Source organism: Diceros bicornis, chromosome 15 (assembly GCF_020826845.1).
Source record: "Diceros bicornis minor isolate mBicDic1 chromosome 15, mDicBic1.mat.cur, whole genome shotgun sequence".
Classification (NCBI taxonomy): Eukaryota; Metazoa; Chordata; class Mammalia; order Perissodactyla; family Rhinocerotidae; genus Diceros; species Diceros bicornis.
This window is the reverse complement of record NC_080754.1, coordinates 33,917,333-34,205,690: the sequence shown is the minus strand read 5'-3', so window position 1 is coordinate 34,205,690 and position 288,358 is coordinate 33,917,333. Positions and strand designations below refer to the sequence as shown.

The following is a 288,358-nucleotide window of genomic DNA, read 5'->3' as shown; positions in this document are numbered from 1 at the left end:
AAGGGAAAATAAATCATTCCAGTGTGTCCCAAAGTACAGGGGGAAAATATGGATTTAAGAAACCCTCTCTCAGAAATGAGTTGCTCTTGGGAACCAACTGTTATGCAAGAGAAGAGTGAGTGGTTTACATTTGAGGATTTTATTTTTCTCACTAGAGAAGCTCGGAAAGAAGTAATTTTGAAGTTTAAAAGCATTTCCTGTGGCTATAAGAATCTGAGAGAGGTATAACTGAGTAAAAATCAAATCTTTGAAATCAACTACTATTCATTAGAAAGGTTTTGGAAAGTGTAGGTAAAAAAAAAAAACAATATATCAGGAACTCAAATGAAGAGTATATAGCAACCCAATATGCTCTCTTATGTATATCCTGAAGGGAACAATTTGCTCTAACACATGCTATAACGTCACCTCTATAAAGTTTAGGAAACGTATCCGAGAGCGAGTTTATATATTTTTTGTCCTAATTTTATTTAGTAGACTCTCAAGTTTGAGTTAGAAATGGAAAGTAATAATCTTTCTATTTTGCTGTGTATTGTTTTTGCCATTTATTTTTTCTTGCTTTTAATTTTCCTCTCACTTCTACATGGCAGTTCAAAACCAACGGAGTTATAAATACTTCTTTAGTGCTAGAAAATTATATTTCTGAAAATTGTGATAGAATTAAAATACTGTCTGCTGTACCTGAGTCCGGTCATGTGTTTTATCTGGCCATGCATATAAGCGGTGAATGAAAAAAAAAAAATGGTCTTTGAACAGGGCTCAGAGAAAAGTGCAGATAAAAATGTCTGCTGCCATTAATTTGCTGGAATTTGAACTGCCAGTAGCAGGTGATTAACACAAAAATATGTTGGACTTGATCACACTTAAAATTATGTTTTTAAAAATATGCAAAATCTCATCTAAAAGCATTGTCAAAATATTTTCTAAAACAATTTGAAAGTCTTTCTACTTAAGCTGTTGGAATTGCTAACTTCGCTTGACGAGAAAGGGAGGTTTAGAAAGGGTCAAACCTTGCTGAGAGAGATTGGGAGTCCTGGCATTTAAATTGCTTTCATTTCCGTACATCCAACCAAATTGCCATCTGCTCTGTGCAAGAACACTTCTAGTTAAAATGAATGGAATGAGCAGTCCAGGTTATTCACCTCGAATAAATCCTTGCTAACCTTGGACAAGAGTTAGTATTTCTTAGCTTCTTGCTTATTTCCCATACTTGAGACGTATTGCTATAAATATTCCCCAAGAAGCCTCCACATTAAGAGAAGAATCCTGTAACAAATGAGGCCCCCACCTCTCCAACAATCTCTTTATGTGTCAATATTTTTAAAGGTACAGGGACCGCTCATAATAATCACACCCTCAATTGGCCAGCATACAAAGTCATACTATTATCCATAAATTTCAAGGTTCTGATGTTCACTGGCTCAATTATACTGCTCTCCGTCCTTGCTTCCTTCCTCATGTGTATATCATCTTTGGTCCATATTAACAGCACACTTTAAGCAATTATGGGACAAAAATTGACACAACAAAGGTGCTTTTAAAAAAAGCATACTCATGGAAAATTTTTAAAAAGGAGTATTATGAATTTTTAGCTTTGTTAATCTTTTAAGGTGATATAGGCATCAGAGTTGGAAAATGGATTCTGTAGTTCAATTTGACACAACAAACATGAAATGTATGTCATATAAAAGGTATTGTGCTAATCCTGCTAGAGGAGGCAAAGATAAAGCTAGAGTGGGTCCTGCCTTCCAGGAGTGTGCATTTAGTGAGGAAAAAAGATACACGTGAAGCTGTAATGAAAGGCAGAGGCCAATTCATATTCGAGAAAGAAACGAAGAAGATAGAACGATTATTTCCCATCAGGGCCATTGAAGCAGGCCTCAGGGAGGAAAAGGTGTTTGAGCAAAACCAGTAAAACATGCAAAGGATTTCAGAAAGTAGAAATGGCAGCAGCAACCTTCCAGACAAAGGGACATGCAGCAGAGCAGAATGAGGAAAAGCTCAGGGCTTCTTAGAGGATTAAGGTAGGTAACAGGCAATATGAGACAGAAAGAGCTCAAATATTCTTTTGTCTTACGCAGAATACTCAAAATACTGCAAGATATTATTTTGCCTTACTTATACCTGCTCTGAAGGGGGAAGTTCTTTGTGTTAAGTAAAAAAGTTAGGAAAAAAGAAATAGCCCCCAGAATTGCAGTGTGCACAGCCCCAAATCAGGGACCTGCCACCGTCCTGCTCCTGTCATTGTTGATTCACTTGTGTCTCTGGGAAGACTGATGTGGTGAGACCTTGGGTTTTGAGATTATTCCAGCCTGTGTTCGCATCTTAACTGTCTTCTGTTGAGCAAGTCAGAGCTCGTGTCTTCGGCTCAGTTTCCTCAATAATAAGATGAAGTTGAACTCAGTTGTTTTAAGGTTCTTTTCAGTCTTTACATTCTTTAACACCAGGACTCCTTGACTTTGACTATGTCTGCAATCCCAGGGAGACGGCCAGTCTCTGAAGGACCGATGGTGTCCAGAGCATCCCCAGAAATTTCCACTAGGAATCTAGTGTGAAGATTCTCCATTTTTCTGTAACTTCATCTGCTCTTTCTTCCTCTCTCCCATCCTCCTTCTTGTCTTACTTTTTTCTTCCTCTTTCTCTCCCTCCATCCTGTTTCTTTTTTTATTCTTCTCCTTCCTTCTTCTTTTTCTTTCCCCCATTTTTCCTTCATCTCTTTATCCCTCCCTTTCTCTCTCTCTTTCTTTTCTTTTCTTTCTATCTTCCTTCATTCCACAAATTCTCTTTGACACCTGCTGTCTACCTGGAACTGTGGTGGGTACAGGGTTATAAAGGAGGATGAGACCTGGATCTTCCTTAGGTTGCTCCCAGTGTATTGGGGGAGACAGACAGGTGAACTGATTGTTACAGTATGATATGACAAGTGCGATGATAACAAATAACTCCGAGTGGCCAGATCACCCAGTCTTGGATAATCAGTGACGGCTACTCAGAAGTAGAAATATCTAAACTAAGACTTGAAGGACAGGTGAGTGAGGCAGGAGAAGTAGAGTATTCCAAGCACAGGAAATAGAATGGACAGAGATCCGGGAATGAGAGCACTGTGTGTTAGTGAATTTGGACGTATTTCAGCATGAGACGAGTTTCCAATGCAGGGAAGAGAATATAGGGGCTGGGTCATCAATGGCTTTGTCTTCATATAAAATATAGATCTTATGCCATAGACAAGGGTGCTTCACTGTAAACAAACATAGAAAGATCAATCATTCTGGCTACTTGTGGGGAATGGTTAGAAAGGGTAAATTGAAGTATAGGGAGACAAGTTAGGAGAACATAGAACAGAAGGAAAACAATGATGGTCTGAACTAGTGTGGCAGCAAGCATGAAGAGCCATGAGAAGCTATGGGAAACTCTAAAGAACACGAACTGATAGGATTGATAATTGATTGCATGTGGGGAAAGAAGGCTGAGGAGGAGGGAGAAGTCAAGGTTGAAATCCACTTTACTGTTCTTGGGCAATTGGAGAAATGGTGGAGTCACTCACCTAGAGCTTAAATGGAAGAAAATTAGTTTCTATACAGAAGTCATCAGGGGCCGGCCTGGTGGCGTAGTGGTTAAGTTCGCGCATTCGGCTTCTGCAGCCCTGGGTTCACAGGTTCAGATCCCGGCGTGGACGGACCCACTGCTCATCAAGCCATGCCGTGGTGGCACGCCATATGAAGTAGAGGAAGCTGGGCACAGATGTTAGCCCAGGGCCAATCTTCCTCAGCAAAAAGAGGAGGATTGGCAACAGATGTTAGCTCAGGGCTAATCTTCTTCACAAAAATAAAAAAAAGAAGCCATCAAGCAGCAATGTCCCTGGACCACCCCACTATTTTTTCTCTCTTAGATTATTACACGGCACCTTGGGGAGTCAAGAACACAACGCTTTATAGTGGAGAAGTTCACAGGTTGGTTTTGATGTTAGAGGACCCTGAGATTAAATCCCACCCTGCCAGGCAGTGGCTGTGTGAATTCAGACAGACATTTAAATTGCTGTAAACCACATTTCCTCTTCTGTAAAGGGAGAATAATAATATGCACATCATAAGTGTCTTGTGAGGATTAAACGAGCTTGTGTATCTAATGCGTTTACCACAGTACCAGGCAAATACAAATCAGTCAATAAAAGTTAGATATATTATTGTCTATTTGCAGTTTATTGCTTTGTTTTTGTTCTAGAGGAGAAGATGACATTTTATATAATATTCACTGAAGGGAGAGATGTGAGATTTAAGTTCTATTTGTATTTTTGCTATTGATTCTCTTAGAGAAATTTTGTTTATTTCTCTGAGCTGTGGCTCACTCATTTTTATGCTTATGACTGTTTCTTTTTTGTCTAACCAGGGGAATGAGACAGACAATAGAGGCAAAATAGCATAAGTTATCTATTAATTATATTTTTTAAATAAAATAAGTTATGAATTAATAACATTATTAATATGTTAATTATATCATAAGATATGCCATTCTTAATTATCCACACTGAAATTGGAAAGTAGTTTCTTCACAAAGTTACTGGTCTCTCAATTGTCAGAAGGAAAAGACGTTTTTACAAGATTATCCCATTTTCAGTGAATCTTCTGTTAATTATTTACTGAGAACCTGCCATACACGAAGTACTGTTATGATCAAAATTTTATTAGCTCTAATGAAAGGTTCCCACTTTTGAATTTTTCTTTTATCCCTATAACCAGGTTCTCCCCTGGGATTTCTATTTGCATTAATGATGCTACAATTCTTTCAAATATAAAGCAAATATTAAAATTATTACATTTAGCATGTACTCTAATTATCTATATACTAGTTTTACTTTCCAACTGATTTCAAACTCCGTCAGCAGATGTTAGAAGCTAAAAATATTCTCTCATTCATCTCATGGTCTCCTACAGCACCTAGTACTGACTTCCACGTAATGGAAACTCATAATCCATTTGTTAACATGAATTGATCAGGCATCTATTAAGATACTTGGCATATTTATTAAAAGAACAAATAAATGAATGAAATATAATGTGAGGTGATCCTTGGAAATCTCACATTAAACTCTAAATGAGAAATATCTCTTAGACAGACCACGACTTTTTTAGGCAAGATCTTTTATCTTGCCACAATTTAAATTTTTTCAAGATATAGATTTGGTCCTCTCTTTAATAAGACAGGGATAAATATCCAATCCTTCAGATGTATGATAAAGTTGGTGAAGAGTATATTCTGGTCTAGACAATACAGCTATTCTGCTTGGTGCTTCAAAGAGAAAAAGAAATGAAGAAAAGGAGAGAGAAAAAAGAAAATTAATGTTTTAGAATCATTCCCTCAACATATGTTGTGATCTCAGTCACTGGGCAGTAACAATTGCAACGTTGTGATACCATACTTTCATAAGGAAAACATTCTAAAATGAATAAATGTGTGACAAATAATTGAAACAATAAACGTTAAAATTGAAATATTTAGATAGTTCAGATATGTAAATTAGGTAATATAACCATGAAGGCCACAAAAATTATATTGTACCTACTAAGTTTGTATTATCCCATTCTTGCCATTTATACCTTTAGCCAGTGCTCCACAAATAAGCAGGCAGAGGTAAACCAAATATATTTTAGCAAATAAACTCATAGTACATAAACACAGTGTGCAGTCTATTATGTTCATTTATTTATTTATTTTTGGTGAGGCAGATTGGCTCTGAGCTAACATCTGTTGCCCATCTCCCTCTTTTTGCTTGAGGAAGATTGGCCCTGAGCTAACATCTGTGCCCATCTTCCTCTATTTTATATGTGGGTCGCCACCACAGCATGGCTTGATGAGTGGTGTTGGTTTGCGCCCAGGACACAAACTTGCGAATTCAGGCTGCTGAAGTGGAGTATGCTAAACTTAACCACTACAATGCCAGGCCGGCCCCTATTATGTTTATTTCAATCGTGTTTCCTCATCCTTATAAATGCCTGTCTTAAGTTCTTTTAGACTCTGGGATAGTAAAGAAAAATAAGACAAAATATAAAGATAAAAAGTTCAGAGTCCTAGTACAAAAAACTTTAAATGCATTTTCTGTTAAAATTGAAAATGTTTCAAATTTTAGTGGTAAAACATAGTATCTACTATAATATTATTAAAACTTTTGTATCTTAATAAATATATTTAAGTAAATACTGGAAACAGGTAAGTTGCATCTTCAGTGTTTAAGTATACCAGCACAAGGATGGTCAAGAGATGTGAACCATAAATTCCTATAATATGTGATCACAAGGTGGTTTTTAAAATAATACATCTTCACAACTTATTTCATTTTTTGTTTAGTTTATGCATTATTTTTCCCATATATGTTAAATTTACACAGAAATCCCAATGCATATGTATTTATAACCTACCGTGTATTGACAAAGAAAAATCTTGTTTGATAGTGGTCAACCAACAATAAATATTTACTAAGCCTACTGCATATAATTACCATACATATATTTTTTTCTCCTTTGTAACTGGAGAAGAAATAAATGCCAATTAATTAAAATATTTTTAAGTTTCTCTAATTCTCAAAAGATATATAAAATATGTGGAGGCAAGTCAGACACACCCAAAACTACAGTAAACAAGACAAGGCAGGCAAAGTTGTGTGTTGTTGCTTGTAAGTATTTCCGGAGTAATAAGAAAAGAGAAATTGGCGCAGACTGGGATAGAGAAGCCTTAATGGGAAACTGCTAAAGGGTTCAGAATAAGAAATCCCAGGATTAAGGAATTAATGTATGCCACTATAAACTCAACTGGGAAGAGTCATCGTCAATATGGTTTCCTAAAGCTTTTTCTGAATGGTATCCTTCTCATCCTTAGTACTGTGAGAAACGCTTTCCAGAGCCAGTTGAGTTGAGAGGTCCAGGCTGACCCAAATCAGCATAAACTCTCTAGTGTAAATAATAGTTCTTTGATTCCTGGATTTAGCTGTTCTAGTATATTCAGTGAAGGCAAAAGCACATACTCAGCATCAATTGTGTGTACAGTGTTTCAGTAATCAGTGTCTACACCAAAGTTCCATGAGAGTTAATGTATATGGATTAGAAAAATTTACAGATATTTTTCCTCAATAAACATCTATTGAATTGTTATGTGCAGAGAAGGAGAGTCTATGGGCTCCTTGAAGCAAGATGCCAAGCCTGTCTTGGTCATTGCTGTATCCGAGCATTTAGTTAGCGTGTTGACTGACACATGACAGACATTCAATGATTATAGTTTGAAAGGTAACAAACAGACAGACTTGGGAGACAGATACACACAAATGCACATAAAAAAAGATAATGCAATATTGTAAATGGTATAAAATATGGACAAATTACCGTGGGATCTAGGAAGATATTAACTCTAGCTGGAGGAGCCTGGGAGAACCTTGTGGAAGAAGGGATATCTTTGAAGTGGGAGTTGAATGATAGGTAGAAATTTGACAAATTGAGAGCAAGGGGAGTTATTCTCATTATCATATGCCGGGGGCGGGGGAGGGGAGGGAATCTCAGATGCCTATAGGAACCAGGTAGCTGACATCCACGAGAGAGGCAGGCTGGGCAGAAACAGTAAGGAACCTATGAGCACAAGCCCTCCCTAAATGGGAGCAGCCACTCAGCTCATGCTAATTGTTGCTACATGGGACAGAGAGTCCAGGTGGTCAGACTGACCAAGTTTCCAAGAGAAGCCAGAACTCTGGACTGTTCTGTACTATTGGCAACTAATTAATATTAAGAGATGCTGGCTTCATGTTTGTGACTTGTACTTTTATTGTCACACCTTGGATAAACTGACTTCTCCCCATTTAGGAGATCATCCCATCCTCACTTCAGGATCAACAAATATTCATTGAAATAATATACAAATTGGTCTAGTATCATTTTCTTTATTATTTACTAATATAGAAATTGCACATTGAAAGGAGACAGCTTAAATTGGGAGTCCTCTATTTTGAATGATCCTGTGAGAGAAAAATTATTAGTTAACCTTTTGCATTTTTGCCCTTTAAGAAAGGTTAACCATAATATTTTAAGCATCAGTTTGCTTTTTAAGAACCTTGTCTTAAGACTTTTAAGAACTTAGATTTGCTTGCCTTTTAGAGAGTTCTTAATAAGCCATTGTACAACAAAGGGATAAGTAAGTGAAGACCGTATATTATAGACAAGGAGGCTTTCCTAAATATGACAAATAGCATAAAATCTTTTAACCTTGTCTTTTGTGCACAAAGGCACCTTTAAGGGTGTCTCCAGTAAGTGCTATATTAACACAGAAGTTTAGTTAATTACAGCCACTATTCTCACATACCTTAACTGAGTGTGAATACCAAGCCATCTAATAGTCTGCCCCTGAGCATTAATACCTAATGAAATTGGATTCTTTGTTTCCTCAAATGAGTTCATTGCTTTTCTAAATACAGTCATTGCAGGTAAATGATCAATAGCCTTGAAAATGAGACTACTGAATTATTTTGGCAGGAAAGAAATACTTTTCAATGTAAAATAAGTAACCTGGTGTATAACAAGAAGGACCAGAGTGGGTTCGTTCGTTTGTTTTAGTGGCTGAGTTAGACAGCAGGAAATTGTGGATAGTCACTGTCTAACTATAGAGCAGTGACTTCAAATCCACCTAACCTAGCTCAAGTTGGAATAAACTGGATCCAATACGTTCCTGTGAGACCGAAGGGCAACAGGCTATGAGAAGGCCTGTTTTCTGTTGTGGTAAATAGTTATGGTTCTGTTATGGTGTAATAGTTCAGTACAAATCGTCTGTACTGTATTCATTTTCTAGAACAACCATAACAAATTACCACAAATTTGGTGGCTTAACACAAGAGAAATTTATTCTCTAGTAGATCTGGAGGCCAGCAGTTCGAAATCAAGGTGTTTTTAGGGCTGCACTGCCTCTGAAGGCTCTAGGGGAGAATCCATTCCTCACCTCTTCCAGCTTCTGGTGACTGTGGGCATTTCTTGACTCGGGTCCACATCGTTCCAATCTCTGCCTCCCTGGTCACATTGCCTCCTTTTCTTTTGTCTGTCTCTCTCCTCTGTGTGTTTCTTATAGGGACACTTTGTCATTAGATTTAGGGCCCACTCTGGTATTCTGAGATGATCTCCTTATCTCAAGATCCTTAACTTAATTACATATGCAAAGTCCTTTTTTTCCGGTAAGGTCACATTCACAGGTTCTGGGGATTAGGACATGGATATATCTTTTTGGGGGCCATCGTTCAGTCCATTACATCTACCTTTCTCCACTTCCATTATGGTTAGTTAGTAAAATTGAACACAGTCACTACTCAGGTTATTACGATGCTTTAGTACTTTACTAATGTTATTGTTTATTGAGCAAATAATTTATATCGTGTGTGTGTTTGTAATTTTTAATTCTTATAACGACCCTAGCATTATCTCCTTTATGCAGATAGGAAAATGAGGCTCATAAAAGGTAAGATCTTGCCCAAGGATGCAACACAGCTAATAAGTGTGTCAATTTACATTTAAAATCTATATTTTTTCAACTATAGCTTAAATTTCATGCATATAGAAATTTATACATTCACATCCTTCTTTAGAAATTGATGTGTTAAATTTCACAAGGTGGATTTTCTTCACTAAATTTTTGATCTCTGTGTTCCTCAGGTTCCTTGGATAATACTCCATAAATTCCAGAACATCGCTTCCAGATTTAACCTTAGGAAGAGAAAGCCAAAGTGAGATTTTGTAGAATAATGGCCATAGGATGAGAAAAAATTTACGGTTTGTTTAACTACACCCAAAAAAGCTACAGCCAAAGCTGTCTTTCAGTATCCATTTCTAGAGTGCTTAGCCTGACACGGATTGGGAATGTTTGAAAATGGGTGTTGAGTGTAGTGGAAAGCTTAGCATATACACGGACTGCTGAGCTTCAGTTCCATCTCCTGCGCTTATCAATGATGCTTCCCTGGAGTGAATCACTTAACTTTCCTGTGCCTCATTTTCCTTATTTGTAAAATAGACAATAATAATGATATCTCAGAGGGTCCTTTAAGGAATAACTGAGATAATAATATGCTTAAACAGTAACTGCTTCATAGTATGGACTCAATGTAGAATTATTAATTATTACCAATTATAAGTATTTTACATATAAAGTGATGATAGAAGTACCACATTCAAAATTGTGATAGAGTAGCAAGCAGAAGACTTTTATTTGGCACACAACACAGCTTCAAAACAGAACGTTTGGGGCAGAGCGTTTCATAGCGCTCATATTCCCTAACATGATTTTCTTTTACAGATCAAGGTGTTTTATGTTCCTTCCTTTCTTTTCCATGCCAGCTATAAGTCCCCTGCCTTTGCATTTCTCTCCCTGCTCTGCTCTATTATTTATTCATTTTTTAAGGGAAAATGTAAGTCTTCCTTTTCCAAGATAATTCTCAGTTAAATCTCACTAAACAATTCCCAGATTTCCAAGGTAATGCGAGTCTGTAATTGAGTCAGAAGAAACAATCATATTAGCTCTGTTCCATATGCATGAGGTCTGTCAAGAATATTTGAAACTATATTCTGTTGGCCTGTTTACAATTCTAAGAAATCTATTGTGGCTCACAGGCAATAAATAAAGTACGGTAAGGCTCAGGGCACTGGTACCTTTTAGCTGTAAGTGGACCCTTAGAATCATCTGCACAGCATTTCTAAGGAAAAGTGGTTTACAGCTGTCAGATTGTATGAAATTAATGCTCAGTTTGTTTACATCCATGTCATAACTTAAGTATTTGTAGTCTGTCCGTGGAGCAGGGAGGAAAAAGTTGTGGGGTCTTTATATTTCATTTATTGATGTCTTTATATACACCTTTCTTTGGCAATTATTTTAAATTTATGAACCTCATATGTAATAACACCTTGCTTCATGGAACCCAGTGTTCAATATGAGGACAGATTGATGTATATTCCTAATAGTCTCAAGACGTCACTATTGCCATCTATTGTTATATTGATTTTTTAATTTTTTTTTGATGAGTAAATGTCAGCACAGGAAAGTGAAATGAATTGTCTCTATGTTAAACTATGACTCAATGGAAGCAGCTGTAGGAATTTGCATATATTTAATTCTGATTTTATTCATCTTAGGCATGACTTATCCACCCTCCTCCTACTCCTAAATCAGGAAGTGAATTTATTTCCTGGTTAGGAAAGCCTTTAATTGTTAGTGCTTAAGGGAAAATTCTCTAAAATGCATTGCGTTTGTAGTAAATGAAATTCGGATCACGTTTGTGACCACTGTACTTTGCTGTCAAACACACAACAGCCAAGTTCTTTCTTGATCAAGGGGAACTGAAGAGTGTCTGCGTGAGTTGTTTCACACAGTGTCTTCTCCAACACTTAGGTGAGCACAAAATGCCGAGGCCTCTGGTGGGAGTGTGTCACAAATGCTTTTGATGGGATTCGCACCTGCGAAGATTACGATTCCATACTTGCCGAACACTCCTGTACGTATGCCTTAGACACCCTCCCTTGGGTGGGTGTCTCCATTGCCAGAGAGGGAATACCAAAGTACACTGAATTCAGGTTTCCATTGTGTATTGTTTTCAACAGTACTATATTAAGGTTTTGTCAAGTCTTAAATGTTTCGATTGGACATTTAGTTTATTTCTGAAATGTGAACTGAAACATTTTTAGCATATTTTATCTTTTCCCATGTATTTATAAATTCCTTTAGGGTAAAAATATTATCTTATTCATCTCCACTATCCCTCAAAGGGGCCTAGCATAGTGCCTTATACACAGTATGCTTATAGTAAACACTTTTTAAATTGAAATGAATTCTTCAAGGTGCTGTAATTTTATGATTGGAATGGACAGGTTGGATGAAAAGCATTTCAGAAATGTCTTTTAGCCATGTCTTAGTTCAAAGAGAAAGTCTATAGTATTTCTTAGCAAGTGGAAGACTTGCTAAGAAAGAGAGAAAGGTGGAAATAGAAAGGTAGAGACAGAGACAGAAAAACAGGGGGGTAGCTAAAGAGAGACACACAGACTATGGGATCAGGAATGAAAAATAAAAATATTTGTGACATTATTAGCAGAAATAGTAAAGCCAGATACTTCAACGTCCTTACCTCTGGCTTTATGTTATAATTGGTGTTAGCAAGGCCCATGTTTCTATGAATAAAGAGATTTCATAGATTAAAAAATCTTATTGTTGATGCTTTCAATTCTTCTCCATCCCATTTATTTATTTATTTAGAACATCGAATCATGCCAAGAAATACTGGTGCTGTTATTAAAGCAAATTCTCTTTCAAGGCAAGTGATGGGTGATGGTATAAGATGGCAGCTTCTTTTCTCAAGATAAATGAAAAGTAAACCCTTGGAATGTGACTTTTCCCCTGGGTAGCTATTTCAGTCCAGGGAAAAGCACTTAAAAAGAGCAGTGCTCTAAAATATCTCCCTCCACCATGTAGGATTTGAGTGCTTGGAACATTTTTTAACATAATTCATAAGGCCTTTATTTAATTCTTAAAAAAATCTTCTTAATTCTTTCTCTTTTCCCTTCCTTGCACTAACCTAGTTCCATCTACAAAGAAGCATGATATTGGTCAATAGGAATGGAAGTTCATGTGGACTCCAGACTTTTCCAGAAATGCAGTGCTATGGTTAGAGCTGAGTAGAAAAAAGAAAGATGAAATATTTCAAACTTTTGTTATGTACATTTATGCAAGGAGAAAATAAAATTACTCATAAGCCCACTGCACAGAAAAAACTACTGTTTATATTTTAATGTTCCTTTTTTATCTTTGCCTGTACTATCTCATATTTTCCTTTGGATATATTCTTACCCCTTAATTTTAAATAATATCCTAAATATCAATTACTTTTCATTAAAAAATTCTATCACATGCTGAAAGAGAACAGATGAATTATATTCTAAGAAAATAATATGTTTATACCTTCTAAGTTAGGATATTACCTATAACAGAGTAGGATTTTATCTTTAGTCTTTAATATCTTTTATGCAGTCATAATTAGATAACCTTTTTCATTGCCCTATATAACTAGTGTGTGAGGACCCAGATAAATTTTTTATCAGGGCTCCTGTTGATAATTAATTTGAGTCTCCACCAAAGCAGAGTATTTAACATTTTTCTGGCAGCCAAATCTCAGATAATCACCCCCTTCTCCAAAAATTCCTGGCTGGCCAGCATTAGCAACCTGCTTGCAAAGCTGCCTTCTTGGAATTGGGCTAGCCATGAGGTCCCTGGATGACATCATAGGCATGAGTTCTGGAGTTCCACAGAGGGTCTGAATCATGCCATGTGTGAGATCAAGGGTCAGAAAGGGGAAGATCAGGGCCCACAATGATTTCAGGGCAGCCCATCTAGATGGCAATCCTGGCCCCATTGGTCCCAGGTTCCAAAAGTGGACTTAGAAAATTTCAAAGGAGATGCTCCAAAGTGTGGGACTACTTGGCTTATAGTGCTGAGTAGGAGGCCCACTTATATATACCATTTGAGGATCAAGAAGATCTGTTGAAATATAAAAACTAATATTACCTAATGAGTTATATGTTTTTCTCTTTAGTAAATTTTGAGAAAAATGAGCCTTAGATTTGGCCTAAATTTGAAATTTGAGCCTAACTCGTTTGAAATAATACCACATTCTGAGATCTTAAATATTCACCTATTAATAAGATAGAAGCTGATTTTATTCATTGATGTCCTCTCTTAGATGGATCATAAAAATATTTTTTATTTTAAATAAGGAAAATTGGCCACATTTTTACAAACAACTTACTACTAAATAGGCCCTAAAGTTATCTCACCACTGGGAAAAAATTATTTAAAATACAAGGAAACACTCTTGTTTCTCTTCAGATCCCATAAGTCTTTCCCCTTTTAAAATACACGGAAATCGCAAATCACTATGAAAATAAAACATAATTACTGTGCCATCAAAGGAATAGATTTTAATGCTCCACTCCATTAGCCAGCTAAAATAGTAATAGTTCTGACTTCAGGTAATTAACCTTCCATTTGTGACAAAATTTCCCTATTTTCGATTTAGCATAACTGGGACTCACAGTTCAGGAGGCTTTCACAGTTGAAGATGCTTCCATTGCAGAAGATGACTGGTACTAGTCCACTTCTATTTACCTGATCTTCTCTTCCCTGGACTTTCTACCATATATTCTCATTGGCTTCAGCTTTCAAATATGCTCCGTTGACAATGCCAGGTTGAGGGTTCATATGGAGTATTGGCCAAGAAGGGTCACAACATGAAAAGATGAAAGAGAATATAATCTAGCTTCCAGAAATAGACTTCTACTTAATAACAGAAGCTCCTTCTCCTTCTAAAGATCTGTTGATGGCTCCCACCAGCCTGAATCGACAAGAGACGACTTGCAGTATTTTGTCCGGCTTCCCTATGCCAAATTTTGACCAATTATTTTTAATTGTTTTCAGTAAAACTTCAAATGTAGTAATCACTTATTTGTTGAATATGTATTGAGTAACTTCTGCAGAACTGACACTACTTTCAATTCAGTGTTGAGCTATAATACTTGTGAACAAGACTCACTGCAGAACAGGAGACAAAAAGGGAAACATTTATTTAGTCCCCCACTACGTGCCAGGCATTTTGCTAGGAGGCCGACAAGACTACGTAATAATCAGTGCTGAAACAAATAATAATGTCAATGATCTCATAATATTTTTGTATTTCATGAGAAAATAAAGAGTATTCATTTCCAAGTTCATGTGAATTTAAAGTCTGATTCTTTCAGTGGGCATGTGTTAATGTATGTGGTTGTCTGTTTTTTGGTGTACTTCTGTGCATTAACATGTTTCCTTCCTCTGACTATGCTGTAACCACATGCCCTGATCTTCCAGTGAAGCTGGTGGCAACTCGGGCGCTGATGATTATTGCAGATATTCTAGCTGGATTTGGATTTATCATCCTGCTCCTTGGTCTTGACTGTGTGAAATTCCTCCCTGAGGAGTCATATATCAAAGTCCGCATTTGCTTTGTTGCTGGAACCACATTACTAATAGCAGGTACTGGTCTGAACTAGTGATGGGGGTAGAGATACTCATTTAAGGTCTTGAGATGAAGAAGTGTGCTGTTCTGAAGCAGTTCATTTTAGGATCACATGTGATTTTCTTTTCTAGGTTGAAGGAATAAAGAGCTCATCCAGCAGCCCTACTTTCCTTAGCTTTGGAGTCAGATAATTAATCTTTCATTAATATCCCAGATCACGGTTTATCAAAGTCCTCACATTATTTTTTTAACCATTAAAAAGTTATATAATGCTTTAAATTTTAGAAATAATTTCTTTTGTGGTTATTCCTAAAGTTAAATCCCAGGGTGAGCCCCAAGCCACTTGGTCCTTACCTACTTGTACCTACCCCCACCAATTCTTTTGAGCAATGAACTAAATTGTGCCAAGTCCTATGTTAGACTTTTCTCATATGCCAACCCATTTGATGATAAATGCAACAATAAACGGATCATATTATTGTCTGCACTAAAAAAGCAGAGGAATAAATGGAGTTCTGAAGACTGATAGATCAAACAAGACTAATGAACAACAAGTCAAGAATCACTTTACATGGTGTTTATTAGTGAAACAGCGAAATTGATATTTCACTCACATCTGTCATCAAATTCAAAATTTAGTCTTCCTCATTCACAACATGATGTCTTCTTTGGATCTTATTCCAAGTTGGGAGGAAGTACACTGTTGAAGGCAGTAACATGGAGGAAGATTGAAAACCAACGGGCACATCTTGCAGAGAGAAAACCTTCTTCTTTTATGGTAGCAGCAAAAAGTTAGCAAAGCAAATATAAGTGGGAACCTGACCAGGCAGTGTAGGGTGAATGGACAGGGATTTGGGAACTAAAAATACTTGGAGAAATATATGTGTGATGTGTGACTTTTTAGGGCAGTTACTTAACCTATCAACTTTTCCTGATCTGCAAAATAGGGTGAAGCCCCGGCAATAATATCTACTCTGAATTCCTGTTGTGAAGATCCATTGTGGACAGAGTAAGCCCACAGCAGAGAGCCTAACCCACCACTCAGTCAAAACTGGGGCCTCCCTGAGTTTTTTACCCATGAATATTGAGTCCAGGCCCTGATGATTCTTAGAATGTATTAAAAAGTCACAAGAATTTAGTAATTTTTTCTTTTTAAGACATTCTTTCCCATATGGACCCTAGTGATAACATAAAGCTTTGTATGCAACAATCTGTTTTATTCAACAAATTTAAACATCATTTAATGCTATCCAATTTTGTTCCAGAATATTTTTTGAGATATCTCTGGATACTCCATTTTTTATAAAACAACAAAACAAACTAAACTTAAAGAAAATCAAGTCGATGAAGAAAATCCCTGCAGGAATGATGGACAAAATGACAAAATTAAATTGCCCGAGATGGCCAAAACCTTGGAACCATCATTTCAAATTAGTGTGATATATGTATATACATATATATATATTTCATAATCTATTTCTAAGTTTCAAAAAAGGACTTTCTATCCTAAACCTGTAGATTACAGTATTATAGAAAAGGCGTGGTAATTTATATCCTGTTATCTAAAGGAGATTATACTTTCATGATCTGGCCCTTCTTAAATGTCTTGCATCAAACAATTGGGAGAAGAATGCAATGAAACAGTGACTTAAGTAGATATCACAGAATCCCTAGAAAAGAAATGTGAAAGTTTTTTGGAGGCTACAAATTTCAGAAACACCATTTTTACATAACCTTTCGTCCCACAACTTCCTAGCTTTTTTTATTCTATCTAGTCCCTGGCATACAATTTATACTGTTAAACCAAGAGGACCCTAGTGGCATCATTTCAAGCCAATCAGTTGTCAGTTACACTAATCTGTGGGGATTGAATTTTATTTAAAAAGAGTAAAATTTCTTAGTCCATTCTTATATGGTGTGGGGGTGTAAGATAGGATTTATTTTAAAATAAAGACAATTTTTACAGTATTTGTTTTTACTCGCACACACTAAAATGAGTGACTTAAAAAACGTAGTTTCTATGTGGGTGTTGATTACGTAGCTGACATAACTGCAATGGTGAGTCTGGGTGCTTGGGGCAGGCGAGCAATAGAATACTGTTAAAGAAATATTCTTTCAATTAAAAGAAATCAGTATAGAATGAACATATGCTCTGTATTATTTTTTTTTTTTTTCTGAGGAAGAGCAGCCCTGAGCTAACATCCAAGCCAGACCTCCTCCTTTTTTTTTTTTCCCCAAAGCCCCAGTAGATAGTTGTGTCATAGTTGCACATCCTTATAGTTGCTGCATGTGGGACGCGGCCTCAGCATGGCTGGAAAAGCGGTGCATCGGTGCATGCCCAGGATCGAACCCCGGCCGCCAGTAGCAGAGCGCATGCACTTAACCGCTAAGCCACGGGGCCGGCCCTGCTCTGTATTATTTAGCTTCAATTTTGTGTTTTTTCTATCTTTTTTCTTTTGTTTTTAATATTTTCCTTTATACAACTCTAAAATAGCATTGAAAAGATAGGAAAATTAAAGAAAACCTTGGTGACTATTTTCGGTGTGCACAAACAGATGAGCAATGCACTATTTAATTTTTGTACTTCTCTTTATGTATAAACTGAGATATAATTTGGAAGAAATACAAGATAGAAGACCAAAGAAAGACACAGGAGTGGTGACCAAAATTCGAGTTGCCCGTGAATCGATAGTATCATTATTATCCCTCTAAATGACGCCATCCATTTTGGGTAAAGGACAGATATCCTTGAACTTAAATTTGAAAAAGGCCTGCATTATTTTTGGCATCTTTCCTTTCTTTCAGGTGTCCCTGGAATAATTGGTTCTGTGTGGTATGCTGTTGATGTTTATGTGGAACGCTCGTCTCTGGTTTTCCACAATATATTTCTTGGCATTCAATATAAATTTGGTTGGTCCTGTTGGCTTGGAATGGCTGGGTCTCTGGGTTGTTTTTTGGCTGGTGCTGTCCTCACATGCTGCTTACACCTCTTCAGAGGTAAGAACAAAATAAAATACCACACTTCTTTCCTCCAGTATCATTCTTCCCAACCCAATGGAAAAACATTTCACCAGCCCAAAATAATGTTGCTTACTTGATCCCTACCTACCACCGTTAAAAATTTCAGTTGTTCAAGGACAACTGATTTGCAATACTCAAACCTTATTACCAAGTTAGTGGTATATTTGTTGAAAACAAAAACCCCATAGATACAACTGTGTGCGATATCCAAATATAGAATGATTTTTTTTTAATTTTTATTTTTTTTTCCCCCAAAGCCCCAGTAGATAGTTGTATGTCACAGCTGCACATCCTTCTAGTTGCTGCATGTGGGACGCGGCCTCAGCATGGCCAGAGAAGCGGTGCGTCGGTGCGCGCCTAACTGGGGCCGCCAGCAGCGGATCGCGCGCACTTAACTGCTAAGCCACGGGGCCGGCCCTAGAATGATTATTTTGATGCATCATAATGTTATATATCTTACGTCACTCAATCTACGGAATTTCTACGTAAACAGAGGAGAAGATTGAGAGTCAAAACAAAAATTTTTTGTTAAAGAATGTAACTTGTTACTATTGGGTTTCTAAAAATATTACTTAAAAAACAAAGGGAATTCCTTTCCTCATTAGAAAAAAAAAGGAAATTGCTTGGCTGAACTTTAAATCTAAAATTAACTTTCAAGATGAAAGTCTTGGGTTCTCTTCAAAAGTTCTTCTTAGATGACTCCTTCTTAGAATATTTATATTCTTGTCTCTTTTGAGGAAGAATATGTAAAATGACATTTATTTTTTATTTTCCAAAGTTTACTGAACCATAGTTATTTTTGTAACTCTACATTTATCTCTTTCAAACAGATGTTGGACCCGAGAGGGACTATCCTTATTCCATGAGGAAGGCCTATTCAACTGCAGCTGTTTCCATGGCCAAGTCATACGTGGCCCCTCGGACAGAGACTGCCAAAATGTATGCTATAGACACAAGGGTGTAACGTGCCACATATCTGTCTGTGTGTTTGTGTTATTTAACTAATCAATCCATATGCTTAGGTTAATAAAATAGCAGGTCAGTTCAGGAACAGTTACTTAGACTTCATGTTCAACCAAATTAACTGCTCAGCTTAATCAAAAAGTTCGCTTCTCCTAACCTCTCTCCTTTTCTATTATTCTCCTTTTCCTCCTCATTCTTTCTACACTCCTCTCTCTCTCTCGCATACACACACACGCACATACACACTTATATTTTAAGATAAGATTGCTATGTTTGTTTGTGATTTCTATATTGCTATTAGAGATTGTGACATGGTGATACTAAAATAAAACGACACCTTAAGAATAGAAAGCAACCTTCAGAAGAAGCGAGAGATTCTAATCTTTGAAGAGATTGACAAGCTCTTAGTCTTCGCTTGGCTTTGGGTTCCCTTTTTGTATTCTCAACTGAGAGAGTTATTTGGTAACTTTGAAGAAGATGATTCTTCCAAATTCAAACTAGTATATCAAAGCCTACTGTTGCTCTGATTCTAAGTAGAAAAAGAAAATAATGGCTTCATGTACCATAACTCACTGGTGGGAGTTAAAGATAAGTTTCCCCTCCACACTCTAAATGTCAAAAGCAAAAAGTGTTAAATTAATACCAGAGTCAATGGTAACTTTCTTCCTCATTAACAACGTAAGAGATCTGTGTACTCTTTTATCACTATTCCAAGTTTGCCGATACATTGCCAATTATTAGACTACAGCAGTAATAGCTAAGCCAGGGATTTCATTGATTTATTGATTGGGTATCCAAATATGTTTCATGAAGGTACCATATTAGAATTTACAGATTCAGGTGACTGCTCAATACCGGATCCTCAGCACCCAGCAAAATATCTGACATGATAAAATTTAACACACATTTGTTGATTGAAAGAAATAAAATTTCACAACTCTCTACTGAAAAAACCAATTTTCCTCATAAAATATGTGTTTTTTTGAAAAAATAGAATTATATATATACTTAAATCAGTAAATGATTGCTGATGAGATTTTATTCATATTCATAATGTAATCACCTTGAACTCTTTAAATGGTAGAGTTTTTAAAAAGGTTATAACATTTCATCTCAGGTCTTCTGATTCCTTGTAATTCACATGAATAGCATTAATACCCTTGCAGGACTGTAACAGACTATCAATTGAACTAGAAATGATTTCTTTGGAAAAATGGAAATTGAATTGTGAATTTCTGAGGACCCCAAAAGAAGTGTTCCAAATTTAAAAAGCTAAAAATAATGTGAAAATGAGATGATGAAAGCCTAGTACATATATTAATGTTGTTGACAATGATGTTCATGACTTCACCCAGTTATCTCTTTACCAATATTCTCAGGAGAAATTCCAATCTAATCTTAGAATTAAGAGCAATTGATTCATTTTTATTTCCTAGATATTAATTGTGTAATTGAAATTTAAAAAATTATTTCTAGATCATGTTTACTAGTTATATGGGTATTATTCTCTGCATTTTAAAACTTATTTTGTGTTGTACTTTTTTCTCAACCTTGGTTTATAAAATTTTTACTTCCACTTTTATTTTATGATATATCTGTCATGTTTTATATATCCTAATAAGTCTCTTGAAATCTTTCTGGGTAAAGGCAGGGTAAAAATTAATTAAATAGTTTATTAACTTCTAGAGATACAAATTTTTCCCTCCTTAAAGATTTTATTTGTGTGAGGAAATATTTCAGAGGATTATGGCAATATTTGACATCTATGACTGTCTTGAATTTTTTCTTAATAAAAATGTTTTGTATATCCTGGAAGGAATATTAGTATTTGTTTCTTTTAATTTCCTTGAGAATGTTTATTCCTATTCCAATATAATTTAATGAAGCATCACAAAATAAAGCATAACAAAGTATATATTTTGTATACTAACTAGTGAATAACCATACAAATATTAAATTGTGAAAAAGTAATTGACATGGTGGTGGCTCAACATGCCAAGAAAGAAAAAGTAATATAAACTCAAAGCATACACATATAAGATTATTATGTTGAAATATTAAAATAGTCCACTAAATTGTGGGTACTATAATTTAGTCATGTCCTGTTAATTGCAATAAGAAAAAATAAAATTTATAAAATTAGATAATTGTATTTACCTATCTTTTTGTTAACTGTTTACTTTTTAATATCATGTTATAATCAAAATTGGCCTTTTGTTGCTACAAAAGTTGTATATGTGCATTGCAGAAAGTTGGAAAACACAAAAAAAGTAAAAATGTATCTTATTTAAATACCAGGGCACCATTTTCTCACCATCTAGAACATCACTACTCCTAAACCTTATTGAACATCTGTACATCCTTCCAGATATTCTCATTTACCCCAAAGTAAAGTACACACATATTTATTTCCTTTTTAAGAGATCATTCCATACATGCTGCTTTATAACCTACTTTTTTTCCCGTTAACTATCTCTGCCTTTTCATAGCAATAAATTTTCATCTTATCTAATACCCAATCCATATTTAAATTTCCCCAAGTTTCTCAAAATGCACTATACACCGGATTTGTCCAGACCAGGATCTGCAATCCCCTGGTTATTATGTACTTTAAGTCTCTTTTAATCATGCTACATTTGTTTTCACTGACCCTGACTTGTTAAAAAAAACAGAACCACTTTTCCTAAAGTTTGTTCCACCTTCTGGATTTGTCTGTAGCTTGTTTCTTAATGCCTTGTATTTCTAGTAAATTGGAATTTAAATTTAAAGGTTTGGTGGAATCAAGTTAAATAGTTTCTAGAATACACCATAGGTGATGTAACAGCATATCCAGAGATGTAATATCTGGTTGATTTAGCCTTAATTATGCTAAAATTGTTCACTAGATTAAGGTGATGACAATCTGATCTCTCCATTCTTCATCTATCTATATATGTATTTTTCCTTTAGTAACAAAAACAAGTGATTATTGTGGTTTTATTTTGGAACTATAGGAATATCCCATTTCCCATCAACAACTATAACAACTTTAAAATAATACTTTTAACAATTGATAGTCCTTATCTGAGTCAATGCATTAGTTAGGATTTGTAGAAAGATGATTTTCTAATTCTATTTCATCTATTTCTGTAGTAGAAATTCTTCGGTAAAATAAGCCTCTAAGTCTCTTCATCTGAGTCTGTTTAGTTACCCCGAAAAGGTAGAATAAATGCTCAATTCTTTCCCTGTATTTACCAATTCACTAACACAAAATAAGGAGCTGGTTAATTAGTGGGATAATGTATAATTCAGTATCCAAACAGGGACAATTTGAGAGTAAAAGTGGGTGCCATTAATAATTGTCAGGATTTTCCTGGGAAAGCAAGGGGGATATTGTCAATCTTTTAGCTCAAAGAGTGACATGTATGATTTTTCAGTCTTTCATTTTTGAAAAATGAAACTTGGACTTGTAGATTTTCATCGATTCAATGAGTTTTAATCCACTGTAATTATTATGATTTTGATACTTATACTGTTCTTCTTTAAGCCGGCTCTTGTATTTTCCTGGCACAGTCCTTCAAAATTGTTTTTTTCAGTAATCTTCACGTTGAAGTACATACAGAAAAGCACAAGTTTATGGCTAGATGAATTGTCACAAAGTGAATATATCTGTATAATCAGTATCGATGTTAAAAAATAGATTATCCTTTCCTAGAAACTCTTCCCACCCTGTCTTCTAGTCATTATCCTCACCATCCTGTGGGTAACTACTATCCTGATTTCCAAAACTGTGGATTAGTTTTGTTTGTTTTGAACTACTGTGTATCTGATTCTTTGTGCCTACCTTCTTTGACTCAACATTATGTTGTGAGAGTCAAGATTCATCTATATCATTGCATGTGGTTTAGTGTGTTTATTTTCACTGCTGTACAATATTCTATTACATATAAATATACCACAAATGTTTAATACATTTTACTGGTGATGGATATTTGGTTTGTTTCTAATTTTTAGCTATTATAAATAGTGCTGCTATGAACATGCTTGTACGTGATTTGGGAAGACACATGCACTCCTTTCTCTAATACCTAGGAATGGAAGTGCTCCATCACAGGTGTGCATGTATTCAGATATAGGGGATATTGTCAAACAGTTTTCCAAAGTGCTTGCACCAATTTGCACTCCCACAGCTGTAAATGATGCTCCACATCCTTGTCAACACCTAGTATTGTCAATCTTTTTTGTTTTAGCCATTCTGGTAGATGTGTAGTGGTATCAAAAACCAAAAATCTATAGTTTTAACTTTCACCTTCCTAATAATTTATGAAGTCAAGCACATTTTTATAAGCCATTTGGAGATTCCATTTAGTGAACTTCATGTTCAGTTTCTTTGCCAATGTTTCTATTGTGTTATCTGTTTTTTTCTTATTGATTTGTAGGCATTCTTTATATATTCTTGATATGATTCCTTTGTCACATATATATATTAAAAATATCTTCTCTTAGCTTGTGGGTTGCATTTTCTATTAATGCTATTTTCTGATATATATAAAATGATATTTTCTGATGAAGAGAAGTTATTTTTAATGTAGTACAGTTTGTCACTTTTTTCCCTTTATGGTTATCATTGTTTGTGTTTTGATTAAGAAATTTTTGTCTACCCCAAATCATGATGATATTCTCCTTTTTCTTCTAAATTAATGATCCCTTGTATTTTCTTTTGTGCAAACTTTAAGTATAACATACATACAGAAAACTGTACAAATCATAAATGTATAATGTGATAATTTTTTACAAACTGAATACACTATGTAATGAGCATCCAGATCAAAAAACAGTACTCTATCAGAACTCCAGAGTTATTTTTAACACACTTCCTAGATGATTCCTCTCAGCTTTTATATCCCCACTTAACTGACCCAAGTTTAAAAATAAGTTTTAGAAAAATACCAGGGTCAGAATGATTTTCATACAAGGGGACTGGAGAGTACAATTGTACAGCTTTGCAATTATGCCCTTCACCATAATTTTCTTATTTACATATTGTAAACTTTAAAGTTTTCAGATATACTGGTATTAATGACTAATTTATAGTTCATAAACAAATGTATTATTAAAAGCAATTGGTTGACTACACATACACACACACGTATCTACGATACTTATTGGGATTAAAATCAATTGGGGCAATTAGAGTATAATGTTGAAGAGTATTTCTTTGGTCCCCAGAGTTTAACTCCTCTGAACATAGTTTTTACTTCATGGGTGCTTGGGATGTCAGCAAGACTTAATTTTTCATTTTGTTTGAAAGCATTGACAACTATTCCTTTTTAAGTACAGTAGGTACTCTATCACTTTCTGACTTTGGGAATCAAGTTTGCTGCTCAATTTAAATACGAATTCACAGGCTTTTGAATAAATTTATTTTAAAAAACAAGACGAATAATTTCCATAAACAGCATTTTATTTGCAGATTAAAGGGTCATGGAAAAACATGTTATACAAATCCCCATGAGTAGTTCAATTAGCTTTAACAAATTTCTTGTAAAAATAGTGATACTTTGATTAGCATTTGTCCCCAGAAAACTGAAGTGAGGTCCTGAAAAAGTAGTTGTAAGATTTATTTTTAATTTGACAAATACTCAAACCAGTAAATTTTAAAATAATTGACTTCTTTTCAGTTTCTCTTCATAAAAAAATTAGAAAATATGTAAACATATAAAATATAGAAAGAAATGAAGAAGAGGGTGAGAGTATTCTAGAGAATTCTTTAATAATGCAAAATATTGTAAAAAAATCTATAGAAAGAAAATATCTAGATTATTACTCTATTTACTAATTAGCCTTCCACAGTGACATTTATTGGTTTAATTATTCACATCATCTTACCTTTATTTAGCCCTCACTTTAGAGAGAAGTAATCATAGAAATGGGAGTCTAAATACACCACAGAGTATCTTAACTAATTCTTTCCATAGAAAAAGAACTAGAAATACACACACGCACAAAGTGGTAATCAGTAATATATTCTTCCAATTTTTTTAAAACCTAAAAGAAAAATTTTAAAGTTAGAAAGGAATCACTACAATAATGATTTAGAAGCATAGAGTAATAATGATTTAGGCCTAGAATGAATTTTTGAGGTAATCTCGTTTAAGTTCTTCATTCTACAAATGCACTTACTGTTTCAAATCATTCTGATAATAACATGATAGGAACAGTATAGAGTATTTAAAAAAATAATTGGTGTCACACACCACTAGACATAGTATTATTCATTAGACATAGCTGATCAACAGTTGATCAACTTTTTTTATAATCGCTAATTGTTTTAATATTTATTTCTGCAGATGGAAATTATGTTTTCTGCTTTTAGTCCCATGCTATGGTGTAGCACCAACTTCAAAACATATATTAATGAGCTTCTCAAAGTGTGTTATACCTACTACCAATAGTATTTGAAATATATTTAGTAGTACATTGAATTTTTATTTTATAGCCATCTATTTATTTTCACGTGGATTTGAGAAAGCACCAGTTTTCCCCTTAATGATACTTTAAAGTTTCAATTTAACATACATTGGAGTTTGAAACTGAGTTTCAAACTCAGTTTCAATGATTTAAAAATATATTAAATAAAAATAAATAAAAATGTTTTTCAGGTATATAAAAAATGAGAAAGTCTGTATTTGATTGACTGAATTTTGGTATACAATGCATTAATCAATGTGGTATTCTTAAAATAAAATGCACTCTAAGCAAAGGGTACAATAGTTTATTAAATTTCATTGCTCATGCAAAGTAGAGCCACAAGCTAGGATTAGAGTCAGCAGGCAAACAATGGACACACACTCAAATTCAACATATATGCTTTCTCCAGAGGCAAAAAATAAGAATATTTATTTATTTATTTGCTTATTTAAAACAGGTCTCAAAAATAGTATCATTTCACTCATAAATACTTCATTATATGTGTCTAACAGATAAGGACTTTTTAACAATATAACCACAATACCATTATCACAGTCAACAACATTAATAATTAACAATTTCTTAATACTGATTTTAACAGTGTCTATTTTGTTTCACTTTTCTGAAAGACATCATTTTCAATTAGATCCAAAATTTAAGATTCAAAGTTGTACACACTTTGCAGTTGATATGACTCTTAAGTAAAATACTGTAATTTAAATTTCTATATATAATCTCTATTTGAATCAGAGTTGAGGAGACTTTTGAAAAATGCAAAGTACTGTAAGGTTTCCTTTGCAAAAACTCAACTGCTTCCACAAAACTGACAGGTTAGATGTTTGTTGATAATATTTAGGGGGGAAAAAAGAAAAACTGGAGTTGAAAAGGAAAATGGTAGTTTAAAAGAAGGAAAGGGAATGCTTTTGTGATACTGCCTTCCAACAGATAAAAGGAGATGAAACAGACTTAGGCCTTTAGCTGTCTTCCCAAGTTTGCTGGGTTGGATATAAGTAGAAAACTGGAGAGGAATTATCAAACTTTTCTGTTATTTTCTAAATTAAGTTTTTGTATTAAAGCTAATTTTGCAACGCTAAGCCTATGTAGCCCAGAGAATTGGAGGAAGCAGTAGAGAGACGATCTAATTGCAAATGGTAGTTTCTTTTTACTAAATTAAAGCAAACTTTATACAATGCCTTTGTTTTCTAAAGCTATTGAATTGGAAAGTATTGATCAGAGGAGGAAATCAGAGGAGGATTCTATTTTATTGAAGAAGAGAAAAGCTTTAAGTTTAGTAAATAAAAACAAAATAACCTAATTTGGTTAATACAGTAGAAAATGAAGCAGTTAGTAAACCTTGTCAAAAACAGAGAAAATAAAGAAGAGAGAAATTAAGGAAAAAATGCATTATTGGAAAATAAAACTTGGGGAACCAAAAACACAGTGGAGGCTTAATCTCACTGAATTAATGTTCCAGTAATGCCTGTTCTGAGCATACGTCAATTCTTGTTGCCTTCTCAATGGAATCCTCTCCTTAAACTAATAAAATTATAGTTAAAAAATATATTTATAAAGTAAACAAACACTTTTCTAAAGCCTTACGCAGTTTAGTTCTGGTCCCAAATATGTATACCTCAAACAAAACCCAAAACCTGCAGTTACACACACTCGCTGTTTTCAGTGACCATCTACTGTTACTTGAGTGTGTCCCTTGGGTGACTGCCCCTTAAAGTTAGCAGCTTATCAAAGCATTTCTTTCAACTGCGTATTCTCCTTTAAAAAATTTCTGACATCTCCTTAGCACCCCAGTAATGTTTTGGCATCCCATCCCTTCCAACTGGATCCCATCCTTCCAAGTTGGACCCCATCCCATCCAACTCTCCTCATACAGCATTGATCTATTTTGTTGGCCATGTCACAGGTGACAAGCATTCCACATGATATCAAGAATGCATGCGATCATCCACTGATTATTTAAAATAAATCTTTAGGCTTTCCTATTTTATGTCTCTCAATATTCTTCAAGAAAAGAATAATAGCTCCAGTTCTTCTAAATCTAGAAAGAAATTAGTCAGTGATACCCAAAACTCTCTAAAAATTTACCCAGATTTAGACACATAGAAGAGAGAATAGTCTGAATTGATACATGACTTCAGTTTTCACATCTGATATAAAAAATAAAAAATGACTATTTATTAAATATATAGAAATATATAATTATATTAATTACCAGAGCAAGGGAAATTCTCTTAGTTTTGCTTATTGCATCCCATAAACAGATTTTCCAAAGAGGAAATCCTCCTCCAATAAACATGATAATAACACTAAGAAACCTGCATTCACTGATAATTTCAGTGCTTCTGAGCAATACCATTTTTCATCATTAATATAAAAATCTGACAACTTGGTTGATATATACCATTTGCTTCATGAGTCAGATAGTAGGAGTAAACTGGCATAATTTTAGAAGGAAATAATAACTATTTTCCAAATATGCATAAGTTACATTTTGTTTATCACCAAATCTATTCCATTTTGTAAAGTGATATAACTATTAGCTAATTTTCCCAGAACTACATTTAGGAAAAGAACAAACGTTATACTATTTTCCAAGATCTAGTATTAAGTAGGAAAAAAAAGTCCGTATAAAGTTTATATTTTGTACAAAACCACAAAGCAAAATGAATTTAAAAGTAAAAGATTCCTTTGGAGTATATTCTATTTCCTTTCTTTGTTCTGATTTAAAAAAATCATTCTCTCTTGAAAGTGGGGTCTCATAGCCAACACATTTTCATTGTCGCATTTTCTCTTATACAATCCTGAAGTATTTCACATTTTGCCTTAAATATAATATTCTGGTTGAGTTTCATTTCATTGTCCACGTGAATGCTATTCAGTCCTAACCTAGCTCTATTTCATTTCCTTGAAAGATACTGAATTTTAAAGTTGTCTTTTATAAAAATTGTGCTCCTAAAACAAATGAAACAAATCTGGAACAACAAAACTGAAAATTTAAGGGGAATTTGTGACCAGGAAAAAAGAAATCGGCTAGACCTATAGGGTCAGTGCTGTAGACATTACATACCACGTGAGCATTGTATACACAAATTACCCGCCTTTGCAGGCAACTCATACTGACAGGTCTCATCCTTGGATGTAGAAACGTATTTCAAATTTTCTAGACTCTCTATCTCACCCGATGCTCAGCTTCATTGGGAGCAATATGAGCTAAAGTTCTAGATTCCTCTTTGCATATTTGAACCTCATCATCATTCCATTCTGCTAGGGTTTGTCAAAAATCTAATATCAATAGTAACCCAGCTTTACGGTTTCATTTAGCCATTAAATCAAACCTAGCTAATGGATTAGAATCATAGATAGGCTTTAACGCCCTCTGCTGGATGTTCAAAGAAAAAGCTACACCCTTGAGCAGTAAGAAAAACCACATTTAAAAAACGAATGTTTCCTAACATGGGAAGAAAAAAAATCTAGCCCTATCAGAATTAAAATCTGAGATGCCAGGTTAAATAGAATTTTAATGATTTATTGATGAACTAAGATGCAGGCAGAGATTTTCAGAGATGAGACGACAGAAAAGGAACACAGGTCTACCTTTTGAAATTTCTTTTTTAAATATCACGATAATCATATCATCCAAATGAGTTTTATTATTTTATTATTTGCAGTAGTTTTCAGCGGACCATAAAGAGCACTTGCTAAAGAACTTCTAAGTCTCTAGAGGTCAGGGCAAAGCGGTGGAAACTCTAGTATCATTAAAATACTACTACGTTTGTTGAAGAAATATATTCAGAACTTTGTACAATAACTGACATATAATAGTCATTCAGTTAAGTATTTCCTAGACATAAGATGAAAACGTAACCTGTGATATTTGAGAAAAGTTTCTATGAAAACAAACTTTCTACCAGCCCTACCCACCTGCCTATACCCTATCCCCACACTTCCTCCCTCAGCCCCCAAAATAAACCAACCAACCACACGCTAAGCATGTGGTTTGGTTAGACTTGCACTGACACACAAACGCAAGTCACTCAAAAATAAATTCCGATAGCTTCAATCCCGACTTTTGCTGATGTCTTCAGCAAACTCCAGCTGCTGAATCATTAGCCTCATTTCCAGATGCATTTATACTTTTCTAGGTGTTAATTATAACCAGTGCTTGTTTTGTAATTGGAATGGATTTTAACATACATAGCTCAGGATGTGAACAAAACCTTTTTCCTTAGAGTTACTTATTTGAGATAAACATAATTATACCCACATTATCTGATGTTTATTTTTAGAGCCTCTTTTGAAGATATGATATCATAGTGGAAAAATACCTAGAATAAGAATTGAAAGGTCAAAATGTCTAGTCTCTAGTTTTGTCTCTCAGACTAATTAACTATGCATCTTGGGTGAGTCAATTACCCTTCCAGAAACCCACATTTTCTCATCTGTTAAATGAAAGCAGTGATATGTGTATATATATTTTTTCTTTTGTGTTTATTCTTTTAAACAGAAGTTTGTCGAGATTTTCAATTATAAAAGTAAGGCATGCAGATTATTGTACAATTAGAAAATCCAGAAACATGAATAAAAAATAAAATTACCTGTAGCCCTATCACCTAAAGACATTTATGTTTAACATTTTATTTTTCCTTATAGTAGTATGATTTCCTTTGTTTGCTTGCAATTGCAAGCTCTAACTTTGCCAAACATTTATTCTTTTAACTTTATATTTCTTTTTATTAAAGTAACACATGCATTTAGTTTTAAAAGTCAAATAGTACTATAGGTTCATGATAAAAGCCAGCACTTCTCTGCTCTACCTAATCCTACATAGCATTATCTCCAAGTCCTATTTCTTGAGGCAGAAATTTTCAACTCCTTTAGCGTTTTGCCTCAGATATTTATGACCTAATTTTCAAATAATGTACTTTACCATTACTTCTTGATTTTTCTTTTAATTTTAGATATTGTTCACTGAATTCCCACAATCTGAGATTAAGATTGAGCTTTCCTATTATAACCTGCCACCTTCCCTCAGACACACTTCCCCCTCTGCCTAACTTGTCAATATCAAAAACTCCCATTTTAAAATTCAATATCCGTTATTTACATTATTCATAGCTTAACTATTTTGGGGGAGTTAAATCAACTTTTGTGTTTCATAGATTTATAATTGCCTTTTTTCAGTTTCTTCATTTTTCATTTACCAGTCATTAATCTATCACCACATGTTCATTATGTATTTTTCCTTAATCATCCCTTTTACCCTCCTACAGCTATTTGTTCTGATTGGAACTGGCTCTGCTCTGGGTTGCTTCAATGCTACCTTTCTGTAGGTCAAGTTCATCATCATTTCCAGAATTCTCTTCACCTCCGCTGCCTCTAATTCTTGGGCATTTCTGCATTGCTACAGCGTGAATTTGCTTGATTATTCTCAATTTCTTCCCTGAAGACACTTAGCAAAGTGGAGAAACCTGAAATCCTGGTTAATTATGATTTATCCATCTCGTACATCTTTCCATGTACGAGATGGATAAATATCTTGTTGCTAATTTTCTTTGTCATCTTCTTGCTACTCTCTTTGCTCTTGTGAATTAAAAACACTTTTACTCATTTATTGTAATCTTAGCAGATTTCAGAAGGGAGTGGAGATGTTCAGGCTACCACATAGAACTTGAAGTTAGGAATAACCAGTTTACCAAATTCTCATGAGAATAAAATCTGAAAGCAGTTTGTACACCCTAAAGCTCCCCACAAACATATATCAGGGATTATTTGAGTACATTAACACAAGCTTCTTCAGACCTCTTTTATCAGTGGATACTAATGAGTTTTTTTTTTTTTTTTTTTGAGGAAGATCAGCCCTGAGCTAACATCCGATGCCAATCTTCCTCTTTTTGCCAAGGAAGATTGGCCCTGGGCTAACATCTGTGCCCATCTTCCTCGACTTGATATGGGACGCCGCTACAGCATGGCTTGACAAGCAGTGTGTCGGTGTGCACCGGGGATCCCAACCTGTGAACCCTGGGCGGCCGCAGCGGAAAGCGTGCACTTAACCACTTTCGCCACCAGGCCGCCCCCAGCCCCGAGATTATTTTAACAGTACTAACTCAGCTGTCCCTGGCTCCTATGCACACTCACATTCATAAGGCCTCACCCCATCAAATTCTCATCTAGTTATTTTTGGGACTTTCCAGAACTAGGAACATTATTTACAAAATTTGTTTGAATACATGCTAAGTACCAGACTGCTTTAGATGTTCAGGATATAAATCAGTGGATAACACAAAGATCCCTCCCCTCATGGATTTACATTCTAACAAGGGAAGAAAAGTATTAGATTATAAATAGAATTCAGCTATGTAGTATAGTAGAAGATGGTAAGTGCTATGGAAAAAGGAAAAGTGTATCTGAGACAAGGAGGGGGAAGTGCCAGGGTTAGGAGAGGTTGCAATGTTTTGTGTGTGTGTGTGTGAGGAAGATCAGCCCTGAGCTAATATCAGGTGCCAGTCCTCCTCTTTTTGCTGAGGAAGACTGGCCCTGGGCTAACATCCATGCCTATGTTCCTCCACTTTATACGGGACTCAGCCATAGCATGGCTTGACAAGCAGTGCACCCGTGCGCCCAGGATCCGAACCTGTGAACCCTGGGGCAGCAGAAGCAGAGCATGTGAACTTAACTGTTACGCCACTGGGCCAGCCCCCGAGAGGTTGCAATTTAAAGCAGGGTAATCAGGGTGGGCTTCATTGAGAAGGTGACTTCCGAACAAAGAGTTCAAAGAGGTGGAGGGGTGAAATAATGTTGATATCTGGGGGATCAGTGTTGCAGGTAAAAGGAACAGCAAGTGCTAAGGCCCAAAAGGGCAGATGGGGGTAGGATAACACCTGGTCACTTTGAGGACACTGTTCCTGAAGCAAATAAATAGGGGTGAGAGTCATAAGAAAGGAGACCTGAGAAGGGTACTGATCCTACAGGGCCGTGTGTCAAGGACTTGGGTGTTTTCTCTGAGTGAGATGGAGTTTCATTAAGGGATATGATTCTCCTTATGTTTTGAGAAGATTACTCTACCTATTGTGTTGGAAATAGAATATAGGAGGTCAAAGCTGGGAGCAAATGGACCAGTTTAGATGTTCTTGCAGTAATCCAGACAAGAACTGGCAATGAGTGGTTCACACCAGAGGTGTACTAAGAACTGTTTAAAATCTAGACCTATTTTGAATGTAGAGCAAAGGCAAGCCACTTCCTGACAAAATGGATGTAAGAAGTAACACAAAGGGAGGACTCAAGGATGACTCCACATTCTTCCTTCTGAGCAACTAGAAGGTTGCTGTTGGCATCAATTGAGATGGGGAAGATTTGGATAAACAAGTTTGGGAAAAGAAGATTAGGAGATAAGTTTGGTCATGTTAAATCTGAGAGGTATATCAGACAAACAAGTGGAGATGTCAATTGTTTTGTTAAACAAATTTGTCAGCTGAAGACTATATGGCATCTGCCATGGATTTCTTTTCCTGCCCCCCTTTCTCATGGCCGCTGAGATGGTGTCTCACTGCTACTTCTATAGTCAGAGTTCTCAAAGAGAAGTTGATATCTGTGCCAAGGGTTCTTATCATGGTTCTCCAAGAAATGCTAAGTATTGAGGCATCAGAGAAAAGCTGTGGGCTCTGGAGGCTTCATTCACCCACATAAAATGGAAGCCTTCTCCTTTTCTTGTGATGTTACACATGCTCTGTTGCTTAAGTAGTCTCTTTCATCTTTTTCTTTTTTCTTTTTCTTTTTTTTTTTTTTTTTGTGAGGGAGATCAGCCCTGAGCTAACATCCGTGCTAATCCTCCTCTTTTTTTTGCTGAGGAAGACCAGCTCTGAGCTAACATCTATTGCCAATCCTCCTCCTTTTTTTCCCCAAAGCCCCCCAGTAGATAGTTGTACTTCATAGTTGCACATCCTTCTAGTTGCTGTATGTGGGACGTGGCCTCAGCATGGCCGGAGAAGCAGCGTGTCGGTGCGCGCCCGGGATCCGAACCCGGCCCGCCAGTAGCAGAGGGCGTGCACTTAACTGCTAAGCCACCGGGCCGGCCCAGTCTCCTTCATCTTTTATCTATACTTTCGCCCTTCTCAGGTTGAGATATACACCTCCTTGGACTGACATTTGTAATCTTCCTCTTCATTCATCCCTCATCCTTCAAGTGTTGCTTCTTCCTACTCTCTTCCCTCACCCTAACTCAAATATTCTCTTTCTAGCTCTGAGTCTGGACATGTCTGAATCTCTGCTTGGGCCACTGTTAAATTATGATAATTTTTTTTGACTCTATAATAGGGGAGAAGTCAGATTAAAAGGGAGATATTGAGGCAGAGAAAGCTGTGATGTGTGCTGGAATAGAATCCTAAACTTAATGGAGACTACTCCTGGCACTAACTGCTGCCTATTTGAGTACTATGGAGGAACATTAACTTGGTTACGTAGCACAAATTGTACAGCAGTGATACATTAAGTGTCCACTAACTTACCACTGAAACATCTCCCTGACCAAAATTCTTTCCTAACGTTCCTTCTTCTTTCGTCTATTTGTCCTTTTTCAGACAATATTAATTGATCTCTGGGAATTCCACTAAATGAAACAATTGTTCCTAAATTTGATGCTTTGGAATTAAAAATATTTCTTATATTTTTGTTACCGTGCAAGGGCTCGCTACCCGATGCACGTAAAAGCTGATACTATGGCACTGGCTTTTGAGAAAAGAAAGAGCTTTATTGCGAGGTCACCTGACAAGGAGACAGGAGGCAAGGCTCTCAAATCTGTCTCCCTGATCCAAGGTTGGGGTGAAATTTAAGGAGTTAGGAGATACTAAGCTGAAGCTGGGCCCATGTAAGCTGATTGGCTGGTAATCAAGCTACTTGGGCTGCTTGAAGCCGGATTTTCCTTATTGAAGGACTTCTCACTTTGTAAAGGACTCCAGTGGTAATATTTCTGAAGGTTCTTGGTTCCAGGGTCATCCAGGGGCTATGGGTTCCCACCTGGCACATGCACAGTGCCATCTCTGTCCTTGAGCAAAGTTTGATTAAAATAACCTGTTTTCAATAAGCAAAACTAATTTAAGCTGGTCAATGTTTTATGTGCTGTTTCATTTTCAATTGATGATCCAGATCTAAAATCGGCTTGATTTCAGAATTTCTTCATATGGAGGTGGGGGGCCTAAAGTGCCAAAACATGAAACAGGATACAGTTCACGGTTCTGAGTTTGAAGGTGAATTCCAATAGGTGGATTCACAGCTGCTTCTGTCCCTGGAAAGAGAAAGATGGGGACTTGTAATCTTTCATTGTTTGTTAGTGCCCTTGAGTGGATTCTGACTCCTAGCGAACCTGTGTACAGCAGAGCAGAATCCTGCCTGGACTTTTTGCGCCGTCCTCTCATCGTCTGGCACTATATTGGACAATGCTCAGTTGCTATTCATAGGGTTTTCAGGTGGTGGACAGGTGACCCTGCTGGTATTTGAAATACCAGTAACATAGCTTTCAGCATCATAGCAACATGCAGCCACCACAGTGTGACAACCAACAGATGGGTGGTATTGTTCCCTGCCCAGGAAAAGAACCCTGGGCCATGGTGGTGAGAGCGCTGAATCTTAACCACCAGACCACCAGGACTGGCTGTAATCTTTCTAGTCAGGATAAAACAGAAGTATGTGAACTATCTAATAAAATCTAGCATTTCTTGGATCACTGGAGCAACAGAAAACTATTTATACCCTTGAGAAAAAATTTACAACCATTTTGCTCTCCGCAGTGATGGTAGTCTCCATAGCAAGAAAATTTGCTCTCATGAACTGATTATATCATCATTGACTAACCCATCATGAAGTATTTACAATTTAGCAGCTGAAACTAGAAGGAATACCCTTTTTGGTAGATCAGAAGACAAGATTCCCATAAACACTAATGGCATTTTAGCTAATTCTCTCATCATGGGAAATGCAAGTCTCACTAGAAACATTAAAATATCACTTCTGAACTTCATTATTTTATATTTATGCTCTGCAAATTGCAACTAATGCAATTAAGTACTTTAAACATTTCTCTATGATGAATAGTAAAAATGTTAAGTGGTGAAAAGTTTGCAATGAAAGTATACACACACAATAAAGAAAAGGCATCTCAAATTTTAAATTCTGAAATCAAAGTTCTTGACTTTTAGATTATGCACGGTACAAGCCATTAAATATTAAAAATAAGCATTTTCTTCTTCAAATTGATCATGTTGAGAGACTATGCACTTATTCCAATATCTCTTTTGGAAATCTTCTATTGTATTTCCTTGAAAGACTGTTTTTCAGTCACACAGGAAATCAATAGTAATATTTTATAACAGTTTCTCTCTTTGTATTTTTTCCTTTTTTTCACCTGGGTCTTTAGCTGTCTGGGAATGATTTGATTGCTTCTTTCCAAAAAATAGTAACAACATAAATTCACCTTTAAAGAGGAAACTAGAAGAAACTTACGCTAAATCTGGCACTTGGACTGTTTTTGTATATTAAATTTAATTGTAACCACTCATTTACATATTGTCTCTGGCTGCTTTTTGTACCACCATGGCAGAGGTGAATAGTCCCCACAAAGACCATATGGCCTGCAAAGCCAAACATATTTGCTATCTGGCCCTTAATAGAAAAAGTTTGCTGACCGCTTCCTTAAAGGGTTAAGATTTGATACCATCAAGGAGCTTCCAAAGAACATGCCACAGTTATCAAAACAATTCAAAGAGTAGTTACATATTAGGTCATAGCTGCATCACTAGAATCCATAAGTAGGTTACTCAAAATCATTACTTTGGAGTGGGTAATGTTTATTTAGAATCATGCATTTTCATATATCTGTCTTATTTTGTTTCTCATTGATTTGCAGAACAAAGTATAATAACTCAAATATTAATATAATATGTGAAGGGTAGAGCTATATTTAGAATACACGTCTCATCTCCCGGTTCAGCACTTTTCTTAAGAAGTTATTTATTTAATTGAATAATCTATTCCTAGGCTATTATGTAATATTTCTGCACCTCAGTTTTCTCTTATGCAGTAAAAAGATAATGATACCATCTACATCTATAAAAATAAGGCTAAATGAATGTCAAGTGCTTAAAACAAAGCGTGGCACACAGTAATTATCCATTAAAGTTTAATTATCATTAGTGTCAGTATTATTACTATGTATTTAGAACTGTATTATACTAGAAATATGCATGTCTTTTCTTTTATTTATGATATTATTATTTCCCAATCCATCCTATTTTAATGGTTAAATAATGATTTAGTCATTATCACTTTTAATGTCGTAACAGAAATTATTAAATGAAAAATTTCATGGAGTTAGAGTCTTTTGCAGTTAGGAAGTTTAGGATGACAAAAGCTAAGTCTGAGGGACTTGATAAAACAGACTTAACATTGGTAAAGTGTACTTGCCCCAGTACATCCCTTCATTGTGGATACTTGAGCTGAGAGTCCATTTCCCAGGTGAACTGCCTCTAGTGTATTCAATACAAAGTCAATGGTAACTTAGCTATCGTTCTGCCTGGAGTGGTCAACCAGACTGACTCCACACAATTATTAGCTCAAATATATTTTCACCACTGCCATTATCAATACTGTGCTTCAGGCAACAGAATGTTGACAATTGTTGTCTGTGGTAAGAAAGTTTTATTGTTATTTCCTGACTACAAACTTGGCCTTTGCTCTTAAATTTGTTCTGAAAACCACAAGTAATTCATTTGACAAACCTAACTAAGCCCATGTGCTCGAGAGCTTTTGTAAAATCAAACATATATCAGTTTTCAATTTTTTTCAAAGCCTGTTTACCCACAATGTCGTGTGTTTGGGAGGGAAGCAAGCATTATTTTTACTTTTTAACAAATTAAGAACCTGAGAGACCTCAGTTAAAAATGTCTGCAAAAATCCAATGGTTTTGACAGAACCGTTGGTGAAGGTATTAGAGTTTGTTGTTTCATTTTGTAAAACCGATAAAATCAACTGCTGAGTTTTTATGGCCAGAGTTCAGATTTCCCACATCGTTAAGAATCACTCCAATGGACTTGGCTTAGTTTAACACGCCCTTTCCGCCTCTTTCTGCTCGTTCCCTTCTCTATCTCATCCCTTTCTCTTATATGGCAGTGGCTGAGAATGCCTGAATTTGAGTCATACTTCTACCATCTACTGTGTTGCTTAATCTCCAAGTGCCTGTCTCCCCTCATCTTTAGAGTGTTCAAAAGGACAGTGAACCCCACGTAGAGTCGTAGGGAAGAATCAATGAGATATGATATGTTAAGCGTTAGCACAGAGCGTGGCACATGGTAAATGCTCAATACCTGTGAGCCGTTACTATTATCATGCCCTTCCAGGAAAGTGTGTGAATGGAATACTCTCTCTTTCCTTACCTAAAATGAGTCAGAGAATATTTACATGTAGAACATAAAGTATAGGGAAACGACACTTCAAAAAACATCCTGAAGTAAGATCTGATCCTGGGAGACATGAGGGGAGAAAAGAGCAGAGCATGTAAGGGCCGCCTTCTTGTCTGTCTCTGTGCAGTCCTCCTTCCCTCCCCAACTCAGAGCCCTCACATTTAATCATTGCTAGAAGACCAGTACTTCTATTTGCCCTGAAATAAGCAAAAGGGAAGATTATCTCTGAAACTGCAGAAGAAATGGGGTCAGGAAGATTGGATAGTTGAAAGGCAGCATTATCAAGAAGATCGGCCCGAGGAGAAGCTAAGCCAAGATGAGTGTCCCCAGGAGGGGTGTCTCCACGGGCTCTTACCTTGCCGTCTCTTCAGGAAAGGGAAAGGACCTGCTTGCTGTCTGGTCAGGGCTGACAGGGCCCAGCTCTGATCCACATGAGATAGGGAAGGATTTAATGAAGATTTTATGCAATTTATTATTTTTTGCTAAAAAATATGGACAGACAATGGCGGGGATCCCCTTCCTATGCTTTCAAATTCTCTCTTTCCTAATGAACACTAGATTGTTTTTCTGCCTCAAGTCCTTCGTCCTCGTCTCGCCTCCCAGACCCCAAACTTCTTTCTCTTTATTATCTTTAAATGTCTTACTTCCTCATCAACAAGGGCTTTTATTCAGTTTCACAACCTTATTTTCAATGAAAACTTATTTTCAGTGAATTAAAAAAACTTTTATTTAAAATAAATTTTAAAACTCCTTTGTCATTACGTATCTTTTCAAATACAAATTTAAAAAATAAACAAAACAAGTAACCTAAGAAACTCAAAACTTTTTCTTTTTCATCTTCTTTTTTTTTTTTTTTTCTATTTTGTGAGGAAGATCAGCCCTGAGCTAACATCCAGTGCCAATCCTCCTCTTTTTTGCTGAAGAGGATTGGTCCTGGGCTAACATCCTGCCCATCTTCCTCTACTTTATATGCAACGCCACCACAGCACGGCTTGACAAGTGGTGCGTCTTTGCGCGCCCTGGATCCGAACCGGCGAACCCCGGGCTGCCTAAGCGGAGCGCGTGCACTTAACTGCTGTGCCTCTTTTTCCTCTTTTTTAAATCACTTGTATTTTCTACCTATTCGTGCTCTCTTATAGTTCTTGGTCTTATAAAGTGAGAGCACTGATTCTGATTTGGGATACAGATGATTACAAAGAATTTTAATGATTTTCTCTTCATCTTTCCCCACTTTTACTAAAAAATTGCATACATTCCTTTAAAAAAAAAAATCACTTTCTGTGGCCCAGTGTGTGTTCTCACTCTCTATTTACACATTTAAGGGGAAAATACTGGTTGCAAATCTCCAGTGTTTTCCATTGAATTATCAGATAGCAGGGTTTCCAAAAGCATCACTAAACGAGATAAGATAGTGAGATAAGAAAACATTGAAACAAGAAATCATTTTTACCCCTAACACAGGTGCTGAAAAAAACCCACCCGAATTAGGCTAGAATTGTTAGGCTCTGATGGTTGAAAGAAGAAAGTGAGAAGGTCTGAGAGACTACTTTGTGCATGATCTCATTCAAGAAGACGTATGGGCTTTGAACGGGGTCCTTTCTGTTATAGCAGGGATGGTAAAGAAATCTGAGTCCAGAAAACGAGTTGGGGATGGGGGCGGAATAATAATGGAAGAAGGGACTATCTAGGAAACCCTGGGGCTGGATACAGGAAGAGGAGGTGCGTCTGAAGCAAAACAAAATAACATGATTTTAAGACTTGTATAAAATAAATACATTTTAATTTCAGTCCTTGAATTATCTCCAACTTCAAATAGTGAGTTCCTTCTCCTCTCGCTCTTCATCCTTCCCCTTCTCCTCCACCTTCCTGACTTTCTTCTGGTCTTCCTCCTCTTCCTCGTTCTGTAACAATATCTCCCCTTCTTCCTTACCCTCCACAGGGGTATCAAAGGGATTAATTCTCCCTTTTTGGTGCGTAAAGAGCTTCATCATAACATGTTATAGATCTGGAAATGTAGATCCTATGTAAAGGGAAGGAAAACTGAGAAATCTGAGTGCCATAGCAGCTGATAACTGTGAAAAGGCATGGTTATTGGCCCAGGAGATGCTCTTGGGGCCTGGGTGTGTGGCTGAGATGCCCAACGAACTTTCCTAGACCGAAGTCTCATCACACATGGGGATGGGCTGGGCTGGCAAGGCCTTCCTTAAATATCTTTTATAAGGATCCTAAGCCAGGTATTTTTCTTTCTCTCTTTAATATTTCTAGTCAAGATAACTGGCAACCTGAGCCATGTAACATTGTTAGGAATTGCTAGTGAGAGAAATTTCCTATTTTATATATTTTAACATCAGTAAAGTTCAGGTCACTCTAGCTCCGATAGTCAGTCAAAACTCTCCTCTCAGCTCTTCTCAGTTGAGGGCAGCTTCCAGGAGATCCTGAGAGTCAAATCTTTGACCCATAGGTCAGAAGAGCAGAGCTATTTCAACTAATATATTCAACAAATAGTGGTAATAACGTGAAATAAGTTCTGAATAAATAAAATGAAGGTCTAGGAGGAACCCAAGGTTAATATATCAAATCTAGTGTCTCCATTAAAATATTTTAAATGAACCGTTTCCTACATTCTGTATTCAGGAAGCAAAGTCCTATCTTCCCCTTTGTGCTCAAAGGGTGGTAGGGAGTCCAGAAATTCTATTTCATATTCTAATATGTCACTGGTGTCTTTCAAGTGAGCTCTCATTTTCCTCTTGCCTTTCTGAACAGCGGATGTGAGGAAGACTCAGAAGTGCAACCTGATAATCTGCAGTGTGGGCGAATGAATCTGGCAGTATCTGGACTCAACTCCAAGCTGTAAGTACAAACTTTGTGGGGGCTGTGGAGGTAGGAGCTGTGGTTTGGGCCAATATCTCCCTCTACAGCCATAAAAACATCCTATCCTGTAGTGTTTCCCTCACTTCTCTTTGGGAGAGCAGCTCCTTTTAAGGAAATTTTAGGTAGGAAGAATCACGCGTCTGGAGAAGTGAAAGTGTAATGAGGATCCAGTGGGGAAAGGAAACCCAGTGTGGGTCTGGGTCTCTGACTGCCTTAAAATATTGACTCCTGGAATTTACTTTCAAAAATTGCTAGTTCCTAAATTAATCTTTTGTATTTTGTTTTAGAAAGGAGAAAGAGGAATGTCAAGAAGCACAGCTCGGGCCCACATCCACGTCAAAGACTTTGGGAATGCCTGTTCACTGCCTGTCCAGCCACCCTGAGCGTCCCTGGGACAGGATGGGAGATGGGTGATGGATGGGATAATCTAATACCTAACCAGTGTAGACAAGGGAAAATATAAAAGTGAAGGGGTAACTGAGGCTGTGCCCTCTAAGTTGCAAATCAAAGTGAACTTCATAATACAACTTATAGCTGGAGGAGAGTTTGAATGTTTCTTGAGCAAAATAAGATCCAGAGCAATACCAATGGGATAAGAGGGGAAAGGATAGAATGAGGAAGGGAATGAGGATTTGGAGAGAAATTCCTACCATTGAGGAATCACCCAATGGAAATATCTGGAGATTCGGGATATAAAACTGTACTTAGTGTCCAGAGATAAGGTGGCTGAGCTATGGTGTCCTGTTCAAATTTTCATTGGCTTCCTATCCTCAATTCTGGACAATTTGAAGTCTATTAGCTGACCTGCAACAAAGATCTCTGTGATATATTTATCCAGTAAAGTGAGAATGTAGATAACATCCTCTAAGAGAAGTAATAGCTGCTTTTCTGAGTTGGTATTTAGGAATTAGAGACAATATTCGAGAAGCCCCTGACCTAGTGCCTAGAACTTGGTGGATGTGAAATAAATTGTGACTATATTATTTTTTTGATAAACAATTTCTTCCCAAGTATTGTCTTTTCCTGTCCATAACAACTACAAGGTAATATAGAGAATGTGATTCTAATGCCCTGCTCTCAGTGCTATCACATGCAGATTATTGAAGTATTGTATCTGCCTTGACCTCTTCTCTCACACATACCTGTTCAGGCAAGTTCAGGCAAATTCAAAAGCATGTTTGTAAACCACCATCCAGGAAATATAAAAATATCAGATAAATGGGAATATAACCATGGCACATAAACTGCCTTAAAAATTATAACAGTATAACTGGGTTAGCTTACCTACTTAAAAACAGAACATCTTTAAAATTCAAGGTAGACTGGTAAAAGAGATTTCCTCAGAGTGAGAGAAAGACTAAGAAGATCAGTGTGGATTCTCCTCTTTAGAAACTCAAGTCAAGTTGGAAGAAACATAATTGCATTTATTTATTAAATACTTCTAGTTAAAGAAAGAAAAATAGACACATGTGACCATGTTGACCTCTTTCACTAATATATTTTGTTACAAGGTCCATACTCAGTGGAAAGTGTTTTTGATTTTAGGAGAAAGCACTGCTTTCATTGGAGGCTTTAACTGTCCTTCCCCAAAGAACCGTTTCTCAAACTGACAATGCATTTCCCTTGTTAAATAATGACTTTAAAAAAAGCTAATAGTGAATATAATCACTGAACCTTAGAGTACTGAGTTTTGATAATAAAACATTTTAGTTTATTTTTACCCCACTTTTTACTTAGCTGTTAGTTTTTCTAGGACATGCCCTGCTCCATCTATCAAAAATCTTATGGTGGCCCAAGTTTCTGCAGGGCAGCTCTTCATCTCTGCCAAGCACTTTTGAGGCAACTGTGGTGTGCAATGCAGTACCTTAGGGGGAAAGTCTCATAACAGACAACGCTTAACAATGAGGAAATAAACTATCAATTGTCACCTCCCAGAAATCAGTAAGTGGTCATTTTTCTGCTCACAGCTAAGGCTGGCAATTACAAGTATCTCTAAGACCTCTATTTCCTCCGTTTCTTACCTCGTAACGTAGACTGGAAAATAATAGGAAGAGTATGGTTTTGGGGGTGGAAGTTGGGAGCAGGAAGGATCAGGATGTTCCCAGTGTGTCTGAGAAGAAGGGACTTGAGTGTTGATACTTGCCTGCCAAATTCCAAGTATTTCAGGCCCTGCACTGGCATCAAACAACCTGGAAAGTGTGGTTCAACGTTACTGCAGACAAGTGAGGCACAGAGAGCTTAGCAAATGAGACTGTGAATACAGGGTAGGATAGACTGATATCAAAAACACAGAGATGCTCTTCTGTACCTTAAACCCTACCACTCACTTGGAGTGACCAGCCCTGTATGTCTCTTCCCTTCTACTTGTTGACTGAGCAACATGTTTAGGCTCTGTTCCCATATTCAACTATGAGTCATTTCCCTCAGACACATTTTTTTCTTTCGAGGTCTCCTTCTTCTGAAGATTTCTCACTTAGATTCTCTCCCCAATGAATGCCTTTGAGTCTCCAATAAACCATGTCTTATTGTATGTTCACAGATCTGCTTTTCAGAGGTTAGCTGTTCAGTTCACCACAAAACCATGAGGTTTCAAAGAGGAAGTCCAAAAGTGTGCAGATAGCTTACCATAGACAGGGTCCAAGTCTCCAACAGCAAAAACAGTCATGGTGCGTCTTGGGGAACCCATCTGGGGTCTCCTCAGCCAGCACTGGAGGCAGAAAAACACTGCTCCACAGAGAAGAGCCACCAGGAAAATCAGCAGCGAGAGCCTGATTTCAGAAGAAGCAGAGGAGCGGTGAGGTGGAGCATGCAGGGAAGTTAAGAGCTTCTCTTGCTTCCTGGAGGGGGGGCAAGAACTCAGAGGGATGGGATGCAAGCAATCTGGGAGGCTGAGTTCCTTAAACCGTCCCTCTACCACCACTCGTACATTTTCACTGAACCTAGAATGTTCACTGAGCTCAGAGTGCATCGATTTTGCCAGGTGATCATAATCGTTTCTCTTTGGAAAGTGGAAAGTCGATTTAAACAGCAGTCATTGTTCCTTAATTCTTCAGCCATTATTCCCTTCGTTCAGCCATCCATCCATTCACTCAACTAGTATTTAAGCAACTACACAGATTTGAGATGTTGGGGTTAGTTGTTCAAAGGTTGACAAGATGTGGTCTGTATCTTTGAGGAGCTAACCATCTAACTGAAAAAAATGGTAGTGTTTGGAAAATGTTACTTTGGAAACCACAGAAGTCAGGATTTAGGAGGTTATAACAAGTCTCTTAAAATTCTGAAGGACTAGCTCATAAAAGAGGTAGCAGTCGTAATTTGAATGGCTTTAAGGCCAGAACTAAAATCAGCAGAGGAATCATTTCAGGCGATTTCAAGAGAAAGCACAACTATTTTACCTTTAAAGATCTCCAACTCGGGAATAAACTATTATTCTTATAAATAGTAAGTTCCTTGTAATAGGAAGTGTTTAAGTAAACACCGGCCAACAACCTGAAAGTGATGTTTCTACATATATTGATTCACATTACTCCTAAAATGTTTTTAAGCTATATGATTTCATGTGCTTCCCATTTATTTAGGAAAAGGAGTGTGTACATACCACAAAATATTTTTTGAAACAAATTGAGGATGTCCTTACCAGATATACCAGCCATTTGGGTATTGATCTTTATAGTTTACATACCTGGTGATAAAGGAAGACTTGTTAGTGCTAGACCCCTAGATGGCCAAAGCCCATTCTTTTGGATGATAATATTTGTTCTGACCACACCTGTTTCCCCAACACTCCCCTGCGTACTGATCCCCCCAACACAATAAAGCAAATATTCACCATATGTCCACTTCATTCAAGGCACTGAGAATATAGGTAAATGTGAAGCTGTCAGATACATAAACAGATAATTGCACCGTAATAGATTTAGTTCTAGAGTTACAAATACTGATGTACATTGAGAAAGTAGCGACGAACTTTTCGGGGCTAACGTCTCATAGGTATTAGGTACAAGGCAGAGAACCATTCCCCCCTTCTGTTTATTCAGAGGCCTTGAATTCTTTAAAATGTAAATTCTCCGGGGAAGGTTTATAATCTCTATTAACGTTTAATATCTTGGTAGGGAATAGCAGGCTTGCCACCCTGGTTAGACAAAAAAGGTAGGATAAAAGGAAAATGAATGGGTGTGGCCACACCTACCATTTGCCAAGGAGTTACAAGTTGATCTCTTCAGTCAGAATGGTCAAACCATTTGTGTGTCCAGGCACAACTCAGTCATTCGTGAGATAAGTTTTAAGAGATCACACAAAAACAGAGTTCACAGTGTGACTTTCAGGACGTTTAGCTCCCCAGATGTAGACACTTATGTGCTATTCATTCAAGAGTCCCTCATTATGCCAGACAGGGTGCACTGAATGTATGTTTGCTGAGGAACATTTTCTAGACCTCGGTATATGGGCCACTTTTAAAGTATTCTGGGATTAAAGAGTGGAGAGCTGTTCATCACAGCCCGATAAGCTTCTGAGATGGAGCTATATTTAATCATGTCTTCTTCAGCCATTGCTAATATAAAAAACAATACTTGTCAGCTTGAAAGCATTCATAAATGTCAGCTAATTTATTGCTCCCAGCATCTCTAAGGAGGCAGTGTGTTATGTTTATCATTGTACTAGTCAGAAATGACTTTTTAACATATGTAAGTGTCAACTTTAAAATTTTACCCCCAAAATTTAAGACAAAAATCAATCACTGAGACAACTAGTTTTGGGGTTTTTTTTTGTGTGTGTGTGTGTTTTCTTTTCTTTTCTTTTTTTTTTTTTTGGTGCATGTAGAGGGTTTAGCAAAGTATAGAGGTATAAGTGGCTAGGAAAAAACGGCAGCTGGGGGCTGGCCCGGTGGCATGGTTAAGTTCACACTCTCTGCTTCAGTGGCCTGGGGTTTGTGGGTTTGGATCTCAGGCGCAGACCTATGCACAGCTGATCAAGCCACGCTGTGGCGGTGTCCCACATAAAGGAGAGGAAGATGGGAACAGATGTTAGTCCAGGGTCAATCTTCCTCACCAAAAAAAAAAAAAAAGAAAAACTGGCAGTTGAAGTAGGATTTTAAAAAGCACCCTGAGGGGCTGGCCCAGTGGTGCAAGTGGTTAAGTGCGCGTGCTCCGCTGCAGCTGCCTGAGGTTCGCCAGTTTGGATCCCCGGTGCGCACCGACGCACCGCTTGTCAGGCCGTGCTGTGGCAGGGTCCCATATAGAGTGGAGGAAGATGGGCATGGATGTTAGCCCAGGGCCAGTCTTCCTCAGAAAAAAAAGAGGAAGATTGGCAGATCTTAGCATAGGGCTGATCTCTTCACAAAATTAATTAATTAATTAATTAATTAATTAAAAAAATAACATGAAATGAAAAAATAAAAAGCACCCTGAGGCCGGCCCTGGGGCCTAGTGGTTCAAGTTCTGTGTGCTCCACTTCAGTGGCCAGGGTTCTCAGGTTTGGATCCCAGACACTGACCTACAGTACTTGTCAACCACGCTATGGCAGCAACCCACATACAAAATAGAGGAAGATTGGTACAGATGTTAGCACAGGGCTAATCTTCCTCAAGCCAAAAAAAAAAAAAAAGGCACCTTAAGACAAATGATCATCAATAAAGGATTTTAAAACTACTTTGAGGGTATTATGCTAAGTGACATAAGCCAGACAGAGAAAGACAAACACTGTACGATTTCACTCATATGTGGAAGACAAACAAACACACAGGTAAGGAGAACAAATTAGTGGTTACCAGAGGGGAAGTGGGTTGGGGGAGGGTGAAAGGGATGAAGTGGCACATATGTATGTTGACAGATAAAAACTAGATTATTGGTGGTGAACATGATGTAATCTATACTGAAAATGATATATAATAATGTACACTTAAAATTTACACAATTTTATAAGCCAATATGACCTCAATAATATAATTTTTAAAAAAATTAATGGTACTTCCTTACAAAGGAATATTACCCAGTCATCAAAAAGGATGTAGATGTATATTTATAATTAAAAACTTATTAAGTAAAAAGATATAGAAGGCTCAGTTCTACTTGTATATTTTCTTTTACACAAATACAATGATTTCACCAAAATAACCATTATATAGTTATATATACATATACACCAAACTACTAACAATGCTTACTTCTCTTGAAGATAGTATGAGGAACATTATCTTTTTAATATTTCTATATTGCTTGAATTTTTATAATGTACACACATCACTTTTGTAGTCCTAAAAATTTTAAATATTATATGAAAATATAAAAATCTTAAAAATGTAGTATCCCACTTTAGAGATGGGTGCAGGGAAATTCTCTAAGTATCCTGGTCCAGAGAAAGAGCAGAAGGTTCCTGTTTTTGAATCTTGAAATCTAAGCTCATGACCAGGAGTGTTTCATCTCCCTCCATGTATAAATCTCTGCTTCTCTTCTTTACATTTAAAAATAGACTTATACTTATTATAACGTCAATTCTAAATGCTATTTTTTGAGCCCCTCAATATTTTTTCCCGTTGTAACAATTATCCATACTGACTTATTTCGCTTTTTCTTTTTGACACTGTGTACCCACTGGTGGAGGTTCTGATACACAATAAAACGGCCAGGAAGCAGTTAGCTGGAGAAAGGCAAAGTGATCTTGCAAATTCAGAATTGCAGGCAACTTTGGGATCATTTACCTCATCCTTAGGATTTTACACACTGTACAACTGAGACCCAGAGTGAGAAGGGAAGTGGGGAGGTCACTAGCTGGCTGAAGAAATTAAACTAGAACACAGGTCTTCTGACTCCATGTTCTTCCTCCCTCTACCATTATTTCTATGTCTTTCTCAAGTTTCATTTTGAAACAGAAATTTTTTAATTCTTAAAAAAAACAGTATCTGAACTATAGCAATATTGTAGTTATTCAAATTTTAGATGCAAGCTCTTCAGCGTAGGAAAAGTTATATTTTTGAAAATGAAGTTATTACTCAGAGATATAGATATATATAGTTGGTCGAATTAGGATGATGATGCTGAAATGAAAAAATATCAGGGAAAAGTGAGTACTATAATGTCTAAGGAAAACATTTCCAATAATCAGAGTTCTCTAGAAGCTGTGGTTGAAGGAGATCATTTCTGTACCTACCAGAACAGCTATTGCCCTACTTTACTTGGATGTGAGATGAGATCTGCTGTACAGGGATGGTTAGATTAGCTGATCTTTATTCTTCTCAGGGCTGAGAATCTGTGGACTTAAGATTTACTGCAAATTCATTAATTTGATAAATTCAAGAAGAAAATTGCAGGGCCGGCCCGGTGGCTTAGCAGTTAAGTGCGGGCACTCCGCTACTGGCGGCCCGGGTTTGGATCCCAGGCGCGCACCGATGCACCGCTTCTCCAGCCATGCTGAGGCCTCGTCCCACATACAGCAACTAGAAGGATGTGCAACTATGACATACAACTATCTACTGGGGCTTTGGGGGAAAAAAAACAAGAAGAAGAAAATTGCAGAGTTGCTCCATTGACTCCTCTGCTAGAATCAGTCAAAATTTCCTGTGCCAGGCATTCTTCTAAACCAATTGTATAACTTCATGTGAATTAACTCACTTTCACACTTATAATGCTATAAGGTAGGGTCACTATTATAATACTCATTTTCAACTGAGAAAATTCAGGCATAAAGAGGTTAAGTAACTTGCCCAAGGTAACGTAGCTGGAAGTGGCAGGGGCAGGCTTTAAACTCAAATGGTCTGGCTGTGGAGGCTGTGGCTCTTACCACCAAGCAGCACTGCAACTGGGAATAGTAGAAGCCAGCTCTAGCCCCATTTACTGTGTGGAGTACTACCTGAATGCATTCCATATCCTGTGTTCCAAAATGCTTTAAGGAACTATTAAAAATACAAAAAAAAATTAGAAATGAGAACATGGAGAGTATCAGACAGAGAATAAGCCAAGAGTGAGATCAGTTTGTAAACTGAATGTAGTAAATCCCATACATAAAATTGGAACTGAATTCCAGATCTGGCTTAAGCTCTCTAGCAGTCAGCAGGATGAGAGAGAGAGTTGGTTGTATAGTGTTCTCTAAAATTGACAAAAATACGCAGTGTTACTCACTCACCAGTTGCACAACTACTCCTGGTATAGAAACCAGAAAAAATTCAAACTATGGGGCTTTATAAAGAGGACACTGTCAGCAATGGGAACTTTGTTTCATTGTAGTCTAAGAATAAAGGTAGTAACAAATTTCATGGATCTTTTTCTTTTTCTTTTTTATCATTCCTTAACAGGCCAAAGTGCAATTCAGCTACAATAATTTGAGGGAGAGATGGGCCCAAATCATATCACCCAGAGACTGGTGGCCTGATGTAATTACTCTGGAGGAAATTGTATAATACCTGGAAGAATGGATGGACTATATAGCCATCAGGTATTTCGCCACGTGATTTCACTTAAACATTGGATATACAATATGGCTTTGTAGTTAAAATTCTGAGCTCAGGAGTCAGTCTTAGGTCCAAATCCAAGCTCTGCCTTTTACTTGCTTACTCTTGAGCAAAACACTTAACTTCCCCAAACCCGGTAAGATGACGTCATATCATTAGAAATATATTAATGTGATTAATTTACAGAATCCTATATATGTATGATCATATTTATGTTTTATAAATTACCCTATTTATGTACATACATGCATGTCAGTGTACTTGATTATTTCTGGAGAGAGAAAGGATTCAAGATGTAATTATGGGGAGGCTCTGTCGTGTTTTATTTCATATACTAAATTACTTATAGTATTTAAATTTTATACAAAGACAGCATAACAATGAATTGTTCATACTAAAAATGCTGTTATCAAAATAAATTGAGTAGGTTAGATCAGAAAAAAATAGTCTGGCATTTGAAAACAAATTTAAATAGAACTAATAATAGATCCCACAAACACCTTGTTGTGGTGGCAGAAGACTTGAGATATTGTGTCTATCTTCAATACATTTACTTACCTTACACCACCTCCCTACAAAATCCGCCACTTTCTTGCCTTCTCTATCTTTATTTTCTGCTAATTTGTACTTTATTTGAGGTGGTTTCTTGTTTTCATTCAAAAACAATGGTATTAAATAAAAATAAATATAACAGATACTTACATGCAAAATGATGTAGCCACAAAAATTCTTACTTAAATACTGGTTGAAGTCCTGTAATTAATTTGTTACTATCTCTCTTTGAGTCTCAATTGCTTCACTTGAAAAGGAGACCAGTTGCCTCAGTGACTCTAAAGCCAGCTTATAAAGTTCCTCAATACCATATTTTTCTGTCATGTTGATTGGAGAGTTAGACTCAACTTTTATGATCCTTTCCAATTATGAATCTCTTTATTCTATTATTCTGGGTCAATGGTAGAAGATGAAGGGGCAAGATGAGGGAGCCATCAGGTCCAAAGTTAGGTAAGCCCACCAATAATCAAAAACTCCATTATGTCACAAACACCAGAAGACAGAGAAAAAAACAAGTCCAAAATTAATTCAAAGAAACAGCAATGGAGGGCCATTGCAAAGCTGAAAGAGTAGCACAGAGTTAATAAGCAGATTATCAATAATGAGATGATCCACCAGAAACAGGTGAATGATTCCAGGGCCAAGAAAAGCATGCCACCTAGCATGGCCTCTTAATCTGAAGGCAGTGTCCAGAGACCCTGGCCTTGAAGGTAATAGGCAATGATAATTAAAAACAGCTAGCTGGCAGTGAGGGCTGCACCCAGGAGAAGACAGTGCTTGGCAGAAGTGTTTTTCTGACACTTGCATTAAGTCACAGTGCATTACAGTTATCATTAATCATCAGCAGCCTTATTAATGGCACCTTCTCCCCATCTCCGCAGTAGAAATCTGGGAACCATTAAGTCTACAGCACAAAAAGTGAAAAAATTGAGTCAATTATTCACCTAATTTATATCAAAATCACTCTGAAATATACACATAAACAGGTCAAAATTTTTGTTAGTTTGCTGATATTTGAAACTGAATTATCCAGAAAACTGCTTCCCATCATCACTGTGACTCATGGGTGTGGATGCGACCATAGATGACATCACGATTCTTTCATGCACTAAAAGAACGCTTGAAACCTCAAGGGTGGGGAACGCAGTGAGCAAAAATACCTAGAAATCAACTAGGCCCCTTATTTATTTAACAAAGCTGATCATAATGAAAGTGCATCTTTTCTGTTTTTAGAAAAATTCAGCCATTTGTATTTAAAAACAATTTACTTTTGTTTTTCTTGCATGATTATAATGATCGTTTGAAACTCATTTGGGACCTCTCAAACGACTTGAGCCTTTTTTATCCTTTGAATTTTGAAAATGCTGAATAAAAACTTGGAGCCTCTTGCAATTTACTTACATTTCATTTTCTTCACATGGAATGTCCGAGAGCACCAACTGAAACACATGTTAAGAACAATAAAATCCAAACGTCTCATCCGTCTAATCCTTTAATACAAACAGTGCCTAGAGACAATGTGGGTTTATATCATTTCGTTTGTTTTTTTAATTAAAAGCTCCATAGCAGAGTCTATTGTTGGTTCACAGAATTTTAATTGAAAAAAAATCTCTGGGTAGATTCTGCATCTCAGTAATTACGGGAGATATATGTTGTGAGCCAGATTCCTATCCTACACACCACCATAGATGGATGTGAAACGCTTTTTGTTTTGTCTATAGGCGGATTTTGCTTGATCTAAAGAGCTTTTGCGCACCTTGCCTTTTTTCTTTGTTTTCACATTTTAGCTAGAGGAAGACCGTTCGCTATTTGTATTATTTTCACGCAAAGGAATCAAGTTCCTGACATGAAAACAGAAGTCCATTCTATTAGCATTAATGGATGTTAAATATATGCATGAAGGAGTGACTTTAACCAGCTCTAAGGCTAAGGTTGATTTAAGATCACATGACATCCCTGTTGAGATTTACATTTCTCTCTTTATCAAGAAAGAGAGAAAAAGTAATAACCTTGATTGCTTTGTTTTGAAAGACTGAAACTATAAGCATTCTAACACAATTATCTTAGTTCGCTGTGTTGAACCTTATAGGTTACAATAACTCATATCATGGAGAAAAGAAAATACTCTTATCTAGTTGATTTGTTTGTTTGTATGTTTGTTTTTTCCTTGAACTGAGATTCCTTTCATGTACAATGAGAAAATCGTTAAATGTGGTTTACATGTAGCCCTAAAAATTGGGTTGATGAGGTCAGTGAAGTATTTATTTTCCTGGACCATGACATACCAATCTGAACACAAGTAAGAAATCACAAAATTTAAAACGATAGACTTGTAAATTTTGTGTGAGATACGTCTTTTTTTCCTTAATCCCAAACTCATCTTCTTCAGCACCTTATATTTACTCCACCAAGTTTATCTGGGCAAAGAGATTTGTGGCGTTGCAGATGGAGTCATGAATTGGCCATCAGCGAGTGTGGTAATGAACAATTTATAAGCACAGAAAATGAGTTGCACTCTCTTTTGCTAGAATGCTGCAAATGGATTTGCATACTAACTGAGAGAAAAATGAACATTCAAATTTTGTCCATAAACAAGTTTATTTATGAGTAGACGAAATCATTTGGGGTCCAGCTTAACAGGTAAACAAATAAAGCCGTCATTTCACCTTCAAGTCACTTCCTAGTTTTCTCCTGCGTTGTATCCTAGTGAGGAGTACACAGTACTACATTATTGCCACCTCACTGTCAATGCGTTAGTTGTCAGATTGCAGGGTTATCATGAAATGGCAAGCGATGTCTTAATATATTTCAGACCTAAATCTTTCAGATACATTGCATTCGAGTGACACAGATACAGAGATGCAAGTATTAGTCAGAATGAGATGCTAGAACAGAGGAACCAAAATGAGTTCTAAGATGGTGCTTTCCACATTGTTCAGCAGTGAAAAACCATCAAGCCTCAAGTATGTTCGCAGACAACACTAAACATGTCTTAAATTAATCCTGCCATACCATTTTGCTATGTCAATGGCATTTTTGATTCAAAAAACACTTTACAGCATAGCCAAGTTAAGCAAAGATTAAATTGTGTCCATTACTTCAATAGCAGTAGAACTAAATAAAGAAGATATAAGACTAATGTTATGGACCATTTTTTTCTGTATCTTTAACCAATAAATATAACTCATAAGATTCTAGTAACACTTTCTTAAAGGAAATCTTTTAAATCTAGGAGTAATTAAGTTACCCAAAGAATAAATCTATAACAAATCAGGTCTTAGAGTACCTATGAAAATCATTTTCCAGAAAGAGAGATGCTTACCTGGAATAGGGGCAAACACAAGGTTCCTGTTTTTGAGATCACTGAAGTGAAACTAAAATGTCTCGACATATTTAAAAAACAAGCTGCTCGAGGAGAGTGGTTTGCCGCCTGTGTTTACCTCGCTCTTTCTCAGAATCTGTTAGCTTCTCTATAAGTTGTGCTTCCTACCAGAGCACTCATTAATGCTGGCTCCTGGTGACTGGTAGAGTGCAGTTGGGGGTAGGAATGTTGGGTACAGGCTCACAGGTACTGAGAGTCCAAGGAATTTCAGTTTAAGGTCACAACCTTGGTACTGTTTGTCAAGCCCTTGAAAGCAAGAGTTATACAGGCTGACCTGCAAAACTAGCTGGCTGCTTAAATAACTTAATGACATTCAAGTGCATGTTTTATTCCAGGATGTTTCTGGGTTTTTTATAGAATCTCATATTTGGAACCTTTATTTAGTTTTCTTTCCTTTGTTGGTCATCTTTGCTCTTTTCCTGCACATCATTTTCAGTCCCAGGTCTAACCCAACCTTGGGCATAAAGCTTTCCCTGTCTCATAGTGATTGCACCCTATTTTTAAACAGGGTATATTTCAATGTTTATTTTAATGAAATAACTCCAACACAGCTGCCAACAAATAAGTTTGTAAAATTATCTACTGAAATTCTGAAAAAGTACAATAAAAAGGCAGCAAACTACTATATATTTAGACTTATTATAAAAGTATAAAAATTTACGAAAATTGGTACTGATGCACATAAACAATAAGATAAATGTAACAGAATAGAAAGTTCAGAAATAGACTAAAATAAACATAGAGATTTATTTTAGCTGCCATTTTAAACCAATGAGGAATAGATATTATTCAGAGAATAATGAAAAACTGAGTGGTTAGGTGGAAAGAATGTAACAAATGATTTTTAAGGTGCTTAACCACATTCATAATTAGATAAATATAACTTACAATTATAATCAGATTGGTAAGTTAAAAAAAATCAATAGTATAGTAAGGAGAGACAGATATGGGGAGACAAATCCTCACACATACGGTTGGGAAAACGACAGCCTCTTTGGAAGACAATTACGCAAAATGCATCAACCTGAAAACTGAGTATACCCTTTGGCCAAGAATTCTTTTTCTAGGAATGTATCCTACAGATACTATGACACATGGCACAAATAATTACATGCAATGATGTTCACCGATGCATTGTTGGTAATAACAAAATATTGGAAACAGCAAATATCCATCAAAATGTGACTGGTTAAATACAAAATGATTATATCCACTCAACAGAATACTAGGCAGCTTTTTAAAAAGTGGAGGCAGATCACAGATGCTGGTATGGAAAGGCCTCTAAGAGTGATCATTAAGTAAAAGGAACAAATTGTGGAACACTGTGTACATCATGCTACCTTTTATGCAATAAATAGGAAAATATAGCTATAATGTTTCTCTCTCTATAAAACCTACACATATACACTCATATATGCATAGAATGTCCCTTCTTTCTGTTAACTATTAACTATTGGCAGTAATTGTCTCTATAAAAGGGAAATGAGAGTTTGAGGAAACAAGAGTAGGAGGGAAATTTACTTTTTACTGTTAGTTTCTTGTATTTTTGATTTTTAAAAAATTCTCTATATGTCATCTAATCATTTTATATATACATACATTTCTTTTTTTTTTTTTTTTGTGAGGAAGATCATCCCTGAACTAACATCCATGCTAATCCTCCTCTTTTTGCTGAGGAAGACCAGCTCTGAGCTAACATCTATTGCCAATCCTCCTCCTTTTTTTTTCCCCCAAAGCCCCAGTAGATAGTTGCACGTTATAGTTGCACATTCTTCTAGTTGCTGTGTGTGGGAAGCGGCCTCAGCACAGCCGGAGAAGCGGTGCGTCGGGGCGCGCCCGGGATCTGAACTTGGGCTGTCAGTAGCAGAACGCGCGCACTTAACCGCTAAGCCACAGGGCCGGCCCTATACATACATTTCTAAAGGCCAGTTTTGAAGCCAATCATCTAGAATTCAGAACAAGCATGTTGTAGTTCAAGCCCCAGTATAGTTCACCAAATCCAATTCAAATGATAATACATGAATTCATTTATGATCACATACATAGATTGCATTAGAAACAAACCAGCCGTGTTAATTATCTCAACTACTGTTCTGAATTGGCCATTAAGGTGTATGGATTAGTTGAGCTGCATCTGGACGAGCGAAGCAGTCTGTGTGGTGGCCTCGGTCTGTTTAGTATGCAGCCACAGACACACAGCCGTGAATTTCAAAGCAGAGGAAGGGCTTGGTGCCAAGGCCAATAGGAGATAAGTGAACCAAGCCTACGGTATTATTTGTCCCTAAGGCACCCTCCATTTTGAGTGTCTCTGAAGCCTGTAATTAAACAGAATGAAAAATAGGCTTTGCACTGGTGAACTTATTTATTAGGCGGTCAGAAGCCTGACTTCCGTCAGTGAAGTCAATGATCTTAAGAATTCCTGGGAAGGGACGGGAAGGCCAGATGACTAGAAAAGGGATGAAATGAAAACAAGGGCAGGATGTTTGGTTTAGCTTTGAAAACTGAAACTATGACCAACCAGATACATAGATTAAACAATTGTTCTGGAAAAAATGCATGATTCTGTAGCAGATGGCTGACTCGGAGTATGGCAGCTGAGGGGAGGTGGAGTTTATAGTCACAATAATACTGCAACGTAGTATTACAGTTGGTGCTAAAATAAAAATTCATATTCATCACTGCCTTTCTCTTCCCAGATTGCTATTTATCTGTTTACTTCTGTGACTTTGTCATACCACTTCCAAGGCCAGCATGGTAGATTCTGCCTGAGACAATGGTTTCCCTAATGCATTCCCTTCCAGCATCGTGATGGTTTGGTGGTCTTGGAAAAAGAAGTCTGCCCATGAATGTCCTTTTATCTGTATAACTTTTTAAGCTTTTTATTTTGAGATAATTGTAGATCCACATGCAGTTTTAAGAAGTAAAACAGAGGTCTCATATACTCTTTACCCAGTTTTCCCCAGTGGTAACATCTTGCCTAACTCATGTACAATATCACAACCAGGAAATTGACACTGATACAATCAACCACCTCCGTGATTTTTGTAATTTATGCTTTATCATTCGTGATTAATCCAATATCTTTGTCCAACTGCATGCTTATGCACATGAATTTATGGTAGTGAGTTACCATCCCTGGGAAGTCAAGCTGAAGATGGATGACTGCTGTTCATAACAATATGATCTCTCATGTTGCTAAGATTCTATGGACTTCTTATGTTTGAATATAAGGGTGGAAGGAAGCAAGACTCTTGGAAAGAATCAGGAGGAAGAAGAAAGAGGATGTGTACTGCGATGATATATGAGATTACACTAACAAGACTTACTGAGCACCTTGGATGTTTGACCCTATAATATTCATCTTTGTAACAAGAGAATGGGCAGATATATGTTCAATGGTACAGTGCTGGTCATTTACCCACTCTTTCTTCTGTGCTAGCAGGAAGTAAATCCTGCAGGAAAGGATGCACATGAGAGGATATGAAACTTTTCTCTGGATTCAGAGCCTGGCAGAAGTCCAAATTCCCTGAAGCTCTAAAGTCATATTGATATTTGTCCTTAAAGGTCATGGCATGCAGCTGTTCAAAAAAGTCTAAGGACCAAAAATCAAGGGATTAAGAAAGAATAAATAGAAGGTACAAATAAAAGTGGGCAATGCATAAAGGAAGATCCAATAAACAAGATTTTTCAGGCACTCTTTTTGTAGAAATTAAAGGAGCAGGGTAAGGTTCTAGGTGTCGATAGGCCTGAGCTGAAGTCACCACTTTGGCACTAACCAGAAGTGTGACAATGAAACATTTATATTCTCTAGAAACTGTATTTCTTATGAAACAATGATAATAATATTGACTTATCTCCTCACACAATTTTTTTAAAAGATCGACTTGAAAATACCATCATGATATCAGACAAGGCACAGACATAAGGAATTGATTACTGGCATATAATAAAACAAAATAAAGAATTCCAACATCAGTTCAATTCGTGGAAACTGGGAGCCAGGGTTATGTAAGGAGGATTTTAAATGAGGCAGAGTGTCTAGTTGTCCAGTTTTATCATTTGCTTCTTCTCCCCAATGAGAAGAACTATTGACCACATTGCTAAACCAATGGTCAATTTTCAGTCTTCATCTTACTTGACCTAATTGGCAGCATTTGACATAAGTAATCAGTTCTTCTTCCTTTAAACACTTTCTTCACCTGGCTTCCAGAACAATACATTTCCTGATTTGTCTCCCACTTTATTGACTGATGCTCTCAATCTCCTTTGCTGATTTTCCCTCACCTCCTCAAACTTGATATGTTAAAGGTGTCCTAAGGCTGCCTCAAATTTCTTTCTTTTCTATATACATTCACTCTTTCAGGAATCTCATTTAGTCTCATAGATTATCATCTATAAACTGACAAGTCCACAATTCATATCTCTGATCCAGATCACTTCCCTGAAATTGTATAACCAACTGCCAACTCCATATCACCATTTGGATGTCTACTAGGCTTCTATAAATAAACTTGCCCCAAATTTAGCTTCTGATTTTCCTCATCTCCCCTCTACCCTTTTATTCCCACAAACCTTCCCTATACCAGTAGATTACAACTCTTTCCTTTTGGTTGTTCAGGCTTGAAAAGACTTGTAAACATTTTTGGGTTCTCTCTTTAGTATACTATCTCCAATCAATCAGCAAATCCTATAGTCTCTACTTTCAAGATATATACAGACCACCCCATCCCCCTTTTCATTACTTCCACCACAACTTTTCACCTGAATTACTCACCAATCACCATCATCTGTCACCTGAATTATTTCAATAGCTTCCTGGCAGGTCCTTCTGTTTTTACACTTGCCTGCTCACAATCGACTCTCAATATAGCAACCACAGTGATGCTCTTAACTGTAAGTTAGATCCTGTCACTCCTCTGCACAAAACTCTCAAGTGGCTTTGATTTCCCTTAAAGTGAAAAAAAGACGTCTTTGTAATGGCTTACGAAGCCTAACAAAGTTTGTTCTCTCTTCCCTTTCTGGCCTCATATTCTACTGGTCTCCTCTTGACTCACTGTTCCCAGCACAGGGACCCCTTGCTTTTTCTCGAACTTCCCAGGTATTCTCCTGCCTCGGGGCCTTGGCAATTGCTCTTCCCTCAGGCTGCAAGGCACCTCCCTCATTTATCCACAGGGCTTACTCCCTCACCTCCTCCAAGCTCTGCTCAAATGCCACGTTCTCAGTGAGGCTTTTCCTGTTCACTCTACCTGATTTTACAACAACCTCCTCCCCGGCCAATACTCTACCCTCTTTATTGGTGTTTTCCAAAGAATTTTGGGAAATGCCTATTTGTCATACTACATTTATGACATTTATTTATTGTTTTTCTCCCTCCTCTGGAATGAAAAGGTCATGAGGAAAGGAAGTTTTACCTATTTTGTTCACTGGGTAGTTCCTGGAGGTACAACAGTGCCTTTCACGTACTAAGTGCTCAATAAATATTTGTTGACGAGATAAACTAAATGACTGATTAATGAGTGAATTAGATGGCTTAGAGACTGGTTAAAGAATATTACAAACAGCTGGCTGACTAGAGAACAAGCTGCTTGTGGGAGCAGGGGACCAGACTTGTGCAAGCTGGAGACCGGACATTCTTCTGGAATGTGAAGGCATCTTCCAGATTGCATGAGAAGAGGAAAAAATAAGCACAAATTTTAGGCTACTTTTGCTGGAATTTTATGAACCAAGCTAGTGTCACACGAATATAAGAAGAGGTCAACCAGGAAAATAATGCAGAGGGAAGAAGGGAATCAGGATTGCTAGAAAGGCACAGTAGTTGGATGAATCTAAGATCAGCTTGGAAAGATAGTGTCCCTACAGCTTTTTCAATGGAAAAACTTGACATTGGTTTGTTCTACATTCATTACTAGATTGTACCAGCAACTAAGAGGCCATGTCTGAAATGGACCATTAAATGTAGTCCTTTGTAGGTTTAACACAAATTATACCACTCTGAAAAGTGCTTTGACATAACTTGGAGTTAAACATTTGCTTTAAGTGCCACTGTTTAAGGTAATAATTGACAAACCATGATTAGGTTAGATGTGAATAACAGTAAGAGTTGTTTTGTTAACTGGCAACATTATTGAATTCCTGAAAATTACAAATTCTGGTTTTAAAAACCATTGGATAAACATGCAGTTGCTAAATAGCTGAGTTTACTGCTCTGTTAAATGTAACGTGACAGACATTAAATTCTACTTCTTAGTTCCTTTCACAAATTTCAGTGTAATTTTTTTCCTTGTCAAATATTAAAAGTTTAGAAAGTTTGGAAGTCTAACTTCCAAATTTGATTTTACAAAGCATTACTCAAACCATTGTGAATACATAAGACATAACTATTCTTAGTTTTCCTTTCATATCTCACATTACTTCCCTCCCTACCTCATTTTGGGGTGCCTGGATTTCTCCCTTTTCACATAAAGATTAGAGTCAATGTTTCTTTAAAAAGAATAATCAAAAAATCCTTTTGAATGGTTCATTGTTTTAAATCCAGAAGAGATAATGGGAGAATTCAGAATTTATCAATTTTGCTAGCTTTGTTGTTATGAAAGTTATTAAAAGACAAATGTGTCTTGCTAGTCCCATCTATCCATGTGCAAATGGATTCAATTTGGTTTGTAGAAAGAACACATGCTCCAAGAAGCTTATTTTATTTCCATACCCTGCACTGACCAAAATAGCCATGACTTTCCGATCCAAGGAGATTATACTAACTGTAGCTACTAATTACTAAGTCTCTGTCATTGAAGTAATTTACAAACATTGATTCACTTAAGCCTTACTATATTTTCACATAAAGTCATTCCACTTTACAGGTGGAAATTGTAAAGCTATGGAACTTATATAACTTGCCAAGGTTCACACAGCTAGGAAGTAACAGAGGTAGAATTAGAAACATGACTGTGACCTCCAGCAGTATGCATACACCAAATGCTCTTCTTCTCTCTTTAATTTCCACGTATTGCCTTCTTGATGTAGGGTACAGAGTCATCATTCTTTTATTGAAGAATACAAGTAATGGTCACTCAAATGAAATTTGCTTCCGCAGACCTTTGTTAGTACCCAATGTATGCCAGATATTGGGGTAAAGAGATGAAATCTCAACTCTGTTCCTCATCTCTAACACAGGCTGACTGGAATAGGTTTTCTCTGATAACTGTATAAAGAAAATGCAATTGGAATTTACAGAGATTGAAATTAATTTTGCGTTGGAAAGAGCTGAAAACAATGATGACTGTCTACCCAAAATCTACTCCTCCCTTCTTATAACACTGGTTATATTGCAATATTTATTCTTCTCTCATTCCCATGAATGGCTCCACCATTTGTGGTGTCCATTCATTCATCTTGTTAATAGTTTACGGATGCTTTGTGACCCAGTTATAAACAATGAAACATGAGAGAAAATACACTGTGGGGGACATGGATTATAGGAAACATTTCTCCACACTTATGAGATATTAACCAGAGAATGGTAACATCTTTCTGACTTTCAATGTTTTGTGTTTAAAATGTTATATCTTCTTCATAGCAGGTTACATGGAGGAGATGATATTGGAGGTGGATCCAAGATGCAATGTGAAGGATGCATAAAGGTAAATTGAAGTGCAAGGATATCTCAGGTGGAAATAACAGAGTGAGCAAAGGTATAGAGTCAAGATTGTGTAAGATCCATTTGGAGAATGGCAATGAGTGACTCCAATGTGGCTAGAACCAGGGATGTAGAGCCAGATCATGGAAGCCTTAAATATCAGAATAAAGAGACTGGACAATTCTTTCTCTTGAGGAAATAAAACTGCTTAGAAGATTTTTAAGCAAGATGACACCATGATTAACATCTCATCTAGAGATGACTCCGGCTGGAGCAAATGTCAAGTGAAGTGTTTGCAGTTAATAACATCTGGATCCAGAAAATGGCTGTGTGTACTTCAGCATATTATTAATAATTAATCCTGTCTTTACTTAGTTTCTATTCAGATGTTAGATATGCTAATAACTAATCAGATTCCTAACAGAATGATGAAAATAATTTAGACTGTATATGTAGCAAAATGTCAAAGAAGCAAAATATTCATTTTCCTATTACATAATTTTGCCAGAAATTCTCTTGAATGAGGAATGTGGAAGAAAAGAAAGATTGACTACTGCATGCCCTAGGGAACAATTTATGCTCCATGGAGCTTGCATTCTACTGTGACTGAGGAAAGAAGCACTTTGTCTTTATAATTTAGACTATAATTTGGGTTGTGGTAGGGTGACGCTAAGTGGCTGAAAAGGGAAAGTCTTAGTCAATAGAAATCAAAATAAGAACAAAAAATTGCACTTGTGGTGACTTTTATGACTCCCAGGCAACAACATGAGGAAATTATACTCATAGTAACTTGGAATCCTTTAAAAAATCAACAATTAGCAATTTCTTTCCTTCTGAGTGGCTTAAGATCCTTATAAATGGATGATGAAAGCCAATACAGATTGACTCATATAAGCAGAATTGGTAAATAAGATCTTTTCCTTTTAAATTACAAAAATGGTATTCTGCTATTGTATTTCCTGACTCAAAGCTATATTTATTAAGTGACGTTTTTTTCCTTTTTTGGTATTACCAGTAACAGTAATAATAATAATAATAAAATAATAACTTTGCTTTTCAGTTTATAAAACTTACAATGGATTTTCAATGCAATATCTCTGAGTTAATTTACTGAAGTAAATAAATATATACATAATAACTGAGATATTGCTTTTGGACCCCATCAAAAATTTCTGCTTGAAGGTAGAAGGAAATGATTTGTGTTGTTATTTTCCTTAGTGCTTTTAGAACTAATTTTTAAAAAACAACTATATTTTTATTCATTGAAAATCAAAAGGATTTCCTAGCCCAGTATTCATTCATTCCTTATTTATTCATTCATTTTTTTATTCAGTAAATATTAGATTGAACCATACAAAATTGTCATTTTTTATTGATTAAAAATGACTAAATATTGCCAATTACCTATTACTCCACCCACTATTTATTAAGTACCTCTAGCTGAAGGTGATAGATATTTGGTATCTCTATACATGGACCCCTGATCCTCTGACATGTGACCCATCAGTCTAGTCTAACAACTTCCACTGGGCAGCCCATTTCATCTTTGAATAATTCTGACAAAATGCAGAATTTTTCTTCCTTAAGTTGAGCTTAAATCCTTCTTTCTGGGCCTTCTACACATTGGTTCTAGTTGTGGCTTTTGAAGCCACAAAAAAACAATCTACTCATTTATACACAATTTGTCTCTAGATATTAGAATACCAGCTCTGCATTTACTTCTGCTCTTATCTTGTGGTTTTGCTGTCTCTGGATTACACACTTTAGTTGCTTGACTTGAAATGTGGTAATTCCAAATTGGCATTTGAAAATGTTGGCCACTGCATCTTCTCAATATTTTTCCTCTCTGAGCTTCTGTAACATCCCTCTCCTATGGCTTTCTTTCTGCCTCTCAGATTCTCCTTCATTTTCTTTGGATTCTATTTCTTATACTAACCCTTCAGTATCAGTATTCCCAGTAGCCCATCCTTAGCTCTTTACCTTGTTCACTAAAGGGATCCTAGATGATCTCATCCTGTCCCTTGGCTTCAACTATCATCCACATGCTATATGTTTCCAGCTCTAGTTGAAAACACTTTGAACTGCAGACCTATATATTCAAAGGCCCCATAGATATCTCTACTTGGAATTTCCATCTATACTTCCAGCTAAACATACCCACAGCTCACGTATCCACAATATACCATTTTATATCTAGCTATCATTTATTCTGTATTCTCTGCGTGCTATTTCTCCATTCACCGCATCACTGAAGGCAGAAACAAAGATGTCCTTTGGTATCATTATTCTTATTCCCTGCTCACCCATCCTACCCCCACTCCCCTCACACACAAAGTAATTAATCACTAATGATTGCAAATTCTCTCTCCTTAATGCCCCTCAAAATCATCCCTTTCTGTTTGCACTGGTTCAGGACTAAATCTCTGTAGTATATTTTCTTGTATTATTTTGATTTTACTCCTTTTATCTCCCTCTTATCTCTGTTATCCTCTCCCAATATAACCTCCCAGGTAGACTGATCTTTCAAAGCTGTAAAATTGATCAAGTGATTCTGTTTCTTAAAAAACATTCATTGGCTTCTAACAGCTTTCAGGATAAAGTTCAAGTGCCCTAATTTAGTACAAAAAAGGAGAGAAGTAGGAGGAGGGAGATGAAGTATTTCAACATCCTAGTGGATCAATTTAATTCTTCTTCAATGTGGATGAGGAGAGAATGTATTAGAAAAAGAGGAAGATGGAGTGAGGGAAAGAGAAAAGGAGAAAGGAGGAGGAGGAAAAGGAGGGGAGAGAGGAAAGTTAGGAAGATAACCAAGTGAAGTTACTTTCTGAGCTACCTCAAAATAGAAGATAGAAGAGAGAGCTCAATACAATGGGTCTATATGGAAGTGGCAGCCTGAGACAACTCACCTATAAAATACTTAGAAGAAATTATAGAGACAGAGGTAAATGGCTCTTCTTACTCTTAACCTGTACAGTGATCTCCTTCCCATATGGACCAGTACTGCCTTGAATCTGACTAATTTGAATAGATTTCTGTCTTGCCTGGGGTAGGGGTAAGGGTAAAGGGTGAAAGTATCTGCTAGATGGAAGGAGTGAGCTTTTCCTCCTGTTAATTGTTTGTTTCATTTTCCAATCCATCATTTTCTTATAAAATTTGGCAAGTGACATATTATCTACCCTCTAACTACCGAATGAATCTGTCTAACTATATGGCTCACATTTTCCTATCCTATTAAAAGATTATGAGAAATGTGTCAAATTCACTGACTACAGTTATCGCCAGATCTAACAGTTATAAAAAGTTGTCTGAAAAATTAAATGGGATATTGAAAAGAACTTGTTCTTTAATGAACAATTTACTTCATTTCACTCTTATGTTTTGTTTTATTTTACAAATTTATTGTAGTGTAATAAATGTGAAGTAAACTACAAATTATCTAAAATCTATAGTTCGATGAATTTGACGTATGTATACATCCGTGAACCTATTACCGTAATCAAGATGCTGAACAATTCTACCAACCCCAAATTTTCCTCAAGCTTCTTTGCAATCCATCCCTTCCTCCAACCAGTCCCCAAGCAATCACTGTCTGATTTCTGATATTATAGATTACAAGCAGTCTTTAGAATTTTATATAAATGGAATCATACAGTATGAGCTTTTTTATGTCTGGCTTCTTTCATTCAAATTCATCTGTTTGTCAAATGTTCTAATAGTTCACTTCTTTATATTGCTGAATAATATTCCATTAGCCACAATTTATTTATTGATTACCTTATTGATGGACATTTCATTGTCTGCAGGTTTCATCAATTACAAATAAAGCTTCCATGAATATTCATGTACAAGTTTTTGTGGTGACACACGTTTTCATTTTTCTTGGGTAAATGCCTAGGAATGGAAAGGCTGGGTGACCTGGGAGGTGTGTTTAACTATTTAGGAAAATTTCACACTTTTTTCAATGCAGTGGTAACATTTTACGTTCCCACCAGTAGTGTATAATAGTTACAGTTGCTCCATATTTTTTGTCAATATTTAGTATAGTCGTTTTAATTTCAACTGCTCTAAAGGGTATGCAGTGATATATCATGGTGTTTTTTATTTGAATTCCTCTGATGACTAAAGATGTTAAGCATATTTTCATACGTTATTGACCATTGGTATATCTTTTAGGAAATATGTTCAAATACCACCAATGTTTTTAATTGAGTTGTTTGTCTTGTGATTGAGTTGTAAGAGGTTTTAATATATTCTAGATACAAGTCCTTTGCCTGATATATGTGTTACAAATATTTTCTCTCAATCAGTCACTTGCATATTTATTTTCTCATGAGCAAAATTTTTATTTTGATAAAGTTCAATGTATATATATTTTTTATTTTATACTTCATGTTATGCAAGATAAATAAATCTTGGGAGATCTACTATACAACGTAATGCCTATAGCTAACAATACCATATCTTATACGTAAAATTTGCTAAGAGGGTAGATCTTATGTTAAATGTTCTTACCACACAGAAATAATAATAATAATAATAGCAATAAGAAGTGCGTGGAGGGAAACTTAGGGAGGTGATGGATACATCTATGGCTTTGATGGTGGTGATGGCTTCATGGGTGTCTACTTATCCTCAAACTTATTGAGTTGCATCTGTTAAATATGTACAGCTTTTTATGTGTCAATCATACTGCAATAAAGTGGTTTAAAAAAACAAAAAATTCACTATATAAACAATATATAGGAGAGAAACCACACGATCATTTGTCAACATTTGGTATAGTCATTTTAATTTCAACTGCTCTAACGGGTATGTAGTGACATATCATAGTGCTTTTAACTTAAATTCTCCTAAAGGACTAAACATATTATGCATATTTTTGAAAAATAGATGCAGAAAAAGCTTTTAGGAAATTTAATATTGAAGTACCAACACAACTGAATGGGGAAAGGGAAATTTTTTCAAAAAATTAGTGCTGAAAAATCAAATATCTTTAGGTAAAAAAAAAAATAAACGTCAATCCTTACCTCACCTTACACACAGAAATTATTCAAAGTGAATCATGAACCTAAATAAAAAAACTAAAAGTGTAAAATTTCTAGAATAAAAGATAGGAACATGTCTTTTGGAAATTGAGGTAGACAAAGATTTATTAGAATGCATATAAAAATCTCTGTGCTGTCTATGAGGGCTCACTTGTACCATCTGTGAGTGTGAAGTGGTATCGAATTATGTTTGTGATTAGCATATTCCTAATGACTAATAACTTTTAGCATCTTTTCTTGTGCTTATTGGCCATTTGCATAGTTTCTTTGGAGAAATGTCTACTCAAATCTTTTGCCTATTTTTAAAATTTGGTTACTGTTGAGTTATATACTAGTCCCCCATGAGATATTGGATTTGCTAGTATATTTCTCCATTGTGATAGCTGTGCTTTCACTTTCTTGACAGTGTCCCTTAAAGCACAAAATTTTTAATTTTGATGAAGTCCAATTTATTTTTTTTTCCTTTGGTTGTTTGTATTTTAGTTGTTATCCCTAAAAAACTGCTGTCTAATCCAAACATATGAAGATTTACACCTCTATTTTTTTCTAAGAGTTTTATAGTTTTAGGTCTTACATTTGGGTCTTTGATCCATTTTGAGTTAATTTGTGTATATGATGCGAAGAAATCTGCAGACATTTAAATTGTTCTCTTGTATGTACTGTCATTTTTTTCTGTTTCCAAGATAGTCTCTTTATCTTTGATTTTTAGTGATTTGATTATGATTTGTATAGACATGAGTTTCTTTGGATTTATCCTGCTTGGGAGTCACTTACCTTCTTGAATCTGTAAATGTACATCTTTATCTAAATTTTTAAGGTTTTTTGGTCATTATTTCTTTAATCTTTTTTTCTGTTTCTACCTCTTTCTTTTCATTCTGGGACACCAATTACACGTATGGTAAGCCTTTTTATATTGTCCCAAAGGTCTCTGAGGCTCTATTCATTTTTTTCAGTCTTATTTTTTCTCTGTTCTTCAAATTGATAATTTCTATTGATCTATGTCCAAGTTCACTGACATTTTCCCCCATCATCTCCATTCTGCTACTGAGTTCATCATTGCATATTTTAATTTCAGATATTGTATTTTTTAATTCTAAAATTCCTTTGTTGTTTTCTATTTCTTTGCTGAGATTTCCTATCTTTTTAAATATATTTTCTTCCACCCCATAGAGCGTAGTATAATAGCTGCTTTAAAGTCCTATCTGATCATTTCAATATCTACATCATTTTGGGTTGGCATCTGTTGATTGTCTTTTCTCTTAGAATGGTTCAGCTTTCCTAATTCTTTGTACGTCAGTTCATTTTGGAGCATGTCAGGGAAATTGTGAATGTTTTATCGTTTATATTGTGGCTTTTGCTGTAATTCTCTGGAAAACATTCTTATTTTTCTTTTAGTAGTCAATTAATCCAATTCTATTTAGATTATAAGTTCTATCTCACCTTTTGAGGATAGTGACTCAATTCTCAGTTCAGTTTCTTGAAATGTCACTCCATTGAGTCAGTACGTGCATTTAGGCTGACACTTGCGTGAATTCATTCTCAGAATTAAGAGTTCTTTTCCTAGCTCTCTTCCATCTACCTACCTATGTTCCTTACCTTGTTTCCTGTAGCCAGAAAATGGTTGAGCTGTTGGAACTTTAGCTGCTCACAGTGTGTCACTTTGCCCCTGTGGTTCACCTTCAAATACTATCAAAGGATAAAAACCCTGAAAAATCACCCCCATGCTCTTGCCTTCTCCCTACTTTGACTCCTCTCCATAGTCTACTTTTGCTTACTCTCTCTAGTAAACAAAAGGTAGCTATCTTTTTTGTATTTTGCCTAGAATTTATAGTTGTTACCAGCAGGAGGGTTGGGCTATTGGGGGCTCCCATAACCATAACAGCACTGAAACTTACTCTACTTTCTTTGCAAAGTGTTCTATTCCATTTTTTGTCATATATTCCAGAGAGAATTATACTTTAGATTATAGGGAAGGAAAAGGGTTGTGATAAAAGAAGCGGTATTCAATTATTTAATTATTTATCCTACGTCTCCAGTGTATGAGACTCATGCTTTGGAGGAAAGAAAGTCTGAGTTTTATTTCTATTTGAAATTAATTAATTTTTTGAGCTTAGGAAAGTCATTTTGCTTCTCCGAGCATCATTTACTCAGAAATATATTACTAGGAGCCGGCCCGGTGGCGCAAGTGGTTAAGTGCGCGTGCTCCCCTGCAGCAGCCCGGGGGTCGCCAGTTCGGATCCCAGGTGCGCACCAACACACCGCTTGGCCAGCCATGCTGTGGCAGGGTCCCATATAAAGTGGAGGAAGATGGGCACAGATGTTAGCCCAGGGTCAGCCTTCCTCAGCAAAAAAAGAGGAGGATTGGCAGATGTTAGCACAGGGCTGATCTTCCTCACACACACACAAAAAAAGAAACATATTACCAGACCTCTTTGTAGAAATTCTTTAAAAACTCCATATTTCTACAGAAAATAAGGGGTTATTATATTCAGAATCCTGACGCAGCTATCTTACTAGATAATTTTGCTTACTATGTTTGGTTATTAAGAAGCTTTTTAGCGTTAATGCATTCATTTTGCCAAAGTAAAAGAGAAATCTAAGAAGCGTGTGGAGGTTGGACTTTATCTGTGACTTAATCTACATTGTCCCCACCCCCGTTAGTTGAGACTGAAACAATCATCATCTGCTGATCCATCATGTCCTCTAAGCGTATTTTTCTTTGCATAGTTTTCAGGCGGGCTTGGAATTAGGGATCTAAATTAGAAATTATCCTATCTGCTTGCTAACTTATAGATCAGTTTCATTTTTTAGAAAAAGCAATTAAGTATATGATGAGCCCACACTAAGAGAGGCTGTCTGAAAGCTCTTTATGGTCCTCATCACCTAGAAGAATAGCTATGTAATAAAATACCTCTGAAATTTATGGATTTGAAGACTTAACCCACTGTGACTATAATTTTTTATTTTAATAAGCTTTTTACTCTTCAGTAAATGAACGAGGAGTAATTTTTAAATTACATTTAGTCTTTCATGCAGTTACTTTTATTTCTGTCTCCTCACAACATACCCATTTGTTCATAAGAATTTGTATCCAGATATGACTTATAACTGGCATATACATAAAAAGCTATGACAAAAATAATTCATTTGGAATTTCAAGCCTTAAGTTTCACTTAATCCTGGGAAGGAAAGGATAGAAAGGAAGTAAATGACTTTTAAAAATATAAAAGTTGTATTTTTTAATCCCATTTTTGAAATACTAATACAGTTCTAGACTGGACTTTGAAATTACATGATAATAGCTGGCACTTTTCATGAAGTATTATCAAGTCAATTTCCTTGGCAAAACCATTTAGCAAAGAATACTGAAATATATTCTGCTTTAAGGTATTTTATCAGCTAATTCATGCATACTGTATTTGAAATTTCACATTTGGGTGGCATACATGAATGCGGCACGATAAATACCAAAAATGATTGTTGAAAACCTCTGAATTTCAATGCTGTGAATAATTTATTTTCTTTTTTATCTCAGATTTTCAAAGAACTTGTCCATAATTCTCACGTTAATATATTCTTCCATCTTTATTTTTTACTCATAATTCTTTTATTAGTAACATCTCTGGAACCGCAATGCATGATTTGCTGTATTATTATGACCTGGATATTCATTTCTACTCTTTGAAATTGTGTGGTATATAGGAAGATCCTAGAAATGAAGCCAGAAGAATTTTCTGGGTGTCTGTTCTAAGTTTTGCTGAATAGTTTTTGATAAACCAAGTAAACGTCTGGTTTTCTACCACTTGTAAATGAAGAAATCCTGTTGTCATTACCATAACAGAAGCTTTAATTAAAAGGTCTTTGAAAAATATTATCTTATTATCCTACAATGTCTTGTGCATGGTGAGATTTCAATATATTAAGTATTGATCTTGATAGTGCTAACTCATCTGATTCTGGTAAAATGGTGGACTAAAATAATATAAAATTCCTCCCACTATGAACAACAAGAGATGCTAGATTTAATACAGTACATAAAATATGTAGCTAAACTAACAAGATTGAAGGAATTTCCAGGTGGTAAAATGAAAACTAGTAAGTTCATAGGCTGAATCTCTGGAAATCATAAGGCACAGTGTACAGAAGTATTGAGTATCAGACTCAGTATGGCTAGCACTTGGATTTTAATAACCTCACTTTAGTAAGAAGTTGGAAAGGAGTTTGATGCATATAGCTAGGGCTCTAAGAGAACTGAAACCTCAGTGAAAGGGTAAACTAGAATAACATCTATATATTGACATAGAAAACAGATAGACAGCAATGAAGCTTCTCTCTGCCTAGATTCTAGATGAAAAGAAAAAAAAAAAAGGGAAAACTTGTAAACCTGGACTCAAGTCTTTTAATATTGAGTCTAAATTATCAATGACTATAAGATGTAGAAACTTCCATCTCAATAATTAAGATAAATATCAGTCCCAAACCAGTGTGTGCCTACAAATGCAAAGATAAAACCACTCTGAAGAGACATTCCACAATCCAGGTCACAAGAAAATATCATAGGAGAAGACTTGTTAAAATGATATCACAATAAAAATAGTTTTCAGGAGGTTAGCAAGAACTGAAGAGTGAATTAGAAAAATTGAAAGGTAAATTGATGAAAATCATCTGTAATGCAGCCCAGATAAAAAGCCATAAAAACATGGAAGGTAGGGTCAGAGACAGGGAGAATAGAATAAGAATGGCCAACATAGGTTTGATAGGAGTTCCAGAAGAAGATAATACAGAAAATAAGGGAGTCTATACTTGAAGACAACATGGTCGAGAATTTTCAGAATTAAAATTCTTCATTTTTAAGAAACATGAGTTCTAGAAAGAATAAATAATTCCACACTTAGACTATTTTCAGTGAAATTTCAGAATAGCAAATCAAAGAGAATATGAAAATACAACTAAATAGAAAAGACAGTCTACATACAAAAGAACTGTAATTGGACTGACTGTACATAGCTCAACAAAAACAACAGAAATAAAGATTATGGAATAATATCTTCACAGAGTGAAAAGACAGTGTCAACCTATAATTCTCTTCCCAGCTAATCTATCAAGAATGAGAGTCGTATGAAGAAAATCTCAGATAAACATGGATTGAGAGAGTTTGCCCCTGACAGGCTCCTCCTTCAAGAAAAGGGATGTTTAAATCCTGGAAGAAGTGGAATACAAGAAGCAATAGAGAGCAAAATATTGGAAAATATGTGAATAATATAAACATTAAAGTATTCGTATAATCTTTTGTTGTTCATGTGGAAGGTAAAGCTATTGATTAAACTTTAAGTCAAATCTAGAAGTTAAAAGTAACCACAAAAAACATACAAATGAAAATATAAAATCTCAAAACTAGTAGTGGCAAAAAAGGAAATAAATTATATTACACTAAGATTAATCCAACTGAAGAATAGAAAAGAGAGAAAGAGCAAAGAAGTGTGATATGGAAAGCATAGAATTCTATATATAAATAAAGTGATTGAGTACATATAGTAAAATTAGGCAATGAAAATCTAAACTTACCAGTTAAATGTAAGTGGTATAAAATTGTCTATTAAAAGACTCTCAGAATGGATTAAAAGAACAACAACAAAATATTCTATTTATGAGAAGAGCCTGACATAATAAATAATAAAATAATTTATAATAAAAGTATAAGAATGGGAAAAGATACCCAACGATATCTAAACAAAGGAAAGCTTAGCTTATCTATATTAATAGCAGGCAAAATAGACATTAAGGCCAAAAATTATTATTATGAATTAAGAGGGTCATTATATGATGAAAACAAGAATATTTAATCAAGAAAGTAGACAACACTATTAAATTGCATTTTTAAGATAAAAGCAAAAATTTGCAAATCTAGAGACACTTGGAAAATATACAAAGAATCAGCTAAAAATAGTATTTTCTCTTTGACATTTTTGTATTAGCAAATATCCACAGCATAATTTTCCTCTAGCTTTATAAATGCCCTTTGCTAATACTCATGCTCAAAACCAGCAAATGAAACTTGTTCAGAGCTCAAGGGATAAATATTTTAGCCACAATTTCAAACATACCTTGAACATAGTGCTAATAATGGCTTATCTTAAGTGACTTTTCCATGAAAACTTTCCTGATTTTCGCAACTAGGTATGTCCCTTCCTATTTTGAATCCTCAAAGCACTTTGTTGATATTACTTTATGCCACCTATCTTACTTTTACTCAGTGGTTCACAACTAAGGGCTATTTTGCCCACTAGGAGACATGTGGCAAAGTCTGGAGACATTTTTGGTTGTCACAATTGGGCGAGAGGGTCTTTAGGAGGGTAGAGGTCAGAAACGACGCTAAACATCCTACACAGGGCAGTCCCCCACAACAGCGAATTATTTGGCCCAAAATGTCAACAGAGCTGAGGTTGAGAATGAGAAACTCTGTTTTAGTTTGTGGTATATTAATTTCATTTTTAGTCTTCTCTACTTTCACTTACAATATAAGTATCATGGACTGGATCTTACTCGACTTGGATTCCATATAGTATGTAGTGTTGCTCCTGCTACATGGTAAGTCAACTTTCATTAGACTGAATTTTCATTCAACGGCAATCCTGTGTCCACTATGTCTTGGGAGCTTGCTTCAAAATTGGTGTGAAAGAGTATAAGTACGTAGTCTTTATCATCTAAGAATTCCTAGCCTAATAGTGAAAGAGATGTATAAATAGATAATCTATAATACACTATACTGTGTACTTAAACAAAAATAATACGAGGGAAAAGTATGCAGCGGAAAGCCAAAATAAGCTAAGGCTAATTCTGCTTAGAGGAGAAAGCTTTAAAGAAGGGCAGTGAGTTAGAATTTGAAGAACTTCAACAGGTAAAAAATAGAGAAGTGGATGACACAAATTGTGATGGATAAATGAATAAATGATTCTATTCTAGCACTTTGATAACAAGTCTAATAAAAACAATGGATGAAGTAATTGTTAGAAGTCATGGAATTGTAAAGCAGGAAAAGATCTTAGAGCTCATCTACTCAAATCCTTAATTTTACAGATATTGGAAACTGAGTTTTAGATAAATGAAGTGATTGACAGTATCTCAGAGAGGTCCTGGCAGGGATTGACCTAGAACTCAGGTCTCCTGATTTCTGCCTGTTCATTCTTTCTTTTATAACCCATTGCCTTACTTCACCTAATATTCAAGGGTCAGCGTATTTTCACCAAATTATGGAGACATGGGATGGCTATTTTGCACTATTTGTAATTTAGTCAGTGCATTAGTCAAGGTTCTCCAGGGAAATGGAGCCAGTAAGGTTCTGTTTCACACACAGAACACACATACACACACACACACACACACACACACATACACACTGTAAGGAACTGACTCACATGATTATGGACGCCGACAAGGTCTGAGATCTGCAGTTGGCAAGCTGGAGACCCAGGAGAGCTGATAATGCATTTCCAGTCCTAAAGCTGGCAGGCTCGAGACCAGAAAGAGTTGATGTGTCGTTTCATATCTGAAGGCAGGAAAAGAACCAAAGAACTGATGTTCCAGCTGGAGCAGTCAAGTAGAGTAATTCCCTCTCACTCAACATTTTTATTCTATTCAGGTCTTCAGTTGATTGGATGAGGCCCATCCTCATTAGGGAAAGCAATCGGCTTTACTCAGTCTTTGGATTACAAATGTTAATTTCATCCAGAAACATCCTCACAGACACACAAACCCAGAATAACGTTTGACCAAATGTCTGGACACTCCGTGGCATCACAGTCAGTAACAAACAAGCAACTAACGTCCTCTGTCTGCATACCGCAAAGTGCTTTGGAGGGCGAACTTTTATTTGGTTTGGAAGAACTAAGGAGATTTCATGCAGTAAATCAAAACAAACCAGAAGCTATTTGGTCTACAATAATACGGGAAAGTTGCTTTAACTATTTTGGTTAGGTAAACTAGAATTAGAAAACAAAATACAAGGTATACAGATATAACACTAGCAAAACTCTTTCCTTTCAAAATACACAGTTTACATAAAAGTGGGAGATTTCCTTTAACTCATCTTTCAACACTTCTCTTGAATTGTTTATCTGAGAAATTATTTTAAATTCCAAGAGCTCTTCCCTGCACTCATTTGCACCTTCTCCATGGCATTCTGTTTTGCTTTATTTATGAAATATTTTCTTTAATCTCTCTGAGGCCTCTGATTAGAATGTTGTTTTTGTATAAAGTTTTCTTTAGTTTTTTTGAATTATCTGTGTTAGCTCCAGTGATATATTCTCTCTGTTTATTTTGTTCTACTCTTTTATTTTTAAAGATTTATTTTATGTTTGATCATTGTGTATTCGTATTTAAGACTGTGACAAATTTAAAACTATAGAACAACTCAAATAAAACTTGAAAGAATGCAAAAGAATGCCAGTTTCTCCAAGGGAAGTATTACAAAAATTTAAAACATATAAATTAAAATGATAGAGAAATTAATTAATAATATGATTGGAATTTTGGTTTTATAATTAGATTAGCTGTTTCTAATATTCGCATGGAAAACTAGACAAGCAAAACATCCAGGATATTTTTGAAAAAGTAGAAAAATGAGAGGTAACTAACGCTACCATATATGAAGTGGATTATGACAATATAATAGTCTAAAATGTACATTAGAAAATAAAAATAAAGGTGACTACCTACCTCACTTTCTATACTAAAATAAATTACAGGTAATTCACAGATTGAAATGTGAAAATTAAGCAACAAAAGAACCAAGAAGAGATTCTGAGAGTTATACCCAAACATTTACACAAACACACACATACATACCCATAAATGGAGTGAAGCTCTCATTTCTGAGTATGAAAGAAAATTCAAAAGCCAAAAAAGAAAAGATTGTTGAATTTAATTATGTAAGTATGTCTTTTAAAAATCTGCATGGCAGAGTAATATAAACGTAAATATAAGAAGAGGGAAGGTATTTATAAGATATATGACAGATAATTTGTCTGATTTCCTCAATACACTGTTCCCATGAATCAGTAAGCAAAAAATGAACGATACAATGTAAAAAATGCATCAATTATAAACAGAAATGGAGGTACATATGTATTAGTTAGGGTTCTGACAGAGAAACAGAACCCTTAGGGTATATATAGATATAGCTAAGAGGACATTTATTATAAGAATTGGCTCACACAGTTATATGGAGGCCAAAAAGTCCCACGACTTGCCATCTGCAAGCTGGAGAACCAGGAAAGCTGGTGGTGTAATTCAGTCTGAGTCTGAAGCCCTGAGAATCAGTGGGCTAGTGATGTAAGTCCCAGTCTGAGTTTGAAAGTCTGAGAACCAGGGACATTGATGCCTAAGGGCAGAAAATGGATGTCTCAGCTTAAGTGAAGAGGGAATTCACTCTCCTCCACCTTTTATTCTGTTCAGGCCCTCAGTGGATTGGATGATGCCCACTAGCATTGATGAGGGTGATCTTCTTTACTCAGTCTGACTACTCTAATGCTAATCACTTCCAGAGACACTCTCACAGACACATCCAATAATAGTGTTTTACCAATTCTCTGGGCATCACTTAGCCCAGTCAAGTTGACACATAAAATAAACCATCACAACATATGACTCTTAAACACATGAAAATATGCTCAACTACCATCAGAATAGGAACAATACAAATACATTGAATTACAATTTTTCATCTATTAGAATGACAATTATTTTTTGTAAAAGATTGATAATATACAACATTGGTGAGAATATGGGGAAATAGATCATCTTATGCATTCTTGGTTAGAGAGTGTTGGTTCAACCTTATGTAAAGATGTTTGGCAATATCTATCAACATAAAAATTCACCTACCCTTTTACTTGCAATTATAATTCTAGGAATTTATCCTTTGGTAATCTCACACATTTCTCAAAGAGAGACAATACAACGTGGTGGTTAAGAACAGAGATGGCTCGAGCCACATGGTTTGGGTTTGAATTCTGGTTTTGCATTTCTAATTGTGTGGCCTTGGGCAAATGATTTAATATCTCTTATTTCAGCTTCCTAATTTGTAATATGGGGATGATAATAGCAAGTACCTTATAGGGTTGCTGTGATTATTAAATATGGTGATATATGTAAAATACTTGGCACATAACAAGTGCTATATAAGTGGAGTGATCATGCATCTCAGTCTGCATGCTTAGGATATCATCCTAGTTTACACTTGTCTTGTCCCAGCATAACTACTAATACCCTTGCCCTTTCAGTCTCAAAGATGTCCTCGTCTGGATGATATACTGTATAGACCTTAAAGGTAAATGTGAAAATAATTATATAGTGATGATATATTGTATATACCTTATAGGTAAACGTGAAAGTAATTATACGTAAGGATATTAATTGTGGATCTTTTTTATAATAGCAAAGATTGGAAATAGTGTTCATCAACTGATTACTTGCTAACATGCATATTTATATTATATATTAAATATATAGTCCATTCTTTCAGAGGAATACTCTGCAGCTATAAAAAAGAAAATTATTCCCAATAATTGTTTAGAACAGTGGTTTTCAAACTTTTTGGTCTCAGGATCCCTTAAACTATTAAGAATCATTGAGGATCTCAAACATCTTTTATTTTGGGGGTTGTATCTAGTGATATTTACCATACTAGAAATTAGAAGGGGAAAAATTTTAAAAATGTATTTATAACTCATTTTAAAATAGTAATAATAAATATATTAATATTAACAAAATATTTTAATAAAAGACTACAATAAAATTAGCATGAAAGTACATTGCTTTACATTTTAGCTAACATAAAACACTCCTATTTGCTTCAGCATCCAACGTGTTGTACTGTCACATTACAGCTTATGGAAACTTCACTGTACGCTTGAGAAAATAGGAGTGAAAAAGACAATTTATTAGATTAGTATTTTTAGTATTATTATAAAAATGATTTCATTTTTAATATTAAAATACTAAATTGTATTATTATAAAAATAGTATTATAAAAATAGTTTTGACCTCACAGTCCCCCAGAAAGTGTCTCTAGTATTCCTGGTGGTCTTAGGTCAAAGTATACTTTGAGAATCATTGGTTTAGAATTTGGACCAAAAAAAAAAAGAATTTTTTCAAGGAGGAGTCTTTTGTACTGATACTTTTTAGAAGTGTCTGCAGATGGTGATAATAAAAATCAGACTGACTTTTAGTCGGTTTTGTTATAGTTTATAAATTCTCTACCAACAATGCACCCTCTTATTACCTACACCTGGGGTACTCTTGCACCCCACCATTTGTACACCGCTGTGTGGCAGAGACCAAACTATACTCAAATTCCTCTGATACCAAAAAGCTTGAGATCTTAACTGCCATAATATGTTAAAAAATTATGTTAATGCTAAGGGCTAAAACTTGATTCATTCACTCAGGGTCATTTAAATTGAAAACAAACAAACTAGTTACACAAATGTAATTCCCATCATAGACTATGAAACCAAGTGGGGAATGCGTACAAAAGTCCTAGGAAGGGAAAGGAAAACAAGTTCTCAATCATTCTCTGGAATCCAAACAGAAGACGCAAACACACTCTTAATAAAACAGATACAGTTACAGCGAAGTAGGAGGCATTTAAATCTCTGAACACTTAAAGAAAATAGTTAATTATCATTCTGAGATAATTACTGCTGTAAATTCAGTCATTCAGCCTCTGTTTTTACAACCCGGCATTTTCCACAGAGAAGCATAATCTGCCCTCCTCAAGAATTTTATTTTCCAGGACCTTTCAAGGGCTCCGCAGGCACAGCCCTGACTCACCAGCTGGGCCTCTGTGAGGAGAGGCCGGCGGGGAGAGGATCCCCAGGGCATGTGCTCCTCCAAACTTCCTGGAAGTCCCCGTGCATTTTGTCATGACAAATAGATGGTGTACTTACACAAAATATTCTCAACATCTTAATTAAGTTAGATTGAAGGAAATTACCCTAAAAAAGATCTGAAGTGTGAAGCTTTTCTTCCAATGTAGCTTGACATGGAAGGTAATAGGGTCAACCTGAAAGTCCCATTATAATACCAAGGAAGGGGGAGAACAAGTAAAGTCTGAATAGTGCAAATGCAATGGATTTGGAGGCCCAAATACATCTTTAGAGATGAGGGAGAAGAAATAGTGCAGAAAAGTTTTTTAATGGGTGGGGAAATAAAAGAAGAGGAATGACAGCGAATGTGAGTGATATTGGTCATGATACATGAAGCCCCTAAGATTACAGGATGTCAGAACTGGAAGGCATTTTAGAGACCATCTGGACCATCCAGACCAATTCCTTTATTTTATAAATGGGGAAAATAGGACCCAGAGTAGCTAAAGTAATAAGGCTTGATGTTTATTATGTTGTTATTTTATTTATCAGATAGACTATAAGACACATAATACTTCTTAAAATCTCCATGTTTTTAAGGAATATATGAAGAAATACATACATTGGTATTGTTTTTGTTACTCTTTCTTTTGCATAACAATATTTAAATATTTTAACATTATATAATTGATACAATGATAGCGAGTGTAATACCACCTAAATCACAACCAAAGCCCAAAATAATGATTTAAATTTCACAGGTTTGGATTAGCCACATTATTAAATAAAATTCAAAAACACTATTTTGATTCTTAAGGCTTACAAGCACTGTGCTTAACTCTGCAGAGGAACCATAAATGAATTCAACAAGATTCCTGACATCCACTGGTTCACAGTTATCCAAATGAGATTAATTATAGCCAAAAAATATAGACTTTATAGGCAGGAAAAAAAAAGTATTTTAAGGGGGCGTTGAGAGAATAGGCCATGGAGAGTTTAATTCTGTTTGGAAAGTTTGGGAAACCATCATGACATTAAATTGAGAAAGGACCTTGAAGGAACAATAAGACTTCGTTGGATGTAGATGGGAAAGTAGGTCATTTCAGACTGAAAGGAATATACACACAAAGGCAGAGAGGTGGGCAAGTCTAGCGTGCTTTTTAGGAAAGACAAGTATACTGGCTGCGTATATTTAGGGTGGGGGAGAGAGGGTGTAATTGGCTTACCGATTGCAATGTTTGCCCACACACAGCCTCTTCTTTGAGGCCGCCCATGTATCCAGCCATCACTCAGGACTCTCTCTTAGGTAGCCATGATCATTTCCATGTGACCTTGTCTCAAATGCTCATTGGATTAGAGGTCAGCTACTTACCCAGCTCATCAAAAAACCCAAACATTGGCTTGACCAAAAAGATGGATGAGGCCAATTACATGCCCTCTCTTGACTATTTGAACTTAGAAACACAAAGTTTCAGTGGAAGATAAAGCTGGAAGAGAAGATATATAGAGAAAAACTGTAAGATAGAATCCAGGCCACAGGAAATTGAAATTGCGAGGAGAAAGAAGCTCCATGAAGAGAGACCATGGGGTTCCTATGACAGTCAGAGAGTGGTTTGTCCCCAAAGCTACCTCAGTCCTTGATGTGACCTGCTTATAAACCATCCTGAGTAACCTGGAGGGAGTCTTTTGTTCTCAAACCAAAAGAATCTGGCTAATCCAGAGACTAAGACAGCTAGCGAGAAATTAGGCCACATTTTAAGGCAAGCTGAGTATTTTAGACTGTATTGTATAAATTAATAGCTGGTGGTTTAAGAATTACCAAGGGGTCTTGTTAGAAGGGTACAGAGGTTCTGACTCATCAGATTGGGAAGAAGACTTTTTCCATAGGTTCCTCTAGGGATTCTGAATCAGAATGTTCATGGGCCACACGTTGAAAAACTTTGATATAGATTTTTTTTTTTTAAGTAAGGAATTCTCTAATAATATTTTGTGGGACATATGCAAAGAGGCAATGAGACCAGGAATAAGCTATTAGAATATTCTAGTTGAGAGATAAGTAATTGTGGGAAAAGAGGTGGCTATTAGTACAATAAGTAATCTCTCATAAGACTCCTCTGTTATAGTTTAGAACTCTATATACCAACTAATTTTCTCTTCTGTGTTCCCCTTATCTCCCTCCATTATTTTTATCTACGTCTTGTCTATTCCAGGGGAACTAAGCATAGTTATATAGATGAATGTGAGGATTAGTGCATCTGACCCCTGGATCCAGTGATCTAACCAAAACTAGCTCAGCAGATTGCTACGAAAACTGAAAGACAACAGGTTTAGCCAGAATGAAGAAGATATGGTAGTATGAAGGGCTATATCTTAATGCTGAGAAATCATTTATATCATTAAGGAGCTCTTAAAAGTCTTTAAGGTAGGGAACAGAAAAGGAGGGGGAAATGGAGGTGGTAACAAAAATGTTTTTTAAAATAGAAAAGATAAAATCTAGGCACAAATAATTGTGTAATAAAGCTTTACGTAGAGCAGAGACCTTTCTGGTTTTAGATAGTAGCAAACTAAAACATGATTTTCATGATTGATGGGTAATGGGGAATTGAAAATGGTAGTCTGCATAGATCAAAGCTCAGATTTCAGTATTTCTGCTGTATTCTCACTTATTAAATGGGTTTTCAAGTTGGAGTCTTTAATATGGGAAACTGATTTTACTTATTAGCCATCGACAGAATGTGATCTTTGAATATCATTATGATTCGCTTTGGGGCTTTGATTTTAAGAACCCAAATGGTTTTCTTGTGTCTCTGAATGTGCCCAAAGACACATAACCTATCCAACTGTAAATCAATTTTAATCCAAAATGGAAGAAAGGGAACTACAGAAAAAAGAAGACTTGGGAAGATTGAGAAGACTTCCAGTTCTTCAGTTAGGACTTTCATGATAAAGTATAAGACACACAGACATCCCTCAAGGCATTTTTGGCTTGAATTAGCAACATAACTCCTTGAGTTGCCCACTTCTCTTTCCACCAGTCTATATTATCTCTGTTGTAAATAAGAAGCTGAGTAACTGGGCTCAGATGTGCTTTGAAGTTTCCATGTAATAGCAAATCTGCACAGACTTCTAATTGCCTTAACTTGAAAAGGAAGTTTTTTTTTTTCTTTAGAACATAACTCCCTGCAAAACCAAATTGATAGCACTGCAGAGTAATTACAGCTTCTTCTGGTTGCTATGATACCTCTTATACCTATGTCATCCTTTATCATAAGTATTTTTAAGTGCTAGTAAAAGAAGATAGGATAGTGACATAAGATTAAAGACATGAGAGAAAAAAAGATCTACTCACTAAGGTGACATTAAGAAATAATTTAATGTCAGTCTTCAAGTTAATGGAAATGTAATTATCTTCATAGCAAATATTAGCACATATGTCTTATGATGCAATGACTTTAAGAGCTGGTACCTGGGGGAATGGTTGAGAAAGAGTTTTAGTTTAAAAGCTTCTCACAAATGTAAAAAGTAAAATCAAATAAATCTACCTATGATAAAACAGAAAATGTTTGAGCTTTTTATTAACTAACCCCTAAGTGGCACAGAACAGCTGTCTGATAACATAAAAATGGTCCCTTTCTAGGGAGAAGACTGAATAGCAGAATTCTTAGTAATGAAGATTTTATCTTCTGCCAACGCACCTTTGGATGGTAGGATGTCAGAGCAGGGCTTCACCTACTTGGTGTGAAAAAGCAGGGTGGCTCTTGCAGAGAGAAAGAGAAAGGAAGAGATCAGGAAGAGGAAGGCAGTGGACCGAATGAATGGTAATGAGTTCAGAGGTGCCACTTAATCATTTTCCTACCATGGGCTTCTATCTGGGTAGGATCAAAAGGGCTTCGTTTAATGAGAAGATTTATCTTTGGTGTCTACAAAGCAAGAGTTGATCTGACATTGTTTAAACAGACAACATCAGAATGCAAAGGTTTAAAGCTAGTGTATTACTAAAATGCTCAAGGAATCTCATAACAAATACATTCAAAATACACAATCCAAATCCTTTTTAAAGGGCACCTCACCTTAATCCCTCAGCAGGCGTTCCTTATTTTTGTAGCATCATTTATCACTTTAATGTAACATTAGTTTAGCAACTAAACGCCATGGCAGAAAACCTGCCCCGAATGTTGGAACATTAACGACATGAGCAAAAAGGAAACACTTGAAAGACCAGCCGGTGCTCCAGTTCTTTCCCCTGGGTTATAATCACAGATGCAGGAAGCAATTACTGCTATATAAATAATACTGCAATGTAGTTAATGTTGGCAAGACCAGACTTATTTGTGACGCTAAAGGGTAAATAACAAAAGGTTTGACAAACTGACTCAAGGGAGAAATATGTGTTTATGTGTGTAGGGGGGAGCGGTAAGGGGGCGAGGAATGAGATCAAACGGTTCTTTGTTTCCAGTGCAGATTTTTCCAAAGGAAAAATATAGAGGTGGAGATGAGACGTAGGGGGCGGAGGGTGGAAATACCAGGGCATCCTAGCAGCACAGATGGCGTCGAGACTCACTGCCTCCCACTACACCTGAGGCTACGGATGCTGCAGGAGAACAGGCATGGATGTGGGGGTAGGGAGAGTTGGGAAGGCATTGCAAACTCCATTTAGGAGGGGAGAATCCCAGTACTCGTGAAACCAAGTTCCCCACTTTGCTTCAGCAACTCCTTTTATTGCGTGCCTAAAATATATATCTGACATATCTGATTCTCTCCCTCACTAAGCATTATCTTGGGAAAGACACTTACTTTTTCTTGAATTACTTTGTCTGCATTTATGAAATGGACCAGATACGGGGATAATGACGATGAGTCTGTGTAGATGAACTCCTTAAGTCCTTCTCACACTAATGTTTTATGGATTTGCTTTGCTATTATCAATATAGATGATAATTTATGATATCCTTAGTGCTGTGATTGCATCATTTCAAACGATATATTTTTCAACCTCTAGAATTTCCCAAAGGTAGAGCTATGCTCCCAGCACCCTCAATGTCACATGACCTAGTGACCAAGATTTTCTCCTCTGAGCCCTCTTCTTGACTAGGCCCTACCCTTGGCCTGAAAAGTCTTGAACAAAACACAAACATAGTTTCTAACAGCTTAAGGATGCATCCCTAGGATGACCCTGGCCCCTCTTAAAGTACCTGCCTGAGAAAACTCAAGGTTGCCAAAAGAATTTATTGTTTGTTCCAGCTGACACGTGATGATAGGGTCCCTGTCTCCCACCAGGAGCCTAACTTTGATAAGCACCAGTTAACAAGGTCAGACAGGCTTCACATGGACCAACCCCTCTCTTTCCTGCTTTTTGTAGTTTTTCACTCCCCTAACTCTACTGAGCCCTCACTCACTCCCTTCCTTATTCCCTCATTCTCTCTTTAAATAGCCAATCACCTCTGTACAAATCAAGGTTGAATTCAGTTCATGCTAGACACTCTTCCTTATTGTATTAGTGTATTACTGATTAAAATCTGTCCTTACCACTTTAACTAGAGTCCAGCTTTAGCTCTGACATTAGACAGCTGGCCTCCTCATTTCAAGGTGAATACTTCCCTAACATCCTTTTGGTTCAAAAGGATAAAATACAAGCAAGTTTCTCATCCTGCATTTTATATAGCCCATGGTGGGCACTTTCCATCTGCCCCACCTCTTTTTCCGTCTTTGGGACCCATCTGGCTTTTGTTTTAATCTCAAACACAGCAGATGACATTTATTGCCAGTGAGTCCTATTTTCAGCTATCTTGGGCAAGCTACAGAAGCTGAGCCATGCTCCCAAATTTACCACCAGTTTAAAATAATAAAAAACTAGTTCTTATTATTCTCCACTGACCTAGGGCAGGGTCTAAAATGACTAATTTTTCTGCAAGGATTTGAAACCTTGTTTAAAAAGTATTTACATATCAAATTATTACTTCAGAATGGCCCTGCATGGCTTGTGGGTCTTGGAGGAGTTCTTCCTTGCTAAACTGGGAGACTTCTCCAGCACATCCATCATCAAACAGGGCCTGGGGTAGTGGGTCAAGCTTAGCCTTGCATTGAGGTCTTTTAGCCTCCCATTCTATATAGCAGGGGTTGGGTGATCCCCACCTGCTTGTTCAGGTAAGGATGGATCCTCACCTAAGGCAGCTCTAGGATCCTGGAAGCTAATCTGTCCTGGATTTCTGTTTTTGCCTTAGAGCTTTGCTGTTCAGCAGAGGATCATCCAGCATCTGCAACACTGGAGAGTTTGTTAGAGATGCAGAATCTCAGTTCCTACCCCATACCTACAAATCAGAATCTGCATTTAAAAAGACCTCCAGGGGCCGGCCCCATGGCTTAGTGGTTAAGTGCGTGTGCACTACTACTAGCAGCCCGGGTTCGGATCCCAGGCGCACACCAATGCACTGCTTCTCTGGCCATGCTGGGGCCGTGTCCCACATACAGCAACTAGAAGGATGTGCAACTATGACATACAACAATCTACTAGGGCTTTGGGGAAAAAAAGGAGGAGTATTGGCGATAGATCTTAGCTCAGAGCTGGTCTTCCTCAGCAAAAAGAGGATTGGCATGCATGTTAGCTCAGGGCTGATCTTTCTCGCAAAAAAAAAAAAAAAAGAACTCCAGGTGATTCAAATGCACTTGATGGTTTGAGAAGTATTGTCACTTATTATACTCTGACTCTGGATTTTTCCTGGAATCGTCATTACAATTCTTGAATCTCTGTCTTCCTAACATGGCCAGGAGGCTGTGGATATAGACCTTTTCTTACTCTTTGTAGATTCTTCCTCCATAAACTGTAGTTCTGCTCAGTAACCTGGTACCCAACACAAAGTTGCCTCTCTTGCCTGCCTGCTGGGACTCTGAGCATCTCTCACTCACGTTCCATTTCTCCGGCCTAATGTGTAGGGCTTGCACTTGCAGGCTGGTCACTCACTATCCTGCTCAACACCTGCTTTATCTTGATTAACACACCTGGTTCTAGGTCAGCCTGTCCTCATTCGTCCTGTACTGTGTAGTATAACCTTTTTGAGCCTATGTGGTACAGAGCACCCAGACTAAATGAAATGCAGTGATGGTTGGGGAATATTGTAAAGAGCGTGGAACTGGAGGCACAAAACATGGGATTTAGCTCCATCTACTAGCAAAAATAATTCACCTACATTTGGGTTGAAGTAGGATTTGAATAATAATGTGTATGGACACACTTGGGAAACTCAAACACTAAAACACTATTTGACCAAGAAGTGATTATGGGATTAGATTACTTTTCACATTGCATCCCTATTATGGATATATTTTAGAAAATGTTTAGTGACTATGATAAATAATGGATGAGAACTCAAGGGGAAAATTGGAAAAAAGAAGACATTCTTATTGAATGGGGTTATGAGTGAATATTCTTTTCTTTTCTTCTAATTTTTATTGAGATTGTTATATGTGTTTAATAAATTTTTGAAACTTTTTCTCAAAAAAGAATAAGGGGGGAAAGAACTTAATAAACACTCCTTAGTTTGGCATTCAAGAACTTCTATGTTGTGACCGCACATACCTGCCTTTCCACATTTCCCATTTTGTTCCTCCCCTTGCCATCACCTCATCCCACCCCACATAATTATTCTTTCATCTATTTACCTTCCCTGAAAGCACTTTGAATTGTTGCCTTTTCTTTCAACCTGGAATGCTCCCTTCTGCTTCCATCTATTCTTGTGGAAAGATAATTTTTTTGTTCATATGCCAAAAACTCACATTTCTTTATTATCCTAAACCAAATACATCTGGATTTCCCTCTAGCCGGAAGCATTGGCAGGAGATTTTATCTCAGTCATTGTTTTTGGAGGAGTAGTCGGGTCTCTTCCCTCTTTCAGGGATCATTCAGGAATCCAGAGGGCTTACAGAGTCCAGAAAACTTGGAAAATAGTTCCTGGACCTCAGCCATCCATGGCTGCTTCTGTCAGTGCTGAAGATATAGAAAATGCCATTTCTATGCAAAATTTCTTGATTTTTAAAGGTTGACAAATAATTTTAAATGTCTAAAATTCATGGACCAGTCAAAAGTTATCTGTGGCCAAATTTGACGCACAGGCTGCAAGTTGGTGACCTCCATTTTAGACTTTAGGATACAAAGTCTTATCTGTCTGCCTAGATTGGTGAAAATAGAGAAATTTTAAATTGGCTTTTCATTTTTATAAATTCCTTACTACAACTCTGAGAATAAGAATTTGAAGTTGAAAAGATTATCGTACTCCACATACTGAAACTCCATGGAGTCTTCCAAGCTTAGCTCAGATACCTTCCATGGCTTTCCCAGAGACAAGGACTACTTTTTGCAGTGAAGTTAATTGTTGTCTCCGTTATACCTTGTAACATTTTGCATCCCTTTCTCCCTCCTTTCTTCCTTCTTGCCTCCCTCTGACTAGTTTAATATCTGGGATTCAAACTCAAGGCGAAGTGTAATCCAAAGCCTGAGCTCTTAAAGATTATACCATGGGCTTTAAAATATAGTGAAGACACTAGTTAATTAACCAGGACAATACTCTTTAAAAAAATCTCTTATGAACTTAAACAAGGCTGCCTTGTATTAAATTATAGACTTATACTTTTCATCTACTATACCATAATTATTTTGAAGGGAAGATTTATATCTGATTGATTTATTGCTCTCCTATAGCACCTGGCACAGTAACTGCCCCGTAGTAAACATCAAAAAAAAATATGCATTGAACTGACTATCCATATTTGAACATTACGAATTCCATACACCCTGATTAAAATTCATTAAACTGTTGTCTTTCTCCCAGCCCCACTCCCCCAGCCCACCCTCGCCATACACTACCCCCTATATAGGCAGACTCAGAAACACACACTGTGCAGTATCAAGGAGAATCTAATATTCCTTACAAGCTTTGTATGATGGAAAACATAGCAGACAAATAATCAGGAGACATAGTTTTGAGGTCTAATTCTGTGAGTCCATACTCTACATGTGACTCCATAAATACATGTCATTTCTGCTCTCAGGCCTCTTTCTCCCAAAACAGGATGTGGACTAAATGATCTCTAGGCTTCTTTCAACTCTGGCAGTGCACAAAAGTGGTTTTGGAGTCAGACACAGCAGGATTCAAATCCAACATCTCTAATTTTCCAGCTGTATGGATTTAGCAGGTTGCTTAATCTCTAAGACAAGTGAAGTACTTACCCATAGTACCTGAAAATAGGATGCTCTCAATAATTATTAGATATTTTTATTATTATACTATTCTTGATGATTATAAATCCTTTAAAGTGACTTATCTAAGGCACATATATATGGCAGCATATTGTCTGTTATGGCCTGATAATGTCTGCTTATAGCTTCCATAAATCCACCTCAAATTGTCTGTGGTTGTGTATATAGCATAATACACTCATATGGACATGGAAACTGAAAAATTGAACCATGCAAGGAGTTGTTCTGTAGCTGACATACCCTTGATTTATTTCTCACTCGTTTGTTTGCTTTTCTTTTCAACCTGAATTGATTAGATTTATGGGTTTGTGTAGGCACAGCCCATGTCTGATGCTTGGGCACTGTTAAGAGAAAACAAGATCAAGAGAGTGAATTCTTTATACTTATGAATCTTTCTGAAAATTCATCAAGGGTTTCACTTTAACCAAGAGAAATCAGCAGAGATAGGCAATACACATCATTTCTTATTGAGAAAATAGCAAACTGTCTCTCCTTTGGGGAGAGCTATAAAATTTTAGGAACTTGTCTTAAAATATAAATCTACTGAAGACTCAGTTTTTCTTTAGCTTTGTTAAATTATAGAGTGTTTAGCTTCAACTCTATATGAATCTTTGTGGTTCTTTATTCTATACCTATACATTTGTTATTCTTCCCACCATCTGTTATTTGGAAGTTTTTATCCAGTAGCAGAAACATTGAACCAAATTAGACACAAGATGAATTCGGGTGTCACTCCACTAGAGACTTCCCTCCAAGTCAACATGGATACTCTACAAGTGCCTAAATGATAGAACAGTCCAGGCAAACTTTCTAAGGATCATGAGAGGTCAATTTCACGCTCAATTGTATTGATCTCCTACTTTTATCTTTTAATTCCAAAATGGTTTCACAATATTAAAAATAGAGAAAGAAGGGACAGATATTTGGAACCAAAATTAAGTATGCATTTTTCAGTCACCCAAATTGTTCCTAAAACCTTCCTTAGGCTTAGTTGCTAGACCTGTCTTTGACAATCTTCCCTTCTTGCTCCATTAAGTCAGTTAGGATGAGCCTGAGATCAATTTTTATTGAAAGTTATCTTCTTCAAAATATGATATTCTCTAAGATGTTATTTTTTTTAATGATTGCGAGCTTCATTCTCCCTCTAATAAATATAATATTCTGTTGGAATGTATCACAAATTTAATTCAATGACATAGCAGTCTGGACCCAGTCAAGAGATAAATAGAAACCACTTAGATTAAACAGGGGTAGTTGAATATAAAGAATTATTAACCATTATAAAATAGTAACTATAACCAGCCCCACCCATCTACACTCCTGAGAGAGCGGACAACAGCTGCGAGCTGCAGGGAGCCACACTGGAGGCCTGCAGCAATTGTGAGGCACAATTGAGCCTAACAACCAGCCACACTGGGAGCCTGACTTGCTTGACAGCAAAACAGCAGTAGTTGTTTGCTATTAGACCTCACAACTGTGTAGGAGCTTGCCCTGCCCCATGAAGTGACTGTATCAGCTTCATGCAACTGACCCTAGTAACCAGCGAGCCTGAGGGACAGCCTAGCCTACCCATACACCTGCAGCAATAGCAACCCCACCACAACAAAAAAGGCACAAGTAGCCCACACAGGGGACAATCCTGGAGCATTTGGTGTGGATGACAAGAGGGGAGCACATTGCTGGGCCACATAAGGCATCTCTTACACAAGGCCACATTTCCAAGATTGGGAGACATAGCTAATCTACCTAATACATAGATACAAGCACAAAGAAGTAGGCAAAAGGAGGAGACAAAGAAATATGTTCCAAATAACGGAACAGGACAAATCCTCAGAAACAGAACTAAATAAAACAGAGATAAACAATCTACTTGATAAAGAGTACAAACTAATAGTCATAAAGATGCTCACTGATCTTGGGAGAAAAATAGATAAACACAATGAGAACTTTGACAAAGAATTGGAAAATATAAAAAAGAACCAACCAGAACTGAAGAATGCAATAATGGAAATGAAAAATTCAGTAGAGGGAATCAACAGCAAAGTAGATGACACAGAAGAGAAGATCAGTGATCTGGATGAAAGAGTAGAGGAAATCACTCAAGCGGAACAGAAAAAAGAATTTAAAAGGAATGAGAACAGTCTAAGAAACCTCTGGGACAACATCAAGCATACTAACATCTGTACTATAGGTGTCCCAGAAGGAGAAGAGAGAGACAAAGGGGCAGAGAACCTATTTGAAGAAATAATAGATGAAAACTTTCCCTACCTGAGAAAGAAAAGAGACATACAGGTACAAGAAGCACAGAGAGAACCAAACAAGATAGACCCAAAGAGGCCCATACCAAGACACACTGTAGTTAAAATGTCAAGAATTAAAGAGAGAATCCTAAAAGCTGCAAGAGAAAGGCAACAAGTTACATACAAAGGAAACCCCATAGGGCCATCAGTTGACTTCTCAGCAGAAACCCTACAGGCTAGAAGGGAGTAGCAGAATATATTCAAAGTGCTGAAAGGAAAAACCCTACAGCCAAGAATACTCTACCTGGCAAGGTTATCATTCAGAATGGAAGGATAGATAAAGAGTTTTCCAGACAAGCAAAGATTAAAGGAGTTTATCATGACTAAACTGGCCTTGCAAGAAATGTTAAAGGAAGTGGAAAAGAAAAGAACACAAATGGGAATAAAAAAATTATCAAAGAGGGGCCGTCCTGGTGGCACAGTGGTTAAATGCGTGTGCTCCACTTCGGTGGCCCAAGGGTCCGCAAGTTCGGATCCCAGGCATGCACCGATGCACAACTTGCCAAGCCATGCTGTGGCAGCATCCCATATAAAGTAGAGGAAGATGGGCATGGATGTTAGCCCAGTGCCAATCTTCCTTGGCAAAAAGAGGAGGATTGGCATTGGATGTTAGCTCAGGGCCAATCTTCCTCACAAAAAAAAAAATTATCAAAGAAAAGATATCATTCATAAAGGCAAATATATGGTAAATGTAGTGAATCAACCAGCTATAAATCTAGCATGAAGGTAAAAAGACAAAAGTACTAAAAATATCTACTTCCATGATAAGAGGTTAAAGAATACACACACACACACACACACACACACACACACACGCGCGCGAGGTTAAATATTATATCAGAAATATAAAATGTATGGGGAGGGGAGTAAAAGATTAGGGCTTTTAGTAAGAGGTGAAACTTAAGAGGCCATCAACTTAATATAGATTCCTATTTATGCAGACTATTATATATGAACCTCATGGTAATGACAAACCAAAAACCTATAATGAATACACCAAAAATAAAGAGAAAGGAACCCAAACATAATACTAAGGACAGCCATCCAATCACAAGGGCAGAGAACAAGAGAAGAAGAAAGGAAAAGGGAAGAACCACAAAAACATCCAGAAAAAAGTAATAAAATGGCAATAAGTACATACTTATCAATAGCTACTTTAAATGTAAATGCACCAAATGCTCCAATCCTAAGATAGGGTGGGTGAATGGATAAAAAAACAAGACCCATATATATGCTGCATACCAGAGACACACTTCAGGCCAAAACACACTCACAAACTGAAAGTGAAGGGATGGAAAAAGATACTCCACACAAATAGAAACTGAAAAAAAGCTAGGGTAGCAATACTTATATCAGACAAAATAGACTTTAAAACAAAAACCATAACAAGAGACAAAGAAGAGAATTACATAATGATAAAGGGAACAATCCAACAAGAGGACATAACACTTGAAAATATCTATGCACCCAACATACGAGACCTAAATACATAAAGCAATTATTAACAGACATAAAAGGAGAAACAGACAGTAACACAATAATAGTAGGGGACTTTAACATTCCACTTACATTAATGGGTAGATCATCCAAATAGAATATCAATAAAGAAACATTGGCCATAAGCGACACATTAGACCAGATAGACTTAGTAGATATACACAGAACATTTCATCCAAAAACTGCAGAATACACATTCTTTTCAAATGCATATGGAACACTCTCCAGAATAGATCACATATTAGGCCACAAAACAAGTCTCAATAAATTTAAGAAGACTGAAATAATACCAAGCATCTTTTCTGAGCACAAAGACATGAAACTAGAAATTAACTACAAGAAGGACACTGGAAAAGCCATAAACATGTGGCGATTAAACATAATGCTCCTGAACAACTATTGGGTCAATGAAGAAATTAAAGGGGATATCAAAAAATACCTGGAGACAAATGAAGATGAAAATACAACATGCTGAAATTTATGGGATACAGCAAAGGCAACACTAAGAGGGAAGTTTATAGTAATACAGATCTACCTCAAGAAACAAGAAAAATCTCAAATAAACAATCTAATAATATACCTAAAGGAATTAGAAAAAGAAGAACAAGCAAAACCCAAAATCAGTAGAAGGAAGGAAATAATAAAAATCAAAACAGAAATAAATAAAATAAAGACTAAAAAGACAACAGAAAAAATCAGTGACACTAAGACCCTGTTCTTTGAAAAGATAAACAAAATTGACAAAACTTTAGCTAGACTCACCAAGAAAAAAAAGAGGGAAGACTCGAATAAATAAACTCAGAAATGAAAGAGAAGAAATTACAATGGACACCAAGGAAATATAAAGGATTATAAGAGAATACTACAAAAAGCTATATGCCAACATATTGGATAATTTAGAAGAAATGGATAAATTCTTAGATTCATACAACCTTCTAAAACTGAATCAAGAAGAAATAGAGAATCTGAATAGATTGATCAGTAGCAAGCAAATTGAAACAGTAAGTAAAAACCTCCTAAAACACAAAAGATGCGGACCAGGTGGCTGTCCTAGTGAATTCTACCAAACATTCAAAGACTTAATTCCTATCCTTCTCAAACTCTTCCAAAAAACTGAATAGGAGAAGACACTTCCTAACTCATTCTACAAGGCCAAAATTACCCTGACATCAAAACCAAACAAGGACAACAAAAGAAAGGAAAATTATATGCAATATCACTGATGAACATAGATGCAAAAATCCTCAACAAAATACTAGCAAATTGAAGACAACAATACTTTAAAGGATCATACACTATAATCAAGTGTGATTTATTCTGGAGATGCAAGGATGGTTCAACATCTGCAAATTAATCAATGTGATACACCACATTAAGAAAATGAAGAATAAAAATCACATGATCATCTCAACAGAGACAGAGAAAGTATTTGACAAGATGCAGTATCCATTTATGATAAAAACTCTGAATAAAACACGTATAGAAGGAAAGTACCTGAATATAATAAAGGCCATATATGACAAACCCACAGCTAATAGCATACTCAAAAGTGAAAAACTGAAAGCTATCCCTCTAAAAATAGGAACAAGACAAGGATGCCCACTTTTGCTACTCTTATTTAACATGGTATTGGAAGTCCTAGCCAGAGCAATCAGGCAAGAAAAAGAAATAAAAGGGATCTAAATTGAAAAGGGAGAAGTAAAACTGCCACTATTTGCAGATGACATGATTTTATGTGTAGAAAACTCTAAAGAATCCACCAAAAATTATTAGAAATAAGAAATGAATACAGAAAATTGCAGGGTAAAAAATCAACATACAAAAATCAGTTGCATTTCTATAAACTAACAATGAAATAGCAGAAAGAGAAATTAAGAATATAATCCCATTTGCAATCACATCAAAAAGAATAAAACACCTACAAATAAATTTAACCAAAGAGGTGAAAACTATAAAACATTGTGGAACAAAATCTAAGAAGACACAAAGAAATAGAAAGATATTCTGTTCTCACAGATTATAAAAATAAACATAGTTAAAATGTCCATACTTCATTAAGTAATCTACAGATTCAACGCTATCGCTATCAAAATCCCAATGACATTTTTCAGAGATATAGAACAAATAATTCTAAAATTTATATGGAACAACAAAAGACTCTGAATAGCCAAAGGAATCCTGAGAAAAAAGAACAATGCTGGAGGTATCACACTTCCTGATTTCAAAATATACTACAAAGCTATAGTAATCAAAACTGCATGGTTCTGGCAGAAAAACAGACACATAAAATCAATGGAACAGAATCAAGAGACTAGAAATAAACCCACATGTCTACAGACAGCTAATTTTCAGCAAGGGAGCCAAGAACATACAATGGAGAAAGGAAAGTCTCTTCAATAAATGATATTGGGAAAACTGGACAGCCACATACAAAAGAATAAAAGTAGACGATTATCTTACACCATGCACAAAAATTAACGCAAAATGGATTAAAGACTTGAATGTAAGACCCGAAAGCATAAAACTCCTAGAAGAAAACATAGCCAGTATGATCTTTGACATTGGTTTTAGCATTATCTTTTTGAATACCGTGTCTCACCAAGCAAGGGAAACAAAAGAAAAAATAATCAAAGGGGACTACATCAAACGAAAATCTGCACAGCTAAGGAAACTATCACCAAAATGAAAGACAATTCACCAGCTGGGAGAAAATATTTGCAAATCATATATCTAATAAAGGATTAATATCCAAAATATATAAAGAACTCATATAACTCAACAACAAAAAAACAAATAATTAACAAATGGGCAAAGGATTTGAACAGACATTTTCCCAGAGATGGCATATAGATGGCCAACAGATACATGAAAAGATGCTCAGCACCACTAATCATCAGGGAAATGTAAATTAAAACTACAATGAGATGTCATGCCCATTAGCATGGCTATAATTAAAAATATAAGAAATAACAAGTGTTGGAGAAGATGTGGAGAAAAGGGAACCCTTATACACTGCTGGTGGGAATGTAAACTGGTGCAGCCACTATGGAAAATAGTATGGAAATTCCCCAAAAAACTAAGAATAGAACTACTATATGATCCAGGTATTCCACTTCTGGGTGCTTAATCAAAGAACATGAAAATACTAAGTCAAAAAGATATTTGCATCCCTGTGTTCATTGCAGCATTATTCACAATAGCCAAGACTTAGAAACAACCTAAGTGCCCATCAATGAATGAATGGATAAAGAAGATGTGATATATATACACAATGAAATACTACTCAGCCATAAAAAAGATGACATCTTGCCATTTGCAACAACACAGATGAAACTTGAGAGTATTGTGCTAAGCGAAGTAAGTCAGACGGAGAGAGTCAACGATTTCACTTATCTGTGGAAGATAAAAAACAACAATGAACAAACTCGTGGATACAGAGATTAGATTGGTGGTTACAGAGCGGGGGTGGAGAGAAGTCAAAAGGAATAAAAGGGCACATGTGTACCGTGACAGATGGTAGTTAGTCTTTGGGTGGTGAACATGATATAGTCTACACAGAAATTGAAATATAATGATGTATACCAGAAATTTGTATAATGTTATAAAGCAGTGTTACCTCAATTAAGAAATAAAACAAATCTAGGCCTGGGTGTAGGATTGGGCTGGAATAGTGAGTGGCTGTGGAGCATTCAGAAAAAAACAAAAAAAAGAATAACTGTAAGATCTAGGGAACCTCTGTGTGGTACCCTGGGGCTGATGGAGTGCCCAACAAAGCACAAACTTAGAAGAGGTTCAGACTTCATTGAAGACGGTGTGGTTCAGCCACAGGATAGCAGAGGTGGTTCGAACTGATCTGGAGTTGCGGGGCAAACCACAGGTCACCCTCTGATTGCAAGTGAGCTGCAGGGGTCAGCAGCCTGTGGTGTAGGAGTGCAGTGGGTGTCCTGGCACCGACAGGGCAGAAGTGCTTCAGAGCGAGTCAGGCCATGCTGGGGGGTGAGAGAGGCTTCCAGATGAAACCGTTGCTGGGTGTGTGACTCTCTGGGCCCAGGTGGTTAGGGCTCACCCAGAGAGTCTGGACAGGTGGCTGCGGGAAGGTTATCACCAAGCAGAGGCTGCAAGGTTTTAGAGAGACTGCCTTCCAGGCCTGTGGCTGCGTCAGCTCTACCGGGTGGTCTCACACCCACTTTGCTGACTCCCATCTGCAGAGGAAGCCTCTTCCTTCTGCAATGACCCTCCAGCACCCTCTACTGAGAAAGCTTGGTGCTCACTTTTAAGAAGAAATGATTACAGGAATTCCATTGTTGAAGGATGCATTTGCAGCAGAAAACCAGTAAGCTGCTAACTTCCTTTTATGAATTTACTGTAACTCAGCTGTCATATGGGGAGAAGTTCTCTATACTTCAGAATCAGACAATCGGGATTAAAACACTAATATTACTTAGTTACCTCTATGTAATTTGGGGCTACACATTTTGCTTTTTTTCAGCTTTGGTTTTCTGGTCTGTAAAACACGCACATGACCTTCCTCAAAAGATTTTTGAGAGAATTAAATGAGATGTATAAGCGACAGTGCTTGGTATTGGAAATGTAAATAGATTTTATTTATTCCATGTTTCTTGAAATTATTAAATTTTTTGATCAATTCCATGCTGATTGTTGCCTCTGGAAGCTAGATGGTTGACAAAATAAGATAATTCCATCACTTACTTTTAGGTCTAAAAGAGACGGAGGTCACTGAATCACCTCCCTTGATAGTGGAGGAAAATGAGTCTCAGAGAGCAAAAGTGACTCCCCCACATTTGCACAACGTTGGAGCGGCAGAAATAAAATCGAGACTTGGATCTACCAGGTGGCAGGTTAGATTTAAAATCAAAACCAAAACCCTAACAAACAAAACCCAGTTTTTATTTTGGTTTTAACTTTATTCCCATGGTTGGTGAGATGGTAATAAGAGCAGTGACTCAAGTTCAACAGGAGAGGGTAGGGAGAATTTGTGTGCAATTTGAGCCTATTTTGGTTTATGTGAAGAACCTTCCGTAATCTGACCTGAGTGTACTCCCTAATTTAAGAGACGCAAAGTTTTCCTGTAAAAAAGTTCCTTTTATCATTAGCAGGTCACGTTCACGTTCTTTCTGGAGCAACTCTTTGGAGCCTTTTCTCAAACATCGCTTTTCCCTGATTGTTTAATATACTTACTGTTTCCTAAATACCCCCCCGTTTCAGCCCTAATGTTGCTCTGCCTTCCTCTGAGGAGAGAGCTCAGTACAAAATGCTGGTTGCTAAGCAGTACCTATTTTTACTCTGCTTGAGCGGAATAGAGGCCCACTCGATGAGATTCTATCACTGAGGCTCGCTACTAAGCAGCTTTTGCAGGTTAAGCATTTATCGATGTTTCTCTATGAACTCTACAGACTCCACAGTTTGGCCTCCAAGATGAAGGTGTAAAACTGAGGCCAAGGATCTGCCCAGGGAGTGTATTAATAAAACAATAAGAAAAATTCAAAATATATTAACTCATCAAGTCTTTATTGAGCTCCTAATATGGTTGATGGCTCTGTATTAGGCATTTGGAATAAATTATTGAACCAAACAGATTTGGCCCCTGATTTCATAGTTTACAAATTAGATGGAAACAGAAACAGACTAACAAAAAGCACTAAAATGACAAATTGTGATAAGAAATAAACGTTGCTGAGACAGAATAACAAGGAGAGAGGGAGTTTTTTTTAAATAGAGAACAAAGAGGAGGGCTTTCTGGGGCCGAGGTGGCAAAGACCAAGAAAGCGCCAATCATGTGAAATATATTCCAGGCAGAAGGAACAGCTTGTGCAAATGCCCTGGGAGAGGCGGTGTGGAGTGGGAGGTGGGGTAAGAAGTGGAGAGTCAGGCAGGGAAGAAAAGAGCTTGCCATCTCAGAGAAACTGCGAAAAGACCAATGTGACTGGACTTTAGTGAGTAAGGAGATGAGGCTGAAGGTACAGACCAGGATTTGGATTTTAGCTACAGCAAGTGAATGAAAATCATTTGGAGAGCTTTATACAATGGATGATTTAATCCACTTACATTTTTAAAAGATTGTATTCGTTTTCAGGAGGGGAACTTTTAATAGGAGGACAAGGATGAAGCAGAGAGTTCAGTGAGGAGGCTATGACAAAGGTCCCTGAGAAACAATGATAGGTATTTGAGGAGAGGGGTGGCAGTGGACATAGCAAAGAGGCAAATCTGAAATATATTTAGGAGGTAGAGGAAAAGAAACTTGGTGATGAACTTATGATTTTCTATCACAAACCTGTTCCTTTTACAATCTTCCCAAATTTACTTAATGGCCACTCCATCCTTGTTCTGTGGAGTCTTTCCATCACACCCTTTATTAAAACACTCAGCAGTCTGTTGGCTCTACATTAAGAATGTGTCTAGAATCAACCACCTCTCACCAATGCTACTTCTAAATCCCTAGCCCAAGCCACCATCATCTTTCACCTAGATTATTGCAATAGCCTCGCCTGCTTTTGCCTTTCCTCCTGTAGTCTATGATCTGCACAACACTCAGAGAGATCCCATTAAAAAAGTAGATCTCATCATGCTAACCCTTTGCTCAAAATCCACCAGCAGCTTCGTATCTCACATTGAATAAGAGATAAATACCTTAGGATGGTTAAAAGGCCCTGGGTGATCTGGCCAACCATTATGTCTCTTACATCACCTTCTACTCTATTACAGCCACACTAGTGTCCTTGCTATCTCTCAAACATGACAAATTTGTTCCTACCTCAGGGCCTTTGCACTTGCTATTCCATCTTCTTGGAATCTCTTTCTCCAGTCAGCTATGTGATTCACTGCCTCACCTTTTAAGTCTTTGTTTAAATGTCATCTTCTCAAGTAGACCTTCTCTGACCATTCTAGATAGAATTATTCTACCCCCAGAACTCTCTACTGTTTTTCTGCTTTACTCTTTCCCATAGAATTTATTTCATCTGATATGCTATATATTTTACATAAATTATTAAGCTCCATTAAGTGGTGAATTTTTTTAAATAGACTTTAGTTTCAGAACAACTTTATGTTTTCAGAAAATTGAGAAGATAGTACAGAGAGTTCTCATATACCTGGCACCTAGTTTCTCATGTTATTAACATCTTCCCTTAATATGGCACATATGTCACAACTAATGGATTGGTATCGTAATGTTGTAATTATTAACTAAACTCTACAGTTTATTCATATTTCCTTAGTTTTTCTGTAATGTCCTGTTTATAATCCAGGATCTCATCCAGGAGTCTATACTAGCTTAAGTTGTCTTGTTTCTTTAGGCTCTTCTTGGCTATGGCAGTTTCTCCGGCTTTCCTTGTTTTTGATGATCTTGACAGTTTTGAAGAGTACTGGTCTGGTATATTGTAGGATGCCTCTCTATTGGAAATTTTCTGATGTTTTCCTCATTATTAGACTGAGGTTATAGGTTTTGGAGAAGAATATCACAGAGGTAAGTTTCATCACATCAAATAAAGAGTGCACACTCTTAATATGAATTAGATTACTGAGGTTGACCTTGATCAGCTGGCTGATGCAGTGTTTGTCGGGTTTCTCCACTGTACTGTTACCCCTCCTTCCCTATTGTAATCTTTGGAAGAAGTCGCTATGCATAGTCCACATTGAAGGAGGGGAGAGTTATGCTCCAACTCTTTGATGGCAGGCTACCTATGTAAATTATTTGGAATTCTTCTGCATGGGATATTTGTCTCTTCTCATTCATTTATGAATTTATTCAACCATTTTTTATAAGTGTAAACTCAAGGATGTTTTATTTTATACTTTGGGTTATAATTCAACACTACTTTTTTTTGTGTGTGTGAGGAAGATCGGCCCTGAGCTAACATCTGCCAATCCTCCTCTTTTTGCTGAGGAAGACTGGCCCTGGGCTAACATCCATGCCCATCTTCCTCCACTTTATACGGGACGCCGCCACAGCGTGGCTTGCCAAGCGGTGCGTCGGTGTCCGCCCGGGATCTGAACCGGTGAACCCCGGGCCACCGCAGTGGAACGCGCACACTTAACCACTTGCACCACCGGGCTGGCCCCAGCACCACTTTTTTACTTTGTTGTTCAAATTCTTCCAGCTTGATCACTAGGAGCTCTTTCAGTGGTTCCTTTAGTGATTTGACATATTCCCATCAATTTTTTTTTTTAACACTTTTCTTTCTTTCTGGCATTATAAGATGCTCCAGGCTCATCTTGTATATTTTCTGCCCCTGTCCTAGAAGCAGCTATTTTTCCAAGGAACAGTGGTGAATCTTTGTCAGTTCAATTATTTCTATATCCCCAGAACCCAGAACAGTACCTGAAGCTGAGAAGGTGCTCTATAAATATTTGTTGAATGAGTGAATGAGTGAATGAATGAATTGGAAGCAGAATTAAGGGATAGGGAAGTTTCAGGCAGAATCTCCTCCCCATTTCTGACTCTTCTTTCATTAAGGCAAGTGGGATCTGATACTTTGGCATAAAACCTTTTATGGGTAGTATTGCTGGACCTAAATTTGCTTCATTCTCAAATGTTATTATTTTTTAAGGAAACAGTCATCCTGAGAAAGGTGTATGGAAATTTTCAATTAATTTATTTTACATTACTAAGCATTGCTATCTTCAGTCAGATATAATCACTCTCCCCTCAATACTCCCCTCAATACTCCTTCTCATGCCCTAATTAGAGCACTTACTTTATTCTTCCTCTGTTGCCTTGTCTCTTTTTCTGTCTCACTAGGCTGTGAACAGCGTGACAACAGGGACCATGTCTTATTTTGTGCAGTGCCCATCACACCACCACGGCTGACACACAGGAAGCTCTCAGCAAGTGGTTCAAGTGGATGGGCTGCACAAAGAGAGAATATGAGATTAAGATGAACTGTCATTGTTTGAGGCAATAATAATTCAAATGCCAACGCAAGCATAATCAAAGATCTAAGTTTTTTTAGCTGTGAGACAATTGTCTGAAAAAGGGTGCACTTCAATTTTGAACACTGATGGGACAGAGGAAACTCAAAAGAATGAATCCATTCTTTAGCTAGCCTAAATAGCTATCTTTTTTCCCTTCCATCTCTGTTGTTTCCCATAAATTCAAGTAAACAGGAATCTTTTTCTGCATGCAGAATCACAGAATTCTTAGGATTACCCTTATATATGGTATTATAACTCCCTCATTTTAAAGATAGAAGAATTGTGGCCCAGAGAATGGAGAAATGACTTGTCCATGGTCGCGGGTCTGAAGTCTATATCTCAGTTTCCTAACTGCTATGCCAGCCTCATTATTATTCCCCCTGGAGGTCTCCACCAATATTAACATACTTGCATGTAAGCGGATACTTCACAGTTACCTATTACACTGGAAAATACATGTCTGCTGCATAAAATAATGGTTAGTATAACTGAACTAATTCAAACGTCTGAAGTTTTTAAGCATTTACTATTCCTTTGAGTAGGAGAGGGAGTGCACATTTAAAATCCACAAAAGACAAAGCTATTATTTCTAAATATTAAACAGTTAAAATTTGGTCAGAACAGAAAAAGAGAAAGAAAGCAACATTTATCAAGTATTTACCATGTACAAGATGCCTGTACAAGCTATTTACTTGGTTCAACAAGGTAAGTACTGTTAGGAGATGTTAGACAAATCACTCCCAGTCACAAAGCTGTTTAGTAGCAGAGCTGAAATTCACACCCAGTTTCTGTGACTTCTGTGTCTGGATATGCCCTTTCCACTATACCATAATACTTCGTAACTCCAGGACTTGGACTATTCTGATTATACATTTAAACCACATCTCATTGTGCCTATGTTATACATCATATCAATGTCGTATTGACTTCATTCATTATTTGTAGTGTTCATCATTCAATCCAATTTAGTTCTAACAGTATTTACCAGAGGCCAACTGTGTTTGGGGCACTATATATACCACGTGCAGGGCAGAAATATAGAGATAGATTCACCTGATGCTAAATGGGAAACACATGCTCACATTTAGTTCTAATTGAAGGGAATATGTGGAAATTTCTTAAACAGATGGACAAAGTGCTATATAAAGTGTTGCACATGTGTGTTTGTGTGTATACATCCATATATATAGTAAGAGTACTGCCTGGTGTGGGTGGGATGTGTGTGTGCACTCGTGGATATATGCATATGAGAAATCAACACCATAAATTTATCCTTGCCCTATATACATAACGTATATATGTAAATAGATGTATATAAATGATACTGTTTAATTTTAGTAGGTTCCTTATATTTTTCTCCCTAGGGCTTAAAGCTTACAGTGGAGTTTAAAGTGTTTATGTGCTGGCTTGTACATAACTCAGAAAAAATTTACACTCACTTTTTATGTATTTTTTTTTCCACGATGATGATAGTGGTGATGATCTGGTCGTGACTCAAAATTTTGGAAACACAATTAAAACAAGAATAACAACAAAAAAGGATGAAAGAGAAAAAAAACCTGACTGGCAAAACATTTTTGAGAAAAGAGACTTCCTCACAAGGACTTGGGATTTCCTAATAAGTTCATTTTTTATTTCAGACTTGGCACATTGTATGAGCATGCCTTATTTGTCAGATTCCAAATTTATAACTCTCCTTTCCTATTCTCTAGTCTCAAATTAATTTTCTCTGTCATACCTCAAAGAAATTCAGGAAAAAAATGCTCTTATGCTCCTCCATTTGTCCTGACATACATAAATGGTGAGTTTATAATAGTCATTTTATCCAGCTAATCTCTTCAGAACATTTGTTCTTTAGCCATCGTGAAATTCACATATAAGAATAGGTCACCTGCAGTCTGACCTTTAAAACTCGCAGTAATGGGTTGCAAGTTTTGTTGTCAGATGTGGGCCCTCCTTCATTGTCCTTTGTAAGAGATGGTCCTAAGTCAGAAGTCATGAGCTTGAATCCAGACAATTGGACAAATCCTCTTTTCCTATCTCCTTTGAAATTTTAACTATATGGATGCCAAAACTTCCACTAGCAGAAATAAAACATAATATTTAAAACCACTTAATGAGTAGAACTAACCGCTCTCTCTCTAAAGCCAAGAGTTGGAATAGGAGAGGCAAAAAGAGACTTTTCAATAGACCTTTATTTTTTGATGATGATTAATTCAGGAAGAACCAACATAGGATACAAAATGAGAGTGTGGGTTGCTAGGTTTTTAACAGAATTCTTTAAAACCAAGAAATATACATGGAGGAGACAATTTGCCAGATGGAACCAATTGGAGTGATTTTTTTTTATTTCTCTGAACTCCTTTGCACTCTGTAACTGTCTATAGCTCTCATCCCATCTTCCTTCTGTGATATCTATTTGTGTCTTCTTACCTCTTCTGAGATTCCAAAAATTTGTTGAGGGCAGAAAATCAGTCCGATTCAGAACATCCTTCTCCATGATGCCTTGCACAGTACTTTGTACTTAGTAGGTGCATGGTAAACAATGATTGATTGGCTGTAGGCATGAGAAGAGATGCTAAGCTAATATTAAAGGCACATGAACTATAGAGTGTGGTTTCTGTCTCCCTGCATTGTGTTGTCAATCAGTTCCAGAGAATCATTTTTGCTACTATACCTTAGAGTAGGGCGTGCCAATGGGATGAAAAAGACAGCCACATGATTTAAAGTTGCCTAATACATCAGGGCTTCTTAGATGACAAGATAATCATCTTGTTATATCAGCAGGGCTGGCTTAATGAAACCAAATCACATGGCATTCCTGCTCATGTCAGACAGCTGCCGTCAAGGATGCCTGGGAAAGATACTGGCAGTCTCCCTCTTGAGATGCCAACTTCATTTAATTAGTTTGCAGACTAGACAATTTCACCCACTCATTTTACATTTACTGAGGTTCTTTTCAAAAGCTTAGCTCTGAGTTGTGGGATTTCAAAAGTAGAGAACTTCAAAAAGTGATGACTATTCAGTATGAATGGAGTATGAAAAGCATTGGTGGAGTAGTCTATATGAAATAATAATGATGATTACAGTAATTTTAACAAAATTGTCTTTTTGTGTCTTTCTCGAGAGGAAGTCAACTTGCCTTGTTAAACCTCAATGCAGGACTAGGTGGAGACTCAGCTAAACTCGCTGAAGCCTGGTGAGGAAGAAACCGACTAGTTCTGTCGGTTTCTTGGACATAGGAAAATAATAAAGCCAGGACTGCAAGGCTGTGTGAAGGCTTGGGACAGAACAAGACCACACCAAAGTGGCATCATAAAGAGAACATGTGCAGTAGACATGGATTCAGGTCCCTTTGCTGATATTTACTATATATCTTCAATCACATCATCCAATTTGAACATCATGTTAAAATGGGAATAATAATTCCTGCTTTTTAGCTTTCTTACATAATTGTTTTGAGGATCAAGTTATAGATGATAATGCTTTGCATGGTATACTGAAGTCCATAAATATAATGAATTGTAATTATTACAATGATTCCAGGGAAGGACCTTTCCCTCTTCTTAAACAGTGACGTAGGAGCTGACTCTCGGTTGCTCTCCATTTGGTACCTCTGACTTCTCATAATGAATCAGAAAGCATTTTAAAACCATACATCTCCCGCTGCAATGTTGATCGAGTAAAAAGTGTTTATTGAATTTTTGTGTTAATCAATGAATGTATATCAAGTACCTATCACATGTAAGGAATTGCATTAGACTTTGGAAAGAGTAAGAATTAGTGTCAGCTATGGTTCCCTCAGAGTACCTGTGGTTCCTTGGGAACAGGAAACACGTTAGAAATTCATTTGAAGTCAAGCAGTGGGGGCAGGAACTTCCTTTTTCTGTACACATATCACGCACCAGACACTATGGCAGGCACTTTAAATGCATTATCTTATTTAATCCTCATAGTAATTTACCTTTTGAGATCGAGGTTTTTTTAATCCCCATTTTTCACATGTAAACACTGAAGCATAGAAAAGCGGCTTAACTTATTCAAGAATCTACCTCCAGTCAGAAAGTTGGAAATCCAACCCAAGCTGGGGCTTGGGCAAATAAGAGGAAAGCCTGGCCAACTACAAGGGGCCTGATGGGCATGTCCTTTCTTCTCTTGTTTTCTGTGGTTCCACTTTCACGTGTTCCCAGAGCCAGTTTTGGGAAACTTACACTCTTCTCTCTCTCACCAGTAGCCTGCTTCACAATGAACTCTCCATTTAAAAGTTAATTGTTTCATATATAGTAGTTTGATATGATTTCATTTATCTTCACAAAATATTTGATTATTTCAAAGGAGATAATAGCTCTTACCTCATTTTTACAGTTAGAAAAACTGTAGTATCTTAAATAACCTCTCAGAAACATCTGACAGGGTTATAAATATATGATTTAAATATCAGTTATCACAAATTAGTGAATAAAAAAACAAATGTACATTTATTGAATGAATAAACACTTAAAGTTAGCATTATTACTCTCTAAAATTTACATATTACAAAGAATATATACCAAATCATATTTTTCTGTTGGTGTCCATTACAAAATTGAAGACATATTCCAGTAGAAAATTGTTTTTGCAGCATTAGGTGTGAATAAATACAAGGGAAGATTACTAACCTCGTAAAACCATACCCCTACAAGAAAAAAAACTTTTCAGTAAAACAATAATAATAATAATAAAAATGAATCACAAATTAGATAAGCTAAAACACAAAATGTTAAATAATACTTTCAGTTTCTTTGCAACCTTGAAATTTTCCACAGATCATGATTTAAATTCCAGTTTATTTCTTTGCTTTTATCCCAAACTAAATACTGTGTTTTGATTTTTCTTTCCAAAGGAGCTTCTGTATGTACAAATTACTTATTTATTCACTTTTTCATGGGGAGAAAGAACATTTATTTATAATCCTTTCCCAAAAGAGACAAGAGATTGACACCCTCTTTTTAGAGGAGTAGTACTAATTTTCTTTCTTTCACAAATAACATTATTGTAGAATAATATAAATAAACCATCACAAAGTTTACATATAGTCCTACCATTTTAACACTTCAATTCTTCTGTTTTATATTTGGCTGCATGCCTATAAATATGAGAGTTTCAAATTCTGTATTTTACAATTTAAATAACATAAGAATTTTTATACAGGGTATAATTATAATATCTAATGGCTTTATAATACTCTATCACATGACATTTCAATGTTGACTAAATTATTTTTCTACTTTTTAACAAAACCAGGTGGTCATTATTTTTAATTGTGGTAAAATACACATAGCATAAAATTTATCATCTTAACCATTTTTGAGTGTACAGTTTGGAAGTGTTATGTATATTCATATTCTTATGCAACCAATCTCCAGAACTCTTCTCTCGCAAAACTGAAATTCTATACCCATTAAACAACAACCCCCCTCTCCCTATTACCCCCAAGTCCTGGTGACCACTATTCTTTCTGTCTTTATGAATTTGTCTATTCCAGGTACCTCGTGTAAGTGGAATCACGCAGTATTTGTCTTTTTGTGACTGACTTATTTCACTTAACATAATGTCTTCAAGATTCATCCACATTGTAGCATGTGTCAGAATTTCCTTCCTTTTTAAGGCTGATTAATATTCTATTGTACGTATACACCACATTTTGTTTCTTCATTCATCAGTCAGTGAACACTTGGGTTGCTTCCACCTTTTGACTATTGTAAACAATGCTGCTGTGAACATGTGTGTACAAATGTCTGTTCAAGACCTTGCTTTCAATTCTTTTGAGTATATACCCAAAAGTGGAATTGCTGAATTATATGGCAATTTGATTTTTAATTTTTTTGAAGAGTCATCATACTGTTTTCCAGAGGTTGCACCATTTAAATTCTACCAACAGTGCACAAGTGTTCCAATTTCTTCACATCCTTACCAACATCTGTTGTTTTCTGGGGTTTTTTTTGTTTGTTTTTTTAGTAGTCATCCTAATGGGTATGAGGTGGTATCTCACTGTGATTTTGATTTGCATTTATTTAATGATTTGTGATACTGAGCATCTTTTCCTGTGCTTACTAGCTATTTGTATATCTTCTTTGGAGAAATGTCTATTCAAGTCCTGTGCCCATTTTGTAGTTGAGTTATTTGTTTTTCGCTATTGAGTTATAGGAGTTCTTTATATATTCTGGACATTAACCTCAGGTTAGCATTCTATTTTGCAATGAATATCTAAGTGGATACATTTTCCTCTTTGTTTGAATTATTTCTTTAGGTCAACTTCCAGGATTGAAATTGTGGCTTAAAGAATACAAAATTTTTAAGATCTTTACTTTAATTGCCAATTGCTTCTTCAAAGAGTTGTGCCTGTTAACCTTAGCATCAGGAAATGTAGCAGTGTACCAGTAATCCTAAAATTTCACTGGCAAAATTAAGTTTTTTTCAATAATAAGTATAAAAATGTTCCTTATTGTCTACATTTGCATTTCTTTGATTACCAGTAAAGTTGAATACTGTTCCATATTTTTTTTGCCTAACTACATTGCCTTATTTAGTCATCGTTTGATCACATACTTGCCTATTTAACTATTGAAATCTGAATGTTTGTCTCATGACTTTTTAAATATTCTGCAGTATTGCCTCTATACGTATTTTTTATTTTAGTTATGCTTTAGTTTTCATTGTAAAAAATGTTAGGTGTATGTATGCATAACAGTTAATTAAATCTTTCTGACTTTTGAAATGTGATTCTAGATTCTCCTTCCTGCCCTCTCTTCTATGAGTATATATTTCCTACGACTCTTTCTTTAAAGCAAGGTCAACATGTACAAATTTTTTCAAGGTACCTCACAATTGACATGCTGGAGCTGTGGAATTTACACAATCTGCTGCTCTCCTGAGTGGTGACCAAAATGTCAGCCTATGCTATTATGTGGCCAGCTGAACATATTTGTGGAAGGAAACGCATCTTTTGGAAGCATAGCGCCTATAAATAAAATGGCCTTCAGGGGCAATGAAAGTGTCTCGGTGTCAGCAGCAGCAATCAAAGCCATATCGGAAGCACCGTGGCCAGGAAGAGAAAGCAGAGTCCTGGTTTGTGGGGGCGGGGGGAGTGCTGGCTGAGAAATGCTGCCCCATGAATTTTACGGGAAGAATAAAATTAAGGTCTCTGACCACAGAGGGTCTTTACAAGGACCCAGGATGAGTGGTGATATTAAATCTTGAGGCCTTGGACAAATTCCAACTTGGGTAATTTCATTCAGTCAATTTTAAATTCTCTTTGCAGTTTCTATTGCAATGCCCTTCTGTGCTTCCTGATGCCAACCTACCGCGTGCTACTGCTCCGCGTTGATAAGTAAATGGTGCTCTCTGCCCTGGAGGAGGCCTTGAAGCCACCAGGGGAAAAGTCATTAGAAATGTTATTCCTGTCTTTCACTTCTAAAGAATCCCACTTCCAACACTGAGGCTGTTATAGAAAAGTCTGGGGGTCTTTAAGTGTGGTGTGTTTGCCATGGGTATTCTCCCACGACCCTACTGACCCCACTTCAGTAGTTGGGGACAGTGAAAAAGATCTTTAGACTTCAGATCTGACAATCCGAATTCCAGTCCAACCATCTAACTATTACCTGTGTGACCTTAGGCAACTCACTCCTTTACTCATCAACTTTCAAGGGCTTCCTGTGGTTTCCTGAAATGATGCCTTTAACATAGCCAGGCCTGCCATGACTAATCTCGAACTAGCTTTCCTGTCTCATCCCTCCCTACTCCCAGGGATAAAGATTACAGTCAAGAAAATTGGATCACTTCTTTTCTCTTTGCTGTGCATGTTCATGCCACTATGCCTCTGTCTCTGCTGTATCTACTGGCTAAGTGCCTCCTACCTCCCTCTCTTCTTGACAAATCTTATCCACCCTTCAAGACTGTTCTCAAATACCATCTCCATAAAATCTTCCCTGATTCCCCAGCAGGAAGTCATCTTGTATTCCATACTATGAATGTGTGTATGTATAGTTGTCACAGTTTTCATACTAGAAATTTATATTTTTAAATTTACTATACATTCCCTGTGGAACACAAGCCTGGATTTTATGTATACAAATTGTTTAAATCTCTGAATCTTTTTTTTTTTTTTTGGTGAGGAAGATTGGCTCTGAACTAACATCTGTTGCCAATTTTCCTCTTTTTGCTTGAGGAAGATCATCATTGAGCTAACAGCTGTGCCAATCCTCCTCCACTTTGTATGTAGGACATCACCAGAGCCTGGCTTGATGAGCAGTGTATAGGTCTGCACCCAGGATCCAAACCTGCAAACCCCGGGCTGCTGAAGCAGAGTGTGCGAACCCAACCACTATGCCACTGGCCCGGTGTTTTAATCTTATTTTCATGTGATAACCTTTCTCAATAACAAAGCGGATGTTAAATAAGCAAACAACATTATAGTTCATTTGAGGTTAATAAGCACACACAAACACAGTCAAATAATTTCTTAATTCTTCTTCCTTCTTGTGGACTTTATATGATAATCAACCACTACAAATGTGCAAATTTTACCAAATGCATTTTAAATTTAATTATCTCTTGTGATAAAAATTGTGGCATCATTCTCTTAGATGAATACATTTTAAATATATAATTTTTTATGCAGTTTCTTTTGGAGTTAGGTTAAGTGACTATTTGTGAACTTTTCCAAATTTATGTTTGAACTAATATATGATCTTAGAAATGCAGCTCGGGGAGATAACAAAGGAATCAGCAAGTTCAGTTGTTCTCTATAGCAAATTTCAGTTTTTAGAATTGCTTCTGGAGTAAGGCGATTAATCTCACACGATGCCCACAACCTACAGGTTAGCTTAAGGACTGGGCATGTCTAATTATTAAATACAAAATAAACTATACAAAAAACAATACAACAAAATAAAAATCCACAGGTGATTTAGATGCTTAGTAAGGGCTAATGGCTGCTGTTCTAGTACCATATTGCAAGTTCATGATCATTTTAAAGGTAAGGATTCAGAAGCTCGGAAAGCAGAAGTGGCTGTGTCCAGATCACACAGAGAATGAGCAGCCAAATCTAGACTGAATCCAGGTCACCTAGCATCTGTTCAGGGCACCATTCTGCCTCTTTACTCTCTGACATCTCTTCTTCAACTTTTTCAGGGTTTTTCCATGTCTGGGCTAACTCTCTGACTGCTTTAACTTTTACAGGTAACAATCGTAGAAACAGAACAAACCAACATGTTAATTATAGTTCATTTTTAAAATTAGGTGCAGAAGTCTCACTGAGGCTTCCCTTTTGCTTGCTTGGGATTCAGAGGCAGCCAGATTTGCCCCAGGTCCAATAATCCCAAGGTATGCCTCTAGTGCTCTTGCTTAAGAGAGGTAACCTCTGACTGGAGGAAACGCACATGCTCCCCAAAGAGAAGGTATCACTTCCCGACTAACTCATTTTCCAGGCGGCAAATGACTCAATAGCTCATGAGTTCCCATGAACAGTGTGTGTGTGAATAAAAACTACAGGGGGAGCAATTTACCACAACAGAAATGAAGATATCAACTACCATATTAAGTCAAACTCTGTCACCTGTGGTAATGTGATTTTCTTTTTTTCTTTCTGTTTTTTTTGCTGAGAAAGATTACCCTTGAGCTAACACCTGTGCCAATCTTCCTCTATTTTGTAGGTGGATCGCTGCCATGGCGTGGCCACTGACAAGTGGTCGGTGCCAAACTGGGGCCGCCGAAGCGGAGTGTGCCAAACTTAACCACTAGGTCATGAGGCCGCCCCGGTAATGTGATTTTCTTAATCTGGATACTAGTTATATTGTTGTGTTTACTTTGTGAAAATTCATCATGCTGTACGCATATGATTAGTGCTATGTATTTATGTTAATCTTCCATAAAATGTTTATTTAAAATAATAACAAAAATACTAAAAAAACAGCATGACTGTAGCCTGGCATTTAGAGCTGAGCAAAAAGTGGGGAAAAATTACAAGTTCTAGAGTCAACCTTTAAAACCCAGCTTTATATCTTCCGAGATCTGTGAAGTTGGGCAAGCTGTATTACCTCCCTGAGTCTCAGAATTTTTTGTATCTCTTAGATAGAAAAAATAAATACATACTTTATGAAGATGCTGTGATGATAATATAATATTTGTAAAAAGCATCAAGTTTAGAGAGCACCTGGCCCTCAACAGGCATCGGTAACTCATTCATTTGTTTAAAGACTTTTTACATCAAGTACCGTTCTGGGATATAACGGCCAGTAAGTCAGAGTTCTTGCTCTCTAATGAGTAATTTCAATAGTATTTCCCCCCTTTTTCCCCAATATCTGATTAAAGTATAGTTTTCCAGCCTTTTCTCTCACTATCTCCCACATGATCTCCTGCTGGAGTCAGAGGAATCCCCCCACTTCCTGCTTCCCACCTCTCAGTGCTATGTGCAAACATCTTCCTCTGGGCTTACGTGAAATACCATGCTATCTTTCCAAAAACACTGCAACATCGTGTTGCCATTAGTTTACTTATATATCGAATAACAGTTGGATGGATGAGTGAATGAATGCTCTCCCCTTGTCCTGCAGTGTCTCTCTCCTTCCCTCTTTGTCACCATAAATGTTAACTCCACGTCTCCTTCCAGTCCCTGCTAGTGACACCTCTTTGCTTCTTTCCTTGATCCCCTCCATAAAGAAGCAATTTTCCTTCCTCAACACTCCAAGAGTACTTTATTTGAACTTTCTCATGGACCTCAGCGTAGCATGAAAAAGTGTGGCCTTTAGAATCTGTTAAATGTGGCGTTTGCTCTTGGATTCAACGTTATCCAGCTGGGTGGTCTTAGGTGAATAAACTTCTCTGACTCTATTTTCTCATCACTAAAAGTAGGGAAAACTATGTCTGCCTTCTAAAGCTACTGTAAGGTTTAGAAATAATGCATGTTTGAGTGGCATGTCACATGATAGCTGTTCATTGAAGAGGAGATATTATTTCAACCTTGGATAGTATAATCTATGTAGACATTCTGTCGTCTTCTATAAGGAAAAAGCCGTGTCTACCCTATCTTAGCATCATTCACCGTGCCTGTATAGAACAAATGTTCCACACGTGTTTGAATACATGGATGAACAAAAGATAAACAAATTTCTCAACACTGGTGGAGGAGAAAGAATTCCATACAAAGTCTCTAAATCCCAGATGACTATTTGGAAATCCTTCTCTGGAGATGAATATTGTAACAAGTTCCTGCCTGCTAGGGGATCATTCAGTCTTCCTGTTGCTGCACAGAAAGAAAAGGGCTGAGTGGCACAGCTCTCTCATATTGCTGTTTGAACAAGCAAATATTAGCATGATTTTAACTGGTGCTCACTGGTTGTTATTCACCAGATGGTGAACAATTTAGATTGAGTCTGCCCTAAAGGGACATTGGTTTGGCTTATGGGATATTACAGGTGATAGTATCTATATGATGAGAATGCCTTCCATTTAGATTAGATTTTGGAGGCTGGAAGCTGGTAAATGTGTTGTTAACTACTCATAAGGCCAAGTTAGAACCATGAAGGTAGGTTTCCCATTTTTGCAAAGTGCTTGTCTTTAAATTTCCTACTGTAGTGAAGTGTCAACATTGCATAATAACTATCCTCCAAGACTTTATTAAAATACTGACCTTTGCTTCAAAGCTTCTGTTTGAAAGGAGAAAAGCAAGGAGAAAAAATTAGGTCTTTTCTAACAGTCTCCAGGAGCTTTAGGCCATAAGCCAAGAAGACTCAGGCTGTCTTTTAGAAAACATGTCTTTGCTGTCACCCTGTCATTCATCTAGATATGCTCCTGTGGCAGTGCTGGTGGAGCATCACCATGAAGACAAGCATTCCATGGGAGGAGAAGCCAGTTTTAAAGGAGAAGCAACTGGGAGAATGAGGTGCTGATTCTCCCACTATGGGTATCCTGTGGGAGAATCGACTGGCCTCTGAGAACTGCAGAACTCTTGACTTAGAACAACTCTATCCAAACCCCTGTAGTAAGAGACTTGACCAAACTCTAGCATGGCTTCTAGCAGCATAAGGCTGTGCCTCTGTGATGACCCCAGCCTCCCATTAAAATGCCTGCCTGAAAAAGCTCAAGGTTACCAGGAAAATTTACTATTTGTTCTAGCCAACATCTGATGATAGGCCTCTGACCTCCCTTTCTTAGAGCATTTGCTAAAATGGGCTTACAATTGTGAATATGTATCTCTTACAACTCAGAAATATCTTTCTTGAGGACCTGAGAGCCACTCCTTTGAAATGTGGCCTCTGTCTCTCTATCCTTCTCTATGAGAGGATAGAATCCCAACTTCAATAACCGCCAACCAGCAGGTACAGCTGGCCTAATCATATTTATATTGACAATCCCTTGTACTTTTTCACTTCTCAGACTCTGCTGAGCCCCTACCTGCCCCCCCCATTCTCCCTTTAAAACACCCAAATTTCCTCTGTACTCATTGGAATAGAGCTCAGCTCTTTCATCTACCATCAGTAGTTACTGAATAAAATCTGTTTCTCTTACTTTTACTAATGTCTGGCTGTGTTTATCTTTGACATCTCTATGTAGGAGAAACCCCCATTCATGGGGCTCACCTCCATTCGGGAAGGGATCTAGGAATTCCCCTTTCACCTCTCTTCTTCCGGAGCTGTATGTAACATAGCCTGCTAGGCTGACGGATATGAATGAAGAAAGCCTCCTACTGTATAGCCAAATTTCCTCCTTCAAACTACTTGAATTTCAATAATTAGAGATATGTGTTTGGGCACATATGCACATACCTCTGAAATATAGGGCTGAGCTCTTAGTAATCCCTACCTTAACATGACTTTGTTCAATTTCCTTGTTTTCCCGTACCTAGTGAACCAAACTGAGGGAGAGAGGCTTTTATCAGGGACAGAGGCAGTAAGGAGGAAGAGGGAGAAATGACTTGGAAACAAGGGCACTCCAGAGGGAATGGAGAAAGGCATGGTTGAGTACTCCAAGGGGCTATGGAGAGCCAGAGAGCAGCAGTGCGGGACGGGTGGGGATGGAAGAAGAAAGGGCTGAGAAGTATAAAAGATGGGAACATAAAAGGCTATGGAAAGTGATATAATTATTTTTCTCCTTTTGGCTCAATCCTGCTCTTCACCTTCCTTCCAAAAACGTAAAGTAAATGTCTCTGTACTGTATTTTCCTTACCATGCTCCGAGCCAAGAAAAACTATTTATTGTTTTACTTCTTCTCTTCCAATTATTCTGGCCTTGCAGAAATGTAAATCAAAGGAGGGGGGCAAGAAATTAGTCACTTAATATCTTTGGGTCTCAGTTTAACCGTGAGAGTTTTGGACTGGATTCATAGTTCAACATATGTTTATGAAATGAGTGCTATGTGCAAAGTGCTGCCAATTTGCTGGGGAAACATCATATCATCCTCCTGGAGCTTACAGTCTAGTGAATGAGACATTCACATAGAATAATTAAACAAAGGAATTAAAGTGTAACATAATTAAGATAGAGAATAAAAGGAGTAGAATTTGATATGGTTGTTAGGAAAGGCTTCAATGAGAAGGTGACAGGACATGCATGAAGACATAAATGAAATGGAGGAGCGAGCCATGGGGGAAGAACATTCCAGACAGATGGGACAGTTAGTGCAAAGGCCCCAGCATGAGACTATGCTATGTGCTTGGGCAACAGTGAGGAGCATGTGGTGAGCGATTTGAGGAAGTAACTCAGTGCCAGATCATGTAGGACCTTGTAGCCATGGTGAGGACTCTGGAAATTTTTCTAGTCATGAGGAGAAATCATTGAATATTTGAGAGCAGAGCATGCCATATTATTACTAGTAAAAATAATAACTAATATTTATACAGCATTTCGTATGTACCAGTCTCTGTTCCAAGTGTTTGACTTATATTAACTCACATAATTTTACAACAACCTTATGATGTACATATTATTATTCTTATTATTTTACAGTTGATGAAACTGAGGCACAAAGAAGTTAAGGAACTTGAGTGTATGTTCATATGTTATAGAATTTGAACTTGAACCCAGGCAGTCTGACTCCAAGGTCCTTGCCCTCAGCCACTAGCCTGTAATTATTCTGATTTCCATTTAGAAGGATCGCTCTGATGTATGAGGAAAGACTCTGGAGGCAAGAATTGGAGCAAGGAGACCAGTGAGGGGAGAGAGGGCAGTGACTTGGACTATGGTGCTTGTGGTGCAGGAGAGAAATAGTGGTCAGATATGCGATTGTGCTTTGAATGTGGAGGAAACAGAAGATTGGCTGATGCATTGCATATGAGCTATGAGAGAAAGAGAGGAATCAATGATGAATCCCACCTTTTGGCCTGAGCAACTGGGTAAACGATCGTGTTTCTTACAAAGCTGGAAAAACTGGGGGAGGAGGTGATTTGGTGAGGGGCAGAAATAAAAAGTCGTTTTTTGAATATGTAAAGTTTGAAATGTATATGAAACATTTAAGAAGAGATATGAAGAAAGCAATAGGGTAAATAGAGTCTGAGGTTTGGACTGCATTTAAATTGAAATTTTCAGGTCATTATCATACAGATGTTTGAGAAAGCTATGTGTCTGGATGAGATACCCCAGGGAGGGAAGATAAGCATGCCAAGGATCAAGCTCTGGGACGTCCTAACCCTGAGAGCTCATGAAGAGGTAAAGGATCCAACAAAAGAGTCTGGAAAGGGGCAGCAGATGGATTGATGGAAAATGAGGAGTCAAGTAAGAAGGAGTTTGAAGGAGAAACTGATCAACTGTGTCTAATGCTGGTACTAGGTCAAGTAAGATGAAGACTCAGAATTGACCACTGAATTTGGCAAAGTGAAGGTCATTAGGCACCTTAGCTATGGAGTGTGAGGAACAAAAGTCTGATTGGATTGGGGTCAAGGGACCAGCAAAATTCTGAGACTCCCTTATAGCTATGGCAAAACAATTAAAGATAACCTAAAAAAAAAAAGGTGGAGGATAGTAGCAGAGGGAAGAAAAAAGTAGTAATGCTTTTCCAAATACTTCAGTCAATTTCAAAATATTTTATAGAGCATTTCCTACACATCCAACACTGTTAGGCACTGACACCAATGAGTTTGCAGCCTTATTCATTCATTCATTTAGGGGACAATGGTTCATTGAATGCCTAGTATGTGAGTTTTAAAACCTTTTTCTTTTTCTTTTTTTTTGTGAGGAAGATCCGCCCTGAGCTAACATCTGCCAATCCTCTTCTTTTTTTGCTGAGGAAGACTGGCCCTGGGCTAACATCCATGCCCATCTTCCTCCACTTTATATGGGATGCCGCCACAGAATGGCCTGACAAGCGGTGCGTCGGGGCGCGCCCAGGATCCGAACCCGCGAACCCCGGGCCACCGCAGCGGAGCGCGCGCACTCTAACCATTTGCGCCACCGGGCCGGCCCCTAAAACCTTTTTTCTTAATTGTTACAATAACGTTTTGATGTTAAAGCAAATTTAAAAGGAACAAGTATGTCTACACTCCCATAATCCTAACACATTAACATTTTCTATGTTCCTTTCAATTACTGTCCACGTTTCCATACTGTTTACACAATCTTATTAGTTATATTGTAAGTCTTTTCCTTTTTAGATGTATTTTCATAACAGGTTAATTATGACAGCAGATACTTTATTGTGTGATTATACAGCATTAGTTATCTAATCAATTTCATTCCCAACCATTCATGCTGTCTTCAAATTACAATTACAATACTACGATCATTTATTTGTATGCCTGTCATCCTCATTAAGCTACGAGGAGCCCCTCAAAGTCCAGGACCATATCTGGTTCAATTCTGAATCACGGGCATGTGCCTGGCACAGAGTCATGACTTTGGAAGCACATGAGACTGTATAGTACAGTGGTTAGAGCGAGAAGACTGGCTGCCTTGGGTCTCATTTGGCATTTTTCACTTGCAGGCTTATGGCCTTGGGCATGATACAGCTTCTCTATATCTCCTGCATAAATTGGAGATAATAATAGTGCCTTATAGATTATTGTGAGAATTAAATGAGCTAATATATGCCAAGTGACTCCTACATTGTAAGCACATGTTATATAAGTGCTTGTTAAGTGTATTCTATAAGAAAAATACTTTGATGCCCTGAATATGTTTAATGAATAAATAATACATCAAAGAACAGTTTTATTTTTGCTTCACACAGGTAACTTTTTAAGTTCTTTTGGATTATTTACTTTTCGGTTCAGTAACAATGTCGTATCATGTACTATACGCCTGGTATCCAGAGATGAATAATTTCTCAGGATTAATTTTCACAAGGGATGTCAATAAATGAAATAACATAGACATTTCTACAGCTCCCATGATACCGTTATTTTGCCTCCAGGAGAAAGCTCCTTGAGGGCAGGGGCGGCGTGTGAGTGTTGCACTGCTGTCCATCTTTAGCCGGTGCATAGAGACTGCCACCTGCTGGTTCCACCTGCTGGTTCACTGAGGCCCTTGACTTTATTCACAACTTTTTTCTCCTTCTCCTTAATTACTGTCTCTGGATCTCTACGTCTTGAATCAATAAATAAGACTCAATTAGATAAGTCTAAGAGCAGAAGAAAAGTCATGAAGATGGCTATGAGTAAGGCATGCATAAAGATCAAGTCAACTTAGGAGGTTGCCCTTGTTAGCGAGTCTCAGAAATGGGGACAGGTGATGAAGGGCCTTGCCAGTCAGGAAGAAATGGAGATGAGCTACCAATAGGGAAAAACAGAAGGTCCTTAACAAAGGAGTTGACTTAATGAAAGTCATTATAAAGCTTTTCAGGATAATTACACAGACTATCATCTAGAGAAGGAGAAGGCACATGGTGGCTCTTGCAGAAACCTGGAGAAATGGGAATGAATGAAAAAGAATAACTGTTTTGAGATTGTTTCTCTCTGTAACTATTAATTAATTCATTCACTCATTCAGTATACACATACTGAGTGCCCACTCTGTGGCAGGCACTGTGCCAGGCACTGGGTATACACCAGTGGAAAATACACATGCAGTCCTGCTGTCATGACCGGTTGTTTCTTCCGATGACTGTCACTCGTAGCAGAGTAAGAGCTCCGGACCTCCGTGCTTGACTGTGTTTCTTCCTGTCGTTCTCTGTGCTTGGCACATGGTGGGCGCGCAAATCCTGTAGCCTGAATTGATTCACGGCCTTGGCGCAGCATGATAGCTAAATACACAGAGCCAGGAAGAAAAGGCAGGGTGGCATCGGTCTCGACTGTGAGACCAGAATCTTGCAATGAGCGCATGTATGCATCTCTGTCGTATAGCGGAGGGCGTATCTGCCCAGAGCGCCTGGCAGCGTGCCAAGCTGCAGGACCAGCGCTCTCCTCTCCTTGCGCGCTCCAGCCAGCCCGGGCCGTCGCAGGCCGCCAAGGGGCCGAGCGCAGCCTCGCGTCGGCCCGCAGGCCGGCCCCGCGCGGCTCCTCCTCGCCGCGGGTGGGGCTGCCCTCGGTGCCGCCCCGTGGCCGCGGCTCCGGGAAGCCCAGAGCGCGGGTGGCGGCCGAGCCAAGGCGGCGGGTGGAGCCGGAGCCGCGCGGCGCGGCCAATCGCGCCACGCCGGGGGAGGAGCCCCAAAGGGGGAAAAAGAAAGTGCGGCGGAAAGTAAGAGGCTCACTGGGGGAAGACTGGCCGAATCAGGGTCCCCGGGGCTCCGCTTTGGCCAGACGCACGGAAAGAAGCAGCGCTGGGCGACCCTGCACCCATCCCCGCCGCTTTCGCTGCGCCCGCTCTGCTTCCCAAGAAAGGTGAGTCTCGCGCTGCCAGGAGGGCTCGGAGGAATCACAGATCCACAGAGTCTCAGGGTAGAAGGATTCTTAGAGATCGTCTCGTTCAACCGTCTTATTTTCCACAAGGGCAAACTGAGGCACAGACCGAGGCGGCGGCTGGGATAGATCACACAGCTAGTTAGTCCTGTGGCCAGGACTCGAACCCAACTGTTCAGAGCCCCATCTTTGCTTTGTAGGGATGGAAGTAACGCAGTTGTGGGACGGCTGCGCGTCGCTGCACCCAGCTCCCCGGCCTTTAAGGGATCTACCCTGGTGTACCCCCGCCTTGATTTCTCCAGAGCGCTGCTGTGAGCAGCGAGGATAGAAGAGGGCACTGTGTCCCAGCATGCCCACTCGGTATCACGTCGCTCCCAGCCTGGAGCTGTGACAGTCTGGGTTAAGGCTGCTTGCGGCTTCTCTCCCTCCTCCCCTGACCTGCTTTCTCAGAAAGATGCCCCTGCCGAGGGTGTCCGTCAGGCTTCTGGTGGAGTCACTGGAGAGGTGAGGGACCCCGGGCCCGGTGACCTCGTATGGTACTCACAATTCTCTCTCCAGCCTGGGAGGAAGCGGAACTGGTGGTCCTGTGGGAGATAGGATGCCCCTCATTTAGGAATAGCTGACTAAACGGAGCCACAGCCCCTCTCACTTCTGAGTGCTGGGAGCGAAAAGGAAGCTGAGTTAAAGAGAAAAATCAAACAGAAAAAGCAAACTTCTGCCGTTTCCTTTAAGAGCCAGTTCCCAGCCTGTCTTGCCTCTCTGGTTGTGAAATTGTGAACCAAGGCGCCTCTGAAGCGTTTTGCTGCTGGGCTCCCCAGATCCTCCGCTCAGCTACCGGTTGAGGAGGACGTTTTACCGGGTTTTGACTCCAGCTCTGCCGCGTATTAGCTGTGTGAACTTGGGCAAGCTATCCAATCTTTCTGATTCTCGGTTTTTTTTCCAGGCGCAGAATGGAGATTATAATGGTCACAGGAGCCCTTAGGATAGTTGGGAGGATGGAATGGGATGATTCAAATAACACGCTTAGCGCAGTGCCTGGGCTGAGCTGGTCATTTGGAGATCAATGGCAACTATTGTAAATACTGTTGTGTAGTAACCCTGGAGACAATGGGTTTCAGAAAGGTGATTTCATACTACCTTAGAGTGACTTTTTACAAACAAAATCTGGAATGTTGTGGAGTTTCAACAGCTCTTTTATAGTGTTTTCTGAATGATGTCTACATGTGACTTTGATCCTAGATGCCTGACTTGGAATATAAAATTAATGTTTCTCAGTGATGCTAATCCCTACTAGTTTTTAGGCCAAGCCTCAGGTCTGTGAAGCTGTGAGCTGAGGCATCTTTTATTGGCTAAGAGGGTCTTGAATTTGTTGAGAGGTAGGAAGACAAGAGAAGTTGGAAGTTCCATCTATGTTACAGACTGTTCTAAGCCTTGTATTCCTGCTGTCTCAGGTCAGACTAGCAACTTTATATTTTTCAGCTAGTATAGGAAAACAACAACAAAATTCTCATGTATTTCTTTTGGATTATGCAGTGATGCTGCTAAATTCAGTCCCTTCTGGACACAAACTTACCTTATTTAAACACAGACACCCACGTGTGCCCACACTAGTCTTCCTTTACTGGTATTTTAAAATGAAACGGTGTCCCTCATATACACCCACCTTGCTCGTGACGATTGATTTTATTCTGATTGACTCCGTACAATTATTTACTATTATCTCCTGGCTATGCTGTAAGTCCTTGAATTGAGCGTCCAGCATTTATAGTTAGCTGCCTGCTGGGCAGTCCATCCTATTTGCATGTGGTATTGACTAGTACGTGGGAGAGATGTGATACATCTTGAGAAAAGGGAAGAGTTCGGTGGTGCCGGCTTTGATACCTCCCGCACGGATCATTTGCAGAGGATGGGATCACTTACTTTTGTCAGCCTGTTCCGTGTGCATGCATTGTGATGAGCTGGCCAGGATACATCTGAACGCGTGCCTGGGAGACTTGTCGGGAAAAGGAAAATGTTCAAAATAAGGTCAGAACAAGGGGATGGAAGGGAGATTGAAAGCTAATTCTTTTTGATTCTGGCTCTTTAAAGAAAGGATACCTAGTTATTGCTCGCCTCCTTATCCAGATTATTAGTTACCAAAACCATACATACATACACATAGAACTTTAAAATTCCTAAAGTGTATTCCATAGATATTATCTTCTTTGTTACCTGCAATAGCCCTGAGAAAAGGATGTGGCAGGCATATTAATAGTTTAAGGATAATATAATGATATGATAAAGTATGAAAAAACTTGTTTTGTGGTCAAATTTGAATTCCAGCTCTAACTCCTATGTAGCTGGGTGATACTAAGCAATTTATTTCACCATTTAGGGCTTCTGTTGTATCCAATTCTAAAATGGAAAAAAAAACATGCTTACCCTAAGGATTTGTGTAAGGATTACATTAGTGGAATAATATAAAGTACATGTAGTGAATAGGTGCTTGTTAAATGATATCTCTTCTTAGAAGGTCTCAATTTATTGAGAAGAAAACTGAATGAAACTCAGAGAAATGAGAGGTTGCCAAGGATCACGTGGTTAGTTAAGTTTCAGCCGTGGGAATATAGTTCACACTTTTTGACTTCTAGTTGAGGGCTTTTCCCATCACACCTTGTCGCCTCTCCAGTGAGATCTTTAACAATTTCCTCAGTTGTTAGGTTGACCTTATTTGGCTGGTGATTGCAGGTATCCTTTCTGTCCCAAAGAGGATATTTCCTTGCTAAGGGAATAATCCTTAAACATACTCTGTAGAGTTTAGTGGGGCCGACTCTCAGGAGAGGCAATTTCAAAGTGATGATCTCTAGGGCAGCCTTCCTACTCTCGTGTGTTGATGTAATACATCTTCAATTCCTAGGAGGAAGGGTACTATGAAGATTTAAGGTTCAGAATTATGTCATGTTTTCCTTCCTGTTCTCAGTAGTTTCTTCCCTCTGCCATTCTTGTGCTAATTCGTAGGTGGTAAGAAGATCAAGGGACAGATGCCATGAGTGACCATAGCATTTTTCATATCTTTCACCAATTCCATGAGTAAAGGTTGGAATATAGAGAGCGGTTTGCAGAAGCAGCATTTACAGAAAAGACCACTGCTTTCTGGCAGTGCTGATCACTGGTCTGGAGTTTCTGTCATCCCTGTAGAAACTGATGGCTGCAGGCTTATGTAGAAAAATGGCCCAGGCAATGGGGCCATTTATCCATTGAGACTCCCCACAGGCCATCATGTTTGTCTACTTTGCAGCGTGCAGACAGGCTTGCAAATGCAGTTCTGGGAGAAACGTTTTGCTGCTTGCTTTTGGCATATGGAAGCTTATGTTTCCTCTTGCCAAAAGGTAGGCAGTTAGTGTTGTCTTACCTGGCACAGTTAGAAAGCAGAATGTAGCTAGAGGAAATCAGAGGAGGCAGAAGAAAAAATGAAGGTTATCTCCAACATACACATAGTTTCATTTGTTGCTCAACTTTGTCAGGCTTTTGCTGGTGACACAGATGTAGGATCTGGTGAGTCACTGTCGCCTTGCCAGTGAAATATTAAAGAGAGCCACCTACTGTGCTCTTTGCCCATTTTGGAAATTGTTCTGTAGGAGAATAAAAACCCCAAAGAACAGGAAGGTTACAGAACATTTGGTATCTGATATTAATTCAGGTTAGCTACTCATTTGTTCAGTTTTTTTTTTTTCTTTTTCCATCTTTTAAAAGTGAGAATGCATGGTTTACACTGATGGGGTTGTTAGGAGGCCTCCTTCTAGCCCGACTTTATTCTGGCTAGCTCTAGCCGCTGTGGCAGTTTGAGAGTCTGGCGGCTACCTGAGCCAAGTTATTATATTGAGATACACCTCAGTCTCCTCAGCTAGGAAGCAGGAACACTGAAGCCCACCTAGAAGCTTGGGCCCCTGTCTTAGCACCTTATTCATAGGAGACATTTAATTAACACAAGTTCTTTCTTCTGCTATCAATTCTTTCAATTTATTAGTCTGTCAATTGTGAAAATCAAAATTTACTAGCTACCCTTTACTGAACTCCATCAAGGTTTATACTAAGTGTTTTACATATACCATCTCATTCAGTCCTTGCAATAATCCTGTGTATTTTTTGAGGCAGCCAAGGTTCAGAGAGGTTAAGTAGCAGGACCTGTGTCACAAAGCAAGTAGCGATACAGAGACTCATCCATGCATTTCATTTTAGAGCTAGGAAGTTGTAGGGCCTCTGGACTAGAACTGAGGACCCAAACTAGGACTGATGACCCACCCATCCCCATCCTGTCCTTCTGATCTGGGTATTACCTCATCTATGACAGAGAAGTCTCTTTACCTTTGGGCCTAAAATGTGAGGGAGCTGGACTAGATGATCTCGAAGGTTCTTCTACCATACAGTGTTATTTTTCTTTCCAATTTCTTTATATTCTGAAATTCTATCACCATATCTCTTTGTAAAAGTCAAGGCTAAAAGGGGAAGGAGGAATAAAGAGAAAATACCCTTATTGTTTTATGCCAAGAGATATATTTTCCAGTCAAACATAGGAGGGCAAGGGAAATCAGCATTCATTGGTGCATGTACTTCTGTCATTTCATTTAAGCATAAAAATAACTCGGATATATACTACTGTCTGCCCTTTACAAATGAAAGAACTGAGGCTCTGAGAGACTTACAGACTTGTCCAAGGTGATACACTTGGGTGCCCGAGCGCAAAGCCTCTTGGTCTACTATACCATGTTTACTGGACGCCACTCCATAAAATCTGAGGCCTTGTAAACCCTAGATTCATAAATGTCCCTCCCACCACACCACCTCAGCTGCTATCTCCTTTTTCCCTCTTTCCTTCCCAAACATGCTGCTCAAATCCTTTCTTGATTCTTCCCAGTCTGTGGGACCCCTTTAAATGCTTTTGGGATTTTTTTTTTTTTTTTTACTGTGGGCTATTAATATGTCCCTTTGTGTTCTTGTTCAAGTTCCTGATTAGCACCTAAGCAGCTGAAGGCACGGTTTATCCTGCCCCGTTCCTAGTGGAGTGCCTGGTACATAAAAGGGGCAGAGGTAAACGGATGATGGAGTCCTACTGTGTCAGGGAGGCCCAGCACTGGCTTTCCAGTTTTCTCCTACTTTCTCATATCATTAATTATTTCAGAGGCTGTCTCTACAGACTAATGAGGTAACTTTAATTTTGTGGTCACAAAATCAGACAGATGATAAGGAATCACAGACTGTAAGAAGGTTGGACATCACTGGCTCAATGACGGACAAGACATTTTTATCCTAATAATAAAGGGTGTTTTGCAGCAAACACAGTGAAGGATGCCTCTGAAGTACATGCTTGCATATATTGACAGCAAGGCCAGCGTTGAGTGTCATAAATAAATTACCCAAAAGAAAGAAGGAACTGTCCAGGGAAGTGGACGGCTGCAGTGAGCTTCGATCTCAAGCTTTCTGAAAGCCGTGAAGAATTCATATCAGTCCAGCTGTTATCTGATATAGTAGGACATAAGGACAGGTGACCTTTTATGTCTAGTTAATAACCAGGTGATGCCTGTGGTTTCTACCTGACTGGCACATAAGTCCTTATGATTATACTGGCTTCCTCCTTTCTCAATCAACGCTAAAGGCAACAGAAAAGAGAACCAGTCATTTTATAAACTTTGAGATACTTGAAAATGTTCTTTTCCTAGATAACACAGTTCTTTTAGCCAGTTATGGTTAGATGCTATGGTGACTTAAAATTGTGGCTGTGTAACCTTATCGGCTTTAGCATCAGACCAGTTTCCCTGGATTTGACTTTGGACAAGTTATTTGATCCATCTCTGCTTTATTTTCATCATTGGTAAAAAGTGGGTAATAAAACCCATGTCATCAGGCTTTTGGTAGGTGTCAGTCATTTGCCATAACATTTGTTAAGAGCCTGGTGCCTGGGGATTTTAACCTTTATTATGATTAACAACTGCAATGATATTCAGTTGCATGCCCAAATAGATATTAGATTAGACAGTAGAAGACTTAGGTTCAAATAATAAGTTTTTTTTTTATACAGAACTTTAAGCCCTCAAAATGCTTGTTATTTTGTACACACATGCACACACATATAATTTTTTTTTTTTCACAATACTCTGAGGTAATCAAGGCAAACGTTGTCAACAACACTTTTCATCCTGAGGCTGAGAGGCTGAATATTTGCTAAGGCCACACAGCCAGCAAATACTGGAGCTGGGACCTGGAACCTAGCTTTCTAACTCCAAGGTTAGGTTTTTTTCCCTCAACCATGCAGTCCAACAGCTCTGGTACTGGTTAGTTGCTTTTTCTTTTCTAAGAATCCTTTTTCTCACCTCTAAAATGAGGAGTTTGGACAAGGTGCTCTCCAAGGCACAGTGTTCTATGAATGTGTGTCTCTAGAGTGATGACTTAGGAGATACCATGAGAAGCTAAGAGTAGAAGTGACTCTTCTCTCCACAGAGGCACCCGCTCGTCGTGTCACGCCATGTGGAGTATCCTAAGTCCCTGGCAGCCTCCTTGGCCTCAGTGAGAGTCACAACTGAGCATTGTACTAGGAGTCAGATCCAGAAAGACACCTCTTATGTCCTTAAGGCTGTGATTCTGCCACACTCCTGTGACCTGCAGACTGTTTTCCCCCTCAGGATCCAGGTTTGGGGTGGAAAGAGAAAAACAGACTGCTAGGTTAGGCACACTGATATTTATTGTTTGGGAAATAAAAAGAGAGCCTTTTTATATAAAGCAAGCTCTGTATCACTATTAATCACCATAATCTTCTACAAAGAAATAATGGGATAAAATATTTAGCTTTCATTTGGATTTTAGCATTATGAGTGCATATTTTCTGCTTTCTTCTTTTGAGGTAATTTAGTGTCCATGGAAGAAGCTTGGCTCTCATTGAAATAAATATAAGAGTTCTTTCAACTTAGAGAAATGATGGACACTTGAGAATGGTAATAGTCACTAAATAGCAGTTTTCTGGAAGATTAGACTTCAGTTTTCTAATTACAGAATGAAACAATGGTGGGGGTTGGGAATTGAATGGATAGAGTGGGTGGTGAAAAGTTGGCTGGCTTTGGAGTCAGAGTTGCGTTTGAATCGTAAATACTGCTTGCTTTGCCTGTGTATACTTAGTTTCCTCATTTGTGAAATAGTAATAAGCAAATGCTTTAGCTAGCTCCTAGATAGATATACATCTATATCTAAATCTACTTCTATATTTATATATTTATACGTATTAGAGTGGTTAAAGTAAGATAAAACATATTAAGTCCTTAGCACTTAATACCTGGCACCTAAAAGTCCCTCAATAAATATTCATTCCTCTCTCTTGGTTCAGCACTGCTGTTTACTCCAGAGCCTCACCCATTTGATGGTGAAACTTGGCTGGGGAGGGAGACTATATCGAGTAGATGCCTCAGCTGGTCTAAGGAAATCTTTCCCAGTTTGGCAAATGATGGGGATGGCAGGGATAGGAAGTAAATGTGGTATTTACCTTAAATATCTGGAAGGCTTTCATGTGGAGGAGGAATTAGACCAGTAGTAAATTGTAGTGCATGGACCATCCACATCTGAATCATCTGGATGGCTTGTAAAGGAGCAGGTGTCTAGGGCCTCTGCACTTAAGTCTGAGAATCACTGGATTAGAATTTTTTATACTGAGAGGCAGTATATTGTAGGGGTCTGGAGTCTTTTTTTTTTTTTTGTAAAAAAAAAAGGAGGAGGACTAGCCCTGAGCTAACATCTGATGCCAATCCTCCCCTTTTTTCTTGAGGAAGATTGGCTCTGGGCTAACATCCGTGCCCATCTTCCTCTACATTATATGGGACGGCGCCACAGCATGGCCTAACAAGCGGTGAGTCGGTGTGCGCCCAGGATCCGAACCTGCGAACCCCAGGCCGCCGAAGTGGAGCGCGCACACTTAACCACTGTGCCACCGGGCACCCCAGGAGTCTTTTTACATAAGTTCAAATTCTGGCTCCATCTGTGTACTCCTGGGAAAGTTATTTAACTTCTCTGTGTAAAATGAGATAAACATGATACACAACTCGTTGGGTTGTTGTGAGAACTAAATAAGTTAATATATATGAAGGGCCCAGAACAGTGACTGGCATAAGTGACCACACGTTATTTCGCTGAGTGCGTAAGCCAGTCTTTAAAATACCTGCCAAGGCCTCCTACGATTTGCGTTCTGTTTCCTCTCTGACCAATCTCTCAGATAACTACATGGCTAACTCCTTCATCTCCTTGAAGCCTTTGCTCAATCTCTTCTCAGTGAAGCTATTTTGACTGCTTCATATAAAATTGCCCCTCGTCCTGCTTCCCATCTCCACCCCTGCCATTCTTGATCTCACATACCCTGCTCTACATTTTCTTTTTACTTTTTAGCAGTTGTTACCTTCTCAGCTTCCTGAGAATACTATGTAATTAATTTATTTATCCTGTGTATTGTTCTTGTTTAGTTCACTCCTTGCTAGAATGTAAAATCCACAAGGATAGAGACCTTTGTTTTGCTTACTGCTGTATCCTGGGGAACTAGAATAGTACCTAGCAAATAGCAGCTGCCTAATCATGAGTTAATGATGAATACATACATGTATAGATAGATGTAGGTATTATTTGTCCCCAAGGAGTAGAAAGAAATAGATGGAACTGGACAAGGAAACAAAGTGCATATATAGTATTGCACTAAAAAATTTTACACGCGTGCGCGTGCGTGCACACACACACACACACACACACACACACTTGTTAGCACCGTCAAGGATTCTGATTCCTGGTGACCCTGTGTACAGCACAGCAGAACCCTGCGGGGTCTTTTTTGCACCATCCTCTCACCTTCCGGCGCTCTATCAGACAACGCTCCACTGCTATTCATAGGGTTTCCATGGCCAATTTTTTCGGAAGTGTGTAGCCAGATCCTTCCTCCTAGTCTGTCTTAGTCTGGAAGCTCCACTGAAACCTGTCCACCATGGGTGACCCTGCTGGTATTTGAAATATTGGTGGCAGAGCTTTCAGCATCACAGCAACACGTGGCTGCCACAGTGTGACAACCGACGGATGGGTGGTGTGGTTCCCTGAGCAGGAAACAAACCCAGGCTGCAGCAGTGAGAGAGCTGGATCTTAACCACTAGACCACCAGGGCTGGCTTATGTAAATACACACACAGACACACACATATATGTACAGCGACACAAACATACGTATGTATATGTATTTATATATTTAGAATATTGAATATACATTTGGAATATTGAAATTAAAATTTATATGTAAGTACGTATATGTACATAAGTGTGTATATGTATGTGTGTGTATATATATATTTAGAAGTTGTTGGAAATGCCTTGGGAAGCGGAGGTGTTGAAGGAATTCCTTGCTGTTAGCATTGCTATAAGGATAGTTTGGGAGAGAGACCGAAAAAATGTGAGTAAAGAGACAGCAGACAAGTAAACAGAAGACATACAAGTGATTTCAGCATAAGAAATAAGGGGCTGATATTAAAACAATGACAATAACAACAACGTTGGAGGGATGTGGAGGAGGGACAGTTTTAAACAGGGTAGTCAGACATGGCACTTCTCAGGAGGTGACATTTGAGCTAAGGGAAAAGCCTGAGAAGGAGCCAGGATAGCCCTGTGGTCGCGGTTGGTGGCGGGGCCAGGTGAGAGGGAGAGAGGGCTGGTAATCAGGTCCTGAGCTAAGCTGGGGTTAGAGGAGGCAGGCCTTGCAGGCCATGGTAAAGAGTTTGGATTTCGTGCAAAATGCAGCAGGAGAAGGGACTGAAGTAGGATGGTGACCAGGTTTGACATATTTGGAGCCTCGAACGGAGAGTGAAGGAAATGGCAGAATTTATTTATAAAATGAGGAGATAAACTGTTCTGATCTCATATAGGGCTCCTAAAAACAGACGAGAAAGACAATTCAGTTTCATTGATGTGTCATTCATAGCCTTTCTTTCCTGCTAGAATGTCTCAAAAACAAAACAAAACAGATAAAATAGGCAAAAACGAGATTCCTTTGCTTTTTCTGTAATGATATCATTCTTATTTCCAAATGCACTAAGTAATGGATGGAAATGTATGCGCTGTTGCTCAATTCAATTCAGCAGGAAATTTTGTAGTTCTTGTGTAGGTGTTTTATGTAATCAGTCCCCCAAAACATTGGACCTAGCACTATTTCCTCGTAAGATTTTAGGTACCAGTTTCTGAAATCTGTTGTACTGAAAGTGAGCATGTGACAGGCAAATTTAATTCCATATCAGATTGATTTCTTCTTTCTGGTTCTATATGTCTAAATGGTGCCTAACTCTTCAAGAAGTGGAACTCCTCCATTAAGTCTTTATTGACACATGCATATTTAATTTCAAACATGCATCTTAGTATGAGCTAAAAATAGCTTGATAACATGCACCAGGCATCTTTCAAGTGCTTTACAAATATTAGCTTACTGAAACCGAATAATAACTTTGGAGGCAAGTATTATTATAATCACCGTTTTACAGAAGAGAAAACTGAGGCCCAAGGTCACAGAGTTAGTGCCAGTAGTAGTCAGTGTTGGAACTTGGGCAAACTTAACTTGCCTATCTATACCATTCTGCGCTTTCACTGTGAGAAGTGACCCTGAATATTTTATTCATCTCCATTTCCCACTTCGTGGTGCCTCATATGAAGGAATAGTTCAATAAATGTATTGAATCAGTGAATGTGTGACCTATTCTTTCAAGTTGTATCATTTCGTTAGCGAATAGTTCAATAAATGTATTGAATCAGTGAATGTGTGACCTATTCTTTCAAGTTGTATCATTTCGTTAGCGTATAGTGGTAAAAACGTGAGTTTTACACTGAGACAACCTGGGCAGGGTAATGCTACTTACTAACTCTGGGATTTGGTAAAATTACTTAACATCTCTTAAACTTGTTTCCTTGTCTGTGTTCACAAGGATAGAACTGCTGTTAGGATTAAGTATGTGCAGAAAGTACTTAGCATAGCGCCTGCAACAGAATTAGTGCTCAGTCCATTTGAGCTGTTTTTATTATTTTTTGAACTAAAATAACCTCCCCGAACGTGCTTACACTTACATACTCAGGCAGTTTTTCAGTTGTGCTTGTTTTATTAACATCCTTTAAAAATCAAAGCCAAAGATCCAGTCATATAGTCAGGGATGTTAATTTTGTTCGAGGACCCTCCTGGCACCTTGCCTTCAGCAGGGCACTCCTGTAGGTCAAAGGGCCAGTCCTGGGGACCAACATGCGAGCAAGGGTGCTGTGGACCGCCCTGTCTCTCTCCTCCAAGCATCTGACATCTCTGCAGGCAGCACTTCTCACCCGGCCCATCCTTCTCCCCAGCCAGGCTTGGCTTGCTGGAAAGTGATTTTATATTCCAGTGATGGCCCCAGAGCCTTCTGGGTGACCAGGGAAAAACAGCAGAAGACTCAAATTTTGCCCCAGATAACATTTAATGAGGCTAATTTACAGAGCTTGCGGGATGTTTAGGACCTCTTGCTAATCATCAGCACTAATATTGATCCAGTGTTTCTTGTGTGCCAGGAGCTGTGCTGACTGCTTTATTTTCATTATCTCATTCAATCTTTATTGCAAGCCTGTGTGAATTTTCAATTTTAGTTATAAACCAGGGGGAAAAAATAAAAAGTACTGGAGTTACCTCCATGTGTGTATTGGGGGGCTAGGATGATAAAATCAAATATTTCTTACCTGTGTCTTGCCACGTTTTTCTTCCAAAGCAAGTTGTACGGGGTTGCGGCACCTTTAGAGTCTCCAGGGACCTTCTTTGCAGTGAAGAGATGTTTGGCAGAGAAGTGAGACAAAAGTTGTATGGGGAAGGCAAGAGGCTTCATTCTAGTTGACAGTTTACTTTGCCCTGGAAGAAGCTAGTCACAGTGAGCTGAATCCTATGTTGTTAGTTGCATTTGTTTGTTTCTTTATAAGAAACCAATTTAGTGCTGATTTACAATGACCTTTTTTTTTTGCTTTATAGGATATTTAAAAGGTGTGACTCTTATCCTCCCACATCTGCCAAATTTGATCATTTCCTTTGAGGAAAGGTCTACAAAACACACACACGCGTGTGCGCGCACACACACACACACGCGTGTGTGAGAATGGTGCCTGAGTTATAGCTGATTCTTACTACGTACTTGTTGAATGAGTTCATGACAATATAAAAAATGCTCTTTTTTTCTGAGAATGAGAATAGCTGCGGGATTTTTCAAAAATGGTCAAATTTCGATATGTAGGTTTCTTTTTAAATTTTTGTTTAAAACATTTCAGAAGGAGATTATTCTAAAATTTGTGGCATTACTTAATCTTGGTGACTCAAGACAGTTTATTGGAGTGGACTGTAATCCTTTAGAATTTATTGAGGTGAGATCATTTACCCATACACTAAATGGCCCCAGATCGGTATACTTTTAAATTGGTGTAATCTGATTTTCATAAATTTTCTGTCCTCTCCCTCTTTCATTGTCTGCTCCTTCTTCTTGCTTTCTGCACGTCTTACTCTAGCAGTTTTCTCCCCATTCCCCGTTCAACTAGCTGTTTGTGCTTTACTGTAGAATAAGGAGCCGGCGAACAAGTTTTGTTAGAACCATGTATATGATAAGAATATCATATTCTTTGGACTTTCTAGTCCAAAGTCATAATAAGCGGTGACTTTGGACTAGAAAGGCTTCTCTAAGGGAAGAGAATAGAAAGGTAAAGAAGTAGTCTTCATATACGTGAGGCTATACCATACACAGCAGCATTGGGTTTCAGTTACCTATGTTATTAAAAGGGAATAGTGGCATGGATAATTCATTTACTGTTTTGGACAATTTTGGACAAGCATTGTCTGAGAACCTTCAGTACGCAAGACACTGTACAGGGTTGAGATAAGGAGATTAAAATGCAATCATATAAGGGGCCGGCCTGGTGACGTAGTGGTTAAGTTCATGTAGTCTGCTTCGGCGGCCGGGGGTTCATGGGTTTGGATCCTGGGCACGGACCTACACACTGCTCATCAAGTCATGCTATGGTGGGATCCCACATAGAAAATAGAGGAAGATTGGCGCAGATGTTAGCTCAGGGACAATCTTCCTCAAGGAAAAAGAGGAGGATTGGTAACAGATGTTAGCTCAGGGTCAATCTTCCTCACCCAAAAAAAAAAAAAAAAATGCAATCACATAAGCGTAGCCCCTGAAGAATAAGAATTTGTAGATCTTTGTGAAAGATAAAGTATGCACAAAGGTTTGAATTACAACTTGTGTACTATTTGGAATAGTGTAAGAGCATATAACATAACTTTGAAAAGATATATGGTAAAACATTTTGGTTTCAAAGGAAGAGACAACTGTGTCACTCAGGAAGGGTTTATGAGGAAGTGGTGTTTGAAGTGACTCTTGAAGTGATGGACAGATTTTGGACACAGAGAGACTGGTGGGGAGGAGTGGTGTATGAGTTAGGGTCTGACCAGGGGGGCAGAAATGATATGGATTCATGATATGGAATATGGGATTTATCACAGGTATTAGACCTGCAGCTGTGAGAGAAGCTGGGCGATTAAAGTCTCAAAAGGGGACAATTGGGAGATCAGAAAAAAAGTCACTTAAGGACCCTGAGAAGGAGCCGGTGAAGAAGTCTGTGGAAGACTGTTGCCTCTGCCTGTGGTAGGCAGGCAGTCAGGAAGAAGAGGTGGATGTGAAGTGGCAGGGAGCCATCTGGAACTCATGAGGACAAACTGCAGCCCTTAACTATCTCTCACTGTATCTAACCCCAGCGACGTGGGTGGCCTGCAGATGAAGCTGATGCACTCAGCCATAGAGCTTCACACTTGCCTGGCCTCAGACTTGGAGAAGTTGAAGGGGGAGATCTGGCAGGAGCTGAAGGAACAGTGGTCGTGGCTGCTGCCCCCACCTAGAGGGTGAGCCACCAGATCAGCAATCACATGCATGAGATGCAATAGTGCCCAGGCCCCTAGTTGGATCCTCCGAAAGCAATGGCTACTACTTCACCTCTCCCATCCAAATCTTATGCAGATTTCCCTGTGGCCAGCCCTAACTAGGAACCACACAGGAGAAGGGGATTCTGGAAAATGTAGTTCCAGTTGAACTAAATTCACTCAGTTAAAAACCACAAGTGGTACTCCAGATAAAGAGAACAGGGTGGGGCCGGCCCCATGGCTTAGTGGTTGAGTGCACGCGCTCTGCTACTGGCGGCCCGGGTTCGGATCCCGGGTGCGCACTGACGCACCGCTTCTCCGGCCATGCTGAGGCCGCATCCCACATACAGCAACTAGAAGGATGTGCAGCTATGACATACAGCTATCTACCGGGGCTTTGGGGGGAAAAAAAAAGGAGGAGGATTGGCAATAGATGTTAGCTCAGAGCCGGTCTTCCTCAGCAAAAAGAGGAGGATTAGCATGGATGTTAGCTCAGGGATGATCTTCCTCACAAAAAAAAAAAAGAACAGGGTGAAAATATAAAGTGAAAGAGGGAAGCAGGTGCTTTGCCTGGGGAGAGCCCAGTTCAACTGGGAGATGGTATATGAGCATCCGGGTCATTGAAGATCAGACTTAAAAAAGATAAGCAGAGGCTGTATTGCTGAGGATCTTAAATACCCTGTGAGAGATTTGTGCTTCATCCTGTAAGGCAAGGAGAAGGACTGAACAGTCTTGAGCAAGGGAGGGGCATTATCAGATCTGTGCTTTAGACAGATCTGGCGTTGGATGTCAAAGCATTGGAGCTGAGAAAGGGAATAGGCGGGGCAATTAATGAGCATTCTATTATAATAATCCAGGCAAGAAAATTTGGTGACTCAGAGGGAGGTGACTCAGAGTCATCATAAGAGGTTGTTCAGGACCTCTTTTTGGGAATTAAAAGTGTTGGTGTACATGGCAAGGCAAGGTGATTTGACCCATGGCTAATATTGTCGACTATCATGTCCTGTTGGCATACCTAGATAACCATTCTTTAAAATTCCCTGATGATTCTTCCTCGAGAATGTGAAAAGCAAGAGAAAGTGTATATGTAATTGGAACATTGACTGAAATGAAATTGGCTTATGCAACCACATCAGTATCATTTTGAGAGGAAGATTGTATAAAAATAAATATTTCTTATTTCACTTACTAAGACGATGCTTTTTTGGCTTGACTGAGTCGTAATGGGAGTATTCCCTGTGTTTGTCCAAGTGCCTAACGATTTGCAAATTACTTCCACGTCCATTATCTCATTTGATTTGACAACGACTCTGTAAGGTCAGTTTGGTCTGCATTAGTATAAGTGAGAAAACTGAAGTTCAGAGCTTGTGATACCATCGTGACCACTTAGCCCTTGATGGTTCAAGAGCACTCAGTGTAGTTCCATAGATTCAGTCGCTACCTTTCTAGTGCTCGTTCCTCCATTTCTCTCTGTGCACCACTGCCTGATAATCTCCTTGGGACACATCTCTGGTTCTACTGTCTCTCTGTTTTAAATCTGTCTGTAATTTTTGGACTTTATTACCTTTAAGGTGTCTTTCCATCCAGAGAGAAGGCTCCTTGTAACCCAGATGTTACAGTTCCAGCTGACTGATTCCTCACCTTGCAAGATTTTTACTGCCTTCTATCAAAGCACAGAACACCAAACACAGGATAAAAAGGAAAGCCTTCTTTACAAAAGCATACCTGAGCAGGTACCTTAGCATCCCAGGAGATCCACACATCTTTGAATTAGGTCATCCCCTAAGTCTTCCCTGTCAGCGCTTCCAAGCATATACTCCTGAATGTTTAAAAACCATATCTCTTGGCTTCCTACTTGTCAAAATACGGAACTTATTCACTCATCTTGACTTATTTAAAACATATTTACACCTAGTGCTGTATCACCTGAGATTTCAACAGCCCACAGCAAGTGAATACAAAACCTATAACCTCCATTCAGTTCACCCCTGCAGTGTTTTGTCCTCTTGGAGGGATCCCTAGGGCATATCAAATTGGGGTAACAACCCCAGGTTCTGTACTTTGGGGTATCTAGGATTATTGCAGTTAGTGATGTGGAGACATGGCTCAGGGGAACAGGAAGAGGCATACAGAAATCAAGCTTTCCCAGCTGCCGTTAAATGGAGTACTTGTAATGGTTCTCTGAGAATTCTGGATTTTTAGGGTCAAAAAGGCTAAACCTCTGGCTTTACCAGAGAGAGATGTGCCTGGTTTAGAGTCAGCCAAACTTGTCTAGGACTGGCCTTCCGAATTCTAGCACAGTGTACTTTCTACTGTAATATGCTGCTTCTCCTGGTTCTCCCACGGGAGAATTGGCCTCATTTCTCTCTACCAGTTATAAGAGTTTTCTGCTTCTTTGTATTTGCTACAGTATGTAGGGGAAAGTTTGGGAGAGTCTAAGGCTAGACTTCTGGTAATAAGAAAAAAAAAGAATAGCTAACAAATTTGCTTACAATGCATCAGGTGCTTTAGAAGATTGTCTCATGTAATCCTCATGCCTGATTCCATGAGGTGCTTTACTGACCCATCCACCAATAAGGAAGCTGAGACTCAGCATGGTTAAGAAGCTCACACAGCTACAGAGGAGGTGAATCCAGGTCTGTGTGACTCATACCTAGGCTGAAACGGTGAGCTTTGCTTCCGTGTGCTGAGGTGTGCCCTCCATTGCCCGGCCCCATCCAATTTGCTTACACATATGTGAGCATCTTGTAACAGATGTTTAGTTACTACACTGATCTGTCCAACAATTCCCTAGGAACCCAGCTGGGGTGAGCTAGCCCCACTGGTCATTGGAATTTCTGGCCTCTCATTGCTTTCTTTTCTCCTTTTTCAATTTCCTTTTAAGCCCAGACAGTATTGAAAGTACCTTAATCGATTGATGCCAGTTCCTCCTGTTTTAATGGCATTTTCGTTTCCTCAGTGTGCTGTTCTCACTTTGAGATTTGGAGAGGTGAGTAGGGGAAGCAGTGATTTCCAAAAGTCCTAGTGTTCTATTTTATTTTATTTTTATTTTGTTGAAGTCACATTGGTTTATAACATTATGTAAATTTCAGGTGTACCTCATTATATTTCGAGTTCTGTATAGACTACACCGTATTCACCAGCAAAAGTCTGGTTTCCGTCCGTCACCATACATATGTGCCACTTTACCCTTTTTGCCCTCTCCCCACCCCCTTCCCCTCTAGTAACCACCAATCTATTCTCCGTATCTATGTGTTTGTTTTTTTATGTCGCACATGTGAGTGGAATCGTATGGTATTGTTGAACCTAGTCTCCCATTTTTGAAAGGGAGATCTATGAAGATATGGAAATGCTGCATTCAAATACCAGAACCACTGGGTTAAATGCCCAAAGGTGTCTGTAGAAGAGGGTGGCAGGTTCCTAACATGGCTCCAGAGACCTCAACCAGGACAATTAGGTAGAAATTCCAGGAGTTCAACCCAGTTCCAGAGTCCACTTCAACATAATGAGATACTTATTACAGTTCAGGCCATATGAAAACTAAATTGGTAACCAGTTCACCATCGCTAGAGGTATTTAATGAAGGCCTAGACATCCACTTGGCAAGGATGTTACAGGGAGATTTGAATATTGGAAAAAGAAGTTTGAATCAAAATGACATTTGAGGGCTTTTCCGGCCTTGAGATTCTGTCTTGAATTCGCTTAGAAACTTTATAATGGGAATAAAGATTTCCCCTTGTTATAATTGACACCAACTAGTGATGTCGCCTCCTCTCTCCCCCCTGTGCTTCCCCGTCTAAACAACTACTCGATTTAAGAAGGGGACTTAGGATGAGGAAGGATGTGGTTCCTTCCCGCTTGGCAGCCCTCCGTATCAGAATGGAAGACTTGTGTCTGGGCCTGGCACGGATCCGTCGGGCCCTCCTACTAGCGCAGTGGTGTCTGTGAGTAGAGCACGTGGGAGGTGCACATCCGTATAGAAAAACCTCCCACTGGCTGCCAGCTCTGGATTTTTTTTTTTTTAATTACTAATGAATGCAGTCTTGCCCAGGGCTGACCTCTTAGAGGAATGAAGACACACCCTGAAACAAGTCCGAGTCAGACCAGACAAGCATCCCCTGAAAAATATTCCCTCTGCAGCTGGCAGCATATGAGAAAGTGTCTTTGAGAGCGGTTTCTTTTTGCCAGTTCAAAGGAGAGCCGCTTGCAGGCCAGGATGTCAGGAGTGCAATGCTCCATTTTTTTCGGTTTTCTGTTTTTTTAATTGGCTTACTACTAATCTGAAAGCTATGCTGTTCAAAAATGATAATCCTTTGATTTAATGTCAGCATTGAGACAATTCCTTGGTTCTGGAAGGAAGGAGTGTTACAATGATTGAAAGCGTCCAGCAGTTGGTTAACAGCTTTGATTTGAAAGAATAGAATGAGATACCAAAACTGGCAGTAGGTCATTCCCACCAGTGCTGCAACTAAGAATGGACAATGCTTTTCAATGAAATGTGGTGATCTTTCCCCTCAGGAGTTAAAAAGACTTTACCAATTTCCAACTCAGTTTAATTTTTTTTAAATGAAATGTTATAGCTAAATGTGCTTTGCTCAAATCTATCATGTTTGGATATCTCAAACTATGAAGTCTTATCCCTTACAGGGAAGCTTCAGGAACTCACAGCTATCTGAAGTCAGGTCAACCCCAATGTCCCCAGGAAATAAACATGTTAAAAGCTTCATAGCTACAAGGACTCCTTAGGGATCTGGTCCAACACTGCCTTTGGCCAAGATTTCCCGTGTATACCATAAATCCTCACCAAGTTGTGGGAAGAGAACAGCAGATTCAGCTTCTCTAGCAGCCGCTCATTGCTCCTGGGCCCGAGTAGCTGTCTTCCTTTGACACAGGACCATTGCTTGTTTAGACATGACTCTTTCCTGGTATATAAATGGTGTGTTCTTTTTAGGGGAGAGTTCTATTTCCTAGTAGTTTTTCAGAGTTGAGAGGCAGCATGGCTTCATCAGAAAGAGGCTTGGACTGGGAATCAAAAGCCGTCTTTTCACATTTTCACAAGCGAGCTATTGACCTGATGAAAGTCACCTCTCCTTTCTAGGCTCCTGTTTCCCAAATACTGTCCCAAATAACATTATTTGACATCCGAAGCCTTTCTGATTTTCTACAGGTCATCTTGATAAGAAGATAGATAAAGGGGGAGAGAATAAAAACAGCCAAGTGAAGGATAAGGCTTAGGAAAATAAGTCCTCTATTTCAAATAGGACTCAGAAAGCCTTTGTTGCAACACCTTTGTTGCAAAGATATGAAACTTTGACGGTATTACATACTACAGGATATTCAGATTTCCCCTATTTGTCTCATTTCTGCTTGCTAAGACCTGACTAGAAACCTGAATCATAGCCGTGAGGAAGCCTAGAGATCATCACGTTCAGTTCACTCATTTTACACGTAACAACCCCGAGGCCCTTGTCCAGAGTTACACAGAGCCTTGAACTCAAGTCTCCTGCCTTCTTGTGCAATTTGTTTTCAAATACATTGTCTATTCAGTTTATTTAGCAATCGTGAGTCTTTAGAGAAAAAATTAGGGTAGATTCTCAAAGTTGTTTGATTCTAAACAATAGAGTTGGGTGACTAGAAAAACATGCTAGGAAGGACATTTGCTATATATATATATAAATGACTTATTTTCCCCACGGTAAATGTGTTGGGCATAAGTTCCCTCTTGTGCAGCTCTGTTCCTGGCCAACAAATAACGCCTTTCTTTCTCATAGGTTTTGAAAGGTCTACCTTCTCCAAGGAAAACTATGCCTTCTAACTCACTCTCAGGTCTCCACCAGGGCACTCACCTTCACATTTCTGATCATAGTATTTTTTGTGAGAAAGATCAGCCCTGAGCTAACATCCGATGCCAATTGTCCTCTTTTTTGCTGAGGAAGATTGGCCCTGGGCTAACATCTGTGCCCATCTTCCTCCACTTTATAGGACGCCACCACAGCATGGCCTGACAAGCGGTGCGTTGGTGCGCGCCTGGGATCCGAACCAGCGAACCCCTGGCCACCGCAGCGGAGCGCGCGCACCTAACCACTATGCCACTGGGCCAGCCCCTGATCATAGTACTTTTTAAGGTAAAACCTCAGCTGTCTGAAAATACTCAGTGATAGCCGCTTTCTAGGTCATAGAGTATTATGAAAAGTTCAGGTTTCAGTTCCTAATTACCAATTTGGCAATTGTGGGGTAACCACAAACACATTAGCATAAGACTCACCATTCCTGGATTATAGCTCTGATTATTTCCAACAACCAGCTGGCCTGGGATCAATCATGTTTTCTGTGTGTTTTTGTTTTTCTGTCTGTTAAGTGAGCTGGTCAGCCTAAGGCTTCCTCAGGTTTTCTATGTTCAAAGATCTTCTTGTAACTGTTTGAATGGTATGTTTTTCTAAAGTGTATTCCATACCACACAGCTCTTTTATAGCAAGTATCTTGAGAAATTATACCTTTAGTTAGTAATTCATGGCCATGATTTGAACATCAATTATTTTTTACCGTGCATAATGATGTCTGTAGGACCTATTGAAATATGTAAAACTAACACTAAATGGCCCCAGACCCCAAGATCAGGGTGTTTTTTTAGTTTTCTAGTTTGTTTTTAATGGCTGAACTTTCTCTTTGCAATAAACATACTTACTTATAAAGGCCTTTTGCCTTCCATCCAAATTTGCTGCTGTCCTCTGCTTTGGCATAAGGACTCAGGTGACCAAGTTGTTAGAATGAGGATCTGAGGGATATACTGTACTATAGGTGAACTATACTATAAGTGAAGTTGATTAATGTTTTTAGGTTGATGCGGAGCTCATTCTGGTTGCCTTTAGAGCACTAGTTTGCCTAGTTCTTGACTACTGGGCATTTGCTTGATAATTGACAATATCTAGTAATTAAGTTACCAACTGTATGCTTTCCTCCTCTTCTAAGTGTTAAGCTTCTTAGCCACTAGAATCACTTCAAGTTTATACTGTAGTCATCTAGGTAGATGCTAGGGACTCTATGGATTTTTTAAATTAGTATGAAAGGAAAATTACCATAAGCTGTAAGTATGAAAACAGCAAATTTTTGGAAATAATCAAAATGCCATTAATAGGAAATGGTTGAATATGCTATGGTATAGGTGGAAAATGGAATTGTATTTAGCCATTAAAAGGAATAACATACAGGCGCCGGCCCCGTGGTGCAAGAGGTTAAGTGCACACGCTCTGCTTCGGCGGCCCAGGGTTCGCAGGTTCGGATCCCGGGCGCACACCGATGCACCGCTTGTCAAGCCATGCTGTGGCGGCATCCCATGTAAGGAAAATGGGCACGGATGTTAGCTCAGGGCCAATCTTCCTCAAGAAAAAAGGGGGGGATTGGCATCGGATGTTAGCTCAGGGCTAGTCCTCATCACAAAAAATAAAGAAAAGGAATGACATATATTTATATGAATTTACATGAAAAAATGTGAGTGATATATTGTTAACAGAAGCAACTTGTAGACCCACACTTGATTTAATTTTTGTAAAAAGAAAAAAAGGTTATATATGAAAAAATGGAAAAATCTGAACCTAGTAGTTACATGTGATTATATTAGGATGGGGACTGGTGAAGGCTGAACAGATAGGAGAAGGCTGAACAGATATATCACTTTATACCTGATATAATTTTTAAAAGGTGGATAATGGGATTATAGGTATTTTTTTCTCCAACATTTTATTATGAAATTTTAAAAACACGCAGCAAAGTTGAAAATATGTAACAGTGAACACCCATATAACCACCACCTAGATTCTACTATTAGCATTATATAATACTTGTTTTCTCACATATCTATCCATTTATGTATCTATGGGTGATTTTTATGTTTTGGTGTTTTTCAGTATTCTCAGACTTATTTAAGGAATTGACCTGGAGTCTCTTGCTAAATGAGACTCCTAGCCTATCCCAAAGAGCCATAATGCCATATTTACAGATTGTACTGATTTGTACAGATACAGAAACAAATACTGATAGAGGAATTGTTAGATATTTTTCCCTTAGATACCCTAGATACCTTTTCTCTTCCTTTTTTACTGTTAATAAAGTGGGCAGAGGAGACAATGAACTTGTCCATTAGGGTTTGGCAACTTACTTGAATTTCCTAGGCATCCTGTGAGTGCCCCTGTCCGCTGTCACCAAGCATTGACTGTGTGCTCTGCCATTCCATGTAGGCAGCTGTGTAAACTCTATACACTCTTACAGCCTCATTTAGTTTCCTTTTCCAAGATATTACATTATGAAATGTTTCTGGACATTCTCAGATTTTGAGAATAAATACAAATGTTTTGTGATTCCACTGAGCAACTGCTTGATTTTAGGGTTCTGAATGGCAGACACCGGAAGGAGCTTGGGACAGACCATATTTTGTTTCCGTCTCATTTGAAGAACGGTCATGCACTTGAGGGTGGGCTATGATTTGCAGAGAGGCAATTATATTGAAGAGCAATAATGGTTTTGGGTACTTAGTTATAAATATCAAAATGTAGAATATGAATAACTTTAGGCCAAACCTAAAGGATGTTTTATTCTGCATAATTTATTTTAACAGCTGGAATTTGCCTTTCTTGTTGATGATCAGATGTCCGCCTGCTTCCCCCGAAAACGGTCAAATCCATATAGGATCCCCATTGTTTCTCTCTGGCTTATCATTCTGGGCCTATTTCTTATAATTCCTTGTCTGCTGCTTGCAGATTATACTCTGATCTGACCAAATATTTTGCTTTCCTCTAAATAGCTTTCAGAACTTTGCTCAACTTATTTTCTCTTTTTGCAATTCCTTCGCTCCTTTCCTCTTAACTCTCCTCTGTGTGGTCTCTCTGGTCCACACCTCTTTGCACAGAGACACACACCTATTACGTACGCATCTCTACCTGTTTAAATGCAGGGTCTTCTCTATGAAACCTCTCTAAACCTATCAGCTAGAAGGATCACTTCTAATTTAGCATTTCCATACCCCTTAATTTACACTCTTTCACTTTGATTGTTGCTTCTCAATCTATGATCTGTGGGGCATCAGCAATAGCAGCCTCTGGGGGTTGACTAGAAATGCAGAATCTTGAGTCCTGTCCTAGACTTACTGAATCAGAATCTCCATTTTCCCAAGATCTCCAGATCATCCTTATGCACATTACTATTTGAGAAGCACTGTCTTAGAACAAATATCCAACTTTGCCTTTCACTTGGTTGCTTTTGTGTCAGTGGATTCTGATAGACTGTGTCTTGTGATGAGGGACTGTGTCGTCTTCATCTTTCATCTGTAGGGCATGGTGGATAGCTTTGCACAAAGTAGAGGCCCTTCAGTGTTGTTGAATGAAGGCCTGTGCTTTCCATGAGGAGGGGTATGTGAGGAAAATATATGAACGCAAGGGATTTTCATGATTCTTGTCAGCAAGATGTCTTTCATATTGTCTCATTCCTGTCATTGCTGTGGTCAGGTCTTACAGACCCTGGTACAAAAGGGCTTACTCCATAATCAAATTTGCTTCCTCCTCTCACTTCTTTTTGAAGTGCCACAGTGATATGGGGTATTTGAACTCTCAGAAGCTCATGGGAATTCACTGTCCAAGGGATTATATTTAAGGCACAGGGAAACACTTTGTATTGATATTTTATTAATAGGGTTATATCTTTACAACTGGTGTAATTGTGTATCTGTTTCAATAATTGGAAGCCTGATCACAAGGTCAGAGTAAGGTCTAGAATCAGATTTGGTGCATCTGATCTCAGGAAAATGACGTTTAGTTGATTATATTTGCTTTTTGAAAACTTGGAAAGGGAGAAGCTTCATAATTTCAAAAGGGCTTTTTCCATCTCTCCTTATAGATTCTCTTCAGATTCTTTTCCCCAACATCTCCATCTTTCCCTGGCATTGTTGTTTTCTTATTGTCTGTCAATTCTGTCTTCTCTTCTAGTCTCTACATCTATGTTTTGTAGTTTTCTTATTCATTCTACCCATTGTTCCCATAATCAGAACTTCTGTATTATATAACTCTGGTGATATCCCTGATCCTTCACAAAAATGCTAAGTGTAATTAGTAAAATTACAATAAATATAAACAAATAAGTGTAATAAATATACAAAATAAGTAGATAAAATAAAAATACTATTAAAATAAGTCAAATAAAGTAAATATAAATATAAAAAATATAATTATAAATAAAATAAATAAGTAACCAAACAGATGATTATTTGGTCTATATAAAAACAAGCCCAGTGGACACTTGCTATTTTTTTCCTGCTATTAAAAACAAACCTTAAATATGTAATGCCTATTTCATCCATTTCTTTTAGATTATTAGGTTTATGAAAGTGTTTGAATATTTCTTTCTACTTACATTCATTAATTTATTTAGAAGATATTTTCTAGTTCTGTGCTTTCCATGTGGCATTGTAATGGATGCGAAAATGGATTATAAAAAACAAAATAAAACTTATCTTACCATCAAGACTTTAAGGTACAATGCTCATAATGAAATAGAATAAATGAGAGATGTACAGGAATAACCATAATACAAAGTAGAATGGGATAAATACTAACAAACGTAACAAGATTGTCACAGAGTTTTTGTCTGGAGAAATCCGGGAAGTATTGGATATATAGAAATGGCAGAAAGTTTATGAGAGCATTGAGAGACTAGTTTCTATGAATTCTGATTACTGTTATTCACGTCCATATTCTTGCTCTTTCTCTCTCTCACTGTCTCTCTCCCTCCCTTCCTTCCTCCCTCCTTCCCAAGGTCTCTTTTTACCTTTCTTCCCTTTTGTCCTTCCATTTTTCGTCTTTGGTGGACCAATGTTTGTATCATGTCCATTTTGCAGCTGAAAGCCTCAAAAGGCACAAACTTTTCTTTTTGGGAAGTCATTTTACAAACCCTTTTTTTGAGCCTGTCTGTAGGGAAATTTCTTCCTGTCCCGGATATACAATTAATCGTTTATTTGTTTTCACAGGTACCAATGCTCACTTGTTATTTTAAAATTTGTTTTTTCTTTTCTTTCTTAAGTTCATTTGCCCCTTTCTTTTGGTTTTCCGGACAGTTTGTAATGATGAAAATTAATCTTTTCTCTTGTGTGTGTCTGTGATTTAATTTTTGTCCCCCTAAAATTTATTTTGGTGAAAAGAAGTGTTGTAGGTTTAGGAGGTGTTGGGGAAATATAATTAAAAACAAAATCTCTCAGCCCAGAAATCCTTTCCATAAAGGTAAGGGAGAAAGAAAACAATTTTATTATTGAATAAGCATTAAACCAGAATGTGAGGCATATCACAGACAATCCACTAAGAGATTGCAAAAACAGAAAGAAATCTCACCCTATTATATAGCCGAGCAGCCCATTGCATACGTGTTTTCAAGATAAACAATAACTTGTCCTCAAGTAAGAGGACTTGGTAGCATCATTTGTCACACTTAGTTCCTTCTGACTTTACTTGGTAATTGGGTTGACCCTGTGTGTTAGTTAATTGGCTTTATCCAAAGGGAAAACTTCTCATATCTTTATTTTTTTAATTGCATTTTACTGTGGTAAGAATACTTAACATAATATCTATACTCTTAACAAATTTTTTAGTCTACAAGACATTATTGTTGACCTGTAGGTACAATGTTATACAGCAGATCTCTAGAGCTTAGTCATCTTTCTTAACTGAAACTTTATGACCATTGATTAGTAACTCCCTTTTCCCTCTCCCCCCAGCACTTGGCAACCACCATTGCACTTTTTGGTTCTATGAATTTGACTATTTTAGTTAATTTATATAGGTGGAATCATGAAGTATTTGTCTTTCTGTAACTGGGTGTTTCACTTAGCATAATGTCCTCAAGGTTCATCCATGTTGTCACATATGGCAGCATCTCCTTCTTTTTTAAGGCTGTATAGTATTCCATTGTATGTATATACCACATTTTCTTTATCCATTCATCTGTGGATGGACATGTAGGTTTTCTCCACATCTTGGCTGTTGTGAATAGTGGTGCAATGAATGGGAGATATCTCTTTGAGATCCTGATTTTAATTTTTTTGGATAAATACCCAAAAGTGGGATTGTTGCATCTGACAGGTAGTAGTTTTACAACTTGGGTGACCCCCAGATCTTTGAGAAAGACATTGCTAGGTCACAAAGCTGACAAGAGATTGCTGTAGTCATCAAAAGGATTTCTATAGATAAAGAGAGGAGAAAGTACCTAACAGTTACTCATTTCCTAAAGTAAATGCTCTGACAAAAAGGAGGGGAGGGAAATCTCTTCCTTTGTTTTCAACAAGGAGGATTAAGCCTCTTATTTTTAACTTGTGTTTGTTCTTCAGAGGCTAGGACATATTTTAGTATGTTTAACTAATGCAGTTAAGATATATAGTCTTATTTTTTTCTGAGTTTGTGATCAACCAGAGCTTCAGCTGAGGTTTGACTTTGGCCATGTGTAACAAATTATATACCTTTATCATGGAATCTGACTTGAAAATTCATTACCATTTTTAAAATTCTTACTTTTATTGTGGTAAAATATACATAAATTTACCATTTCAACCATTTTTTAGTGTACAGTTTTGTGGTGTTAAGTACATTCACATTGCTGTGATGTCACTAGCCATCACTGACATCCATCTCCAGAACTTTTTCATCTTCTTCAACAGAAACTATACCTTTTAAGCACTAACTCCCTATTCCCTCCTCCCCCCAGCCCCTGGCAACCACCGTCATTAGCATTTTAACCTACCTCTTAAAAACTGCCCTTGAAGTTTCAATTCCCTGCCTATAGGCGATAAGTAGAGGTCTGTTTGCCCAGGATTTGAAACACAGAGGTGTTTTCTTGGGAAACTGACTGTGAAAAACAACTTTAAAACCTTTGAATGTGGTGGCTCCATTTATACAAGTGATGCTACACTAATTACAAAAAATCTAAATCTGTGCAGTTCCCAGAAACGTCTCATTTGTGCCTCTCCATTACTTTCAGCATAATAACCTCTTTGGAGTGAAATATTTTTTGCTTATAATTCAGAGAATTTACTAATGTAGATTGGCATTTTCCATGACCTTTGCTCCAGTGAATCTTTATCTTTCTTAATTGATCTTTTGGATTATTTTGTGAAACACATCAAACTACATATCGACCACTTCTTTCATGTGTTTGGTGTCTGGCCTGCCATGGGCATTGGAGAGAATGATGTAAAAGAATTGAGGCAGACAATCTGCTGCAATCAGAGAACCTTATTTAAAACCAAGCTCTGCTGATAGCTGTGTTATCTTGAGTAAGACACTTCACCCTTTTGCACCTAATTTCTTCATCGGTAAAACAGGAAAATTATATTACTTTCTGAAGAAGTGTTGTGAATGTCAAATAAAATAAGACATGGAAAGAAGCACTGTGTATACTGTCAAAGCCTGAATTATCTCAGTTGAGTAAGGTACCTAGCATATAGTAGGAAATCGGAAAGTATTTGTTGAATGAATGAACAAATATTGTTCTCAAGGTTGAATTTCCTAGAGTTCTTTCCTCTCCAGACATACTCCTGGTTTGGCTTATAACCTCTCTACCCTTTGCTTTCCTCTGGTTCCTGATCACATCCCTCTCTCCTGACCCAAGTCATACTTCAGGTTTAAAAACTCCAGAATTTAGGGTTTTGAGAATGATGTGAAGGAGCCAAAGGAATATCTGTAACATCGTCCCATCAGCTCTTCCTTTCTAGGTCTAGGTGCTTCCTCAGAGCTTCTGAGGGATTAAAAATGGCAGTAAGAAATACAGTCATCCACTGGAACATATAAAGTTAGGCAGAAGGGAATTTTCTTTTTGCCCAGCAGCAGCAAGCTCAAGGGATTTCACCCTGGCCAAAAAATAATGAGCTGCAATAATGTTGAATCAGAAGCTGTGAATTCAAATTAAACAATATTCCAGGGCCAGTCCCAGGAGTTCCCTATGTGGCCACTTGGCCAGGAGCTCACTGGCGATCTCTCTCGTTCAGTGTCATCATGCACAGGATAAATGCAAATGTATATTATAAAGTGTAACCAAGTCTTATACTGACAAAGCAGATGACAGTCCCCAGGTATTCTTGTAAATTGTCTGACAGAATTTAGTGAAAAAACAACTCCCTAAATATGATCTGGAAGAAGAAATGAGTGTCGAAAGACCAAAGGTGTGGAAAACAAGTGAAAGAGTTATAGTATTTTCCTAGACTGATAAACAGCCTGTAGGATCACTCTATTCAGAAGACCGCAGTCGTTCAGCGCACAGTACTGAGCCCTTTCCGTGTGCCGGGCTTCATGCTAGTCCCTGCAAGACAGACATTCCTCAGCAGTGGACCAGTGTTCAAGGGTCTCAAGAGAGAAGACATACACAGGTAATTGTAGTACAAGGTAAAGAATTACATTAGTGTGACCGTAAGGGAAAGTTGTAGAGAGAAGGGATAAATTACATCTGGCTAAGAGAAGCAGGGAGGTTTCATGAAGGAAATGGTTTTGGAAATAGATCTTGAAGGATGGGCAGTGTTTGCACATGTGAAGAGGAGAATGCAGGGCATTCTAGGCAGAATGGATGATTAAATGGGAAGGGAGACGCAGGAGTGATTTATAGCACCGTCTGTACGTGTGCCTGTGGCCGGAGTCCGGGTTATATGAGGAGTGGTGCAGAAAAGGGTTGGATGGAGGAGTTTTGCTGCCAGATCCTGGAGGATCCAGAATGTCGTATGAAGGACATGAAGGAAATGGAATTAAGAGGTGCTGTGTGAGAAAACTGATTTGGTCTTTGTCATCAGCCAGCCTTTACAGGTGTTCTCATGGCACCCAAGATTTACCTAAGCTTTTACAGCCTTCTTGTTTGTGATGTGGTAGACATTGCTCCTTTTGAGAACACGATTTTGGTCTGCTTTTCATGCATCAGTGAATGGAAAGAATATTTACATGCAAAAAACTACTGGTTTTTAGGTCAGCCTAATGAATACATGCATTTTCTTATCTTTCTCTTTTTCGGAGAAGGGCAGACCAATTAAAAATAATAGCACTTTTAATTTTTCTAGCATATGTTAGGTGAAAGAGGTGAAAGGGTTATTTGCCAGGTCTCCTCATGTATGCTGACTCCTTTTATAATTGGAGAAATACGACCGCCCCTCTTTTCTAACTCTTTCTCTATGATATCTTCTGTTTTGATTTGGCAACAGTCTTTAAGCATCCAAAATGCTAGAAGAAGTGAAATTATAATCAACTCCAATTAGCTATACTGGCCAAGCATAGCATTACCATACTTAAATCCACCAGCATGTCTTATGTCTCCTTTTAGCGAGTCATTATGCGGTTGTTTCTCCATCAGCTTGCCACAGGGATACCTTAGTAAATTAGAAAATTGATTTGAATTTCCCACTTTTTTCCCCAATTCAGAATTCATGACCCTTACCTCACCAGGAGTTTTTTCCAATATGCCCCATGAGAGAATTTACAAGAATTTCTCCAAGCTTGGTCTATGGCCTGGTGCCTTATACAGATGAAACCCCGTTTTTTTCTGAAAGAACTTCAGTCAGCATTACTAAACCCTGCCAAGAATCCTAATGCTTGGAGATATTTTAAACAAGGATTCCTAAAGTCAATTAAGTTTGAGGAGCCCTGTAAATGATTCCTAAGTAATGTAGTTTCGCAGTGTGCATTAGCATTCTAAAGGCCCTGAGAAGATCTGTAGAAAAAGAGAACTTTTTAACCTAATTTTCATCTAATATTAATAACCTAAGGTTTCTCTAAAATGGGGGCACAATACCAAAATGTAATTTCTTAAAATTATTCTGTAGAAGCCCCAACTGTACAGCATGGCTCAGTATGTGGGCTTCGGAGGATCTGAGTTAATCCAAGAATAAAAATTAAAAAAATATCAACAGCCTTAAATTTAGTAGCTGTATTAGGACTATGTGTTGAATTTATCCTCTGTCTACCTACCAGGATTTACGTGAGGATTTTTTTTGTAACTTGGCGACCCTTTAAAACCCTGTCTCTGTGTCAACAGAGCTGCAACATCTGATATTATTTTCCTGAATCTGAAGAACACCAAAGGGACTGAAATAGTAAGATATTAATTTCGGCTGCAGAATGCCGATCTTGCTGACCCTGCGGGGTTATCGCAGAGTGAGATTAATTATGCAGATGTGCCACCCTAGGCTTCAGAGTTGAAGTACCCTGTTGTAATTCACTGCAGGATCATTCGTGTAGCCAGCACATTGATATGATTATTATTCCACCAAGGTTTTATCCGCCCTTAGACGATTACAGAACCACTTACCAGCATCTCTCATTGACTTCTTATTTAAAATTCCCAGGGCCACGCAGGCATTCAGGTCCTTTTGTTGGAGACAGCTACAGATCAATGGCACGAAGCAACATGGGATTTTCTTTAGGACACGACGAATGCTGAAATTGTTTGCTAGGCAGAAGGTAAACATTCAGAATCCAGTAGAAAATAGTGTTTCTGTAGCCTCATGTCTCTAACACAAACATTTAAAATAATGACAACCAGAACAGAGAGGGAGCATACTGTAGAAAGATCATGAGATTTGGGGTCAAGATATCTGAGTTTGATGAGCCAGCCCTGATGGCCTAGTGGTTCAAGTTCAGGCGCTCTCGCTGCTTCAGTGGCCCGGGTTCATTTCCCAGTCCCAGAACCACACCACTTGTCTTTCAGTTGCCATGCTGTGGTGTTGGCTCCCGTGGAAGAACTAGAAAGACTTACAACTAGGATATACAACCATGTACTGGGGCTTTGGGGAGGAAAACAAAAAAGAGGGGAAGATTGGCAACAGATGTTAGCTCAGAGCAAATCTTTCCCTGCAAAAAAAAAAATCTGAGTTTGAACACTGGTTTCCTCATTTATTATTTGTGGAACTTTGGGGAAATCAATACTTTTTCTGTAAAATGTGATTGATATCAGATACCAAACTCCTGACAGTCTTCAGAGGTGTAAATGAATATATATATGTGAAAAAAACTTTGTGAGTGGCAAAGTGTTTTAAAAATATTTTTTGTGCTAATGAGAAAGCCTTCCATTCCTGAACTGGCGTTGTCGGCATAATCGGACATGCTTTTTATGGCCCCATTGCTTGGGTAATGTCCTGTTAACTCCTATAATCACTAGTGCTGCTACCTAGGGCAGAATGTGGTAACCGTGCATTGATATGATGAGCGGCTCCGTGGAGTGGATGCCCTTGAAATGATGTGCCACATAAAATTCCTATTTCTAATCACCATTCCTAGTCCATGGTTTTAGGGACTTTATAACTGCAAGATAACATTCATCTAATTAGATTTTTTTCCACAAGTTTGCCTTCCTGTTCTATGCTCAGTGGTAAAAAGTAAGACATTTTATTTTAATTTTGCCCTAAATGCCCTTCCTCCTATGCATGCCTGCATTTCCACGTGTTATCTGTCTTCAGAGTCCAGCTGTAATGCCGTCTCGTTCAAGGAGTCTCCCTGACCCAACCCCTTCCCCCCCATTAAAATGCAAGTAATTCCTTCCTTAGAGCATGTTGCTTGGACTGATTTGTATGCTTAATAATAGCCTGAGCAAACACAGCTAAACTGCTTTGTACAGTTAAAGAAATAACAATAGCAAATATTCTTTTAGGCATTTTATATATGTTAACTCGTATAATTCTGTCAACAAACATATGTTATCCTCCCCATTTTACAATTGAGGGAACCAAGGCACAGACAGATTAAGTAACTCACCCAATATTCTACAGGCATTAAGTGGCACAGCCGGGGATTGGAATATTTAACTAAAACAATGGGATTTTAATGACAAGGTTGTAATTAGCAACATGTATACTGGAGATCTCTACTAGGTTGTGAGTTTCTGCATGCCTGGGTTATGTTAAAATCTGTTTCATCCTTTAGCATTAGCATAGAGGGTTCACATAGTAGGTACACAGTTACTGTTTATTAGGTTTGCATTGGGGAAAAATGCCCCTGCAAAGCTTATGGTACAGCCACAAGAAGCTCTGCTTGTACTCTGTCAATGTGTGTGTGTATATATATATATATATATATATATTTTTTTTTTAGTGTATGTTCTGCCTTCCTGCTCAATTTTCTTGTCAAAGCATTTTAAAACCTCATATTCAGCACTGCTTGAGCACCTCTCTGTGAGGGCAGATTTTTTCTAAATAGCTATATGGTGAAGATAAAGTGTACTTGTTGAAATTAGGGTCACTTGAGTCTTCAGTAGTTTATGGATCAGTAGATAATAGCACTATAAAATTTCAGCTCATTCTCATTTTGACGAAAGGGGGAATGCATGGTCTTACTTTATTTGCAATAAAGTCACCAAATGTTAAATGCGTATGTAAAGAACCATGGCCAGAGCCCCCCAACTCTTCTCTCCATCCAGAGTGATCTGGTGGACTGAGGTCACATCCCAGACTATGGGACTGGTGGGTGCACATTGCCATCTGTCAGGATGATCCTGGTGTCCAAAAATCAGTGAAAGAAGCCATAGAATTTTCCCAACAGGGACACAGACTCACACAGACCTCCTCAGTGTTAGTTCATAAGGGGATTTTCTTTAACACTTTAGATACAGAGAGATGATATTTTCTTTAAGGCTCTCTAGCTTTGGCTTCTGTGGATTCTCATGAAGACTTAGGACATTATCTCTGCATTTCAGGGAAAAGAAGGGGGGATGGGGATGGGGAGGATGCCTAATGGGCAGTGTTCTCTAGTGGGCAGAATGCCTGAAGGTAGAGGCTGTCCTGAAGCCCCTGTGCTTTCTCACAATTGACACAATATTGTTCTGGTACATGGTAAATCTTCTGTGAAAGTCCTAATTTAACTTTTGCCTTTAACTCTCCTTAATAAAACTAGTTGTGGAAACTGAGACACCAAGACAATAAACTGCATGAGCAAAGTCACTAATAAGCTAAATAATGCAAGTCAGGAATAGGACTTGGGACTCGTCCTGTTTCTCTGTGTAATTGAGAATGAGGCCCCCCTGGGTACTGTTTGAGTAGCTGAAGCTACTGAAGCTTTCAGGTCCCTGAACACGAGGGCAGGTGAAGCTCTAGTCTATGATGAATGATCTTTAGCAAGCCAATCATTTTTTTCTGACAGAAGCAGGAGGATGACATGGGGAAGTGCTCTTGTGACAGGACAACTGACTGTGTTGTGAGACCAGGGATGGCTTAGATCTATTCAAGTCTAATTTCTGAAGACAAGTTCACATTTAGGCAGTGGATCTTGATGAGAGTCACAGAACTCACAGTGACATCTCTTTAGACTCGCCCCTGGAGGGGACTGCATCCTCTGGATGGCCTTGAGCCTTGCTAAAGAATCTAGTGTGCGTGTGAACACGTGTGTAAAATAAAAGCATCACCCCCTCATATTTGTATCACACTTCACCATTCATGAAGCTTTTTCATAAATATTATCTAATTTGATCCTTATTGCAGCCTATGAAATAAATATTTGTTATCCTTTGTTATTGATAAAGATACCAAGGTCCACAGGGGTTAAGTAAATTATCCACGGGCACACAGTTAAAAAGTGACCAACAGCAAACTAGAACAGAGGTTGACTGTGTCCTAGGAAGATGTTCTTTCTACTACTCAGCAGCTGCCCTGTATTAATATGTGTTTATTGTGTAACAGCAGTGGACTATATACCGTGGACACAAACTTGGAGTCCTAGTCCAAAAAGGGAGATGAAAAGAGAAAAACCTAAATAAAAGAGATCAGGAGAGAAATTTCTCAGGGCTCTAAGGGAGGTACAGATACCTGCCTAGAGTTTTTAGAAAAGGCATAGTTTACTTCTGGCCAGCAGCAAGATAAGAGAGAACCCAGAAAGTCTGCAGAGGGAAGGTGAGGCTTCGGGAAAGTTCGGATTCATTTCCTTTCCCTAGTAGCTAGTTTAGTTTCAAGGGGAGTTGGGTGATTTTGAAGGGCATCTGCATCTTATGGATTCAGGAATTAAAGCTTGGGCTCTCCTTTCCCTAATTAGAGCTTTCACTCTCTATTATCAGTCTTTCTGAAGGAACCCTAAGAGGTATAATGCATTCAAAAGGGGTTCATGGTTAAATAACTTTGGTAAATGCTGTGTTAAAACAAGTCAACCACCATTTACTTGGTAGATTACCCAAGGCTTTAAAATGCTAACACGTATTGTGACTCTCCAAGAAAGAGATATGTGACGTTACTTTTCAAAATCAGTTGACCGAATAGTCCTTTGGCAGAATGCTCACTATGGGCTCTGATAGTTTTCATCCTGCATTTTGGTGCGATTGTATTGTTCTTGACTGTTTATTTGTTCTTTTTGCTACTTTTTTTTTCGGTGTTTTTATTGTGTGTTTTTAAGTTTGACTTTGCTCCCAAACTGTGAGATCCGTGATTCTAAGAACTGTGTGTTTATTTCTGTATATTGCACAGTTTCTATTAAAGTGTATGAAATAGGGGCTCAATAAATACTTCTTGATTTGAGCCAAATTCAATTCTGTAGGCTCAGAAGCTGGTGCGTACAGTCTTTATGGAGAAATCTATGAAAACTTGGCCACAGTTTTGTTACTCGTGGCCTTTCTAACTGTGTGTAGAAGATGCCTTTCTCTTGAGAGCCTCATAGACAGGACCGTGATATTCACACCAACCCTTGGAATTAGAAAGGTTATTAGTGGCAATGTAGTTATATGAAATTTAAGAGGAGAAAACCTCAGATGACTCAGAAGCTTTTCTATGCTGGGAAAAGTAATGAATTTTCTAACCTGGAGGTGATGATCTTAGTCCATAAGATGATGTGAATGTTTTGTGTCTGTAGTGGTTATAATTTCACCTAATTCCCTACTTGAACTTCAAACGACATCACGTTTCCCCAGCGAGCTGCTCCCTCCTCTATACTCTTCCACACTGTGGAATGCTCTGCTGCAGCACTGTGCTCTGGGTGTTTATATGCCTCAGGACTGCAAGCTCCACGAGGACAGGGGCATTTTCCTTCCCTCCTTCTCCCTCAGACTGTGTCTAGAGCTTGATAAATATGCGTTGAGTGAATTAGAAGGAATGGTAGGTGCATTTATTATAAATATTCTTCTTCCATCCTTGAAGCTCCCTGAGGTGACTCCCTGTCACATTCTATTTGGATTTAAAGCTGCTTTCTTGATTTAAAAGGTTACAGTGTTATCCTGTTCCTTTCTCTAACCTCTCCTTGTTGTTTTAAACCACCCTTAACTTCAATCAAGCACAAGTTTTTCCATAATTTACAGAAGTATAACATATTAACAGTAGAGTACATAAATATTGTGTACAAACTGATGAATTTTTACAAATGCATCATCACGTAAACATCACCTGATTAAGAAAAGAACATTACCCCACCTTAGAAGCCTCACTCTTGCCCCTCCCTGCCAATATCACCAGAGATAATCCAGGTTCTGATTTGAATTAAGCAATTTATGACATGTTTTCTTTTTGACTTTAAGATCTCCACCCTTTTGGATTCTTTCAAATTTAAAGAAAACAAAACAAAATAGTCCACCTTATTTCGTAATAAAAAAGAATGTCATAACACTTTAATGTTAGCATAGCACTTTATAATTAAAAGTTTCCTTCCACATGTGACATCATTTGATCTTCTACAACCGCGCTATGGGATAGTCAGGGCAGAGGTTTTTATGTCCATTAAAAATGAGGGGTCCCAGGACTAGAGAATCCTGGACCACGTTGTCTCCAAGTTCAGGATTCATCATAGAGCGTATTGTAACAATCTTGGCTTTTCTGTAAGTTACAGAGGCTGGACTTATAACCGCAACTGTCTTCTCTGAAATATTTGAGGAACCAAGCACTAAACTTGGACCTAGTACACACAGAGAGTAGGACATGGCAAGTTTTGCCCAGTGGTCAATGGTCAACTTGAACCAAGTCACTTGGGCTCTTCTTTGTAAATGATGTTAATGGTAGCTCACATTTGTCTGCTATTCCACAGTTTCTCAAGTGTTTCACATATTTTATCTCATTTAATAAGAGCTGATGATAACCAGCACCTTCTGAGAGCTATTTATGTTCCTGGACAGTGCTAATCACTCTACAGGAATTATCAAGTACAGTCTTCCCAACAAAGCGATGAGGTAGCTATTAGTTTCTGTCACCCCCATGCAAAACTCCCACCTCAGTATCTCTAAGTACAGAATACCTAGTCATCAGATTGTCCACCCACTAGGGAAAGGGTACAATGGAACACTCTTCTCGCCCTCCTTAAGAGGTGTCCATGGATGCTTTGCGTGTCAGTCTTAAATTAGTCATCGAGACAGTGACCAGGTTATGGCTCTAAGTGGTTGCTGTGAATATTCCTCTCTTCTTCTCTCAGGCTGTCCAAGATCAAACAGTCAAACTTAGAACTGCAAGTTCAGTGCTCTTTTTAAGGTTCTCTTTCACCTTTATCCCACTGAAAACCTAGTTCTAGTTCTTTCTTGTGAAGGATGAGTCTTAATGATGATATTTCTTCCCTCACCCCACAGAGCATGTTGTTATTCAAAATATTAAAGAACAAAAGGAAATCAATCTGCTCACATTCTATTCCAAGCTCCTAAAGATGGCAGGTGGTATATTATGTTATATATGACCTCTCAGAGTTCCAAACACTTTGAAGCTATTTAGTGAGAAAGGGGAAGGCAATATCTAAGAGGAGTGTGCTGATGTTTTCTGGTGTGAACTTTGACTCTGCTGTTGTATCGAGGTTACCAACACTGGCTTGACGTGCTGAAAGTTGGGACAGTTCATTGATCTCTCTATGTGCCTCTACTGCTAGACTTTTCTGGAACATTCCATACTTAACGACAGGACTGTGTTATTTTCAAAGTGAATGTTGAAAATAGAAACCATATTTAGGTTAAAACAGCTTTCATTTATTTAAACTGTCTAAAAGCGTTCACAAATCATTTGTGGAGCTTTTTTTTTTTCTTTTTTGTTCACTTTTTTTTTTTTAATTTTTTGTTTATTGCAATAACATTGGTGTATAACATTGTAAAAATTTCAGGTGTACATCATTGTACTTCTATTTCTGCATAGATTACATCGTGTTCACCACCAAAATACTAATTACAACCCATCACCACACACATGTACTGAATTTAAAAAAGAAAAATAATGCCACTTAAAAAATATATTGCTAATTAACATACAATAAAATTGACTTTTTCTGAAGTACAGCTCTTTGAATAAGAACTCATGTATAGACTCATTTAATCACTGCCCCAATCAGGATACAGAACTGTTCTGCCTCCCAAATGACCCTCTTGTGCTTTCCCTTTACAGTTGTATCCTCCTACTACCTCAGTCCCTGCTCTGTTCTCTGTCACTCTAGTTTTGTCTTTTGGGGATTGTCATTTGTATAGAATTGGACAGCCGGTAACCTATCGAGACTGGCTCTTTTCACTTAGTGTAATGCCTTTGAGATTCATCCAAATTGTGTTTATCAACAGCTCATTGTTTTGTATTGACAAAAAGTGGTCTGTTTTTTGGAGGTACCAGAGTTTGTTTATCTATTTGTCTGTTGAAGGACATTTGAGTTGGTTCTAGTTTTTGGCAATTAATAATAGAGCTGCTATTCATGTACAGGTTTTTGTGTGAGCATAAGTTTCCATTGCTCTTGGGTAAATACCTAGGAGTGGGATTGCTAGATCCAATTGTAAGTGTATGCTTAACTTTATAAGAAACTGCCAAATTGTTTTGCAGAGAGGCTGTGCTGTTTTGTAGTCCCAGTAGTAGGAGAGTTCCAGTTGCTCTGTATTCTATTCAGTATTTGGTCTTGTCAGTGTTTCTTACTTTAGTTATTCTGAAAGCTGTGTAGTAGTATCTAATTTTGTGGTTTTAATTTTTATTTCCCTCATGGCTAATGATGTTGAACATCTTTTCATGTGTTGATTTGCCTTCTGAATATCCTTTTTGGTCGTGACTCTTTAAGACTTTTGACATTTTAAAATTGGGTTGTTTGTAGTGTGATTCCTACAACTTTATTCTTCTTTTTCAAAACAGTTTTCAGTGTTTAAGGCATTTCTCTTTCCATGTAAATTTTAGAATCAGCTGGTCTATATTTATAAACAAATCTTGGATTTGTGATTAGAATTTCATTAAATTTGTCAATTAATTTGGGGGAGATTGACATCTTTTCTATGTGGAATTTTTCAATCCATGAATGTTATATGTCTCTTGTATTATTTTCTATTACCACTGTAATAAATTACCAGAAACTCAGTGGCTTAAAACAACATTCATTTATTATATCACAGTTTCTGTGAGTCAGAAGTCCAGGTTCAGTGTGGCTTAGCTGGTTCTCTTTTTAGGGTCTTACAAGGCTAAAATCAAAGTGTCAGCAAGGCTGTGTTCCTTTCTGGAGGCTCTAGGGAAAAATACACTTCCAAGGTTGTTGGCAGAATTTGACTTCCTGTGGTTGTGGGCCTGAGGTTCTTACTTCCTTGCTGGCTGTCAGCTGGAAGTCTCTCTCAGCTCTCTAAGGTCGCCTGCATTTCTTGACATGTTGCTACATTTATCTTTAAATATCAAAGGCCTATTGAGTTCTTTTCTTGCTTCAGATTTCTCTGGTTTATCCTTCTGCTGCATCTCTCTGACTTTAACCAGGCAAAGTTCTCTGTTTTTAAGGTCTCGTATTATTAGATTGGGCCCATCTGAATATCCAGTATAATCTCCCTATTTTAAAGTCTTTAATCTTAATCATATTTGTAAAATTCGTTTTGCTAAGTAAGGTAACATAACAGGTTCCAGAGATTTAGGGCGTGGGGGCATCCTGCCAACCATGCATTTCCATTTATTTAGGTCTTTGATTTCTTTTATCAGTATTTTGTACATTTCAGCATATAGATTTTGTATATGTTTGGTTACACTTTTAGCTAAGCATTTCATTTTTTTTTTAGTTATTGTAACCAGTCTTTTAAAAAAAATTTGTTTCCCATCGTTCATTGCTAGTATATAGTATTATGTTTAATTTTTATGTGTTGACCTTACTTATTTAGTTCTATTTTTTTAATAGATTCCATAGGATTTTCTATGTTGGAAATTATGTCATCTGTGAATAGCCTTATGGCACCCGTTAGAACTTCCAGTCTGCTGTTGAGTAGTACTAAAAATGAACATCCTTGCTTTTCTCCTGATTTTAGTGAAAAAGCATTCAGTCTTTCAACATTAGATGTGATGTTAGCTGTAGTTTTTTAGTAGATGCTTTTTATCGGTTTGAGAAAGTTCCTTTCTGTTCTTAGTTTGCTGAGAATTTTTATCATGAATAGATGATGAATTCTGTCAGATGCTCTTCCTGCATCACTTGATATGATTATGTGGTTCTTCTTCTTCAGACTTTTCAAATGCTGAAACCAGTCTTGTGTTCCTGGGATAAACTCTGCTTGCTTGTGAGACATCTATAGAGTTATTTTCTTGTGCTGTCTGTGGCGGGTTTTAGAATCAATGTTGCCTCATAAAATGAATTGCTAACTGTTTTCTTCTCTTCTATTTTCTGGAAGAGATTATATAGAATTGATGTTATTTATTCTTTAAATGTTTGATAGGATTCACCAGTGAAACCATCTAGAGCTTGGAAATTTCTTTTTTGGAAAGATTCTAACTACAAATTCAATTTCTTTTAGTCATTACAGAACTATTCAGATTGTCCATTTCATTTTGGGTGAGCTTTGGTAGTTTTGTTTTCAAGATATTGGTCGATTTCATCTAAATTGTGGAATTTATGTGCCCAGAGTTTTTAATATTGCCTTATTACCATTTTAATGCCTGTGTGATCAGTAGTGATGTACCTTCTTTTATTTCTGATATTAGTGATTTGTGTGTTGTTTCCTTCTTGGTTCACCTGGCTAGAGGTTTAGCAATTTTATTGTTCTTTTCAAAGAACCAAATTTGGTTTCATTATTTTTTCCTATACATTTTTCTTTTCTGTTTTAAAATTCTTTGATCTCTACTCTTCATTGTTTCCTTCATTTTGCTTGCTTGGTTTATTTTTCCTTTCTTTTTCTAGATTCTTAAGGTAAAAGATTAGATTATTGTCTTGAGATCTTTCTTCTCTTCTAATGTAAGCCTTTAATGCTGCAAATTATCCTCTAAGCACTGCTTTAACTGCATCCCACACATTTTGGTATGTTGTATTTTCATTTTTGTTCACTTCAAAATATTTTCTAACTTCCCTTGAGACTTCCTCTTTGATCCATGGATTATGTGGAATTACATTCCTTAGTTTCTGTGTGTTGGAGATTTTCCTGATATTTTTATTTCATTGATTTCTAGTTTAATTCTATGATTAGAGGATATACTTTCAATTATTTTAAATTTGCTAAGGTTTGATTTATGGTGCAGGATACAGCCTATCTTGGTGAATATCCTATGTGTACTCGGAAAGAATATTCTATTATTTACTTTTTAGAATCTTCAAATAGTTGCTTCATGCATTCTGCTGAGGTTTATAGCTGCACTCATTGGGAAAGACAGAGTAGAGTATGCTTATTTCATTTTACCCAGAATCAGAGGCTTCTGTGTCAACTTAGCTGAAACTTTTGTTAACTGATAAATATTAGATTCTGAAATATTCCACATAAGTATCCTCTTATGGTTCAAAAAACTATAAATTAGCTAAAATATTGATGGTGAAAATAACTGATTTCTTAATAAATGCTCTCTCCTTTTCTGTAAAATGGGATAATTAATAACTTGTCCTATGTCCTTCAAAGGCTTGTTTGTCATATCTTAGGTGGGCATAGATATGAGACTTGCTCAAACTTTATCAGTAAGTTAGAAAAGGGAAAAGGAAGGATCTGGATGGGATTAGGACTCAAGGAAGTGATTTGGCTGCAAGCCTGACCCTGCACAGAGATGATCATCTGGGGTTTGTGCCTTGCCATTAATGGCCAAGTCTTCAGTGGGTAGGTCGTAGCAAAGAGCATCTTTCAACCAGGAATGAAGCAGGTGATAGCAGCTTCATGGTTACCGGAGGATTATCCAATTTGGAGCAAAACCTTACAGGGGACAAAATGCAGGCTCCTGCTAAAGAGTGCTGATAAGCACCAGGTTGAAAGTCCAAGCCCCAACCAGGATGGTGGGCTTCAAAGCGTGGCTGTGATTTGGGTATGGAGCTGTATGTGGAATCAGGAAATGGAAGGAGAAATCCAGTCCTGTGGCCTGATGAAATGCTGCTGTGGAGAAGGAAGGCTGAGCCAATGATGATTCAGATATAACGCCAGCCTTGGAGCAGCAAATCTAGTTTCAGCCTGTTACCCGCTGGCCCACTGAGAGAATCCAGTAGTCAGGGCTGGCTCAGAGGTGAGGAGATCCTGAAGCTTATTAAGCCTAGAGAATACAGACAATGGAAGGATCCATATGCAGGGGTAGATGTTAAGCACATATTAACAATCACCATTAACGTTTTTGCTGATTACGTAGAACTAAGTCCATATTTGAAACTTCTTGCTAGATGATATGAGCATCCAAATTGTTATACTGGGAAACCATTAGATTAAATATGAGAGAAGTACCAATACCTAAGAGGGGAAGTATGGAAATGGTCATATAGTAAGTAAAACAGATAATGCTGAAAGGCTGACTGGGAATTTATTATATGTAGGTTCCAATCATCTGAAGCAAGAGCAGAGTCCCATAAACCCCATCACAATAATTTAACGCTAGGTTGTAATCAGACCAAGAGAAACCACGCATTATCAGGCAGGTTCCTTTGAGTGTCTCCATCTTTGAAAATACCCAGTGCCGTCTCCCCCAAAAAAACAAGAACCAAAAGTGTGTTACTAGTCACAATAATAAAATTCTGAGGCAGATTGCAAGACGGAATTAAGTGAACCAACCAGTGTTCTCCGAGAGATTGTAGACCAGCCAGTCTCCTCCCACTAACCTTGGACCTTTAGTCTGTTGAAAATCAGCCTGCATGATCACGTTTTCTTTTTAGTCTGCTTTATTCTATCTCATCACAGGCAGGACTGACCCTAGATTTGTGTTTGCACACAGGTTATCTTTAGATTAGCTTTACCTAAGTGACCTGACTCTGCTGCCTCCTGCATAATCCAGTTACTCATGGGAATATCAATTAAGGCCCTCAATCACACTAATTAGAACGTCTTCTAAGTGTTGCTTTAGGAATTCAGCAGCAGCAGCAGCTTATAAACAGGCAAACTGGGAAAATCTAGAGGTGTGAGATTTTTGCTTTTTTTTTTTTAATAGCCAAAAGCAATTTGGGAGGCTAGAGTGCTTCAGCTTAGCTGAACGTTTGGGGCTGAAATTACTGCGCCCTGAATCTGCAGTGAAATATCTAGTTGTTCTCCATGGACAAGGGTTAATGCAGAATTATTAATTACTTTTATTAATGACTTGGCTGTGGACATAGGTGGCATTCTGATCAAGTTTAGAGATGGCACAAAGCTAGGAGGATAACAATTATTGTGATGACAGACTCTGGAGCCAAAATGATTTCAAGACAGAATTTAGTGGCAATCCATCCAATACATGCCTGGAAGAATGGTCTCCATAAGGCACAACGTGATGATCACATCAGTCCTCCAATCAGAAACCTTCAGTGCTTCTCTATTTACTGTTTAAATTAAACCCCAAGTCCTTAGCCTTCTGTTCGAGGCCTTGACATATTCTCATCCTAATACTCCATACTTTCCAACAAAATCTCCTATAGTTCTTTTCCTAATACTTCTTTTCCTAATATCCTGTGCTTGAGCCAAACTGAATTATTTATAGACTATTTCCTATGTATGTTTCATGCTTTCCCTATCTTTGAGCATTATTTTCCACTGAGTTTCTTTGGCTCGCACTTTCCTTCTGCCTCAATTCTAAATTTACAGACCAGTTCTTGTTCAGTTAAACTCTACCTTTTGTGTTTAGTCTTCTTTGATTGCCTTGGCTAGAGTAATTTCTTTCTTTTGCTAATCTTCAATAACATTTATCTGTTCCTCTCCGACTCTTTTTATCACTGTTTTCTTTGTATTGTAGGGTTTATTTTTTGTACACGTTTTAAGTCTCGGCTAGACTCTGCCTAGTGCTAGAACTTTTTATCTGATAAATCTTTGCATATCCTATAGTACCTCTGTGTGTGATTGTTCATAGCTGATGATGTTGAAGTGATTTGCATGTGGTTTATCTCCTCTACTGGGGAGAATTGCCTTTAGAGGAAGCCCTACATCTTGCTCTCCAGAGGCCCCTGCAATTATATCATAGTGACTTGTAAACAGAAAGTGCTCAATACATGTTTTATTGAATAAATGAATGACTGAAGGAGAGAAGAGTTCCTTAAGGTAATGGCATAGGAATTGGAAGGGAGTGGTAGTCGTAAGAGACATTTAATCTGAGATAAAATGGATGTTTAAGATATAATAAACTCACTTGTGGTTTGTGTACAATCATGCTAAAGAAGGAAGTACAATATGTACTAGAGATTTTTGGTGATATGTGGTCAAGAGAGGTAACAGGCACTAGAAACTTGCATTGTCCTTTAAAGTGACCACACATTCTGGATTCCTCAGATGGTACTAGTTTATACCTTTTGTTTCAGTGTGGCACTCTTAAAAGTCTCCCATTTTAAATGCTGTTTTATAATCACCCTGTTCATCAAATACATCCTTGACCTTTTTAGACTGCTGTGTCCCTGTGGTTGTGAAACTTGTGGCATAGGCTAATGTTTGGGATAATACACTTGTAATTAGCCAGACGTGGGTATAAATCTCATCTCACTTACTAGAAATATGATCTGGACAAATGACCAAGACCTCTGTAAGCACCCTTATATGACTATTATGTTCAAAACAGAAAGCAGAAGTCTTGAATATGGAATTTCTCAGTAATAGCCAGGTTTCCCTATTTGTAACCCTACAGAGGTTTTATCAGGGGCCAGATATGTTGAGGGTAGTAGGGAAAGAAATATTTCACAGAGTTGTTAAATCTCCAGGCCTTCTGTATTTAAGATCACACAACCAAATGTAAGGGCGTGGTTCTTGCTAGCTGGCTGTCTCAGCTGGTTATCAACAGAAAGGCTAAAGATCATAGAAATTGGACTCCAGCCTCATCATTTGTCTCTTCTGGTGAGAAGAGGAGAGCAGGCACAGCAGGGCATGAAGTGTATATATTTCCTCTTGGTATAAATTCAGAGTGTGGGGGACTGCAGACCAAGTCTGAATCCAGAATTTCTAGACTTTCTATTCGTCACTAAGAAGAAAAAGTGCCTGGATCATAAAATATTTCCAGTCGGTCATAGAGTAAGGGAATGAAGAGAAGCATAAGAAGATCAAATTCATCTGCCAGAAATGTGACTCCTGGTAAAAAAAAAAAAAAAAATCCAGAGGGTTTTTAAGCAGACAGTTACAGTTCAGTGATTAAGAGACAGTTTTGGAGCCAGACTGCTGGAGTTTGATCATTACTCTACCACTTTCTAGCCAAAGGAGCTGGGTTATGTTATTTACACTTGTCTCAGTTTACTTCTCTATAATATGGGTGTTAGAAAAAAAGGCTTATCTTATTAGTTAGTTCTGGCAATTAAATTTATTAATATTGTAAAACTCTTAGAACAGTTCCTAGTCTATAGTCAGCATGCATATGCACTAATTATTAGTTAAGGACCTGAGAGTAATAAGTACTCTCCCTTACCTTTGTATTTATGTTGACAGGATGGGACTTCTGTGGTGTGTAATGAGCCTCTACTTTTATGGAATCCTACAAAGTCATGCCTCAGGTAAGTGAATGGCTTTTGACAGTCTATTGAAATGCAAGTCATGCATAGGGTAATGTATCGACTCTTTCTCAAAATGAGTTAAGAGAACATTATGTTGTTTATTTCCAGTCTTCTGTGGTAGCGCAGAATCGTAGATATGAGAGAATCATAGAATTTTGGTGATGGAAGGAACCACTGACATCCCTGGTCTGCATGGGACACAGTACACTTGGGACAATGGTATGGTGTATATAAATATAAGAATTTTCCATCACCTTCACATCTAAGCCAATTAGAGTCCTGCTCTTTTCCCTTAACTAGGGTCCTATGGGAAAAGAAATGGTAATGATGGTAGAATGACTCTGTTTTCCAAACTTGAGCCAGTAGTGCAAAAGGCCTCAGTGGTAACAATCCATTGAGACCTTATAAGAAAAAATAAATAATGATGGGTTTCTGTCATGCTGCCTCTATCTAGGAAAGAAAGGACCTGTCATTAGGCTCATTCTTTCTTTGGATGTTGCTTCATAAGAGGAGCCAGCCAAAGCCTTTACTAAGTTTGAATAACTGAACTCAGTCATCATGGACCTGGATCATATGAAATCAGAGTTACAAGGGACTTGAAAGTTCATCTTTTCAGGTCTCCTCTCATCTCCAGAATTACTGCTCAGAACCATTTGATGGTAACTCTAACAAATGATCATCTAGTGCAGCCCATTATGTCTTTGCACTGATCAAATTCTTAGAAACTTTTAGAATATATAACTGAAATTTATCTCTGTCATACCATAAATTTCTTTGGTTCAGCTGCTTGATTTAAATAGAATATACCTAGTCCAATGGTTCCCTAATTTCAATTCAGGAAACCTAGATATCTTCTTTTAAAAAAGCTTCCCATGGGGGCTGGCCCAGTGGTGCAAGTGGTTAAGTGCACGCACTCCGCTGCAGGAGCCTGGGGTTCACCGGTTTGGATCCAGGGCGCGCACCGATGCACTGCTTGGCAAGCCATGCTGTGGCAGTGTCCCATATATAAAGTGGAGGAAGATGGGCACGGATGTTAGCCCAGGGCCAGTCTTCCTCAGCAAAAAAAGAGGAGGATTAGCAGATGTTAGCACAGGGCTGATCTCCTCACAAAAAAAAAAAAGAAAAAGCTTCCCATGTATAATCTCCTGAAGACCATGGACAGTACTTTGAATGCCATTGCTTTAATTCCTCTTCTATGTGAGAGACCTCCAGAAATGTTAAAGTAGTGATCGTATAACCTTGACAGTTTTGTCCAGTAGATTTCTTCAGCTGTTCTTCATGTGGCATGGATTTGAGCCCTTACCATCCTGATTATCTTTTCTGGGTGTGTTTTAGTTTTCCTATGCCACTTAAAGCATTTTATTGGAAGACAAAAATAGCATGAAAGCAGGCATATAACTAGGGCAGAGTATAGCTCAAAGCTGAGAGAAGTAGGGATGACTTCCAACATTGTTGGCCCTTGGGGGCTTCACAAAGGAAAGCATGTATCATAACCAGGGCTGATAGTCAGCTGGGATACACTAGTTTACAGCTCTACTGGCTGTTTAGACCAGCATCTGTCCTACCTGATTGAGTGTCTCATTTGACTGGTCAGTGCTGTGATGTCCTGACTTTTAAACATGTTGAATATAACCCCTGATTATAATTGGTTCTTATTTGATTTAGTTCTATGCTTGAATATTATCTGCTTCTAGAGGTCTTCCTTAACCATCTTAACTAAAATAGCCCTGCCAGTCACTCTCTATTCCTCTATCCTGCCTTAGCTTTCTTCCTAACACTCATCATTTCTTGACATATTGACTCTTTCTCTTCTCTCCTCCTCCTTTTCTTCTCCTCCCACTCCTTCTCCTTCTCCTTTCTCTTTTTCCTCCCTCAATTCCCTGTCCTCTCTCCTTTCTTTCTTTGTCTCCCTATTTCTCTGCTTTTAAGCTCCCTGAGGACAGAGACTTGTCCTTTTTGTTTGTTACTTAAACACTTGGAAGAATGATTGACACATAGACACATATTAGGCACTCGATATCTATATGTTAAATGGATGAAAAAATGTCCCTTCACATCCCTTTTTGCCCAAATGGACAGTTTTGTAATAGAACTTGTTGGGATTCATCCAGGTAATTCATCCATGTGGTCCTCACCTTGAAGGAAAAGAGAGAGGTGACCGAGTTACTCTTGTGGAGAGATCAGTGAAGTCTCAGAAGCTAGTGGATCCTGGTGCCTCCCCAGCAGTCCTGGCAGTGTTGCTTTTCTGAATGACCTTTACTGTAATCCATCCAAGGACCCCCCCCACCCTACCCCAAATGCTGTTAGAAAGTGAGCTTTCTACCCAGGAACTGTGACTCATAATTCTGCCTAGGAAGTTGACTTCTTGAATAAGATGAGTTCTCATACCAGCCCCATTGAGTCACCATGGGAGCAGGAAACATGTTGTAATCCCCTCAGCCCATCTGGCACATATTCATTTGCCTTGCCTATGAAAAGGTGTATTGTGTCTGTGTCAGTGATGCACTTCCTAGTTGGAGGGAGAGAAACAAAAAGGAAGCATTGTTGACAAAAATAAAAGAGGCAACTGGCTTTGGACTACGAGGGGAGAAAAGGAATCCTTGCACATCCTCTTGTGCACGAAGGTACTGCCTCTTACAGCGCTGTAGATGGCGGCAGACTTGTTGGTCTTTCATGAGGCTCTTCCTGTGCATCAGGTACTCATCTTAATGGAATCAAGATCAATGTGAGGAACAAAGGAGAAATCACCTGAAAACCCTAAAGCACCATACATGCATATGATATTAGTAAGAATTTTGTCTTGTTCTGGGCCCTTCCACGTGGACCCTTCTCTTAAGGAAAGCCCCCAATTTAAAAAAGGAACCATAACAACATAAGGGTTTTAGTTCCATGCAGTGTGTTTCAAGTGCAGTGAAGTGGACTTCAAGGCACACAATTCTGACTTCGGAACATAGTCTTTTTGGTAGTTGTACTGTGATTTCCTCATTCGCTCAGGAATATGGGAGCAACATTTTCATCTCAGGTGGTGATAAAAGCAAATAATCGAAAACCAGCATTTACTTTCTTTTAAGGAATTAAAGCTTGGGTAATTATAATAGTGGTAATATAATTATAAGGTGGTAGTTATACTGGTATTAGTAAAACTCCTTTTCCTGAAAAAGCATTTTGCATTTTACATTTTCAATGTCATTTGGTTCTCACACCCAAACCATGGAGTAATCAGACTGTTGTAGCTCCCTTTTTTGAGTTAAAAAATTAGGATCAAAGTGGTTAAGTGAATCACCCAAAGTCACATGGCTAATACTTAACATAACTGTGACTTCAATTAGTTCTGCAGTTCCCAAGATCCATGTTATTTTTACTAAATATACTCCCCTTGGACTCTACTAGCATATAAACAATTTAGAAAGAAGATTAAGATCCAAGGGGTCACATGTTTTGCTAACTGTTAAAGAACCACTCAGTAATAGGTTTCTGTGCTTTCTAGATAAGGAGTATCTTTACTTCCTCCTCTCCCGAGACGTTTTATTCAGGAGGAAAATCACTGTAATATAAGCATAAAATTCAATATTGCCGTTTTTTCTTGTTATAGTATTAAACACGTCCAATACTAAACTCAAAGAAGCTCTCATTTGCAAGAATTCCAAAAGCAAACTTCCACTCATCACATGTTTCTCTTTTGGTGTGTTGCATTGGCAGCATATTAGAAAGTTGAACTGTTAAAGCTGCCTTTAGAGTAGAAATAAATATTTGGAACTTGTGATTTCAAGTTGGGGAGATAGAGAGAATGGCACCACATATAATATGGCAGATTTAAACAATATTGCCATATAAAAATTATTCGCTACACAGACCACATAAAAAATGATAACAATGCGTTCCCAAAATGCACACAGACTCATACACATATACAGAGATCTTTGAATATAGCTTTTTATTTCAAAGTCAACAAAGAGTTGACTGTGTGCCAGGTGCAAGGCTAAATTTCACACACACTATCATTAACTTCACAGAAAACACTGGCGGGGGCGTGCAGGAGTTTCTTACACCCATTTTATAGTTTAGGAAATGAAGAGCCAGGGAGATGGCCTAAAAGTTAACAGTGCTCATGGTAACATGCCTGATAGAGCTGGATTTTGAAGGCTGCCTTGACTCCCAAAGCAGAGCTCTTTCCTTTATGCCACACTGCCTTCCTTTAGGACTTGGTTCTGCTAATGGAGGTAAGATCCCTGATTTCTTTTCCATTATTTTTAAGAAATTTGCAGAAGGTGGAAATAATCTTTTGGCTTATTGAGAGTAAATTACACTATGCAAAATAAATTGGTAAAAATACTGTGGTTTACCAGGAATCAAGAATCATTGGCTTAAGTTCTGACTGTTTTCCTTTGTGAGATGTTTAACAATATTAAAGAAGTCATTTAATCACTCAATGTCACTGTATCTTTGGCTATAAACCATACTGACTAACCAACCAACCAACCAACCACAGCAAAGCCCCAACCAATTCTCCCTTCTTACTTTTTTATTAAAGAGTATTATAGGCATTATTATATATCATGGACATATACATTGTACTCTCTTCCTATTATTTAATTAAGGAATTTTTAATGACAAGTGTTTATCTTGCAATGATTTCACTTCATTATAAAGATCATTTGTTTATAAAATTTCATATTATAGAATCCAGGGTAAATAAGGAAAAGTTCTTATTGTGAGCATCTTACACTAAAGTCTGGGAGAAAGAAGAGCAAATGAATACCAAACAGAATGCCATGAGAGGGTAGAGAAAGTTACTAGTCTTCTAGGGAGGTATTGGGGAAGACTTCTCAATCAAAGAACAACTGCTCTTTTGAAGGAGAAAATACATCTCCTATTTGGGAACAGAATAGTGCAGTGCAACTGAAGGGATAGTGTGAAGGCATTTAGAAGCCAAACTGGAAAGGTAGGTTGGGAACAGATTGTAAAGATAGGAATCCCTGCAGGTAAAGAGAATATGTGTGTTTAATATATTTTAGATATAGTTGGCTTGTTCTTTTCTTTTAATTCTCTCATTCACTTCTGCAAGGGCATATAATATTTTTAATGCTATGTGATAGTTCTTTTAGCTTTTGGTAGGAATTCAATTTGTTGCCAGCCCTCGTGGCCTCATATTATTGGAATGTCCTTTTTGAAAAACTCCATACTTGGATGTGCTTGTGACATTCAGTCCTGTCTCTTTTGCTCATGGCTGGTCATCCTGAACACGCTTTATTTCTATGCAATTTAGTCCAAACATTTGGAGAATGTCTGAAGAATACAGTTTCATTTTATTCTTAGACCTAAAGGTCATTAGAATTATAACATTTCACCCTGTTGTTCTTTAAATACTGCCTCTTAGGAGCGGGTATCTTCACTCTTTTTTCTTTTTTTCAGCTGCATTTGTGTTTTGAAACACACTGATGTTTATTTTTAAGTTACTTATACTTTCAAAAGGTGGGTGTTGAAAAGAGATTTTGAGTACCACAATTTATTGGCCTGATGCTGACTTTGCTAATATAAACTCTCCAGAACAGCTTCTTGTATCACACTGATAATCCTATATATAGAAAAATGACCTGATTCTTCCTCCACATGGGTGTGTTAGTTAAGAGAAGCCAGTATTTTTGCAGGGAATACATAGATGTACATGGTTATAGGTGACAATGTCTGGTTTATAAGAATTTATTCCACCCTTTGAATCACCTTTGTTTCTGCATTTTTCCCCCCAGCACATTTCTTTCTGCCATATTGAGCTTCCTAGAACCAAATCACCATCTTGATTATCAATAACTCACTTCTGGGCCAATTCTCACCCATTTTTATTCCACTTTTTAAAAATTTCTTTTCTATTTAGCTGCTTAACTTCTTTAAAAAATAAAATACAAATCCACCCTCAAGATAACAACGTAATGATGGCTTTATTTTTAAATCCACTGGGTGCTGCTATATCTCATTTATTTTTGAGGGACAGAGAGAAAATGAATACATATCATAAATAATCTGGGAACCTCAGTCAATAACTTCAAGTACTTGCCATCCAAACCTATAAAAGCTGATATAGAGAATTGCCTTCTTTTGTCTTTCTCCGTTTTAGAGGCAGTAAGAACAATGAAAATACAAGATGGCTGAGAAAATGAGAGAAAAGAGATAAAATAATCACACCCTCAATAATCTAGACTTGGCTGAGTTCTGTTGTTTCATGAATTTCATTTCTCCTTCTGCCATGAAAATCAAAACTCTTGAAATAGCTGTACATTACTGGGAAATAAATATCACTTTCCTACAGTGTTTGGAGGGTCTGGAATAATAGTTTAAGGCTCTTTGCTCATCATCCCATTGTTGTTTATCTTCCGAGATACTTTCCTATTTTTTGAAGTACTCCTTGAGGTAGGCAGGAGTGTGCATTTTGATATGTACACCAAAGTACTGATGTTTGCATTTCTCCCTTAACTTATATGACAGAACATTGTAGTCCCTTTAAAGTTTGGGCTTGCCATGCCACCAAGAGGGACCAAGTGAAGAATATTTGCCAACTATACTTCCTCAATGGAACTTGTGGAGCCAGTCCGTAGTATAGATACGTAAGAGGAAAGAAACAGGAGAGTGCATCCATCAGTCTCTAGTGCTTTTCTACAAAAAGATAGTGCTTTGTTAATGTAATATCATGGGTTTTATTTGATTCCTAATTACTTAAACTTGCATACAAGTCCAACTATAGTTGAACTACAGGACTCTATTATTGTTAAAGCAAACACAGGTATACGAGTTGTTGTTCCCCAGTGGATCTCAACCATTATTAACCATTATTTACCTTCACTTCATTTGCCCTTTTTTACTTTGGGGAGAAACCTTTAATCATTTGCCATAGACCTGTTTGCTGTTTAAACACACTACACCTAATGGCTTAAGTGGATGAACGTGAGTTAATTCTGTCCCTCTCTACTTCCTTTGAGACTGCAGACTGCCCAAAAGTTGCTTAATGAGCTAATTTTTGCTTTTCAGAAAGAAAGTGTAAATTTTATCCTGATATTTTCTAATTTGCTTTGAACCTTTTGATCTATCTGGTCCCCTAGGGAAAATTGAATTTCTCTTATGCAAGACTTTTTGACTTCCATGGCTTGGTTCTAAATGATTTTGAAGCATGTTTTACTGTCCACTCAAGGTAAAGGAAAATGAAGAGAAGGAGTGGGGAGGAGGAGACAAGAGGAAGAGAAAGGGAGAGAGGAAGAGAGAGAAGAGACAGTGATAGAGATAGGGAGAGACAGAAATACAGAGACAGTCTTCCCACAGAGGGACTTGCTGGATTTGTTGCAAACCCAGGTATATACTTTTTCAGATCATGAAAAAAAAAGTGCTTTATTTAGTGTCACACTTAAATATTTCCCTTTTTTCCTGAACTTTGCATTGCATGGTATCCTTTTAGAAACAGTTCAGTGTTTTCTAGTTTTTTTTTTTTATATTAACTCTTTCCCTCCTTCCTAGTATATTAAAATGATGAGAGGTAATAGAAGCTTAAATATTATAGAGGTTTTCTTACATCTAGTGCACCTCCAGCCATGAGAGCGATTAGCATCTCTGGGGATAATGGTTTGTCAACCAGGATACTTGTATTCGGAAGGAAGTGTACAGCAGAGATGATGGAGGCATAGAGCCGTGCATGGCCTTCATGATAATGAAGGAAGAGGAGATTGCAGGCAAGAATGTAGGACTCTGGATCCTCTTTTGCATTCTGCCTACATAAGGTATAAGGCAGAAACAATCTGCTGTTGTTTGCAGTTGACACTGAGCTGTAAAATGCCTTTCGTGGTAGCAATGAATTGCTTAAGGCTCAGTAGAAATCCAGCTTGTATTCAGGTCTAGGAGGAGAATAATTTGTTTGGAGAATAATTGAAATCATGGAAATTATGAATAGAGCAATTAGTAAATGGAAGTGTTGGAGGAGTCCCTCTTATTGCATGCAGTGCTCTTAGTGAGATACTAAGAGGAATTTCAGGAAGAAAGTGAAGACAGGATCTTTGTTCCTGGTTGCTTTATTTGAGCAAACTCTTAGTTACTTCACCCTTATTACTCTAAATATCCTGTTATTAAAAAGGTTCTTCCTCTCATCTACAATGCAGTGATAATTGATGACTGCAATAATAGCCATGAAGCATTATACAATATTGAATTTTTTAAATCACTAAAGGAAGATTATGTTAAGCTAAGAATAGCTTCAAATATCTTTTATTCTAATTCTCTGTAAATTGGTAACAATTGTATAGTGGAGGTGTGTGTGTGTGTGTAATAGAAAAGAAAGAAGGTGAGGGAAATAACATTAATTGGACTAGGGAGTATGTGTATATAAAACATTACATAAATTTCTGAACAACCCCATAAGCTAGAGATAGATGTTTTCATCTATCTTAACCAGTGAGGAACTCCAGATCAGACAAGTTAATTAAAAAGTTAAATTAATAGCTTACTATAACGAATAAGTGGTAAACCTTACATACTTGTTTGACTCTAAAATGCATGCTATTTGCACAATACCATGCTGCCACTGAATTCTTTATAATTAAAACTCTTCACTTTCTAAATATGCCAGCCGAAGCTGTCTGTCAGTAATTGATGATATGGAGCACACATATTTAAAAGAAACATTCAACCAATTAAAAAAAAAAAGACTATAGGATGTGATTTTTCATGTTGCAAATATTACTTCAAATTGAGTTGCTCCAAGCTTCCTGAAACATATACAGTGCACTTCGATTGCATATATTCAGATTATATACATTTTTCCAAAGTATAAAAAATTTCCTAAAAGAAATCAGTTCTAAACAAGATTACAGATGGGTGAAGGAAAGGTGGTTCAGTGCAGATGTGGTGAGTTTAAATGGAGTGGGATGCTGTTAACTTTAATATGCTGCAGGGCTTCGGCATTATTTATTGGGCTTCCCATGTGGCTTAGAGATACTAGCTGTAACTCTCTGTCTTTTCCTTCTTGCCCAACTACAGTAGGCTCTGTCCCTCCTCCTGGGTGTTAAGGGACTTAGTAAATGATGTTTACATGTGGCTCTGAGGTTTTTTTGGTCCCCAGAAGTGTATAGTTCTAGAAAATTTTTTGGAGTCTAAATATTTCAGTTTTTTCCTGCTAGATTTTGGCAGTGATTGGGTGCAAATTTTGAAATTTGATGGTGATTTCACTCCAAGTTTCATTTTTTTCCTGATGGAGCTGGAATGTTTTATTCTTCTCAGAAACTGTCACTTTGTGTGTGTGTATGGAACAAAACAGCTAGAATAACTGTCACCTGGATTCACCAAGCACAAAAGATTGGGCTGGGGGCATTATCACCAATCCGTACATAGGTGCATTATTTCACTCACTGTGAACTCTCCAGAATTAGAAACTGAAAATTTGTTCAGGTTTAATGCACGAGTTGTCTTCAGTCCTAGGGAAAATCAGTGTTTTCATAGGCTAGTTAGCCATTTTAAAGCCTGGGATACTTTTATCACAGAAGCATAAATATTTCCCTCTTATTTTGAGAATGCACCTTTCTGATTTAATAGAAGCAGGTCAAAGATCTATATAATCTCCTCATTTAGGGAGGCTGGTCCTTCATGATTAGATATGAAACCCAGCTCAGCAGACATGTCCTGGGCACCTGTTATGTGCAAAGCTCTGTACCACAGAGAATGTGAGGATGATTAAGACACTTCGCATACATTCATTCATAGTATATGGGCATGTGCTTGACTTGTGCTTGCCTATATTTATTGGTAAACAAGACAGAAATGATCTCTGCTGTCATGGAGCTTACAGTCTTGGGGAGGGGATGGGAAGAAGAAAAGAAGTAAGTAAACATATTTTAAGGAAATACCTATCTATGGGGCGTTATGGTGATAAAAAATAATTGGACAATATTCCCATTGTCAGATGGTTAGGGAAGATCTATTTGAGAAGATGCCATTCTGTTGAGAATTGAAGGCTGAGAAAGAACCACCTATGCAAAGTAGAGAAAGGCCATGAGATGGCAGGTATGAAGGCCTTGAGTCATAAAGATCGAGCTGCCAATGTTGTTGGAGTTGTAAGAGCTAGGGAGAAAGAGGCATGAGATGAGGAGGAAGAGGTAGGCAGGGTCCAGTGCTTAGTAAGGTGTTGTCACGTTTCCCTTCACTGCAAGGAAAAGTCATTGAAAGGATTTGAGCAGGTCCCTGACGTTATCTATCATTAAATGTTCGTGCTAGCTGCCATGTGGGAAATAGACTGGAGAAGATTTTGGTTTCTCTCAGTATGGTGGACAAGGTCCCCTAAACAACCCTTTTGCTGTAAAGCAGCTAGAAATGCTGCATTTAAAAATAAATGTCTTTTAAAATGAATTGCTGAGCTGGTAAGAAATCCTCAGAGGACAAAACTGAAATGAAAACAGGAATCCAGAAAAGAAAGGAAGCCAGCTCTGCAGCTGGTGGCTGTCCAAGGTGGCACCCAGAGTTAATGGGGAAAGTTGCATTTAAATGCTAGGGACATTTGGCTAATTTATTTAAAAATAAAGTTATATTCTTGCCTTATGCCTTACCCCCAAACAAATCTCAGTTGAATTAAATATTTAAATATAAAAAATAAATTAAACTCTAAATGTACTAGAAGAAAATATACGCAAACATTTTTATAATGTTGGGATGGAGAAGGCCTTTCTACATATATCATCAAAGTTAGGGGCCATTAAAGAAAGTTTGATGTATTCGGATACATAAAGATTGACAAAATCAGTGTAACATAAGTTAAAGGATAAATGAAAAATTGGGAAAATATAGGCATATGGCAAAGGGTTAATATCATCAGAATACAAGGAGCTCTTCCACACAAAAGACATCCTTCCAATATAAAGTATACTCTGTGGGAAAGTGAGCAACGATTTTTAACTGGCAGTTCAAAAAAGATAAAAAATTGATCATACTAAAAAGAAGCTCAAGTTCATAAGTAAGAAGATAGATGCAAATTAAACCAACAATGAGATGTCATTTTTCACCCATTAGATTAGCAATGATTAAAGAAAATGATCCTACCTAGCCTTGGACAGGACTTCGGGGGTCTAGTGACCAGGTGTGGTAGTTGTACCCTGTGGGGGAGAGTATACCTGGAATAGGCTTTGTGGAGGGCACCTTGGCTATTTGTTTCAAAGACACCAAAGTACCTCCCTTTGACCTCACAATGAACCTCCCACACATATATCCTAAAGAAATAATCAAAGAAATGCATCAAGATGTATTCACAACTGTATTTTTCATACGATAGTTGAAATAGGTAACATTGGAAATAATGTAAATATCCATTGATAGAGTATGCTTAAATAATCTGTTATATAAATAAAATGGAATAATATTGAGGCATTAAAAGTATAATATATATTTATATTTGTTGATATGAAAGTGAGTTTATGATAGATATTTCTGGTTAAAAACAGTACCATACAGCAGGACTAGTCTGAAACTTAAAAAACTGTGGCAATGGTTTGCTGGAGCTGGATTGCACCAGCTTATGAGAGCCAGTTGTTCAATTTTCAGGAATTTTGTGAGCCAGTTGTTAAATCATGGGTAGTTTGAGATTGGCCAAGGGGGGTGTGCTTACCCCAGAGAAACTGATAAACAGACGCTACAAATCAGACCCTCATCCCCACCCCCTGGCTGGTTTACCACACACCACAGTGTGTATGTGTGTAAGCATGTGTGTGCATATATGTAGAAAACCTTTGGTAGAATACACCCAGATGTTATTATCTTTAATTTAATATCTTTAATACACCCAGTCATTATCTTTAGAAAGTGGAATTATGCTTGAGTTTATTTCCTCCCTTTTAAAATAATTTTATGTATCATCCAAATATATTACGATCTAATCATATTTATAATTAAAGATAAAGAGAAACATAATTTTTGGAAGTAAGAAAGAAAGAAGACCTGAACTGTTGGAGTTCTTGGGTTGATAAGCAAGGAGCAGTTGTGAGATACTGGTGTTTAAGCATTGACTCTTTGTTTCTATCTGTAAATTGCGACATTAAAACTTCCCTAGCACAGAGATAATTTCCATATTCATGAAGTGACCTTGGTAGACTACTAAGTTTGGAGATTTGTGAAGGAAAAGAGATATTACTGTTGAATTTCTTGCACTATAACTGTGGCTGGTATTTGTGTATTTGCTAGATATGTAATGTCAGGAAAATAAACATTAGCTACCCAAATTTTTGGAAGTTGAAATCAGTGAGTCCCCACTTCTCTGCTTCAAAGTTTGCCAATACTTTATACTCAGCCCCAAAAGTACCTATGTACCCTAATTCCTGCCTACTTTATCTGCTCATTTCAGTTTTCTGTTTGTTTGTTTGGGTTTTTTAAGATATAAGTATACAGAGGATATTCAGGCAGCTGCCAATATTTCAATATCTGTAGGCATGATTATACATGTGTTAAATGAGTACTTCTTCCTCCATCTGTCAGCATTCCTTCATTTCTCCATGCAATAAACGTATGCCGTATTGGGTTTAGCACATGTGCCAGATACAGTTGACGTTATCATATCAACTAATCATTACAGTGCTGAATGACATCATATAGTGTTTATAGTTTAAAAAAGCTTACATTATTTGATCATCAGAATAACAATAAAATATATCATTATTCTTGTTTCACAGATAAGAAAGCAGAGACTTGGAGAGGTTAGGTGACTTAGCCATAGTCATACAGAAAGTGAACAGAAGAATCAAGACTCAAGCTCTTGTCTTCTAGTCCCAACCTATTATTCTTTTTCCCGGTAGACTCAGGGGATTCCAAGTCTTTCACTACCAAGTCATTATTTATTTTATGTTTTTTCTAAAGACTCCATGTGTTGAAAGCAATAAAAACCAGTTATGTTAGCCTTGCAGCCATCACTGCAATCTAAGTTAAGAGCATATGCATCACCCGAAATAGAAATTCTGTATCCATTAGCTGCCAATCTGCAGCCCCCTTCCCCCTGACCTCAGCTCTAGGCAACCACTAATCTATCTTTTGTCTTTATAGATTTGCCTATTTTGGATATTTTATAGAAATGGAATCATATTATATGTGGCTTTTTATAACTGGCTTAGCATGATGTTTTCACTTAGCATAATGTTTTCAAGGTACCTCCATGTTGTAGCACGTATCAGTACTTCATTACCTTCTATTGATGAATAATATTCCATTTTTTATCCATTCATCATTGATGGACATTTGGATTGTTTTCACATTTTATCTATTATGAATAATGCAGCTGTGAACATTTGTGTACAAGTATTTTTGTGGACATATGTTTTCATTTCTATTGGGTATCTACCCCTTAGTGGAATTGTTGAGTCATATGCTAACTCTAAGTTTAACATTTTGAAGAATTACCAAACTATTGTGTAAAGTGACTGTGCCATTGTAAATGTCTTTTTGAAGTATTGAATAGCAGATGAGTCTCAAAGTGGGTAGAATACCACAGCTGTTTCCAGAATGATTCCTTAAGGTAAAACATCTTGCATCAAGAAAGAAGAGGTGACCGTGAATTCAGAGGTCTTCCCAGGGCTCAACCCCTTCATCTCTGATCTAGGGGAGGAGCGCCTGAGCATTTCCTTTTTCGTTAGTACAACAAATTTAAATCTGAGTGCTATGGGAGCTCAGAAAATGCCCTGGGTCACAAAATGGGCTGAGTAATTCACAATGTATAATGTAAAGAAAAAAAAATCCTGGACTCAAGTCACATCTTGGCTGCATGTGACTCTCTGTCTTTATCTATAAAATGAAGATGATAATATTGGCCCTGCCTACCTCCTAGAGTTGTTATAGAGATCTGATGCGATAATATATTTCAAAGTTTTTCTGTAACCAGCAAAAGCAAGTAAGTAAGCAGAAGCTTGGTGGAATGAATCTGAAAACCGACACCACACTCCATGGGTAAGCGCGAACTAGTTCTCTGTCTTATGAGATTAGGATTGAGATTTTTGCATTCAATGGTGGGTGTTTGCCCACAAGAATCCACATTTCCAAATGCAATTAAATTCTTGCCCAGAAGAGTTTTCATTTGCTCCAGATATTTAGTTACTTATCCATTTTCTAAGAAGTCAAAGGCAGGTGGGAGCATGTTCTTCAAAACCAGTTGCTTGAAAACCAGTCTATGGTCCCATGATTCTCTGCCACTTACTTTTTGCTTTGATAACCCTAAATTAGTTGATATTTGTATTCTTTTTCAATATAATTGCAACAGAAAATTCATTCATTGGGTAGTGATTTATTGAGATATTTCAATGAACCAAGGATTTGCTAAGCATTAGGATACAGTAGTGAACAAATAGGTCCTGTTCCTATCTTTATGCCGCTTACAACTCCTGTGTTTTATGTTTAAATATCTTGGGGTCTCTGTTCTTCGCCATGACCCATGATGGCACCATTACTGTGTTTGCTTTAAAAATGAAGCATAAAGAGGTTGAATTTAGGCTCTAAAAAGTATAAATGAGAAATAACACAAGGAACAGAAAACATCTCAATACTGTGGTTCGGTTCTGTTGCTGCTTTGCTGAGTGAGCTTGGGCAAGTTACTTAACCTTTCTGAATCTGTTTCCTCATCTGTAAAATTGTTTAGTTCCTTCTGATTCTAGCCCTCTAAGATTCCATAGTTGAAGTTGTAAGTTTGAGGGTTCAAGAGCCTCTGAACCGAGTTGCCTTTCTTTTTCTTTGCACTTTTGTCATCAGTCCATCTCGTTTCTTCTTTCATGTGGCTCTGTCCACTTCTTTTCACCTTAACTATCGTCTTAGTCCAAGCCACACCATCTCACTTTTGGAGTTTTCTGCAGTAGCTTCTTATCTGGCTGTTCCTCCTACATGCTTACTCCCTACAATCCATTCTTTACACGGCAACCAGTGTTATCTATTTAAAATTGTAAATTAAATCATGTATCTCCTCTGATGATAATCCTGAAGTATTTCCCATTATCCTTAGAATAAAATTTCGAGTCCTTTCAGTGGCTTATCTGGCCCTGTATGTCTGGGTCTCTACCTGTTGCTTCAACCTCTTTGTGTTCCCCTTTCTTCATCCTGGCAATGAAGCTTCCTGAGATGCCTTTAGACTTTCACGTATAGTGTTTCCTTTCTGCCCTAGTGCTTTCACACACTCTCCTCTCAACTTTACCCCTCACACCTTCATTCTACAGCACTCAGCTCAAAGATCAATTCTTCAGGGAACATCTCCCCATCCCTCCAAACACTCAGGCTCAGTAAGATCCCTCTCATATACTATTTCATATTACTCCACACTTCTTTTTCATTGTACCCATTCCAGTAGCAACTAAGTTATTGTGTAATTATTTATTTAACTGCCTAGTTAATTCATTATTCAATATGTGTTACCTTCTCTGAAATGAAAGCTCCATGGGGACAGTCACAGTTTTATTCACCTCCATATCTTTAGTGCCTAGTAGAGGGCCTTGCACTTACTGGGTGCTCAGAAATACTCAGTGAATGAATGACTGGATCTAGTAAATGGCTAAAATTTCCTTCTTTACACCAGCTATGAGATTGTTTTGTATGAGAGAGTGTGGCGTGTATATCAGGGAGTTCTGAGGAAGCATAGACTTTTATCTTTATGCGGTTATTGATCCCTGTTTTTACAATGAGCTTCCTCATTCCACCCCATTTAGAAACAAATATTCACCAATCTCTGTGCTGGGTGACAAGGACCCAAGCCCTGTCTTTGAGCTCATAATCTAGCAAGGGATCAGCCATAACCTCAAATGACAATTATGCCAGGTAGACAGTGGTTAGTGTTACAAGAGAAGTGCAGGGAAACTGCTATTGTGGTTTAGAAGTGAGGGAAACAGCTTCAAACTGAGAGCACCCAGCTATGTCTGAAGGGGCAGTAGCCAAGCTAGGTCTTGGAGGATTTATGTGATTTGATCCCTTGAAGATGGGAGGGAAAAGGCATTGCAGAATGAGTCCATAACCGAATGCTTGCCCCCTGCCATTTGTTACAAGTAAAGTCAAATCTCTAATCAAAAGACTGGAATTATTTGAATCAATTTTTACTCTTCACAACTCTTGACCTTTTACAATTTATTTTTATTTTTTTAATTCACTTTTTTATTTACATCTAGTAAAATTTAGTTTTTGGTGTATGATGTCTATGACTTTTGGCAAATACATACAGCTGTGTAACAACCACTATAATTAAGAGGCAGAAAAGTTCCATTACTCTCCAAAATTTCTCTCATGCTTCTGCTATACAGTCAACCTTTCCTGACCCTAAGCCCCTAGCAATCGCTGATCTGTTTTCTGCTCCTATAATTCTGCCTTTTCCAAAATGTCATTTAGATGACATTTAGTCATATGGGACTTGGCTTCTTTTACTTATCATCTGTACTTCATATTGTTGAGTGTATCAGAAGTTCATTCCTTGTTGCTGAGTAGTATTCTATTGTATAGATATACCACATTTTGTTTATTCATTCACTACTTGAAGTTCATTTGGGTGCCTCAAAGTTTTGGCAATTATGATTAAGGCTGCTATAAACATCTGGGTACAGGCTTTTTTCTGAACATGAGTTTTCATTTCTCTTGGGTAAATACCTAGAACTAATATTGCTAGGTCATACCATAACTATATGTTTAACTTAACAGGAAAATGTCAAACTGTTTTCCAAAGTGGTTGTGCTTCATTGTGCATTACCATCAGCAATGAATGAGAGTTCTAGCTGCTGCATAGCCTCATCAACACTTAGTATTTTCCATTTTTAAAATTTTAGCCATTCTAATAAGTATGTAGTAGTATCTTGTGTGATTCTTAATTTGCACTTATCTGATGACTAATTACTTTGGGGATTTTTTCATATGCTTGCTATCTGTATATCTTCTTTGATAAAATGTCTGTTGAAATCTTTTGTCCCTTTTTTTAGTTAAGTTGTTTGTTTTCTTCTTGAATTTTGAGAATTCTTTATATATCCTGGATTTAAGTCCTTTATCAGATACGTGATTTTTAAATATTTCTTCTCATCTGTGGCTTGTCTTTGCTAACCTATAATTTTTATAGTTATTTTAGTGTCCTGTTCCCAGGCCCATCATTGAATCTACCACTATTCTCTTCTCCACTCAGAATGTTGACAGAACTTTTCAGCTTTTTCAGGCACAGTTGGGCCATCAAGATGAAAAGGACAATTGTCCTGTTAACAAGGAGCCTTCAGGTAGTTGGAGAGAGAATCCAGGTATTGAAATATCTATAACCCATGGAATGATATTCTAAGTGCCGTAAGGGATGTATAGACAGTGTGCCATACTACAGAGAATTGCCATTCATTGAGGTTTCTGGTTATTAAAATACTTTGAGGATAGGCCCCAGAAGAGAAAAAATATAAAGGTTCTGGATAATTAGCTCCAGAAACTGTAATAACGTGGCTACTCCTCCACATGTATTATCAGTGATGATGATAGGGTTGGGGGATGGAGAAGGAACAGGCACTGGACAATGTCCTTCTCACCTTGATAAGTCACAGTCTTCCACTCCAACAACTGTAGAGCAAAAAGACCACCTCAGAAGGGATTAGCCTCGCTGCTCCCCGCCCCACCCCCTCCCGGGTTGCTGTAATTGTCTCTTTGTCTTCATTTGTAGTTTGTATAAATAAAAGCAGAGATAGTACATGAATAAAAAAATTCCATTCCTGACACACGTGGAGTTGCATGTGTATGCCACCCATCACAAGCCACAAGGCACAAACATATTTCCCAATCAGGTCTTTATCTCTGCCATAGTTATCATTAGTGTGTATTATTTCATTCTTCAAGTACCATAAGTAACTCTCAGTTGCTACCAAAATAAAGTAGGAATTTCTTATCCTGTGTAACTTGTCTTTCTCATGCTTTACTAACTCTTCGCACACCCTGTAATCCAGTCTGAGTTGACTGATGGACTGGTCAGGCTCCCTCACCCCCTATGCCCTTACTTACAATGTCCCATCAGTCTAGACTCCTTCCCTTGTATCTGTCAGTGCACATTCTATTCAGGCTGAAATTAGGTGCCATCTCTTCTGTAAAGGCTTCCTTGAACTCTTCCCCTCGCACAGTCAGAATCAAGAACACCTTCTGCTCTCTTATGACATGCTGCATCTTTTTCTTTTTAGCATTTACCTCTTTTTGCTTTGCATTGTGATTAACTGTTTACCTGTCTGTTCACCTTCTCTAGATAGTGAGATCATGAGAGCAGAGACCATGTCTTCCTTGTATCTTTATCCCCCCATTGGAGCCTATTATAAACTGTTGTCTGTAGTAAGTTCTCACTGAGAGAGTTTATTGATTGAAGGACATGACATAACCCACAGTTCACCTTGCTTTCTCACCCAGACAGAAGAGGTGTCTGAGTGGCTGCTAGTTGAACCTGGAGGTGACAGGGTGATCTGATGTGTTCTAAGCATATGCAGTCTTGTTTCTCTATTGGCTATGATTATGCATTCCTGTCTAGGAGAGGAAAAGGGTGATTTGATTTTGAGTGATAAGTAATGCAGCCCTAATTGTGTACCTTAAATGCTTGCCATTGTTCTGCTTAAGGTGATTTTCTCCCAGCATGAAATGTTCTCATTCCCAGACAGTTGATGGAGGAGCTGAGTCATGCCTGACTATACTTAATAAGACAGAGGCAGCTAATGCTGCCTCGAAGGAGCTGCCTTCGAGGACAAGCTGACATTTCTGACTCCTCTGCTTTTTAAAAATGGGTGTTGTGACGGAAAGTTGAGCATGAAGATAGCTTCCGAGTCTCCGTTGGAAACAAGACTACATAATGACACTCCCTAATTCAGACAGATGTTATCTGCCCCACTGCATCTTGGGTGTGACATGTGCCTTCTGATCCTGGGAACCACTAATCAAGGATTTGATGCACCTCATTAAAGAGACTCACTCAGTTTGTTCCACTTTCTATTAACTAGTGCCCACCCACCCCACCTTGACTCTTTTCCTTGAAGAACTGGCTTGATTTTATGTTTTTAGGATTCAAGCTAGAAGACACTCTTGAAGTTAGCATTGATTATAAAACCGTCATATTATAGAGATGGAAGAGGTTAGAGATGATCTGGTTTCACCTTCTTATACATGAGAAAATTGAATCCCAGAAAAGGGACGTTACTTGACCACAGTGAGCGTTAAATTTTAGACTCTGGAATGAAGCAGACCTATGTTAGAATCCTTCTTTCTTGCTTGCTACTGTTAAAAGGTAAATTGAGGCATACTAAAAATTTTAAGAGTTTATTTGAGCAAAAAATCAATTCGATTTGGGCAGCACCAAACCGGAAGTGGTTAGAAGCAGTTCACCCACAAGAGCTGGGTGCGAGACTTTTACAGAGAACAGGTGGAAGTGAAGCAAGGAAATTATTTGATTGGCTATAGATTCCGTGGTTGCATTATTTGAGAAAGTCTAGTTGGCTATTTGTGATTGATTGTCCTTAGGTTTCCATTTCTTGACCTTGAGGCATTACAGGCTTGGGTTTTAGTTTGCTTAGGGAGGCTACTCAGGCATTAAAGCCCCCTCAGTCTAATGGTTTCCTTGTTTAATCCATTTAACACTGTGTAATCATGCGGATATTCTTTAACTTATCCAAGTCTTATGCTCCTCCTTTGTTAAATGAGGACAATAATAAAGCCATCCAAAAGAGTTGTCATGAGATAATAAATGTAATAATAATTATTATTACATTTATAGATAATAATGTATTATATTATTATAATATATAATTATAGTTAATATAATATATTAACTATACTGTAATTGATAATAAATGTAAAGCACTTCATACCTGGCATATAGAAAGCATTCAATATTAGGTGATGGTGGCATTTATAATAATAATAATGGTGGTGACACTGGCAGAGTTAGGACAAGGAATCAGGTCTCCTGACCCTATGTTGTTATTCTCTGTAGAGAATACTACAAAATGAACCTCAGGAACTATATTTAGTGGCAGGGAAGTTTAAAAATATCTGTCTGAAAATGAATTCCTATATTCAAGGAAAGGCTCAGTAGCTAGTTTGCTATAAAACAGAAGGAAAGAACATGGTTTGAGATGTTTGTTAACATAAGGAATCAATGTGAGTGGAGTGTTTGAGGGAAGGAATTGTATATAAAGTCTCCAAACTGGAAACCAAAGGTCTGAGTATGATACCAGAGAGCCTGAGAGGCTCAGTGGAAAGAGGACGGGTTCTGGAATCAGAAAGCTCTGCTACCTAATAACAGTGTGAGTTTCCCAAGTCACTCTCTGAGCCTCTCTTTCCAAACCCCTAAATGGGGCAGTGACCTGTACCTCTGTAATCAAAGAATATAATATGTCTGAAACTGCATATGAAATATAAATTATTGTGGATTCTGTTAACAAGTATGGATTTGTCATCTCTGATGGGATGTGGTAGGGGAAAGATGGCAGTGATTCCTAAGTGATCAAAGAGTATGGAAAGAAAAAGTTGTGTATCTAATCAACCACTTTCATTATCAATTTCCCCATGATGCAGGAAACCATAGCACTGGGAGGCTGCAAGTCCCCAGAGACAAAAGTCCTAGACTTGACAGTTTTGCCTTGGGATGTATACATGGATACACACACACACATATCTGAGATATATTCCTAGACAGTTATAGTTGTACCGGGAAGCTCCTAAAAGTCCTCTTGGTATGACTGCAGGCCCTTTTCCTGATCTAGCACCTAGTTCTCTTATTTCCACTTTTCTACTTTATGATAATTATTTTGCTTTTTTTCAGTGGCAGAACATTGGCCTATAGCCCTTGGTGAGTGTGAATGGAGAAGGAATGTGTGTACCATGTGAAAGAAACTGATTATAACAGGATATTATATAAGAAATTGTACATTTGATTTCTTTAGTGTGTTTGCTTTTGCTTCATATGTGAAAAATTCCTTTTCCTGTTTTGCTTCCTATGTTTTAAGAGCTCTGGAGTTCAGAAAGGTTGAGTTGTTGTTTCTGCTTTCTATTCAGCAATAAATGTATAAGAAGCAAATGTTCTCAACCTTAAGACTCTAGTGAGTCCAGAAGCTGGACATAAATACCGGTATAAAAATTCAACCTCTGACATACCAGGAGAAAAGAAAAACAAAGACTGATGTAAGTGTAGTGAAAACTCTCTTTTGAAGTTGGTTTTATAGAAGTCATGTGTGATATGGGGCAAATAACTAGGAATCTGGAAGGTTTCATCTTGCCTCTGCTGCTAACCCAGTCTTTCACTCAGGCATTCCTTCACGCCTCTGGTCTCAGAGCCTAATCTGAATAATGTGTCATGGAACTGGAGGATTGGTAAGGCCCCCTTCCAGCCCCAGTGTGTAGTGGTTTTCTAAGATGCATAGTGGATTATAGGTGACTTAAATATTCAGAGACTTGGATCATGATTTCATCTCAGTATTTATCTTTCCAAGACCATGCTCCTCCTCTTGGGAGCTGACACCGTTCTCTCGATGAGGGAGCACCAAAAACCCAGCCACTCACAACCCCTACCTCATGAATTCTTCCTCCCAGACGTTTCTCCAAACCCCGTTTCTCATGCTCTTAGCTTTTGATGCTTGCTTCACCCGATTTTCTCTCAGAATCTTTTGTTTTCTGCTTGTCACTACCAGCCTTCAAGAAGAATCTGCATGCTTGATGTATTATTAAAATGGAATGAGACTGCACTGGCATTTCACAAGTGACGCCTCTCTTAAATGGAGTGGCAGGATTGTAGCCTGCATCTCTTCCTCTGGCAGGTGATGAAGATCTCAAACACCCTTTTACCCCAGGCAATTTCCTGAGAATTGTTGGGGAGGTTGCTGGCGAGTCTCACAAGATGCTCTTTCCTCTGATTTTGTAGTTGTGTATAGAATATGGCTGCAAATCTTGAGGCAGGGGAATCGAATAGCTCCTAATTGAAAGTTGAAGGCCCCTGATGTACTTTCACTGAACAAGCCTCCCTGACCCTCCAGTTGGGAAGTGAGATGTAGGGATGGAAGGAATAGAGAAGCTTTGAGTAGCTGGAGGGCTTTAAATTTCCATAACGCTGTTGAGTGGAAAAGTGATTGCTTCAGCAATCTTTGCTAATTAAGAAGTCAGCCCAGGGGCCGGCCCGGTGGCGCAAGCGGTTAAGTGCGCGCGCTCCGCTGCGGCGGCCCGGGGTTCGCTGGTTCGGATCCCGGGCGCGCACCGCACCGACGCACTGCTTGGTAGGCCATGCTGTGGCGGCGTCCCATATAAAGTGGAGGAAGATGGGCACCGATGTTAGCCCAGGGCCGTCTTCCTCAGCAAAAAAAAGAGGAGGATTGGCGGATGTTAGCTCAGGGCTGATCTCCTCACAAAAAAAAAAAAAAAAAAAAAAGAAAAAAAAAAAAAAAAAAAAAAAAAAAAAAGAAGTCAGCCCATGCTTAGCCTGCTTTCTACAATTTAGGACTCATATCTTAGTTTTGAATTTTCTGTCCTGGCTCTGGTAAAATGCAATAAAAACTCAAAAAGAAGTGCACAAAATAATTCACTTTCTCTGCTATCTTAATAGGTCTTAATTTCCTTTTCTGTAAAAATCAACATCATAATTGTAGCTAAACGTTATTAATTTCTTACTATGAACCTGAGGCATGTGATATTTTTGTGTATGATCTTATTTACCCTAACAACAGTTCTATGGGGTTAGGTACGTTTATTAGCTTTGTATTTAGCTTCACATACTATAACATATGAAGAAACTGAGGTGCCAGATCCTTCTTTCCTGTTGCCACACCTATGGGCAGCTTCAACACCTACCTTGCCTTCAGCCTCCAGGACAAGACCCAAATATCAGCTTCATCGCCTGTGAGGTGGCGAGGGGGGTTGGGGGTAGGAAAAAGAATTATGTGGCTTGACCATGTAGAAGACATGCAAAATTATCCTTTATGGTCCACTGTTAATGTTATCTGTTCCCATCTTCCTAGGTTTGCTTTTTTTGCCTATTTCAACCTATTTTGAAGGGGAATATACTATTGTACTATTTACATTCCCACTACCAACTGGGAATGCTTCTGCAGATATGTATTTGGAATATATATTTTACCAGGATGATCTAGTAGAAAGGACATGACAGTTGGATTGAAAAGAAGTGATTCTGTGCTCGCCACTTGTGAGCTCTGTGTCATTCATCAAGTTAGCTCTCTGGGCTTAGTGACCCCATTTGGAAAATGAGAGGGTTGTTCTAAATGTTTTTAAAACTTGCTTGTAGTCTAACACCCTCAAACACTTTGTTAGAGGCGAGTCCCCGTAGGTTAAATGTTAACAACATTTGTTGAGCCATATTCAGTTTGAACTTGGCCGTGCTCAGTTTGGAATTAAGAAAGAGGGAAATGTAATATTAATAATAGTGGGGACTACTGAGCAGCTGTCTGCTAAACACTTTAAAAGCATTATCTCATTTAATCTTCAAACCAGTCTCCTTTGACACATTAGAATATTTAATTTACTTGCACAGACTCACATGGCTAGGCAGAGGCAGAACAAGGATTTGAACTGGGATTGTCAGACTCTAGAGACTAGCTGTTGTGTACTCCATAGGGAAAGTAGTTTTGGGATTTATAAGAGACTTGGGGGGCCGGCCCTGTGGCCCAGTGGTTAAAGTTCCACGCGCTCCGCTTCAGCGGCCTGGGTTCGCGGGTTCGGATCCTGAGCGTGGACCTACTCCACTCGTCAGCAGTGCTGTGGAGACATCCCGTATACAAAGTGGAGGAGGATTAGCACAGGTGTTAGCTCAGGGCTAATCTTCTTCACCCAAAAAACAAAAAAGAGAGAAAATTGGTTTGGTCCTTACTCATCTCTATCATATATTGTTGGCCCATCTCTCAGACCTATCTTTTATCACCTCATCTGTGGAACGGGGGTATTACCAGCTATCCTACCAGGACTGGAGGCTACAACCAGATCTAAGACATGTGTTCTGGGATTCTGGAATAATGTGCGAAATACCTTTGCTTCCAATGCTGACGATCTGTTTCTTGAATGGAAATTTGAAGGCAGAGACCATGTTTTTTTCCTACATTTTGTTTATAGCCTCTAGTACTCATAGGACCCTGAATAAATATTATGTAATAACGAAAATAAAGAGCACAAAAGCTGTTTGATTATTATATGAGAATAATAATTGGATCTTTACATCTTAATCATGGATTAGAAAAGATTGCTTGGGGAAAAAAACATAAAATCCGGCTAATGACTGCTTAGAGTTTCCCAGTGTACTGTGCCACACTTGACATAAGCCAGTTTATTTATTGTCACAACAGCCCTGAAAAGATAATCATTCCCTTCAGCTGCATGAGGATGCTCGTTACAGTGATTTTTTTTTTTTTTAAAGAAAATAATGGAACCATGGTACAGAGGCAGCACACCCAGAATCCATTCTTTAGCCTGCTAACTCCTGCTGCCACTTTGATGAGAGAAGTGGAGCCTTTTCTAGGTGGCTATTAGATGATGTTATTCCATGTTCTTCCTTATTATGCACAGCAGCAGGAAGGGTGGCTGTTGGACCCTTCTTGGACACTAACACATGATGATCATGGGTCTTTTTGTTGGAGCTCCGAAAACAAGTTGTGAAATGACTTGATGGACACCAAGGAAGAGGCTGCAGACCTGCAGCAGCTCCTCTAGACCTGGGAACTGTAAAATTCTCTAGAGAATCCAGAGTTTTTCCTCAAGTCCTGTGCCACAAGGAAAATTTATAGAAAGTGACACTCATGTTCACAGACTAAGTGAGGAACCTCCACATGGCAGGTTTTGAATGAAAACCAGACTGTTCAGAGACCCTAGAGTGCTCGTCCTGTAACAATAATTAGACTCTAGAGAAAGACCAAATTCTAAGTCATCCTTTAGATAATTTGATTTCTTAACTTTAAGTATCACCTAGTATGGTATATGTTCTGAATTTAAACTTCATGGGTTGGCTTGTTTTCATCTGGGAGGGTTCATTTTTCTTTTTTACCACTTCCTTATGTTTATTTTCTTTGTTTTTATGTTTGCCTGGTAATAACTTTCTCCACTTTTTTTTTTTTTCAACTAGCCAGGCCTACCACTTCTTATTGAGAAAAAATAGCAGTCTTTAGGACAGTGTCAAGATAAATACCCAGTGTCGCAGGGAGGGGCAGTACACTATCGGGAATAAAACTTGTTCTAGGAACAAACTCCAACAACCCCCGCAAAACTGAAGCTGTAGCTTGTGGATCCCCCTCCCCTAACCAGCTTCTGAATTTGGCATTTCTTCCTTATCCGGCAAATCTTATCATTTGCTTGGGGCTATTTCCTATTTTTTTAAAATGACTCAATCAAAAAACTCCCGTTTTTTGCTGGGAGTAAGGTATGGCTAATTATCTGGTCCAGGAATGCCATCTGCCTAGTTATTAGCTCAGCATTGTTGAAAGTACAAGCAACGTGAGGATGTCTGAAGGATGAGCACAGCCACTCCAGCTTTCCTCCTCCAACTTCTCTCTTCTCTCTCTCCTTTTGATGGCTTAGTTGACAACTATCAAATTTCAGAAACTCTTCCCTGACTAAAAAATATCTAAGTTTTAATAATATTTTTTCCACTTAAATTACACTCTGGGAAATGTAGTTTGTAGATTTTTTGGGAAAACGAGTGCTTTATTAATATGGCACTGCTAGAAAAATATCCAGATATTTTTAATATTTTTTTTCCATTGAGGAACAAAAAAGAATATATGTTTAAGTGTAAATATTAATCAAAGAGACAGACTCCTGAGGTAAAACCTCAGAAATAGTTCAACAACCCACTTATTTTAGCAAATGAAATTGGACATTGTTATCAGTTAGGATGATGATCAACTGTGAAGAAGAAGACTCAAAATAACAGTGGTTTAAACTAATACTTCTCCAACATTAATGTGCATAGGAATCTTGTTAAATTGTAGATTCTGATTCAGTAGGTCTGGGTGGGGCCTGAAGGTCTGCAGTTCTGACAAGGTCCCAAGGGATGCTGATGATGCTAGTGGGGCCTGGACCACACTTTGAGTAGCAAGGTTATAAAAAGCTTTATTTCTCATGTAAACTCTAGAGGTAGAAAATTTAGGACTGATAAGCCTGCTCTATACATTATTCAAGGTCCCGTCTCCTTTCTCTGTCACATTCCACCATCTTTAGTTGTGGCCTTCATTCTTATGGTCCATGATGGAGCTCCAGCTGTCACATCCATTTTCCAAGCAGCAGAATGGAAGAAATGGGATGGCTTCAGGAGCATAGGAAACGTAGGAACATGCCAATGTCTCTCAGTGACGGTTTCTAGAATCTACTACATGACAATTTCAAACATATTCCATTGGCCAGAACTTAGTCACCTGACCATCTTCAAGTGAGAAGAAAGCTGGAAAATATAACCTTTAGTCTGAATGGCTATGTGCCCAGCTGAAAATTCCCATACTCTAGAAGAAGGGGAGTGTGGGGATGTGATAAATAGGACATGTCCAGTGGTCTCTGCCATAGACAGAGAGGAAATAGTTTTCCAAAGGTCACATAGAAAATTGGCAGTCCACAGATTAATTGTAACTAATATGTGCATAGAACTTCAGTGTCTATGATACTTTATATCCTAGGCTCATTCAGTTTTCATAACTACTCTGTAGTATTATGAGCTTCATTTTTTGGATGTGGAAACTGAAGTTCATAATGGTTGAGGGACTTCCCCCGACTGCCCTCTTTAAAACTGCATGATCCCTACTCTCCTTTCTCTCCCACTTTCTTTTTTCTTTTTTTTTTTCGTGAGGAAGATTGTCCCTGAGCTAACATCTGTGCCAATCTTCCTCTATTTTGTATATGGGATGCCACCATAGCATGGCTGGATGAGTGGTGTGTAAGTCTGTCCCCAGGATCCGAGCTTGTGAACCCCGGGCCACCGAAGCGGAGCACGTGAACTTTACCACTACACCAGAAGCCGGCTCCTCTCCCACTTTCTCATTCCCATCCCTCTTACCAAGTTCTGTTTTTCTTTGTTCTGTTAACTTATCACCTTCCAATATACTCTATACTTTTCTTATTTAGCATGTCGTTTGTTTATTGTCAGTCTCCCTGTGAGAAGGTGAGCTCCGTGAGTCCTTCATTTTGTTCACTGATGCATCCCAAGCACCTACTTTCGTACATGGCACATGATAGGATGCTCAGTGCATAGCTTTTACGTGAATTAATAAAGGCAGTAGGTGTCCAAGCCTGCCTTTGAACTATGTATGTCACCCCCAACCCTAATGCTCCGTGCCTCGTGCCACATGCCTCCTCTGCCAGGGCTCCTGCTAATATTTGGTGTTTGGCTCTCCTGTATCTTGCTTCAGAAATGTGCCTTGTTGATTTACTCTTTGTCTTCATGACTCTCATTCACCGTTGCTAGCTTGCTTAACCAGTTTGCTCACACCTTGGATTCTCTCAGGATCACAGTCCCAGGCTAATATTTCCTGAGAAGCCATGCGTACCACTAGAAAAACAAAATTAAGCAAAACCACCAGAATGCGTATAAAACCAGCCCTTCTCGGGGCCGGCCCGGTGGCGCAAGCGGTTAAGTGCGCGCGCTCCGCTACGGCGGCCCGGGGTTCGCTGGTTCGGATCCCGGGCGCGCACCGAAGTACTGCTTGGTAAGCCATGCTGTGGCAGCGTCCCATATAAAGTGGAGGAAGATGGGCACCGATGTTAGCCCAGGGCCGTCTTCCTCAGCAAAAAAAGAGGAGGATTGGCGGATGTTAGCTCAGGGCTGATCTCCTCACAAAAAAAAAAAAAAAAAAAAAAAACAAAAACAAACAAAAAAAAAAAACCAGCCCTTCTCTTAGACTTAGTTTCTGCCCCCGGGCTTAGATAGCAATACTACAAGGTGCTGACGGGACAATTTTTAAAGCAGCCTCATTCAGTTTGGGATGTTAAAAGGGCCTGGTTCTGATCTCAGGACTACCATCTCCACCCCTCCCCTGGATACGATATGATGTGATGTGATAGGATATGATAGTAATTATGCTCCTGCCTAGAAGCCTGTTCTAACAGTTGATTCATCCCACCAGGTACTTTCATTTAATTAATTTCGCATTAATGTCTTTCTTTTTCCAAGATTGTTAACTTCTTGCTGGGCAAGGACGCATTCAGATTTATCATGCAGATTCAGCTAATATGTACTGAGCTCCTTTCATATGCTGGGTCCTCTAATTCTCATCCAACACTATAAGATAAGCATGTTAACACGTGCAGAATCTGAGTCTGAGAGGGGAAGCATTTTGTCCAAGGTCGTATAGCAAGTAAGTGGCACATGGCAAATAAATTACATATAGGAATTAATTCCACCTTAGGTCTTCCAAAATTTAAACCTTGCGTATTTTTTTTATACCTGAGCTTCCTGAGTTTTTAATCTATAGGTCTCTCCCCCGGCACCCAGCTCAGTGCCTTGCTCACAGCAGATTCTCAATAAATATTTAATAAATATAAATATGTGAATAGCTTTCTCGTGGGAAATATCTTGCTTTGAATGTGTGAGCATAGATTCGGGACAAGCATCCTAGATCTATGTTCAGGCAGCTTTTATTTGTGCACCACTCAGGCAAAAGTAAGTCAATTAATCTCTCTGTCTCTATTTCCTGGCATGTAATGTGGGAATGGGCATGAAAGCCCCAGAGGGTGTTGTGAGATTAATTAGTTAAAATGTATACCCTGCTATATAAATGCTAATTGCTGTCAGGAGCGTGGGTTGGATTTTCCAGTGACTTGGCTTTGCAAGGCTTTGCGCATTTCCATTAGTCCTCTGTGCCACTAAGCCTCAGCCGTAAGAAATCCTTTGGCTGAGGGAAATGATGACTTTGTGGTTCCCCCATGTTGAGGGGCCAATTTAGAGAAGACTTCCACTGTGGAGTAAACTGGATAAGAAGGGACATTTTAAACAAAAAAGTAATTTGCTGTGCCAGTAATTTGCTAAATTCCCTTTGCTGTTATTAGAGACAAATCTATTTGCATAACAGCCTTTTCCTCCAGTATTTTCTTTCACTGGTGCCTGTAGTGAATCATATAATTAATTTGGTTTTACATGATGCTCCAGCCTGTTGCCATAGATTTTATTTTTATTTGTTCATTGAATAATTTAAAAAGCTGTGACAAAATACCCTCAGGTGGCTGGCTAGAGAAACTTAAAAACTCACAGAACTAATTTCAGATGGTCAAATACCCCACAGAAAAAGCTCAATAATAATACAGTTTTTGCTAATGTTTATGAATACTGATACGTGTGTTTTCAGTCCCTACTGTAAAAGAGTCTGGTTCATGTTATAGATATATTCATTTGGCCCATGAGACATTCTCTAACAGAGGTACATAGCAAGGATAATAATTTCTTTTCCATACACATTTCTTTAAGCTATATTGCATTTAATTTGGTTGAAAAGATATTAAGTCTGTGGAATCAGCCAAACTTGATGATTGATCTGTATTTAAACTTTAGTATGTAAGGGCCTTTAACAATGCTATTTTAAAAAGTGTCTTTTCTTGATTTATTGTTATGTTTTGAAAGGAAATTTCTGCCTTCCTTGATTAGTCAAAATAGCCAATACAAGTTGCTCTAACAAATACCTCCCCCAAATCTCAGTGGCTTAACACGAGAAGTTTATTTCACTCAATCACAGCTGCTTGAAAGTGAGGTGGCATTCCTCAGAAACTCTGCTCAGAGCAATGGCAGGGATTCAGGCTCCTTCCATCTTGTGATGCTACCCTTTTCAAAAATTTCTGTCCTTCAAGGTCTCCATGTAAGGGAAGGAGAGAGCCCCAAAGATTATGCCGGGAGTTTCAGGTTTTACAGCATTTCTGGCAACGTTCCATTGGCCAGAACCAAATCACATGGCCCCAATCCAATTGCTAAGGATATGTAGTTTTTGTAGGGGCCAAGGAAGAGGAAACAGATTTAATGGACATTTAACCAGCCACTGCCAGAGTCAGCCATGGTGATCTCCAAAACTATTTCATACTACTTCCTCAATTGGTCTGCCTGAGTACATGCTTGTGGTTGAGACATCGTCCTAGCTCTCTTTTTCTATCTCCCCTTTTCACAATCAGCATTCTCCTGCTTTACAAAAAAAAAAAAAATCTACCTGTCACTTATCATCTATCTCACTACTAATCATAGCCTAGGACTATAAAGACCTCCAAGGGCCAAAGAGACAATTTATGATATTGGTGTCAGAAAGTTTCCTTTAATCAACGTACTATTAACCCCCAGAAGGGCTTCCTCTTTCTCTCTAATTTACCAATGTTCCTGTTAAGAGTGAGTCATGACATCAAAACTGTGGTCTGTTGGGTCAAGTTAGGGTGATTTGAATTGAAATATATTGTCGAGTGGGACTGCAGGAAGGATGATGATTTTCATTTAACAGTCTTGACTCTACCATCATACAAAGTTAGACAAATAGTGCGGAGCTCTTGAGAGGGATGGCTTTAGGAACAGCATAAAGAATATTTTTATGAAATACAGAAGGCAGAGGCATCTTGTTTCATCCAGACAACAAATTTAATATGATGAAGTTCCAGACTCCATCAGCTGTCTCTCTCTTTCTTTCTCTTTTAAACTATACCTTATAATTCAAAAGTGAAATGACTATCATTCCAATGCATATTAATACAGTTTTTGGAATTAAGAAATGAAATCAAGACTTTTTCCTAACAAAAAGTATATATAATTAGGATGATTTGACCCTGAGAATTGCTTTACCAATTGTATTACATGGTGGGTATTTCCTTCTTTACTTTCTTTTATTTTTTCTAATTATTATTTTAATTATTTTCAAAGCAAATCATGCACAGAGGTTTTTTTAAGGCCAGTGTATTAAAAGGCTTATACCAAAATAATTGTGTTCTTTCTGCATTAACTTTCCTCACTCCTACTAGCTCTCTTCCTCAGAAGCAACCACATTTGAGTATTTTATTTCTTTCTTCTGGCATTTCCCATCTATATTTTGCTAACTGATTTGTTATTTTTAATTTAGTCAACCCTAGGCCTTATCTTTTCACGTTTTTAGCTATAGTAAGTGAGAATTGTCTCTCTTAAACAGCTATCTCCTCTACTTCCCTTACCCATTCCTCTCTGCATAATGTTATTGCAAGATTTGATTGAATCAATAGTCATTTAATTAATATATCTTCACATATTAATGAATTCTGATTGTTACTTTACTTATTTTTTGAAGATATTAGTTGCCTTGCTTTCATATACTTACCTTATATCTTTTTTTTTTTTTTTTTTTTGTGAGGGAGATAAGCCCCGAGCTAACATCCATGCTAATCCTCCTCTTTTTGCTGAGGAAGACCGGCTCTGAGCTAACATCTATTGCCAATCCTCCTCATTTTTTTTTCTTCCCCAAAGCCCCAGTAGATAGTTGTATGTCATAGTTGCACATCCTTCTAGTTGCTGTATGTGGGACGCGGCCTCAGCATGGCTGGAGAAGTGGTGCGTCGGTGCGCACCCGGGATCCGAACCTGGGCCGCCAGTAGCAGAGCGCGTGCACTTAACCACTAAGCCACCGGGCCGGCCCCTACTTTATATCTTTTGGTAACTGTTTTCATACTTTTCAGTTGCCTTTGAACATAATTTTCCACATTGCTAATCAGACCAGATAATTGATCACTTACAATTATTTTTTCTTTATTAGAGATTTCCATTCCCTTCTGCTTATACTGGTTCAACACCAAGCCCTATTGCATAGCTATTATCCTGGGATCGCCATTGTTATTCTAAGGATCCCTTCTCCTCTGTCTTGAGTTGGATCCCCTATTCCTGGATCCCATATTTTCCCTTTTTTTAGTTTTTTTTTTTCCTCTCATTTTGGTGGCACAAATCCTCCAGAAGCTTCCTGATAAATAGCACATCGGAAGTAAAATTACTGAGTCTTTATGTGTCTGAAAAAGTCACCTTCACACTGGGTTGTTTTGTTGGGTTTAAATTCAAGATTGGAGATAATATACCTTCAGATGCATTGCCTTACTATCTTCTGGTTTCCAATCTTGTTTTTGAGAGTTCCAAAGCCATTCTGATTCCTAGTCTTTTGTATGTGACGATTTCCCCCCCCTTTCTTACTCTCTGGTAGTTTATAGAATCTTCTCTCTTTCTACAGTTTTAAAAAATATCTTTGTGCCGTAAGTCTATTTTCATCCTCTGTGCTGGGGTGATTGAGATTTCCTTTTAATTTAGAGGGTTATGTACTTCAGTTCTGGTATTTTCTTTTCCTTTGGGTTACTTAATTGATAGTCTTCTTCTTTTTTTTTTTTCTTGGGGCTCCTATTATTGAGATGTTGAGATTCCTGGATTGGTCTTCTAACTTTCTTGTCTATTTTCTAATTCCTCTTCTTTTTACTCTACTTTATAAGAAATTCTCAACTTTAACTTCCAAACAAACCATTTAGTGAGTTTTAACTTTCTGCAATCGTGTTTTTAATTTTAATGAGCTTTTTTTTTCCTGAATATTCCTTTGTTATATCATTCTGTTCTTGCTTCATGAATGTAAAGTTTTCTTATCTTTTTGAGGATATTAATGAGCATTTCTTTTTGAGGATTTCTTTTTGCTGAATAATCTTGGTTTTCTCAAAGTTTCTTTTACTTTGGACATTCTTTTTGTGGTAGAAATTTTCTCAGATGTCTTCTGGGGTTATCTGTTCATATTTAAGAAGAAGTGATTAAGAAGCTGATTGAAAATTCTAAATGTGAGTGTGAGGGTTGTTAGCCTTGAGCTTTTCTGTTGGATCATGTGGCTGCATAATTTGTTAAAGAACCTCTGATATTAAAATGGTTAGATCTTTCTTTTTAAGCTAGCTAAATTTTCCATAGAAGATTCATTCATTCTCCTGCCCAGAGGGTAAAGGTCTGGCTGCTTTCATCCTTGGAGCTGAGGGGAAATGATTATTGAGTGTTCAGAGAGCAGGGGTTGGAACAAAGGATACCACTTTTTGACATAGCTTTCATCTGATCCTCTTTATTTTACCACTTCCTCCATGTCCTCATTTTTGAGGTACCTGGTTGCATTTGCCAAGATAGGCTATCCCAATTCTCTATAACTTAAAATAACAAAGCTCTTCTGTATGTCCTCCACATCAACACCCAAGCTAAGGGAGTCTCAATCTCTGTGCTTTCATATTTGCTGAGACAGAAGAAAAGGGAGCATGGTGAAATATACTTAAATTAAATATCCTCTAAAAACCCACCACAAGTGACATCCACTATATCATATTGACCAAAGTAAGTCGCCTGGCCTCTCCTTACTTCAGAGGGGCAGAAAAGTATAATCTTACAATATGCCTGGGAGGAGAACCCAGAAATATTGGGTAAATGGCACTGATGATTCCTTATTTTGCTGCTGACAGTTCTTCCTGGGTCTTTTCAGCATTCTGCATTGTAGCTTGGTTTGTTCTCCAGCTTCCCCTGCTGACTTAGGGTTTGTCATTTTAAATGGGCTAAGCTGGGTTACCACTTGTCCATTTTGATGTTGCTGTTGTCTTTTCTCCTGTTCTTGCTGTTACTTGGTGTTATGTCTTTAAAAATTATTTTAGTTTTAGTGGAGTTTCAGAAAGGAGTGAAATTGTATGCCTATTTTCAATCTGCCGTATTTATCTGAAAAACTATGGTTGTAACTTCCTGTAAACTGAATGAGCTAATTCTGCAATTTTGCAGGAAAATATATTTAGAGAAAGTGATAAGATAGATGTTTTAGTAAAAAATATTGTATTATCAAGTGTATATTGATGTGAACATTTTGACCTTTCCAATACTTTCTCTGTATATTGGATTTTAAAAGGTATTTCTAAATGAAAGCATAGCACTTATAAGTAATAGTCATTTGTTGAGTCTTGGAAAAGCCATTTTGTTAAATTTCCCAGAGATTTATTACTTTCTTAGAGATTTATTACTCACAAATCCTTTTGCTCATCATAAAGTTTCAAATTTTCTTTTATCAAAATTAAAGTAGCCACTAATTTAGTTGTCGTATCAGTTATCTGCTGCTCTAAAAATGTTGCCTAACTAACAACCACAAACTTCAGTGGCAAAACTTCATTTTACTTACTATACTTGTGTTTTTGCTCATGAGTCTGTAGGTTGCCTGGGCAGTTCTGCTAACTCAAGCTTGGCTCAGCTCATGTAGGCAGGGCTTGCTGTTGCATCTTTGGTTGGCTTTTGGGAAGGCCAGACAGTGGTGTTTCTGAAGCAAAGCCAGCTGCCAGCTGGGGTGCCTTAGCTCTACTCCGTGTGATCTCTTATTTACTAGTAAGCTTTCCTGAGGGTCTTAGTTTGGACTGCTATAATGGAACACCATAGATTGGGTGGCTTAAACAGCAAACATTTACTTCTCACAGTTCAGGAGGCTAGGAATCCTAGATCAAGGACCAGCAGATGTCTGGTGAGAGACATTTTCCTGGTTTGCAGAAGGCTGTCTTCTTGTTGCGTCCTCACGTGAGAGAGAGAGAGAGAGAGGGCTAACTCTCTTCCTCTTCTTATAAGAACACTAATCTCATCATAGGGGCTCCACCTTCCTGACTTCATTACTTTCCAAAGGCCCCACCTCCAAATACCGTCACATTAGGGCTTCAGCATATAAATTTTGGGGACACGCATACATTCAGTCCATAGCACTAGGCTTGTTCTTATGTGGTAGCAGGGTTCCAGGAGGAAAAGCAAAAGCTTTTAGATTCTAGGCTTGGAATTGACGTATGGTCAGTTTTGCCGTATTTTTCCGGCCAATGTAAGTTACCAAGGACAGCTTAAATTCAAAGGAGGGGGATAGATTCCCCTTTTTGATTGGAAGACTCATAGCATCGAATTACAAAAGATGTGGATACAGGGAGAAATAAGAATTAGGTCTGTTGTAGCAAACTCTTTCTTCCAGAGATGTCAAGTGACAGGTCATTAAAAATAATTTTTAATGATAAAAATATAAATGGGGCATATAGCTCAAAAGGAGTTTAAAGAATTGAGTGACCTTGTAAGAACTAAACTCTTTTTGTTCTTGGCTATGGACACATTTCCTCAGTGCTTACATATACGTAAAAAATGTTTAACTAATGCCTAACCCCTGTCATTAAAAAATAGCCCATCCAGATTATTATCAAGAGATGATTTCCAATAAAATTTTACATTTCATACTTAATGATTACTCATAATGTTGAAATATATATATTATTTAAATTGTAATACTATAATCATAATAAAATTCATTCCAGAAAAAAATGTTTAACACTTGGAGCATTATATATTGCGCAGAAAAGTAAAATGATGAAAATTTTTAAAAAATATGAAGCATAAAAATATATTCCATTAAAGTAAAATTATGTGTGGAGATAGCAAAATTAGTATAATAGTTCAAGGAGAAAAAGGAACAGCATAGGATTACCAATAGAAGAGAAAACTTGTTTACATATTTTTAGGTGAAAATTGATATATGGCAAATCACTATTCCATTGGATGAATATTGAAAAAGTGGTATAACCATTTTATTTTAAAATGGCATTACTTATTAAGTATATGCTTTCCAATTCTTATGCTTAGCATGAAAACTAAATGTCAACTAAAATGTAGGGAAGATTATAGTTAAGTAAATATGTATATAGACACATATGTGTGTATGTATGTATGTTAGAGATGCAAGGAAAAGAGGAAACTGTTTTAAGATGATTATTTTGGGCCTTACAGGACTCCATCATACCTGGCCTCTGCCCTCTGTTCTTGCCTTCATATGGTGACATCTAGAGCCCTCCATTCATATTTCAGTCTTAAAAAAAGTCATTTATTATCATTTTTTTCCGAATGCACAAATGATTACTTTTCATTATAAAAAATAAATTATAAAAGCCATTAGAAATTTTATTTGACTCTGAGTCATTAAACTCTAGACACCTTTGTTCCCCGGTGAGTATCGCTGAGATCTCTTGACTTCTTGAGTCTGCAGTCTTGCTATCCAGTGTGGTAGCCTGTAGACACACATGATTAATCCAAATTAAGATGTGCTGTAAGTGTGAAATAAATTGAATTTTGAAGACTTAGTACAAAAAAAAGAATGTAAGTATAGAATAGCTTATTAATATTTTGGAGGTGTTTTGGATATATCAAGTTTGACAAAATATATTATAGAAATTAGTTTTACCTGCTTCTTTTTACTTTTTTAATGTGGCAACCAGGATATCTAAAATTACATATGTGACTCGCATTATATTGCTATTGGACAGTGCAGATCTAGTCCCCAAATCGGGAGACCTGGGAGTCTTAGAGGGTTGTCTTTGCAGTTACAGTTTTCTCCTTAGAATCTTCTCTGTCCCCAGGGGGGTAAGGAGCACATGACTTCTTTTTTGGATGAGATTCTCCCCCATGAACCTTGTAGGCTTCAACAGGATCAAGCTATCAGATCAAATTGTTATGATAGTCAAAAGATGGTAAAGGAATGAGGAAAAGTCATTTCTTCACACCACTGGTGCCTATTAGATGTCATTATTAGAGAAAGGCTATTGAAGACAGCCACAGAGGGAGGGTCCTGGAAAAGACTGGGTATCTTGAGGAGAAGGTGTGTTCTCTGGGGGCCTTTAACCTAAGTGACTCATCTGCGTTTTCTTTGTTTTTGATTGTTCCAGAACGCTGCGATGACTGGGGACTAGATACCATGAGGCAGATCCAAGTGTTTGAAGATGAGCCAGCTCGCATCAAGTGCCCACTCTTTGAACACTTCTTGAAGTATAACTACAGCACAGCCCATTCAGCTGGCCTTACTCTGATCTGGTATTGGACGAGGCAGGACCGGGACCTTGAGGAGCCAATTAACTTCCGCCTCCCTGAGAACCGCATTAGTAAGGAGAAAGATGTGCTCTGGTTCCGGCCTACCCTCCTCAATGACACGGGCAACTATACCTGCATGTTGAGGTAGCCTGACTCTTGGTGGGGACTTTCTCTTTGCCTACTAGTTCCTGGGCCTTTATGCAGATGATGCATGTGCTATGAAGCTGGGGAGGGGAAGGAAGGATCTCGAAAGAGTTACATTTCGCCTCAGTGGCTTAGCTGAGGCTGGCTGAAAGAGATGAGCAGAGAAAATGGTTGTGCTCCTGAGAACATTCTTCATAGGTGGTTCCTTTTCAGACCCTGACATATATCAAGGTTGTCTGAAGGTGGACCCTTGTTTATTTGTTCTTTTTCCCTGACATTGGAACCTGCTTGTATACACTTCTGCTTCACCTGGAGGCATCTATTTCCCTAGACGATGAGCAAAGCGGGGAGTAGTACCCATTCATATCTGTTAGCCTTTTTCAAGGTACCTGGCACAGAACAAAGCCTCGGGATGCCTTATAGAAGAAAGAATAATTGGCAGGCGTCACATGTATGTAGAACAATGCTTTTCAAACTTTTCCACCAGAATTTCCCTAAGAAGCAAATGAACACCAGATCCCTGGGAATGTAAGAATGTAATCTAAAGCACCCTGCCATTACTGCAAAATTTCTTTCAAATCCACTTTTTTTTTCTTGAAAATTCATGTAGATTTTGCATTTTACTCCACGATATACCTATTTTCTTTTGCTACAAATTCATGTTGTTTTTGCTGTGGAAAAAAATCTTTAAAAAACTGGGGCCACTCCAAAAAATAACCATGTTAAGGCTTAGTTCTTTGGCTACCTTTTTCCCCAAGGTCTCTTTTTAGTTTCTGGGCTTTACTTTGTTTTTTAAACTCCCATCTGGGTTATGGATTTTTTTTTTACATAGTTTCCTACTATTTAATAGGTGCATTGGTTTGCTAAGGATACCCAAGAAAATACCACAGCCTGGTGGCTTAAACAACAGAAATTTGTGTTCTCACTGTTCTGGAGGCTAAAATTCTAGGATCACAGTATCAGCAGGGTTGGTTTCATGAATCTCTCCTTGGCCTGTAGATGGCCATCTTCTCTCCATGTCTTTACATGGTCTTCCCTCTGTGTCTTCTCTGTCTTAACCTCTTCTTCTTAAAGAACATCAGTCATGTTTGATTAGTGGCCACCCATATGACCTCATTTTACTTTAATTACCTCTTTCAAGGCCTATCATCTCCAAATACAGTCACATTCTAAGGTACTGGGGGTTAGGACTTCAACATATGAATATGGGAGGGGCATGATTCAGCCCATATCAATAGGGCTGAAAAACATAACAATACAATAACATAGAGTAAAATAATATAACAATAGGTAATCCCAGACCTTATTCTGGATGCCCCTTGTCTCTTGTGGATGTTAACTCTTCTGTGATGGAGCACTATGACTATATTTTGATAAATTTAAGCTGTCTTAATGATTAAATGAAAAAGAATCTCTTCGGCACAGAAAAGCATTTTTATCACTGTGGCCTTGGGAGTTCCTTGTAACCTCTGAAGCCCCTTCTGAGGCTTTCACCTGACTCTTTAATTTTATTGGAATGGACTCTAGACTGGTGTGTGGGCTTCCAAGGAGGCTGAAATACTCATATGTCCATTATTATTGTCCTAATGCAGATTTGCAGGAAAGGTTAGAACAGCTTATAGTGGAAAGAGCACTGGACTAAAAGACAGAAAACCTAGGCCATGATCGCAGCGCTGCTACTGCTTAGCTGGTGATCTTAGGCAAGTCATGTCCACGTCTGAAAGCTTTGCTATCTACATCTGCACAATGAGAAATTTAGCCTAAATGCTCTTTGAGTTCCTTTTCACTTTTGACAATTGTTAATCCATTAACGTTTCACACATGGACATCAGCAAATACCCGGGAAGGGGTCATCAGTAGCTTTCTGGATGAGCTTGGTCTCTACTATGCATTCTAGTGCTTCAGTATTTCTATTTCTTTTTCCTTAGCAACCCACTACTGGTCTAGAGCTCTTCCCCAAACTTCCTAACCTCTTACATTACAGAAGCAAGGCTGTATGTTCGTTAAGACCTGAGTATAACTTTAATGTTATTTACCAATATCCAGATTGGCATCTCTTCAATTTACCTGTCTGCCTATCTTCTAAGTCTCTAAAGAAAATCTAGAATTGAACTTACCTGGTGGGGGCAACAGAGGCTTCCCATTGTCCTGAGGTGATTCCTAAACTGAGAATGACCTTAAACTGAACTGTGTGAAATCACAGGCCTGATGTCTTTAAGGCCGTAAAGTTAAGATTCATCCTCTGGGATTTTATTGCTTGTATTCTTGCTTCAATACCCCTATTAAGATAACATCCAGATTTGACTTTTGGAGCTGAAAAAGTCAGTCCAACCATTGTTCATCATTTTTATTTTTTTAAATCAGAAAGTATATCTTATTAAGTGGAAATTTACCTTCTATAACTTCCACCTATGGAATACTTCTTCTACCTGGTAGACCTTTTGTTATTTGTAGGGAGAGATCATGCCTGCCACTCTGTCTTCCCATTGTATTACCATTGTCATAAGTCGTCTTTAAAGCCTCTCCTCCCATCTTGGGAGGGGAATGCCTGCCCCCACATGTTCCATTGTATTTAGTCTTAATTCATGAGTCATTGTGTATCTATCTAATATGTGTTTGGTACCTTAAATAGAAATCACAAAAGAGGATGGACAGTGAATGACCCACTTACCTATCACCCAAAAAAATCAGTTATTCTTATTATTTATGTTCCCTTTCTTGTTTTCCTGTGTGTAGACACAAGTTTTACATCATTCCATTCATTTAACAAGTATTTGTTTAGCGCCTACTGAAAGTTTAGACTCTACACCAGATGCAAGGAATAAAAGAAAGCACACGTGGTCATGCCCTTGTTTACAAAATTGTGATAAATTCGGTTAAGGAGATATCCAAGGTGCTGAGAGAATGAGAGGCCCAATTTCGATGTGGGGTGTGTACAGGATGATGTAGAAGACCTTGTGTGAAAGGTAGGGTGATGGGATAAGAGCCCCAAGCAGATGAAACAACCTGTGCAAACATTAAAAACATAAATACCATTCCCCTGCCATCCTAGCAAGTTTTATGTGTTTGTTAGTTTTTTGCCTTCATGCTTGAATTTTTTTTATAGATGAGTATAACAACTTTGAATGATTGTACCATAATTTTCTTTACAGTCTTCCTTTTCATGGATTTTTCTATTAATTCCAATATTTCTCTTGCTGATTTGGCACTAGATTGGCATTTTTGATCATGTGCTCTCTCTAGTCCCACTTTTCCATACTTCTATCATGTGACAAAATTTCCAGAAATAGGATTACTAGGGCAAAAACTAAAGCTTTTTTTTTTTTTGGTTTGGGAAACATATTTTTTTATTTTTCAAAGGTTGTTTATACCATTATCAGCTATGAGTTAATATGCTATCTTCACCATTGCCTTACCAGCACTGAGTATTATTGAGACTGTTTTAAGGGTAAAATTAAATATATTTACACATATACAGACACACAAACACATACACATGTTTAGGAACATATCTAAAAGTGTAACTATTTTAGTATATCAGTAGTAGCTAATTGTGTCTATTTTTATTCTGTGATTTCAATTGGTATAGGAAATACCTCCATAACACACTTAATTTTTACATGAACTTACACGTATAAATAAAACCTCAGTATATAGCATTACTTCACTTAGCTTATTTTGATGTGTTTGCTGCCTTAAACAAATGCAAATGAGATTGCCCATGCACTGCGTATTTCTCTTTTCAGGAACACCACATATTGCAGCAAAGTTGCATTTCCTCTGGAAGTTGTTCAGAAAGATAGATGCTTCAGTTCTTCCATGAAAATCCCAGTGCATAGACTGTATTTAGAATATGGTGTTCAGAAGATCACTTGTCCAAATGTAGATGGATTTTTTCCTTCCAGTGTCAAACCAACCGTCACTTGGTATATGGTAAGCAAACTAGAGGGCATTTTACCCTCTCTAAACTGGCAATAATTATTTGTTGAGTTAATATAGAAACTGAGATTCTTCTCATCAGATTTTAATTTCTTTCTTAATAACTTTATACAATTTTTTTACCACTTTATTACTTCGTACCATTTTAAAGGAAGTGGTGGAGAATGCTTTGCCTCAACCCACCATTTCTTAAATTACATTCACTGGCCTACTAGAACTACCTTATTTCTATTAACTTCCCATGAAGTTCAACTTGAGAAACGTTGCCCACTTATAGTCACTGCTGAGTGAAGTCTGAAGCTGCTAATTCATCTGGTGAGTTTTATCTCCTTGATTAGTCAGTCCTGTATTTTATTACTTGTATGTGTTTTCATGTTTGCCCTCATTTGTGAGCACAGTCCATCTGCAGTCTCTTCCACATCTGAGAGATTTGAAAAGTGTTTAATCAAAAATGAAATTGTTGGAAGGTGGCATTTGTGGAGCAGCATAGTTTCTTGACCTCTTCAAATATCCACATAAGCCAAAGCCACAAACTCCTGGACAACATTTAAAACAAAGCTCAGTGACAAGTTACCCACAAGAATCACTTTCAATAAAGCAAGTGAGACGACACAAACACAACCCATATAGAATCAGTGTCTACAGGGAAGGGAGCAGGTGGAGGTAATGTGGTATCTGGCAGATGGAGAACAAGAGAACCCCCAAAAAACCAGTGGGCACTCACTGGAAAGTATGGTGGGCCAATTTGAGAATAGCAGCTGAATTTGGGAAGGGTTTTGCTCTCTAATACAGGGTGAGTCCAAGAGGCCTATCATGAGAAATTCTGAAGGGATCAGAATAGTCCTAGTGCCTCGGAACTCTGAAAAACAACCACCCACACTGAGGAGAAGCTGCTGGAGTGGAATCAAAAGAAACGGGATCAGGACAATATAGAGGAAGGAAAGGGAAGGACTGACTGAAAATGGAGAAGCAGAACAGAGATAAGAAATCTCAACACCATAGTTTTGAAGGGGGATCTCTGTGGTTAGAAAATTCTGCCAAAATCTAAAGCTCAGAAAAAATTAGTGTCACATGAAAATGAGCAACAAAAAGGATCAAGGTAAAATCCCATTCAAAGTTATAAGAAAAAGGAGAATAAGAAGCAAAATAATATTTCTACTGGAAAAAAAAAGCATACTAGAAGGACATATTGTAACCTGCTATTTCAAAAATGAGCTAAAAGACGTTAAAGAAATGATACAAGAGGACAAAAGAACAACATAAATAAATGAGAATTAGGAAAGTCCGGAAATTATATAACTCAGTAAAAACTTAGAAAGAAGGTAATAAATCGTTTCAGCAATGAAGCTAAACTAAGAGGAACATAAGAGCAAATAGACACAATGGATAATGCTTTAAGATGAATAGGAAATGGAAGGGAGAGACAAATTTTTAAATTGAAAATAAATGATGAATAAAAATAAGAAGGTTAGAACAGATATACCAATATCATATGAAGTAAACTTTAAGACAGTGGATATTATCAGAGATAAAGAAGGATTTTCAGAATAACAGAAGGATCAGTTCATCAGGAAGACATAAAAATAATAACAGTATATATGCTTAATAACAGTGTTTCAAAATACATGAAGGAAAAGTTGACAGAATTAAAGGAAGAAATAGACAATTCTGTAATCATAGCTGAAAATTTTAGCATCTGTGTCTGTTTGTCATTAACGAAATGAGTTAGGAACCAACTTTAAGAGTTTTCCACTGGCCAATGATGGAACACTTTGAACTTTGGTAAGGATATTAATTGCAATTGGTTAAATTCCATGAATTAAGTTTAAATCCATAAGTTTATAACGATATTTCAAAATATTTAATGGGTCACATTTGGATGATGATAGGAAGTCAATTTGTTATTTTGAAAATAGGTAAATAAAGAGAAAATATTAAGTATTTATTCTGCCTTTCCTACGAGTACTGTATATTGAGTAATGAAATAGTGCAGGGAAGTGTGTTTTTATAAAAGTATATAATCACTTTGCAACTCCCAGTGAATTAAAACCTAAGCATTAAGCATCAATGGCTGCTAACATCACAAGAAGAGAAACAGCCAGACATAATCCTTCTGAAGAAAGGACACAATATTACCTATAATTGTGCCAAATGGATTAAATCTGAGTCTGATAAAACCTTTAGATCCTGCTGCCATTTTGCAGGAAACAGAGAACAGAGGAATGTATTGCTCCGTACCCTGAGTTTGCAATCAGCAAAATCCAGACGTGAGAAACTCTCTAGGCCAAATGTCTTGGGTTATTCAACAGACAAATTGTAAAAAAAAGAAAAGCATGGAGTAGGAATGCCTAGATTAAAAGAAACATATAAAACACAGTTAAAACACTAAGTGGATGAGACTGTAGTGTCTAAGGATGCACATGTGGGTGATAAAATTGTAAATGAAAACAAGGAAGTGATTTTACTCTGAAAGTGGCCACTACACTTACACAGTGGCTACTTTGAGGGGTAGTAAAGGAGCTGTGATTGGCATGGGGCATGTGGAAAGCCTTCAGAGGTGACTGACAACATCTTTGGCTGGATCTGAGTGGTGATTAAAAAGGTGTTTGCTTTATAATAATTCATTAACTCATACATATGTTTTGAGTGTTTTTTGTATATGTTTTATTTTGTAATAAAATGATTAAGAGGAAGGGAGATAGGGAAGGAGGGAGAGAGAGAGAGACTTAAAATACATAGCAACCCATTGCAATCTGTAGACCTTAGTTGGATCATGTTTTATTCAAACTATAAAACAAATTATGAGAAAATCAGGGAAATCTGAACACAGAATATTGATGATATCGATTAATTATTATTACTTTTTAAATTATGATAATGGTACTGTAGTTATGCTTGCAGAAGGCATCTTGTTATTTAGAGATGCACACAGAAATACTTACAAATGAAATTATATAACGTCTGTGATTTACTTTGGAATAATCTTGGGATGCAGTGAGGGAGTATAGACGAAAGAAGACATAGCCTAAATTGGTACTTTTAAGGCTAGGTATGGGTACAGGAGATCATTGTATATTCTCCCTATGATTGTAATTTTCCATAGTAAAAAGCATAAAACGGATTAAAAGAATTATATTAACAATTTTACTTAAAAAGTATATTTCTTCCAGTTAAAAAAGTGTGTTGAACTATTTGTCTGCAATCAAGGTCTCTCATTTCTAATCCTATTCGCTTTTTCTATGTTTTGAATACTCTGTGATCTGAAAAATATTGATTTTATTTTCATACATATTCTATCATTTTCTCTTCCTTTTTCGTCGTGCATTCCCTCTGCCTGGAATGCTCTCTCTTCTTCCTTTAGAACAGAGCAAATTCTACCACCTTCGTGAAATGTTCCCTGTTCTCTACAGCTGGAAATGATTTTTCCCTTATATATTCCATAGCTGTTTATTTATGCCTGTTTCAATGTCACTTTTCACTTCCTTTATTGTTCCATAGTCAATCATTCATGTATACACTCAACACATACTTGTCGAAGATCAACTGTATTCAATGCAATATGTCAGGGGTTTGGGGGAACACAGTAATAAATGAGATATATGTCCTGCCCTACATAGTCCCCAAAGATCTCACAATTTAATTAAGACAAGTTTATAAATAAGCATTCCTGTTATCAAAATATAGAATTCTAAGTTCTACAAGAGTGCCAAAGAGAATTTATTGTTGGTTTTAAGAAGAGGGAGTGATTTACATGCATGTACTCTATGAGATTGACTATTTCTTGAGGGCGATGTTTTGCCATATCCATCTCTGTATCTCCAATGATTCCCAGATTTCTGGTTTTCCTGATTGGATGAATGTCAGTGCTATTAACCAAAGTATGAAATAGCAGAGGAGGAACAGGTTTGGGGAGCAAGTAATGGATTTAGATAATGTCATATTGAGTTAGATGTGTCTGTGAGACATCTAGGTGGCAGTGACCAGTAGGTAGTGGCCACATGTGTATGGGTCTGAAGCTTAGAAGAAAAATCAAAGCTGGAAACAGAGAATTGGATGCATCTTTGTGATAGTTGAAGCCCTTAAGAAGACAAAATAAAGTGAGAAGAGAAAAGGGCTAAGGTCAAAATCTGGAGAGAATATTTGTGGGGTGAATAGAAGTAGAAAGTTTGGAAAAAAGACCAAGGAAAAAAGTCATATTGGTAAAACCATTGCCATGGCAGATACCCAATAATGTGCAGGTGACTAAAAAGGACAACCAGTAACCAGCCATGCTTTCTGTTCTCTGATTATGAAAAGGTTGCTATTGATGTGCGATATACTGCTTTTTATTTCTCTACCTTTGGGTAATTGACTGACACCTTTAATCCTAAGAGTTCTGCCATCTTGGGAACAAAATCAGGGTTCTATTTTTTTTTAAGAAATGATTGATTTATTATTATTAACCTTGTGCATAAGTCTTTGTAAGGGTATCTAGGTTAAATTTTGCATGATTATTGTCATGAATGAGAATTAGAGGAATTCTTCTTGTAATTAAATGGGCTAAATGCAAATTGCATAGTTTGAAGTCACCCAAGGGTAGCTTAATTTTTTTTTCTTTTTTATTGAAGAATAATTGACATACAAAATCAAATTAATTTTAGGTGTACATTGTAATGATTCAATATTTATATACATTATGAAATGATCACCACAATAAGTCTAGTCACCAGTTATTACAATATTATTGACTATATTCCATATGTTGTGCTCTACATGCCATGACTTATTTATTTTATAACTCGAAGTTTATACCTCTTAATCTCATTCACATATTTTGCCTGCTCTCCAATCCCTCCCTGCTCTGATATCCACTAGTTTGTTTCCTGCATTTATGAATCTGTTTCTGTTTAGTTTTGTTTGGTCATTTGTTTTGTTTTTTAGATTCCATGTATAAGGAAAATCATATGGTATTTGTCTTTCTCAGTCTGACTTACTTCACTTAGCATAATACCCTCTAGGTCAGTCCATGTTGTTGCAAATGGCAGGAAAATCAGGGTTCTTGGTTGCTGCATTCTCCTATGACTGTATAGCAATTCTGCCACTGCTTTCTATTTTGTACCTTCTACAGCCATTTCCTACATCCACCTAGGTATCTTGGGCCTCCTACAGTAGTTCTTTTTCAGTTATTATCAGCTGAATTCCCTACCTTGACATTATAGAAATAGTCTCTTTTAGTAATACAAATAACTCCGTGAGAGTTAGAAGACACGGTAATCAGTTCCAGCAAATTTGCTTTCCTGTTAGCAGAAAGATGAAAACTGATGAAAGGAGAAAAAGGAAACTAACATTTCTTGCACTTTACTAGTACAATACATTGTGCTAGGTACTTTATATGTTATCATTTGTAAGACTCATCACAATCCTTCAAGGTAGATAACATCCTTTTACAGATTAGGAAACTGATGCTCAGAGAGGTAAATAATAATAATTAACAATTCATGTGCTCAATATAATAATTGAGCACATGAATTCTTCCAAATGCTTTAATTAATTTACTTAATTCTTTCAACATGAAGTGGACTCTCTGGTTTTCTCCATATTATAGTTAAGAAAACCAAGATATAGAGCAGTCGAGTGATTTATCCAAGGTCATAGAGCTAGGAGCCAAGATTCAACCCTATGCAATCTGTATCCATAGCCCATACTTTTAGATTATCTTATATAATTTACTCCAAAAAATTCCAGCTGATAATGGGAGAATCTGGGATTTCAGGCCAGTTCTGTGTGGTTCCAAAGCCTGTACTCTCTAGAAATGACACAGAGAGGGTGGTCCAGTCTTTACTTCCGGAGCTTAGGGTACTTTGAAGGGCAGGGCAGTCTTCGAATACAGACTGAGTTGTAGGCTGGACTGTGGGACATGAGGAAGCCTGTGGATAGAGGGCCCTTGGAAAACAGAGGAGACTCAGAAAAACTGAGATTGGAGGGAACAGAAAGTCAAAAGTTTCTATTTCAGAATTGCAGGGGTAATGGGGCAGGATTGAATTTTCCTCCTCTGCGTGTCTTCTCCCCTTCTTTCCTCTTCTCTTCTGCATGGCAGTGTTTTCTTCATTCAGGGCCCAGTATTCACAGTTCTCCAATTCAACCATCCTGTGAATTAAATTGATGTTCAGTAAATGTTTGTTGAATAAGCCAGGTTTTGTAACTAGCCTGGAAAGCAAACCATGGTTTGTAAGTGATTTACTGAATTTCAAATAGCCAGCTTATAAAAGAACTTCTGGAACACAACATATGTGCAAATTGGAGGTTGCCTGCCTATTCAAATAGGGACTTCCAAATATATAGCAGTGAAAACACAGGTAACTCAGGTCCTGTTTTTGTTATTTTTACTATTATTATTAGATTTATTCAGAGATCTGAGCTTTAAAATATGGCAAGCCATCCTAACTTTCAAGTTACTGAATTATTTCTCTTCCTCATTGTTATAATTGGATACTTGAATTTTTTTTTCCCCCAGACATACTTAGAAAAACAAAGGTAATTTCCCCTTTCTCACCGATAACCAGAGGAACCACTTTATTGGGTGTTTCAGATATTGCATTTGTAGCAACTACTGAAATGCTCTCAACTGCTATTTAGAAGAATGGATATCATTCCAGATATCAATTTGCAAAAAGCTGGTTGTCCTTGTACTCAATGTGATCATTAAAATTGGTATATTAACTCCCATCTCTAATTTTCAGTGTGAAATTAATCAGAATTGGTCAGATATTATATATAAATCTCTTTCAGAAAATAGGAAAATCTTTTCTTTTCCTGACAAAGTGCCATTAGGAAAGCACATTTCTGAAAAGGTGCCAGGCTTGGCTTTCTTGTTGGCATAGCACATATTGTTGAGAAGTTAGTCCAAGGTCTATGTAATAGACTATTTTTAAAGTGTTTGTTTCAATTTGATCTGACAACTTAGTTTGGTTGGTTCTTTATCTCTTTCCTTTCCCTATAGTCCCTATATAGTGATTTTTAACCTTTGGTATGAAGGGAGTGTATATCATATTTTCTTTCCAAACTATACACATTTAATTCCATATATGCATATATACACAAAGCATTTTACATATAGTTTCAGGGCTTCTGAGGACCCGAGATTCATCCTTTAAACTTAAATCCAGTTCAAATATCTGTGAAGCCTTGAGACTGAATTAGGCTGAATGAATCACCCACTCTGTATTTTGATAGCACTTAATTTGTATCTCATCTTTGTTACTGTAATGATTGCATTCTTCTCTTCTATACTCAGTAGTGACCTCTCTATTTTTCTTTCCCTTGAATACCAAGCACACAGCACAAAACTGAGCCAATATACTTTGAATTTAGGAATTGATTAAATAATTGAATGAATTAGACTAGATTGGAAAATTCCATGGGAATAAAGGCCATTTCTGTTTTTACTGGCTATTGTATGCCTAGCTCCTAACACGGTGCCTAACACAAAGGAGGGATTTTGTAAATATTTGTTGCATAAACATTGGATGACTTAGTTCTGTTCATTGGAAGTGACTGGTGTATAGAACTGGTGTATAGACTGGTGTATAGAGACTTTGTGAACAAATATGATCTATTTTATACCAACTTAATCTTGGATGCAAAAACGTCAATAGATATTCCTAATTGTTCTAACCTTATATCTCAGTTAAACTCATTGTATTCTTACTTCCATTTTCCCTACCCATCCTACAATTCACCCATCCCACGTCTTATGTTCCATTTACTCATCTTCATATTATTATTTGCATACTGCATGAGCTTTACCTCCATGTCTTGTGTCTTTGCTTCTCTCATTCATTTGTTTGATTATGCAACACAAATGTAAGGAGCATTTACCATCTGCCAAGTATTGGGCAAGTTGCTGGCCATGCATATACAGCACTCATCCACACCCACCTGCCCCCACAGGAGTCAATTTTCTAGAGGAAGAGATAAACAAGAAAAGAGATCATTATAATAAAGTTAGTCAAGTACTAACAGAGAAGGCAAAATGCTGTACAAGTTACAAGGGTGTTGTTCACACTTTTTCCTGTGCCTGGAGTGTCCCTCTCCCATGTCGCCCCTACTTCTGAATATCTGTTAATATTCTACTTATCTTTTAAGATCCAGCCCAGATCTTGATCCTCCATGAAGTTTTCTAAATTTTTTCTCTGTGATCTTCCTTCACTCCCCTACCCCAATATGCCTTTCATAGTATTTGTTGCAATTCTCCGGGAGACTGTGCATACCTATAGGTTAGGAATTGTGTCTTTTCCATTTTTATGCCCTCACACAGTTCTTTAAAAGTTGTAGACTTATTGAATGGATATATCTGTCCTTCTTAGTCATGACATCCACACCCTATACCTCACCAACATGATTTATTTCCTCTCAAAGATTTCAAAGTCATTTTTTGTGCTATTCTTTACCTATACGTTGTGGTAGGTTGCCATGGCTACCATTATGTGGTTGAAAAGTTGCTCTCCTGTTTAACTTCTCTCTTTTGAATTCAGAATGAGGAACTGATGGGTCAACTAAATGGATGACTTGTCTTCTAGTCAGACAAGTGTTTGCTTCATAGTGGAAATCTACTTACTGTTAACCCGTTTCTTGTATTTGGAAACATGTTTTTTTATTCTTTGGATATCTAGATCTTTGCTCATATCATTTTTTTCTGTATTCCGCATAATTTTGAAACCATCATAAAATTTGCAGGATTTATTTTCAGGAATAGTTTATTATATTAGGAATATAATATATATATTCAGGAATAGTTATTATAATAAAAATATCCTGTGTGTATCAGGCACATCTGCCTAAGGGTCTAGAGATACATCTGCTTATAAGAAATAGAGAGAGCTCATCAGACATTACAGGCCAAAGTTAATGGATATTTACAGCTCAACAATGCCCTGACACTATCTCCACCAGGTACATGCACACTAGAATGTAAAATAGTTCCTTCATTTCCTTTTCTAATATGCTATAGGTCTAATAGCTTTGAAATGGCTCTTTTCTTCTTATTTCTTTTGGTTAAAACTAGTTAATTTAACAATTTCGAATGGTCAGCTTTTTCTGAATTGTAGATTAGACCCCAAACTTTCTCATTGCTTTTTATGGAATATTCGTTAATTTGAAATATTTTTCTAGGCAAAGCAGCTCCAAGAAAAACCTGTCCCTGGCCTACATTTTTATCCTACCTAATGGAAAGAAGAGAAGAATCCCAAGAAGAAGCAAACTTACACCACTGATACACAGGCCCAATGAATAACCTTAAGCATATCCAACCCAAATTTTAAGTTCATCCTCATGGGTTTGGAATAAGATGAAGAGAAAGAGGGAGCTAGCAAGAAGTTAACACACACCTTTTTTGTACCATTTTCCTTGCTATTCATATGTATTTGATTCCATTTCTCTGTTAATGATAAGTCTATGAGGGCTGACTCTTTGTTTTATTCAGTGCTGTATTATCAGAACCTTAAACAGTGCTTGGCACATGGTTTATTGATTAATTATCAAGGGTGAATGGATGAGTGAAAAGATTTTGAGTCAGAAGCATGTTTTTTATATTTGTAGCACATACTATGAGTCCTAAAACAATGTATTTTAAATCGTTTTTACATATATAATATTTGGTGAGCCAAAAAAAAAAGTTCCTTTCAGCACAATCTTAAGAAGTGCTGTTGATAAGTTCAGTACTAATAGCTAACTTATCCTGAAAAGTGTGCTTTTCCAATTTACCACTAATTGTAGGAATCAGCTTCAGATAAGTGATACAGCCACATCACACTATTAGCACTGGGGCTGGCCCCAGACCTGGCATGTGGGCAGGACCACAGTATAGGGTGGGGAGACAGTGTCAGGTGGGATTAAAAGCAAATGGCCCCAAACAGATAGATCTAGGTTCAAATTCCTGCTCTGACACGGCCTGGTTCTATGACATTGGCAATTACTTAACCTTTCTAGGCTTTTGTATCCTCATCTATAAAATGGGCATAAGAGCATTCCAAACTCACTAAGTTTGGAATAAGGATTGGATGAAATAATGGACTACATGTAAGTGCACGTGTCAGTATACTTTTTCTAGCCTCAGCTAACTGCTGAGAAGAGGGGTTCATTTTTGGTTAAGAAACTAGTAGAAGAACTTTATTCAGCTGTCTGGAAAACTGAGATTAGCTCTGCTCTGTGTTATCTAGAATATCGCTTTATCTGTCTGTCTCATTTTTTTTCCACCTGTAACACTAGAGCATATTTAGTCTGATCTGTCTGCTTCACAGGGATTTAAGAACAGCTAAGCTAACAAATGAGAGAAGAAAATAGCTTTGAACTGTTTAAATGAAAGGTGCCACAAAAATCAAATTAGAGTTCTATAGATAGTCTAAACTCAATTGAAACCAAATCGGACATAAATTCATTGTAAGAGTACATGCCTTTGTGGCCTTATACTTTGTGATAACCTAAGAGTATTGAAATCCTTTGCTAATGTGACGAGTGTCTAGAAGCATTGCTTATCAAAACAGGATAAATTGCATTCAGGAAGTAACTGCACATATATCAGCTTCCTCTTGATGATCATCTCCATGAATCAAAAGTTTAGTGCTGTTCTAAAAGACGTATTTCCTGTGACAAAGAATTACAAAATGTACAACTTAGTGTAACTGTCATATTTCAAAACACATACTCCAGGAATTGAAGTAAGAAAACCTTAAGTATACAAGAATTAAAGGCAAATACGTGAATACCGGAAATTGAAAGTGCAAGCCAGTAGTAGATTCCCAGAATTTTAAAGGTCTAAAGGACCTTAGGGATAACCTAATCCTTGTTGTCATAGATGAATTATTGATTTTTAAAAGAGAAACAAACACAACGTTTTTCTAAAATTAAATGTTCAATGTATATTTTTGTCACAGATGATTGTATCATTTTTTTATTTAAAATAAAACAATATAGCCAATTAGTGGGGCTGAGAGATCCAAAATAGGATTCTAGTTATGTTGAATGAGATATTTCAACCTCAAAATTTTTAAAATCAACAAAGTTATATGAAAATATGAGTTGGAGCAGAAATAAACTCTTAACTCTTGGTAAAATCCATAAAATATCTTTTATTTTTAGATTCTGGAGTCCCTGATATTCAGTTGTAACAAATGTGGTAATAGAAGAAAAACACAAAAAAGTTTGGAAATGATTGATATAGTGATTCAACAGAGTGATGAAGAATGCCAAAATCAGACATCTAAATTGGGACCTAGTTTATCAAACAGAGTGACTGGGTTCCTAAATTAATATGATCAATGAAGAAATGTAGGAAAATGAAAAATAATTGTTTTATAAATAGCAGAGTATGCAGTTATGTTGTTTTAGTTGTTTTTCAAAACTTTAACCTTGTTTCACTATTAACATGAGTTTCCCAGGATTCAAATACTGGATCCTGAGACAGGAAGTTTGTGCTTTTGAATTCATATCTCAGTTCAAAATTTTAATTGGTTTTGCAAAAAAGCTAATTAAACTTATTGCATTCATTCTTTGCAGAAACGTACTTCACCAAAATTATTTTGTAAAAAGTGCAGCCAGCATAGATATTTGTATGTTCTGTGCAAAATTAGATGTGTATATGTGTTTGTCTATTATCTGTGCATGAATCAAAATAGTAAACATCTTTTCTTTTACGTCTTCTAGGGTTGTCATAAAATAAAGGACTTTCATAATGTGGTAACTGAAGGCATGAACTTGAGTTTTCTCATAGCCTTGGTTTCAAATAATGGAAATTATACATGTGTTGTTACGTATCCAGAAAATGGGCGTACCTTCAATCTCACCAGGACCCTGACTGTAAAGGTGGTAGGTAAGCATGATTTGTATTTAAGTGCACACAACAAAAATACAATAATTGGGGCTGGCTCAGTGGCATAGTAGTTAAATTCGCACGTTCTGCTTTGGCGGATTGGGGTTCGTGGGTTCAGATCCCAGGCACGGACCTCTACACCACTCATCAAGCCATGCTGTGGCAGCATCCCACATACAAAATAGAGGAAGGTTGGCACAGATGTTAGCTCAGGGCCAATCTTCCTCACCAAAAAAACAAAAGCAATAATCTGATTTTATCTCCAAATAGTTTATTACAAACAAGTGTGTAAACTCTATAAGAAAAGAGGCTTATCTTTTTGGTTCACTGCAGTGTCCCCAGAACCTCCAGCAATTCCATGTACATAGTGGGCTTTCAATAACTTGGTCTACTGAATGAATATGTGAAAGAATGAGGTAAAGGCAGTTTGGGCAGTAAAAAGAGTGTCAGACAGATCTGTGTTCAAATTATAGCACTGCCATTTATTAGCAGTAGGACTTTGATCAAAGTTTCAGTCTTCTTATCTCTATGCTCGGACCAAGACTACCTAACATTCAGGATAGTTGAGAATATTAGAAACAACGTGCATATTATGCTAATGCAGTTCCAGGCAAGCAGTAGAGATTCAATGAATAGTAGTTAATGTTATTGTCAAAAAAGTGTTTTACTTGAATTAAATAAACGATGTCTTTCTAGGTACTGGAACTTTTGTAGCTAATAAAGCTATTTGCTGGCAGTGTTCAACCATTGCTTTACCGCAAGAGAAGAGAGCGTGCGAAACAAGGGAAGTGGAGAGAACAGTGTCTAGGAAGAGTCAACAGACTCTTATCAAACCCAGAAATCAAGAGAACCATTGTTAAGAGAGATGGCATTTAGAGGAGAGCCCTAAATGCCACTGTGCCCACTATTTAAAGTAAGAGCAGATCAGAGTGAGATATTTTCATACCCCATCTTTTAATAGATGGAAACATTGTGGCCAAATGACAGAAAGTAAACTGTTTAGAGACACTCCATGAGTTAGTAGAAGAAGTGATTCTAAATCTCAGGTTTCTGACTCTTTGTTTATGGCTTTTTCTACTAGTCTGACACCAGATTCAGCATAATTTTTTTAAGGGCTTTAACATAGTGCAAATAAAATTCAAATCAAACACTTACGTATCACTTTTCCTCTTTCCCTGCTTACTTTTTGAATAGTGCTGAGTTGGAGACTAATTCAGAAGAAAAATCAAACTAAATTTAGAACCTAACATGAGTGGACTTTAAAAGTCAAATGAATAATCTAACCTTATATTCATCTTGGCGGTTGTTTCTAACATATAGACTTAAATGTATCCATTTTTGGAAAGTTGGGAACAGGCATGCTTGGTCACTCTGATTTATAGATACAGAAACTGACAGACACAGATGTGGGGAGGTGGGTGTTTCTTATCCAACGTTTAAGCAACACAAGTTTTTTAAAACTGTGAAGTATTGAGTACTTATATACCAGTAGTAGATGCTCTAATATGCGTTAATTAATTTAATCCTTACAATGAACCTGTGAGATGAGTTTAATTAGCCTCATTTTAGAGTTAAAGAAAATTAGCTTTTCAAGGATTTAGTAAAAAAACAGGGGCATATGGTTAGTATATAGCCGTGTCACGATTAGAACACCCTGATCATTAAATATTTGAAGTCTCTACTCTTAAACACCATAATATAAAGCCCCTTCAGGGTACTTTTATTTTAATTTAGGAATACAAAATGTTATAAGGAGCAGCATTCCTATGAATAAACATTCAACTGATAGACATCATGTAGACTTACATGCTGGCCTCACAATTGTGATTTTGAATTTTCCATTTACTTATTTATTCATTTAATACTTATTTATTTAACCAGGTCCCATGCTAGACACTCTGGGTGCGTTAAGGAGAAATATGTAGAAAAGAAACAATTGAGTAAGACATGAGAGCGATTCATTATTATGTAATATGAGAAATCTACCTCTTGTAAGCTTTGGAAAGCAAAAACATTTGTTAAACATTCTATCCTGAAATATAGAGGATACTCAATATGTTATCTTTGTTTCTTTGCTTGTTTTAAATGACTGAAGTGCTGTAATTGACTGTATATTGGACTGTGGGTCCTCTCAAGAAGAATTGACAAACCATGCCGGGAAGTTGGGCAAGACTTCACAGAAGAGCCAATTTTTGAAATGTGTTATGAGGAATCAAGACTACATAATTTAACATCATCTCCTTTTGTTCTTTCTCTCTCTCACAGGGTCTCCAAAAGACGTATTGCCCCCCCAGATCCATTCACCCAATGATCTTGTGGACTATGAGAAAGAACCGGGTAATTATATCTGTGCCTCTGAATTGCAGTTAGAGTCTCTTAATAAAATGTCACATAAGTTAACGCAAGAGAATAGAGGGCTATTGTAAAAAAAACACATGAATTGCAACTGAAATGTTGTCAGAACCCGAGGACGCTCTGGGGACTAGCCTCTTCATCCATCTCATGGGCAGCTCAGGGATTCACTGCTTCTCTCTCAGCAGATACTCTCCTCTTCCTCTGGGAACGGTTTTATGCTCCTGATTAGTGATTTCTGTTTGATGCAAACTTTAGCTTGCACAGAGCTTTGGTTTGCCAAGGCTGCAACATGAGCACAAGCCATCCTTTCAGCTTCCGTTCCACTACAAAGGGGCGAGAGGTGGAGCGTGGAGTCAGGACTGTGGATATAATAGGTAACAACTGATGGAACCAGTGGACCCTGATTCAGAACACCATTGCATGTGTGCTATGGCTATCTGGGTCTCCTTTTAGTTTTCATAATTCTTCATTCTACACAAAGATCATTTGTAACTGACCAAATAACGCATAATTTGTTATTCTTCTGACACAAAGCCTTCCACAGTTAAGTTGAAAACCATAGAAGATGTTAATGTTTTCTGTATTATCTTTTATAATAAATTCACTGCAAACCCAATGAGAAGTATAAAAGAACATTCATTTAAAATATGCTAAAGATAATAGAGGCCGTGATGAACATAGATGGAGAACAATACCAAAAAAAATATATATATACTACGATCAGGTTTCAAATAGTAATCTGCCTTGTAAAAAAACAGAGAACACACTAAGGGGTCTCCCAACCCCAAATGGATCAGATTTTTTGGAATTAGCAGTGGCTTTATATAGTAATATGAACGTTCTTCCTGGTATCAGGGTAAACCCTTACTGATCACCTAAATATGTTTTATCTACCTATCCTATTATGGTTACAAAAGCATTCCTGAGTGCTTGTTGACTTGTCTTCCTACATATTGATAGAGAAAACTGGAGAGGAAAGATCTAAGAACCATGCACTGGAAAAGAGGATAGAGTATGACCACTCAATGAGACACACCTGAGTTCAAATTAGGATGATATAATTTGTCATCTAAACCTGGATACTTTTGGAGGGTGAAATCAGTCAATATTAATAACTAACGAGGAAAGCAAGCATAAAACAGATGTGCCCTGGGCAAACTGGAATGGAAGGTCAGTCTAGGTCAAATCCTGGTCTGCCACTTATTAACAATTTAATCCAGAGATTGCGTTTAGTATCTTTAAGTTTCAGTTTTCGCATCTGTAAAACATAAATTTAAAAAATACCTCATGGTGGGGCCAGCCCGTGGTGTAATGGTTAAGTTCAGCACGCTCCGCTTCAGTGGTCCCGGTTTGCAGGTTCAGATCCCGGGCGTGGACTTACACCTTATCAGCCATGATGTGGCAGCGACTCGTATACAAAATAGATGAAGACTGGCACAGATGTTAGCTCAGGGACAATCTTCCTCAAGCCAAAAGAGGAAGATTGGCAACAGATGTTAGCTCACAGCGAATTCTTCTCAACAACAACAACAACAAAAATACCTCATGGTATTTTGTTAAAATTAAATAAGACCATGAATAAGTATAAGTATTTAGCACAGTGAATTAATCAAAGTTCTAAGTGAGTGTGCTGCTACTACTGCTGTTGTTAATATTATTATTATTTTTTTATTACCATTTTCTACCTAGAGATGCCCCTGAACCTCGTGTCCCATCTCAGAAGGATAGCATAGAATTTTCTATTTGTAAATTGTCTTTAAATTTATTGAATGCACCCTGGTAGCTTGAGCCTTTCAAGACACGACCTGTCTGGCCAGTCCTCTCAGTGATGGCAATGGCCCATCTTCTCTGAGCCAAGCACCAAGAAGCTGGAGAACCCTTCTTTAGTCACCTTTTGTTCGTGAGAGAAATACCAGAGAAGAGTAGTCCATGGAGGTTTGGGACTAAAAAGAATATCGTCAGAGCCTTTTTGAACAAATATTGTTATTTTAGAACGTATATGTCAACTGTATCAAAAGATGGTCATTGTAGTAATTTTATAGAGAGTTTATGGCACCTTTTCTTGGGTTGGTTTGTTTTAGAACAAAGTATGGTACATTGCCTTATGGTAGCCTCAGAAGTAGGGTTTTTGGTGCATGTAATTTTTATAGCTTCTGATTAGTCACAGAGTAGAACCAATATAGCCATGTGAAAGTTACAAACTCATGGATTAACTTGTTTTTTTAGGAGAGGAGCTACTCATCCCCTGTAAAGTCTATTTTACTTACCTGAAAGACTCTCGCAATGAGGTTTGGTGGACCATTGATGGAAAAAAGCCAGACGACACCGCTGTGAACGTAACTGTTAATGAAAGGTATCGTTAGCGCAGGCAAGGGGGTGACTAACCTTTGTCCCTCAATCGAATGCCCTCTGGTGTATACTAATCAATGAAAATAAAAATTCTCATTTTTGCCTATCATTAGCAAAAGTCAGCAAGATTTTCAAGTCTTTAGTGGCTGCATCCCAAAGCAGGATTACTGGACTTGCAGTAAGGCCCAGAAACCATCTGATGATCACACATTTATGATACCCACTTAAAAGTAGATGGAACGCATATCTTACGTGAATGAAAAGTCTCCAATATAGGGTTGTGGGTAGATGAAAGCCTGTCATTGTGGTTCTTCTCTTTCTCAAGTCTGGAGTCTGGGCATATTTGTGCCTCAGATAACTGTGTTAGTTTCTTGTCTTGCCTTGGGCATTGGTTCCATATCTTCCTCCTCCTCCTCTTTAATTCGCACGGCATGTATGTCACAGTTATAATTGATAATTATTTTTTTAATATTGACTAAGTGCATTTATGTTCTTTAAATTTTATTTTAAAAGTGGATGGGGTGGTAATATAGCTCCCTCTTAAAATAACAACCTAGGTCATTTCATTTTTAAACTTGAGTTTCTTTTGAAGGGGGTTGGGTTGGTAAGGAGGAAAATATGAAGACAAAAGGTTCCTCTGTAAATGAAACGCAGAGCAATTGGTTCCCTGCAGCAGTTAATAGAAATTTACAGCTGACCAATTACATGACAAAGTAATTCCACTTCCTTAAGCCTTGTCACCGCTGTGCAAATAGATCTTAGGTTACTTGAACTCCTAGAATTTAAAGGATATTTATTTCCTAATAATAAACTCAGACTTTGTGCAGAAGTTGTAAAATGTCTACTTTGCATCAAGTACTATGCAAAGTACTTGGTCCCAAACTAGGTGGATTTTACAGGAGAAACAATGACAGAGCAGACATTTCAATATAATGTGATAAATGCAATGAGTGGGAAGTATTGAATGTTATGGGAAGATTTACTTGGGGATTCCAGTCAGTTTTATAGGATTAGGTAATGCTTCTCAGGTAGTAGAGCACCTGAATAAAGATTTGAAGGATGAGTCAAAATTAACTAGATAAAGAAATGGGAACTATTCCTGGTGGAAGGAACATCATGTGCAAAGGCCTGGAGGTTAGAGATGCAGAGCATATTCAAAGGTACAGAAGCAGCTTCCTAAAATTGGAGCAGTTTTGGCAGAAGTAATTGATGAAAAATGTTTCTGGAGGCACAGAGGGAGAGTTATTGATCATTTCAGTAATTCTGAACATTGTGCTTCCTATCCTCATAAAAATAATGAATAAATAATAATGAAAGTCATATTGTTCCTCCTTGCTGCTATTAAAACACATACTGTTCATAGTTGAACAGTGCAGTTAAGCCTAGGCTAAACCCATCACAGCCCTTAACCAAGTTCTTATGCCTAACCGTAAGCCTTATCAGAAGGAGAATCTGGATGGCAGTCAGCTGTGAGAGAGATTTTTTTCCCTTTTGAGCCAAGTAGTTTGAAGGGATTTTTAAATCTTGATCTTGGACCCAAAGCACTTGAGCTCTGACTTGCTGAGATTTGGATATATTTATTTTCACAAAGTTTACTTGCTCCAAGCAGTTTCTTGTTTTTGTATGTTAGGATTTAACCATGAGTTTTCAGCATTTTGACCGAAATATTCTACCTATGTTCAAAATCCAAGCTTTGGGAATCCTTGAAATGCATCAACTCTTACTGTGGGATAATAATAATAGCATATATGAATGTTTATTAAGCATTGTTCTAGTATCTACACATTAACATACTCAATTTTCAGAGTTCTTGAGGAAGTTAATACCTGTAATGCACTGTGTAGGCATTACTACTTTCCTCTTTTTCAAAAGAGGAACTCAAGACTTGGAAAGACTGTTACCCTGCCCAAAGTATATAGCCAATAAGTGGCAAAGCCTGGACCAATACCCAAATGGATCTGGCCTCAGAAGCTTCCTGTCCCAGAAGTTTGAGAGAAGGAGATATTTTGCTTTGGAGAGAGATGTATAGTATGATATGCCAACACTGGGGTTTGATCTAGATATTGGGACTGTGGGTAATACAGATGGTAAAGAATAGTGTTGGATCTAGAAGCTATTCTCCTTTTGCAACCATTGGATCACAGGCAACACAGGTTATCGAATTCTGTCTGCTCTCACCTAGGGGCTCTGTGGTTGTCTACTTGTCTGATTCACACACAGCACATGACCCTTGTATCTCACTAATGCTTTGATTTTCTTTCCCCTATTTCTAGTGTAAGTCAGACTCTAACGGAAGATGAATGGAGAACTCAGCTTTTGAGCATCAAGAAAGTTACTGCTGAGGATCTCAAACGCAACTATGTCTGTCATGCTAGAAATGCCCGAGGGGAGGTTGACAAACTAGCCAAGGTGAAACAGAAAGGTAATGGATGCATTCAGCGGATGAATCTGTAAACTCCAAATGTAACACTGTGGTGAATAAGGAAAAAAGGAGAAATTGAGAAGGAGAGAGCTCCAGCACCTAGCACAACATCTGACACATAGTAGTAAATCAAAGTTGAGTGAAAAATTTTGAAAGTTCTATGTAAAGTTACTCAAAATATTGTTTCTAATAGTTTTAGTAACTTAATGCCCAAATGTGGCTAAAAAATTCATATGATTATGATAATGAGGAATAATTTTATATCTATACAGTCCTAAAAAATGAAAAATAAAGAAAATATTCAAAGCTACTAAATATATAATAAAATTGGTAGAGTCACATATTGTTGATGAATTGTAAAGACCTTTTTAGAAATCACTGATGGCAGAGTTCAACTCATAAAAATGATCATACCATATGACTTAATGCTTTGGGAATTTTTCCTGAACAAATAACAGAAAGAGAATTATGTACCCATTGATATTCTTAGAAACATTATCTATAATAATGAAACATAAATAGCAGCCATCTAATCGTATGCAAGTAGTTAAGTATGATATAATATAGTCTCAAAAAATATAAATTTAAAATAATCTTTTTAAACACTATGTATTACTATTCAAGCTTGTTTATATAATATACCACTAGCCACAATTGCTTAAATAAAAATTATTTAACCTATTACTTAAAATGATGTAAAAATAGTTTCTATATTGATATTGCCATATTTTTCTATAATAAATGAAAATTATAAAGCTTTATTGTGTGAGCTGTCGCTCCCGAAACAGACTGTGTCTAAAATTCTCTTTGGGTCTCTCACCTAACGCAGAACCTCAGACAATTAATCCTTTCAAGAATGTTTTTCATTGATATGGAGAAAGAAAATGATGATTTATCACACATTCAGTCAAGTCATTCAGAATCATTCTGGATCCCAGTGTCAGGTATAGCCAGTCAGATAATATTTATATCAAAATTTAAAAAAAAAAATTAATTTATAACTGTTACATTTTGCAACGGGATTTAAACCTTTTTAAAGCTGGTGAAAAAACACGCTTCACCTTAATATTTCATTAAAATTTAGAAAGACCAAAGGCCTGAAATGTATATGCGTCTTAAGAATTCTTAGTGGGGGACGGCCCCGTGGCTTAGCGGTTAAGTGCGCCGCTCCGATGCTGGCGGCCCGGGTTCGGATCCCGGGCGCTCACCGACGCACCGCTTCTCCAGCCATGCTGAGGCCGTGTCCCACATACAGCAACTAGAAGGATGTGCAGCTATGACATACAACTATCTACTGGGGCTTTGGGGGGAAAAATAAATAAATAAATAAAATCTTAAAAAAAAAAAAAAATTCTTAGTGGATTGGTTCTGGATAGTTAATTGCTTTTGCTCCTCAGAAGTCAGTGTAAAGAGAGAAGACTGAATAATATAAGGCAATGTTTCCCCAAGTTGGTTTCTAAGAACACTAACAAGACTCTATAGTATTGCAATTCATTATTTGTACTCTAGACTCAGATGGCCTGTGTTATAATCCTGGTTTCTGTGCATCCTAACTCTGTGACCTTGGAAAAGTCACTTAACTTCTCTGAGCTTCAATTTCTTTATATACTTAAAGTAGGCAAAATAATAACACTACCTCATAAGGTTGTTTTAAAGTACTCAGCACAGTTACTGACATATATATGTATACAGTAAATGCTCAATAAATGTTAGCTCTTCTTATTTCCACAAGATTTTCATAGGCATTATTTGACAAAAGCTTTATAGTCAAGTAAGTATCATTAAAGTCTAGGTTAAACAAAATCAATCAAATTACTTTAGTTCAGGGCCCCTTAGAGTCTTTAATATATTAACATTTGATATGAATATCTGCAGGAGGTTGGAAGATAGCAGGCAGGATTTTTTCAGATATATTTGACTCCAGATTCTTTAAGTATGGAGGATTTTGTGGGACTCATCTTCTGAGGCATGTGTTTTGGGAAATAGTTATGGAGGATGACATAAATTAATAACTTATTGTCAGATGGAGAGGATCAAAACAATTAATGAAAATAATGTTTAATCTAAGAGTGATGCACAAATCTGTCCACCAGAGCTGCTTGAGTGGCTCCCCTTACACAGAAGGTCGTGCTCGGAATGGTTTAGTATGAACATCATGAGGAACACAAAGTGACAGGTGTATCCGCTAAACCATGTGATATGTGCTGGAAGGTGACATTTAATGTAGTCACGTCTTTGTACATTCAGTGGTACCAGAGGTGTTATGGGTTTGTCTACTTCTATTATGGGCCGCCTAATGCTGAAATTCAGGGATGATATCTGTGTTCACATCCATACATTATCTGTGTGGATCCTTCTCTGAGTTTATTGACAAAGCATTCTATGTGCTTCTTCAAAAACATGACAGGAAGGGGCTAGGGCCTAGCATGAGAGGAGTTCACTGGGATAGGTCCTTTGACAGCACAATTTCATCTAGTCGGTTAAAGCAGAGTGTTAAAGGAGAGGCAGCTAATGTATGTTTTCTGATAGAAGAGCAGTGGGGACTAAGGCAAGGTGTATATTGAACTTTATGAGAACCTGCCAAACCTATTTCTAAAGAGATTATACCATTTTACACTTCCACTAGCAATGTATATAAATTCCAGGTGCTCTACTTCCTCACCAACTTTTGGAGTTGTCAAACTTAAATTTTAGCCATGCTGGTAGATGAGTACTGGTATCACATTGTGTTTTTAGTTTGTGTTTCTCAGATACTAATGATGTTGAACACTCTTCGTGGATTTATTGACCATTAATTAATAGTTCTTATTTTTGTGAAGTGTCCGTTAAAATCTTTGGCCCATTTTGTTATTGGGTTGTTTGTTAATGAGTTGTAGGAGATATAATATATATATACATAGTATCACATTTGTCAGATATATGACTTGTAAATATTTTCACCTAGTTTGTGAGTTCATTTTCTTTTGATGAGCAGAATTTTTAAAAATTTCATGAAGTCCATTTTATCAATTTCTTCTATTATGGTTAGTACTTTCTAAATCCTGTATTAGCAATATTTGATTTATAGATTTTTTTTTAATACTTAGACTTATGATCCATTCCAAATTCATTTTTTTTTATGATGTGAGGTATGGATTAAGGCTTAGTGGTGGTGGTGGTGGTGGTGTTATTTCCATATAGAAACCAGTTGTTCTAGCCTCATATTGAAAAATCTCTCCTTTTTTTTTATTGAATTGAATGACAATTTGGCAAAAAAAAAAAAATTGACCCTATGAATGTGAGTCTATTTCTGCATTCCCTACTTTGTTCTATTAATCTGTTTGTCTGTCCTTAGTCCAATACCACTCTGTCTTGATTAACAACTTTAAAAGAAGACATGAAATCAGATACTATATATCCTTCTCCTTTTTTCTTTTCCAAGATTGATTTGACTATTCTAGGGATCATATATTTTTTCATATAGATTTTAGTGTCAGCTTGTCAGTTTCTACATAAGAGCCTGGTGGGATTTTATTGGGATTGCATTAAATTTATAAATCAATTTGGGGAGAATCAAAATTATAACAATATTGAGTTTTCCAATCCATGAACATGATATATCTCTTAATTTATTTAGGTTCCATTGAATTTTCTCAGCAATGCCTTTTTTTTTGTAGTTTTGAGTGTATGGGTCTTGCACACATATTGTTAAATTTATCCCTAAATATTTTGTCTTTGATACTATTATAATGGTATTTTTAAAATTTCATTTTCCAATTGCTCATTGAGAGAAAATAGAAGTGAAATTAATTAATTGTCATATTTTTACCTTTGTCTTTTGACTTTCCCAAATTCACTAATTAAATACAATTTCTGTTTGATGCTTGTTTGGTTTTTTAGGTTTCTTAGCATTTTCTACACACTTGTTCGTTTCACCCATAAATAAACAGACTTTTACTCCTTCCTTTCCAAACTTTATACATTTTGTTTCTTTTTCCTGCCTATTTCACTGTTTTGGACCTCCAGTACCATGATCGGTGGAAGTGATGAGAACAGCCATCCTTGCATTGTTCCCTATCTTAGAGACCAAGCATTCAGTTTTTATACACTCTAAAGTATGATATTATTTGTAGAGTTTTTGTAGGTGACGTTTATCTACACCTGGGATTAATCTTCTATTTTTGGTTTGTGGAGAGTTTTTGTTTTTTTTATAATGAGTGTCTGTTGAAATTTGTCAAATTCTTATCTTCATCCATTGAGAGGATCATATGATTTTTCTCTTTTGTTCTGTCAATGTGATGATTTATGCTAATTGACTTTGAAATGTTGATCCAGTCTTTCATTCCTGAGATAAACCTGCACGTTGTCATGACTTATTTTCCTTTTTATATATTGCTGTATTTGATTTACTGATATCTTGTTAAGGATTTTTTGCTCATATTAAGGATTTTGCTCCTGTCTTTGTTCATGAGGGATATTGGTCTGTAATTTTCTTGTTTTGTAATGCCTTTGACTAGTATCAGTGTTACGCTCGTCTCATGATGTGAACTGGATGATGTTCCTTCTTTTGCTATTATCTAAAAGCTTTTATATATGTTATTTCTTGCTTGACTATTTGAAAGAATTACCTACGAAACTATCGGGGCCTGGTGTTTTCTTTATGAGAAAGCTTTTAATTATGAATTCAGTTTCTTTACTAGTTATTCAGATCTGTTTCTTCTTCAATTTGGGGGATTTTCTTTCAAAGAATTTTTTCTATCTAAGTTGTCACATTTTTGGCATAATTTTTTTTGCATTATTTCCTTATTATCCTTTAAATGTCTGTAAGATTTGAAGTGATTCTCCTTTTGTTATTCCTGATATTAGTAATTTATATTTTTACCCATTTGTTCTTCATCATTCAAGATAGATTTTTCCCAAATTTACTAATTTTTTCAATAAACAGACATGTTTTCATTTATTTTTCTCTCTTTTGCATTTTATTAATTTTACTCTTTAGTATTTTCTTCTTTGCTTACTTTACACTTAATTTGCTCTTCTTTTTCTATAATTTTAAGATGCAAGCTACATCGTTGATTTTAAATAATTCTTCCTTTTTTTTTTTTTTTGTGAGGAAGATCAGCCCTGAGCTAACGTCCATGCCAATCCTCCTCTTTGCTGAGGAAGATCAGTCCTGAGCTAACATCTATTGCCAGTCCTCCTCCTTTTTTTTTCCCTTTTTCTCCCCAAAGCCCCAGTAGATAGTTGTGTGTCATAGTTGCACATCCTTCTAGTTGCTGTATGTGGGACGCCGCCTCAGCACGGCCGGACAAGCCGTGCGTTGGTGCGCGCCAGAGATCCAAACCCGGGCCCCCAGTAGCAGAGCACGCGCACTTAACTGCTAAGCCAGGGGGCTGGCCCCAATAATTCTTCCTTTTTAACGTAAGCATTCAGAGCTGTAAATTGCTCTCATAGAACTACTTTAGCTGAAACAAATGATGAAATTCTGAATTTTCATTATCATTCAATTCAAAATATTTTCTAATTTTCCTTATAATTTTTTTTGGCCCATGGTTTATTTAGAACTGTATTACTTAATTTACCTTTATTTGGGGATTTTTCAGGTAACATTTTTTTATTAGATTATGTATTAAAATTTATTTGAATTTTGGAACTGACTTTGTGTTCACTTGATCTTGATAAAGTAACTGGTAATATTTCATATTGTCATTTAAGTACAGGTGTTAAAAGTTGGGGAAAAGGTTTCTCTGACTTAGGACTCCCTGGAAAAACTGTATGGTGGAGTGGGAGGAGCATGGGTTTTGGTGCTAGACAGACCTAAGTTCAAGTTCTGGCTCTGGTACTGACTGAGTGTATGAGCTGGTCCAAGCCTTTCTTTTCTCATCCTTCAGATCCCCAACTCCCAGTGTGTCTATGAAAATGGAGGGAACAGGTAACAAGAGCTTAGTACATGGCTGCACACTTGATTCTAATTTCTAAAATAATTCTGTTGTGGCCAAAAAATATACTCTTTATCATTTCCTTCCTTTTAAGTTTATTGGTGTGTTTTGTTTTGTTTTTTTAAGTCCCAGTGATTTGTCTGTCTTGGTGAATATTTCACATGCAGTTGAAAAGGATGTATATTCTGTAGTTTTGGTGTTCTATAAATGTCAGTTAAATCAATTGGTGTCAGTGCTGTTCAAGTCTGCCATATCTTTACTGATTTTTTTAATATACCAATTTTTGAGACAGAGAGAGGTGTTGAAATCTTTACATAGAATTGTGGATTTTTCTAATTCCTTAAGTCTACCAGTATTTGCTTCGTGTATTTTGGAACTGTTATTAGGTACATACACATTTAGGATTATTATGCCTTTTTGATGAATTGATTCTTTTAAATGATGATATGTCTATTTTTTTCTGTTAATACTCTGTGTGTGATATTAATTTAGCCACTCAAGATTTCTTATAATTAGTATTTGTATGATATATCCTTTTCTATCCTTTTATTTTATGTATCAATGTCATCATATTTAATGTACATCTCTTATACACAGCATATTATTGGGTCTTGATTTCTTAATATAGTCTGATAGTTTCTGTCTTTTAATTTATATGTTTAATCCATTTATCTTTAATGTAATTATTAATATTATTGGCTTTAAGTCTACCATCTTGCTATTTGTTGTCCACCTGTTGCATCTATTCTTTGGTGTTTTTTTCCTTCTTTCCTGCCTTCTTATGGATTAATTGATAATTTCTTAGTATTCAATTTTATCACCTCTTTTAGCCTATTGGCTCTATCTCTTTTTTTCTCTAGAATTTATAATATTTATCTTGAATTTATCACAATCTGTCTTGAATTAATCACTTAACGTAATTTATGAGAAACTTACAATGGCATACTTTCATTTCTTCTTTCCTGTCTTTTGTTTGTTATATTTTAGTTTTGCATATATTATAAATGCCACAATACATTGTTATTATTTTTGCTTTAAATAATTATCTTTTAAAGGAATTAAGAACCGAGAAAAGATTTTTGTATTTATTTGCGTGTTTTCCATTTCTGGCACTATTCATTCTCGGTAACATTTCAGTCTGAGAAGTATTTAATATTTCCGGTGGTGCACATCTGCTGGTTACAAATTCTCTCAGCTTTATTTTAATCTGAAAGTGTCTTATTTCATCTTAATTTTTATATTTCAACAGTTTATTAAGAAAGTTTTCAAATACGTGGAAGATTTGAAAGAATTATACAGTGAGCAGTCATCTACCCCACCTAGATTCTATCATTTTGCTCTTTGCTTTATCACATATCTATCCATCTAGCCCTTCCTCTATGCATCCATTAATACATCTTATTTTTTGGTACCTTTAAAATAGTTTCAGACATCAGTAAAGTTATCACCTAAACATTTAAGCATCTTATATTGTCTAGATTTTAATATTTATTTACAGTTCTCTTGCCATTTTTTAGTTAAAATTTGCATAGTGACAAATTGTATAACTCAAGTGTATCATTTGCAAATTTATGAGAAATGTATATATATGTGTGTGTGTAACCTAACATCCTATCAAGATATATAATATTACCAATACTATAGACAATAACCTCCCGCCTCTTCCCTTTATCAGTCAATCCCTGCTACTCCTACCTCCCCTACCACTGCCAAGGCAACTGTTCTGATTTTCCTTATCAGAATAGATTATTTTTTCTTTCTAGAACTTTATATACATGGACCTACACAGAATGCACTGTTGTATAAGGCTTCTTTCACTCAGCAAATGTTCTTGATATTCATCCATGCTGTTCTGTGTATCAGTTGTTTGCTTCTTTTGTTTGCCAACTAGTGTTTCTTTGAAAGAATACATCACAGTTTGTTTATTCATTCTCTGGGTGGTGGACATTTGGGTGGTTTCCAGTTTTAGAGTCTTTTGAATAAAGCTTCTGTTAATATTCTTCTCTGAATCTCTTTATGGACTTTTATTTCTCTGATGTGAATTCCTATGAGTGGAATTACTGGCTTAGTTTTATCAGAAACTGTCAGACCCGTTTTTCCCAAGTGGTGGTATCATTCTACACTCTCACCAACAGTGTATCCACATCTTTGCCATTTGGTGTTGTCAGCCTTCTTAGTTTTAGCCATTTTGATGAGTGTGTGGTGGTACCTCATTGTAGTTGTATTTTTCATTTCACTGATGACTAAAGATACTGAGCACTTTTTCATGTACTTTTTGGTTATTGGTGTCTTCTTTTATGATATGTCTGCTGAAATATTTTGTCCATTTTATAAGTGGGATGTTTGTGTTTTCATTATCGAATCTTATGAGTTCTTTATCTGTTCTGGATACCAGTCCTTTGTCGGATACATGTTTTACAAATACTTTCTCCCAGTCTGTGTCATGCCAATTCCTTTCTTTAATGGTATAGTTTAATGAGCAGAGGTCCTTACTCTTGATGTGGTGTAATTTATTAACTTCTCCTTTAATGATTATTGCTCTCTGTGTTCTAAGAAATCTTTGCACGCCCCCAAATCGTGTAGTTTCACCTTCTTTTTGGAGTCTATGAGCCATCTCCAATTATTATTTTTTTAGTATATGCTATGAAGTAGGAATTGAAGTTTAATCTCTTGTTATATGGATATCCAGTTCCAATGCAATTTGTTGGAAAGATTTTCATTTCTTCATTCTGTTACTCTAGTGCCTCTGTCAATATTTTCACTGGATATATAATTACAGGTTGAAAATTTTCTTTTTCTTTTTTTTCTTTCAGCCCTTTAAAGGTGTCATTCTGTTGTCTTCTGGCCAATATCGTTTCTAATATGAATTGGGCAGGGGTTTTTTTTATCATTGTTACCTTAATGCATGTCTCGTCTCTTTTTCTTTAATAAATTTTAAGATTTTTCTCTTCTTCTTTGATTTTCAAAAATTACATTATGATATCCTTTGATGTGGTTTTATTTGTATGTATCTTACTTAGTGTTCTTTAAACTCCTTAGTTCTATGAGTTTATATTTTTCATTAATTTGAAAAAATTTCAGCCATTATTTCTTTTTTTTTTAAATAGATTCAGATTCTTTGGTGAAAATCTCCATATTGTCATCTGTCATCTATTTTTTTGAACATATCATTCAAGTTACTTTAATTTGATTTATTTATTTATTTTTCCCCCAAAGCTCCAGTAGATAGTTGTATGTCATAGCTGCACATCCTTCTAGTTGCTGTATGTGGGACACGGCCTCAGCATGGCCGGAGAAGCGATGCGTCAGTGCGCACCCGGGATCCGAACCCCGGGCCGCCAGCAGCGGAGCGCGCGCACTTAACCGCTAAGCCACGGGGCCGGCCCCAGCCATTATTTCTTTAAATATATTTTGCTCATTTTTTCATTCATTCCTTCTTTCCTTTGCTTCTGGTACTCCAATTAAATTTAGGAAAGGCCATTTGGTGTTGTCCCACAAGTCGCTAAGGTTCTAGTTTTTATATCATCCTCTTTTTCCTCTGTGTTTCAGCTAGGATAATTTCTGGTGTCCACTGATCATTTCTTTTTGATGTCTAATCTAAAGCATTCTTAATTTCAGAATTTTATTTTTCAATTTTTGAATTTATATTTCTCCATCAAAATGTCTGTATTGATGTTTCCTATTTGCTCTTATAAAGTTCATGAACTTTTTAAAAAATTCAACGAGCATATTTATAGTATTCATTTTAAAGCATTTATCTGCTAATTCCATCGTCTTTGTCAGTTCTGGTTCTGTTTTTATTGGCTGATTTTTCTTCTGATATGGGTCATTTTTTTTTTTTGCTTTTTCTTCTGTCTTTTTTTTTTTTTTTAATCCTGTGCTGGACATTTTGGGTGTTACATTACTGAGTGTCTAAAGTTTGTAGTCAATGTTAAGTTTTGTTTTAGCAGGTAGTTAATTTACTTGCATAACAGCTAGCTATTTTTTGAAGTATTTTGCTTATCTTTGCTAGAGTAGGTCTAAATTAGCATGTTCTCTAACGCTAAATTGGACCTATTTCTAAGGCATAGCCTATCTGAGACCTCCCCTTAATACTTGGGGACCTACACAAAGTTTCTTCACTCTGAGTGGTCTTAACTCACATTTCTCCCAGCCCTCCGTGGACTCCTGGAGTTGTTCACTTCCCAGCTCTCTAGTAGTCATTTCTTTCCTGGTAGTTTTTTTCCACTGGTAGTTGTTCTTTACCTGACCTTGTGAAGTGTCACCCTAAACACACAAAGCTTTGTATTTTTCCAAAGACTTGCGAATTTCTAGAGCTCCTTTTCTGCACGATTTTCTTCTCTCCAGTACCCAGGCCTATAAATTCAATAGTCCTGAACTCGATTTTCTATCTCCTTAGCTCAGTGTGACTATTGTACCTCTTTTGATTTTCCCCTTTCTGTGTCACAGTCCCTAAAATGTTTCAGGCAAAAAGCCAGGGTGATCGTGGGGCTGGCCTTCTCTGTGTCCTTTCACTCACAGATCACACTCCGGCACTACCAGTTGTCCAACTTTGAAAAATTGTCATTTCGATATTATAAAGAGAAGGCTACTCCAGTATTGATTACTCCTCTAAGGCCAGAAGCTGAACTCCAAAATACACAAGTTTTAACACACGGTGATAGTTAAACAAATGAGGTCTGCAGATGAATGTAGTCATAGGTCTCTGGATTACTATCATTTAAATAAAGCATTCTATTTATTTGTAACTCAGGAAAATGGTCATTACCACCGTTCTAAAAATTATCAAGGAGTCCCAGCAATTTAGCAAAGAATAAACACAGGCTCTGTGGCTGGGACTACTTGGAAGTCCAAGCAGCTGGTATTTGGTTGGGAGACTCAACGGATAGCACGACCCCAACTACAATAATGAAGATGAAGAGAATAACAGGTTTCCAAGGATGAACAAGATTGTAGACCAATAGCTTGAAACAGGGAAAAAGACTAGAGCTAAAATATTGGACTGGTTTAACCAAGGGTAGTTAACTGGAAATTTGGGCTTTGGGGCCAGTTGTTACTGTAGAATTGCAAAAGGGATGGAAGAAATTCTGATTCAGGGAGTAACAACAGAGCAAGTGGCTAAATTTGGCTGTATCCTGAATCAGATTATCAATGAGATCAAAGAGAGAAGCAATTGAGGAGTCCAGTTTGGTCAAATTACATCACCCTTTGCTGATTGGAAACCCTTTTGTCTGGGATTGCATCAGAGTAAGATCTTTATGCCAAAACATCAGAGGGTACAGCTGGAGCAGACAGAAAATGTGGGCTGAGGGTCACTCTTTCCCTGCAGGTGAGCAAAGCTTTATATGAAAGCTTTTTAGAGCACTTACTGCATGTGATTCAAGCCATTTAAAAATTCAGGCTTGTGGATTATTTATCTTAAGAGTTCAATTAGTTAAATAGCATTAGGAACTTCTTGATATCATCAGGATGGCCCCACAAAACATAATCTGTAAATATGATACATGTAATCTTATGACATAAAACAAAATTAAAAAGCCCCACTAAAAATAAAATAGGCAGCAGTAAAATGAATATGGCAGAGGGAAATTTATGAGTAATTGATCTCTTGATCATTAAGCAAGATATCTATTGATATTTTTAAAAAATCCATTTCAGGTAAGTGCATCCACTGACCTCTTTTTTTTTCCCTCCCTATTACAAAATGTCCACCCAGAGAGAGCCAAAATAACTGAGCAAATAACGAAGATGACAGAAGGAATTACCTTAGCGTACTGTTAACATACCATGTACTCAGAAATACCAAAGACACAGCAATTTTCATGCCAGCTACCCAAATTGATCCTAGTAAGTTCTCAACAACTGCACTGACATAGCTTCTGGAATTTTATGATGGAGTTTTCTTATTTTAAAGCTCCATTGTTCATGGAACGAGTACAAGAGTACCTGATCAAAATTCTGCACTGCTGAGTCCCAGGCTATATCTGCGGTAGGATTAGTGTCCTGAGTTTGGTATAATGAACTCAAAACTCTGTGATTCACCCTTTAATTAGAGAACTTCAGGCTCAGCTCCAGGCTGCTTACCATTTTCCACTTAGGATAGATAACTGTTTTAAAAAGGACTTTTCCACTAGTATGTGATCAATAGTTGAACTTCATGGTAGTGTTGTGCAAACATCTCTGGACTTTGGAGTCAGGGAGCCTCGATAACAATCCCAGCTTTGAACACAATTCTTCTGTGTCTTGTCTTGGTAAACACTTAATACCTATGATGGTCAGGTGCTAAAAGGGGCCTTTTCTCACCACCCTGTCTAATATACATCTGCTGCCCCAACCCCAGCCCTCAGTCACGTCCATCACGTTACCCTGGTTTATTTCCCTAACAGCACTGATCACTATCTAAAATTAACTGTCTTATTTATTTATTTCTCTGCATTAGAATATGAGCCCTAAGAGGGCAGAGATCACCACCTTTGTATCCCCAACAGCTTCTGGCAAATAGTAGATGTTAATAAGTAATTGTCAAATCAACTATAACATAATTAAGCCACTCTTGCTTCAGATCCAGAAAATATTCTGTTTCTTCTTCAAACTCTTAAGCTTCATTATCACAAGCTAATAAAGCAGCCAAATGAAGTTATTGATACATAGTATAGTACTAGATTTCTTTTAAATATCCCAAAAGTGTACCGTGTTATATCTGGAAATGTTCATTGAGATCCCTGGTATTCTAGGTGTAGGATGGAAGAAGAAGACACAGTCTCTACCTAGAAGACTGTCAGTGTAGAGTTTAGTGAGGAGTGAGATAGCGTGGAGAATCAAGCTTGTAGACAAATTACAATATAATAAAAATGCTGTAATAAAATTGTAAACAAAGGGAAGAGTGGGAACTTCTGCCAAACAGAGGTCAGGTTGCAAGAAGAGTTTTATTCTAGGAAAGTGTATACAAAATCATGACATTTGAGCATGGACTTGAAGGCTAAAGAAAGAGAAAGGAATATTCCAGCCAGAAGTCACAGCATGAGCAAAGGCATGGAATTAAATCTTCCTGATGTTTTTGAGGAAAGAGCAATGGAAAATGAGGCAGAGGTGGTTGGTGATTGGGTTACGACAGACCTTGTTTATAGGAGTGAGTTAATACCTGGTTTTTGAGTAATCGGGAATTACCTCACTCTATTTCTGATGATTCCAAAGAAACTGCTAAGGTGCCTATCATATAAAAATAAGCAGATAATGTGAAAATCTGCCCATACCCGGATGTTGCAAGTCAGTCTTTGGAATATGTATCCTAGAACTGTAGACCTGGAGATACTTTCAGAGCCAAGCCTACTCAGCATTTGGTGGATATGCTCTAATTCTGCCCAATGAAAATAAGATTTTTGAGGCCTATTTGCAAATATAAAGCAAAGAGAATTAAATTTCTTCCATATGGCACTGGACAAAAGGATGAAATTAAGACTAATGGAAACACATTAAGGTTTTGCTCAATTCAACTGCTCCAGCAAGTCAAAATCTACCAATATCATGGGCTGGCCCAGGTAGTAGTGAGAACTCCATCCCAAGAGATGGATAAACAGAGGATAGAATTACACTTTTCAACAACATTTTTGAGGAGATTCAGATATCAGATTGTGAATTAGATGACCTTCTAAATCATTCCCAATGCTAAGATTCTGTTTTAATTTGCATATCATCAAGGTCAATTCAGTCATCTAAGAGTTAAAAATGCCTTCTATGCCAGGTGCTGGAAACAAAAAGATAAATATGACCCAGTCTAGTATTGAAACATAGTGCTTAAACCCTACCATGTTATCTCTGCTTGTTCATACACATAAGTTAGGTTGGTGGCTCAGCTACTTGGCTTATCCAGCTGTTTGCAGGATAATGGGTCACTGTGATCACCACATAGAAATCAATTCTGTTTCTTTGTTGTTCACTCCAGTGATAGCTCCCAGATACACTGTGGAACTGGCGTGTGGTTTTGGAGCCACAATCCTGCTGGTGGTGATTCTCATTGTTATTTACCATGTTTACTGGCTGGAGATGGTCCTGTTTTACCGGGCTCATTTTGGAACAGATGAAACCATTTTAGGTGAGTAATGGAAGTTGCATGCAAATCTTTTCTTCTGTCATCTTTAGAAAACGTGCCGGCTGGATAAAACCTAGATTAACTGGACGATTTAATCAGACTACCTTTTGTTTCAGCCCTTACTATTGAAAATCTTTCTAATGTGTATTATTCTGCTTTCTTGGCTCAGTATGTGATTTAGTCTAGATTAGCCCTGTTCAAATAGAAATATAGTGCAAACCACATATGTAATTTAAAATTTTTAGTGGTCACATTGGTAAGATAAAAAGAAAGTGAAAATAACTTTAATAATGTATCTTATTCAACCCAATATATTAAAAATATTATCATTTTAGCATGTAATTAATATTAAAAAGTTAATGATATTTTAGTCTCATTTTTGATACTAAAAATCTTCAAAATTCAGTATGTATTGTATTTTACACTTACAGCGTATTTCAGTTCATACCACCCACATTTCAAGTGTTCAGTAGCCACATGTGGCTTGTGTCTGCTGTGTTGGGCAGTGCAGGTCCACACTCTTGGTACTCAAGGGTGATAAATGCCCAGCAACACATGAGAGCTTATTAAAATGAGAATCTTAAGCATAACTCCTATTCTGAATCATAATCTACATTTTAGTAATATTCCCAAATGATTGATATGCACATTAAAGCACGGTTCTGGTGCACATTTGCCTGGTGACAAGAATGGAACCCTCAAACATACAGATTCTTAGACCCATCCTGTAAAGATTCTCATTCAGTAGGTTTGTGGAAGAGACACATAACCTGTATTTTTAATGAGAGGAGATTTTTATAATTAGACAATTTTGGGAAAGATTGGTTTAATGAATCTAAGTATATTTTTAATTGTAGCTACTTTCAGGTATAAATAATTTAGACAGTTTCTAAAAGTTTTGCTCAAATTATAATTCTAGTATATTAGTGAGTGACATACTAGGACAGGAACTAGATATTTTCTGCGTGGTGTTAATTGCCAGAACCTATGATTGACTAACTATTTGCATCCTGATTCTGTTCATTCATAGTTGAATGAGCCAAACTTCACTCATTCTCCACTATAAAAACTGAACTCAGTAAGATGAGAGTAGAAGACACATCAGATAAAATTTGCAATTACACCTTAAAATAGTCGTTTTTCCTGGAGACCTGTCCCAAGTGGGAAATCACACTGAAATCTGTCAGATAATTTATACATGTGAAAAATGAAAATGTCTAATATGCAAAAGTTCAATTTAATGAAAAAAATCCAATACTATTGAGAAGCTTTCTTCATTTATATTGGATCTGTGTTCCTTTTGCTAGATGGGAAGGAATATGATATTTATGTATCCTATGCAAGGAATGCTGAAGAAGAAGAATTTGTATTACTGACCCTCCGTGGAGTTTTGGAGAATGAATTTGGATACAAGCTGTGCATCTTTGACCGAGACAGTCTGCCTGGGGGAAGTAGGTATTTCAAAGAGTACAAATGGTACTACCCTGAAAGGCAAAGGGGGTCCTTTGCTTTGTGTCATGTATGAGAGTCATGGCTCAGCTCTATGCTGACATCTTTGGACATTTAATGTCCAATTCTTTGATGTAATAGACAGAGACTCTCTAGGAATGTAACTACATTGTAATATGTAGACTATTCAAGTGCAGTTTTTGGTATTATAATATTTTCCCTTGCAAGCTTTAAAAACTCAATGTCAGAGAAGTGTAGATGTGCAGTGGATTAGAGCTCTATTAAATGCCACAGGTTTAAATGTCCTGTTTACTAACATTTAGATGTTTAGAAGGTTTAGCTAACCTGTATTAATTTTCCTAGAATTTTTTTGCAAAGACTGAGTTTAAACAAAACATTTTTACTAAAAATGAGTTGCAGAAGAGAGTGCCTGGAATCTTTCTTTATATTCTTTATACTCACTGATAATAATTAGTATATTTCTCTTTGGCATTTGCTAATTTCCTTCTCCTCACTTTTTTTTCCTAGCAAACCAACACTACTCAACTTCTTCTTTTCCTTGGGTCTGTTTCTTGCTTTCTATCAGCTTATACATTTGAGATAAGTTTAAAATTTTACAAAGGCCAGTATATTCTAGTAGGTTAAAAAAAAAAAGCTTGAATTGCTGAATGTTTTGAAATGAAAATACATCTCTAATTTTCAGATCCACATAGTAACACATAAAGTGAGGGATGGTCCATTGGAGTCTGTTTTAATAAATACAAGATAGCATTCCTAAACCCATTGTTAAACGTCACACAATTGAAATGCATGTAATGTCTCCAATCTTCACAACAAACTAATTTTCTTCCCCTAAAATCCTGTTTACATTAATCATTTAACATGTTTTTTTTTAACGTTGTATCAATAATTGTGAATCAGAATAGACTTAAATGTTTATTCTCATTTTGAATTAGCTGGATTAATTTTTCCGTGTTTCAGTCATCACCCAATATTCCATCATGCGTGTGTTCTACAGCAAATATCTCCTTCAGTATAATTTTGCCAGCAAATAATGACTTGATTGTACAGTTAAAGGACAAATTCCATTCATTTTAAGACTTAAAATCCTAAATCATTTATTCATCCATTTATTCATTCATGCAGCCATTCAACAAAAATTTATCTACTGTGTGAAAAGCTATATAAAGATATACAGTCTAATAACAATGTAAGACCCTCCAATAGATTGACAGTTCTTTGAAGAATTCAAGTTCTACATAATTCCTCTTGCATCTTGCTTTTGATCGTGATCCATATGATCTTTTGCATCCTCCCTGCTGCTCTCACTCAGTCCTCTCTGCCTCTGGGTCTCTTTCCATGCTTACACGTGGTCAGCTTCTAGCCTCACTGCTTAGAGTACACAATTACTTATTCCTGGATTCTCCTCCAAGCTACACATGCTATTTTAATTGCAAATCTTTCCCCACTGCCTCTGTACTTGTGAAGATTAAGGGGCAAAATGACCGCTTAGGGAAGTATGGTAAGCCATGAAATAGCTTTCCACAACACCAGTGCATTCCCCAGAATTGGCTCCTATCTGAATCCCAGGTAAAGGATTATACATTATACAGTCCTTGATAAGCAACCTCGAGGAGATGGATTATTCCCAAGAATTTAGTGACAGGAACTGATCAGAGCCCTTGACAACAGAATAAAATTACACTGCATTTCCATTTTCTCTTCTTTTTCTTCTCTTTTTGGACCTGAAGAAAGCATTTGCCTATTAGGGAAGGCAGACACATCAGCTGGCAGCTGCCAAAGCACATGGCTTCATAGTAATGATAGGAGTTTAAGAAGAAAGATATAGGGACTAATTTAGGCTCCAGAGCAGAGAGCAGAGTAGAAAGCTGAGCTGAGAATGTGATGCCAGCCAAAATGCCATTCAATTGGCTAAATTTTTTTAACTTTCTGTTCCAAAGACATAGTGATACCAGCCTGAGTCAGGGAGGTGTCTGGAACAGAGAGGGACGTTCAAAAAAATGAAGGTTCCTACTCTGCTGTCCTGTGTTAGCGAAAAATGATTTTCTATGATTTTGACTCTATAATGTATATCTTTTTGAATGCTGGCTTGCACTAGAGAGTTAATACATGGGCATCTTTGGGGAGAAAGAGCTCAGGAGCCAATTTGGCTGGGCCACAACATGCCACACAGTTTGAAGAAATCCATTTCAGTACAACTCGTTTATTCCTTGTGTCCTCAATAATGCTTTTGAGGACCAAGGTCATAGAAGTACATTCTGGCTTCCTACCTGTTTGGAATTTTTTTGGGGGTGAGTATGTGTGTGTAGTTTATATTCTCCCTGAGGAGAGTGGCATTGAGTGAACAGAGTGATTGAGTCTAAGGACTAAGTTTTCAAAGTGTTCTTAGTAAAGAGTTTCACCTCAATTCTCAGGCTGTCACCCCAAGTTCCCTACACTTGCTCCTCAAGCCCCAGGCTTTTGGGGAGCTCTTGGCCAATACTAATCCCCATGGTGTTTTCTTTCCCAGTTGTCACAGATGAGACCTTGAGCTTCATTCAGAAAAGCAGACGCCTCCTGGTTGTCCTAAGCCCCAACTACGTGCTCCAGGGAACCCAAGCCCTGCTGGAGCTCAAGGCTGGCCTAGAAAACATGGCCTCTCGGGGCAACATCAACGTCATTTTAGTACAGTACAAAGCTGTGAAGGAAACGAAGGTGAAAGAGCTGAAGAGGGCTAAGACGGTGCTCACGGTCATTAAATGGAAGGGGGAGAAATCCAGGTATCCACAGGGCAGGTTCTGGAAGCAGCTGCAGGTGGCCATGCCAGTGAAGAAAAGTTCCAGTGCCAAGTGGTCTAGAAGTGGCGAGCAGGGTCTCTCCTATTCATCCTTGAAAAATGTATGAAAGGGGTAAAAAGATCCAAGGGCACTCCAGAAAGGAAGAGTTCCGCCTTCTTCATTCCCAATTTATTGTTTCATGGACAGAAAAAATTCTATGAAAGTCTCCCCACAGAGATAAATTCAGGGCGACTGCATGACTGGTGGTTCTGTTTCCTCAGGCAATGCTAAGGTTTAGAATGATAGTGCCACCAGTCTGTCACCAGTGCCTGATATCGCCATGTGCTTTGCAGGCGAAGACTTGGTTGATGTGAATTTCCCCTTCTGCATCCTTTATTCCTATTCCTACATGTCTCTATTCTCTCTCTGTCTTTTTTTTCTTTCTTTTTTTTTTTTTTTTTGCTGAGGAAGATTCACCCTGAGCTAACATCTGTTGCCAGTTTTCCTCTGTTTTGTATGTGAGCCGCCATCACAGCATGGCCACTGATAGACGAGTGGTGTAATTCCGTGCCTGGGAACTGAACCTGGGCCGCTGAAGTGGAGTGCACCGAACTTAACCACTAGGCCACTGGGGCTGGTGCTTTATTCTCTCTCTTTTTCATAATCTTAACGTTGTGGGGCAGCCTTTTGCTGTGGATTTAAAAACTCCTTAAAGATAAGTCATCTGTTAACAGGGTCATTATGAGTTTCCAAGTATAGTTTTCTTTTTTTTCTAATTTTTGCTCATCCATTAAAAGGAAAATCAGGGCCTAAATTTACTTTAGCTGAGGATAATGACCTCTCTTGCTCATTCTGCTGTGCAACACACTATCACAGCAAGACTGACACCCACGTAGGATGATATAAAGCAGTATAACTGAAACTGTTCCTTTAATTGATTTAAAGGGCTTGCCTGCATTTTCTCCTACTATACTTTCTGTGCCCTCTATCTCAGGTAATTGATGTTATATTTGTCAACTTGAAAAATATATCATAATTTTTTTATTACAGTAAACTCCTAAATATCTGTAGGTCAACCCATGTTTATCACTCCATCTTCCCTATCTACTGTACTTGATATCAGTCATTTAGAGTTTGCAAGTGGCTCCACACTTGGTAGAGTCTGACAAGAGGCATTTCCTAATGGTGCTAATATAGAGTGAAATAACAGCAAAATGCTTTTAGGACATTTTCTCGCTTGTGAGAAAAGCACAAGACAGGTGTTTGGCAATTTGTCTTTTAATCTCAGCTTTGCTAATGTGAATATTAGGAAAGTGATTTCTTCTCACTTGTTTCTGTCTCCCCATTGTAAAATGTGGGAATTAGACTCAGTGACCTTAAGAGTGGCTTTTAGCATTAATATTCTACGAGAATTAACTGAACCCCCAATATTTTTCATATTTTATTCGTTCATACAGTAAATACATTCGCTCCAAACAAGTCATTCTGAAAAGTCACTGTCAATGAAACTTGTTTTAGTTTAAGTGAAATTTTACCGTTCTTAAGACTTGGAAAAGTGAAAACTAAGTCCAGATAGAGTATATAGAGTGGTAAATATCTATGTTACATATAGATTTAAAAATATATATATGTATACACACACATGAATTATATATATATGTATATCTATATTGCATATATATACACTACATGAATTATATATATGTATAGATACCTATATATACATACGTGAAGTATATATATGTGTGTGTATACATATATATATATATGTACATGCATATGACTCTAATAGCCATTGGCATAATATTACAAACCACTAGAACTCTTGTCCAGTTTTTAAATATGTTTTTACTGTAATGCTTTTGTGTTCACGTTTTCTGTACATTAATGTTATTTGTAAATTCATAGCTCACAGAGTGTAGTCATTGTTAGTTCTTACCTTCTTTAAATTGGTATAAATAACTTACTACTGCTACAGTTGATCTGGGTACAGTGCAATCTGTTGTGCACAGAACTTCCATGGTCACTGCTAAGCAGTAGCTAGTCCTCTGGCATTAACTGATCATTTACTATGTTCCGAGTACGCACACTTAGAAACTAAGCTATGGTAATTTCAGTGCTCAACTACTGGAGAGATAAATCTCTATTTTGACTATTGAGTAATACAGGAAAAGAAAAGAAAATATCTATAAGTGAGCCTGATTATCCTATGAAACACCGTAATTCATAATTTAAGGATATCCTTATCCCAGTAGTATGAATGTTGATAAGCAAGTCTAAAACTATCTCCTACATTTAAATGTCCTTCTGCAGTATTAAAGTCCATAATAAATCATTTCTCTGTGGAAGAGTTATTGATTATTTTAGACTGAAAAGAAGCTTCATAAATTCTTGACTGTAAAATTATGGTATGTAGTCATTCTTGGATCTAATTTTTTGAGCCTTATTAATGCTTTTCTTTATTACAAACCACAATTACTCCTCCTATTAACCCTTTACTCATAAGACCAGAGGAGAGCTAACTCCATTAGCTTTGAATATCAATTCTTGCATGAGCTTTAGGTAAATGGAGAACAGTCCCGTCACCAAGGGGCCATTCTCTTGCCAATGCTGCATTGTTTTTGCACTTTTGGATTCCATATTTATCCCAAATGCTGTTGGGTGCCCCTAACAATTTCTTGATTTTTTTTTCCTATTTATATTCCTGTCTTTGGTACTAAACTTTTCCTAAAGCATCTCAACTCTAAATGATATGTCTCATTCTAAGAGAATTTTGTTTCAAGATTTTTTGTTTGTTTTATGTCCCAGAAGATGCCCAATGCAGAATATTTGAAGGAGATGGGGAAACATAATTTAGAGAGCAGGAAGAAATTGCTCTCCAGTGTTAAAAAAAAAAAAAAAACTCTTCGTGATTTTAGATATATGATGTAAAGACCTTCTGCACCCAAGTTAACAAAGAACCATGATATATAGAGTGTCTAATTATACAATCATATAAAATTTATTTAATTCTCTTCTGTGTTGTAACTTAGATGATTCTCTAGTATTCTAATAAACTAGTACTCCATTGTATTGGGAAACAAATCATCACTCCACTTGTTAATTTTCCATTTTGCTTCTATAGGTTTTAATATCTTAAGGTTTTTTTTTAATTTTATTCATAAACTTTTGTATTTTCCATTTTCCATTTGATTTGTAAATTTGTTTATTTTAAAAATAAACCATTTATTTTCCACTCTGAATTTTATTTTGTGCATGTGTTTTATGTCTTTATTTTCGTGTTTGACCATAAGAAATGAGAATAAAAAGAATTAATGATACACATAAAAAGAAATGTGATAAGTTACATTAGTTAAGTTTCTCTTTCTGAGAGAAATCTGAGGAAAATGGGAACTTCATCTCAAGAACATTTTCTTTGCATGGGAGTAAAAGAGTTACTTAAGTAAAATGGATTGTTCTAGTATACCAGGTGTGTGTGTGTGTGTGTGTGTGTGTGTGTGTGTGGAGAAAGAGACAGAGAGAGAGAAAAAAAGAGAGAATAACAGAGGCAGAGAGAGACAGGAAGGAGGGTGAGAAAGGAGAGAGAGATTCTTTTAAAACAAAGATTCAAGCCTATTCTTTATTGTTCAACTTGGAACTTGGGTAGCTTACAGGAATCTCTTACATTTTATAGGCATTAATGCAACCCCAAGGTAGTTGCTTTGGAACGAGATCAATTAATTAATGCCCTGCCTTTATGCCTTTAGTTAATAGACAATAATTTGAATCAAAGATGCCTTTCTATCACAAATTCCAAATAAATCGGTGATAAATATTTGGAAATGCATTTTCTTTTGAGTTAATGATATTAAGTCCACAGTGACAGGGAGTCCTTCTTGCTTATTTTTTTTAAATCCCTATTTGTTCATTTATTCTAAGAATATTTATTGAGTCCTTATAGCTAAAGAGGTTAGATTAGTAAAAATTTTCCTACTGAATAATTTTTCTCTTTCAAACCAGTCCCCAAAAAGTAGACTTAGGATCAATGGATGAAACTTACAAGGAAACAGATTCTACTCACTTAGGACACAACTTTAAAGCAGAGTTGAACAATCATGTATTTCACTATCTTTGGAGATTCTATGCCCCCTGTTACTAGAGGTGTACAAGCAAAGATTTCATGGATCTTATTGGGACATTTGGCATGTGGGCTTTGTGCACTGGATAAGTGGTGATGAGTCTGAAGTTGCTTCCAACACCGAACATATTAAATGACCTCCTAGAACATAGTGGTGACTATTTAGTTTCAATATCAGTAATTTGGACATCATGGCTACCTGGCTATTACTGACCTTGTTAAAACTCTCAAGATATTTTCTTTAGTCGTTTACTGCTGTCACTAGGACTTTGACACAAGTAAATTCACAGTATAGGAGAGACACATTCAGCTACTAGTCTGTCTTATTTCTGTGTTTCTACTCAACGAATATGAGGTATCTTTAGCAATTGGCTAGGAGATTGTTTCAGTAGTATTTTTTATCCATATCTATTTTAAACTGAATAGACAGAATTTTTAAAACTTAGAACTCTGTTATAAACCCACATATTAAAGTGATTCTCTAAAGTGACCATCAAGAATTGCTTCAGACTCAATCAACATTAGTCCATACATTATTGTATTATTCTGTGCACTAGAAATCGAATAAGTTAATCAGTGATTAATTCAAATGTCTACCATGTCTAGACATTTACATATAGGTATCTCTAATTTGTTTAACAAAGCTCCAACCCAACCTAAGTTTGCTCTAATTATATGCATTTTACAGATGGATGAACTCAGACTTGAAGATATTAAGATAAAAACAGAGATAAATGGAGAACCCAATATTTGAATTCAGATCCATTTTCAAATTAGGCACCTTCTTTTCTTTCTATGCTTAAAATTTTAAGAGAGAGAAAAAGAGAAAGGCTTGCTGCTCTTTCGTACACCAATAACCTAGCCAAAAAATAAAATTACAGGCCCAGTTTTTTTCTGGGTGAATTCCAGGGAGAATATGACTTTTAAAGGCAGAAGTATTCTGAGATATTGAACAGTTCTAGACCAGAAAACATGACTTCAAAACTAATTTAGTATCACACAAGAAAACTGGTCTCATCATTCCATAGCCACATCTCATTTTTTTGAGCCAAACAGAATAAATGACCTAATTTACAACTCCCTCTCCAAATAATCTTCAGCATTAAAAAGTAATAACAATTCACATCCTCAAATATGAAGTTTTGACAATATGGAATTTATTATAATATACCATAAAGGAGGCAGCTTGTTTCAAAGTACTATGTGAAGCCTCCTAGGTATAGCCCAACCCCCATCTGAGAAGCATCTCCTACATCCATTCCTCAATGTCTGGAATTCCACAATCCATATCTGTTGCTTTAGTGTTGCCCTCTTTCAAATGCAAATCCTACATTTTCAGGGTGGGGTACCAATAATTTTAAAAAAGGAAAAAAAACACAGCCTCTCTCTTTAGAGGATCTAGGACAGTGTTTTATTTTCAACAGTGGTATCCCCGTTGGACAAAACGTACATTTTCCTAAAGTGACTATTTTGAAGTGAAACACACACATACACTCAATTTGGGTGCATAAGTTCCTTGGTTGAAAAACTATCCGTGTTGTCGTAAGGTTATATTGTATTTATCACGAGACAGCAGAGGCAGTAGACTTCCTACTCTCACGTTCTCAGGTTTATGAAAGGCAGCTACATGAGATTCTGAGTAGGACTAGAGAGGACAGAGGAGTTTCCAAAACACACACACACACCCACACACATATGCATGCACACATGCACACACACTTGGTCTTTGAAAAGTGAAAATTTATATTTATCTTTTAGGATAGAAACAAAAATTCTCTAAAACATTTTGCACTCGATAAAAAACAGTCAAAAGTTCTTAAAAATTGAGCACATGTCTCTTCCAATTTTCCTTCAAATTCACATTAAATTCACCGATTGGAAAGAACTAATCTGGTAGGGAGAACAGCTCCTCCATTCCCTGTCAAATTCATAATGATCAAATTCACTGCAAACTTTAAGCTTATCTTCACAGGCTGAAAAGTCTCTCCATCACTGTTTCACCCTGACCCCAAAAGCATAGGTATTCAACCTCCTAGTCTGTCTGCAGCACCTGTTTTCAGAGTTGTCCATGTCTGTGATTTACACATTTGGAATTCCTTTCCATCAGAAAATCACATTGGTTAAGCTCCTAAATCTCACAGTGAGTTAAGCACCGCATTTACCTCAAGAACTTTCCTTGAGATCTGTCCAAATCCACCTCAGTAACTATTAGAATCGAATACTTTGCCAGAAGTCTTAACTAATTGACTAATTCTTACCCATCATCATTGTTGTTTCTCCTTTAATTGATTTTAAGAGCAATTCTTCACACACACACACACAAGAATAAAAAAAGGGAGTTTTGGTTGACAATAAGATCAATATTATGAACAGTCTGATGTTGTGTCCAAATTTTTAAGTATCAAGGGATATAACTGTAGATAGAGGACCTTAGGAGGTGGTAATTCCCTATTGCTCTTTGCTGATCAGACTATGTCTGGAGCATTGTGTTCAGTCCTGTTCAGGATACTACTCTTAGGAGACACATTTATAAACTTACTATTGTTCAGAGGAAAATGATAAAAATGGGGGAAAGACTTGATACCACGTCATATGGGGAATAAGATAAAAATTCTGAAGTTATTTAATCTAGAGATGAGAAGAAAATACAGTGAGATCACAATAGTTATGAAATATTCCAAATATTTGAAGATGTCAGATCTAAGACCCCCAGATAAAAGTTGTAGAGAAGAAATTCAAAACAAAAAATAATTTACAAACAGAGTGAAATCAGCTGCTTTGGGAGGTGGTTAATGCCTCATCCTTGAAGGTAGCAGATGCTTAGCAGCCATTGGTAAGACTGATGAGATTCCTTAACTGGGCAGATTATTTAACATATTCTCAAGTGTTTATTCCTTGTCTGCCCTTTATAGGATGGACAATGATGAACTGGAACTTACGTACATTTTCACTAGGCATTGTCCTGTCTTTCCATTTTCCTATAGATACAGTGGAAGCAGTTTTTGACTTCATTCAGAGGAGCCGAAGGATGATTGTTGTCCTGAGCCCAGATTATGTGACAGAGAAGAGCATCAGTATGCTGGAGTTTAAACTGGGTGTCATGTGCCAGAACTCCATTGCCACCAAGCTAATTGTGGTTGAGTACCGTCCCCTTGAGCATCCACACCCAAGCATCCTGCAGCTGAAAGAGTCTGTGTCTTTTGTGAGCTGGAAGGGAGAAAAGTCCAAACATTCTGGCTCTAAATTCTGGAAGGCCTTGCGGTTGGCTCTTCCCCTGAGAAGTCTGAGTGCCAGCTCTGGCTGGAACGAGAGCTGCTCTTCCCAGTCTGACATCAGTCTGGACCACGTTCAAAGGAGAAGTCGTTTGAAAGAGCCCCCAGAACTCCAGAGCTCAGGGAGGGCTGCAGGTGCCTCCCCAGCCCCAGGCACGATGTCCAAACACAGAGGAAAGTCCTCTGCAGCCTGTCGCTGCTGTGTCACCTACTGTGAAGGAGAGAGTCACCTTAGGAGCAAGAGCCGGGCAGAGATTCATACCCAGCCCCAGTGGGAGACACATCTCTGTAAGCCTGTTTCCCAAGAGTCAGAAACTCAATGGATACAAAATGGCACCAGATTGGAACCCCCTGCTCCTCAGATCTCAGCCCTTGCTCTTCACCATTTCACGGATTTATCCAATAACAATGACTTTTATATCCTATAATTACTGTGTGGTGGGTGGTGGCTGCTATCTCTACCAGCCCTCTTTGTGTCATGAACCTATGGGAATAATTGACATTTTTATCATCTAATGGACTATCAGATTGTGTCTCCTTTATTGATTTTTAAAAACTATTTATTTCTAGGAGACAAAAGACCCGCAGGAGCTGAATCCAGATTATTGCCTCTAATGGCCTCAGAAGAGCACACTCTTCTTGGGCCCTAGAAGGTCAGTATGAGCAAGCTGCCTCAAATCCGATCCTTTATCTTGCCCAATGGTTTAAAATTGAGCAAAAAATTTAAATGTATTTCCTTTGAGTTTGTTGATCAACTTCATGTTCTGAGTCAGTCAGGTGTACTTGGACTGTGATACATACAGGGTGTATATCCCAAGGGAACACTACGGACTGGAGTTGGTTCTGTTGGAAGCTGTAGGGCTAGGCTCAACAGAAAACCTACAGCACATTTTCCCTGGAAGAACCAAACACACTCACACAGGGATACATGGTGTTCTCTATCTCACTGTAAACTAGTGTTCTCTAAACTGCCGAAAATTGTTAGCATCAATAAAGTTATATTTTTATGTGATTTTATTTGTACTAACAAATTTTTACCTCCCTCTCTCCCTTCTGCCTTTTATGTCTTTGGAATTCATATCTGAACTGTATTCCATTTCAGGAATCAAGATTTGGTTTAGGTACTAAGAAAGCTGAGGTGTCTCTTTGCTTCCTTGCTAAAGTGTATTAGGAGAGATCCAGGAAAAGACTAAATGAGAGTGAGAAAATGTTTCAATGAAATGGAAGTTTACACAAAAATCTCATTATATTTTTACAACTGACAACTGAAAAATTCAGGATTTTTAGGGGTTTAGTGTAGAGTTCAGTGCAGGAATCCCTTCTTTCCATTTAGGATTCTAAGAACGGATAGTCAATTCAAGTGCCTACAAGGATCAGAAGGTAAGAAAAAAGAGAAAGGGGGGGACAGATATAAGCATAATACACATGCTCTTCCTTTAAGACCCGTGTGTATAGGGACATAGGTAACGATGAGTATTTCTTTTAAACATTTTAACACAATCATAAAAGGCACATGGTATTTGATTTCCAGTCAGGGAGATAATAGGAATCGTTGGGCCTGTAGGTAATTGAAGAGCACACATTTCATAAAAAGGGAGCAGTCTCTACTCAGCTCCATCTTGATTGTCGCCACTGATTTAGCCTCACTGTTGGCAGATGGTCCAGTTTTTCAAAAGAATCTAAACATCCAGATTTTTATGTAATTTCTCAATTATGGGATGGCTTACACTTAAAAAAAAGAGAAAGAAGCGGCTGGCCCGGTGGCGTAGTGGTTAAATTCACGCGCTCCGCTTTGGTGGCCTGGGGTTCGCAAGTTCCGATCCCGGGCGTGCACCGACGCACCGCTTGTCAACCATGCTGTGGTGGCATCCCATATAAAGTGGAGGAAGATGGGCACTGGCCCAGGGCCGGTCTTCCTCAGCAAAAAGAGGAGGATTGGCGGATGTTAGCTCAGGGCTGATCTTCCTCACAAAACAAAAAAAGAAAGAAAGAAAGAAAAAGAAAAGAACCAATCAAAACACATGAACGTGTACTCAGCCTGAGGGCCATGGTTTACAATTTCAGAACTAAAGTATTCACTCAAAGAACATATGTCTAAATGGGGATTTAAGTGTCCCTGACAATACTCAGACTAGAGGACACAGACTGGCCCTAAGGACATAATGGCAGACATTTATTTCCTCCTCAAATTGAAGACATCTAGGTGGACCCTCAGAGTAGGGCTGATCCAACCCAACACTTCACTGAGGAGAAAAAGCTGGAAAATAGCGTGCCTTCCAGCTACTCTGTAGAGGGTTGCTGCCTGGTGTGTTTACTGCAAGAAAATTAGAAGCACAATTTGCTATCCCTGAACAGGAGCAGAGTAAGAAGAGCAAAAGGCCACACCAGACGTGAACAATCACCTTCAATGCATTAGCCCTGGCTACTGGTGAGCTATGGCCCGATGAACGTTAGCCTCTCTGCCACTAACAGCGAATGAGGGATGGGGAAAGAAGCCAGAAGTTTCATCCCACTACTCCTCTTGGAGAGAAAAGCAGAAGACCCCTTCTCTGTTGAAAACAAGAAACTATTAGATCCTTTTCCTGTTAAAACAAGAAGATGAGGGAATAATGAACCTCCAGAGTGACTCATCATGGAACTTGTAATTATAAAATGACGGGCCACCCTACCTGAATATGCAACAGAAAATACTTGAGCACAGCCCATGTTCTAGATTGCATTCCTTCTCAAAGAGGTTGATCTATCCTTCTTCTAGAATACTCAAGGATCTTCACATGGAGGACAGATAGCAGTTTCTCTCCAAATCTGTTAACAGTGGGTAATGTAAGTCACTCCAAATCCTAAGAAGGGAGAGAATGCTTTTGCCCATAATCAGCGTTATTGCTTGTTAGCACAGTGTCCCAAACTATAAAACGTCTTTGGAAAAATTGAGAAATTACTTTTGTCATTTATGAATTATTTTCTTAGTGAAGAAAAATAAATGAAAGGACTAGTGGCAGAGGCATGGAAATTAAACATGAGCTCTTATTATGAACGAGTAGCTAGATAATTGTGGTATTCTCAAAAGCAAAATTTTGGCCAGTATCAATTTCCATGGACAATGTAAGTACAGTGTAAGGAGTATAAAGTCATGGTTTTTGGCATTAGCTACACAGGGATCAGGAAGATAATGGACCATACTTTTACTGTATAGAGAAAGGCTGGGAGGTTATGTTATTCCTCCCTGACCCAACATGCTAAAATTGAATTCAGTGCCATATATTTCAATGAAGCAAATAATAATAAGAAAAAAAATTTCCTCATAGGTCATGCATATTTATAACTGAAATGATATGATTGTAGGTTAAGTAGATATCATTACTTAGAAATATTGCCTATTCAGGAGCATGACTTTTAAGTCAAGTAGAGATGGATGTGAGTCCTGCTTCTCTCCTAACTCTCTGGCTGACTGTGGCTTCTCTGGGCTTCCTAATCTCCTAAATGGAGATAATATTATTGTTAAAATGGAGATAATATTATCGTTAAAATGGAGATAATATTATTAACCTCATTGGGTTTTGTGGACATTAAATTATATAATATACATAAGTGCACAGCACAGTGCCTGGCTCATTGTAAGTGCTCAGTAAGTGTTGGCCGGTACTATACCCATAGTGAAATCACTCTCACGGTTGCATAAACTTACATTTGCATAATGATTTATGGCTTACGAATTGATTTCGCACACATTATTTTTTTTACTATCACAAAATGCACAAAAGCGGTATAGAACATGAACATATTATCCAGGTTAAGTGACTTTCCTAACGATACAGCCAATTAGCGACAGGATTGAGCCTCTAATCTAGGCTCCTGACATCTCATCCAGTGCCAATTCTAGAACTATCCCTGTAAGATTCAAGTGGAAGTATTTCTATAACAAAGCCACCTAAGTGGAACTATTTAATCTGAATCATAATATATTAAAATAAAAAAGCGTTTAATGTAAACTCACACACAGCTAATTAAAATCTCATATCAAGCGTCTGATGTGTCATCTGGCCTTGTCATGATTTTATATAATTTTATTTTAAAATATTATAACATTTATTTAAGAATTTAGAAAGTAGAATCATTTTTTGTGTCTTCTAGACTCTACAATCATTCTATAATTTTTCCCCAAAAATAAATGGTTTGTATTTGTCTTAATGGAAAATAAAAATATATTCACCATTTACCTTGAAAAAAATTTAATATTTCAGCAGCTATGATTTATACTTGAGTTCCTGTTACCTCCTTTCATAACTAGTAAAAATTCTAGTAATAATGTATTCACTTCCAGTTCGAAGATTTGAAGTGGTTGGTAAAACTAATGTTCCTGAACTAATGCTCATGAAAAAGTTCATGAATAATAAATTGAATTAATCATAAAGATATGCACAGAAAGTCAAATAATCCCCATGGCAATGGTTTCAAACTTCTGTGTGCCTAAAAATCGTTTGGGGGGCACCTTACAATGAAGATTCCAGGGCAAGCCCCTCCCCAGAGGACTTGATTTATTAGGTATTGGGCATTATCTAGGAGTCTGCATTTTAATAGCATGCCTTTGATAATTCAGATAAGGTATTCAATGGGTCAAACTACTACCTACAAAAATTCTTTAAAACCCTTCTTATATTTTTTATATTATTATTCAGATTGTAAGAGGAGAGAGCCTTTGTTAGTGTCTGGTCCAAGGCTTCTCAAAGTGTATTCCTTGATGCATCCATATCAGAACCATTTTGGGTTCATATTAAAATGTATATTTCTTGACCTATCCAAGATTAACTAAATAGGGTTCTCTAGAGTGGGGCAGATTTGCATCTGAAATAAACTTCCCAGGTAATTCTGATGCATAAAACAGTTTAAGAACCATTAATTTTTATCTCTCTTTAACTCCTCTTTTACCCTTGTAGGCTCTGATTTTCTCCAGCCAAGGAAGAGTACGAATCATCCTTTTAACAACGTGTTTACAGGCAATAGATGAAAATGTAGGGCATGTTTAGTCCTGGGAGTTGCCTCGGCACAAGGAGACCGTTGAGTAGAAAAGTGGTTAGTAGAGTATATTTCTAATACATAAGAGATTGTACACTGACATTTGGAATCTAGTTTGCTATAGTCATCACACATATGAATCAGAACTGGATAAGTTATGCCATACTAACAAATAACCCCAATATTTCAGTAGCTTCCTATAACATATTTCTTGTTTATGCTACATGTCCAGCATAGGGGCTTACTTTTTTTGTAGCTTTGCCATCTGAAATGTGTGGCTTCCTGCTGTTATGCTTCAGCCTCAATGCAACATTTATTAGTCTCACTTAAATTCATTGGTCAAAACTAGCTGCGAGTACTGATCGAGACATAGAGAAGGCTGCAAAATGAAGTCTTCCTGTGTTCCTAGCAAGAGAAAAATGAAATTGAAGTTGAGGAACACGTAACATTGTCTTTGTCTGAGAATGAGATATTGAGATTATCTGAAGAGGCAAGAGAGCTTCAAATTGAGATTTGTCACATACTTTGATAATGAAAGAATAGAAGGCCTTTGCTGCCAACACTCCACCTCAGCTTACCAAAGTATCAAGTCAGGTATTTGTTAAAAAACAGTATACAGGAAAGAGTAGACCTTGTCCACAAATGTTCCCCAAGGAAAAGTTTTCAAAGAAATGCATATTATTTCAAAGAAATAATAATTACAGCTTCTTTTTAATTCTTAAAAATTGGAAAGTTTCTCTATTTGTTTAATTTCCCTTCAGTGGCTTTAGTTAGTTCTCTAAGAATGTGATGCTCCAACTATCCGCCAATGAGCCGTTTCATTTTTGAATATCCAAGGAACCTCAGAAGAATTGAAGACATTTAGAACACAGCAGAGCATGTAACACAGTCATTAGAAAGCGTCATTTGATCCATTTATCTGAAGAGCTAAATAGGGAATTCAAACCGAACACGCTAAAGCTCAGATGACGGAAGGGACAAATGCTGGTGCGTGTATTATGAAGTCTGCCGCTCTCTATGCATCTGCTCTCTCTGTGATTTGAATTCTGTGTTTGTATTAGAGATTTGAATTTTTATGTGACTTATCTAATGCTGTGCAGTATCATTTGATCATGAAAAAAAGCTGTCTTGAGTTGGTGCAGATCAGTGCTTAAGGAGTCTGGAGCTATGTTAATAAGTCATAATGTCGAACACAGAAAAAAATTTATTTCCTACCATAGCAAAGAGATTATTGATGCACTCAAAATTCTTTAGAGAATAATTTACAAAGTTTTTCTCTTAGACAATTCAAAACACTTAAAAATATTTAAATGGAAAGAGTGGCTCTTTGAAATAGGCTCATGGAAAGAAGTAGAAAGATTCCAAATAAACTCTGAACTCAGATCATAAGATATTTTTATCCTATTTTATCCATCATCGTCTAAGTGATGGAAATTTTAATATTCCATTCTTTATTGAAACAAACAAAATAAGATCAAACCTGATATGTATTTATTTATTTTTCATTTAAGACATAAATGCATACACGACAACTTATTAGTTTACCGTTGTCAAAAATTGTGCCGCATGCTTGCAATTAATTCATAATTTAGTACCATGTTTTGAAACACCTTGGGCAAGTGGTTCTTAACCAGAATTGGAGATCATTTTTTTTAAAGATTACACGTATTTGGGTATAGGCAAAGATAATTATGTTACTTCTAAGAAGAACCAGAAGAAAAAAAGGAGAATAAATGAACCCATCCATGCATGTACAAACCTCAATAATGTAAAAGAGAAGGGAGGTATGCAAAAATTCCCAAATATCAGACTGGACAGCTAAAATGTGGAGTGGGTGTCAGGGTTTGGGGGATAACATTGGATGCTCATTTCTATGATAAGTCTTCTTAATATAGTGGACAAAATATTAAACTGGAGTCAGAAGACCTAAATTGGAGTACCAGTTCTATTAACTGTATGACTTTCAATCAGACACTTTTGTTCTCAAATTCTCAATTTCCTCATATATAAAAGTGAGAATAATGTAATGTCTACCTCACTGGATTGTTGTAAGGGTAAAATTAGAAAATAAATGTGAACCTTTAAAATCCATAAATTACATGCTTGGTGGTGGCATTATTATTGTTATTATTAGTGTTATGTTATAAAAGAAATCTGGAGAAAAAGAAGAGGTTCAAGAGAATTTCCTTAATCTGCAGAATACCAGGGTACTTTCTAGAGCACAAGATATAACTGTAATCTTTCATAGCTAAAAATTAAAGAATAGATAATATAATTTCATACGACTCTCAAGATTGAAGACTATGAAAAAAACATAGTGTCTGAAAAAGTAAGAAGTGGAAAAATAACTATATTTGTTTTATATTTCTATATAACAATGTATCCAATAGCAGCTTAAAACAACAACTATTGATTACTTCACATTTTCTGTGTGTCAGAAATTTGGGAGAGGCTTAGCTAGGTGCTTCCTGCTCAGAGTTACTCACGAGGTTGCTGTCAGACTGTTGGCCAGGGATGCAGTTATCTGAAGCCTTGGCTGGGGTTAGAGGATCCCCTTCTAAATGCAGGCACATGAGTGTTGGTAGGAAGCCTCAGTCCCTAGCCATATGGACCTCCCCATAGTGTTGCTTGAGTATCCTTATGACACATCAGCTGGCTTAACCCAGAGCAAGAGATCACAGAGAGACAGAGAGAGCTAGAAAGAAGCCTCAGTGCTCTCTATGACCTAGTCTCCAAAGTGACATATTATCACTTCTACAATATTCTATTAAAGTATGAGTGCCTAAGTCCAGCCCAAACTCAAGAGGAGGGGAATTCAGCTTTGCCTCTTGAAGGCAGGAGTATCAAAGAATTTGTGAACATATTTTAAAGCCAGCGCTGTAGCACAGACAAACTCTTTATTTTTCAGTTGAATAAATTAAGATCCAGAAAAGGAAAGTGACTGGTCTTTACCCTTCCTAAATTCATCCCCAACCTGGTAAGCTAACTAGCAATAGCGGTGCCACAACTCAAATGAGAGCTATCTATCTTGTTCTGGCTCTGACATTTGTTCTGCCTGGTGAAAGATTGTAGAATGGGGAAAAATTTATAAAAAAAAAAATCCTGGTCATCTTTGTCTATCTCTGTCTCTGTCTCTCACTATCTCTCTCTTTTCTCTCTCCCTCCTTTCCCCTCCTCTGTCTCTGTCTCTGGTTTTCCTCTCTGCCTCTCTCTCTCTCTGTCTTTCTCTTCTTTCTCCCTCCATTCCTTCCCCTTCTCCTCATTCTAGTCAACAAAGAGGCAGGCAAGCTCTGAAAGCTGCAGATGGATGAGACGAATAGAGCTGGTTAGTCACATTCTTGGTCTGAGGTTTGAGTATTGAAATAGAACTTTCATTGTGGGCTCACCTCTAAAGAGATTAGAAGTGACTCTTTATTCCAAAAAGCAGCCACTGCAAGAGGGAGGATGAGCAGGTAATTGCTTTCTCTGAAGTAACCCAAGTTCTCCTCTTAGCTTTGAACTGAAATGGTTATATATCAATAATCAAGTCATTTTTCCTCTATATCTCAGACTTCTGAGCCCACAAAATGAATAGAGTTGGACTAGAAATGCTGAAAGATGTTGTAATTCTATGCTTCTTTGATTCACTGCGTAATGCTTAAATAACTCCCTCCCCTCCTCGCTTATACACATAACAGCATCCAGGGTCTAGTGATATTTGGAAGAACATTTAAAAGATGCAAGGCTTCTACTCAAGGAATCATAAACAATGCTTTTGTCTGTTTAGACCTAGATCCTATAACATGCATTTCTCACTTGTACAGCCAAACAGCTAGTTTCTGTTGTCCTCCCTTATCTCTTTTCTGTCACTGTCTGGAACCAGGAGCTGTGAGAAGATACATTAAGTTTACATGGAACTTGTTCATGGTTCAACTCTGGTGCATCCAATTTTTCTAGACCAATTTTAATCTCAAGTTCCAAGGTCACTAGTTTGTAAATTAGGTTGAAAAAATGTTAGCTTTTGTCTTATGAACAGCTTTATGTCCTTATCTTTTACCCTTAAAAACCCCAAGCAACTTTCCTATTGTGATATATGTCCCTATATCTCATCATGCCAAAAAAACAAACAGAGCCTAATTTTGAAATTACATAGTGTGTAAAAACAGCAACATCCCAAGAGTTAGGAGCTCTGAGTTCTAATCCAAACTATAATTCTTCTTTTTTTTCTTTTGCTATGAGACCTCAAGCAAAACACTACCTACCATAGTCTCCCTATCAACACAATTCAAGGGTCACCGTGTGCCTTTCCATCTCTGATATTCCAAGAGTGAGTGTAATGATTTAGTAAGACTTTCCTGTGTGTTTCAAGGTAAAATCCATGGTTCTTTCCAAGTAATCCAAAGTCTGATGTCTAAGGTATTTGATTCTCAGTAACTGTTTAAAATGCTAGTTGAGTTGCACAAAGTGAAACCAAATCTCAGAGATCTCTCTCCTCTTCACTCATCCTGAGTCAACTGCTTGTCAACTGTTGTTGATTCTACTTCCAAAACATCCTTCAAAATTCTTTTCTCCTCTTCTCCCCAAGAATTCTATGAATTCAAGCTATATACATACTAAACACTCTATTTCCTAAACATGCCATGTACTTTTATGCTCCGTGTGCCTTTGTTAATGCTACTTCTGTTGGATTGCCCACTCTTCTTCCCCTCCGTGTAAAAGCTCTTTCAAGGTTTTCAAATCTATGAAACTTTCCCAGGCAGAATTGGATGCTCCTTCCTCTGTATTTGTATTTGTTCATAATACTTCTGTTATTGAATTATAAATTTCTATATATCTCTTTCACCTGCTATCCTGTAAGCTCCCAGGGACAGATACAATATACTGAGTATCTAACTTGAGCACTTAGCATTAAGACAAGCACATCACAGTTTTTTCATTAATGTTACCTTAAAAAATTAATTATCATGACCACTATCATTGGAAACAAATAGAGCCCTGCCTTTTTCTTTCTTCCATCTACCCTCCATTACAGATGCAGTGCTTTATAAAAGGCACCATTTTAGGCTTTTGTTCATCACTATGTAAAATGAATTCCAATATTGGAATCCTGGGGCTCCCAACACCACATTCAGCACCACTAAATTTGGCCCTTGGCATTGCTTGAGAATGGATGATCCATGATCAAGTAGGAGCGGAAAGAGCCCCAGCTGTGCTATGCCTGGCTTGGTTGCCACCCTCGCATTAAGGACTCCCATCCCTACTCCACCCTATCTGCAATAACAGCTGTTGCTGGAATCAGCATCATGCTCATCAGCAGATGTTCTGTTTGTGATCTTGCTATTAAATAGGCTCACAATGACAGGACACTAAGCTGTGATAAACACTCTCCACCTACAGTGTACCACAGAGTATTTCTGGTTAATGAATTCAAGCAGAAAAAATTAAACCTGTTTATTGTTTTAAAATCCCGATGAAATTGGAAAAATGAAATAAAGTACTATGTTGATTCAAGGTCAGTTGGTAATTAAGAGATCAGTTCTTCCAAATGCCCTGCATAATATATGCAGGGCAAAAAAATAATATATTTTTTTCCTCTGTGGGTCAATAAACTCTTTCGTAATAATACATCTCACAGCCCTCCTCTCCATGCTCATCACCACTGCTGTGGTTCAGGGCTCATCACCTCTCATAACAGCTTTTTAATTTCCCTCAAAGACTCCAGTCTCCTCTCTCCAAACTCATGGTGTACATGACCAAATCAAGGAATTGAGAGGCTAAAGTATTGGAAACATAATCTATGTGAATATTTTAATCACCAAGACTTAAGGCAGTACTATTGAGAGAGTGGCAGTGAGGCAGATGTTAAAATCACAAAATGCGGGGGAAGGATCAGGGGGTGGTGTACGACAGCATTCAGGAGGTAGTCTGGGTGGTATACGTGAAATTTAAAGCTGGAGGATTTTATAGAGGAGGGAGGGACAATGGTCCAGAACCGGCAACAAAGAGAAAGTAGGACACTTATTTTACTGCCAGGCCAGTTGTATAAGAAGTGTGGGAAGAAAACACCCACTACTTGAGAAGGCTAGAGGAAAAACAGTATCTTCGGGGGCAAGCCAACTTCCATTAGAGTAAGAAGAGAAGGTAATTTACAGAGAAGAGATAGAGGATATCAGAAATCCTGCTGATGACTGACCATGAACATGAGCTCCAGAGGGCTTGGTGAAAGTGGTGTAGTGCTTGGAAAGGGAAAGGGAATGAGGTCAGAAACAGGGAAGAATGGCACCACATATGAATTATAATGCAGGAGATGAAGGTATTCTGGGAGACTTGGGTTCATGTATTACCTATGATGAAGTTAGTCTTATGGATCCTTGCAGAGAAATGGATGGGAGATTGGATCAGGTTTAGGGAGAAGGTAAAAAGACACCTATGAAGAGGAGAGTTTAATGGTGTTGGGATGACCAAAGAATCTTGGGTATTTTGTGGTCATAGATAATGCAAACAAAGACAGAGCATGATGAGCTCAGTCTCAATATTTCCTAGGAAGAAAAAGGTGGTGAGGCTGTTTGTGCTGAATTTAGAGATTCAGAGAGAATTGAGAGATTCAGAGGTCTTGCCAGGAGCACAAACAATTCGGGGGTTCTCTCTTGACCCAGATTGATGGAAAGTGAGGGATAAGAACTGGGCTATTTACTTCCTGCCCTGTATATGGTGATTTGTTTACATGTTTTATAGTACTCTATTAACAATTCCTTGAAAGCTTGATTATTGCTGTTTGCTTAGATTCTCTATATTCTCCAAGGTCTCACACATGGTAGGTGCTTTATAAGCCATTTTGAAGTAATGATCTAGACATCCTCAGTTGCTATTGAACACTAACTTTTCTATTCCACCCTAAATTTTCACAGTGTAATTTTTAAATTCTTTGTCCTTGGAAGGCGTGGTGTCTCAAGTGCCCGGCTCATTACAGAAGTGGTATTGCATGGAGGTGGTTACTGTGAGATTTAGTCACAACAACAACCTACTCCCTTTTCTCCAAACTGTTATACTTTTTAGCCATCCCTGTGTCCTTCTGTCCCCTTTGCCCAAATGCCCAGTACTCCACCTCCTACAACTATGTGTTCATCTTGTGAACTTTTGTTCATTATTTGAGGCTCAACACATATATCACATTTGACAAATGCATGACCAAGATATCTACATATCTTTTTGCAATCCAGTAACCATTCCCCTTTTTCACAGTAATAACATTCTGACTTTTTTAGGACATCCAACTCTTCTCTTCTCTCAATCTTTGTTTTATGGGTAGGATTAGATCCAGGAAAGGGTATATGATTTCGCCCATCCAATTAGTAGTATTTTCCTGGCCTCCATAATTAGTTTATAAAAGGCATATGGTCCAAATAAGTCCAAAGAAATTGAACTGGGACTACTATTGAGATTTTCAGAAAGGAAAAGGACCTTTTGATGCGGTTACTGAGAGAATAGGAGCTGCTAAGACCTTCTTTACTTTGTGGGAAGACATCACCTGAATGAAGCCAACAGAAGGAGAAAGAGAAGTCAAGAGATGAAGAGAGAATGACTCCTGAAGACCTATTTTGAGTCCCTGGATCTAGCAATAACTAAAGCATTTTCTATCCCTGGACTTTTCAATCATGCAAACTAATAAACTCCCTTTTTATTCCTTGTTACATTTCGAGTGGGTATCATCCATGTATAAATAAAAGAACCATGACTAATACAATCACTTTAAAAGATGGAGAGTCAGAAGTCCTGTGTCCAGTAATCAAAGCCCGAGCTCCTGAGAATGATTGGGGCTTCTAGGACCCATAACAGGAACAGTGAGTCTCTTAGACAGTGGGGAGGAAAAAACCTTGTCTAGGACTGTTCTCCTCAGCTCTAATCCTCTATTTATGCTTCCTACATGATGAATAACAGCAGTCAGGTCATTAATGCAGAGATAATTAGCCAAAGATAATTAAAGGGAAATTCTTCTTCCTTGTGAAAACCACTCAAAGTCTACAATTAAAGGTTCATACAATTTTGACAGTGCCCATATTCAACACATGTCACATAGGATGAAGACAAAACCTGCCCTTGAGAGAAACAAAGAAAAGTTTAAAATAAAAAATATTTCAAAGGAAGTCTGCTTCCTATTACATTTTATCAAACTGCTTACTCTTAGGAAGAGCTTTTAATATATTTCATTCAGGAATTTCAAATTTTTATTCAGAGCTATAAATCAATTAATTAATCAATTATTGTTAATTAGGCAACAACCCAGAACAGAACAAAGAAATGTTACACACTAAAGGCACAAAGAAAACTTCTCCGAATACATTGCATAATTACTTTCCAACTTCATTATTTTTTTTTAAATAATTTTACTTATTTGTTTTTTTCCCCCAAAGCCCCAGTAGATAGTTGTATGTCATAGCTGCACATCCTTCTATTTGCTGTATGTGGGATGCAGCCTCAGCATGGCTGGAGAAGCGGTGCGTCGGTGCTCGCCCGGGATCCGAACCCGGGCCGCCAGCAGCGGAGCGCGTGCACTTAACCGCTAAGCCACGGGGCTGGCCCACTTTCCAACTTTAAAAAGCAGATCAAAGACATACCATATTAGATATTTTTGTGAAACATATTGTCTTTTGAAGAGTTAAAAGAGAGAAAATAAAGATAACATAAACTTTTTCTCTGGAGTATAAAAGAATCATAGTCAACAACATGTCCATAACACATGACATTGTTTTGTTACACACACTTTCATCTGGAAAATCTTAGGCTAGACATCTGCATTCAAAACTATTCAGGAAATTACATTAATTGCATGAAGCAGGCCACAGTGATTACCACCAAGTTCAATTAACCAGACAGCGACCATCTCTTGAAGCACATTTCTGATGGCTTAAATTAATAAAACAATATGAAAAAAGCTAGAGCTGTGTGCTTTATAAATAGCTGTTATAAATATTTATAGATAGTTTACGGACAGTATTTTCCTTTAAAAGAGTAAAATACTTTCTTCCAACTATATAGACATTTCCAGTCTCTCTGCCCTTGCAATTTGCTGTAAAGGATTGTGTTGGGAAGCAGCTGGGGACTGACTAACGAGCGGGAGATGAAGGGTAGTGTGGTCCACCTGCTTTTACTCTCATACATCATGCCATTCAATCATCCTAGGGACAACAAGAAGCCAGTATAATTATCCCCATATAAAAAATTAGATAACCAAGAGTCAGAAAAAGTAACTTGCTCAAGATCAAACCGCTCATCAAGGGGCAGAACTAGTATTTTGAAGCCAGAGGAAGCTGGCTCCGAAGACTGAGCTTTCTTCACAAATCAGGCTGCATCACAACATATTAAATCAACGTGATTCTTAAATGGGTGTTTATATTTTTGGCACTATTGACATATTATGATAATGAAATATGATCAAGAATGGCTTGATGATTAATAAGCTTTATTATTTTGTCATTACAGATTACAGATTATAATAAGACTACATAAATGGTCTTGTGACTCAAAATATAACTTTCTGTTATGACAATAGCAATAGCAATAAATCACATTTATATAACATTTTACCATTTCAAAATATTTCCACATACTCCATCTCCTTGTGATTCTATTCTCATAACAACCTGTGAAGTAGACAGAGCCAATTTTAGTCTCACTATTTTAACGTTGAGGAAATTGAGGGACAGAGAAAGAGTTTGCTCAAATCAAATGAATGAAGAGCCTGTAGGAAAACACAGGCCATTCATTCACGGATGCCTTCACTCTTTCAACAAATAATGTTGCATATCTATTATGTGACATTCACTTTTATTTCTTGTGATATCCAATCTATTAGTCATTTCATAAGTTTGAGCCTTATGTTATAGAGTATATTAAATATGTTAATAACAGTGCCTATCAGGCCTAATATCTTTTCAAGTCCCAACCTACCACTTCTACTAAGAGAAGCTGACTTGGGTTGTTCCTTGAGTGAGCTCACTAATTTAGACTGGCCCAAGAGCAGCAAATCCATAAGCTGGCTGCTAACATATGATGTGCTCTAACATAAAATATCTGCTACAGGGGCAATGGCTATTGAATAGGCAGACACTCGAAAAGAGGCAGAAATTGAGCAAATAGAAGAGCCAAAATTCTAGGCTAAAGGGCAGACAGAGCAAAAGCTCTTGCTCTGACTCTGAACACATAGTAATGCTGGCTAATGTTTCAAATAAATTAAAAACAGTTAGATAGGCTATAAATCAAGAAAGAGAAATATCCAGAGGTCAGAAATAAAAAATAATCCCAGAGCCACAGCAATGAACAAGAGTTGAAGCCATGTTGCCTCTGGGAGAGTAAGGATATATGCATTAGTGGCTTGAATTTTTAATGCTACATGCAAAAATTGATTAAGGACTTCAGTCCCCACATATGGTGAGAACTGTAGCTGACTCCTAGTATGAACCAGAAGCAAGCAAGTGCTGCTCTGTGTATTCATAGGGTCCTAAAATCTCTGAAATCTCTGCCCACTGAGCAATGGCTCCTGAGGTCATAGGCATGAACCAAGTCACCAATAAAAGACTGAGATCTTAGTCCTATACATGTGTGCAGCCCAAATTTACACGACTTGAGCTATTTGGAAGAACCTCAAGTAGATAAACTGATATAAAATTTGGAACCAGCCTACCGATGGGGCCTAGGCAGAGGTGACTTAAAACTGCCCTATAGAGGAACTTTCAGGACTCAGAATTTGCATCAGACTCCCCAGGAAGTTAACCACTGAAGATGTTCTTATAGACATGAAAAGTAGAAAGGCAGACAACAGACTTACAAATGGGAAAATGTATATGTATGGGATCACAGGAAAGACAAAAATAAGAAAGAAACTTTAAAATTAGTGTCTTTATGTGTTTCAAGTACTCAGTGATCAAAAGAAAAATCAAACTTATAGAAAAGAAAAAGAACAAAAGATTATGATTCAAAAATAAGTAGTTTTGGGCCGGCCCGGTGGCACAAGCGGTTAAGTGCGCACGCTCCGCTGCGGCGGCCCGGGGTTCGCTGGTTCGGATCCCGGGCGCGCACCGACGCACTGCTTGGTAAGCCATGCTGTGGCGGCGTCCCATATAAAGTGGAGGAAGATGGGCACAGATGTTAGCCCAGGGCCGTCTTCCTCAGCAAAAAAAGAGGAGGATTGGCGGATGTTAGCTCAGGGCTGATCTCCTCACAAAAAAAAAAAAAAAACACACAAAAATAAGTAGTTTTGACTGTCAGTTAACTTTTAATCAGCAAAAATTGAGGCTAGCTGATTTTCGGAATAATATTATCAAAGTGCTAAGGAAAAAAATAAAACTGTCACCTAAAATTATATACCCAGCTAAATGATACTTTAAATCTGTAGATGAAATAAACACGTTTCAAAAAAAAAAAAAACAAATTGTAAGTGAAAGCACTCTTCATGGAATTTATAAATAGAAAATATACTTAAGCAGGAAAGAAAGTAAACCCAGAAGGAAGAAGTGGTATGTAAGAAGCAAATATGAAAAAAGAATTAAATAAATATATTATTAAATAAACATAAGTATTAAATATGAATTTTAAAATAATGATTATTTTTGCACATGTAGAAAAATGTGGTGGAATTAAAATACTAAATAATAACATGGACTACCAGAGAAAAGTAATTAAGATGGTAGTTAAAGTAGACACATCTTTTTCTTATTTAGGAGAAAGATAGAAATATTAAATTTAGTGTTTTAGAATCACAGAGTGGTGATTTTAGAAACATTAAACTTAATATTTTAAGTATATTAAAATATAATAGAAGCCATTAAAAGAATATAAATATATAACTTTAAAAATAATAGATTGATACAGAGGGAGAACATCAATAGTATAGATAAAAAGACAATTCTATCAGTCCAATAGACGGCAGGAAAGGGACGGAGCAAAAAAGCATGACAAAGAGATAATACAAATTAAGATGGCAAAAATAAGTTCAAATATACTAGTAATCGACAAAATACAATGTCTTCAAAATTTTTTAAAATACAGGAAATATATATGGATTATGGAGTTATATATATGTGTAAAAACATAGAAAATGGTGCACTCTAAGTTCACATTAGTGGTTGCTTCTGGAGAGGAGGAACAGAAATGCGACTGAATGGGTGAAAAGGGGTTCAACTTTATCTGTAGAATTTTGTTTCTTTTAGGAAAATAAAAGACAAAGCAAATATGACTATGTTATCTGAGTGGTGAGTACACGGATATTTTTAAATATCATGTTAGTGCTTTAAATTTTTTTAAGTGTCTCCACTGTTATCAGAAGTCATAAATTCATGTTAATAGCAGATCACCGAAGACGTGAACTCTAGATGTCAACAGATACTCCATACCCAGGGTTTCCAAGAAACTGAGCAACAAATATTCCAGGTTGCCCTGAGCACTTCCATTATTTACTGACCCAAATAAAATATTAATATCTTAAGTTCCAAATAAAATGAAACATTTTAAGTTTGTTAAAATAAATGCACTTTGCTTAAAGTAGCTTAGGAGGGTCTCTATTGCTTTTAATTTAAAAAACTTAACTATAGACACTCACATGTAGGTACAAGAAACCCTAATAGTATATTTGAAAAAAGATCAATATTGGCACAAAATAAACTTGATTTGATTTCATCTGACTTGATTCAATTCAATTTCTTTCAACAATCGTTCACTTAAGCAAGCACTAAACCAGATATGCTGAGTATGAAGATGTGTAAAGCATGTACCTTCTTCAAGTATGATATCAATTGGTTGAGTTGACAAATGAAGAAAAAATAAAGAATTACAGTACAGAGTAACGACACAAGGATAGAAAAAGAGAAGCAGGTGCCTGGGAAAGAGAGTTAATTCTAACTGAACATGGTGACAAAGCTTTCCTCAGAGGCAAGGATATCAGAGTGGTGATTTGAAGAATAAGTAGGGGTTTAATGAAGCATCTCTGTCTCAAGATACATCTGGTTTACTTACAGTTAAAATATTCAAATGGTAGAATCTAAAATGTCATCTTTGATAATCATAAAATCCATATTCTTCCCAGTGGATCTAGATGACCCTGAGGGTCCTAGAAAAAGCTGAACGCTTCAATGTTAGTTTCACTACAGTAGGTGACTCAGAGTCAGAATCCTCAGGATCTGCCAATGGGAACTGATTTTCTAATTCATTTGCAGGATTATGTTTATTTTATTTATTTAATTGAGCAATTGTATGTTTGTTTTTCACTGTTTCAAATATGATGTCTTTGACTACAAATACTGGAAATTTTCCAAAAATGGACTTAAACGATAAGAAAACACATTGAGTAACTTATAACTGGAAGTTTAGAGGTAAGACAGGACCCAGTGAGATATAACTAATAGTTTAATAGTGTAAGCAAGGGTGTAGATGCATAGATTCCTACTCTCTCTTCACTCTGCTGTCCTAAGTCTTGGCCTCAGTCTAAGACTAGAGTCCTTCCTGATTAATAATATAGCTACTGAAGTTTCCAGCATTGCCTCCAGTCACATTAACAGCCAGAGAAAGTAAGGATTCTGTCTCTTTCTTATTAGGTGCATACATATTTGGGATTATTATGTCTTCTTAACTAATTTTTTTTCTCATTATAATATGTCCCTCTTTGTCTCTAGTAATACTTCATGTTATAAAGTCTACTTTGTCTGATATTAATATAGCCACACCACCTTTCTTATGTCTAGTGTTGGGTAATGTATCTTGTTATTTTTTACCCTATTATTTTCAACCAGTCTATGCTCTATATTTAAGGTGTGTTTCTTGTAAACAGCATATGGTTGGGTCTTTTTTAAATCCAGTTTGACAATCTTTGCCTTTTAATTGAAGTGTTTAGTTCATTTTCATTTAATGTAATTATTGATATAAGTTTTCCATTTATCCTATTTATTCTTTTTTCCTCTAGTCTGTCTTTCCTGCCCTATTGGAGGTGGGTGGAGTGAATCACCATTTTTAGTGTTTCTTTTCATCCTCCGAATTGGCTTTTTAGCTAAATTATTTTATGCTATTTTTTAGTTGTTGCTATAGAGATTACAATAAACACCTTTAAGTATTTGCAGTTTTCCTTCAAATAATATTATAGAATCTTACTTCCTAGGATCTTAATATAATTCCACTTTTGCCCCCTCCTACCTGTTATATTCTAGTTGTCTTATATTTTACTTCAACATTTCATATACGTCATAATATACTGTTGTTATTTTGTTCTAAATAGATAATGACATTTTAAATTGAAAACTACATATAACAATAAAATACTTTTTCAATGTTTGCCCAGATATTTATCTATTCTGATGTTCTTCATTTCTTCCTGCTGATCCAGAGTTCCATCTGGTATCATATTTTTTTTCAGCCTGAATAATTTCAATTAGCATTTTGAAAAGTTTTTATAGTGCAGGTCAGCTTGAAACAAAATTCTCTCAGATTTTGTCTGTCTGAAAATATCTTTATTTTGAAAGATATTTTTATCAAATATAGAATTCAAGGTAGACAGAATTGTTTTGTTCAGGTTTAACACTTTAGAGACTTCCAGTGAGAAGTCAGCAGTCATTTATGCTGCTGTTTTCCTCTATGCAATATGTCTTTTCTCTTTGTATGTATTAAAATAAATTTATTTTGATATAATTTATGCAAATTAAAATTCACACACATTATGTGAATACATTGATGACATTTTATATATATACAGACACATGTGAATACATTGATGACATTTTATATATATACACATACATGTAAATAGATATATTTTCTGCCTTATGTGCATTGCTTATTAATTTTTTAATGTAATCTTTTTAAGAACAGAAAGTTTAATTTAAATGAAGTTTGATTTATAATTTTTTTTCTTTTATGGCCACCAATTTCCCTATCTTATCAAAGAAAGTTGGGTATCCCCAAGTCAGAAAAAATTTTCCTGTTTTCTTCTAGAAGCTTTTATTTTTAGCTTGCTTTTAGATTTAGTTTTATTATACATTTTTAAGCAATGTTTGTGTATGATTTTAGGCAAAGATGGAGGTTCATTTTTCCTTCTTTGAATATCTAGTAGTTCGAACACCATTTGTTGCAAAGATTGTTCTTTCTCCATTGAATTGTTTTGGTACTTTAATTAAAAATCAGTTGTGGAGCCAGCCCTGATGGCGTAGTGGTTAAAGTTTGGCCCACTCTGCTTCGGTGGCCTGGGTTCAGTTCCCAGGTGCAGAACCACACCACTTGTCTGTCAGTAGCCATGCTGTGGTGGTGGCTCACATAGGAGAACTAGAAGGACCTACAACTAGAATATATAGCTATGTACTGGGGCTTTGGGGAGGGGAAAAAAAAAGAGAGAGAGAGAGAGAGGAAAATTGGCAATGAATGTTAGCTCAAGGCAAATCTTTCTCAGCCAAAAAAATAAAAAATCAATTGTGTAGCTATGGATCTATTTCTGTGCTTACAATTTTGTTCCACTGATCTATTTTTCTATATTCATGCTAATGCCACACTGTCTTGATTACTGTAGCTTTATAGTAAATTTTGATATCAGGTTGCGTAAGTTCTCCAATTTTGGTCTTTTGTTTTTTCAAAGTTATTTTTGTTATTCTAAGTTCTTTGCATTTTCATATAAATTTTAGAATCATCTTGTCAATGTCAATTTAAAGAGTCTGCTGCTATCTTGACTGATATTGTATGAATATATAAAACAATCTGGTGAGAATTAACATCTGAACAAAATTGAGTCTTCCCATCCATGACTGTGGTATCCTTCCTTTTATTTAGGTCTCTTTAAATTTGCTCAGTCTTGCACGTCTTCTGTTAAATTTATCCCTAACTATTTTTGTGATTCGATGCTCTTGTAAGTGGAGTTGCTTTTTAAAAAAATGTGTATTTTTGAATACAAATTTTTAAATACAAACACATATTTTTAATCAATTGTTTGTGGCTATTATATAGAAATATAATTGATAATGGTAAATTGATTTTGTATCTGCCAACCTTGTTAAACTCATTTATCAGTTTTAGTAGTTGCTTTATACAATCCTTGGCATGTGTTTTTTTAAAAAGCAACCATGTTGTCTGTGAATACAGTTTTACTTCTTCCTCCACAATCTTTCTGTCTTTTGTGTATTTTTCTTGCCTTATTACATTGACTAGGACCTCCAATACAATGATGAATAGAATTAGTGAGGGTGGACATCCTTGCTTTGTTTCTGATGTTGGAGGGGAAGGGATGATCATTTGATATTTTGCCAACAAGAATAAGATATTTGGTAGGATGGAGATACACAAGAATCATAATGTACAGTTCGTCTTAGGTATTGCTGGGTTTAATTTGACAATATTTTATTAAGAATTTTTGCTTCTTTGTTAATGGGGGGGGGAGTTTGTTTGTTAGCGCTGTCAAGTTGATTCTGACTCCTAGTGACTCTCCACACAGCAGAGCAGAACTCTGCCCAGTCTTTTTGCACCATCCTCTCACCTTCCTGTGCTAGCTACATCAGACAATGCTCTGCTGCTATTCACAGGGTTTTCATGGCCAGTTTTTTCATAGTGCTTGGCCATATCCTTCTTCCTAATCTGTCTTAGTCTGGATGCTCTGTTGAAACCTGTCCACCATGGGGGACCCTGCTGGATTTGAAATACCGATAACATAACTTTCAGCATCACAGCAACACGCAGCTCCACAGTATGATAAACGACAGACTGGTGGTGTGGTTCTCTGACTGGGAAATGAACCCGGGCTGCAGTGGTGAAAGCCCTGACTCTTAACCACTAGGCCACCAGGGCTATATGGTGGGGGAGGGGGTATTGGTCTACAATATCTTACTGTAATATCTCTACCAGATTTTGGTATCAGGATGTTCCTTGCTTCAGAAAGCAATTTGGAAAAGGTCCCTCCTTTTCTATTATCTTAAAGAGTTTGTGTAAGCTTGGTGTTGTTTCTTCCATAAATGATTATTAGAATAAACCATTGGAAACCATGTGGTAATAAGTTTTCTTCACGTGAAGGCTTTTGGTAATGAATTCAACATATTCAATAGATTCAATGCTTTGCAGATTTTCTATTTTGTTTTGTGCCACTTTCAGTGAATTATGTTTACCAAGAAATTTGTCCATTTAATCTGTTATTAAATTTGTTGGTATAAAGATATTCATAATATTCTATTATTAGTTTTTAGTGACTTAGGATTGGAGTTGATAGCCTCTTTTTTATTCCCAATATTGGTAATTTGTGTGCTCTCTTTTTTATTGTTTATTTCTTTTAGGAGTTTATTATATTCTTTGCAAACAACCAGCTATTCTTGTGTGAACAGTTTGCATTTTTTTCTATATGATTTATTGCTGTTCTTATCTTTGGTTTATTTATTTATTTTTTAACTATATAAGATGGAAGCTTAGGCCATTGATTTGTTACATTTACTATTTTCTAACATAAGCATTTAAAGTTAAAAATGGCCCTCTTGACACTGTTTTAGTACATCCCACAAATTATGATATGCTATATTTTCATTATAATTCAATTCAAAATGTTTTATAATTTCCTATATGGCTTATTCTTTGAAGCATGGGTCGTTTAGAAGTGAGTTGTCAAATTTTCCAATACTTGAAGATTTTCTGGATAACTTGTTACTGATTTATAATATTTGTAGTCAAGGAACATACTCTTAAAATGTTTCAATTTTTTTATATTGAATATTGCTTTATGATCCAGCATATGATCTGTCTTGGTGAATGTTCTGTGTGCACTTGAAAATAATGTTTATTCTACAATTAGTGGGTGAATTGTTCTACAAATGTCAATTCAGTCAATATAGTTGATAACACTGTTTGGAACTTCTATGTATTTACTGATTTTTTTTGTCTAGATTTTTTATCAGTTGCTGAGAGAGTGTTCTTAAGACCTCCAGTAATGATTACGGATTTGCCTCTATTTCCTTAGTTCTGTCAGTTTTTGTTTCATGTATTTTGAAATTCTAGTATTTGCTTAGTTATTCAGGATTATTATGTATTCTTGATAAATTAACCTTTTTTATGTGTGTGAGGAAGATCAGCCCTGAGCTAACATCTGTTGCCAATCCTCTTTTTGCTGAGGAAGATCGGCCCTGGGCTAGCATCCGTGCCCATCTTCCTCTACTTTATATGGGACGCTGCCAGAGCATTGCTTGATGAGCAGTGCGTCGGTCTGCGCCTGGGATCCGAACCCACAAACCCCGGGCCGCAAAGTGGAGTGCGCAAACTTAACAGCTACACCATCGGGCCAGCTCCTATACTGACCGTTTTATAATGATGAAACGTCCCTCTTTATCTGTGGAAATATTTCTTTTCTTAAAGTCGATTTTATCAGATATTAAAACAGCCATTCCAGTTTTTTAATACTTACTCTTTCAGTGCTATATATTTTTGTCATCCTTTTACTTTTAACCTATGTTTTTGTATTTAAATGCATCTCTTGTAGATAACATGTAGCTGGGTCTTGCCTTTATATCCAGTCTGACTTTTAAGTGGAGTGTTTTATCTGCTTAGTTTTAGTGTAATTATTAATGTAGCCGTATTTAGATGTACCAATTTTCTAATTGTTTTCCATTTCTGCCATCTTTTTTTTCATGTTTTATTTCTCTTGAGTTAATTACATGAATTTTAGAATTCCATTTTAATCATCCTTTTGTTTTTTTTTGCATTATTTTTTAGTGGTTGCTCTGAGAAATACTACATATATATATACATACATATATAATTTTGTTATTTTGTTTTCAATTTCTGTGGAAGGGTAGGTACTTTGGGATTACAAAAGTATTACTTGCAGGGGTGCTTAGGGAAAATGTCATGGGGGTGCAATATTTCCACTCCATTTCTTTCACTCAATCCCCACTCTATCTTCTCTCTTCCAGCCTCTACCAATATGTCCCTTAACTCATATTTTCAATCTAATCAAGACTGAAATACAGACAGGCTAAAATGAATTGCTTAAAAGATATTTTTACAGTTTTCTCAGCTCAAAAGCAACTGTCCTCCATCTCTGGGTTGGAATTTTTTTATTATCAAATAATTTGGTCTTCGAAGAAATAGCCCATAATTAACTACGTGTGTCTGTTCTCAATGGGCTAGAAATATCCCACAAGGCTTTGGTGATTTTCAAGTCCCCCGGTGGCAATACGGACAGATTTTTCATTCTGACAACCTGCAGAAGATGAAGTTTTTACTTCAACCTAATTATTGACAGCTCAAGGAGGCAATTATATATTTGTAATTTGCTTGGCCAAGTATAACGTAGAATAATCACCTCTTCAGCCAGGAAAACGTCTTAAAAGGCTGATGGGGGAGAATATTAATAGCAACTAATATTTATCCTGCTCTTTATAGTTAATAAAATGCTTTCACAAACATTATCTTACTGATCTTCACAACATCTCTGTGGGGAGTATGTATGAGAGCCTTTGTTATCATCCTCATTCTACTCATGAAGAAACTGAGGCTCTGAGGAATGAAGAAATGTGCACTTAGACCAAGCAGTAAGTAGTGGAGACAGAACCAGACACAAGTCTTCTCAAAATCCATGCCTTCCCTATAATCTCATATTGCCTCCCTAGAAAGCCCACAGAGAGAAGCTAAGAATCTCTAGGCTGAGAATAATTATAACAGCATTAACTTTAGATACACAGAGATATACATTTTATGAAGCGGTTTCTCTCACAGAACCTCTTTTTTTCCCTACATTAACTAATGTGGTTTTATTGTTGCTGTGATGCTGCTGCTGCTGCTGCTGATGCTGGTGGTGATCTTGTCTGAGACTTGTCTGAATTAGTTCAAGTGCTCACCTAACCAGATGTCTCTGGCAGGAAGGGATGACCCTGTTTTGCACACCACCTACACCTTTACAACTACATTGTACTATTCAGTCAAGAATGGCCTTCTTTTCATCTTTCTTCTTCTTCTGAATCTCACTTTGCTCTTCTGTCTTATTTTCTTTTTATTACGTGGGAAGAAAAGCAGTCTTAAAACTAGGACAACTGGCAGAACCAGGTTAGGAACTTCTTTTTGGTGCTGTATCAGATGTAATTTTAGTGCATATTTTCCTAAAATGCTTGAAGAAGAAACTTTTCATTGGTTAATGTGGTCATGGACTTCCGTTCATCAAGACTGAAAAACTCTTTAAAATAGGGTCTTACTTTTGAAGGCCTCCAAAGCTTTCTGCCTTCAAGTGAGACGGGAACATCTTTCAATTTGTACAAGTCTGTGGAAATTGATTAATAGCACAATCCATATGTCCTAGCCTGGGTTTCTCAGGAAATTGAGACAGATATAAAAGGCTTACATGCTATTCCTTTATTAGGGAGGATTCTATGGTGTAAGAATGAGGGAGAAGGGGAGGGTATAAAGGAAAGAGGGAGAGCTAATACAAGGATGTATCATTGCGTAGTTCACCACTAAGTGTGACTGTTGGTCAATCCCAAAAGACTATCCTTTTAGAAGCCATATAATTTGCATATCAGGATAGCCTCTTCATGGAGAGAAAAGGGGAATCATTTACACTCCAACTCTCTTCTATTGGGCAAATATTTTCCCCATAACCTTTCAAACTCCCCCACCTGTGGGTTACACGTAAGTGGGTTTAAGTGGAGTCCCACAGCTTCCCATTTCCAACATGGTAGGGAAGCTCCAAGGTGGGAGGCAAGAAGAGTACAGTGTCAAATTTCATATGTGTGAAATTGTAGAGGCATGCAGCTGTAACCATAACAAGAGAGATGAGGTTGAGAGGATCTGAAATAGCCCATAAATCAGATCTCTTGGAGACCACCCTGTACACCACTTAGAGCTCTCGTGTAATATATTATATCTGGCTGCCATACCCCAATATGGAGTATCCATTTTTGTGAGAACCAGACACTTTCACTTTTTTCCAATCTGTCCCAAGTCTCCTTCTAGATGTTAGCCACTTAATGGCACTTAGATGTTAAGATTTAAGGCAAAATAGTTATTGAAATCTACTCCAAGTCCTGATGCAGTAGTGAGGGTGTAACTGATATTTGCTATCATCTTCCTCCTCTCCAACTATTCATTCTAGAGTTTCCTCATCCTCAAGCAGCAGGTTGGCTTGTCTGAATTGCTTGCCTGGTAGGTCTAAGCCCTTAGTTGCCTGCCTGAGCTGTGGTTGGTGCTGTTGTCCAATCATTATTATTACTCGGTATAGAAGCAACATGGCAGTTGCAAACAAACTCCTTCCTGCCTACATTAGGTAGCAGAAAACATCACTTCTCTTGATAATTTTGGCCGATTGCACCTTATTCCATCAATTCCTTACTTTGCCTATCGATCCACTGGCATGAGGAGCCAAAAGAAAGCAAGTGGTACATGCAGTTTCAAGTTCATGAGAAACCTTACAGTAGCCCCAGATAAAAGTGTTTACCCCTCTGGGAAGCAGGAATTCTAATTTGGCAATGCCTAAGCGTGCAGTGACAAGCAGGACCAATTATGCAATTGGGGAACAGGGAGGGATGATGAGAGGGGAGGATCTTATTTCCTCCCCTTTGTTCCCATATCCATATATATATCTTGATTCCCAGATAGAGCACTATATAGCAAGTTTTCCTATTAAAGAAAAAAAAAGTATACATTGTTTTAACTTCCTATTCCGTGTACTTTTGTGGCTTCTTTCCTTTTCTTTTGCATTGGAAATCCAAATAAATTCAGCTTGTTTTGTCTATCCAACAACAGGGAAAGGAACAGAATGTGATATAGGTAGTGTGTGTGTGGGTGTATGTGTGTGCACTTATTTATCTTTCTACCTATCTAAATGTTATGTCAAGGGAAGTATGATATTCTCTCAATGTTGGGTATCCAGTTCTTCCTACTATCATATTGCAACTGAAAATGTCCTGCCCTTCTGCTTTAGTTTTCTTTCCCTATCCACACCCCCATAGCACACAGTTGAGATATCACAATCTAAACTTACAACCCACCCCTGCTATTTAAGGAATTCCCCACACACATCTGTGCATTTAGCTTATGACTAGCTGCACGGTTTTTTGTTGGTGTGTGCTGTGTAGGTTTCCCAAGCGGAGTCCTAATTTGCAACACCTACAGCTTGCTCAGCTCATTCTGATGCTAGGGTGGTTTCCTTCTGTGAATAAATGTCAGTGAGCTGCTCTAGACAAAGCTATTGCCCTCACAGAGCCTATGAATTTAGTTTGTTCTGGGAATAGACTCCCCATTCCTATATGCAAGTGAACATTTGTAGCAAGTATATTAGCTAAGCCAGTTTTAGGAGATTAAAAAAAATGACTCTTGCTGCTGAAGGCTAAAGGACATACTTTGCAGTACATTATAATGCTTCATCTGAAGAAATTATATACAAACAGTTTTTGAGTGCCTAATATATGCCAGGCACTGGATATTTCATATTTTACAAATATTCACAAGGTCTATTGTGAGCAAGGAACTGTGCTAAGAGAAACAGAGAGTACATAAATAAAAAAGGAACATATAAACTAGTAAGGCTGATAGGACTAACCCAATAATCATAATAACCAAGAAAGAGTAAGGAGTGGTGATGTCAGCAAGATGGTGGAGTAGGTGATACCAGTCTTTGTCCCCCCTCCGCCTTCCCCAACACACAAAAATTAGAAAGCTATTCACAAATAAATATACCTTGGAAAAGCTCAAGAGTCAATGAAGAACATACAGCAACACAGTGGAACAAAAAATAGAGAATAATCACACAAAAACAATTGCTGGAGAGATCAACATAGCTAAGACATCTGGAGATGGCTAGAAAGAAAGAAGAAGGGTGGAGGTTATCAGTATCAGCCACACAGTGGGTGTTACTGTGGTGCCTACTGGTCTGCTTTGTAGAGGGCCCCAGCTGTGTTTACCATAGGGTAAACAGTCCCTGTGACAACCACCGACTCTCTGCGGCTTTCACAATAAAGGACCCAGTAGTGTTTGTCAGCACAGACTGCAGGGATCTGCTCCATAGAGAACACCAGCAGCTTTTTCCACTGAAGTAACCAACAGCCATCACTGCCTCAGATCCCCCTGAGAAAGGAATGATGCTGTGGATCAATAAATCAATATAGGAGGAAAATGGAAAATTTCACAAATACATGAAAATTACCAACACACTCCTAAACAACCAATGGGTAAAAGAAGAAATCAAAAGAAAAATCAAAACTATCCTCAAACAGATGAAAATGGAAACACAACATACCAAAACTTATGATATGCAGTAAAAGTAGTTCTAAGAGGGAATTTTATAGTAATAAACACTTATTTTAAGTAAAAAGAAAGAACTCAAATAAACAACCTAACTTTACACCTCATGGAACTAGAAAAAGAGGAATAAACTAAGCCTAAAGTTAGCAAAAAGAAGAAAATAACAAAGATCAGATCAATAATAAATTAAATAGAAATTATAAAAACAATAGAAAAGATTAATGAAACTAAGAGTTGGTTTTTTGAAAAAGTAAACTAAAGTGACAAACTATTAGATAGACTGATGAAAAACGAGAGAAGAATCAAATAATGAAAAAGAAGACATTACAAATGATACCACAGAAATACAAAGGATTACAAAAGACTACATGAACAATTATACATGAACAAATTGGATAACCTAGAAGAAATGGATAAATTCCTAGACACGTACAACCTCCCAAGACTGACTCATGAAAAAATAGAAAATTTTTCTATAGAAAAATTTTAGAAAAATAGAAAAACATACCAACAACAAATAAAGATTGAATCAATAAATGTGACACATACATTAAAAAATGAAGAATGAAATCATAGGATCATCTCAAAAGAGATAGTAAAAGCATTTGACGAAGTTCAATATCCTTTCATGGCAAAAACTGGCAACAAATTAGGTATAGAAGAAATGTACTCAAAATAATAAAAGCCATATATAACAAACCCATTGTATTCAATGGTGAAAAGCTAAAAGCTTCTTCTCTAAGGTCAAGAATAAGATAAGGGTGCCCACTTTCACCACTTCTATTCAACATAGTACCGGAAGTCCTAGCCAGAGCAATGAGGCAAAAAAAAGAAATAAAAGGCTTCCAAATCAGAAAGGAAGACATAAAATTGTCTCTGTTTGCAGATGACATGATCTTATATATAGAAAACCCTAAAGACTGCATGAATAAATTGTTAAAATTAATAAATAAATTCAGTACAAGTTCAGTAAAATTGCAAGATATAAAATCAACATACAAAAATAAGCTGCATTTCTATATACTAACAATGAACTATCCAAAAAGGAAATTTAAAAATCAATCCCATTTACAATAGCATCAAGAAGAATAAAATACATAGGAATAAATTTAACCAAGGAGGTGAAATATTTGTACACTGAAAACTATAAGACACTGATGAAAGAATGGAAGATGACACAAATAAATAAAAAGATATTCTCTGAGCATGGATCACAAGAGTTAATATTGTTAAAATGTCCATAATACCCAAGGTGATTTACAGAGTCAATGCAATCCCTATTAAAATTCCAATGCCATTTTTCATAGAAATAAATTAAAAAATATTAAAAATTGTATGGAACCACAAAAGAGTTCTAATAGTAAAACCGATCTTGAGCAAGAAGAAGAAAACTAGAGACATCATACTTCCTGATTTAAAATCATATGCAAAGCTATAGTAATCAAACAATATTGTACTGGCATAAAATCAGACACAGAACAATGGAACAGAATAGAGAGCCTAGAAATAAACCCATGTATATACGATCAACTAATATTTGTCAAGGGAACCAAGAATACACAACGGGGAAAAGATAGGCTTTTCAATATATGATTTTGTGAAAACTAGATATCTAAATGAAAAGAATAAAATTTGACCCTTATCTTACACCATACACAAAATCGACTCAAAATGGATTAAAGACTTAGAGACTTGAAACTGTGAAAACCCTAGTAGAAAAAACAGGGGAAAAACTCCTTGATATTGGTCTTGGCAATGATTTTTTGGAGTTGAGGCTGAAAGCACAGGCAACAAAAGAAAAAAAAAAACAAGTGACACTATATCAGACTAAAAAGTTTCTGTCCAGCAAAAGAAACAATCAACAAAATGAAAAGGTACCCTGTGGAATGCTAAAAAATAATTTCAAATCCTATATCTGAAAAGGGGTTAATATTCAAAATGTACAAGGAGCTCGGACAACTGAACAGCAAAAATACACAACCCAATTTAAAAAAGGACAAAGGACCTTAACAGACATTTTTCAAAGAAAGCATACAAATGGCCAATAGATTTATGAAAAGATGATCAACATCACTAATCATCAGGGGAATGCTCATCAAAACCACAACAAGATAACACCGCACACACACCTGTGGCTATTTTAAAAAGCCAAAAGATAGCAAGTATTGGTGAAGATGTGGAGAAAGGAAAAGCCTGTACACTCTTGGTAGGAATGCAAATTTGTACAGCCATTGTAGAAAACAGTAAGGAGGTTCCTCAAAAAGTTAAAAACAGAACTACCACATGATCTAGCAATCCCACTTCTGGGTATATATCCATAGGAAATAAAATAGCTACCTCAAAGAGGTATCTCCACTCCCATGTTCAATGCAGCATTGTTCACAGTCACCAAGATATGGAAACAAACTAAAAGTCCATTAATAGATGATGGAAAAGAAAATGTGGTGTGTGTATAATGGCATGTTATATAGCCTTAAAAAAGAAGGAAATCCTGCCATTTGCGAAAATGAATGAAACTTGAGGACGTTATGCTAAGTGAAACAGGCCAAAATATAAAGACACGTACTGCATGATTTCACTTATATGTGAAATCTTAAAAAAAAAAAAGAGTCGAACTCATAACAATAGAGAGTAGAATAGTAGTTACCAGGGCCTTGGGAATTGGGGAAAAGGGGAGATGTTCATTATAGGGTACAAACTTTCAGTTATAGGATGAATAAGTTCTGGAGATCTAATGTACAGCATGGTGACTATAGTTAATAATAATGTATACTTGAAATTTGCCGAAAGAGTAAATCTCAGGTGTTCTCACTACACTATGTGAGGTGATAGACATGTTAATTAGCTTGATATTGATAATTATTTCACAATGTATACATATAACAAAACAATATTGTACACTTTTAATATGTACAATTTTTGTTAATCATACTTCAATAAAGCTTGAAAAAAAGATAGAGTAGGTAAATAGGATATGTACCAACATAGAGTTATAGGTTTTAAATAAGAGAGTGAATGTGAAATCTTTTTAAACTCTAAAAACATGTTAGACATTAGCAAGCTATGCTTGGGTAAGAAGTGGGTCAACATTTGGGTTTGGGACCATCATCTCTCCCTTTCTCTGGTCTTTTTCCCTCAGTAAGCTCTTCTTTCAAGAATCATCAAAGTCCACCTGACTGCTATTGTCTAATTATATGCTTTTGGGCAAGTCAATCTCTTTCTGAAAGGAGTAATTTGACCAGTTAGCAAAGTGAATCTCTAATCATTCTACCATCCTGTAGTTGTACATCCTAGTATCTGCCTTTCTCCCTTGAAATTACATAAAAAGCATTATTTATATATGTAAATAAAAAAAATATATATATATATATATAAAATAATGCTTTTTCCCCCAAAGGGAAATCTTTTATGGAAATATAGTAAACTAAACAAATAAAACTCACCTTAGTTGAATTGGAGAAAGTACCAGAGCGTCAGTCACTCAACTCTCTCTCCACTACCCTCACCTCTTCAAGTAAATTCTATGAAGTCATAAGCTCACAGCGTATTTTGACATCACTGCAGTACAGCATTTCTAAGATCATTTTTGGTATTCGTGAGTCTGAGACTAATGTCTATCTGATCCTATATCTTTTAGCTGTCAGGCTTGCAATCTATGGAATAACCAACCTGGTGGCAAATTTCCCTGTCTCCCAGGATCCTCTTCATGTAATACCCCACGTATTCCACTTTTCCAGTTTCCCCTACTGAAACCCTGCATATGGCCTACTTCAGCTTTCTTACATGGAAATTACACGAGGCGTCATGAACTTTAAGCCCCAGAATCCTCCCAGGACTTGGGCTTAGACTTTCCCTTTGGCTCCTCTGGCCCTAGACACCAGGCTGGGCTAGAAAACCATGCTAGCTTTTTCCCTGGGGACTCAATCTCAACCGCTAACTTGCATGGCCAGTTAATAAGCTGGGTCTGCTTAGCTCCCTGGCAGAGAAAATTTAGACGAAAATCTTTGACAAAGTAATTACTTCTCCTAAGATTGTTTTGTTTTGGTTTGTTTGTTTTGTCATAACAGAAAAGAAAGCCTTAGCTTAATTTCTGACATTGTCTCAAATTGTAGTATTCCAGAGTTGTAGGAGGATTTAGGGAAACCTGAGAAAATTGAAGGAATCCCCCAAATCTGGCAGGCTACCACCTTTACTGAGCTGAATCTACTGGAATTACCAAGGAACAGCCAAAGTGAAGGATTCAAAACAAAAAAAGTCACATCACATGTCTTACCCTATTTCTTTCTGATGTAGGTTGCGTGTGGAAAACAAGTTGAAAAAAGTTTTATCTAGCTCCACCTGGTGGTGGATGCCTAAAACATAACCACCTAATAGTTCTTGAGCAACCTTTTTTTTGCTGGCTGTGTTCCTCCTTGCATGTCCTAAATAAAAATTAACTCTGAAATTGAATTGCAATTCTTTTGCAAATGGATGCCCTTAGCAAAGATTAGACATCACAGGTGCTCCAGGTAACAGCAAAATATATTATAGCAAAAAAGCAGTTTCAAAAATAATTTTCAGGACACTCCTGCTGTGAATTCCAAGAGTTTTTGGTGCATGAGGAGCAGTTGCCACTACAGAAATAATTTGAAACAATAAATATTATTCATTAGTTAATAGCCTTTAATTCCTGACACAAATTGTGAAATATCTTATATAGATATTTGTTCTGGTAAGCAAAGATGATCCAAAACAAATTTTGAAAAGAGCATGACTTAATAATATTTGTTTTTAATTGATAAGTCTGGCTGCAGTGTGGGAAATGAGGCGGAGGGGAGAGTGGGGAGATGGAGGGGATTGGATGACAGAAGGAGTCTGTGACCAAAGGCTTGTCGGTAAAATATTATAAGAAAAGAACTTGAACTAGGGCAGTTCCAGCAAAGGTGGAGAGGGCTCAGATTCTGGTGACATTTCTGAAATAGAACTGACAGGGTTTGGTCACTGAGTCAATATAACTGAGAAGAGTGGGAGTAGTGGAGGATGCAAGCTTCAGGTCCTTGGTCCCACGGAATTTTCCACTGAACTCCAAACCATGCTACTTACCTTCCTGCAGTTGTACATCCCAGCATCTTTCTTCCAGAAAACAAGCATGAAATTCATATCTAGCCTGGATCAGAGTGAGAGAAGTTAAGGTTTATGGATGAGTCTGGCTGTTCATTTAACCTGAGAAACCAGGACATTTAGATTGACTTCAACTGAATTTGAGAACAGGCTATGAAACCAGAACGGGTATCCAGCGTGAGAGAAGATTAGGGAAGATGAGGAAGATGATGAAGGTACGGGAAAACGGCCATGTCAACTCCACTTCACGTATTTAATCTAGCATTTTTATTCATTTATAGCATTATAGTTCATATAGCATTTTCTGTACCAGGCATTGTCCTAGGCACTTAGGATTTAAGTGAAAACATGAGGAAATATTTACTGTTAGTAATTTTGCTATCTGGTGATTGAAACAGGCAAGTAAGCAGGCAATTCTAAGACAGTGTGATTAATATATTTTTCATAAAATGAAAGGTTATTCAAAGGTTATTCATGAGAAGACAAAGGAGAAGGCAAAGCCCAGACTTGAGAAGTTCAGGAAGTCTCTCTAAAAATGGTGATATCTAAAGTAAAACTTGGAGAATGAGTAAGCAATCCTGGTGGAAGTGGGAAATTATAGTCCTTCTAGGCAGCAGAGGAAAGAGCCTGTGAAAAGGTCCAGAGAATTGTGAGTAGCTCAGTATGCCAGAAGCATTTTTTTTAAAAAAGAAAAAAAAAAGTAGATCGGGAGAAAGGGGCATGGTAAAAGATTAATTTTCAGAAATATCCTGGGGCTAGATCATGCGCAACATGCATTTATTCAGTGTTTGTAAAGGAAAAAAGGTATTATTCCACTCCTAATTTCCACCTTATCGTTAAGGGGTTAGATACCGGTTTTCGCATTTAAATAATGCCGTTTCGGTTGGCACATGTGGGTTAATTTTCACCTTTTGGGGTTTCCTCAAACCAAAAGCTTCAATCTCAGCAATTTGTCCCTGATAGAAGAGGATTTTTTTCTTACAGGGCTTCAGCCATACATAAGGCCCCCACTGCATGCAGTCTTAGAGGAGGCACAGCAGGTCCAGCGTCTAGACGGAAAAGAGAATCAGAGTCTGGTATTTTGTTTTTGAAGTGTGACTGGCCCACAACCTTCCCAATGGCAACTAGTATTTTTTTCTGTAAATTAGTTTAAAAAATTTTTCCAAACCAGGAGCTCAAAATGTAACCCCCCAACATAAGCTTGCCTGAGAAGGTTCTGCAAAAACTTCTCTCAAACCTAAAAGAAGTAATGAATTATAAAGTCATCTTTGGGCCGGGGTTCAAGCATCAGAGGAAATGTGGAATAGATTACCACCATCACAAGAAACAAGAATACTAAACAAAGAGATTGTGATGCTGAGATTATTTATATCAAGGAAAGATCGTCTAGGGGAATAATATACCTGGGTTCCCTGTCTCTTCTGAGATGCTTTTCCTGAGGAATGCAAAGCATGAGAAGGGTTACAGAGACCCACTTCCTAGGCCAAGAACATGTTGCCAACCATGATGGACTCAGAGGAGACAATGTCAAGTGTGGTGAGTGTGTATGAATGTGTGGAAGGGGTAGGTACTTGAAATACAGCTTCTGAACCATGATAAGAAGTCCAAAGTATGCTAACAAGTTCAGACAATGCAGATGGCATGGAGGAGACGTCATAGTGTTTTAAGAAGGGAAATGGCATAATCGTATTTTTATTGTATAAATATCAGTCAAGTTTCCATGTGTAGAATAAAGTAGAGGAAAGCACACTGAAGGGAAGAAGCGCTGTTGGAAACATGTACAATAGTCTAAGCGAGAGATGGTAATTGATGTAGCCTGGTAGGAGTGTGGATGATGAGATGTGGCTGGATTCAAGAGATTCTAAGGGCATAGAAGCAACAAGACTTGGAAATAGATTGGAGAGATCAGTGGTGATAAACAACAGTTTAGAGAAGATGATCTCGCCTCAAAACTTACTATGAATACCTGTTACTGCTTGCCTGAGGTTTTTTTTTCCTCACTGTGGGAACACACTGGATCCAGGGAAAATGGAGTGCCACAGTTACTGCACTAGAAATAGCTCTCAACCAATGACATCAGGGGAGCTGATATATCAGTATTCCAGCTCCCTCGGCCTCAGAGATGTACCTGTGAACTCGGTTCTATTAGATTCTAGAGTTCCCTGGCAGGATTAGCTCCAGCTGCCCGTAGTGGTAACTGGCTTTATAATGCACTCTTAGCTGGCATACTTCCATTTCCTATTTTATTTCTCCACACCTCTGTGGTTCCTGGGATCGCTTGAATATTTGTCTCAGTGTCTGTTTTGGGGGAACACAAAGGACACTTTTAGCTAGAAAGCGATTTATGTTGGAATGGAAGTGAAGAGTTCAAGTTTGGGGAAAGTGAGTCTAAAATACCCTACTCAGATTAAGTTCTAGTTTAATCTAGGTCTTAGAGCCTCTCTGGGGTCATGCCACAGCCTGCTTCCAGAATCCCAGTTTCTCAGGCTTTGAACTAAGGACTGGTCATCTTTTCTTTGCTAATTGATCTTTTGAGAAATAAAATGTGCTCTCCCAATGAATGCTGGATTAGTTCTTCATTACGTCACCTATGCTGGATGAAACTTAAATGCATTGTAATTTAAATGTATTTTTAATTGCATTCAAGAATATTTAAATATAAATTTAATTGCATTAGAGAATATTTTCAATATCTCTTTTAGTTTTTTATTTCACTTAGATAAGATAAAATATGGTGTTATGGACTAAATTTGGTCCCCCAAAATTCATATGTTGAAGCCTTAACCCCCAATGTGACTATATTTGGAAACAGGGCCTTTCGGGAGGTAATTAAGGCTAAATAAGGTCATAGGGTGGGGCCCTAATCCCAGAGGGCTGGTGTTCTTATAAGAAAAGAGACACTGGAGTGTGCCCTCTCTCTCTATTTTCCTCTCTCTCTCCCCATGTGTACACGGAAGAAAGCCCATGTGAGCACACCGAGAAAGTGGTGATCTACAAGCCAGGAAGAGAGTCTTCACCAGAGACTGAATCAACTGGCCCTTGATTTCGGACTTCCCAGCCTCCAAAACTATGAGAAAGTAAATTTCTGTTGTTTAAACCACTAGTCTATGGTATTTTGTTATGGCAGCCTGACCTGACTAATACATATGGGTACATTAAATTTTTTAAAATGTCCTTACTATTTATTTCCAAACTTCTATATTCTCTTTCCTATTTTTTTTTTTATTTTCTTTTTTCATAATGCTTTTTCTTAAGAGAATGGATTCTGGATCCAGGCTATCTTTTACTTTGGTCAAATTCCTTAACTTTCTTTGATTCAATTTTCTCAAATGTAAAAGGAGAAGCCTGTTAATACTTGTTTCCTCATAGGATTGTTGTGGAGATTAAACACGTTAATATATATAAAGCCTGGCAAATATACATGCATTCTTTTGGCAAATATACATGCATTCTTTTATTATTGTCATAAATTTTCTATTTTATTCCTTCTTGTCTTTTAAATAAAAATAATCACTTTTTTCAGCAAATTAAATTGAACCTTTCTATTACTCTCTTACTCTTTTTGACATAGCTCTTTCTTGTCCCTAGTTCCACTCCCCCTCTTTAATTTCTTTTGCCACAGACTCCTTCCTCTCGGTAGATAGAGCTTCACAAGCTCGTGGTTATTCTTCCTCATAAGGGTAGTCAAACAGACCATCTATTGAGATTCCCACCAGATCAATTGACAATTGATTCAATTTGGTCTCTAAGCAACATATTTTAGGAAAAGAATGTGGTAATTCTGTTTTTTGCATTTATTCTCCAGGAATGAAAATGTCTTCAAATAATCTTCTGCTTTGTTCTAGGATCCATGTGAGCTTAAAATAGCATTCACACCGTCTGCCTTTGCTTGTCCATTATGTCATAAATTCTTTCTAAGCCTATAAATCTGTCCCAAGATCCCATTGATACAAGGATACAGATTTATATGTTTAGAAATAACGTCAAGAAAGAAAGAATGTTTGGACAGAATCTCAAGAAAGATACATTACCAGAAGAAACAAATAAAAAAGAAAGAAAGGAAAGAAAACAGGTTCAAGCTGAAATACCCTGGCAACAGTTTCTGAGTACCAGATAGCTCTTCATATTCTCACAGTCCATTGTAGAATTGGGACATTATTTTCAGGATATTTTTCCACAATGGCCACTGGAGGGCATTGCCAGTCAGCAGTGAGGGAGGTAAATAGCAAATCCTTCACTTGGGGAAAGTTACAGATGAAGGTGAGATATGTCAATAGGGTCAGACAGCACCAGGGCAAACTAAGGTGCAACTAAGAGTCTTAAGGTAAAGTTTTGATAGAACTGAAACTGAAGTTTAAAAAAGAGTTGTTAAAGTGTGGTGGGTGTTTGCCCTAGATTTTACTGTCCTCCTACTCACTGTTAACCTAGATGTTGTAATTCTCTTAAGGCTTTATGGCTGCCTGTGCCTGGTATCGTGTCATCAGTATATTACCTAACAGTTTGGTATAAACTGAGTTTCTGAAATCTAAAACTTATGTTAATGATGATGGGTACTTTCATTGTTAAAAGATGGCATACCCAAGTCTTTTAAGTTCCTTTAGGAAAGCATAATATTACTTTAACATTTGAACACAACTGCAAATTCCTTATTAAGTTGATTTAAACCATGACCCATTGCTAAGCTACTTGCAGCTTTATTCACTAGATTGACATATTACCCAATTATACCATTGGCAAACTTTGAATTTGATTTCCAAATCTCCAAGTAGTCATTTAGCATATCCACCAATTCTACTCATGGGCCACTGATGCTTCGTCTGAGTGCCTTGGAGCTGTGCCTCTGTGAAAGCTTGCACCTTATTAAATTTCAACTCTACCCTCTCATTTTATGCTTCGTAATGTTCAGATTTCAAGTCTGCAGGGGCATTTTTGAATTTATGTTAGTGTGCATATGTGTGGATGGTTTATGGAAATAGCTTTACATTTTAACTTCTATTCCAGTGGCAAGTATTGGTTTTATGTTTGGCATGGCTGAACGGGTATTGAGTTCATATGCCTGAATTACAAAGGGCATCAAGGATATGTTCTAACCTTATGTTTCTGGAGAAATTTCACCTGGTTTTCAGCACTCTGCTCTCCTGGATTCTCTCTGACATCAAAGACTGTTCCTCCTCAGCATCCTTTACTTTCCTCTTCTCTGTGATGTCAGAACAGTAGCATGCCCAGGGGACAGACATTGGACCTATTTCTTCTGGTCTGTCTCATTTTCTTGGTGATCTCCTCTAGCTTCATGACTTTCAAAACCACCTATAGGCTAGCAATTGCCAAATTTATATCTCCAGGTTGTCTCTCTCCCATGTACTCCAAATTCTTATATCCAAATGCCTACTCGACATGTCCACTTGAGTATCTAATAGATGCTCAAACTTATATCCAAAGCTAAACTGCTGATCTTTCCTCCAAAACTTAGTTTTCCTATATCAATTTAAAACAACTTCCAGTTCCTCAGGTGAAAAAGACTAGAGTCACTGTACCCCTCTCTCTCACACCTTACATCAAATCCATAATTTATAAAGAGATTTATAGCTTACAAAATATTTTCAAGGGTGATTGTTTCTTTGGTCTTCAATCTTCTTTACCTAGATAGATAAAAATAAAGAAAGAAACTGGGTCTCTAGAAGGTTAAGTGATTTATTCTGAACCTTAAATTCACATCTTCAGATTTTAAGTGCCAGGAATTTTTTACTAGTCTTAGAACTAGTGCTGAACACTGATGAGTTTTCCACTGGTGGTCCATTGCAAAATGAGAAAAATAAAAACAATGAAGTAAATTTTTAACAAAAATAAAAGTATTTCATTTGAAGGAATGTCCTTTATTCTTAGATATACCCTTTGCAATATTAGATGTCATAATATAACAATAGTGATATTATTCATAAATGTCTTAATTGGGCAAAATAAGTTAATTCCTATTTGAGAAATATTATGATCTATTATATGCAAAATCTGGGAATCACTGAACTATTCTCTTAGATCTCAGGTAAGAAAACTTGGGGACCAGGTTGCATTCTCACTAACATATTTCTCTTCTAGTCTTTACTTGGGGTTTAGAGACTGCTTATTTTTATATTTATTTGAAGAAAATTAATAACTCTAAAGTAGGAAGGACTAAATGGGCACTTTCTGTATGTGTACTTTGTGTATGATACTCCTTTCTGACTCTCTGTTTCTATTCAGGAATTGAGATGATAACTTGAGAAAGTGTAAAAAAAAAAATCATATTACTTTTTTAAGTGAACAGTGGTGTTCACATCACCAAAAGTTCAAAGGCAATGATGATTACATTTAGGGAAATTGTCTCTAATTCCTATAAAAATTCTGCTAAATATATGCATTTATCTATCCCTCCCTCCCAAATCCTACTGAAATAATGTAACAGGTTAAAAATACGTCCATAGCGATATGAGTATTGGAGAAAAGTACTAGCAGCTTCATCAGAGCAGTGAAGAATTTCTGGAAGATAAAGGGTAGATTCATTCACTTATTCAACAACTACTTATTGAGGACTTATTAAATGCCAGGCACTCTTCTACGTGATGGGAACACTGAGTGGACATGATGTTGAAAGACCTTGCTCTTATGGAGCTTACACTATTGAAAGGGAAATCAGGCAATTAAAGAAAGAAAGAAAGAAATATGCCAGATTGAGGTAAATGCAATGTAAATAACTAAAATAAGTTAATATAATAGAAAAATTACTGAGTGGCTGTTCTAATTTGGATAGGTATAGAAGAGCTGTTTGAGAAGCTGATATTTTAGTTGAGAGCTGAACAAGAAGGAACCAGCTGTTTAAAGATCTGGTAAAAACATTCCTGGGAGAGAGAAGAGCTAGTGCAAGGGCCCTAAGACACAAATGATCTTACAATGGTTGAAGATCCAAAAGAAGAATGGTTGAGGATCCAAGTAGGGTGATGGTAAGAGAGTAGGCCAGAGAGGGAAGCAGAAGTCAGATCATGTAAGGTTTTGTAAAGCAGAGAGGAGTTTGAATTTTATTCTAATTAGGATGGGAAGCCATTGGAGAAGTGTAGGCAAAAGAGCAGCATGATGTGACATATGATGTTAAAAGATTGCTTTGATTAATTTTTGGAAAATGGATTTGTAGGAGGTGGTATACCAGTTTGCATGATGTTTGCTCTAATTACAGGAAACCTAACTCATAGTGGATTTAAAGCTAAAAAAAATATTAACTCATAAAATAAAAAGTCCATAGATTGGACATCTCCAAGGTTGTTTATTCAGTGACTCAGCAATAACATCAAAGACTAGAGCCTTTTTATCTTTTCATTCTGATATCATTGGTGTGTTGGCTTTGTCTCCATGGCTTCTC

At 37.3% G+C, this 288,358-nt stretch overlaps 3 protein-coding genes across 4 annotated transcripts in view; 2 read left to right on the top strand and 1 right to left on the bottom strand.

Moving 5' to 3' along the window:
- CLDN16 (claudin 16) overlaps window positions 1-19,028 on the top strand; it is a 19,836-nt gene extending 808 nt beyond the window's left edge. Inside the window, 4 exon segments of the mRNA XM_058555568.1 lie at window positions 11,398-11,500; window positions 14,896-15,060; window positions 17,849-18,040; window positions 18,895-19,028. Of these exon segments, the coding sequence (XP_058411551.1) occupies window positions 11,398-11,500; window positions 14,896-15,060; window positions 17,849-18,040; window positions 18,895-19,028 (594 nt within the window).
- Window positions 19,029-34,185: 15,157 nt separating this feature from the next.
- On the bottom strand, window positions 34,186-44,489 carry TMEM207 (transmembrane protein 207). The gene is made up of 3 exons (XM_058556118.1): window positions 44,447-44,489; window positions 43,435-43,999; window positions 34,186-34,769 (listed from the first exon to the last, which is right to left on the bottom strand). Exons 2-3 carry the CDS (start codon window positions 43,775-43,777, stop codon window positions 34,633-34,635), a joined length of 480 nt encoding a protein of 159 aa, XP_058412101.1. The 5' UTR covers window positions 43,778-43,999; window positions 44,447-44,489; the 3' UTR covers window positions 34,186-34,632.
- A 72,811-nt stretch (window positions 44,490-117,300) lies between these two features.
- IL1RAP (interleukin 1 receptor accessory protein) lies at window positions 117,301-248,078 on the top strand. Of its 2 annotated transcripts, none has more exons than XM_058556116.1 (11): window positions 117,301-117,494; window positions 162,144-162,208; window positions 198,833-199,118; window positions 202,865-203,051; window positions 214,737-214,902; window positions 217,168-217,239; window positions 219,484-219,610; window positions 221,880-222,028; window positions 235,889-236,038; window positions 237,343-237,486; window positions 247,363-248,078. In XM_058556116.1, exons 2-11 carry the CDS (start codon window positions 162,145-162,147, stop codon window positions 248,076-248,078), a joined length of 2,061 nt encoding a protein of 686 aa, XP_058412099.1. In that variant the 5' UTR covers window positions 117,301-117,494; window position 162,144. The 2 variants fall into 2 exon arrangements, with proteins under 2 accessions (XP_058412099.1, XP_058412100.1); XM_058556117.1 differs by lacking the exon at window positions 247,363-248,078 and adding an exon at window positions 240,015-241,984.
- Window positions 248,079-288,358: the final 40,280 nt, after the last annotated feature.

Bases quoted from the DNA above. Each gene is read 5' to 3' on its own strand.
- TMEM207 (XM_058556118.1), bottom strand. From the start codon at position 43,777: ATGCACTCTGAGCTCAGTGAACATTCTAGGTTCAGTGAAAATGTACGA. The intron at 34,770-43,434 runs GTAAGCTATCTG...TTCTCTTTCCAG, and splicing joins AGACTTGGACCCTGTCTATG to GGACAGAAGCAGCTGTGAAT.
- IL1RAP (XM_058556116.1), top strand. From the start codon at position 162,145: ATGGGACTTCTGTGGTGTGTAATGAGCCTCTACTTTTATGGAATCCTA. The intron at 162,209-198,832 runs GTAAGTGAATGG...TGATTGTTCCAG, and splicing joins CCTACAAAGTCATGCCTCAG to AACGCTGCGATGACTGGGGA. The intron at 199,119-202,864 runs GTAGCCTGACTC...TTCTCTTTTCAG, and splicing joins AACTATACCTGCATGTTGAG to GAACACCACATATTGCAGCA.